Source organism: Mus caroli, unplaced genomic scaffold (assembly GCF_978045245.1).
Source record: "Mus caroli unplaced genomic scaffold, Mus_caroli_1 scaffold_11, whole genome shotgun sequence".
NCBI classification, from domain to species: Eukaryota; Metazoa; Chordata; class Mammalia; order Rodentia; family Muridae; genus Mus; species Mus caroli.
In genome coordinates, this window is record NW_028227266.1 from 117855358 (window position 1) to 118138386 (window position 283029).

General features: G+C 50.0%; 7 protein-coding genes and 1 long non-coding RNA gene across 22 annotated transcripts in view; 3 read left to right on the plus strand and 5 right to left on the minus strand.

The window, feature by feature from the left end:
• Positions 1-719: 719 nt before the first annotated feature.
• On the plus strand, positions 720-121146 carry Ctdspl (CTD small phosphatase like). Its single transcript, XM_021172382.2, has 8 exons — positions 720-1125; positions 86442-86596; positions 96968-97000; positions 103934-104035; positions 107091-107147; positions 110615-110707; positions 114418-114603; positions 117539-121146. Exons 1-8 carry the CDS (start codon positions 1047-1049, stop codon positions 117662-117664), a joined length of 831 nt encoding a protein of 276 aa, XP_021028041.1. The 5' UTR covers positions 720-1046; the 3' UTR covers positions 117665-121146.
• Positions 121147-129658: 8512 nt separating this feature from the next.
• Vill (villin like) lies at positions 129659-149327 on the plus strand. Of its 5 annotated transcripts, none has more exons than XM_021171395.3 (20): positions 129659-129876; positions 134634-134705; positions 134856-134930; positions 135153-135358; positions 137738-137846; positions 138894-139004; positions 139294-139493; positions 139840-139918; positions 140004-140102; positions 140646-140781; positions 140999-141099; positions 142825-142962; positions 143361-143519; positions 144188-144367; positions 144910-145055; positions 145818-145962; positions 147907-148092; positions 148303-148374; positions 148583-148840; positions 149135-149327. In XM_021171395.3, exons 2-20 carry the CDS (start codon positions 134640-134642, stop codon positions 149246-149248), a joined length of 2580 nt encoding a protein of 859 aa, XP_021027054.1. In that variant the 5' UTR covers positions 129659-129876; positions 134634-134639; the 3' UTR covers positions 149249-149327. The 5 variants fall into 5 exon arrangements, with proteins under 5 accessions (XP_021027054.1, XP_029337453.1, XP_021027056.1 ...); XM_029481593.2 differs by having other exon boundaries at positions 148649-148840; XM_021171397.3 differs by having other exon boundaries at positions 129775-129876; positions 134639-134705.
• Positions 149328-149554: 227 nt separating this feature from the next.
• Positions 149555-171598, minus strand: Plcd1 (phospholipase C delta 1). Of its 2 annotated transcripts, none has more exons than XM_021171398.2 (15): positions 171470-171598; positions 162626-162790; positions 158904-159132; positions 154115-154244; positions 153788-154019; positions 152894-153095; positions 152657-152801; positions 152431-152580; positions 152186-152344; positions 151791-151950; positions 151474-151590; positions 150489-150667; positions 150264-150396; positions 150037-150186; positions 149555-149901 (listed from the first exon to the last, which is right to left on the minus strand). In XM_021171398.2, the coding sequence occupies exons 1-15, from the start codon at positions 171501-171503 to the stop codon at positions 149816-149818; spliced, it is 2271 nt and encodes a 756-aa protein (XP_021027057.1). In that variant the 5' UTR covers positions 171504-171598; the 3' UTR covers positions 149555-149815. The 2 variants fall into 2 exon arrangements, with proteins under 2 accessions (XP_021027057.1, XP_029337454.1); XM_029481594.2 differs by lacking the exon at positions 171470-171598 and adding an exon at positions 166087-166262.
• A 6164-nt stretch (positions 171599-177762) lies between these two features.
• LOC110301014 (uncharacterized) lies at positions 177763-179859 on the minus strand. Its single transcript, XR_002378658.1, has 3 exons — positions 179829-179859; positions 179211-179345; positions 177763-178014 (listed from the first exon to the last, which is right to left on the minus strand). It is a non-coding gene; the product is annotated as an uncharacterized LOC110301014 (long non-coding RNA).
• A 249-nt stretch (positions 179860-180108) lies between these two features.
• Positions 180109-223607, plus strand: Dlec1 (DLEC1 cilia and flagella associated protein). Of its 4 annotated transcripts, none has more exons than XM_021173107.3 (37): positions 180110-180595; positions 182014-182164; positions 185492-185602; positions 187305-187492; positions 187657-187874; positions 190247-190325; positions 194681-194768; positions 195809-195982; positions 196838-196974; positions 198186-198278; positions 198962-199052; positions 199575-199737; positions 202026-202218; positions 202867-202925; positions 203290-203458; positions 203897-203990; positions 204143-204273; positions 204379-204537; positions 205762-205901; positions 210362-210515; positions 211071-211181; positions 212520-212650; positions 213094-213273; positions 213429-213499; positions 213871-214022; positions 214624-214742; positions 215209-215279; positions 218454-218659; positions 218744-218854; positions 218936-219061; positions 219177-219271; positions 219437-219521; positions 219719-219922; positions 221894-222055; positions 222851-223004; positions 223229-223352; positions 223440-223607. In XM_021173107.3, exons 1-37 carry the CDS (start codon positions 180185-180187, stop codon positions 223561-223563), a joined length of 5229 nt encoding a protein of 1742 aa, XP_021028766.1. In that variant the 5' UTR covers positions 180110-180184; the 3' UTR covers positions 223564-223607. The 4 variants fall into 4 exon arrangements, with proteins under 4 accessions (XP_085684299.1, XP_021028766.1, XP_021028767.1 ...); XM_021173108.3 differs by having other exon boundaries at positions 213097-213273; XM_021173109.3 differs by having other exon boundaries at positions 187660-187874.
• A 336-nt stretch (positions 223608-223943) lies between these two features.
• Positions 223944-233368, minus strand: LOC110301257 (3-ketoacyl-CoA thiolase B, peroxisomal). Of its 2 annotated transcripts, XM_021171637.3 has the most exons (12): positions 233137-233368; positions 232904-232997; positions 232059-232116; positions 230207-230286; positions 229952-229994; positions 227994-228092; positions 227024-227104; positions 225539-225729; positions 225212-225391; positions 224881-224936; positions 224636-224781; positions 223944-224314 (listed from the first exon to the last, which is right to left on the minus strand). In XM_021171637.3, the coding sequence occupies exons 1-12, from the start codon at positions 233305-233307 to the stop codon at positions 224239-224241; spliced, it is 1275 nt and encodes a 424-aa protein (XP_021027296.1). In that variant the 5' UTR covers positions 233308-233368; the 3' UTR covers positions 223944-224238. The 2 variants fall into 2 exon arrangements, with proteins under 2 accessions (XP_021027296.1, XP_085684300.1); XM_085828174.1 differs by lacking the exons at positions 223944-224314; positions 224881-224936 and having other exon boundaries at positions 233137-233361.
• A 13617-nt stretch (positions 233369-246985) lies between these two features.
• Positions 246986-267759, minus strand: Slc22a14 (solute carrier family 22 member 14). 6 transcript variants are annotated; one of them, XM_021172262.2, is made up of 13 exons: positions 267539-267706; positions 261732-261823; positions 258518-258683; positions 258171-258409; positions 256859-256962; positions 256503-256657; positions 255453-255621; positions 251669-251789; positions 251340-251437; positions 250811-251025; positions 249400-249508; positions 247807-248001; positions 246986-247313 (listed from the first exon to the last, which is right to left on the minus strand). In XM_021172262.2, the coding sequence occupies exons 3-13, from the start codon at positions 258681-258683 to the stop codon at positions 247100-247102; spliced, it is 1785 nt and encodes a 594-aa protein (XP_021027921.1). In that variant the 5' UTR covers positions 261732-261823; positions 267539-267706; the 3' UTR covers positions 246986-247099. The 6 variants fall into 6 exon arrangements, with proteins under 6 accessions (XP_021027921.1, XP_021027917.1, XP_021027919.1 ...); XM_021172258.2 differs by lacking the exon at positions 267539-267706 and adding an exon at positions 267727-267759 and having other exon boundaries at positions 258171-258683; XM_021172260.2 differs by having other exon boundaries at positions 258171-258683; positions 267551-267706.
• A 7793-nt stretch (positions 267760-275552) lies between these two features.
• LOC110302211 (solute carrier family 22 member 13) overlaps positions 275553-283029 on the minus strand; it is a 17975-nt gene continuing 10498 nt past the window's right edge. Inside the window, exons 2-10 of the mRNA XM_021173026.2 lie at positions 280594-280697; positions 280207-280361; positions 279838-280006; positions 279559-279679; positions 279379-279473; positions 278945-279159; positions 278245-278353; positions 277586-277801; positions 275553-277390 (exon numbers count right to left, since the gene is read on the minus strand). Coding sequence (XP_021028685.1) covers positions 277297-277390; positions 277586-277801; positions 278245-278353; positions 278945-279159; positions 279379-279473; positions 279559-279679; positions 279838-280006; positions 280207-280361; positions 280594-280697 — 1278 coding nt within the window. The 3' untranslated portion in view covers positions 275553-277296. The remainder of the gene's footprint in view (positions 277391-277585; positions 277802-278244; positions 278354-278944; positions 279160-279378; positions 279474-279558; positions 279680-279837; positions 280007-280206; positions 280362-280593; positions 280698-283029) is intronic.

A 283029-nucleotide genomic window follows, 5' to 3' on the forward strand; every position in this document is an offset into this window, starting at 1 on the left:
TGCCCACGGTCTCACGTGCCAAGAGGTCTGGCCTCGAGGACGCACTGTTCTGCACACCGACTCTCGCCCCGGCTGCTTATGCGGACTACACAGTGTGAGCCCGGTCTGCAGACTCTCCGCGCACCTCTCATCGTCTCCTCACCCCCGGGCCCAGCATCCCCTATGGCTCACCGCACAGCCTAGCTCTACACCACCCCAACTCTATGCCCGAACCCCACTGCAGCCTCGCTCCCTGCTCCCCTGCGGAACCCTCCATTCCCAGTTCGAGCGTCAGGACGTCCCTCACCCGGAACCCACTACCGATTGCAATCTTCTCCCACGGTGCCTGGACTCGGGGTGAATAAACCTCCCCGGGCCTCAGCCGGCGATCCCGCTGCACCCCGGGCTTCCGCCGAGCTTCCATTCCGCGCCGCGCGGCCCACACCTCGATCGCGGAGCTTGCTTCATCTCCCAGACTCCGCCGCACCCTCCCACCTACCCCGAGGCCCCCTGTGTCCCGCACGCGCGCGCCACCGCCCCAGACCACACCCCGCACGCTGTGCCCCCCGACTCGGCCCCGCACCCCTCTCCCCGGCGGGCGGCGGACGGCGGGCGGGCGGGCGGGCAGCGCCGGCGGCGGTGGAGGCCAGTCCTCGGGCCGGGACACACCCACCCGCCCGCCCTCCTCGCTTTCCTCCTTCCCTCCCCCTCGCGCTCCCTCTCTCCCGCCCTCCCGCCCTAGCTCCGCGCTCGCTCCTTCTCTCCGTCGCCTGCTCGCGCTTCCCGCGGCGCCCGGCCTCCCGCTCCGCCTCCCCGAGCGCGGCTCTCCCGGGCGCGGCTCCGGGGTTCATGCTGACGAGGCGGCGGCCGCTTCAGCCCAGCGGCGGCGGCGACGGCGGGAGCTGGGGCGCGGGCCCCGGCTGCCTCTCTCGGAGCGCGGGGCCGGGCGGCGGCGAGCGCCCCACCGCGCCGCGCCCCTGCGCGCCCCCTACGCCGCGCCCCCGCGCGCCCCCCGCGCCTAGCTTGCGGGGGGCCGGGCCTGCGGGCGGCCGGCGCGGCGCGCACCCATGGACGGTCCGGCCATCATCACCCAGGTGACCAACCCCAAGGAGGATGAGGCCCGGTCGCCCGTCGCGGGCGAAAAAGGTGAGGAGGGGCACGGGCAGCTGCCGCGGGGGGCGTGAGTGCACCCCGCGTCGCCGGAGTTCTCGGTGTGCGCCCGCACGGGCGTGGGGGAGGGGTGTACCGGGCCAGGAGGGTGCGTGGGTGTGGGGTGCGCCTGGAGCAGAGGGAGGCTGGGAGGGTGCCTGTGCCAGCTGAGCTCATGTGAGTGTGCATGAGCAGCTGAGAAGTTGGGATCGGATGTGTGCACTGCACAGAGCTGTTTTAAGTGTGCATGCAGTGCGTGAGACAGGTTGTGTGCACACCTCTGTGTACGCGCAGGCCAACTGAGAGATTATAAGGGCGTGAATGCTTTTAGCAGATTGTGTGTGCTCCTGACAGGCTATGAGTTTGTAGACTTAAAGTGGAGGTCTGTATGCCTCTGACTGAGAGGTGGTGAGCGGTGTGCAGAGCCTGAGCGTGTGGACCTTGTGTGTGTGTGTGTTCACTCCTAATGGAGGTGTGTGAGAGAGTGTGTGTGAATGTGTGCCTACGTTATCCCACTGTCAGAATGTACTGTGTCTCTTTGCCGTTTGGGTGTGTGTGCATATCTGGCTTTGACCAAGATCCTGTGTACACAAGTGCACACATGCTTGTGCCTGTTTGTGCATAGCACAGAGAGGCCATGTCTTGAGAATATTTAGTTGGTTGTGCAAGTGGAGGAGAGGTGAGGAGCAGCGCCGTCCCCACAACACCACACACACATACACACAAGCACATGTGCACACTCCCTTTTTAGCTTGTCTCCCAGCCACCAAGCAGCCTGTCAGGAACTCCACCGCCTGGCATCTCTGGCCTCTTGTGGGTCGGGGGAGCTCTACACAGCACTTGGCAAACGCTTAGTGCGTTAGAGCTGTCCCCTTTGGGGTAGCTGGTCAGGGGCTAACCAGGCAATGCCATGCTGCCTGCATCTGGTTTGTTTGGGGCCCCATCCCTTCCCCTGTTTACTTTTTGCTCTTTCTTGGTATGTTGACCCCTCAGAGAACTGACGTCTTCACACAAGTGCCCGAAGTCACTGTGTCCTGCTGGTTGGACAGACTGTTTTGAAGAGCCAACCAATCTGGCTTGGTTTGCTCTGGCAACTGACTCTTGCTTCACAGTCCTTCTACCATGCGTAGTACACACACATAAGTCCCCCTCCACTCCCAAAGGACCTGCTTGTCCCCTCCAGCCCTGGGCTGGCCACAGCAGACACTGGAAGAGTCACGTTTCTTTCCATTGGCCTCCACCCTCTGTTCTTGTGCACCTAGTAAGGACTGTACCCTCTGGGGATTGAGGTAGGATGAGGATGGGAGGAGCGGTCCACTACCATTGCCTGCCCTGGACCCCTGGGGCATGCCCAGCAGGAAGGCTCAGGACTTTTCCCAGGTCCCCTCAGGTGGGGATTTGCCATCTGCTTTCACTCTGTAATCTGTAAACACCGCCCGCCCTACAGATTGGTTTCTAAATGCAAAATCAAGAATTCCATCGCTTCCCCAGAAATTGTCTATACCCTATACGTGAGCTTTTAAAACCTGCAGGAGGGCATGGAGTGACTTTCACACCTTCCTGGGGCCTAAGTGGGGAGCACCTCTCTGGTCTAGCCTTCCCACCATGAGGGCCTGAGCTATTGAGGCCCTCACTGGACATTGGTGAATCCAGCATTCCTCTGTGCTGTGGACTTTATGTGATCAAAACCTTGGTTCTTGGAAGAGGTGTGATAAGAAGCTAGTGGATACTTGTCAGGACCTGGTTCCTCTCTTGCTGCCCCCCACCTCACCTTGGGAGTGGGCCATTTTTCGAGCTCCCCGGGTCCCCGGACTGATCCAATTCCTGAAGCAGAATAGGTCGGTGGGAGAGCCAAACCCTGTGCTTGTGACTGGAGGCGCTTGGTCTGCACAGCTTGCTGACATTGCCTTTTGGGACGGGCTCTTCATATCTTTAACAGCCTGCTTTGTTTGTTTTCAGTGTCAGATTGGTTACTTGTTGACAGAGTAGGGGAATTCCTTGCCTCCTGTCCTAGGGTGGGGTGCTTGGCTAGTAAAAGCACTAAAGTCCCACTTTACCTAAGATTTTTTTTTTTACTCCAAAAAGTTAATATAATTTTGATCCGTCGTAGGATAACAAAATAATAGATGGTCAAATTTGTGTTTGTTTTTAAGTGTGTGTGCTTTGACAGCCATACAAATATGAACTATATGTTGATCACGTCGCCCCCCCCTCCCAGCTTCCCCCACCTCACTCCAACACGTGTGCCTCCCACCTCATGCCTATTTCTGAGAATCAAATGTTGAAACAGCTTCTTTAGAATAATAAACCACCGAACAGGTTCAGCAGTGTCCCTAGCTTAAGTGTGCCGATATCTTCTTCATCGATAGGCAGAATGCATTCTGCATAACTTAAATTACGACAATCATTTGGTTATTAAGTATTGGGCCTGCGATGCTTGGAAGTGTTCGTGGCAAGGGAGAGATTGATGGTCTTAAAATGTTTGCTTTCATTATTTACTCTGTAAAATGGGAACAGTGGTGGCCGCTCCTGGGTTGGATGGGAGAGATGAGAGATGCTGGGTTGGATGGGAGAGATGAGAGATGCTGGGTTGGATGGGAGAGATGAGAGATGCTGAAGTAAGCACAGGGAGGACTCCTCCCCATGTACCAGCGAGCCACTCCATACACTTTACAGGTTTACGGAAGAAGTCTGATGCTGAATTCCCTCTCTACGCAGCATGTGTGGAGGTACACCGGTGGCTCAGAGACGAGTGTCACTGTCATTAGCCTGTGGCTCTGGCTTATTGCTTCCAGCTGTGTTTGATTGGATTGATAGTGTGAGGCTATAGAGAACAGTCCCCCGTAGTGCCTTGCTGTCACACAGCCCTTAGGAAAAGAGACCAGAGATGGGAACCAGAAAGTCGTAGAAGAGGAAAAGGAAACGACTCCCGAGTCTGTGAGTTACCATTCCCATGTCACTTCAAAGCACTTCAGTGACTTCCAGTGTCCAAAGTGGACAGATATTTGGAAAATGGGTCCTCCCAGTAGACTTGGGAGAAGATAAAAAAAAATAGTACAAACTTTTCGTGTTGTTAGGATTTATTTATTTTTATTTCATGTGTATGGGTGTTTTGCTGGCATGTCTCATGTATGTACCTGGTACCTGTAGAGGCCAGAAGAGGGTGTTTGATTCCCTGGAACTGGGGTTACAGATGGTTGTGAACCAACCACCATATGGGTGCTGGAACTGAACCCCAGGTCTTTATAGGAACAGTCAGTGTTCTTAACCATTTATCCATCTCTCCATCCCCAGGAGTGCAAGCATTCTAAAGAGTAATTTAGTACTTAATGCGTGAGCTGATACTTTTGGCTGCAAGTATCAGAAAAGCAGGCTTCACGCAGCCTGAGCCAGCTCCTCCGTTTCAGGCTCCTGGAGATTGACTGCTGTGGCTCTCCTTGAACTGCCCCGATGTTTGTTAGACCAGCAATTCTCTTGGCTCTCCCACCCACATGCTGCATCCTGTCTGAAACCTCTCTAGTCTCCCTAGTCATCCTCAAGGCTGGAAAGGAGACAGAGTCGGTCATGTTTCTCCCTCTTACCCAGAAAGCTGACCATTCCCAGGGACGACTGCTCAGTAAACTTTTGCTCATGTTTAATTGGCCAGAACTGGGTCACATGGCCTCCCCCAGCCTCAGGTACAATCGTGGACATTAGCTCTCCAGCATGGATAGCCCCTGTAGGAAGAAGACCGGAAACAGAGGGAGCAAGTGTGGTGCCATCAGTCCCAGCATTAGCCGCGCCTTCAGAGCACCAAGCTACACCTCCAAGTTTCTGTTACAGAGTCACCTCATTTGCACTCACAGCCGGTGCAGGGTTGTCACTGCCAACCACCATGTGGCTCACAGTAGCAACTTTCCCAGCCATCCCATCCCGTGTCAATGGGCAGATAAGGTTGGACAGTGTGCTGTCATCCTGGCAGAAAGAATGCTACCAGACCACTGGGACAGACAGTTAAATTACATCTGACTATGCATACACGTGACTTTCAGAGCTGTACTAAGGCATGACTCTCAGAGACATTTCGAAGCGAGACATTTCAAGAATGACATAACAGTATCTACCCTATCTTAATTAAAAAAAAATCAAACACACAGAGCTGAATAAATGTCCGGAAATATAAAAAAATAACCTTTGAGGCGATAAGGCACTGGGATGATTCTCTTGGGGGCAAAGGCTTAGTGCGCGGAGAGGGAAACAGGCCACTTTGTTTCAACATTGATGAAAATGTGCTTGTGTTTTAGAGACAAACTTTTTTTTTTAACTAAAAAGGACATTTCCCTTAGCTCTTTGTAGAGAAATAATTTGAAGGAATTGTACAATAACAAAACAAACCCCAAGAACCTCAATTAATATGCAGAAACACCCAGAACATTTCAATGCTAGTTAAACACCTTATTATTTTTTAATTTTTTTTTATTTTATTTTTGTGAGCCAGTAGGTTTGCTGGAGATTACTGCAGGGCATTGTATGTTCTGAGTCTGCTTCTCATGAACGTTTGCTGTCCCTAGTCTCTTACAAAATATAATTTTAAATTTCTAAAACTTTATTTCATGTGTATGGGTGTTTTTCCTGCATGTCTGCATCTGTACTGTGTACATGCAACACATGCTGGGGCCAGAAGAGGGGATCAAACAGAGGCTGGAGTTACAAACAGTTGCGTATTGCCATGTGGGTGCTGGGACTGGAACCCCGTTCTCTGGAAGAGCAGCTTTTAGTCATAGCTCAGAACCTCCAGCTTTGGAGGTATTGACAGAATTGCAGCTAACAGATGTATTTACAAGCAGTACAGTAATCATTTTGGATGGCAGGATAGATGGAAAGAAGGTTCAGATTAACACTATGTAGACTAGGCTGGCCACAAGCTCAGAGACCCCTGCCTCTGCCTCCCAGAACTGGGATTAAACTGTGTGTTCCATGCCCATCTTAAACTTTCATTTAGATGAAAAATTAGATGAACTGTAGATTCGTTATGTACTTGTAAGAGATCCCACAGAGCCAGGTGTGGTGGTCTGGACCTCTGCTCTCCAAACCCTGGAGACCAAGACCACAGGTTCCAGGCTAACCTGTGGCAGAGCCCCGTGAAGAGGAAAGAAACAGGGAAGAGGGGAGGAGTCACAGAGGTCCTCTTTCTCCTCTACCTGGGTCCCCTCAGTGTTGACATTTGGTAAGACTTTGAATGGCTTCATAGCCAATATGTTGGCAATGACCTTATGAAGGCTTAGTTCCTTTATGGGGGAGCAGGAGCCACACCCATTTCTCTTCCTTGCCCCGCCCCTTCCTTAGCAGACTGACAACCCCTAGTCTGTCCTCTGTTTCCAGAATGTTGTCGTTTCAGACATGTTGGCTAGGCAGGATCAGACAGAATGTGATCTTTCCCACAATCCGACTCTCTGGAAAGTCGTTCGACATTCTGGATGGTCGTCCCGTTCCTGCTCCAGTTTATATTTGACCTTTTTTTCCGTCATTGTTGTTTAATGTTCAGGGGTGTGAACGCACCACGGTTTGATTGCTCGTCCTGTCTTTTTCATTGCTGTGTAATGCTCAGGGGTGTGAACGCACCACGGTTTGATTGCTCTTCCTTTCAAGATTTGGGGTGTTTTGACTAAAGCTACTATAAACACATGAACCCCTTTATATAAACTTAAATCCTCAAATTCCTTGGGGGAAATACACACATGTCAGTACAGGTAGTGGGTCATGTGATACAAGTTTATTTACTTTTTATTTAAAATTACTGTTTCAAGTGAATATGTTTTTTTAAACAAAGGTGTGCACCCCCCCCCACCACCACCACACACACACAATTGCTGAGATCAGAGGTCTGCACCACCATGACCACCCTCCCTCTTTCCTTATTTGAAGACTTTTCTTGCAGTTATCTTTCCTTCACTGTGTGTATATGAGCACATTTCAGGTGTAAAGGTATAAACTATACCATAAATAATGATAAGTAAATAAAATTATTATCTCCTTGAGTAAACAGCCCGTTTTGCTTTCTTACCAGCAAGGATGAGGCATCTGTTTCTCTAGAGCCTCTCGAATTTTCAAAGTTGTCATTTTTAAACACTATTTCATCTTCTCTATGCATGTGTGTGGTATGTCCTGCTTTGTCACCCTGCCATATTCCCTTGAGACTTGGTCTCTCTCTAAACCAGGCTGTGACCAAGTTCCTGCCACCCTCAAGGCTCTGCTGCACATAGCACTGGCTTTACCGATGTGTACAGCTTCTTCTAGCTGTTTAGGTGGGTGCTGGGGATTTGAACTTGGGTCCTTATTCTTGTACAGCAAGCACTCCGACCCATCAAGCCTTCCCGCCCCCCAGTCCCAGTCATCATGTTCTTATAGATAGGGAGCCGCATAACTCAGTATAGTTTAAGATGAAATGGTGCAGACAGAGAAATAGAATGGAGTAAGCCACAGAACTAAAAAACAAACCCACCCAAATACACCCAGTGGACATTAAATAAGGGCACAGAGACGTTCAGATGAAGAATGGCTGAGGAGGTACCTCAGCTGTGAAAAACGCTTACTCCCCGAGTATGGAGGCCGGAGTTCCAGTCCCCGGCCCACGTAAAGAGCCAGGCTTAAAGAGCCAGGCATGGGTTCACTCTTCTCAGGGTTTAATGATTTTCAGTAAACAAATCCTACCAATGTCGTACTGTGATTTCTTCTTTAAGCAGTTAGGAATTTTGATTTGGATGTCTGTGTTAGCATGCAGACATACTTATCCTGAATGCTGTATACTTATCCTGAATCCGGTGTCTTTGTTGAGCTCACAGATTGGCTATGAGATTTTTCTTGGATTCCTGCAAGCTTTGACATCAGCCATCATATTAAATAAGAACATTTACTTTTCTTCTTCAGATCTGCGCTCCTTTTCAAAATTTTTTCCCTTTTTTATCACTGTGACTAGAACTTGGAACAACAGTATATTGAGTAACTGATGGGGACGGATGGATGTCTTTGCTTGCTCCTGTCTCTGTTCCCGAGATAAAGCCATGACGGAGGCAACCCACAAGAGAAATGGTTTATTTGGGCTTACTAGTTCCAGCAGGATAAGTTCCCCTGGTGGTGTGCCTGCGTGGCAGCAAGCCACAGGCCTGGCAGCAGGAACCGGAAGCTGAGAGCTGTCACAAAGGAAGTAGACAGTCAACCGGAAGTAGGGTTAGGTCTTTTTAGGTCAACCCCCACTCCTGATAATATCCTTCTTCCAGCCAGGCGATACCATCGAAACCTTCCCAAACAGCCGGGGACCAAGTGTGCTAATGCTTGGGACTGTAGAGCACATTTCTTGTTCAGACCACGACAGCTCCCATCTGAGGATAAAACCATCGTCTTTCTCCAATAAATATAATACCAGCTGTTAGGTTTTTGATTCATGGGGTTGGTGAAGTTCCCTTCCATCCTGGGTTCTCTGAGTTGTATAGATAACTGAAGTTTTCCTTAGGCTTTTTCTGCGTACACGTGTACAACCATGCTAGTTAACATGACTGTGCAATCTGACTTCTGAATAAGAAACCAGCTGGGCGTCCTTGAAGAAAGTTTGTTTCTGCTGTGCAGTTCTCTTCTGTGTGTTGATAAACTCTACCCTCGAGTGACATCATCTGCAGTTTTAATTATTTATTTTCACGGACGTCATCTTCCTGATTGGATATCAACCTCATTGAAATATTTCGGGGAACTTTCTGCCCTCTTCTGGAACCAACTGTGGTCCTTCTCCACTGAAATCTCCACTGAGATTTCTCTGGGGCAGTTTTTAAATCTCCAAGTTTGATTTTCTTCCCAGTAATTGTAGAGCTGTTTAAATAATCTCTTCCATCTGGGACGACCTGGGGTAGAGTGGATTTCTTGAGACTCGATACATCTCATTTAAGCTGACAAATGTCTGAGCATTGAGTAGCTTCCTTAGCGTTTAATCCCTTGCTGACTTCCTGATGTGTACAGAACCAGTAACAGCGAGACATAATGTTTTGTGGTTCTGTGTTGTCTGTCTTGCTAAGGGTATCTCAATTTTTCTTGGTCTTCCTTTTTTTTTTTAAATTTCCTTTGCTCAGTTTTATTAATGTCTTCCTGCCTCTTGGTTTAGTTTGAGCCCCTCCCCCTTATTAAGACGTTCAGAGATCCCGAGATATATGTGTGTGTGTGTGTGTGTGTGTGTGTGTGTGTGTGTATATTTTTTTTTCTCTTCTAATAAGTTTGTTTAGTGCCACACACACTTCTAAGCACCGCTGTAGCAATCCCCACAAATTTTGATATTTTCATTTTCACACAGTTCCGTGGTTCACGGCCACATTGAACAGAAAGCTTGAGACAGCCTGGTGCCGGCTTGGGTATCCGCCTCCAGAGTCCCCTCCCCCACTGTCAATAGATACCCAGCATCCTGCCGTGATTACAGTTTCATGACCCCGTGTTGACTTCCTCATTATCACTAGTACAGGTGGTACACATTAGGGCTCCCTGTCGCCACCATAAGTTTTATGAGTTTAGATAGAGGTGTCTTGATACCTGCCCGCCGCCGCCGTTATAGTGCCTAACAGAATGATTTCACAGCCTTACAAAGGTCCAGTGGCCACTCATCCTTCCCAGCCTCTGACAACCTCTGACTTTTTTTTTTTTTTAACTACCTCTATAGGTTTGCCTTTTTCAAAAGATCATCTGGTTGGAGTCACAGGGCAGGTAGCCTTTGCAAATTGGCTTTCTTCTGTTAAAATGCATTTAGGTTCCTTCATGTCTTCTCATGGTTTAAGATTAATTTTGGGGTCTAGAGAGATGGCTTAGAAGTTAAGCCATCGGTTCTATCGGAGAACCAGAGTTTTGATCCCAGTATCCATTTTTGGTGGCTCACAAATGCCCGTAAGCTTCAAGGGAATCTGTCTTGTCCTCTGGTCTCTGTGGTGTGTTCATGTGCATAACACACACATACACATCTGTTGTGTGCACAGACGCATGCTGGTGTGTGCATGCTGGTGGATGTGAGGACCAGAGATCAGTCTCAGGTGTCTCTCTTCAGGAGTTGTTCACATTGTTTTTGAGACAGGGTCTCATGTTGGCCTGAAGTTCACCAGTTAGGCTAGGTTCTGGCCCTTGAATCCTAGGACTCTGCCTCTGCCAGTCCAACTTGGGGATTGCAAGAATGCAGCTTTTGATCTGGGTTCTGATGATGGAGCTCTGGTCTTCCTGCCTGCACTACAGACATTATAGAGGTGCTGCCTCCCTGGTCCCCTCCACTCCGTTTGTTTTCAGTGTCGAATGACACCACACTCCGTGGATGTGCACCAGTTAATTATGGTTTACTTACTGAAGGGACAGCAGGATTGCCCCTGAGTTCTACAGGATGAACAGGCTGCCAGGAACAACCGTGTCTGAAAACAAGTGTTTCCGACTCATCTGGGTGATTACCCAAAGGGCACTGCGGTGGTAAGACTATTGAGTGTAGTTTTTAAGGAAACTGCTGAACCGGTTTTTTTTTGTTTTTTTTTTCCAGAGTGGCTGTGTAATTGTTAGTTTTCATTAGTTTAACTGCGATGCGTCTTGGCGTGGATTTCTTTTTATTAGTCTCTTTCCAGTTCATTTTGGTTCTTGGATTTATGTCTCTTGCCAAATTTGGGGAGTTTTCAGACATTATTTCCTCGGGTCCTATCTCCTGGGATGCCAGTGACACCAAGATCCTTTTGGTTTTGGTTTTGGTTTTTAATTAAGATTTAGTGATTTTTATTCGATATGTATGGGTGTTTTGCCTGCATGTATGTGTGTACACCACAAGTGTGCCTGATGCCTGTGAAGTCCAGACGAGGGCATAGGACCCTCTGAACTGGGAGTATAGGGTATCGTGAGCCACCATGTGGATGCTGGAAACGGAACCTGGGCCTCTGCAGGAACAGTGAGTTCTAACCTCCAAGGTTACTTTAGTTTCTGTAGTCCTGGTGGGTTTTTCCTTTCATTCTCCTGTTGTTCAGGTCGAGGGATTCCTATTATTCTCTCTCCTCAAGCCTGTTAATTTAATTGTCTCCCTTCTGCTGTAGAACCTTTCCACTGGGGTATTTCTATCACGCTTACTTTAGTGGTGTGTGTGTGTGTGTGTGTGTGTGTGTGGTACACACATGGGCACATGAGGCTGACATCAGGCATCTCCCTCAGTTTCCCAGTGCCTCACATCTAGTGACAGGGTCTCTCACGTGAACCCACAGCTCACTAACTCTTCTAAGGTGGGCAGCCATGTTTCTCCGGAGAGGCTCTTTACACTGTGCACTGGGACTGCAAATGTGTCACCATGCCCACCCAGAGATGGCATGGGTGCTGGGGCATCTCAGCTCCAGTCCTCACATTTGGGAGGCAGGTGAGCTATCTCCCAGGCCCCATTGCGCCTTTAATTCTGAGTTTCTGTCTATCCTGCATAGTTTCTTCATGCTAAGGCTTTCTATCCCCCGTCCCACCCCGGTTGTTTCCAATGTGCTTCAGTTGCTCCTGGAGGCATTTTTATTATGGCTGCTTTGAAGTCTTTGTCAAGTAAGCCTATCATCTTCGGACTCTGGTGTTTACATCTACTGACGGCTCATTTTCACCCCCTCTGAGATGTCCTGGGTTTCCCAAAGACAGGGAAATTGCAGTTGAAACCTGGGGATCTTCACGTTGTGTTGGGACTCCCTGGGTCTGGTTGAAACCTTCCACTTGGCTCCAGTAAAAAGGGGAGCCCTGCCTTGTTCCTGTGCTCTCTGTTGGCCTCTTCTGATGGGCAGGGGAGGGAGTTCAGTGGCCACATGGTCTTTAATAAGCTACAAAGGCATGACCTCATTATCTCCGTGGGTGTTGAAAACCCTGACTCTTCCCACGCCTCCTGGGATACCTTCCCAGTCTTACTGCTGTGTCAGGGTAGAAGTCTTCACTGGTCATGTGGTCACCACTCACATTTCTGGGCTCCTTACCGGCCCTGCTCTGTCCATGGCCTTCTTTGTCCCCACCAGGGCTAGTGACCTGTGGATTATTCCTGGTGGGAGCAGAGGTCTTGGTTGGCAGCCTTCAACTTTCATTTACACAGGGTGTGTGCATGGGGTGTGTGCGTGTGTGTGTGTGTGTGTATGGTATGTGTATAGTGGTGTATGTGTGTGTGTGTATGTGTGCACGCGTGCTCGTCCCGAGGCTTTAACCGTGCTTCATGGGAAGGGAAGGAAATTCATCTAGAACATTCTCCTAGAAGTCCCTCGATCAACTTTTAGACTCAGCCAAATTCATAGTGAATTTTAATTATGTAATGGTTCTGACACAGGGTGTCACTGCATATAGCCCAGGCTGGCTTTGAACTTGCCATTCTCACGCCTGGCACTGAGATGATGGTGTGTTCCACCTCAACCAACCATATTACACGCTTGAAAGACTAGAGCTGGAAAATTATCATTTTAAAGGCTTATTTCAAGGGTGGGTGAGATGGCTCAGTGGATAGAGATGCTTTCCACCAACCTGACAGCCTGACTTTGATCCCTAGGACCCACGTGGTGCTCTAACCACTGATCTATCTCTCTCATCAGCCCCAAATGTTTGTCTTTAAAAATAAAGATTTATTTCAATGTTGCATTAATGAACAATGTAAATATCAATTTCTCTTAGTGCTTCCAATATCTTATATAAAATTGCAGCTGGGTATAGTGATACACGCCTTTAATCCCAGCATTTGGGAGGCAGAGGCAGGAGGATCTCTGTGAGTTTGAGGCCAGCCTGGACTACAAAGTGAGTTCTAGGACAGCCAGGGCAACACAGTTAGACCCTGCCCATAAAAACAAACAAACAAACAAACAAACAAAAAGAGCCAAAAGATAAGAATGAATTTAGTCTAAAATCAAATGCAGATCGTTAGGCCAGCTATTTGGCCAGCTCTGGAAGGGTTAATTCATAAGCCTTGGCCTTCACATCAAAATTAAGCTCCAAGGCCTACAGAATCCCAATGTAAATGTGTGTTTTTTAAAAATCTAATTCCCTGTTTAGTTAGTGAGGATGTTCAGCCTCAGAGCTGTAATTTTATTTCTCAGTTAAGAAACTCTTCCACTTTGGGGGTTAAGTGTGGAACGGTGTGTGTGTGGATTCAGTGCACATGGCCGGTGACTTCGAAAGTCTGTCTCCTGCTCAGGCTGCCTTGGAAGTAGGTCTGCGCACTACAGGAAATTGCCTCAGGATGATTTGCTGGAGCAGCCCTGATGGGGAGGAAGCTCCCTTTGACACATCAGGTTCTCAGAAGGGACTGCACACCTTAGATTTTAATTCTCAGCCAAAGGGCTCTTTCCCTGTTTGGACTGCTGCGGGGCGGGCCGGCAGGCAGGGCGGGAGGAGGGGTCATGTGAAAGTGCTCATGGGTCACTGGGTCGTTTAGCCAGATGGACGGGAAAGAACTGGCCGTTGCAAGTCTGCACACACAGCTGTCTATGTACACATCTGTCCATGGCTGTTTTGGAGGAGATACAGTACCAAGGCTGGTGAGTGATTTCCAGCCACAGAAGAGGGCAATTCTCTCAGGAAATACCAAAATTATAATATACACCTTAGAACTGATTCTCCATGTCTTAAATTCTTGCTCAGACATTTAAAGTTCAGAGTAGGGCGTGGGCGTGGGGGGAGCAGGGAGAGGGAGAGAACCTTTAAAATAAAATAAAGTAAAATAAAAAATCTCCTTTCTTGGGCTGGCTCAGTGGGAAAAACACTTGTTGCACAAACTTGAGGACCAAAGTCCTGATCTCCAGAGTCCATGTCTGCCGATTGTGAGTGGCGGCTTGCCTCTAAGTCTCGCAATCTAAAGGTGAAGATCGGATCCCAAGAGCAAACTGTCCAACCAGACTGCAGTGAGAGACCCATTGCCTCAATGAATACGGCAAAAAGGCATCGCCACGTCATCCTCAGACCTCCACGCATACACAGGGGTGTGAGCGTGTACTCTCCCGCACACAGACAGACACACATACTTTTTCTCCTCCTTGCCATTGAATGCCTTTCCTCTCCTTCAATATAGTTTTTTTTTTTAAATGGCAATATGTAAGTGATTTAACGTGAACTTAAGAGACTATCTGTCTTTGTAGCTCTGTGCTAACCTGTAGAGGAACGAAGACTTAGAAGCTGCTTAAAGCTCCAGGTTGGGATGCGGACATTATGCCTGGAACCACAGCAGCAAACACTGGTGGTATAATCCCCCTGAGCTGGGGCCCAATAACAAGCTGTCTTTATGGGTACCCAGGATTATGTAATGCCCTAACAGTGCTTGTTGATTCTGAGTAGCTGTGTCAAGTCAAAAACTGAAAGGTTTCTTTGTAATTATAATTTGTATTAAGGCTGTTTGCCAGAATGTTCCCAAATCCCGGTACTGTAGAACACTTTAAAAGTTGAGAAGTGGCTGAACATTCGATGACTGTAGCTATTCTTACTTTTCAAAACTGGTACATAACCAAAGACCGCGGGGCGACGTTCCAGCATCCCACAGAACAAACCGCTTTACCTTGTCAACATGCCTTGATAAATGGAACCTCGTAGGGCCAGGAAGAAAGAGCAATGTCCTTCAAACTGCACGTCGTGTATTCTGACCAAGATTTGGCTTTCATGCTTGGCCTGTTGTAAGTTAGTTCTGAGAACTGGGCTTGCATAAGTAAGCCTAAGCCATTGACTTGGAGTCCAAAGACTGTCTCTTCCTTCCCTGCCTCAGGAAACAGAATATGTGCACTTTCGTGTTGATTACAGTAGTATGTTTAATGACAGTCATCAAGCAATCCTAAAATCTGTACTGTTGTAAACTCTGTCTAATGTTTAAGCACCAGCTCTGTGTGTGTGTGTGTGTGTGTGTGTGTGTGTGTGTGCGCGCGCGCACGCGCGTGCGTGCGTGTACGCTCACGTGGAGACCAAAGATCAACCTTAGGTATGCTTTCTCTGCTCTAACTACCTTGCTTTTTGAGACAGGGTTTCTTACTTATCATGGCTGTCATCAGTTAAGCTAGACTGGCCAGGCTGTGAGCCCCATCTTCGTCTCCCCAGTTCTGAGATGACAAGCAGTTTTGGGTTGTGGGGTCTCACCCAGGCCTCCGCAGCCTGAAGGTTAAGGTTTCCACTCCCCAGGAGACGATAACACTATGGTAGACCTAACCTCTTCCCTGATTGATTTCTGGACTTTCTTCTTCTTGGAAACAGGGTCTCACTGTATAGCCTCGGCTGGCCTGGAGCTTGCAGTCAGTCCTGCCTCTCTTGACTTCGGAAGTGTGGAGATACAGGCTGCACTATCACACCTGATGTCCTTGATTTTACATTTGATACAAGTATCAAAGTAAATTTACAGAAAATAAAAATCACCCCTTTTGGTGAAATACAAGTTTACAAAGCTTTGTAAGTTTTGACAAACAGAACTGTGAAACCACCTATCTCTATCGAGATAAACGTTTCCATTGGTCCCAAGATATTCTCTCTGGCATTTCCGTTTTGATTCCAAGCAGGCACTTGACAGTCCCTGCTTATCTGTCTTTGATATTGCCATCTCTTTTGCTTGGCTAATGGCGTCTTATCACACTGGGGTTTTGGGAATTTTTTGTTTGTTTGTGTTGGCATCGGAGATAGAACCCAAGGCCTTTGCATATTAAGCACATATTCCGCACCCCAGGCTAAGCCCCAACTTCCTAATGATGCTGAGATTCCTTTTGTGTGTTTTAATTTTAATATTTTCAACTAAGTTGCTTTATTTCTTATTATTGATATCTTTTAAATATAAAATGTTTTGCAAATATTTTCACCCAGAGTATGCAGGGGAATAGCCCAGGGCCTTGTATATGTCTTTTTTTGTTTTCCCAGGTGGCAACATGTAGTTAAAGAAAATACGCCTGTGTGTGTGTATGCACAAAGGGACTGGAGCAATGGCTCAGCAGTCAGAGCACTTAATATCTTTGAGGCCCTGGCTGGATTCCAGTGGATCACATGCTTTCTTCTGGCCTCTATGGGCACTGCAGTCACATGATGCATCGATGCACACACAGGCACCATACCCAGACACATAAAAATAACATAAACAAATCTTTTATGTGTTAAAACATGCATAATGTAAACTTTATACTTTTCAAGTAACCAGATCATTGATGCCAGACACATTCATGTTGTTGCTCAGCCATCCATCCGTCCATCTGTCTGTCCATCCCCATCATTCTTTCATATGGCAAGATTGAAAGTGTACATTCCGTGATTACTGGACATTTTCCCTTTCACGTATCCCCTGGTAACCACCGTTCTGCCTTCTGTCTCTGTGATGTGATGCTCCAAACGTCTTCTTTAGCAGGATAGCTCCAGGCTTCATCCATGCCTGGTATAGATGAAATTGTGACTATTATCTACCTTCAGTCTTAACGGTGAATGGCATCCCTCTGTCTGTCCTGCTGCTTTGCTTATTCCACTCCATCTGTCCATGGACTCTGTACCTGCATTTGTGGCTTAGCTTTCTGAATGGTGCTGTAAACTTCACTACGTATTCTCACGTTGAGGCTCAGGGTTCATACTTCCATGTAGATATTTGCCAGACCATAAGGCATGTTTTGAGGCACCTCCGTGTTGCCTTTCAACGCATTCCAGACAGCACACAACGATCCCAGGGGTTTCACATGCTGAGTGTGTTTGTTAGTTTTCTGGGTTTTGTTTGCTTGCTTGCTTGCTTGCTTCCTTGGAGTCAGGGAGGGTTGAGACAAAGGCTTCCTGTATAGCCCAGCCTTGCTCTCCTTTCAGTTCTCCTGCCTTGGCCTCCCAGGGCCCTGAGGTTACAGCACGAACCACCAGACTTGGCTTTCTCGGTTTTACACAGTAGGAATCCTCCTGCCTCTGCCTTCCAAGTGCTGAGATTAAAGGCATGTGCCACCACTACCCACCTCTTATTTTTTCCTAATATTATTAATTTAATGTATATGAGTATCCTGTAGCTGTCTTCAGACACACCAGAAGAGGGCATCAGATCCCATTACAGATGATTGTGAGCCACCATATGGTTGCTGGGAATAGAACTCAGGACCTATGGAAGAGCTGTCAACACTCTTAACCTCTGAGCCATCTTGCACCACCCACCTCTTAAAGATATTTTAATATAGGCTTAAGCACAAGGATTAGGAGCGAAAGAGCTGACCAGAAAAAAAAAATTCAGTCATATTTAAGTAAGGGTTCAGGCTCCTCAAAGGAGAGTCAGCAACCTTGGTTTGTTGAGACAGTATCTCAATGAGCTCATTGACCAACCTGTCCCCCCCAGCACTGGAATATAAGTATGTACCACCAAATTGGCCTTTAAAAAACAAAAAACAAAAACCATGGTTTCAGGGCATCAGACACAAGTCAGTTTACCAACTGAGGTATCTCCTCAGCCCCTGTTGTTGATCCTTTAAGCCTTCATTTTATAGAGGAAAATACCTTGTAGAGTCATTACAGAAGTTAAGTGGCATGTAAAAGGCACTTGCCAAAATATATAAACATTTAACCATAGAATCCTGGATGAATGGTTATCGTTAGCTCTGAGTGCTTGCTCGGTAAACATTTGCTGAGCCACACTGTCCTGTGCAGCCCCAGCAGGCTCCTGAGTGCACATATCAACAGACCTAGCTGTTTTATTAAGAAAACTTTGATTACAACTATTTTGCATGTGCATGTGTGGGGTGTGTGTGTAAGGGTGTATATGTGGAGGTCAGAGGACAGCTTGTAGGAACTGGTCTCTACCCCCTGAGTCCCAAGGATCAAGTCAGGTCATTAGGCTTAATGGCAAATGCCTCTACCCACTGAGCCATCTCACTGGTTCTGGCTATTTTATTTGGGATGCTTAAGCACGGTGCTCTAGGGAAAGGATGGGCAAAGAGCCACGCCCTGCCTCCATGACTGCCACGAGTTAAGCTCTCTAAACAGTGTCTCATTTGACACTACTTTAGGATATCAGTATTGTCCACTGTATGGCAGAGGAAACTGAGTCACTGAGGAGATATGTAACTACCCAGTTGGAAAGCCAGGAGTTAAAACTAGTCTGTCTGGCTCTGATGTTAAAAGGATACGTGAAACATAAATGGAGAATACCACAAACACTTTGGATGTTTGTCTTGAAAGACAGCAGCTATACATCTCTGGGAGACGCCCCCTCTCACTTTTGTCACACGTCACGTCTAATGGGACACATTCTTTAGCTCGCCCAAGATGACAGACAGCATTCCCTTTAGGATGCGGTTTCTTCTGTCTGTTTTCTGTATACCGAACTGTTTCCTTGATTCTCGTTGTTATCTCTTGGCACTCTTCAACTGAGTTTATGAACCACAAATGCGGGAAGTGGGAGACACTAAAATTTATCATAAAAGTTCAAGAATCCTGTGGCTAGGGGGGGGCTCAGTTGGTAAGGAGCTTAATCTCCTGAACCCTGTAAAGAAACAAGACAGGCGTAGCAGTGTGCTCATGACTTGCTGAGGAAGACAGGAAGAGCCTTGGGGTGTCCCAGCTAGTATAGCACTAGGTTCAGTAAGAGACTGCCTCATAAAACAAGATAGAGAGGACACCTGAGGTCAGCTTATAGCTACCATATGCATGCACAAGCATGCACACAGCGCACACAGCACACACACACACACACGAATCCAATACCATTCATTTCTCTTTCTTTTTCTTTTTTTTATTAGGTATTTATTTCATTTACATTTCCAATGCTATCCCAAAAGTCCCCCACACCCTCACCCACCCACTCCCCCACCCACCCACTCCCACTTCTTGGCCCTGGCGTTCCCCTGTACTGAGGCATATAAAGTTTGCATGACCAATGGGCCTCTCTTCCTAATGATGGCCAACTAGGCCATCTTCTGATTCATATGCAGCTAGAGACACGAGCTCGGGGGAGGGGGGGTACTGGTTAGTTCATATTGTTGTTCCACCTATAGCGTTGCAGATCCCTTTAGCCCCTTGGGTACTTTCTCTAGCTCCTCCATTGGGGGCCTGTGTTCCATCCAATAGCTGGCTGTGAGCATCCACTTCTGCATTCATTTCTAAACCCTTGGAAGAAGTGATCTCCAGCTCCCGTTTGTCGCAGTCACATGGTGTCAAGGTATATAATTAAATAAAGAGGAGCTTTGGGACACTTTCTTTTTCTTCCTATTTTGTTTTTGGTGTTCTTTGTTTGTTTGTTTGTTTGTTTGTTTGTTTGGACAGGGTTTCTCTGTCCTGGACCAGGTGGCCTTGAACTCCACAGAGATCCACCTTCCTCTTCTTGCCATATGCTAGGATTGAAGGCATGCACACTACACTCAGGTGGGACATTTTCAGTAGGGAAACAAAATATCAAGGAGGCTCTTAGTCAAGTCCTATTGTACTGGTCAGAGCTTTTCTCTGCAGAGCACAGACTCCAACTACATTAGACGACTCGGTGCCTTGTGGACACTCTGGGCTCAGAAAATAATCAACTGTGCACGGACCCCACCCACTCACCATTCAACTGAGGGCATCTCCATTACGATGCTGGCATTGTCCAAAGTGAAATGATTTCATTATTAAAAATAAAAGAAGGCGATTTCTCACAAGCTCACTGGCTTCTTTCTGGAGAAACAGGGCTGAGATCTTGTTGGAAGAAATCATAGAAAAACAAAATCCTAAATACATAAGTAAATCAATCAACCAATCAATCACCACATATCCAGTGAAACAAAAAAGAGATGTAGTATTTTATTGTCTGTGATGTGTGTCCGTACGTGCGTGACCGTGAGTGTCCGTGTGTGTCCGTGTGTGTGTGTGTGTGTGTGTGTGTGTGTGTGAGAGAGAGAGAGAGAGAGAGAGAGTCGAGAGCGCATGCCACAGAGCATGTACATGCTCAGAGGCCCACAGGTGCTGGTCCTGTCTGAGATAGAACATCTTCTAGCTGGCCTTCTAAGGTTCTGTCTCCACCTCCAGGCTGGCTCTGGGTGTGCTGGGATCCCAAGCCTGAGCTGTCCTACCTGCCCTGTGTGTGAGGACCTGCAGCTCAGATCCTCACATTTGCACAGCAATCCTTTCACTCACTGAGCCATCCTCTCAGTTCTCTGTAATGTTTCCTTAACGAGGGTTTTTAAAATTAGATATTTTCTTTATTTACATTTAAATGTTATCTCCTTTCCTAGTTTACCCTCCAAAAATCCTCTATTCTCTCCCCCCTTCCCCTGCTCAACAACCCACCCACTCCCGCTTCCCAGTAGTAGGCTCTACTGGGGCATAGAGCCTTCACAGGACCAAGGGCCTCTCCTCCCATTGATGACAGACAAGGCCACCCTCTGCTACATATGCAGCTAGAGCCATGAGTCCCACCATGTGTTTTCTTTGGTTGGTGGTTTAGTCCCAGGAAGCTCTGGGGGTACTGATTAGTTCGTATTGTTGTTCCTCCTAGGGGGCTGCAAACCCCTTTAGCTCCTTGGGTCCTTTCTCTAGCTCCTTCATTGGGGACCCTGTGCTCCGTCCAATGATGGCTGTGAGCATCCACTTCTGTATTTGTCAGGCACTGGCAGAGCCTCTCAGGAGACAGCTATATCAGGCTCCTGTCAGCAAGCTCTACGAGGGTTTTTTAAAAGAGACAAATATAACAAAACATTAAACTTCTCGAGAGACGGGTAGTTGGGTAGCTCCAATATATATTTGCTAAATTTATTCCCTGTATTTCTCATAGGTTTAAATTTTTCATAATGAAAAAAAGATTAATCCTGGACTCGAGTTGATTAGCATCAATTTTTAAGGACATTACCTCTGTTCGTGGGGAAGGTGCAGTCACTGAATTTAGTTCATTCTTCTCCGATGGGGAGAGTGTCCAAGAGGCTTGTCGGGCATTTGGGATGATGGTTCTGTAAGGAGGCTCAGTTCAGCGCTAACTCGGCTGTCCTGGGCTCCATACCGGACTCATCAGCCCTCAGTCCTGGTCTTGGGTTTGGTTTTTGTTTTTTTTGTTTTTTTTTTGTTTTTGGTCAGGTGACCTTCCGTTGTAAGGGCTTGGTCTGTGCCCTTGACTTTGTGTCAAGCACCAGCCTTGAATGTCCCGTTTACAGACGTGCAGTCAGACGGCCCCGAGCGTGTCATCAAGGTTGGCTTTCCTAAGATGCTGATTCCACCATGTTATCCTGGAGGTTTATTTTAGGAATAAAGGACTTGAAACCTTTGGTCAAGTTCTTTATACTAAGGAAAGCAAAAATCGTATCAGAGAACAAAGAAATGTATGAAATAAAAAGTCAGGAGGAGACAGCTCTCTTAAAACAGTGGTTCTCAGCCTTCCTGGTGCTGCGACCCTTTAATACAGTTCCTCATGTTGTGGTGACCCCAACCATAAAATTACTGTGTTGCTATTTCATAACTATAATTTTGCTACTGTTATGATTCATAATGTAAATATCTGATATGCAGGATATCTGATATACAACACCATAAGGACTCTCAGCTGCTGGGTTTCTGATTGGACTAGAACTCCCTGGTGGTCTAGTCCTATTTTTTTTTGTTTTTGTTTTTGTTTTGTTTTTTGAGACAGGGTTTCTCTGTGTAGCCCTGGCTGTCCTGGAACTCACTTTGTAGACCAGGCTGGCCTGGAACTCAGAAATCCTCCTGCCTCCGCCTCCCAAGTGCTGGGACTAAAGGCGTGCACCACCACCGCCCGGCCCTATTTTCTTTAGGGTGGGAAATTTCTCCAAGTGGAGTCTGTGACCTTGGACGGAAGGTGGGTAACAGCCTACTGCAAGTAACAGTGCTGGTGACCTTCCACCTCGTTCAGAAGAGATCAGCGTGGGGTCTTCCTCATGTCGAAAGTGCGCGTGGGGGTCTGATATCAAGGTCATGCTGAGCCTCAGAAAACATGTCTGGGAACTTTGTTCTTTGGAAAAATTCTGTGAAGCTTGAGGTGTCTCTGTTTTAAAGCTGCGTTTATGTGTGTGTACATATGCACGTATTCATGTGTACGTGTGCACATGTGTGTCCAGGTTTGCATGTGGAAGCCGGATGTCTTCCTCGGATGCTTTTCCTTGGCTTTTGAGGTAGGCTCTCTCTGAAGCTAGAACTTACCAGTTGGGCTAGACTGCCTGGCCAGCAAGCCCTAGGGATCGACTTGACTCCCCGACCCAGCTCTGGGAGAGCAGTCGCATGCCACCACACCTGGAACTTCAGTGTATGTTCTGGAGAACCAAACCCAGGTTCTCTCACTGAGCCACTCCCCCCAGGTGGTTTATTTCATAAACTGCAGAGTATATTTACAAAGCTCTTGGGCCCTGGGGTTTTTCTGTAAGCAAGGTTTTCGGTGTAGATTTAACGTAATTGGCAGACACAGGACTAGTCAAGTGGTCTATTTCTTTTTGTATCAGTTCTGGCAAGTTTCTTCTTCTAGGAATTTGTCCATTTGGACTTTGTTTTCCAAGTGCTGGGCATCCTGGTGCACACCTTTAGTCCCAGCACTTCAGAAGCAGAGGCATGAGCAGTGCATGTCTGGAGTTCCAGGCCAGCCTGAAACAAAGAAGTAGACAGACCATTTAGCCAGACACCTACACCATCGTCGGGGACTGGAGCGGTGGTGCTGGTGTTTAGAGCTCTGGCTGTTCTTCCATAGGTCCTGAGCTTGGTTCCCAGCATCCACGTAGCAGCTTGCAATTGTCTGTAACTCCAGCGTCAGCGGCCTGACATCCTCTTCTGGCTTCTTCAGGCACACATGTGACACATGTACATACGTGTAGGCAACACACCTATACATGTAAAGTAAAAAAAGTATAAGTTGCTGATGTTGGTTTATCTTTAGCGCCTACGGGTGTATTTTTCATTCTTGACATCAGTAATAGAAATGAAACCATGAACTTCAGGGTCTGTGACATTTAAGGGCGTGGTCATCATTGATGGGGCTTAAGACTACCTATCGAGGGGACCGTTTTACAGTGTATAGAAGTGTGAGCTGTGAGTAGACTTAGTTTGACTTAGAAATTTTCCTGAGGGGTCAATGAGAGGGCTCAGCGGGTAAAGGCGTCTGTCACCAAGCCTGGACTTGAGTTTGGTCTCCAGGACTCACATAATGGAAGAAGGGAACCAGCTCCCACAAATTGTCCTAAGCACACCATGGCCCTCCACTGACCACCCGCCCACACCATGGATGGCCCTTCAAAGCACACATGCACATGTGTGTGTGTGTGTGTGCGCGCGCGCATGCACACACACACTAAATAAAAATGTCCTAAAAGTACTTTTTAAAAGGTGCTTTTGCCAGACATACCCACCTTGAGGCACAGGTAATGGGCACAGCGTATGTAATGAGCCCCACAGCAGGGACAGGGAAGCAGTCGTGGTATTTACTCCCAGGATTCCTCGCAGTCACAGAATGTAAGGCATCCACTTGGATGCGTGCTGGTGAGGCACTGGGCCTACAAAATGCCAATCATACAAGACCAGGTATCCTGCAGTCTCTGCTGAGGTAACCCTTAATACATCCTTCTATCATGTGACTGTGCGTGCACAGGCTTGCTTCTATTGCTGTGATAAAACACCATGGCCGAAATCAAATTAGGGAGAAAAGGGTTTTCCATCTTACTTGCCCTGGTCACCCTCCATCATTAAGGGAAGCCAAGGCCACGAAGGAATGCTGCTTCCTGCCTTGAGCTCCATGGCCCACTCAGCTTACTTTCTTATATACTCAGGACCTTCTGCCCTGAAGTATCACTGTCAAGAGTAGGCTGGGTCCTCCCACATCAATCACTAATCAAGGAAAAGCCCCCATCAGACTTGCCTGCAGGCCGGTCCGATGGGGGCATATTCTCCACTGAGGTTCCTCCTTCCCTGATAACTCTAGCTCGCGTCGGGTTGACAGTCGAGCATCACAGTGTGCACAGAGACCTGTCTGAGGCGCATCACGTCTGGGTACCGAGATGCTAGAGGACAGTTATTTTCTTCCCCATCTTCTGTATTATTTAAAATGTTTGCATGAGCACGCATCATTCCTACAAAAATAGCCAAACTTTCTAAGGAGCTTGGCAGGAACAAGATGAGAGGGAGGTAAAGCGTGTGCGTGCATTTTGTTGTGTCTTAGGGAACAGCAGGGAAGGAGGGTTTGAAGCTTTGAGAAAAGGGTGGCAGTCAACAGGGTGGAGAAGACTTGGGGCCTGCAGCACAGAAGTCAGCCTTAAAGGGACAGGACACCCAGTTCCCGAGGGAAGAAGAGATGACTGAAAGTAACAGGAGCTCCAGAACTTCAGGGAAAGAGAACTGAGAGTGGCTATAGTCCATGGCTTCTGGTTTTCTTGGGGAAATGGGAGATAACCATTTGCTGAGAATGGGAACAGAGGAGAAATAGAGACACGGTGAGGTCTCCAGGTTGTGGCCAGCTGGGCTGGTGGCACCAGGCCTGGAGCTATAAACACTGTACTGGCAAGGAAGCCAAACAGTATTCTGGGCAGTCGTTCTCTAGAGGAAGAGTGTGCTTGGATCTGTGCAGTGGAGAGGCATGTGTAGGAGACCCTCCCAGGGGAAAGAATTCAAAATACTCAGGAGAGACACTGAGACCGATAGGCCTTCGGACTCAGGATGCCAGGGGAAACAGTGAACTGAAGAAATACTTCAGAGGAATTTGGAATGTGTATCCAAGAAGCCAAAGGTGCATAGTGAAAGTGAGGCCTTAGAGTCTGACGTATTGCGTGAGCCCCTGAGGACATGGAGGCAGCTAGGGAGCTTAGGGCAGGTGCAGAGTCAAAGGTCAGCTCGCTGTCGCGATGTGGGAGGCTCGGTGGTCTTAGTCAAGGATGGACCGTTTCCAGATGTGCTCTGGCCTTTTGGAGAAGAAAATTGCAAAGCAAGAACTGAGATATTAGCTCCAAGGGTGGAAGAAACGAGCGCTCAGAAGGGGCTCCGTGAGCCAGCTTCCCCAAGGGGAGGCTCTGGGGCAGCATCATCTCTCGTGACCCTCCCTGGAAGGGCGGGATTGGCAGCCGAGGGAGGCGTGGCCTCAAAGGGGAAACCGGATGCTGCCTGAACAGCATCCTCTTAGAAAAGGGGGAAAAGTGGGGTGTACACGGGTGGGCACACAATCCAAAATGAGAAAGGAGGTTTGAAAAGAAGCAGTGGGGAGCTGGGGAAGGAGACTGAATGGTGAAGGGTAATACAAATGCAGGTTTTCCAAAGGAAATACTGAACCAAAAGAATTACCCATAATTCCCAGAGTGTACGACCTTTTCCCACTAAGTTCTGTTACTGTAGCTCCCACCGCCACAGTGGGTCTCAGAATCAACCTGGCCTCTGTCTACCTCACAGTGTCTCTCCCTAGCTGAGTCTGGGTGCTCGCCACAGCCCCAGTTCCAACATCTCTGTCCTGTTTTGGCAGCCACAGGCATCTTCCCAAGGCGCCATTTTCCTTGGTCACTTCTCTGCCCTGGTTCTGCCATTCCGTGCCATGCCGATGACAGCCAGAAGCCCCCTTGCCTTCCCTCCTGCCTTGTTCCAGACCTGTCCGGTTCTGCCAAGGTGCCTTTTCACCCCCCACCCCTCACTTCCCCACAGCCTCATGCTGTAGTCTCTGTACTGTGAGTAGGATGTCTGTCTAACAGGGTAACCGCCCCTTCCCAGAGTGCCCTGTTACCAAGACCCCACCACCTGGTCCAGCCCATTCTGACCTTTGCCCTTCCAAGTCCTCAGCTGATCTCTCCTTCTGGGGATTTGCATCCTTTAACCATCTGGGTAGGAAGCACAGGCTTTAGAGATGAGAGGAACCTAATCCCCTGGTCCTACTGAGGAGGAAGTTGGGAGGCCAAGGAATGTCCCCATGGTCAACCAGCAAGCTAAGATTTAAGCCCCATTTTCAGACCTGAATGCTACTTGCTAACTTTGTAATTTGTCAGGAAGTCCTGGAGGCCCAAAGCAATGGTGTACAACAGAATCACTAGAAGTAATTTCTGCCAACCTGGACAGTCTGTACCTAGAGGGGATATAGCTGGCCTGTTGTCTTGCCTCCCATCTGTAGGAGCCCTGAGATTACAGATGTTTGTTCTGCCCCGTCAGGCTTCCCTGTGTGCTTTGGGGTTCTGAACTCACGTCCTTGGGCTTGTATGGAAGTGTTTTACCCTCTGAGCTGACTTCTCGGTCCCTAAGACGTTGAGACTGATTGACGACCCTCGTAGAACCATCCACTGCCTTTGGTTTTATCCCTTCTCTGGAGCCTTAGTATCACCCTTGCAGACTGACTTTCAGAGGCACTGGCACCACAGAAGCAGCCCTGGCAAACCTGTATCTAGATTCCTGTCCCACATGTGACAATCATAGCCCTGGGCAGCACTTGTGAACCTTCTTAGGCTCACACCATCCTGGCTCCCAGGTTTTATCTTACCCACTCTCTGATGTCCCTCAGAGCCAACAAAGTGTCTGTCAAAGTACTTTCAGGCTTAATCTAGCAAATATTGAGTAGAGTTCTTGTTGGTTCCATGTGTGTGTGTGTGTGTGTGTGTGTGTGTGTGTGTGTGTGTAAGTAAGGGAGAGGGAGAGGGAGAGGGAGAGGGAGAGGGAGAGGGAGAGGGAGAGGGAGAGGGAGAGGGAGAGGGAGAGAGAGAGAGAGAGAGAGAGAGAGAGAGAGAGAGAACATGCCAGCGGTCTACAGCCAAGGACACCCAAGTCAAGCAGACCTGGCCCAGAAAGTCTTGGAGGAGATAGGCTCTGTGTGGTGACTATGTGGTGCCTCAGCACTGGTAAACTAACTGAGTTTATATCCCAACGTTCCCATTTGACCTCCCGCTGCCTCTTTTTCCTCATCTATAAAATGAGAATAAAACTCATTAAAGACCATCACAGTTATTATAAAACTAAAAATATTCCCTTCCTTCCCGGGATGGACTATCAGATCCACACACACAAGGCATTCAGTACGTTTCGAGTGTTCCGTGAGGGCTTGCTGTTATGATTGTTTCGTGAAAACCGTGAGGAACGAGGAGACTCCAGAGAACACTCTGCTGCCGGGTACTGGACGGGAGGTTATCAGTCCCTGCCTCATTGCATGAGCACACATCAGAGGAATGACTCGCAGTGTGGTAACAGCTCTTCACAGCACTGTGCACCGCCGAAGACAAACATGCTAGGTATTTGCCAAGGAGAAGGTCAGGCCTTGCATAATTTAAGAAACACACAGCCTTTCTGCACTCCGGGGCTTTAATAAGTTGGCAGTTACATAACGGGCTGCAACAGAGCAGATGAACAAAGCCAAAGATGGGGGTCGGGGTGCTGGGGCAGAGGCCATGATGGCCGAAGGGCAGGGTGCAGCTAGGTCTCGTACAGTGTACATTAAGGAGATCCAGTGCTACCCATGCTGACCTATGTGTGAGCCTGGTGGTCACTGCCAGGCTCTTACCAACGGGAGGTTTGTCAGCTGGTCTTAAATGTGATAGATTCCCAGTGCGTCCTTCCTCCTTGGTGATGTCTGTAAGCCAGTGTAAGATTGCATCACCGTGTCAGAGTGACACCCTGCAGACTGCTTGGTTTTGGTCAACTACCATAGAACTGGACATCTCTGGAATGAGGGAGTCTCAGTTGAGGAGCCGCATCTGTCAGATTGGCCTACGGGCAGGTCTCTGGGGGCGTTGTCTTTGGGCAATGCCACCCACTCCATGGAATTCGGAATGTGGATCCAAGAAGCCAAGGGTGCATGGTGGAAGCGGGGCTTTAGAATCTGACGTACTGCAGGAGCTCCTGAGGGCACTGGGAGAGCACAGGACTGGTGAGGAATTGAAGGTCACTGTTGTAATATGGGAGGGAGGTGGTCTTGGAGGTGTCCTGGAAAGCAAACTGAGGGAGACATGAGGAGCAAACCTATAAGTGGGTTTGCTCGGTCTCTGCTTCCATCCCTGCCTCCGGGTTCCTGCCCCGGGTTCCTGCTTCCGGGTTCCTCCCCAACTGCCCTTCTTGATGGACTACAAGCTACGGAGGTGAAATTAACCCTTTCTTCCTCAGGTTGATTTTGGTTATGGTGTTTTATCACAGCCATAGAAACTCAACTGGGACAGGCACAAAACTCAGTCCAAAAAAAAAATGTTAGAGGCTGAGGGAGGGCTCAGTGGGTAAAACGCTTGTGCAAGCCTGAAGCCATGAGTTTAGATCCTCAGAGTCCACGAGGACTCAATACTCCTGTGGGGAGAGAAAAGATGGACAGGAAACCCTTGGATGGTCCCTGGACAGCTGGCCCGGTATATACAGCAGTAGATGGAAAAGTAGGGTGAACACCCCCAGAGGTTGCCCTCTGACCTACACACACACACACTATGGCACACGCACGCCCACACTCACGTGAACACGCACACATCCTCACACCTATAGTACATACACACTTGCAACTGAAAGGCGTTTCATGATGCACCCACAACTTGGATTGATGTCAAAGCGTAGCCTTCCTGTGTCGCCTGCTGATCTGGCCTCCATGGGTGCCTCAGACAAGTGGTGCTCATCTCCTGGTTGCAAGCATGGGAGAGGTTAAGGCTAGGAAGCAGACTCCTCCAGTGCTTGTCTCTACTTGGGGTGGGGGTGGGGGCGGAAGATGTGAGCCCACAGCACTCACCAAGTGGTCTCGTGTGTTAATCACATGATCCTCAGACCACCCCGTGTGAGTCAACCGGTACCTTTTGAGAAGGGATGGGCTGGTTTACATAAACTGTTTGCAGTTAGTCATACCATAAAGCTCAAAATTTCAGAAACCGGGGAGCTGGTTTATTTCTAGAACCATCTGTAGGGTAAGATTCAAGTTCATATCCAAGGAGTTGCCAGAGCGGCTCCGCGGTTGCCAGGCTTTGGGGAGAGACACTGAGACAGGGGGTGGGGCTTTGGACTTGGGGTAGGGCAAGTGAGGGGGCTACAGCCCACCAGGCCATGCGGGAAGCTCTGCTCTGCCTGCACGCCATGAGCCACCATCCCCCTTAGCAAGAAACTGCCGGAGAATGAATTAGTCCCTGGGAATGGGGAGGTCCAAAATAGCTTTTTGGGGGTTGAATTCATAATTTTAAAATGGGTGTGGTTACGCATGCCTGAAAATCCCAACGCTTGGAGCTAAGGCAGGGGAGAATGGGTTATGTGGTGGCTGGTCGTGGTGGGTTACGGTGGTGGTAGACCATGCCCTATCTCAAAAGGAAGGAGGAAGGCAGGAGAGCAGGGTCCATAATCTCCCTCTGTCTCCCTTTAAATATCTTTCTTATTTGTTATTGTGTGTTTATGTGTGTATGGTAGGGTGGGTGGGGGTGCCTGGACAACTTTAGGGAGTCCGTTCCTGTTTCTGAGGTTTCCAGGGGTGGAACCAGGGTCGTTAGGCTTCTGCATCCGCATCTACCTGCCGAGCCATCCCCAGCCCCAAATAAACAATCTTAAATATTTGTAAATGAGAGCGAAGTGTGGAACAGCTCTTCTTTTTCATTGCCATCTAATGGAGCCACAGGCCCAGAGGAGGCAGGGAATGAGCCCTGCTATAAAGAACAGTGGCTGAAACAGTCCCACTCTCTGGAAGCTTTGACAATTAAATTTTAAAAAGTGACAGCATATTTGGGGACAAGAAGAACATTTGCAAGATAAAAATACAGCTAACCACTTCTGAAATGTAATGTAAAGGCTGGATGTGAGATCAGGGAGTTTCCAAAAGACAAGAGAACATCCGAGGCATGACAGACAGCACAGGCCTTGCACAAGGCAGAGGGGGCAGGCGGAGTTCCACTTGCCAGCCAGTCTAGCCTCAGTGAGCACAAGGCTGGGGAGCAATCAGAAACACATTAGACCTGAATGTTAGTAAGTTTAAACAGCATGTGCAGATTCCATACCTGAGAAGGAAGTGTTCTAAAGTAAAGGAACACAGAGACTAAGGTAAGGAAAGGGGGCTGAGTGGGGCGGTGGTCGCACATGCCTTTAATCCTAGCACTGGGAGGCAGAGAAGGCAGATCTCTGGGTTCAAAGCCAGCCTGGTCTACAGAGGGAGTTCCAGGATGGCCAAGGATACAGAGAAACCCTGTCTTGAAAAAAAAAAAAAGCAGAATAAATAAGGAAGGAAGGAAGGAAGGAAGGAAGGAAGGAAGGAAGGAAGGAAAACAGAAAAGTGGACGGAAGGGACATCTCAGTGGCTAAGAACTGCTCTTAAACCTGTTCCAGGTTTGGTTTCCAGCACCCACGTGGCATCTATAACTCCAGCTCCATTTGCTCTGGCGCGCTCTTCTGGCCTCTGTGGGCACCAGGCACACATCTGGCATGCAGACAAAATACTCATACACATAAGATTTTTTTAAAAAAAGTTTATTTTTAAGAAAAGGAACTGCAGGTTCAGAACAAACAGAAGTCAAGGGACTCTTTTGAAAGCCCCTCCCTGCTCCATCTCACTGTATAGTCCAGGCTGTTCTTGAACTCCTGACCCTCTGTTCTCAACCTCCAGCGTGCTAGAAGTGCGAGATATGCACTGTCACATCGGGTCTTAAAGGTGCTTTCAATGGAGAGCTCAGAAAATGAGATTAAAAGTTAATTATCCCTAGGGCATTATGAGCAACATCTAACAAGAGAATATAGGGTCGGGAGAGATGAAGTCTCCGTGGTTAAGAGCTCTGGCCGCTCTTCCAGAGGATCCAGGTTCGTTTTCCAGCACCCACATGACAGCTCACAACCATCTTTAACTCCAAATCCAGGGCAGCACACGCCGTCTTCTGGCCTCCGTAGGCACTGCAGACGTGTGTTGCATAGACCACACACGCAGACCAAATACACATACACATAAAATAAAAATAAAATCTCAAAAAGCCCTGATGAGCTATAAAGCCTTTTTCCCAATTATTTTATGTCACTATGACAAAAGTCCCACAGGGCAACTGAAAAGAGGAAGAATTTGTCTTGGTTCATGGCTTCAGAGGGTTCCCGTCCACTCTGGTGGGCGGTGTGAGGAAGACGTGTCAAACTCATGGCCTAGAAGCAGAAGGCAGAGGGCTCTCCTCACGGGCAGAGCAGGGAAAGAAGCTGGAGCCAGTGGCCCACTCCTGGTGACCGCTCCTGCCAACTTGCCTCTACTTCTTAGAAGTCCTATAACCCTTCCAAACCAGCACATCAGGGGAGCCGGGCATCCAGTGTTTGAGCCTCGGACACTTTGGAAACAGGGGAGACAAGTGGCAAGCAAAAATCAGTGAGACCCAGAATGGCGTCAGGTTTCTAAGTGCCAGTACCAGAAACGAGGAGCCGACACAGCCCCAGTGTTAATTTCCATCCAGAGTCTACATTCGACGGAAACGCCAATCAAATATAAAAATAGAAAAAAGATGTTCTTTAAATCCTTTTCTAGAAAACAAACAAGAACTTCAGCAAAATAAGGAAAGGATTGAAAACAGAGAGACACAGAACCCAGGCGGCGTAGAACAATCAACCATAGAGAGGCAGGCTGGAGACGCCCAGTGTTTTGTATAATAGGCTCAACTGCTTTGAAATGCCCAGGTAATGGACATGCAGGCATTTGGGAACTAACAGGAATATCAGGGTATTTGGAAAGTGTGAATATAGGTGCATGGAAGTGACAATTATAATAGAGAATGGGTAAAATGGATAAAGCAAGAGATGGAATGAAAACAGTGGGCTGGGGCTCAGAGCAGAGCCTCTCCTAGCCCTCCTCAGAGACTGTGCCGTGCAGCGGGTGGCGGCTAACACAGAGACCACAACTGGACAGTGTGCAGAGAGAGAGAGACTTCGGAGCACTCAGTCCCAAATGAGCCATCTCCATCAAACCCCTCCCCACCAGGCTTGGGGAGCTATGCAGAGAGGGGGTGGAACGATTGTTAGAGCCAAAGGTGACCATGACTCCAAGGAAATCGTCCAGACACACAGCAGGACGGACTGTAGGAACCCACAGGAACTAGCACGTCAAACCAGACAACACCCCAGCACCAAGAACAGGAAGAGGACACAGAGTCCCACTCCTGACCCAGAAGCGGTTTGCTGGGAAAGGCAACAATAATTTCTCCAACGGAGTCTCATTGAGTCTCTGCCACACTCCAGGGCAGGCTTCGTGTCAGGGAGTCATTGACCAACACAGAGGACTCCATGGGGTTTTCTTGTGGGCTTTTAGTTTGTTTTAGTCAGAGTGTCTATTCTTGCACAAACATCATGAGGAGGGAGGAAAGGGTTTATTCAGCTTACACTTCCACATTGCTGTTTGTCACCAAAGGAAGTCAGGACTGGAACTCAAGCAGGGCAGGAAGCAGGAGCTGATACAGAGGCCATGGAGGGATGTTACTTACTGGCTTGCTTCCCCTGGTTTGCTCAGATTGCTCTCTTATAGAACCCAAGACTACCAGCCCACAGATGGTCCCGTGCGCACAAGGGGCCCTTCCCCACTTGATCACTAATTGAGAAAATGCCTTACAGTTGGATCTCCTGGAGGCATTTCCTCACCTGAAGCTCCTTTCTCTGTGATACCTCCAGCCTGTGTCAAGTTGACACACAAAACTAGCCAGTACAGTTTATAAGTTTTGAGGCTCACCTCACACTTATACAGAGATCCACCTGCCTCTGCCTCCTGAGTGCTGGGATTAAAGGCGTGCACCACCATTGCCCAGCTGAAAATTAATTTTTTTTATTTTTTAACAAAAAAAAAAAAAGAAAGAAAAGAAAAAAGAAAGAAATGGATGGATTGGGTTTGACAAGATGGCTGGGTAAAAGTGCTTGCTGCCACACCTGATGACCTGAATTTGAATCTCAGGACCCACGTTGCAGAAGGAAAGAACGAACTCCCACAAAAAGTCCTCAGAACTCCACACACACGGTGATTTTGATGTACATGCACTCACACATAAACACACCCTCACACAAAATAAACAAGTGTAAGACAGCAGAAAAAGGGACAGAGAGTTGGCTCTCTGGTTAAGAGCACTTGTTCTTGCCAAGGACCCTGGTTCAATTCCCAGCACCCACATGAAGGCTCACTACTTCCTTAGGTACTAGGTATGTATGCGAGGAACAGACATATATGCAGGCAGGGCACTCATACACACAAACTAAAACCTCTCTTTGAAAAATGGCAGAAAGAGAATTGACAGTGCCGGCTTATTATTTGGCTTAAATGAAACCAGAAGTGTTTTCGGCTTTGAACAAGTTTGATGTGAAACGAGGTTTTCTCTCATTTTAAAAGGAAAAAGAAGGATAATTGTAAAAGGCCTAAGCTTTGTTGACAGGAGACTCAGAACTGTACCACCCAATGGCATTTGTCACTGCAGGCATCCTCCGCACACACCAGAGTCTTCCTCAGGTCCAGGCTTGCTGTCTCGAGGCCCTCTGTCACAGGATGTGCTTTGGCAGGTGGCCAGGCTGTCACCTGCCAGGGTCATACCAAGTTCCACATGAGGATACAAGGCTGAGCAGGATCATACACTTCATAACAGGAAGCGAGGGAGGAGGAAGCAGGAAGGAAGGAGACGATCCCTTCAGGGGTGGATTAGAAAGCGATTTGCCACTTTGCTGTTGAGACTACGCCAGAGAAATCCAATCTGGGACACAGCCCATGACCATGGCATTGCATGGCCCTTGAATGCCTTTGCTCTCTGAGGCTTGCCTGGTCCTATGTCCCCAAGGCCAGACCCAGATACAGAGGTGACCAATGGACACAGCACTCACGTCCCTCCTGTGTGTTGGATGGATGTGTTGCTGAGGGATTCATGCTGACCCACCCAGGAGCACACAGAATGGACCACATTTCCTTCTAACCTGCACCCAGAGGGGGCTTTCTCTCTGTCCGTCATCCTTGCTGACACGAAACACCAATCCATGCCTTGACTCGCTGAGTCCAGTTCAAATGGGTCTCCAGACCATGAAAGAACCCCTTTGTTTGCTTCTCAGCTCATGCTGTCTGAAGGGCCTTTCTCCTCCTACACACAGATGTGTAGAGCGGCAGCCCAGGTGAAAGCTAGGACACAGCTGTTTGTCAAGACCTTAAAGCTCAGCTGTCCTCTCCTGTCTGTGCTTGGAGTGGCAATTTATGTAAGAAACTCTTACATTGAGCTCCTGATGGAGGAAGATCCTGTATTTCTAATTAGTCTATCAACGTGTTTAATTAGTCTTTCTACGTGTAAAATATAATATCTTTTTTTTTTTAGCTTCTAGGTGGTACGTGACTTTCAAAAAAAATTTACCTGTTTATTGCAGAAATAATTCGGACCAAGCATGGCAGGTCGAGCCTTTGATTCCAGCATCTGGGAGGCTGAGGCAGGAAGGTTAGGGTCTCAGGGAGTCAGCCTTGAGTACTGTTCTTTGAGACAGGTTTCCCTTTTGACCTGGCTTTACTGGTGCAGACTGACTTACCAGCTTGCCCTGGGAGTCTCCTGCCTCCATCTCTGTAGTGTTGGGATTTATAGACACAGGACGCCACACCAGGTTTCAGGACCAAACTCAGGTTCTCCAGCTTTCATAGCAAGCACACTACAGGCTAAGCCACCTCCCTATCCCAGTATTTTTACTTTAAGGTCCCCAGAACAGAAAGACCCTCAAACTTGAGTCCTTCCTGTGGTGTGAAAGGTCACCATAAACAGCTCATTTAAGTTGATCAGCTGTGGCTTCCATGCCTTTAGAGTATGTAAGGGTCGTCCTGTTTTGAGAGGGAATGGATGATATTAAAAAACAACAACAACCACTACCACCGACTGGAGTTTGCTTGCTCCAGAGGCGTATTTTAACCTTTTCCCCTAATCCTTTGCCATCGCACCATTTTCAGTGGTAGCTCTCGGACATCTTCAGTGCAAAAAAGTTTGCATGGGAACGAGAGCAGCTGTGAGCGTGCAGGACGAAGGGTACGGCCTCCACTTCCTGTGCAGGGTGCCGGAACATCTAAGGCTAGTGCCGACCAGCTGAGAGGGAGGAAAGGGAGATGGGGGACAAACAGTCCTGTCTGTTTTGCCAGCATGTGCCACCAGCCGTGGGGCGGACTCGGCCGCTGCAGGACACAGCTGACCTTTGGAGAGTCACTGTCTGGGAGAGGCTGCCCTTTCTCAGGACAGAACACAGCTGTTGTTTAGATGTCAGAGGCCAGTTAGTGACTGAGTTTAGCAATCCGCTCAGGATGTGAACTGTTTGGAAAACAGTGTGCCTGTAGATTAACGGAGGGCCAGGGCAGTACGAAGGGAAGGAATCTTTGTGCTCCGGACAGGTTGTCCTGTAATCCTTTGCAGAAAAATTAACACTTAGCAGCCAGTTTTAGAAGGAATTAAGAGAATGCACAAAGGTCGGAGCAGGTGTGCAGAGGTCACCATTCTGGACCCTGGCCAAACATGCTAACTCAAATTAAAATTTTAAGGCAAATATTTTGACTCCACGTCCAGTTTGTGAGTTAATTCTGCAACCTGAAGTTATCCCTCCAGAACACCCTGACCTGTTTTCTTTCTGGCCATTTACCCACCCCGCCCATCCTTCTGAGCGCTTAGCATGTGGGTCTTTTAATGGCCAGCTCTGCATTCTTTCTGTTGAGAGGAATGACATAGTACCTTCATTTTCTTACTGTGTTGTTGTGAGAAAAGTAGGAGAAGAGGCAGGGAGACCCTAGCAGAGTAAAAGCAGCTGCCAGGCCAGTCAAAGTAACTTCTTGCCCACTCTTAAAGAAAAAATGCAGGGTAGATTATTAGTTGATTTTTAATTTTTAATTAATTTTAAAACACACACCTTAAGGTTTGTATAAGTTCCAATTTATATTGGTATGCAAAGTACCACATGGTAGCTGACGTGTAGTATTAAATCAAAAGGTACTGGCTGGGGGGAGATGGCTCGGACTGTAAACTGCTTACCACATGAGCATTCAAACTTGAGCTCAGATCCCTGGCACCCAAGCAGAAAGCTCCTGCACCTATAATCCCGGCACTAGGGAGGCAGAGATGGGGATTTCTGGAGGTGCCGGCCAGCCTAGATGCCAGCTAGCCTAGCTGAATTGGTCTCAGTCAGGGTTTCTATTCCTGCACAAAACATCATGACCAAGACGCAAGTTGGAGAGGAAAGGGTTTATTCAGCTTACACTTTCACATTGCTGTTCATCACCAAAGAAAGTCAGAACAGGGACTCGGGGCAGGAACTTGGAGGCAGGAGCTGATGTAGAGGCCATGGAGGAATGTTTCTTACTGGCTTGCTTCCCCTGGCTTGCTCAGCTTGCTTTCTTATAGAACCCAGGACTACCAGCCCAGGGATGGCACCACCCACAAGGGGCCTTCCCACCCTTGAACACTAATTGAGAAAATGCCTTACAGCTGGACCTCATGGAGGCATTTCCAGAAGGGAGGCTCCTTTCTCTGTGATAATTCCAGCTTGTGCCAAGTTGATGAACAAAACCAGCCAGTACAGTGAGTTCCAAGTTCAATGAGAGAGCCTGTCTCAAAATATTAGTGTAGAGAGTGACTGAGGAAAACACCCCACATCATGCTCTGGTCTCCACACACAGCAGTCGAGTGTGCATGCACACAGGTGCGAGTGTGCACACGAACACACACACACACTCAATAATACATGCCTCACATATACCATACCCACACAAGGTGGTGCATGCCTATAATCTCAGCATTTGGAAGACAGATGGAGGAGGGTCAGGAGTTCAAGGCCAGGCTCTGCCACACAGTGAGTTCTCAGCCAGCCTGAGCTATGTGAAATATTCTATAAAGGTGATGCATATTTAATTACCTTCACTCTTGAGGATACTGTTCACTGGGTGTAGAATTTGAGTTGAAGATTCCCTGTTACAGTCTTTCCCAGCATTCCTGGTTCATGACTGTCTTCACCGTTACCTCAGCCCTCTTTGTGTCTGTTGTGCGTCGTTTTCCCCTGGCTGCCCCCAAGAGCTCTGAAGCTTTCTTTCCTCTGATTTCTTACTCTGTCCTGACCTCGCTCTCAGAGAGAGAGGTCCTTTCTTCTGGGGCTTCAGCTGCACTCTCGGTTCTTCCGAGTTCTCAGGCCTGTACTGCTGTTCATCTTTAAAACCCTTCCCCCTTGTCTTCTCAGGATCATTTCTGGCCTGAACGTTCACTGGCCCTGCCTGTGGTCTGAGCTGTGGTGTCCTTGCCCTTGGATTTTTTTTTCACATATCATGGGAGTTGTTGTTGATGGGCTATTTTGAGGCTACTATGTATCTCTATCTGGCCTCAGAGTCACAGAGCTCCACCTGCCTCTGCCTCCCCAGTGCTTAGATTAAAAGTGTGTACCAACACACCTACCCATATTTTATAGATTTTAAGTCTAGAATTTCCATAGTTTTTAATGGAAATTTATAGATTTTAAGTCTAGAATTAGAGCTCTTCCATAGTTTCTGTGTTCGCACCAACATATCCCACACACCTCATCTCTCACACGGCTTCCTTCATGCCACCGAGCATAAGCGTACGTCCATTGCTCATTAATTGTAACACGGGGGGAGAGGGTTGTGGGGGGAGTTGAGGTCTCTTGATGGTCTCGTGTCGAAGATAGGCTGTATTTCCTATTTAGTCATTAAATAATTTTGTACTGTATTTTGGGTAGAGTATAACCGTATATTCTGTGGTAAAGAGCCCAGATTCCCTGCTCTCCTTCTGAGGAGCTATTTTGAGGAGTGAGAAGTTGTTTGTTTGTTCTAGGTACCAGCAATTAACTTGGTTAAAGTCAAACCGCAAGCAGACTTGAGGGCAGCACATCACTTCCCAGACATTTTCTCCTCCGCTGGTTGTTTGGAGTCTGCTGCATGCACGTGTGATTCAGGGTCAGCCAGAGGTGTGGGCGGTTCTTATTCCGAATGGGCTGCCTTTCCGGCCCTGGCTGTCTGGACTGCTGCTACTGCTTCTTCCAACGGCCGTGGCTAGCCGGAAATGTCCAGAGACTCGGTGTTTTCTTGCTGGGTTTCAGCACTGCACCAGCTGTGGCCTCTATAACGCCCAAAGACTGCAAACACATCTGTATCTTCCCCATCTCCACCATCTCCTCCAGAATATACTTCCTCTCTGCCCCATATTTTCTGTGAACATATGTGAAATTATTGCATGTTATAATTTGGTTCTGAGTTCTTAGTTGTTCTGTCCAGGAAATGGGTCTAGTATCCCCAGTAGTGGGGAATGGGGAGTATTCCCCCATGGAGTAGTAAAGGCTACTTAAATGTATACAATGTATACAATAGGCAAAACTCATTGAGTGTACACTTAAGATTTGGGTTTGAGACTGGATAGATGGTTCAGTGGATCAAAGCGCTTGCTCTGCCAGGGTGAGACCCTGAGTCCAAATCCCTAGAACCCACCTGAAAGGACCCACCATGGATACAGTTGTCCATGCCTGTAACCCCTGAGATAGGACCACCCAGAGTGCTCTGGGCAGCCTGTGCATCCAAAATGGCAGCCTTCCAGTTCAGTGAGATCGTTTCTCAATGCAGTGAGATGAAGAACAATCCAGAAAGATACCCAGTGTCTTGGTCTGACTTCCACATGTGTGTGCATTGTCACACACACACATACATATACACACGGATTTGGGCACAAACGTTTAAAAATTAAAGCTAAACTATAGCTAACTCAATCAGGGATACTGAATTATCGAAGGGAAGTAACCTGATTCTTTTGAAGTGTGTCAGACATCAGACTGATGATTGGGGAAGGGATGTGGGCGCAGGTGAGGGTAAAGCAAGCCTGGAGTGCCAGTGGTCAGAGTCACGCGGCCTCTGGAACTTTGCTGTGTGCTTGAATATTTTTCATTAAAGATGCTGAGCTGTGAGAGAGGAATGCTGGCTAAACTGCTCACAGACTGAAACGCTGAGACACAGTGATTCCTTCTGAGGGTCGGCTCTTAAACACGGCAAGGAATCCGTGACAGATGTCCTCAGTTGTTTGAGAGCTGCCACATGACAAGGGACTGTGGGGTAAGGAATTCATACAGACCCAATGTGTCCTCCCTGCCCTGAAAATACAAAGTCAGTGGAAGGGTGGGAGATGCGACCCCTCAGTGAGGTGCAGACAGCCTGGGCGTTCAGGAGAGTGGGGGCGTGTAGGCTATGAGCAGAGCCAGAGAGGCTGCGTGGGAGGGGTGAGGAAAGGACCAGAGCCTCGAAGACTAGCTTGGGTTTTCTTCAAAGCAGAGAAAACTACGTCTTTGAGCAAAGTGGGAGGTGAACACTCTAACATACAGCCATCTATCTGGTACCCAGAAGTTCAGGGCACCCAGAAGCAGTCAGCTGCCACCCTCCCTCTGACACCTCATTCTCTTCCGTGTACTTGGCGGAGCGCCTGGGCCACCCGTAAGTTAGAAGGAGACCTGCAGATCCTTCCAGCTGTGGCGTCCTGTGATTGGATGGCTGCTAGAAGCAGATAGACATTCTGTAATGATGCTCTGCTCGGTCAGCCAACCCCATCCCCTGAAGTTTAGGCTTTATAGCAGGTGATGCTGAGTTCTACATTCAAAGTTCATGAGGCATTGCAATCCCCAAATGTCACCTTTCAGAGCTTGCACCGCGTCCAGCTTCTGAGCCCTTCTTTTGTGCAGTGAGATGGAAAGGATTAGGGAAGAAGCTTGCAAGCTTTCTCTCATAGAGTCCCCAGACCTGCGCATCACAGACGCATCTGAGAAATTACATCATAAAGTAATACTCACTAGAGGATGCTTAGCACGTTGGTAATTCCCAGTGAAAAGAATCTTTTTTAAAAAATAATTATTTTTAAATTTTATGTATAGGAGTACGCTGCCGCTGTCTTCAGACACACCAGAAGAGGACATCAGATCCCATTACAGATGCTTGCGAGCTACCATGTGGTTGCTGGGAATTGAACTCAGGACCTCAGGAAGAGTGGTCAGTGCTTTTAACTGCTGAGCCATCTCTCCATCCCCTGAAAAGAAGAATCTTAAAGCTACATCAAACAGCAACAGTTGCCTTTCTCAAAAAGAGAAGTAAAGGCGGGAGAGTTGGCTCAAAAGATGAGCACTGGCGACTCTTCCAGAGAAACTGGGTTCTATTCCCAGCACCCACGTGGTGGCTCCAGACCGACTATAACTCCAGTCCCAGGGGACGCAGTGCCGCCTTCTGTCCCTCTCATGCACCATCACAGGTGGACATACATGTAGGTAAAAACACCCGGGCACATACAGATTTTTAAAAGTATATTCTGTGTACATTTTTTATGGTGGTTGAGCTATTATCTCTGGCAAGATAAATGTTTTGATTTTTACCCTAGAAATTAAGGGGCCAATCATGGAGTGATAACAGATTTTTTTAAATCTCTGGGCATCTGGGTCTAGATGGCCATCCCACTGCATAAGAATCAGTGCCAGGCTTTGAAAACACTGGTGATTTTTGGGTTGTTGTGTCTGGTCCTGTGCTGGTTTGGATGAGACTGCCCCCATAAGCTCATGTATTTGAATGCTGGATCCCTGGCTAGTGGAATTATTGGGAAAGGATTATGGGGTGTGGCCTTGTGGGAGGAGGTATCAGTGGGAGCAGGCTTTTTAAAAGCCTGTGCCACGGGGGCTGGAGAGATGGCTCAGTGACTAAGAGCACTGACTGCTCTTCCAGAGGACCTTAGTTCAATCCCAGCAACCACATGGTGGCTCACAACCTCTATAATGGGATCCAATGCCCTCTTCTGGGTTTGTCTGAAGACAGCCACAGTGTACTCATAAAAAATAAATAATAAATCTTTAAAAAAAAAAAGCCCATGCCATCCCTAGATAGTTCTCTCTGCCTCGTGCTGTAGATCAGATGTAAGCTCTCAGCTCCTGTTCTAGCGCCATGCCTGCCTGCCTGCTGCCATGCTTCCCACCATGATGGTCACAGACTAACTGTCTGCAACCCTGAGCCCCAAATTATACACTCTCTTTTATAAGTTGCCTTGGTCACGGTGTTTTGTCACAAGAGAAAAGTGACTGAGACAGGTATCCAGTGTAAAAGCAACATTGTAGGCTGACAGAATTGTGCAGTATGGAAGTGCAAAGTCCCCGAGAGCAGCAGCGCTCCCTCAAATGCTCCTGCCTCGGTTCCCTTTGAGGCCTCACTGATTGCAGTGACTCAAGTTTAGTAATGGAATGGTGGTTAGAGGCAAGCTCTGTTACAGAGAAGATGTGTTTCTTGGTTTTAATTCACCTCATCCTGACCACATGGGAACCACTCAAACACAAAGCTGCAGCTCTCTAGGTCTCTTACATGCCTCTTCTCTAAGAAGCGGACAGAGGCGGTTCAGATTCTCATTTGGTGATGCAATGGATCCATCAAAACCTTTTAACAGAGAGGGTGTTCTCTCAGGAGGACCCAGAGGACCCCAGACGAGGCAGGGTTCAAAGAGAGGAGGATGGGTTTTTAGCACCAGACCCCAGCAAGAAGGGAAAGTGCATTGCTAACCCTGCTGGGAAATGAAGGCTGCAGCGGAGACTCTGAGAACAGTGCCGTGAAGTGACGCTGTCTGCCTGTGAGCAGACAGCGTGGTTTCAAGCCACATACCCTGCCCAAGCAATGATAACAGTGCTGAGCTAGACCATATAAAATGGCTGTTCTGTGGGCAAGTTCAGATATTAGCAGAGTCGAATGGTGTAGTCACAATAACGCTACCGCTTCAGTCTCTGTTCAGTCTGCCCTGGGCTCCATACCCAGCCACGGCTTTCATTTACTCCATTCTATTAAATGCCACTCACTGCTGGCTTGACTCACATTCCATTTGGTCACTAAAACATTTACCACAGATCTTCTGTGTGCCAAGTAATACCCACCGATGAGCATGTCTCACCATCATAGACTCAGGAAGGCTCACAGGGAAGGTGCATGATAACAAATAAGCCAACACTTAGTGAAAGGCTGGGGAGATGGCTTAGCAGGTAAAGGCTCTTGCCACACAAACCTAACAGGCCTGAGATCGGTCACCTGAACGCACTGCAAAAGGAGAGTGCTGACTTCCAGAGGTTGTCCTCTGACTTCCACGCATGCACCGTGGCACAAACAGGAGCCTTTTCTCACACACAGGCAACAGCAGCAAGTACATTTTAAAGGGCTGGCTAATTCATTGATTGCAGAGTACAGTAGATATAGGAAGGCAGTATGTTGATGCTCTAGTTTCTTCTTTGTTGCTGTGATAAAATGTCCTGACCAAAAGCAACTTAGAGGAGAAAGGGTTTAGTTCTAGGTTACGGTCCGTCACAGAGAAGTTCAGGAAGCAGGGACTTCAAACAGCTAGTCACATCACATCCACGGAGAGAAATGAGCAGAGTGTGCGTGCCACATGCCAGCGTGTGCTCAGTCTGATTTGTCCACACTTACACAGCCCAGGACCACCTGAGTAGGGAATGGTGACGCTCACTGTGGGCTGGATTGCCTCACATTGATTAATGATTACAGTTCCCATAGACAGGCACACAGGCCAACATGGTGTAGATGGTCCTGCATTGAGGCTTTCCTCCCGGCTGATCCTACGTTGTATCAAGTTGACAGTTAAACATCTTAGTTGGTAACTGTGGTCAAAGTACCAGGGTCACCTGGTTTTGTCAGTGGTTGAAGTCTCATAAAGGAGCATTGGATGATGAAGAATACAGCAGATGTCATACTCTTGCTGTAAACAAGTGCTTGACAGAATCCGGGAGCCTGTGGAATCCCAGGGAGGAAGTGAATGCTGAGGCGAGCACTTTGGGATGAAGTAGAAGGAGAGATTATGCAGTCAGGTGACAGACAGACAGAAGGAGAGGTAATGAGGTCAGGTGACAGACAGAAGGAGAGGTAATGTGGTCACATGACAAACAAAAGGAGATATAACATGGTCACATGACAGACAGGAGAGGTAGCTCAGACATGTGACAGACAGAGGCCTGCAGGTCTTCTGTTCTAGGCCCACAAGTAGTGAGATGTCAGGGAAACTTACAGAAGTGATTGCTGAGGAGACAAAAAAAGTCCCAGGCTAGAATCCAGGAAAATGGACTTGACTAGAGATGTACATTCGAAACTTACCAATGTAGGTGATATTTCGATTCTGAGACTATAGGAGTTGGCTGGCCTAAGGAGCAAGAGTGAACACTCTCATAGAGACTGCAACGTGGCTTCAAGCCTTCAGGGTCAGAGGCCAGGCTCCTCCACCCTGCATTGATGCCTGTACCCCAGAACCACTCCAACCCATGTCCTCAACTGAGCCTGTTCTGTGGTCGGAGGCACAAAAGGGCAGCATCGGCTGCTTCCTCTGGCATCTGGCATTATGTGTCCACTGCGACAGAGGGTGGACCCTGAGATGAGTCTAAGTCGGGAAAAAGTCAAAAGGTCAAGTTAGCCAAAGGCACAAGGACAGAGATCATTACAGAAAAAGCAAGATGGCCAGGCTGACAGAGGCCTTAGGAGGCCTTGAATCCCCAAGACAGTCCACTCCTGGACCCAGTAGCCATAAACAATTCAAGTATTGCAAACTGCAGTGTAGCCCTCGGTCCACATATTTAATGTCTTTTCTTGGCTTTTCTGCTTTCTCTCTAAGTGACCTTAGGTGAGTTACTTAATGCCCCTGGGCCTCAGCTTACTCATCTGTAGAATTGGAGTAATCACAACGTGAATTTCTGCCTGTAAAGAGCATGATTAACATACAGTGAATGTTCTGAAGTTTTCTTTAAAGAACTTACGGGATCTTGGGGCTGGAGAGGTGGTTCCGAGGTTAACAGAGGATACTGCTCTACAGAGGACCAGGGTTTGGTTCCCATGTCACTCCCTGCAAATGCAGCTCCAAAGGGGTGGATCTGATGTCCTCTTAGCCTCAGAAGGCTGTTGTGCACTCCTGTGCACATACCCATGCTGAGGTACACATGTGCATTCACACTTCTGTCAGTGAGAAGACAGACAGACAGACTCAGAGAGAGAGCTCAGGCCTTCCACAACAGTGACATGTCATCTGCTATGAAGACAAGAGTGTGTTGTCTGGGAGGAGCTGGGTTGCAGAATTGGGCCTCGAGTTAGAAGTGAACGATGGGAGGCTTGGGCTGGAGGCCACATGACAGGCAGTGTCACACCCATCTGGGAGTCAGCAGGAGAAGGAAGAGAAGGTGCCCCACCAAGCCAAGGGGATGTCTGACAGAAAGGCTCCCTGTGGTTTCTAAACCCAGATTAAGTTTTGGGGATACTGCTTACGGGAGTTAGGGTCACTTTAGACAATGGAAGAAACAGTTAGCTTCTCTTGGGAAGAAAGGGGAAAGTGAGCCAGGACTGTGACCTTGCTTTAGAAACACGATCTTCCATACGGCTACACAGAATGTTTGAAACGCCTCATAGGTTGGGGGTGGATATTTTGCCTGCGTGTATGTATGTGCAGCACATGTGGGCCTGATGCCTGTGGAGGTCAAAGGCCACATGGGGCCCCAGGAACTGAAGTTATGAGTGATTGTGAGCCACTCATGGGGGCTGGGGAGCATGCTCAGGTCCTCCGCAAGAGTAACAGGTGTTCCCGACTGCTGGGCCGTCTCCTACCCACATCTAACTTACATTTGCATACTTATATTTGCATTGCTATGACTCACAGTTTTGGAGGACTCTAATCCACTGTGGCAGAGCCACCATGGTGGTGGGGGCATATGGGAATCTACTTATTTCATAGGAGACCATGAGTTTGGAACCAGTGGCCAGGCTATAAACCTCAAAGACCCACTCCTAGTAAGCCCACTTCCTACAGGGACCACAGCAGGAACAAAGACAGAACATCTGAAGCCCTAGGCCCAGCAATCCTTTCTGAGGGCATTTTCTCCAGTAACCTAAGGACCTCTCATAGCCTCTACCTCTTACAGGGCCCACCACCTCTCCTATTGCCACACTGAGAGACACGCTTGCTGCACAGACACCCAGAAGAGGACAGCCATCCCAAACATAGCAATTAGCCTAAACAAGTAATTTTTCAGACATGAGCCTGGCCTGGGCCCCCACCATACCATCAGCAGCCCAATCTGCTATCTTCCTACCTGTACTGTTCTAGCCTCTATCCTCCTGGGTACAGTGCAGTTCTGCCTTTACTCTGAGTGAGCTAGGCAGAGAGCAGGAGAAATGAGAGAGCCCTATGTCACAACAGCAATGCTTTTTTTCTCAAGACTCATGGCCAGTACTGCGCCACAGTCACTTGACTGTCAGCTAGCCAGAGGTCTTAGCTGGGCACATTGCCATTCCTAAAGATACAGAGAATTCTGTTACAAGGGAGAAGAGGGCGTTTCATGGGTCCGCAGCCATCAGTGTCTGTATCAGCTTATCATTTCATCTCTCTGAAGCTCAGTTTCGCTCAGCACCTCCCTAATCTAGGCTGTCCCTTTCAGCTTATCACAGGGATGCCTCATCTGTCCCTGGAATGAGAACTCTTCAAGAAGATCTCAAGGGATGTAGGTAAACTCAGCACACATCACAGCAGACAGTATGCCCATCACTGGTCTATGTAGCTTCGGTGGCCTCCTGGGCATCTCATTGTTCACAGTGCAAGGAGTTTTGGGGCCCCACTAACACATTATCATCTTAGAGTTTGGCACCAGTATCTCCTTAACCTTGGGATCCTTCCAGATGCCCTTGCCCACATGTCTGTCTGCTTACCCCTCCCTCTTGGGTATGTTGTCCCGTTTTGTCTGCTGTCTCTACTACACATCCTTCTTGAGAGAGATGAGGCCTTGGGTCAGCCAGTGGTCTCTAAGAAGGAACATTACCATTGAGCAGGGTTGTAACCATGCTGTCCTGTGGCCATGGCACATATCAGGGCTGCGTTTCTACATAGAGACCTATTGTCATGACAAGTGCCCCTGGGTCTCACATACCCCCCACCCCAGTGAGTTATCTCAGTCTTAGATGCATAGCACCAAGGAAGGAAGGCCTGTGTGGGTTGAGCTTCAGTAATTGCCAACACAGTACTGGTCTATGATGGGCCTTGTGTGTTTGGGACAGTTTGAGAAGATGGCGGGCAAATTGTATTATGGTCTACTAAGAGCCGAATACAAGCCCGAGCCAGCCAACTGGTCTACCAAGCATAGGGCATAGTAGAAAGTGTGTTTTGTGCAGACATGTTACATTCAACCCCGTTAACCATCAAGAGATGCTTATAAATTGCACTGGGATGCACCTCGCTGCAATCAGATGACAGAACAATGAGAATGGGGACAAAGGTTACATTAATACACTGTCAGTGAGAATGTGAACTAAGCACGCTACTGTGGAAATCAGAATAGAAAACAAAACAACTAGAAACACACCTCCTGTATGGCCAGCTAGAGTACTTCTCTGAGCACATTCCAGAGCTCTGCACACGTGTCTTAACCGCAGCCCCATTCACCCGGTTCATGATAGCTTACAGAATCAGTCTGGGTCTCCATCAGCAGAGAAATGGATAAATAAAATAGGTTTATGGACACTGGATTTTTTTTCAGCCATAAAGAAGGAATTTAGGTAATTTTCTAGAAAGTGGATACAACCAGAGATCCTCATATCAAGTAAATTAAATCAAACTCAGAAAGGCAGATACCAGGTTTTCTCTCATTTGCAGGCCCTGGGTTTTAAAGGTACACAGAACCATTCTGTGCTTTACTGATGAGGAAGCAGAGATAAAACCTAGGCTCAGTGGTTAGTGTTTTCATCTTGGTAGGCTCTAGAGTCACCTGGGAGAGGAGCCTCTATGGGTGACCATGCCTGTGCATGGTGTTGAGGTGGGGAGACTCCTCTTGACTACGGGCAAGGATAGTCCCTCCTCAGGGGATCCTGGACTGCATGCAGTGAAAACAGAGGACCTGAGCATAACCACCATTATGCTTCCCGGCCGTGTGACCAGGGTCTTGCCGCTCTGACTTCCAATCGTGATGGGCCGTACCTTTGACTGAACTAGAACAAACTCGCCCTTAGGTTGCTTTTGTCAGGGTATTTTATCACAGCGAAGGGAGAAGAAACTAAGATGCTGGGGAAGGGAGGGGTGAGTGTGGGAGGATGCACTCAAATAACATGTGCTTGTGAAGATAGACTTTTGTAACAGTGGTTGTGATGATGATGATGGAGGCCATTTTTATAAAAAAACAAAACAGTAAGAGGACTTGGGGTAGAGCAGCCAGGGCGCCTGCTGACCCTCCTGAGGCCGACCTTCTCCTTAGGGCAGGAAGCTGCTGTTGGGACTCTTCCACCTCTAGCTGATGAGCAGTGAGGACAGTTGTTAGGATCCAGGACGGAATGTGTGTGCAGATTCTGAAATTGTAGCTCACTTAAAGACTTCCTTGCTGCTGATACTGTAGCTGCTTCTGCAGCGAAACAGCTTTGGACCCTGATGTGTAAGACTGACTTGGGAGTCAGGGAAGGGATGGGGCAAAGCGACGGACCATGCAGGACATGAGAGTTTGCACTCAGTTACTGGGGAAGACGGTGTGTGTCTCCTCTGTTCCTTCCGTTGTGGTTCCAGGTTATTGTATAAGTTTTAAGACTTGCGGTCAAATGCTAAAGGCAAGCCAGAGCGTCCTTATCACAAGCCTGTTTAAACATCTCACTTAGCAAATGATGTGCCTCTCACCATGAAAGCCAGGTAGACCCTCTGATCCACACTCCTCCATTGGATCCTTGCCATGAGTGAGTCAAGACACTGTCGCTGCTGGACCAGTATGCTGGCCACATCCATGTGCAGTTGCTTCTGGCTGGTGCCACATTCCAGAGGCAGCCCTCACTGCCACCTGGTTACCTCAAGCTCCCTGGTCCTCAGACATAAGCAAGCCAAAGACACAGCTTTCCTCGCTAGATCCTTACCACATAGCCTCGCAGCCTCCAGACTGCCTCAGTCTGCCCAGGGCTGGAGAACTGGATAGAAAAAAAAATCTTTATGAAGAATTCTGTAGAAGAATGTCAGCTCCCTAGCCTAGCTGACAGCAGGACAGTCCTGCATGTCACTACATATGACATTTACAGCTTAGGCAGGGAAGACAGCCAGGTCAAGGAGAAGAGCCATTCTGTGGGTCCTTGTGGGAGCTGAGGTGGAGGCCTGAAGGCAGAGGCCTGAAGTCCACGTCAAGTCTCTTTCCCCTCTCAGCTCTCCACTTTATTTTTTGAGACAGGTTCTCTTACTAAACCTGGGCTCACTAGTTGGGCAGGCCAGCCAGCCAGTGAGCCCCAGGCTGTCGTTGGAGTTGTGGGACTATGGCACTGTGCCACCATGCCCAGCTGTTTTTGTGGTTGGTGGGACTTGAACTTGAGTCCTCATTCTTACGCAGCGAGCAGTTTACCAACTGAGCCACCTTGCCAGCCCCTCCTTTTAGATTTCCAGCCCAGGTTCCCTTTTGAGGACATCTGTACCTGGCCCCTCTGGGGCATCAGGAGGAAGAGCGCACTCCTTCAAGCTTCCGAGGAAAGCCCAAGACCCCAGAGTTCTGACCTCCCCAAATCTGAGAGGGAACCTTGGTCTGAAGAGCTGTGACGAAGGGGAAATGGCTCACCAGGAAGAACGGGAGTCTGACCCAGGGTCTGTGTTTGTTTTGTGTGTATGAGTGCCAATGTGTATGCACATTCATTTGTGAATGTACACATGCAGGTGTGGGCACACATGTGTGGAAACCAGAGAGCAACCTGGGGTGTTATTCCTCAGTCACTGTCCCCCTGCATTTTGAGACAGGGCCTTTCATTGGGACTGAGACTCCCTGATAAGGTTGTCAGCTGGCCAGCAGCCAGCCCCAGTCGTCTGCCTGCCTCTGCCTCCCCAGGGCCTGATTTATAAGCAAGTGCCTCCATGCCAACTTTTTACGTGTGTTCTGAGGTCACAGCATGTCCCTGTGTTTGTGCCACAAGCACTTTACCACATGGGCTGCCTGCAGCCTGGGGAGGTTATTTTTCTGTCTTCGCTTGCATCTGGACTCAGCATTGAAACAGCCTCTTGGCTTAGCTTCCTGACTCCGGATTGTTGGATTTTGCTGCCTCCTCCTCTCCCTTCTCTCCCCCCTCTCCCTCCTCTCCCTCCTCATCCTTCTCATTTCCCTCCTCCTCTCCCTCCTCCTCTTCTCCCTCTTCCTCTCCCTCCTCTCCCTCTTCCTCTTCTCCCTCTTCTTCTCCCTCTTCCTCTCCCTCCTCTCCCTCTTCCTCTTCTCCCTCTTCTTCTCCCTCTTCCTCTCCCTCCTCTCCCTCTTCCTCTTCTCCCTCCTCTTCTCCCTCTTCTTCTCCCTCTTCCTCCTCCTCCTCCTCCCTCCTCCTCCTCCTCCTCGACATCACTATCTCTTCAGTAACTTACGAACACAGCGCAGGCTTGTCACACCTCCACTCCCAAGGCCTCAGTGCCTCTCAATGCCTGCAAGAAACCGAAAGAGGTGGGAGAATCTTCCTCTGCCGTTTGCCCCCACACAGTGCACCACTGCACGCTGAGTCTCATGATTTTGTTCTGGAAACAATTAGAGACAAGATGAATAAACATAAAAGCTGGGAAGGCCGGTACAGGTTCCTGGAGCCTTCCATTTCATCAACCCAGAGCTGTGGTAATGTCCTATGACAGTAATCACCAATGGCCATCACTGAGCTCTTACGGATACACTTGTTATTCAAAGAATCAAGGGGCCTGTCTTGCTTCATAAAGGGACAGGGTTGATAGAATTTCTAAAGGAAACTGAGTCTTTTCGCTTTGAACTTGTGGTGCAGATAATCTCAGTGATTCGGTCCTTTTTTTAGCCAGCCAGTTCTCTGGTCAAGTTTAGAAAGGCTTGGGAGAACATGTGATTTTTTATTATTATTAAGTATCCTGGAGTATTTTTCCAGGCCTGGGCAGCTCGTGGGTCAATGCACAGCTATTTCCGTATGTGGGCAGGGTGGGAGAGCACTGTCAGTTCACGGAGGGCCAGGGCCTGGCGGGCTGAGCTGGTGGTTGCATGGAAGGGCTCTTTCCTTCCCTCCTCCTGCTGCTTCCCCCTCCCCAGCCCTGGAGAGCTGCAGATTTGTCTTGCAGACCCACTTGTGTCTACTTGCCTGTACCTGCCGCACGGTATTTATCCTGAGCTCTGATTCCCTTGTATTGTGAAAGCCCGGACTTCTCACATCTAAGGTGTAGCCGACAGGTATGAACCACTAGGCATTTGGGGAGTAGCTCGGGGGAATGTAGACTGTACCAGGGAGGAGTAGCTTTGGAATGCACCCTCCGGAAAACAGATACCCACAGTTCCAAGTGATACAGAAGCCTGCTGTTTTATGAGGCTTGAGTCCTGGAACAGGATACCCGTAAGAAGGTATTCTTCAATCAAACAGAAGATAGCACGGGCTGGCAGGTGGGGACAGAGTTCACAGGCCAGCTCCACCAGCACCTGTTGATTTCCACTGTGATCCCTTTCCAAGAGTAGAACCTTTCAAGTCAGAGGACAGGTGGATTTGTTCTTGGGCCAGATGATTTCTGTCTGTCCCCAGAGCTCTTCTCCACCCTGTCTGTGTCCTGGATGCTTCCCAGTAGGGACTCCATAAATGGGCTTCGGAGCTTCCTGACAGCCTCTTGTATTGTTCTGCTTAGTGGACAGCAGGGAGAGAGAGAAGGAAGCATCCATTCTCCTGCTCCTCTCTGTGACATTACCAAAGATCCGGACACCTGGCACTATGTCTAGTTCTGATGACCTCTCTTTCCTCAACCCATCCCACCTAGAGGTTTAAGTGCGCTCCTGAGCCTGGTCCCAGAGCCCTGCCCCGAGCCCCATCTATAAATGGCGCCTCTTGACCTCCTCCCATTCCTCATTTTGAGAATGCCATCTGTTTCCTGCCAGAACCCTGGTGGATAAGATTCCTAAGATCAGTTCAGATCTGAAGGAGGGTGAGTGTGTGGAGGGAACAGCCAGCCTCCTGGGGCGCCCGAGTTTCAACAGTGTCTCCCTGATGGTTTACCATGATCCTGGGAGGCAAGGCCAGGTCAAAACAGACCTGTAGAGCAGAAGTTCCCAGGATGAGGGAGTAGTCACTGGAACCCTGGTACACACAAAATGTAGGACTTGATTTTCAAAGAATGAGAAGAAAGAAATGGTGCCCAGTGGGGTGGGGAGGAAGCAGGGGACCACCCTATTGAGGGTGGCCGCTCACACTGCCTTCTTTGTCCTCGGGCCTTGAACTTACCCGCTGGGTTTTCCCTTTGTTTCTAACCGAAAACTTCTCTAATCCTGACCATGCACAGCTGCTCTGAGGTTCCCATGATGGTGTGCGCACCTTGCCTGCTGTGTGGACGAGCAGTCTGTGTGGACCTATCTGGTGCAGGTAGCATAGGAGAGTTGTGATCATAAGCCACCCTCCCCTCGTTGTGATGATGTCATAGAGAGCCTGTGGCCAAGTGGGTCATCATCTCTGCCTGGCGCGGGCACTGGCAGAAACTTCCTTTCTCCCCTGGAATGTGCAGTGTGTGCGCGTGCGCGCGCGCACACACACACACACACACACACACACACACACATGAAGCATGATCTCAGAGACATCAGATTATACAATCATGTTGTCAGACAGCAGCCATATCCTCCTGACAGATCCCCTTGAGAGCCTTAGGACCGTTCACACACAGCCCTTCTAAGAATAGCTGCTTCACAATAGGTTCAAAGGAGAACGGTAAAAATTAAGAATTTTTAAAAGCTCAAACATTCTCAGTTATCAAAGTGAGCACCTTTTTAAATAGAATTACAGTCTTTAAAATTATGCCACATGTAATTTTCTCTTTTAAAAAAATAGAGATTTAAGGACTTTTGTCTTACCCTCTTGACCCCGTTGATAGTATGCTTGGCCCTATGCATACTATGACATGCATGCATGTCGTATGACAGGAGATGCTAACGGAGTGAATGATAGGCGTCAGGCAGGCCCGGAAAGGACGCACCATTAAATGCCATGAAGGATATGCACTGTCCGGGTCTCATTTCCTGATGTGGTGATAAACCTCTAACAAAAGCAGTATGGGGGAAGGGAAGGAATTATTTGGTTCATGGTTCCGAGTAACACTCCATGAGAGCAGAGGAGTCACTGGACCGGAGCTTGAGGCAGCCGGCCACATCAGGTTCAGAGCGAGAAACAGAGAATAAGGAATATATGCATGTTTGTTGTTCAGCTTGCTTTTTCCTCTGCTATACAGTCCAGGATCCAAGCCCAGGGAATGGTTCCACCCACAGTGGGCAGATCCTCCTACCTCCGTTACTCTAATTGCTCACAGACATGCCGCCTACAAACCAGTCTGATTCACACAGTTCCTCATTGAGGCTCCCTTCCCAGGTGCAGCTGGATGTGTCATGTGGACAGAACTCACTCTCACACACCGCCAAAGGACATTCATCCCACAGATGTTGGGACTCATGCATATAGCATTCTGAGTAAATCTTAGGAGCAGGGCATAGCTGGGAAAGTAAGAATGAACCATACAAACTCGCTTTCCCATAAGCTAAACGCAGGTGCTCATAGAAAGGCTGGGCGCATTTTGGGAGCAAGGACACAAAGAGTGAATTCACTCTGATCTCATCGTGAAGTTCCCCTGTGGATTCAGGGAGGTGGAAGTTAACCTGTAGGGCTGAAACGGAAGCGTGCATACACAGAGGGCCTTGGTGTGCTGTCAGCCATGCGGCACGTGGTAAATGGAGCCCTCTGTTCTTAAGGTAGAAAACAAGCAAAGTCCTCAGTGTGTTTCTGAAGAAGTCTGAAAGCCTGTATGTCTTCCCCATGACCGTGTAGCAGCAAACCACAAGTGGTTAATGGAACAAAAGTCCCTTTTGTAGGGTCAGAACACAAACACAGCACAGGCTCTGCCTAGAAACCCGCATGAAAGGAAGGATGCTGGGAGCCACCCTCCGGGCTTGCTTCTGAAAAGGCATCACCTGGGAGCACCCGCCAAGTAAGTGTCCGTCACAGCGTGCAACAGTACTCCAAACGTGGATGTGTGTTTAAAAACTGACACACATAGAAAGTGGCGCACCTCCAACAGTGCGCATTCTCTCCCCCACCCCCGCTAACTGAATAGCCAGCATCGTGTGTCTGTATAACCATGTCTCACCTAAGCTACATTTCTGTATTCCTTATTGTGTTATTCTTCTTCCTTGATTGTGTGTGTTTGCGTAGTGTCTATGTCTGTGTGACTATGTAACTGTGTGTATACGGGTGAGTGGGTGTGCGTGCAGATATATGCACTTGCGTGTGGAGACCAGGGGTTCAACACTGAGTGATTTCCACTGTTGGTTTGTTTCTACCTGATCTTTGGAAGTTGGGGTCTTTCACTAAACCCAGTGCTCACTGTGTGGTTAGACTGGCTGGCCAGCATGCTCCAAGGAATCCACCTGTCTCTACACCTTCCCCACACTTCCCACCCAGCATTAGAGTTAGAAGTGCAGGCCCATGCCTCAGTTGTATGTGGGATGAGGGATTGAAGCCAGGTCCTGGTGCCTGGCACTTCACCCACTAAACCATTCTCCCAGACCGCCAGTTACTCTTTCCTAACCTTCAGTGAACTGAGTTTCACTTTGCTATAAAGACAGTGTCCATGGGGCTGGAGAGATGGTTCAGTGGATGAGAGAACTGGCCGTTCCCCCAGAGGTCCCTGGTTCAATTCCCAGCACTCATATGGCATCTCACAGCTCTCTGTAACTCCAATCTCAAGAGATCCAGCCCCCTCTCCTTGCCTCTACAGCATGCATGTGCCTGGTACACACACATGCATGCAAGCAAAGTACCTTTATACATGAAATGAAAAAGCAAAAAAAAATCTCTTTAAAAAAGTTATATGCATCCTTGTTAGAGGCCAGTTAGTGGCCAATAATGTTTTATTGGGTAAATAACCCATACTTGCTACATTATTGGGTAAATACACTATACTTGGTACGCATAGTGCCTTTCCTATCATATTTATCTTCCTGCCACAAGGCCCGCCTCTGGTAACTCGGAGGGCATGCCCAGGCTGCGTATAGCTTGCTCATATTTTAACTTAAGCCCTCAGTATACTTCCGACCTGGGATATGGAGTAAAAGCTTAGACAATAGCATCCGTGGGCTGGTGTGGGAGCATGCACCTTTGGGCTCTCAATTTGAGACCACCCTGGTCAACATAGTGAATTCAAGGCCAGGCAGGGCTACACAGTGAGATGCTATCTCTAAAAAAAGAAAAAAAGAAAGAAAGATAAAAAAACATCTTTGATTCTTAAACAGGCTACCAAATTGTTCTTCAAAAGAATAGTAGCAGCCAGGCATGGTGGCACATGCCTTTAATCCCAGCACTCAGAAGGCAGACCTAATTCTGTAAATTCAAGGCCAGCCTGGCCTACGGAGCAAATTCCAGGATAGCCAGAGCTATTACACAAAGAAATCCTGTCTGGGGAAGGGGGAAAGGGGGTTGGGGAGAGACAGTAACAACAACAAAACAGAATAATAGCCATCTACCTACCTTTCCCCTAGAGCTGTGTTGTTATACCAGCAATTTTTGGAGTTTTATGTTTTGTTGGTGGTGCTACTTACTAGGCTAGCTAGCTAAGTTAGTTTGTTAAACCACGGGTACTCCATAGCCCAGGCTAACCAGAAGCTCACTTTGTAGCTTGAGCTAGCTTCCCACTTCCATCCTCAAGCCCTGGAGGCTGGAATTCCAAGAATGAGCCACCTCACCGTACCCAGCTAGATATGTTTCTTTATAAAGGAGACTCGTGCTAACACATTGGTTTCTCTGTTTATTTTGTTAGCCAAATAAGAATTAAGATACCCTTTTTGGCCAAATTCAAGAAATCTCACAGCATTCCATAGTGAAAACCACACCAAACCCGGGGCTTTGAAAGCAGACAAGCCAGGTCCAGGACCCTGCCCCCTTGAAGTCCTAGGTACACATCCCTTGAACTCTGTTCTCTGCATGCGAGATGAGAAAACGCAGACCCAGCTTCCAGGTGTGGGACTGAGGCCATAAATGGACACCTACCCAGTGGCCTTGTTGCTTCTTGCCTTCTGTAGCCTGGGGCTGAGCAGGGGAACTAGGTGGCTGCTTTAGAGAAACAGGCAACCTTCCTAACTCAGGACTGCCTGTGGCGTGGCCTGCCCTGCACAGCCCGGAGGCTGGCTGCTTCCAGGCAGGGGCCCCTCCACAGGCTGGGGCTGCCTCCTGCCAGGAGCTGGGAACAGAGGAGTCCGTTGTTCTGGCGTATCTGGAAACCAGCTTCCTGTTTTTGCTGCTGTGCCGTGTTGTTTTAATCTGTAGCAGAAGGAAAGAAACAGCCCTGGGTGGGTAGCCTGTGTCCCACAGCCCTGCAGTGAGAGAGTCTGGTCCTTTCCTCCAGGGACTCTGTGGCTCACAGTCCTAGAGCTCTGTGACCTTGAACAGGGTCCTGATGCCGGGTTACCATGGGGAGGGACACAGGGACAGCACCTTAGCCCAGCCTGTAGCCCAGGATTCACAGTGTCTGTGTGAGCTGCTGGGGCATATAAACTATCAGGCTGATGAATCAATAAGCTTTCAGAGAGCCAGGGTGTCACACGTGCCTGCTCACGTCACGTCCCCGGACGAGCCGAGCTCCTGGGTTCACTCACCAGCCACAGAAGGGACTCTAGGCAAATGACTTAACCTCCCACCTTTCAGGGTTTTTGCACCTACAGGATGGGAAAGTAACAGTAATTACATCACTAGGTCATTGCGACGTGTGAATCGGGTCTTGAGAGCTTTGGGTCCCACAGTATTTTCTTGCTGAACACTGAACCCCGTGGTTCAGAGGCCAAACTTTTAGTCAGAGACCTGGCAATCCATTTTAAAGATAATCTGAGGAAGTTTCTCAGCTCACTAGAAGTCGATAGTCTGTCTTGAAAATGCCACAAAGAGTGTATCAAATGGGTCTCTAAATGTTAGTAGTAAAATGCAAATATTTTCTTCCTGTCTGCTTGGATTTATAGAATTCGGGGGTGAGGGGAGTTGGGTTGGTGCCGGCATTGGTGTTCCTTGGTTTCAGGGAAGACACAGGCTGCCTTGCTCCTTCTGCAGAGGACGGTTTGAGGTACTAGCTCACCATTTCTGAACGTGATCTCTGATGTCGGGTGGGTAGACTTAGTACGATACATCCAGCCTGGTTCAAGGATTTCCTCGGAGGTACAGAGTGGATTGAGCACGTGCGGCCATTTACATCCCGGAGCGCCGGCGCAGGTCTTCAAAGCGCATGCGCAGGAATGAGTGATGCGTGGCTTATTCCTGAGGAGAGCTGGATGTGGTTACAGAGCCTGCTGTACCTCCTCAGTTACCTTCATGTCCACATCTGCCTTCTCGGATCTTGGAGCGGGGACGCACTGGTTCTGCAACAGGCCAGAAACAGTAACATAGCTGCACTTCACTGCTCATTTGAAACTTCAGACCTGAGTCAGGGCTGCAAGGGCATGACTTTTCTATGTCTGCTCCTTTTTCATATCCACCCCACCACTGCTCTGACTCCCTCTAGTACCCCCCTTTTTCCCTCCCAACTTCATGCCCTATTTATTTATTTATTTATTTATTTATTTTCTTGAGATAAGCTCTCACTGTGTAGACCAGGCTGTCCTGGTCAAACAGCGATTCAGCCACCTCTGCCTGCTGACGGCTGAGATTAAAGATGTGCTCCACCGTGCCTGGCTCCTCCTTGTTTGTTGTTATAGTAAAGCCAGAGACCAAGGAGTACATCCCATATTCGGACCATACACTGGAGCACCGACAACGTACCAGCAGCAACATCCCCAAAGGAAAATGACTCGCTGCTTCAGCAGCCACCAACTATAAATAGGTCTTCCAACAAGAGTGGGGCCTCAGGGGCTCCTCCCCCTGTTCATGGTGAAATTTTGACTGGCTTGATCTTGTGCATGTTTTGCGCTGACAGCCATATCCACTGTGAGCTGATAGGTGCAACAGCGGCATCCGTGTCCAGAAGCCAGCGTGCACAGCTCTCCTCCCCATCTATCTTGCAGCTCTCACATTCTTACATTCTCCCCTCCTTCGTCCCCACGATATCCGCTGAGCCTCGGATGGAAGGTTGATATAGTTGATTCATCCACAGCCCAGAGCTCACGGTTATTTATATCGGCCCATTGACCGAGTTCTGTCTGAGTCTCTGCTATAGCCACTAGCCACTGCCAGGAGCACACTGGGGAAAGTAACAGAGATCTGCTGAAGAACAAGTTTGTTCTGGTTGGTTTGGTCTAACGTGGCACAGGCTTTCCAAGGCAGGTGGGTAATGGCAAGAATAAGAAGGTGCTTCGGATCCCCGGGCAGCCTCACAGGGAGCAGGTTCTGGTGTGCTGGGGGTGGAAGTCTGGTTAAAATCACTGGGCCACATGCAAAAGATGGTGTGGGAGTAGGAGGGGAACTCAGTAACAAGAGTTTGGCAGGGGGGGATGAAAACGACTAAAACTTAGTACACACACACACACACGTACACACACACACACACACACACATACACGCATGCCATTGTTAAACAAACAGAAAAGCTCTGTCCTAAAGCAGAGCTCTTTAATTGTGCCTTCGGAAGCATCTTGGTGAGGGGCAGGGATCAAATATTGAGCTCGCCCAGAAGTGAGGGTGTGTCTGAGTGCCAGGGTGCTCCCAGAGGGAGGCCAGATCCTCCCTGCAGTCATCAGCCAGACTCCCTCCCTTCCATGTATGCACTGAGGCCTAAATTGCAAACAGGGTTGGAACAGAGTACCAGGGCTTTGGTTGGCTCTAAGAACATTCTTTATAGGCCGCCATGAACTAAGGGTTCTTTGTGTAAGAATCAGGCCCAGGAAACCAACTAAGGATTAGCCAGGTCATGAGCTACACCAGCTAAAGATGAAGGGTCTCTGTGTGTTCACCGAACAGGAAAGGATGCTGGACTGGACGGTATGCGGGTGTGGGTGCGGTGGGCTGTGGGGTCACCTGCTCTCCCGTAGCAGTGCAGAGCAGGGATGTATTGGTTTTCCTTTGGCAGGCTTAGTAAGGGAAGCCTGAAACCTTGGTGGGCTAACATTGTACCCATTACACAGATGCTTCCCCCCACCACCACCATCCCTCCCCAGGGATCCACAGGTCCCATTCATCACTCCCCCATCTTGTCTTCAGTGGCCTCAGAGCCCAGCATCTGGCTCCAATGTGTTGTCGTTAGTTGGGTTCTACTTATTAAGTAATTATACGAGCCAGACGCTCCTGAAGGGCTTTGCAGGCAGGTTTTCAACTCATCTTTATGACCTTGCTCTCACAGGTAGGGGACCCAAGGCTCCAAGAGTTCAGGTGGTTTAGTCAGAAAATTCACAAGCATGTAAGTGGACAGAGTCGGGACTCATGCCCATATTCCCAGCATTTGGGGAATGGAGTCAGGAGAATCAGAAGTTCAAGGCCAGCTTGATCTATACAGTATCAAGTACTAGGCCAAGGTTGCATGAAATCCTATCTAGAAAGAAAAAAAAAGTGTGCAAAAATTAAAATAATATTTTTAACTGAGGTCTGTCTACCTGATCCATCTACTGTGTTATAAACTCCCCGCTTTTTTTGTAGACTAGGTCATACTGTGTAGTCCCAACTGACCTGGAACTTGCTATGTGGCTAGCCTTGAACTCACAGAGACCCATCTGTCTCTGCCTCTTGAGGGGCCCTATACTACTGTGCCTGGGTTATGCCTTCTAACTAGGCAATCAAGGCAAGACTCAGTAACCGATGTCCCTAGGCTGCCTGGAATATTCAGGATTAGAAGGACACCGATCCCCAAATCCCAGATTCCCCCCAACTTAAAACAAACAAACAAAACCAAACCCTGGCAAACAGGAAAAATCCCTTATTCTGACTTAAACTCTGACTTCGGTGGCCTGGCCTGGTGCTTCATAGATAAGGTGGCCCACACTGGATGCTGAGCCTTGTCCCAGTAACCCAGAGAGGAAGCTCGAGGTCTCCAGGAGTCCAGCTCTGCATATCCTGGTACCCCAGGCATTTTCTGGGCTTTTTATTTGTTGCTTCATTTGTTAGTTCTTTGGCCCACAGAAAGTTACAGTAGCCATCCGAACAGTGTCTGACAGCCATTTGCATATTTGCGTGAATTTTAAAATCAGCTTCACTTCCCAGTCTCCAGGAAATGAGCAAAAACTGTTCTGGTTTTCATTAAAATGGCATCGAATCTGCAGTAGAACAATTTGTAAATATTCCTTACAATACTGAACCTCGAAATCCATAAAGTTCCTGCAAATAACATTTGGAAATTTTCTATGGAGGAATCTAAAGTATCTATGATTTGCTTATATATTTTTTATATTTTTTATGTTAGCCTACATCCATAACTTTGAATTTCTTCCCTTTTCTAAATGCTTTCCGTGTCCTGTGTAGGGGGGGAGGGAGTGTGTATGTGATTTATGCATGTGTGCATTTATATGTGTGTGCTCATGTGCATCACATGGGGAGGCCAAAGGACATTGAGTACCCTGTCTCACTGACCCTGGAGCTAGGCTGGCTGTCAGCCAGCAAGCCGCAATACCTGCCCCACCCAACCCTGCCCCCTCCGTGACCCTGCTGCCCTTTGCCCCCAAAGTCCCACCCCAGTGGTGGTCCCGGTTATAATTATGTGACCACACCCACCTTTTTATATGCGTGCTGGGGATTTGAACCGCTTGCCCAGCTGGTGATCTGACCTTTGAACCATCTCCTCAGCCTGGCTTTAGAACTAACCTCTGTCTCCCAGCTAAATGAATGTGGAGCTTCTCATAGATCGTCAATACGCAGCAGCAGCAACCGAGCAAGCTTCCTACCAAGCAAGCTTCCTACACACACATTTCCTATAGCGCTCCTGTAGCATGATGCTTCCACCAGGCAGGGGCAACTTCCTTGTCTCCTCCTTGATCTCAGCAGGAAGCCGTCGGTATTTCAGCAGGAGTGTGATGAATGCCTGAGTTATTTATAGAAGTCACTTATCAGACCAGGAAGATCCTATCATAAATGGCTGTTGGCAGTTACCCCATTCTCTTCCTCTGAATCTGTGAATAGGGTCATTTGCTCTTCCGCCTTTATTTGCATACGATGGCGTGGAGTCATGGGTTTGGGTGCAGGCTTGGTTGGACTCAGAAAATGAATTTGATCCTGATTTCTGGGAAGCCATGTCCAAGATGGCTGCTATCTCTTTGGAAAGAATATATCTAGCATTGATGATGTTTGGTTCTTTAAACATTTAGGAATTTTCTTTCATGTCTACTGGCATTTTATATTTTCATTAAGAAATCAATTGTTGGGCTAGGTGTGGTGGCTCTTAGGTATAGTGTAATCCCAGCACTTGGGTGAGAGACAGGAGGGTCTCTGGGAGTTCATAGGCCAACCTAGTCATCATCAGGAATTCCATGAGCGTCCTGGGGACCGAACTCAAATTATCAGGTTTGGCAAGCCACACGCGCATGTGCTTTTGCCTCCTGAGCCAGCACACAGACCTCACCCACTTCCGTCTATTCCCTCTCTTCCCTTGGACTTGAGTCGCCACAGGCCTGTTAGTCCTGTCACTACATACCTTCTGTCTGTCTGTCTGTCTGTCTGTGGATGACAGGGTCTCATGTGGCCCAGGCTGGCCTTGAACTCATGACCCTCCAGGCTCCACCTTTCCAGGGCTCATAGTAGGACCTGTACAATTCCTGGCTCTTCCCCTCTGTGTGTTCCCAGCTGCTCCTTGTTTTCTCCCTTTCCACCATTGGGTTTGGAGCAGATTCTGCCTTGTGCCCTCTCCTTGTTCCTCATGTTCTTCTTGCTGGGCTTTTAAGCACTGAATCTTTGCTTCCTCCTTGTTTATCACCGTCCACAATTTCTACGTGTCCTTTTAGCTCTGTTATGTTTCTGGTTTCCCTGGAAACTATTTTTTTTTTACCTCTTTGAACCCTTGTAAGTGTAATTTCTTTTTAAAAACTTTATTTATGTGTGCAGAATTTATACGCGCATGTGCTGGGTCGCCTGTGAATGTAGAAGCCGGGGGTTGGTGTTGGAGATGTCCTCCTCTGTTGCTTCTTCATGTTTGTGTCGGGATCTGTCACTGAGCCTAGGGCTTTAGGCTGATTGATGAGCCCCAGGACCCCAGCTGTCTCCACCCCTACCCCAGTGACAGTATTACAAGGGTTGTCCCAGCACACTGGCTCCTTACGTAGGTTCTGGGAACCAAATTTAGAACCTCCCCCTTGTACAGCGAGCATGTCACCCGTAGGGCAACTTCCCCAGCCTCAAGTTTAATTTTTAAAAATTCCCTGTTAACCCTCAACATTTGTCTCCCTTAAATGTTGTTTTCTGTTGCCCATGACTATACTTGGAATATACTTACATTGTCTCCTAGACCTAGTTACTTCTGATTGAATGCCAGATCTCGTAGATGATAATGTATAGAAATAAACAGAATCCCTGGTTGAAAGCAAGGATTGAAAACCCTTGCTTTTCTTCCGGGAATCTTTGTTCTTGCTCGACGCTGTGTATGGGCAGACTAACACTTCAGTCTGGATTCAGGGGTTCAGAGGCTTAAATGACCAAGAGAATCAGCCTGCTTAGGGCGTGGTCATTTGGGAAGGAGACTCTGACTGTACCTGTCTAGTTCCACAAAATGTCCCAAGTGCTGCCGGCATTCCCAGGGAAACAGCATCACCCAGCACACACCTCTTTGGATTCCTCTTAAGTCATGGTTCCATTATTAACTGCTAATTTACCGTAACTTAGAGGGATGGTTTTTCTACATTTATTATTTATGGGAGGGGAGGGGTGTACATTTATCACAGCATTCTTGAGGAAGTCAAAGGACAACCTGCAACAGTCAGTTCTCCTCCTACCAAGGATGTCCAGGGGAATCAAACTCGGGCCATCAGGCTTGGTGGCAGGCGCCTTTTACGCACTTAGCCATCTTGCCAGCCCCCAAGGAAAGTTTTTAAAACCCTTCCCCAGCTTTTCTCAGTTTCAGTGGGTGGATTGGTCTGCGTTACCTGAGCGGATGCTTCCTCCTTGAGTTTCAAGTGACCCATTTACTCATGGTATTTGTGAGTTGAATTATGACCTGCAAAAAATGTACTAAGTCCTAGCCCCCAGCCTGTCTAAGGTGACCGCACTTAAAAATAGGGTCGCCGAGGACTTAAGTGATTAAGGAAAGGTCAAACGGGAGTAACAGACCCTTTATCTAGAGTGACACTTGTCCTCAGAGGAAGAGAAGCAAGCAGAGATAGAGCCACAGGGAGAAGATAGAAGCCGAGATTGGAGTGATGTGGCTGCTAGCCAGGGGACACTGAGAATCACAGGCTAAACACCAGAAGTCCGCAGCCCTTCAAAACTGTGAGATGGTAAATGCAAGCCACAGGGTGTGTGGTGCTTGGATTTCCACCCTAGGAAATGAACACCACCTGACAGTGGACTGAGTACATCCAGCAAGCCACCTTGTTAGGCACCCATCTCCTCGTGGGAAGGACAGAGGGAAGGTGGTGACAGTGTTAGAGACCTAGATGCTGAGAGGACGCCTTGGCACTGTGTCCTGCATCGATTTGGGTAACACTGAGGTGTCTTCAGACTCTCTGCTGCACAGGAATGCCACTGTGTGTGTGCATATGTGTGTGAGCACATGTGTGTGTGTATAGCGTGTACACATGCATGTGTGCCACACTGTGTGTGTGTGTGCACATGTGTGTAGGCACGTGTGTGTAGGTACACTGTATGTGGCCACATTGTGTGTTGAGCGTTTGTAATTGTGCATGTGTGGAGGCCATGGGTTGCCATCAGGAGCTCAACCCTTTGTATGCTGAGCCAGGGTCTCCCACTTGAACCTGGAGCTTGCCGGCTCAAGGCTAGCTGGCCAGCTTGCTCTTGGGATCCCAAGTGTCCTCTTCCAAAGGGATGGAATCACAGCCTGCCGTGCCTATGAGACCCTCACGAGGTGCTGGGGACCCACACCCTAGTCCACACTTTTGGGTAGCACCCTGTTTCTCTAACTTTTAAGGTAGAGCTTAGCAAGATATGAATAATCTCATTAATTCATAGTGAATTCCGCCCCCCACCCTGGGTTTGTAAAAGTAAGAAAGCACTTGTATATACTGTTTAATAATTATGGCACATCACTTTCCCTAAAGTGTTAGACGTCTTCATCATAATTATTTAGAGGATTAACCACTGATCCATTGTCCTAGATTACATCCCAACAGAGATGGATACATTTAGATGGTAGAAAGTTGATGTCATCTGACTTGAAACGGAGCCCCATCCTGGAGCCGCGGCCGCGGACTACCAAGCCGCTTTTCTTTCTCTCAGTTGAGTACAGGGTACCGAGTCAACAGGTGCTTGTTTAGAACTCTCAGAGGCGTCTAAAGGCAGTTCCCACCCGCGCGCACGCATGCGGTCAGAGGCAACTGTAAGCAACAAAGCCTCCTTTCTTTAATGCATTCAATCCTAATTGAAGGCCCCGGGCCTGGGGGTTGCCATGCTGAATAATACATGGTGGGGGAAGGGCTTGGCAGCAGACATTCAGAAGAGTGCTAGGTGAGCCCAGAGCTCTTAGGAACTGAGAGCAGTGTGTATGGGCTGAGGATTTTAAGAAAGAACTCCCAGGTTTTGCAGCACTGACTCAAGAGCTAAGAAGGTGTGTCTGGTGGAAAGGCTTGGGGATGCTGATCCAGGGAAGCTGGAGAGGGTGCAGGCTCAGGGAAGCCAGAAACACACAGAAGGATGCTCCAGGGGATTGCTCACCTTGGCATGCTTGCTTGCTGGTGGACTAAGGGAACTCAAGTCAGCACCTGGGTTAATTTACTGTCTTCTTTCTGGTGCTGATGCTTGGTCATCAGGGAGTGGCCCTGTTTGAAAGAACTAAGAGGTGTGGCCTTTTGAGTGGGCATGGCCTTGTTTGAGTAAGTGTATCCTTGGGTGCGGGCTTTGAGGTTTCAAACTCTCATTCCAGACTCAGCGGCTCTTTCTTCTTGCTGCCTTCAGATCCGTAGGTAGAACTCCCAGCTACCGTGTTCGCCTGCATGCCACCACACTCCCTGCCAGAATGACAATGGAGTAAACCTCTGAAACCAAGCAAGCCCCAATTAAATGCTTTCCTTTTGTAAGAGCTACCACGGTCATGGTGGCTCTTCACAGCAATACTGACTAAAACAGACCCCATCTCGTGTCTAATTAAGCCAAGGCCTTTGGAAAACCATGTCATTGTCCAGTTCAGGCCAGCTGGGATCCTTCTAGCCTTGGGTGAACTGTTTTCCAGGGCTTCCCACATTTAGTGTGTCCCTGGGAACCTCTAGCCTACAATCTGTCACAGATTGGCATCCGAATGGGTGTATGTGAGACCCCCCCTTTCTCATTTCACTCAAAATCCATATTCCTATCCGTCAATCTTCTTAATGGCTCATGTCCTCTTCTGGTGACTTGACATCATTAAGACTTTGACTTTCGTTGACTCTAAGGAGTCCTGTTCTTTGCCTGTGGTTGGGTTTTATACTTTGTTTAATTTGATATATGCTTAAATAAAGGCCAGCAGCTGGAGCTTGGATGTGAATTGATGATATGACTCATCAAAGAACTGTCTGTGGTGTAGACTCTCTGCTCTGCTGGTGACTGGATCGCCATCATGAAGAAAAAAAGCTATCTGTGCTTTCAGGGTGGCCCCCCGCTCTACAAAGGAATCGGCCCTGTTCAGTGGTGGGAGTCGAGCACCTAGAATCTGCGGGGAGCAGTGGGGACTGTGATCCTCCTGCCTCTGCCTCTTCAGCATGTACTACTGACACGTGCCCCCATGGACAGAGTGGGGCCCTCAGATGTCATAGAATCTGTGGTTTGGGCTTATTCATCATTACAATGATGGCATGTACTATTAGTAATAGATTCGGTGTCCTTTGATGGGATTTACAGGGCTCTGAAAATCCCTGTGGCTTTGGTGTTTGACATCAAGTGGCCTTGCAGGTTACTGTCTTTAAAAGGTTACCCAGAGAGAATTTAAACACCTGAAATCTGTTCTCCCCCCACCCCCAAAGCAGATGCGTCATCCTTAGAGGTATTTAGAGGTCTCAGGGACCTGTGTCATCAAGAGTCTACAGAATTCTTCCCACCACGTAGAAACAAGTGCTTTGCTCTCTGGGAAAACAGCATTGGAATTTTGCCTTGAGTTGATAGCACATGACAGGACAGAGTCTCTGAATACATTCTCACCTCCATCTTTATTTTAAAAGTGACGTGTGAAGTGGAAACTAGACTAGGAAATCAGTGTGGCAACTGCTGGGTGCCACTTCCAGGAGGGATTATTTAAGGACAGTGTGTGTTCTCTGATCCAGACCCAGGCTCTGGAGAAGCAGAGGGTCTGGGAGGCTGTTGTTGAGAGAGCTGAAGAGTAGGTCATGGGGGGGCTAGGGGGCTGCAGCAGCTGAGGAAGACTTGGCAGGGGTGGGAAGTAAAGAGGCCTAGGGTTCCCTGTCTCCGGAGAGTGGGGTGTATTCCTGGGGATCTCTCAAGGGTGGTGCTTTGCAGGCCCCTGTGGAAGACCAAGACAGAGAGAGGGCTGATTTGTGTGAGCCAAATGCCACAGCGTGGTAGGGGAGGAGCTGACTTGAGCAGTCAGGGCCCAAAGGGAGATAATTTGAGGGTGGGGTTACGAAGGTACAGACTCCTCTCTGTCTTGAGGGGAGCTTTCTTTCCTCTGACTACTGAAAAGAAAGAAAGGAAGGGAGGAAGGGAGGGAGCGAAGGAGGGACGGAGGAAGGGAGGGAGCGAAGGAGGGACAGAGGGAGGGAGGGAGGGAGGGAGGGAGGGAGGGAGGGAGGGAGGGAGGGAGGGAGGGAGGGAGGGAGGAAGCAAGCAAGCAAGCAAGCAAGCAAGCAAGCAAGCAAGCAAGCAAAAGAGATCACACTCTCAATGCTTGAGGCAACAGATTTATTCCCCTATAGTTTAAGAGCCAAGATTCAAATCATCTCACTAGGTTAAGGACGTGGTGTTATGGACCGATTGCCTCTGCAGCCTCCAAGGGAGGCTCCATCCTTTCCTCTTCTGGCTTCTGGAGGCCACCAGTAGTCCTTGGCTTCTGGCCTTCTCCCATCACGCCCCACTCTTACTGCCTTCTTTGGCCTTCACTTGCTCTTAAGAACCTGTGTGGGCTGTACTCTGTTCAGAGAAGCCCGTGTGGTCCAGGACACTCACACGCAGGGTCTCACAAGACTGAGTAGTAGGGGGAACGGCTCTCCACAGTTGACTTCTCTGGCTGGAAGCAGGGTTGTACATGACTGTTGTGGCTACTTATGATCGAAACAGACCCTCTCCGCCCCACCCCCACTCTCAGTTGATTGGCAAGTTGGGTTGCTCTGCAGCTTGCTTTCTGCTTCAGCTCCATGTTGTTGACCCATGGGGATGAGGACCTCAGCTTGAGAGAGAACCTGGCTGTATCTAACAGCCCTGGAAGCTCCTGTCTGGGTTTACTGTAACTCCCAGTGAAGTCCTGTGTAATGTAGGATGTGAGGTGGGGCCTACTGATCTGGGAAAAGTTCCCTGGAGTTCCAGAGGCTGGAGCACCAATGGCTGAGATTTCCTAAGAGAAGGCAGATGGCTGAGAGCTCTGGCCGCTCCGTCCCATGGGAATACGCCTCTGACTTGGGTAGGAAGATGATATGATCCTATCAAGGAACTGGCAGACCTCTTCATAGCCAGTGCCAGATGAGCCTTTAGAAATGGCCACTCTGTGTTGCTGAATTAGGAGCTAGTTATTCTTTGTGACCAACCTGAGCCCTTGTCGCTCTTTATCACACAATGCCGATGGAGAACAGCATCCCAGGTTCCCACCAAGAGTCGTGTGTACACCGCCCACTCACAGCATAGACCTGCCCCGCTCTGGCTTAATGTGGACCCGTGATCAGCCTGCAGTATGGGCAGCCATACTGGTGGTGTCTCCATCACGGATGCTGAAGGCTGAGTTCACCAAGAATCCTTCCAACCTTCTGTCGCCTTACTTTGCACAATGTTGCAACAGCTCAGAGCCATGCAGAGGAGCTGTAAACAGGAAGGGGGACCAACCACAGCTGGATTTCAGAAGAGGCACTCTGTGAGAGCTGAGGAGGGAAGGCTTGTCATCAGACCTCTGCCAAAGTCTCAGGGATGCAGGAACCACGGTGTGGGCTGGGAGCCCGCTGAGCACTAGAAACAGCCGGGTTCTGGTAGCTGACTAAGGGGGTGCAGGCAGAAATGAAAGACCTGGTTGTTCCCTCTTGTAAGGTCTTGGGAGGGACATGGAAGTTGTCAGGTAGCAGAGCCCTGAGATCTTTCTGAGACCCCTGAAAATGGCCCGAAGACTCCCTGAGAGCTGCCATCTCCGCTTATTTCAAGTGTGTTCTCAAAGTACCTGGTCGCCTTGGCAGAGTGGAGCTCTGTGTAGGAGGAACGGCGTGCTGTTCCTTATTCCATGTTCAATCCCCAATGTGTGGAGTCTATTTTGAAATATGAGCTCTATGCGATTTCATCTAGAGAGGTTCTTCAGGGTGATTTGTTAATTTTTTTCCCCCATCTATGAAAGTACTGTGTCTTAGAAAATTCATGTTAAGGGACAAATACTTTCATGAAAGTTCTTTAAATTATCCCTCCTAAAGTCATACTCAGGAAATCCAAAACGGATAATTAAAAAACTGGAATCCATGGGAGGTGACATTCTGACATAAACTGTTAGCAAGGTGTTGTGAGCCACGAGTATGCCTTGCTGTCTGTTCTTTTGCTTTCTCTTGGAAAATAAAACAGCACCGTTGTAAGCCAGTGTGCCATCCAACAGCATGAACTCACACCGTTATAAGCCAGTGTGCCATCCAACAGCATGGACTCACAAGCATCCCCTCTCGTCTGATGGCATCTGCCGACCCAGTCTGAAAACAGAACGGTAATGCCCCACTCAGAAGGGTTACAAGCAGCAACTCCCCTGTTCCAGAGTTAGAAAAGACACAGGAGCAAGCAAAGGCACTTCCAGCTAAGCCTGGTGACCTGAGTTCAAGGCCCGGGACCCACATGATGGTAGGAAACTGCACCCATGACTCGAATAGATTGTCCTCTGATCTCTGTGTTCATTCTGTGACATGTTCACACACACACACACACACACTCATGCAAGCACATGCACAATAAATAAATAAATAAATAAATAAATAAATAAATAAATACAGATAGATGTTTATATATAAAGTAAAAAAAAGATGCAGATGCAGATGCAGGCGGATTTCTGAGTTCGAGGCCAGCCTGGTCTACAAAGTGAGTTCCAGGACAGCCAAAGCTATACAGAGAAACCCTGCCTCAAAAAAACAAAAAATAAAAATAAAAAAAAAATTTAAAAATTACAAAAAAGAGAAATGTTCTTATTCCACTTTCTCCCTTGAAACTAAGGGGAAAGTTTTCCACGTCTCAAAACCAGGAAAAAGACCACTGACTGAGCATGGGGGAGAGCAGGCACACACTGGTGACCAGTAGACTCTCTTAGGAAGATGCATGTGAAACCAGAGAGTGACATCAGGTACAGCTCTCTGTTTCTTCTCTTGGTCGTCCAGACAGGGCCTCTGACTGGATCTGGAGCATACCACTGCCTGGCCACAGACCCCTCCTGTCTGCTCCCCAGCAAAGACACGTATCTGGACTTACAGCTACACACCAATGCACCTGCTCATACATGGGCTCAAAGCTCAGATCTTCATGCTTGGGAAGCAGGCACTTTCCCGCCAGGCCGGCCATCTCCCCGATCTCCACAGTGTCTTTTGACATTCAAACGATTTGTGTTGCGGGTTTATTTGGTTGGCTGTTTTTGGTTTTGTTGTCGTTGTTTGTTTTAAAATCTTGATGTAAGAGTTGGATAGAATTCAGAGTAAGGCTGTTTGGTTATTTAGCCTGAGGAGAGGAGAGTACTGCATGCCCTGTTTGCGTGGTAAAAATAAATGTCTCTTAGGCCTACCATGTGTGCTCCTTTGTCCGTTTTGGTCGCTGCCCCGTGTTTAGAATTGTTTGCCCATGTTAAAGAGGAGACGGAGGACTGTGAGACCCAGCAGTGGTCGACCTTTAAGGGCCGGGATGTGGTGCCAGCGGCTTTGACCTCTGCTTTGGATTATCGTTGCCAGCTTTGGTGAGGAGGAAGTCTAAGAGGGCACCCTAAGAAATGACCCCTGTGGGCAGCATGTAAAATGTCCCCAGCTTGTGTTGGTCTTCCTCTCCACACAACTCAAAAATAATGACAAAAGTAAATATTTGGGACCAGGTTTATTTTGGTCAGACAAATTCCAGCCTGGTTTCTAAAATTAGGGAATCTGTGGGAAGCACGTGGCTTGGGGCATCCTGCCTGAGAAGTTTGTCTCGGGGCTATTGGGTTCTTCTCTTCCTTATTGTTGCTGACTTGAAAACACATTTATCTATCTGAACATTCCATTGCATCTGCCCATCTGTGTAGACCCAAGTGTCTGGTGATAGAATGGCTCTACCCAGATAATTATAGTAGGCTTCCACCACCTCTCTTCACACACTGATGCCCGGCTGCGTTGAGCTGCTTGCTGCCTGTCCTTCCCTTAGACACTGGGATCGGCCTTCTGAGAGCAGAGCTTTTATCTGGTCTCTGGGAAGCAGTCACTGACAACTGGACACATTGTAACTCTCCATTTCTCCGTTGTAAAACCTCCCCTCTGCATTATCCTCCCCTCTGCATTCTTCCGGACCCTGCTACTCTCCGCTCCCTGGGCAGGCTACTGAGCTCAGGGGAAGCCCAGGCTGACCACCCTGGGTCATCTCATCGCTATCTCTTTGTCCCAGTACCCTGCACAAAGGAAGTCCCAGAAGTTGTCTCTGTTTCCCTCTCCCAGGGTTGTCCTTGACCTGGAAAAGGACAGCAGTTACTAAACTTATCTTTCACCAGCACCTACAGCCTTCAGCCCTTTTGTAGAATGTAGCAGAAGCGGCTGCTAGCCTCTGCCTCCCTCGAGGCTGTTTGGGGATGGAAGGTGAGGCCTCCACTCACGGGGCCTCACCCTTACCTCCCTTCTCTTCCCTGGACTGGCTTCCTGCTACAACCCTGAAAGTCTGTTCCCCAGAGCACTTGTTCTAAGCTATACAAGTTATATCCTCAGTCCTAGGAGCAGAGAAAGGACTGGCAGACAGTGGGAGGTGGGACTGGGGAACTGGCTCGGCCAGTGCAGTGCTTGCTGAGCAAGCATGTGGACTGGAGATGGGATCCCCAGCACTCAACGCAAAAGTGGGGTGTGGCAGCGTGTGCCTGTGACTCCAGTGCCGGGGTCAAAGGGACAGGTGACCAGCCAGTCCAGCTGAGTCAGCGAACTCCAGGTTCTGTAATGGAGAATGAGAGAGGAAAGCAGATGCCAGGCTCTGGCTTCCACGTGCATTCACAGGCAAGCACACACATGCAGATACTGCACGGGGGGGCGGCGAGGGGGGGTGCGAGGGGGAAGGAAGAGAGAAGAGAGAGAGAGACACTTGAGAGTAGGAGGCAACATAGAAGGCCCACCCGTGCATGTGTATGTGAGTGTGTATGTGGTGTGTGTGTGGTGTGGTGCGTGTGTATGGTGTGTGTATGTGTGGTATGTGAGTGTGCATGTGGTGTGTGTGGTGTGGTGTGTGTGTATGGTGTGTGTATGTGTGGTATGTGTGTGTGCCTGTGTGTGTGTGGACAGCCTGGGAGAAGTGGGAAAGGCATATGGATATGAAGTGCCTTTCCTACAGGTGGAGCAGTTCTGTGATACAGAAAGCCAGGGTGCGCCCCCTTCATCAGTGGAAACTCTGGGCTCTGAGTTGAATAGTCTTACTGCACCTCTGCAATAGGCCGCTGTGTTATGGTGCTTTTCAAAAGACCAATTTCCCATGGTACTCAAAGGGAAAGCCACATCCTTCCTAACTTGTCCCTTAGGCACCAACCTCTCCTTCCACCGAGTCCTCGATCTCTCTGCTGTGGCCACTCAGGCTCTGCTGTTGGACTTGAATATGGGTCCTCATAGAGACACCCCAGCCTCTAAAGCTTATTAGACCCCTCCCTCTGCTAATTGGGGGCTTTGTTTGTTTGGGTTTTTTTTTCTTTCTTCTAGTTCCTTGACAGATAAAAATAGATTGTTTCAAATCTTCCTTTTTATAAGATTTATTTTAATGTATGTTTGCCTGCTCGTCTGCCTGTGTACCATGTGTGTGCCTCATGCCCGCAGAGGCCAGAGAGGGCCTCAGATCCCCTGGGACAGGAGTTACAGGCAGTTGTGAGCTGTGACCTGCCATGTGGATCCTGAGAATCGAACCCAGGTCCTCTGGAAGAGCAGCCAGTGCTCCTTAACTGCTGAGCCATCTCTTCAGACCATCTGTCTTTCTCCTGGTTCCATGTAGACATTTACAGCGTCAGCTTCTCTCAGTGCCGTCTTTGCTCCCGTGTCTTGGTGTGTTGTGGTTTTGTTTATTTCAAGAACTGATTCTTCTGGTTGCTTCTTTGGCCCCCCGGGGATTGAAGTGTGCCTACAGGTTTCCAGCTTTTTCTCCTGCTGTAGATTCTTTTGTTTGTTTGTTCGTTTTGTTTCCAGACAGGGTTTCTCTGTGTAGCCCTGACTGTCCTGGAAGACAGGCTGACTCTGTAGACCAGGCTGGCCTCGAACTCAGAAATCTGCCTGCCTCTGCCCCCCAAGTGCTGGGATTAAAGGCGTGCACCACCACCACCACCACCACCACCACCACCACCACCACCCGGTTCTGCTATAGATTCTTAGTTTCATCCCACTGTGGTCAGGAAAGATCCTTGGTGCGAGTCCCCTCGTTCTAACGTTCTTAAGGCTGTGACAGCACATGATCTGTTCTGAGGAAGGCTGTGCGCGTGCTTGAGAAGAGTGTGTGTCCCGTGGTGTCTGGAATGTTCTGTCTGTGTTTCCCAGGTCCACTTAGTCTCATTGTGCAGTCCTTGGTTTTCTTACTGGTGAGTTCTATTATTCAGAACAGAATTTTGAAATACCGTTGTGACTTTGCCTGCTCTTCAGTTGTGTCAGTCTTAGCTTGTCTCAGGCCCTCTGATGTGGGAAACTTATGTAACTGCTATATATCTTTCTACTGAATTTAAGGAACAGATGTGTGTGTGTGTGTGCCTGTGTGTGTGTGTGTGTGTGTGTGTGCGCGCGCGCGCATGCGTGTGTATGGGGGGCATGCACATGAGTGTGTAGGGCGGCATGCACGTGAGTATACAGATGTGCATGCCTATACAAAGGCATACAGAGACCAAATGTAGAAAGACATTGGCTCTCTTCTCCTCCTCATCCTCCCTCCCTCTCTCCCTCCCCCACCCTTCCACTCCCTCCCTCTTCCCTCTCTCCCTTCCCCCACATCTCACTGATTTGGCCCAGGCTCGCTAGCCAGTAAGCCCCAGGTTCCACACATCTCTGACCCCTAAGTGCTGGGGTTACTAAGGGTCTCCGCCAGTCCCAGCTTTTTATAGGGGTGCTGGGAATTCAGGTCTGACACTTGCACAATAAGCCTTCTCCCCAGCCCCTTGATCACATGATGCCATCTCTCTCCTGTGACAGCTCTTAGGTCTGTGCTGTCAGCTCCCCCCTGGTTTGGCCCTGATTGCATGGGACTTATCCTCCCATCCTTTGTCTCTGAGCTGGAGTGAACCCTTCTAGGGATTCCGAGAGAGTCTCTTGCCATTGGATCTTGATTTTTCTTTCTGAGTTCAGCCACTTTGTGTATTGTGATTGGAGTTTAACCTGTTTGTGCTTAAGATGATTATTGGCAGAAAGATAATTATTATCATTTTCTTGTTTCTACTTTACATACGCTCATTTGTTCCTCTTTCCTTTCTGTCTCTGTGTCTGTCTCATTGGTCATTTTGTGTGGTGGCATGCTTCGAGTCCTTTCTGTTTCTTTAGTTTCTCTCCTATAAGTATTGTTTGTGGTTACAGAGAACATAGCCCAGTTATCATTTGGTTTATTTTAGACCAGGAGACGGGGCCATGCAACCTTGGCATAGTCTTAGACATAATGCAACAAATTGATTTTTTTAAAAACTGTACTTAAAACTTTGTTTATAATTTCAAGTATGATTAACTGGAATGGGTGGATATAAATTTTATGAGCTGAAGGTAACTAGTCCCCAGTGCTCTTTTGTTCTAGAATTTGGTGAGTAATTCTGACATTTGTCTGGGAGGATAAAAGTTTAGGCCGGCCAAGACATTTTCAAATAAAAATTTAAAGGGGGGGGGACTACTGCTATTAAATGTAAAACAATAAATCTGTTCTCACAAGGCTGCATTTTACTGGCACACGGAGGGGAATAGATTAGGCTGCAGGACAGAACAACAGGCTGAAGGATGGATTGTTCAATAACTAATAAGAGATTGGGTTAGTCTTTAGGAGAAAATGGCTCCTCCGTGTATCCTGAAAAACAGGGGAAACCAAAGACAAAGAAATGTTCACTTTAAAAACATACTAGCCAGGTGTGGTGGCGCACGCCTTTAATCCCAGCACTCAGGAGGCAGAGGCAGGCGGATTTCTGAGTTCGAGGCCAGCCTGGTGTACAGAGTTCCAGGGCAGCCAGGGCTACACAGAGAAACCCTGTCTCGGGGAAAAAAACAAAAACAAAAAACCAAAAAAACCATACTAGCAGAGCAAAGTGTGGTATCACACACCTCTGATCCCAGCACTCAGGAAGGAGAGGTGGGCAGATCTCTGTGAGCTCAAAGAATCCATACACACACACATATGCATACATATGCATACATACATATATATGAATTATACTACACATATATACACATATACATACATACATCTCGGGGTTGAAAAGAACCGTGTGTGTGTGTGTGTGTGTGTGTGTGTGTGAATGATACTATAATGATACTATACCACATATATACATACATAAACATCTTGGGGTAGAAAAGAACCATATATATGTGTGTACATACGTGTATGACTGTGTATATATGCACATATATATACATAATGTGTGTGTGTGTGTGTATTTGATACTATACATACATACATACATCTCTGGGTAGAAAAGAACCATTTCTGAAAGATTGTTATATTTGTAGCTAGGAACATGTTCATTGAAAAAGTGGTAACTACTTACATGTGAGACCCTGGGTTTGATCCCCAGCACCTCAGAAAAGAAGGAAGGAAGGGAGGGAGGGAGGGAGGGAGGGAGGGAGGGAGGGAGGGAGGGAAAGCTATTAGAGTTGACTCTCTGAAAACTTAAAAGTTCTGCCTATCCATCTCTATACACCCTCAAATTTTAGAAGGTCTAAATCAGGTGCTGTTTCCAGCACACAGCACAGTCAGCGCAACAGAGGAACCTCTGCTACTAACATCCTGTCATCTCTAACCTAACTAAGGAAAATACATATAAAAACCAGACTCCCTCAAAGTGTAGGTTCCCCCTCCCAACTCCCATGATTCTCAAAAGAAATAGAAACACTCAAAAAACCACACAGGCGTCTATACAACTTGGAGGACACCCAAAAGGGTGCAAATTGAACTCAGCAAGCTACACTTGGCACCTCTCAGACTGGCAGAAGCTGTGTGCTCTGCGCGACAGCATTGGGGCTCCTGTTGGCACAGCAGAGTGGACACCAGTGTGCACATTGCTCACTGTCCCATTGGCAGCTTACCCACAAGCACCAAGGACAACCCTCTAGGCTGTTCTCTCCTTTCATGATGGGTTCTGACCATCAAACCCAGGTCTTCAGGCTCATGGGCAAAAGCTACCCACTGAGCCAGCTCACCAGCCCGTATGTGCACATAAAGTACATAGAAATAATTGCACATAACGCACACATAAAGGCTGTGTGCCGAATAGTGCTCACAATACTATATCTGCATTCTTAACACTTTCATGAACGTGCAATGCACAATTGTTACTTTAATACATGATACAAAACCCTACAATACCTCGAACAATGAACCCCACCCCTGCCCCCCCAGTCCCTGTCGGCTCTTTATCAAACCTTCCAGGGATTAGTTCTCGGCATCTAGAACATGAACATGTGCGTGTGTGCTTTATTTTAGTTTTGGGACTTAGTAGTTTATGAGAGGGGGCTGGAGAGATGGCTCCGTGGGTACTGTTTGATCTAGCTCTCCCCTGACAGGCTGCAGGAGCACTTCCTTATTCATGTTGTGGTTACTTCCAGTCTTCTGCTCATTGACCCAATCATTAACGCCCGGGAATGCCCCCCCCCCGTAGTCTCAAGTGTTTGAACACTTGTTTGGGGAGGTTTAGAGGAAACAGCCTTGCTGAAGAAATATTGCTGTCGGGGACCTGGGGTGGGGCTCACAGCTAAACTGCTCAGGACACTTAATCTCACTCTCTTTGCCTCGCGTATGGTTGGAAGATGTGAACTGTTAGCTTCCTGCTCCACATGCCATGTCTTTGCTCCTCTGAAACTGAAACCCAAATAAACACTCCCTTCCTTCAGTTGCCTCGGTTTGGTCGTTTTGTCACAGCCGTGAAAATAACTAATCCAGTGGCTACTCTGGCAGCCTGTGGTACACCAGCATTTCTAGGCCCGGGAATGTGAACAAGACTGGTAAGGTCCCCACAGCCCACCTTCCAGAGTTTATCCAGCCCATACTGCTGATGTAGGCAGGGCTGTAACAGGTCTGAGATGCTTGTCTGTGCTAGCCACACATCCCATGGAGAAGACTCGATCTGTGCGCACAGTGCTTTCTGCAGCAGCCATTGTTATGACGAACTGCAACAGCAGCAGCCGCTCCATCCGACCTCCACATTGCTTGCGTTTTTCCGGCTCTCGCTTTGTTTCCATTGCCACGGTAAAACACCCTGATGAAAAGCAACTTAAGGGAGCAAGGGCTTATACTAGCTCACAGTGCCAGTTTTAGTCCATCATAGCAAAGAGGTGCAGGAAGTCAGAGCCGGTCACGTGCACAGTCCAAGGAGAGAGAATGAGGCATGCATGCTTGTGGCTCAGCCAGCTTGCTCTCCTCTTACATGGTTCAGGGCCACCAGAGACCAGAGGGACACCAGAGAGCGGTGTTCCTCGATTTCAGGCCAGGTTGTCCCACACCCATGAAGGCAATCAAGACAAGCCTGCCCCCGAGACATGCCCACAGGCCAGCCTGGCCAGACAGTCCTTCAGTGAGACTCTCTTCCCACCCATCTTGTGTCAAGTTGACAGTTAAACTAACTATCACAAACGCCTCCTCGAGTGTGATGCGTTCCTGTTCTGCCTTTCAAACAGGTTGATGCCAGTTATGCAGTGGGCAGTGTCTGAGCGAGGTCAGTACCTCCCAAGCTTCACACTCCTCCTCTGGATAGCGCGGTTTTGTTCCGTTGAGAAGCACAAAAGTGGGACTTATTTTTTTAACACCATTTATTTGATTACTGTTAAATTGTAACCTGTGTTTCTCTTGTGTGCTTCAATCCTTTGCATTGTTAGTTATTATGGCTCCTGGTGTAAAAAAAAAAAAAAAAAAAAAAAAAGCACTGTGCTGTGATGGCTCAGACCTCGGATCCCAGCCTCACACAAACCCACAAACCTGGCTTGTTTAACCAGTCCCTGGTCACGGAGAACCCAGAAAAGTGCCGAGACAAGGAAGAGCGGGGGCTCAAAGGCATCGTCACTGAGAGGCTGCGCCTCAGTACAGACAGTGAGGATTCAGGTCTGGCCACTGTGTGCCCTCCTGGCTCCCACTGTGACTCACGGGTGACTCTAAAGTAAACTGTGAGAGCTCAGATGCAGCTAGTGTCCCTGGAAATAAAACCCAGCATGCAGGGAGTGCACTAGGCAAAGACAGGGAGAGTGCCAGGAATCTGGGTGTCTTGGGGTCTGGGAGTCTCTGGTTTCTCATGGGGAAATGGGCCTGTTATGATTGTGCTACACTCTGTGAAGAGCAGAGATGACTTTTATAAAGGATCTCATACAAACGCACTCCACAAATTTAAGTCAGGACAGAAAAAAACACAGCTGTCGCCTGAGAAGAAAGTGGTCCCCTCACTGCTGAGGACACATTGCCAGCATTGGTGTTCCCATAGGTGGCTCCTTCACACTGTCCCATGGAATTCCCTGGGGAATTTTATCTCCTGGAAATAAAATAGAGGCTGATCGGTGATCTCCGACTCTTCTCTAGACCAAATCTTTTGAACTCCGTGGTCTGCAGCCCGGCCTCTCTCCACTCCCATTTTACACCAACAGAGGGGAAGTTGAGTTTGTTGACTGCCATTTCGGGGATGGGAAAGGAATGTAATGTATGTGTACACTGCCCAGAATTTCCTGTCAGACGCCCATTCCAGACCGCGGCCTGGGAGGCGGTCCAGAGATAGGAGCCCGTTCTAGGAGGGAAGAAATGGTGCATTCATTTCTGTGTGGGCCTCCCTCCGGAAAGGACTCGCCTCACCCTCCATTCTAGAGGGCGCTTGGCTTTCTCCAGTGTGATGTAGTTGTGAGTTCAGCAGTAGTACGGTCGTCTCTTTAGGGCAGTAATTAATGTGCTCTGCTCTGGCAGTCCTGTGAGTGAAGCCACAGCCCTAACTTAAGGCACGTTTGATGTTTCATTCCGAAGCTGTAGCTGTATGAACATCCACAGGAATGCTGGGCACGAAGCTTATTGATCTAGATCTGCTGTGGATCGCTGTTGTGCATGTGGGTGGTGGTGGTGGTGGTGGTGGTGGTGGTGGTGGTGGTGATGGTGGTGATGGTGGTGATGGTGGTGGTGGTGGTGGTGGTGGTGGTGGTGGTGGTGATGGTGGTGGTGGTGGTGGTGGTGATGGTGGTGGTGGTGGTGGTGGTGGTGGTGGTGATGGTGGTGATGGTGGTGGTGGTGGGGTGGTGATGGTGGTGGTGGTGGTGGTGATGGTGGTGGTGGTGGGGTGGTGGTGGTGGTATGCAGGTACATCCACCTCCCTTAGGGAGAAGGTTGGGCATCCTGCTCATTCTCTAGGGTCTGAACCTGGAGCTTAGTTAGCAGCAGCAAGCCTCAGCAAGCATCCTGTCTCCATCCCTCATGGGGCTGGGGTTACGGTTGCTTTTGAAATGGGTGCTAGGCATGTAAGCTCACGCCCTCATGCTTGCCCAGTGATTGCTCCCACCCACTGAGCCAGCCCCCACCCCCACTCGGATTACTTAGGTTTGATAAGTAGACTCATTGGAGGTGGGGGGCAGTTTTGGATGCTCTGTCACATCGCCAGTCAAATTGGTACCTTGTTGGAGGTAATAGTTAAAATAGCAAAGAGATTGTGTTCCAGACCATTACAACAGGGGAGAGAAGCATGAGTTGGGATGAGTCTTGGTGTTTGAATACAACACGGAGTAGTGTTTATAGCCAAGCAGAGTGGAGGTCAGTGGGGAGACAGTTAATGGGAGGGGACATCGGGAGTTAGAGGGATTCTGGGAACCAGATGTATGGATTCATTGTATGTGGGTGGGTGGGGAGGGGCCATCACATGGGCATGGGGGTCAGAGGTCAACTTGTAGGAGGCAGCTCTTTCCTTCCACCGGGTACTGGGGCTGAACTCAGGTCAAGCCTGACACCATTACCAGTCAGTCTTCCTCTCTGCCCACCCCATCAGGACTTTTGATGAAGAGAGAGTTCTAAGCCATCCCGTGAGGAAGGGTGGATATTGGAAGTGCTCCACTGTGAGGGCACAGAGATGTTTGTTAAGATGACCCCAAAGCTCCTTGCTAAATGTACGGACAGACCTAGGGACGTCTGCAGTCGGCTTGACCGAAGGTGCCTGGGCAGTAATGTGTGACTTTCCTCTGGACTGTGCTGTCCTGGGGGATCCAGCCCCATGCCAGAGAGAGGCAAGCCTCACGTCATGGGAACTAAAGGCAGACCTTAGTGTTTGCTGCTGCGAAGATGTCCTTCATGGAGAGGAACTTAACATGGAGTGCTTACATCAAGCAGCGAAGTCAGATGCTGCTGGTTGTCCCAAAACTCCTTACTTGTAATTAAATTTGTTCTTGGACCCCCCTTCTCCCCACACCCCTGTTCTCCCCACAAGCCTCTCATGTTCATGTCTGTTCATCTGGTTCTGTGACTCACTGAGCCAAGCCAGTGTCACCTGTATGACCGTGGGTTTGGAGACGTTCATCAGGACCTGGTAAGGTCACATCTGAAGACAGTGAATCCCTCCCTCCCAGGATCTATCAGTCACCAGCCATTCTGCGGTTGCACCCCTTGAACTGTTCCTTAGCAGTGCAGAGGTGCGGCAGTTAAGACGTGTGAGTCAGATCGGAGGGGAGGAAGGAACAAAGCCATGTGGTAGCCACGCAGGGTGGCGACCATGCAAAACCTGCGTGCGTGCAGACCCCAAAGGGTTAGATCCTAAAGCCAGGGTGGGCGGTCCTGAAACTTCTCAGCCAGATCCTGTCTACAGAAAATGGAAGGCCTGTGGTTATGTGGCATGTGGCTGGTCTGGGGACATTTCAACATTTCTGGAAACTGTAAGGACGCCAGAGGATCAGGAAACAAAACGCTGGCTGAAATTGCCCTCGCCCTGTGTAGACGCCACTCCACTGTAGCCTCCCCCGCTGGCATAAACTCAGCCAAGACTCTAGTCACCTACCCTTCAGACTAGTCTCACTGGGACGCTGGAGCACCGACCCCATGGCCAGCCTTGGAGATACTCCTCGTGGATTCCATGATCATAACACTTCATGACATACTTCATGCATGATGTCCTAGGAAGGACCTGAGGTCAAGGTCCGCCAGGAGCCTCATGCAAAGCAGCTAGGTCGTACCCGCTGCCTTTTATACTGATGTTTGTGTATCCCGAAATGTTCTCTGCGCTGGAGGTGAAGCTGGAAGGGGCCACTTAGTGTTCTAAGTTTGGAATCGACATCACCCAAACCAAAATGGGTCTGCCTACATGTTTTCTCCTAACGCCAGGCTGTCTCCGTGAGCACAGTCATCTGGTTACAGGCTAAATTCTCACAGTTCACGGCGAGACGCTGCTGTACGGAGCCCAGGTCAGCTGTCGGTTTGATTCTGTTTTAAGCTGCGGCAGGCGCAGTGTGGCGGGAGCTGTTGTTCTTCGCCTGGTGGTGATCTCTAGGTGGATGAAGTCATATGGCTGACAAGTGAGGACTGAAACTGGGGCTCCCTCCTCCTTCCCGGTACCTGAGTGCTTTTATTTTTTGAGGGAAGTCTATTGTTTACTGTTTTGTGCACATGTGCTCTTAAGCACTCACGAATGTGTGTGTGTGTGTGTGTGTGTGTGTGTGTGCGCGCGTGCGCGTGCTCAGGTCAGAGGTCAACATCAAATGTCCAAATGTCCTCAATCGGTTTTCCAGCCTGTTTGTTTCAAAGAGGCTCTTTCTGAAACTAGTGCTCGCCAGTTTATCCAGATCCAGGGATCCTTCTGTGTCTGCCTACCAGGTACAGAGAATACACAAACGCACCACCACGTTTACGTAGGAGCTGAGGGTCCACACTCATGTACCCGTGACTACAAAGCAACCACTTCAGCAACCCAGCCACCTCCCCAGCCCAACAGTGCTTTTGACTGGGGACCAGGCTGGGTGTGTGGCCTGCAGCATATGTAAAGGTCAGAGAGGAACTCTGGGTAACTAGCTGGTTCTTCTCTTTCCACCTTGTTGCGCCAGGGGCATGCTCCAAGCTAGCCAGTTGGAGTACCATGTTCTGTCATCCTCATCTGCCGCTGTCCCGTGCGTCTGTGAGCTCTGGGATACCAATTCAAACCCCTGTTCTTGCATAGCAGACAGATGATCCACTGAGCCTTCTCCACAGCCCTTCTGGCAACCTCATTACTCTCTGGTAATTATGCACTCGCTCACACTAAACTCTCCCCATACCACTGTTCTTCCCTCCCCTTGCTCTCTCCATAACAATTTATAGAACTCTCATCCCTTCTCAGAAGCTGCTTCTTCCTGCGTTGGTGACACACACATGTTCGTGCTGGAGAGGCTGAGGCAAGCGGATTGCCACAAGTTTGAGGCAAACCTGTCTCATGTTAGAATCTAGGTTAGCCAGAGCTTCATGGCAAGTCGTTTGTCAACAACAAACACCAGAACAAAACAGGGGAAAAAAGGAGGGGATGAAGAAATCTAATTCCTCTCCGTCTTGAGCTCCCGCAGCAGTGCCCTGAACTGACCCATCCAGGCACAGCGCTTTCTGTAACTAGATTTTGTATTCACAGTCAAATGTCTCTCATTCGCTGGGACACACCTCCGCCTGTAGAGAACTTGCTCAGCCTCCAGGCTCTGCACCCACTAGCCTGGGAGCTTCCATTCTCAGAACTGAGCCTTGCCATTGACAATTATGTAAACCTAGTGCAGACTGGCTCGGGGTAAAAGGGAATTTGGTTTTACATAATTAAAAACAACACAGCGGTCTAGTCTTGATAATACTTTATCGTGGGAGCTTTGTCTCAGCTAGGGTGGCGACCAGCTCCAGGCTTCTTAGGAAACCCAGCTAATAGAGGAGACCTATGACAGCGTCAGCAGGCATCCCAGGCAAGACCCTCCCTGGCCTGAGTTCCGTTGTATGGACTGAAAGTTGGTGAGGTAGAAGCTCGCTGAGGAACAGCCGCTTGGTAGGGTTCTAGCAGGCGGAAATTGTCAGATGTGTGCCATATTCCCCATCAGTAATTGGTGTTTTAATGATGTCACTTCCTGCTATTCTACCCAGAGAAACTAGGGAGACATTCTGCAGCTCCCATCCTGTAGGATCAGGGACTCAGTTCCTCTAAGAAAAGGGGAGCTCCCATGGCAGCAACTCTGAGGCTTTTTGGTGGATGCTTCCAGAAGGCTCCGGCCCTGTGGAGAGAGAGGACCACATCCATGGGCAGGAAGCAGGCTGTGGTGATGTCTAGAAGGACGCAGTAGGCATATCCGGAAGAACAATGTCGTATCTTTGTTACCTCTTGTCACACCTCCTCCAGGAGACACACGAGGACCGTGTGTAAGACCATAGTCAGCCCCAGCCTTCCCCTCACCGGCCATTCTGTCTGCTCATGTCTCCTTAGGGAACTGAAGATATTTGAGTCATAGAATTGTTTGCTACCTCTGCCAAAAGTCTCCCTTTGTTCACCTTAGGAGGCCTGGCCATAGTGGGGGAAAAGGGCAGATGCTGGGCTCTGCCTCGGGCCTGACCTCATCATCACAGTGGAGGAAGAAATGGTGGTCCTTCATGGCCTGTGCTGCCCTGAGCCTTGGGGAAACGGCAGTCATGCATCTCAGGGCACCTAGATGGGAAAATGTGCTAGATCTGCCAGGCTCCTTGAGTGCTCCTCCCTGGTGCTCCTCCTTGAGTGCTCCTCCCTGGTGCTCCTCCTTGAGTGCTCCTCCCTGGTCTTCTTGAGTGCTCCTCCCTGGCGCTTCTCGAGTGCTCCTCCATGGTGCTCCTCCTTGAGTGCTCCTCCCTGGCGCTTCTCGAGTGCTCCTCCATGGTGCTCCTCCTTGAGTGTTCCTCCCTGGTCTTCTTGAGTGCTCCTCCGTGGTGCTCCTTCTTGAGTGTTCCTCCCTGGTGCTCCTCCTTAAGTGTTCCTCCCTGGTGCTCCTTTCTGATGAGCACCATAAGGACAGGAGTCCCTGGGCCAGCTGCAGGCTGGGCAGGAACAGTGCTCAGCAAAGAGCTAAGCAGAGCTTTCAGTGGGAAATGAACTGCCAGGGAGTGGAGAGGGAGTGTGGATGCTGCCTCTTCTCTCTTGAGACCCCTGTTCTCTCAGAAAACAGCAGCCAGAAGAACACACTGAACACCAAGCCCCTCCTTTTTACCTTCCCCACTCTGCATCCGGTGTTTAAAGCAACCGAATAGAATTATTTCCCAAGATTTGTCTAGTTTTGCTTTTAAAGTACAGTTTACATAACTGAGACCTGTTATGGTAAGTGCGTCTCTCAGCCGACAGATGCCAGCAGAAAGAAAAACATTTACTTTCGTAATATCCAGCCTTGATCCAGAACGTAACAGCAGAATCACTTTTTTTCTACCAAGCAAACATCGGTAAAGGCCGATGAGATGGCTCAGCAAGCAATGCTGCTTGCTGCAGAGCCTGGTGAGCTGAGTTCAAACCCCAGACCTACATAGCAGAGAGAACTGACTCCCACAGTTGTCCTTCAGCCTGCGCGCGTGCACACACACGAACACAGACTAAGTAAATAAATAATACATTTTTAATAATGAATAAGAAAAAAAGAAGAAAACAAATAAGCTAAATAAACTCCTAAATGAAATTATCTTAAAGGTTCACTTTATTTTTAATTATTTATATATGTGTATATGCAGTGCCCACAGAGGTCAGAAGAAGGTGTTGAATCCGCTGAAGCAGTGAGAGCCTCTGCACTGGGGACCAAACTTAATTCTTTACAAGGGCGTTACACACCTTCTATTGCTGAGCCACCTCTCCAGCCCCATAAAAGATATTTTTTTCAAGAAAAGAAAGACTACTGGTAATTCAAGAGCCAGCATTTATTTAGTGCTTGTCGTTATTAGACTCTATTCTAAACACTTAATATAAAACACGTTAATTCTCATGACACAAACTTGTGAGATATAGCTGTTTCTAATGGCCTTAGAGCTTACCAAAGTCCCATACTATTTCTGGTTGAACCATCCTCGACACCTCTGCAAGCCTGCTCCTGAACCCATAGTCTGATCACTTGGTAGGCTTAGCTGCCGTGCGGGTCACATGGAGACGTCACAGCGGGATAAAGATCTGTGGCAGAGCAAGTCCAGACACTGCTGCAATGGTCCAGGGACAAAATGGTGAGGGTCTCTGCCTGTGCAGGAGGGGAGAGCAGAGATGAAGACAGATTTAAGAATGACTTAGGATTCAGAATGGCTTAATGAGAGAGAACAGGATCAAGATCAGACTGGGCCAAGAGGGGAGACCGGGACCTCCATTTAGGCATGTAGGAGGGGAAGGACCTAGAAGAGGCCCAGAGATGTCCTTCCCACAGGATAGGTATACTGACTGAAACGTGGGAGAGAGGTCTGGACCAGAGGCTCCAGCCACTCAGTCATACACTGGTCCTAAGGAAACATTTCTGTTCCCTGTCTAGCCTGACTTGAGAGTGGCCCACTAGCCCTGGAGTGCTTGGGAAATTAGAAGAGCCCAGAGCTTCTCTTACTTAACTCAAAGGGAACCCAGCAAAGCAGCTTTCCCTACGCCAAGGAAGCCGGACCACGACTGTCAGCTCCAGGGCAGCTCACACTAATTCTACGGCTCTCCAGACACGGAGTGAGATCCAGCGGTAGAAATTACAAGTGACTTACTGGTTCCAAGTTTCAGGTTGATTGATTGATTGATTGATTGATTGATTGATTGATTATATGAGCAGTTTGTTAATAGCGCCGAGGAAGAGTTCTGTCAGCCAAAGATGAATGAAAACAGCCCACTGGGAACTGCTTCCTCTCAGGCTGCTCACAGCTCCAAGATGCAGGCAAATGGTGTCAGAGAAATACGCCGTCCCTCAGCCAGAAACCAGCACAGCACACTGTCGAATTGTTTTTGTTTGTTTGTTTCCTGCCCAGGGTTAAGTTATCTGAGTGTAACATAAACATTTAAACTCCCAAAGAAACAGTCAGGCCGTCATCTAATCAATCACTTGTATTAAATACAAGTTTACTATAACGCCTTCCTCTCTGCTTGGCAAGCTCTCAGCTCCTTAATCAGACCTTAGTTGTCTCAAGATTTGCTTTCAGCAGGGCACTGGGGAAATCACACATTTGGAAACAGGCCACTATGGCTCACGGAAGCTATGACCCCCATATCTTCTGGGAGTCTGAGGAGCCCATGAGAGGCAGTTTGTGACATCATGGTCTATAGAGGTCAGCCTTGGCCCTCAGTGAACTTGACAGCAGCCATTAACTTTTCTCTCCACTCACTGCCAGATGTAAAGCCACCTACCACTTGGCCCAGTGGTCTAACCCAGCATTTTAGTCTTGAAATTAAAACACTAGGGTCCTGTGACATACACTCAAGGACTCATGGAGAAAATAGAAACAGCCAGCCTAAATCATTAGGATTTATGATTCTAAAGTTCATCTTTTTCTTAAGGTGTGTGTGTGTGTGTGTGTGTGTGTGTGTGTGTGTGTGTGTATGTGTCTGTGTGGTATGTATGTGTCTATGTGTGTGTGCAGTGTGTATGTGGAGGGGTGTATATGGGGAGTTATGTGTGGGGTGTGGTATGTGGGTGTGGTGTGGGTGTGTGTAGTGTGTATGTATCTGTGTGTGTAGTGTGTATGTATCTGTGTGTGTAGTATGTATGTATCTGTGTGTGTGTATGTGCATTTGTGTGTGTGGTGTGCATGTGTATGGTGTGTGGGTATGGCTGTGTGTGTGTACAGGAACGCAGAGGTCAAAAGAATGCATCAGGTTTCTTCCCTACCAGCCTCTGCTTATTTCTTTGAGGCGTGGTCTCTCTCTGAACCTAGGGCTTGAGTTTTCTCAGTCAGGCTGAAAGACAGTGAGCCCCAGTTACCTCTGTCCCCTGCCCTCAGAGCGGGATTACACATGTGGGCCGAATACCCGGCTTGTTGCGTGGGTGTTCGACTCCAGATTCTGTTCCTCATCATATGACAGAAGCTCTGAAGCACTGAGCCACTTCCCCGGCCCCTACGGATCATCTTCAGCGAGTGAGACTCTTAAGTTCATGCTTGCGGGACCACAGACCAACCACATCTGAACGCTTGCTTGAAAATCCCCTTCTGCCAGCCTCCTATCTGAGTGCATTTGGTTTTGCGGGCAGCAGGGCACTATTGCTAAGGTCTTGTGATCACGTAGAAGGGAACGTGCTGGACCTCCTAACCCTCAGCATGGTCCCTTCCCTGTGGCTTCGGCTCAGAGCCCCGCGAGCGGACCGCGGACCCACCCAGCCCTGGTATGAGGCAGAACTGCCCCAGCCACATTCCCAGAAAAAGGCTCTGGCTCCGGCTGGAGTCAGTCTAGTGCCCTGAGGTGTGTTTTCATCTAAGCCACATTTTACCTTTTATTTCTGACTTGTGGCAGCTTGTCCTGAGCAGGGATAAACAGAAAGACCCATCCCTCCCTCTGGTGCCTCCAGCCAGGACAGGCCAGGGCACTGAATTGCCCTGGATGGAGAGACCGTTTCCTGAATCCCCGAAGCACGTGTTCTCCGTATCACGTCTCCTGATATCTCTATAATGGATGCCTCAGCTTTGTCCTTGGGAGGTCCGGATCCCCCTTTGGACGATCAACTGACTTTAAAAAGTGGGTTCCTATGTGCTCCTAAATGGCTTTGTCTTGAACTCATAAAGCCTACAGTCCCCATAATGCATAGGAACTGTCCAAGAACCAAGTTTCAAAGTGGCTCTTGCTTGCTGCCCCTGGGAGGATGCTTCTGGGAGAAGGTCAGGTCGAGCTTGTTCATGAGAAGGCTGGTTTGGAAGCTTCAGGCACAGTAGGGATGTTTTACTTGGTAGCACTCAGGCGACAATGACCCTGAGGACTATGTGGTGAAGGAGCAAGCCCCACTGAAGTCCACAGGATTTGTACAGCCTGTGGCATTGGGCTCCAGGGCCCCCCCACCCCGGCGTCAGGGTTGAAGAGACAGCTGCACAGTGCGGTACTCATGGATGCTGTTTCTTTCCCCAGCTTCCCAGCGCAACATCAGCCTAAAGAAGCAGAGGGGTCGGAGCATCCTTAGTTCTTTCTTCTGCTGCTTCCGAGACTACAATGTGGAAGCCCCTCCGCCCAACAGCCCCAGTGTGCTTCCGCCACTGGTGGAGGAGAACGGTGGGCTTCAGAAGGTCAGTGCCCCCCCCCATAATCTAAAACTGCAGTAGTCTGTATGCCGCACCTCGACACATTCCCTCACAAGAATGTGTGAAATGCATATGCAGCCATTTAAGACTTGAGTCCCATCTTTTTCCATCTTTTTAGTTACTGAGTATTTCTGGTCTTCCCAGCTAGCACCCAAAGAGCATGCATGCAGGAAGTTTAAGACCAGAGAGATGGCTCAGCTGGTAAAGGGGCTTGCTGCCAAGCCTGATGACCTGAGTTCAAGCCTCAGAATCCACAGGGTAGAAGGAAAGAATTGATTCCCACAAGTTATACCTGACAGTTTCATGCACACTATAGCTTACACACACACACACACACACACACACACACACACACACACGATAAATGTAATTTTAAAAGGAACCAGTAGCAGGCATAGAATTGGCAAAATAAGACAGAGACAGAGAAGACCACGCAATGAGTATAATTGACTTTAACTTCCTTGAGTGACAACAATATCTGTTTAATAACAGCAAGGTGGAAGGTCTGGGGACACAGCTCGCATAGAGTGTTTGCTGGGGGGTGTGTGTTAGATTGTCATATTAGGTCAAAACCCAAAACCACCCATGAGCTGTCTGACATACACATCTGAGACAAAATGACTCAGAACAGTTAAGACTATAAGAATAAACAGAGAGACAGCACCCAGGGACAAGCAAAGAAACCAGGTTACATTAATCTCCGTCAAAATCGGATTCCAGGTAGAGCAAACAGAAAAAGGCATTGAGAAAGACAAAGAGGGTAGCCACCAGGAGCATGACTAAAGACTGCAGACGGGCAGTCAAAGAGCTTTATGTTCCAAATAACATAAATACACAGTATAAACAGATAACAAGAAGCAAAGCTGTAGGGCTGGGTTGACGCTCAGCACCTCAGTGGTTGCAAGCACTGGCTGCCCTAACAGAGGGCTAGGGTCTCCTTCTCAGGCCTGCGACTCCAGACCAGGCCATATGATGCTCTCTTCTGGCTTTCATGCATGTACATACACGCTAAACATTTAAATAAGGAAAATAGACAACTAGTGAGGTGTGGGATCATCAAGACGTCCGATCCCTTTGATGTATTGCTCAAAACAGGAAAAATATTTGAAGTGGCTAAATGTGAAAACTAAAACAATCCTTTTCCTGACTATGAGGTTTTTATAGGTAATATTGGGTTTGGAGTGGGAGTGGAGGCTTCAATGTAGCATTAGGTAAGGAGGATGCTAACTGGTTTACATTTCCAAGTGGACATTTGGCAATATGGAGTCAAAATCTTAGAGTATACCTGTTGTTGATGAAAGCATTTTTATTTCACAGAAAAAAAAAATGTCATTAAGAATGTACAAAGTTTGAATGAACCATAAGATACTATCTATCATAGCTTATAATGACTTAGGAAGGTACCTGATGCAGACATCTGACCTACATACACACATGTGTACACACACACACACAAAGCTAGCCTTCTAGGATGCAAATGAGGTACATGCTCAGACACATAATGATTTCAAGAAGGGGATTAAGAAAGAAAAAAAAAGAGATAGTTGGTTAAAAGAGCTACATCACAGCCATACAATGCTAGATGGCTTGGTTAAATGCTGTGTCTTGGTTAAATATGACATATCCCGAAGCACGATTATTCACATAAAGAAATGCTTGCAGTAGAGCTGGAGAGGAGGCTGGGGAAGCCCAGGCCTTGTGCACAGCCTGACAGCCTGGGTTCAGGGCTCCGACCCACGTTAAAACATCACTGCAGTATCTGCAGGCCTGGGAGATGGGTTGCTGGGAGCAGGGCCGTCAGCAGAAGCTTGTGGACCAGCCAGCTGCCGTACACCGCAGGAAACGCAAGCAAGACTGGGAAGAGACATGTAGAGTCCTAAGACACCTGAAATGTCAGCACCAACAGAGGCCCATGGACAACCTAGGGAAGGATTTAAACATCCCACTGCTATGGTGGACCCTGGAGGAGCTGTGCTGGTGACTGAGTGACTCCATTCCCTGTCCCCTGGTATCTGATAGTGTTGCACTTCCTTTGCCTCTGCTGGTCCATGGGATCAGGGCTCCTCTGGGCTTCTCAGGGTTTCTCATTCCCCAAAGATCCTAACAGACAGAGTGGCCAGCCATTGTCAGAACACACAGCCTTGCACAAGCAAAGAAAGATGTGCCTCAGCTGAGAGGTCCCTGTTCAAAAGCTAGCACCTGAGACTCCTTCTGGGGAAAACAGTTGGAACGATAGAAGCCATCCTCCAGGACACTCAGGACAGCCTGCCTCCAGGACACTCAGGACAGCCAGCCTCCAGGACACTCAGGACAGCCAGCCTGCAGGACACTCAGGACAGCCAGCCTCCAGGACACTCAGGACAGCCAGCCTGCAGGACACTCAGGACAGCCGGCCTCCAGGACACTCAGGACAGCCAGCCTGCAGGACACTCAGGACAGCCAGCCTCCAGGACACTCAGGACAGCCAGCCTGCAGGACACTCAGAACAGCCAGCCTGCAGGACACTCAGGACAGCCAGCCTGCAGGACACTCAGGACAGCCAGCCTGCAGGACACTCAGGACAGCCAGCCTGCAGGACACTCAGAACAGCCAGCCTGCAGGACACTCAGGACAGCCAGCCTGCAGGACACTCAGGACAGCCAGCCTGCAGGACACTCAGGACAGCCAGCCTTCAGGACACTCAGGACAGCCAGCCTCCAGGACACTCAGGACAACCGGCCTGCAGGACACTCAGGACAGCCAGCCTGCAGGACACTCAGGACAGCCAGCCTCCAGGACACTCAGGACAGCCAGCCTGCAGGACACTCAGGACAGCCGGCCTCCAGGACACTCAGGACAGCCGGCCTGCAGGACACTCAGGACAGCCGGCCTCCAGGACACTCAGGACAGCCAGCCTGCAGGACACTCAGGACAGCCAGCCTGCAGGACACTCAGGACAGCCAGCCTGCAGGACACTCAGGACAGCCAGCCTCCAGGACACTCAGGACAACCAGCCTGCAGGACACTCAGGACAGCCAGCCTGCAGGACACTCAGGACAGCCAGCCTCCAGGACACTCAGGACAACCGGCCTGCAGGACACTCAGGACAGCCAGCCTGCAGGACACTCAGGACAGCCAGCCTCCAGGACACTCAGGACAGCCAGCCTGCAGGACACTCAGGACAGCCGGCCTCCAGGACACTCAGGACAGCCGGCCTCCAGGACACTCAGGACAGCCGGCCTGTAGGACACTCAGGACAGCCAGCCTGCAGGACACTCAGGACAGCCAGCCTGCAGGACACTCAGGACAGCCAGCCTGCAGGACACTCAGGACAGCCAGCCTGCAGGACACTCAGGACAGCCAGCCTCCAGGACACTCAGGACAGCCAGCCTGCAGGACACTCAGGACAGCCAGCCTCCAGGACACTCAGGACAGCCGGCCTCTACAGACAACTCAGAAGCCATCCTGGTACAGATGAGACTTGTAGGATTCAAATCTCCCCAGTTAAAACCTCAGCAAACAAGGGAGAAGGAGAGAGCAGCCACGCATGAGCACTGAAAGCAAATTCTGGAAACCCAGTGGAAGAAATAGAACTCAAACCAGAAGCACAAAGATGGAAATCATGAGGGAGGAAGAGGAGCCGGCAAACGGGAGCGCCAGAAGGAAAAGCAGAGGTTTTGTCTATGTTTGTTTTTTTGTTTCTTTGTTTGCTTGTGTGTTTTCTTGAGCTGAAAGAGACAGATTGCACCTGCCGTTGAAGAGCTCACTGGTTCCCCCAAAGGACTGGGAGACTTAAGCAGAGCACAAGCCGGCATGCGTGCTGATGAAGCTCTGTGTTAAAGTAACACAGTTTACAAGCAACCAGAACACAGTTTTTTCCAGAGAAAGCCATTGTATTAATGGCAGACTTCTCCTCAGCAACAACAAAGAACAGAAACTCTACAAGTTGTGTACAGGTTACTGGAGGGAGCACAGCTACAGAGCGGAAAGTGTGTGTGTCACCTCCTAGCCCTGGGCCGGGAGATGCTCTTTAAGCGTGAATATCTGAGTTCAGATCATAATTTCTCCACGGCTGCTGAGAATAAACAGAAGCATAGCTTAAAGAAAGCTCAGAGCCAGGCCGAGTGAACAGATTCTGCTGACAGGTGACCATCAGATGGTTTGGTGAACTCAACTGGACACCATTACCAAGAGTATACCTGCCATCAGATGGGAATGATTTGGGCAAGAAGTAAAGGAAAATTCACAAGCAATAGCTTGAACTGGTCATTTTCTCACTGCAAAGGCTGCGTCAGGCAGGTGCCAGGCTGGATTAGATCCCATGATGACAGGAGAGACCCAGACAGTGAACAATTCATTTGGACATCTGTCTGCTCGGCCATCCTGGTCTCTGTGCCTGCCCCATCCTAGCTGTCACATGTTCTAAGTGCCAAGCCTCTGACACAGGATCTACATTCACAGAAGCGGGATGGGTGGTACCAGCCATGTGTGTCATTGCTTTCACGGGAAACCCAGGACTTTGTCTCAGGGCTGCCCAGTCACTGCAAGGAGAACATGCAGAGAAATTCAGCCAAAATGAAGAATGACCAGTGAGTAGATAGGATAGTCACCGTGAGTGGAGGTGTGCTTCAGTGACCACCTCAAAACCTAAGAGGCCTAAAACAATACAAGTGGGGCCAGCAAGATGGCTCAGTGGATAAAGGTGCTTGCTGCTAAGCTTGACGACCTAAGTTCTGTCCTATATGGCAGGAGAGCCCTGACTCCTGCAAATTGTCCTCTGACTGCCACACACTTACAAGCAAAGGCACGTAGGTGTTCACCCCCTCACACATATACATACAAAATAGAACAGTTAACCTAAGGGGGCTGGAGATGGGCCAATGGATGAGAGCTCCTGCAGAGAACCCAGTTCAGCTCCCAGCACCCATGTGCTGGCTCACAACCATCTGTAACGCCATCCAGTACCAGGGGTCCAATGCCCTCTTCTGACCTCTACAGACTCTGCTGCACATATATGGTTCACAAACATACATGCATGCACACAGAGGAACACAAACACATAAATCTTTTTTTTAAATGTAAAGTTAATTTTCAAGGGTAGTTTGAAGAGATTTTAAATAGTTTCTTTTTCCTGGGCTGGAAAGATGGCTCAGTGGTTAAGAGCACTGACTGTTATTCCAGAGGTCCTGAGTTCAATTCCCATCAACCACATGGTGGCTCACAACCATCTGTAACAGAATCTGATGCCCTCTCCTGATGCATCTGAAGACAGAGACGATTTACTCATATACATAAAATAAATAAATCTTTTTGTTGTTTTGTTTTGTTTTGTTTTGTTTTTTCGAGTCAGGGTTTCTCTGTGTAGCCCTGGCTGTCCTGGAACTCACTCTGTAGACCAGGCTGGCCTCGAACTCAGAAATCCGCCTGCCTCTGCCTCCCAAGTGCTGAGATTAAAGGCATGCGCCACCACTGCCCAGCTAAATAAATCTTTTTTTTAAAAAAAAAGTTTATTTTTCCCTAATCAATTACTTGTCATAGGCTAGCTGTGTATTCTGTGGAGAGGCAGTGAGTCACAAGTCTAATTTAAATCATTCTAGTCACATTCCAAAAAAATATTTTTAAACAAATGAATTTTAATGATATTTTATTTAACCCAATATACCCAAGGTATTAGAACATGGGATCAATAGGCTACTATTACTGAGATCATTTCTTTTTATCTTCCAAGTTCAAGAACTAATGTGTGTATCTTATTCTTGGCTCATATCTTAGTTTGGGCTAGCCACTTCCCACGGGCTCAGTAGCCACCTATGAGCAGCTGGGTGTGGCAGCCCATCTCCTCAGGTTCCTGGACCTCAGGGAGGATAGCCCAGCATCTTGCCTTCCTTGACTGTCACGGTCCCCTGCAAGTTTTGACTCAGAAGCAAAATGAATTTTGACTCTAGTGTCTGAAGCCAGACATGTAGCTATCCCTAGCTTCAGGTACCCGGAAGAGAAGCTGGGATGGCGGGGGGGGGGGGGGGGAACTGGCTAATGCCTGTCACAGTGAAAAGTTACTTGTTTCCATAATAATGTCAAACACAAAGGCAGACCAAGGAAGTCTTCCTGATAGGGCAGCATTAGTATCAGACTGAGCAGAACTCAGTCAGGTATGTTAGGAGCTGGAGAGCTGGCTCTGTGGGTAATGGAGCCCTTGCTGGTCTTGCAGAGGACCTGGGTTCAGTTCCCAGCATCTCTGTGAGGCTGCTCACACACACTCATCTGACCTCCATGGGCATCCACACATGCCACACCCATGCACACAAATCAAAATGAATCACCTTTAAAAGCATTAAACACAGGAAAGACATTTACAGTGAAAAAAGGGTCAAACATGGCATGTAACAGCCCAGTCATCCTTCCATATGACCAAAACTGTGGCCAGCTGCAAGAAGAAAACGACAGTAAAATCAAGATTAAAAGGCTGTCTTGTCTTCCAAAAATGAACAGCAGACAACACAGGCGAGTCATGGGTAGGTTCTGGCTGGTGGGATAAAGCTGGAAAATGAACGTTGTTATAAATATGGAAAAGTTATAAATTTAGCCTTGCTTGTAGATGACATCACTGTTGACATAGATGCCCAAAAGAGTATAAAAATGGATTCCAATGGTTGAAAGATTCTGGTCTGCTTGCTCCTATGAGCTTCTGGATAGGTGTTTGAATGGAAGGGAAAAAAATATAAAGAATCGAAACACTGAAGGAAGAAGCCCCTGGAAGACAGCTTGCCCGGCAGGTGCCAGGCCTTGGTGTGTATAGCGATGGGGAACATACGAGAGCCCACTGTAGTTCATATCCTGGTCGCAATCTCAAGCAGCTCTCTCCATACACTTCTATCTCTCCCTGCTTAAAAGCCATTGCTGTGGGTGGGGACCAGTGAGGAGGCTCAGCAGGAGAAAGCTTTTGCTACCAAACCCGACATCCTGAGTTCCATCCCTGGGACCCACATGGTGGAAGGAGAGAGGCAACTCCTGCAGGTTGTCCTCTGGCCTCCACACATACAGGGTACCACACTCCCACAAGCACATACAAAATAAACAAATTGATAAATAGATGTAATAAAAAATACTTCGCTGTGGAAAAGTGCCTTCAGTGACGGAAACAGGCGTCCTCAGTTCCTGTGGAGATAAACACGTTTTAAAGGCATCCCTTTGGGAGCTCGCATTAGGCTCACTCAGAATTCCTGTTCATTCATGGGCTGCCCCCACTCACGTTTGCCAAAATGGCTTTTTAAATAATTTAGTTTGGTGGGGAGCTGAAGAGAAGGCTCAGAAACTTGGCTGCTCTTCCAGAGGCCTAGACTTGGATTTGCAGCACCCAAGTGGCAACTCCAAACCCTCTATAACCCCAGTAACAAGATCTGACGCTCCTTCCGGTCTCCAAGGGCAGCAGACATGCATATGATACACAGACATGCCAGCAAAACACCATACACATAAAATAAAAATAGACATATAGATTTTTTTAAAAGAATTCAGTTCCTTATCTTAGTAAAATCTAAAGTGGGGTGTTGTCTGCATAACAAATGCATGGTCTATGGAAGCCTGTGGGCAGCTGACTCCAGAGGACCCTCTGCCCTTCACACTGAATCCCACCGGCACCCACAGAACACAAGGCTAAGCCACATAAATTCCAGACCTGACTCCTGGAGTCTCCAGGGCTCCCTGCCTTTCTTCGGTCAGCACAGCAGAGAAGATGTAAGGCCCTGGACAGAAGGTGACAGGTCACTGCTCAGACACCATCCACCCTGAATATTTACTTCACCCTGGGAAAAGGAAGGCTGAGGACCTTCATTAACCTGCTTCTGCAACAGCAGTTTAAGCTGACAGTCACCAGGCCACCTCAGCTCTACCAGCAGCTTCCAGAGACTAAGAGAGGAGTCCGTCCTGGAAGACTCCAATAGTGGTGACCATGGTGGACCCCTAAGAGTAAGGCATCATAAAAGAGATTGCCAGAAACACAAATACACACATACCCGTACACACATACCCCCATATACAACAGCACACGCACACACACGCACACATATACAATAGCACATACACACACCATATACACACAATACATACACCATATACATACACCCCATACACACACACCATATACCCACACCCCAAAACACATACCCCCATATACAATAGCACACACACACACACCATACACATACCCATATACAATAGCACACACACACACCATACACATACCCATATACAATAACACACACACACCATACATATACAATACACACACCCTATATATACACCCCATATACACACGCCATACACCCAAACCCCAAACACACATACCCTAAAAACATACACACATACCCCCATATACAATAGCACATACACACACCATATACACACAACATACCATACACACACCATACACCCATATCCCATACACACATACCCTACACACATACACAACCCATATACACACCCTGCACACACACACACACACACACACACACACACCCTATAAATGCATATATTCCATCCATACACCTACTGTTCCCAACCCAAGACACACTCTCTTCATAGTACACATGTGTTTGCCCACACACACATCTCATATACACGTTTACACACGCATGTCTGTGTGCACACATGTGCAGTCCTCATTCCCACATGCCTGTGACTGGGCACGTTATGTTTTCGTTGCTGTGCTTCCTTGGTCTCGCCACACACATGCTCACCTCGTGACGGGTGTTTCTGAGGCTGACTGAGTGGGACTCTGATCTCTGGCTGGAGCAGGGCTTCCTCCGTGTCTTTGCCTCCAGGAGCCCCTGCCGTGCCTAGAGATCTGTCCCTGCTCTGGGAGACATCCTGGTGAGACAACCCAGAGACGCTCCTGAGCCAGTTAGAGGTCATCCTCACCTGACTCGTCTGGCTCAGCATCTCTGCTCTAAAGGGGCCCAGACTTGGGAGCGTCTGGTTGTATCTCCCCCACTGACGGCAGCGATCTGCTCCTGAGTCCAGATGTTGAGAACGGTGTCATTTAGAAGCTTCTGAAATGAAGTTCCCTGCATGAGCTGTTGAACACCAGGATTTGATTAGTGTGTGCTATTGTATGGGAGAGCCACAGAGCTCTCCTGATGGAGCCTGCTTAGAATCAGAGAGAGACCCCAAGAGGGACCTCCTCCTAGCAGGGGAAGGACTTATCGAGGTTGTCTTCAGAGAAAAGAGGAATTGTAGTTGCACCCCAGAGGTGATGTCTAGAGAACAGAGATAATCAGGTGACCATACAGGTCTCAGCCGAGCTACCCTTTGCCATCAGGTTTGGCCTTCACAGGAGACCCTGACACTGGTGACCTCACACCTTGGTAACCGTGGACACATCTTCTCACAAATCTTTTAGTCAGAGACTTGAAGAGTACATCTCCCAATCAGGCCATCTGAAGAAGAAAAGAAAATAAATGAAACAATTTTTTCTCTTGCATTAACATTCATCAGTGATACAATGAACTGTTTCTGTGGGCCAGGCTTCCAATAGCTGGTATTTTGGACTGAGGCTAGTTGAGACCCTTCCTTAGGGTGCACATATTCTTAACACCCTTCATGAACACAGACAGGTTCTGCTTTTTTTAAAGAAGAAAGTTACATCTGTGGCCTGAATGGCCTGAAAGGGACCTTCTTGTACCTTGCCCTGTCCCTCCCTCCCTCCCTCCCTCCTTCCCTCCCTTTTTAAAGATTTATTTTATTTATATGAATGCATTGTAGCTGTCTTCAGACACACCAAAAGAGAGCATCAGATCCCATCAGATGGTTGTGAGCTACTATGTGGTTGTGGGAATTGAACTCAGAACCTTTGGAAGAGCAGTCAGTGCTCTTAACCTCTGAACCACCTCTCCAGCCCCCCTGTCCCTTCTTTCAAGTGCTTTCCTCTGCTTCACAGTGGCCCTGGTGTGGTCTTATAATCTCATATTTCTGTCTCCCTTTCCCCTGTCCGTGTTAAATTGATGTTATCTTTTTAGGGGGTGGGAAATACTTAAAAATAAGAAAAGACTGGCTGTCAGAGGGGTGGAGATCAAAACATGAGTGTTCCTTCTTGTTTTGAAGTTAGAGTCAGATTCCTAGGAGCAGGGCAGATACTGTTTAAATAAATAGGCTGTAGGCCTCAGAAGCCCAGCCTCCACGTCCAGGAGGGGTCTGGAGGCAGCATGGGCCTGCACCCAGCCCTGAAGTCTGTCCCTCAGCTCACTGAAGGCCACCAGGGTGCCGGGTGGGAAGGCGATGGCTGTGTTTGTACTTTGGAGAGCTTGGAAGTTTCTTTTGAGAATGCAATCCCTTTTCTTCCAACCTGACAGTAATTTTCTTTTCTTTTCTTTTCCTCCTCAGGGTGACCAGAGGCAGGTCATTCCCGTACCAAGCGTATGTATCTTCATCCAGTTCTCTTAAAGCATGTGCCTACTCACGGGTCTGCTCGGGGGAAGGTCTTCTAATGTTCTCGCTTCTGTTGGGTTTCATTGTGTGGTATAAACAAGCATATTCTGCATTAAAAAAAAATCTAAGAAACAAAGCTCACTTGAGCTATGGAGGACTGCTGTTCTTGGGAGAACAACAGACAACAGCGGTGTCCACCCTCTTCCCCCTGGTATCCTCCCAGGAAGAACCACCCCACTTTCAGTAAACTGAGGTCCTGAACCCCACCCTGATACTGCACTGGCCCAGCTCCACTGAACAGGAAGAGCACCATTCATTACTCCAGCTTGCTTCTTCACTGTACATTTTGGCTCACTGAACTGTGCTGCCAGATCCATCCTGCCGCTTAGACACCTTGAACTTGCAGGATCCAGCCCACCCCTCAGGCGAGCCAGCCTGCAGCTCTGCCTCAACCACACCACCCCACTTATGTTTTAAAACCTTGCATTCCAAAGAGAAGTCGTACCTCTGTCCCTAAGCCTCTGCCCGTCCCGTTTGCTCTCATATCCCCCACCTCCCCGGCTCAGCCAGCAGCACCTCCATCCTCAGGTCATACGGCAAACAATTTCCCTGAGGAACTTTATAGCTGGGCACAACCCCAGATCCTCAGGGAAGGGAACAGCCTCTAAAACAGCCTGTGAATTGGCCTCTTGAAGATTCTCTGATTTGGATTATGGGACTCCGATCTGTTTGTGTATCTTTGACATGTTTTCTGGAACCTTCAGGAAATGCAGCCGCCCTACCTCAAATAGAGTGGGTCTTAGGAGTTTGGGTTGCCCAAGAAAGCTTTTGATAGCACATGTCATTTGCAAGTGGCTCAAAAGGCCACCCATTTTCTTTTCTTCAAGACCTTTGATTCTCTCTATTGGCCATGTCTAGGAGCGGTGGGCTTCGTTGGAGGAAAGTCTGCCCAGGCAGGTCAGCATGTTAGCCATGTTTGACCATGGTACCCAGCAGCTCCATAGCAGGGGGCTTCCTCTAACCTCCATAAAGGTAGTCTCATACATTTTTCTTACACGTGTGTCTGTATTAGATAGAGGGCAGCATCTATGGCCCTTCCCCAATATCCGTGTCTCCCCCCCAGGTGACCAATGGGCTGTCTGTAAAGTTAGATGCTTTACAGCATCTGTGACCCATACAGACCCTGCTGAGGACAACAGCCCTTACCCCAAAGATGCAGACCCTAAAGATGCAGAATTCCCGAGGGAGGTTCCTTATGTAATTTATCTCAGCACCGCATCAATAAACTGCAGGCGCTGTCAGACGGTGGGTCAGGTCAGGTGACCGGTGGGACTGAGTTCTTTAGGCTGAAGATACTTTGTGACTTTGTGTTGATGCTTTCCCCCACCCCCACTGGGAATTGCCTGTGCAGGTTAAAAAGCACTCTCCACTGAGCTACATCCCCAGCCCCAACTTGCATCTTTAAATGATAAGGAAGGAAAACCCTTCCTTCCACCAGGCAGTGCCACATCTGCACTGCCTGCTCAGCATACAAGGCTGAGAACAAGGGCATCTGGGCTCAGTTCAGACCTGAGATGTAGATCCCAGCACGCCTGGTAAAATCTGTACTGACTTCCCAAGGCCCCAGGTCACGTCCGTAGCATCCTGTTCTTCCTGGAGCAGAGAGGGTGCTGGGTAATATTGAAACTGGGAATGCTGTATCAGAGGGCTAGATGCCTAGCTGGGCAGGGGAGCCTCCAGACCTCCGCTAGTCTCCATAACGACTTCTCCAGAAATAAAGAGCAAGAGGAGTCTGAGGCCACAGGTGCCCGGGGCAACTGCTGGTGCGGAGTTGCTCTCTCATCTCCCCTCCCCGCCCCGCCTCTGGCCTCACCCCTGCTTCTCTCATTTACATGCTGCTCTCTTCTCATGTGCAAAAGTTTCAGACTTTGAGCTTTTATTCAACAATAATTCAAGCCAGTAGTTAAATTTTAAATGCTGAAAATATTAACACGAAAGGGGAAAAGTCCTCCCAGCAGCCCCCACGATCCTACTGTAAGCATCATAGATGCTTAAATGATGTCCCCCTCTCAGAAAGTTTCCAGAGAAACACATACATGTTCGCACACATGAGGTAGTGATGCGCCCACCATTCTGCAAGCAGCTTGCTGGATCATGAGCGCCTTGAACATCCTTCCACATACCAGCATCCGCACTTCACCTCGTTGTAGCGCATAGCACTGACGGTGTCTGCTCAGCTGCCGTTTGCGTATGTTCTCGAGCTTTTGTCGTGGGAGTATGTGTGTGTGCGTGGACCTCTACGATCCAGTCCTAACTGAAAACATGGGGCCCAACAGCATATTCCACATTGTTAGTTATCAGCTTGCCCTCCAAAACCTCCCAGAGACAGCCTCTGACACAACCCCATTCCCTTGCCGAACATAGTTCTCAAAGGCTTTTAAAACCCTTGCTCATCCAAGAGTAAAGAATGCTGTCAATTTATTGCTTTGACTGGCATTACTGATCAATGAATATGAACAGTTTCTCACTGGATGCACATCTTGCTTCTACACTGTCCACCTAGGTTTTATCTTGTCTAATCTTTTTTTTAAATGTTTGAAAAGTGTGAAAGTGCCTGTGGCCAAGGCTGATGACCTGGGTCTGATTCCCTGGGACTGACATGACAGAGAGAAAACCAACCCCACACTTGTCTTCTGTGTTCACACACACACACACACACACACACACACACACACATGCATCACATGTATCGTTTGACCTTGCTTATAAAGAAAGAAAGAAATTTTGCCACAAGGAAATTTTGATCTTTTATAGGTAAATGTATTGATCTGACTCCTGTTTCTGTGTTTAGAAAGATTTGCCCAGTCTATAGCCATGACCCAGGACCCGTGACCCATGTTCTCTTCTGATGCCTTGGTGTTCTTCATCCACTTACAAGGCTTGCCATGTTACTCCGGTGGCCACTCAGTTGCCCTGAGCCTTTACTGAGCCATCATCTTTGGCACGCCGCTGGAATGACCTCCTCAGTAGCTTTGTCCCCCAGCCTTGGGCTGGCAGGTAGAGCCTTCCTCATTGGGAGCTTCATGGGCTTTTAGTTACTGTCCGACATTGAAGGGTAAGGAAGAAATGCAGGGGCCGGGAAGTTCACATTCGTGGAGTGGTTGTGGTTTGAGACAAGCTTGGGAAGATGGTGTCCCCTTGAAAGATGCCACAGGGTCTGTGACCCAAGCCCTGTTGTCCCACACTCTGGATGAAGTCACATGTCTCACTGATATGTGCACACTGTGCGGTATAGCAGAGCCATTAAATCTCTGAAAGGGGAGGTAGGAATGGAGTTGCCAACCAGCCTGTGTTCTGTGCTGAAAACATCTAATAAAACTGGAGTATCACTCCCAAACTTTAAGCAACAAGCCATGATGCCTTCTTCCCCTGACCCCCACTTCCATTTTTCTGCCCCACCCTGCAGGTCTCATAAATTCATTTGTACACGTGACTTTGTACATTCTTATTATACTCAGTGGCCTGGGCGTGTAATCCCAACACCAGGAGGATTGAGAGTTTCAGACCAGCCAGAGCTAAATGGCCAGCAAGGTGACTCAGAGGGTAAAGGAGCTTTCCCAGAAACCCTGACAACCCAGGACCCACATAAAGATAGAAGAAGACAGCAGACTTCACAGAATTGTCCTCTGACCTGCACACATATGCCATGACACACACATGCATGGCATATAGGTACCCACATATAACCCACACGCAGTAACAACAGCAATAATGATGATAATGATAATAAGTAGCTAAAAGTTGTTTTGTGGGTTGTTTTGTTTTGTTTTTTATGACTAGCCTAATGGTACAGGCTTCTAATTCCAAAAGTTCAGGAGGCCAAGGTAGAGCGAGTTCAAGGCCAGCCTGGGCACATCAGTGAGACTTTGCCTTGTTTTAAAAGTCAAGAAAGGGTGGGTGTGGCTCAGTGATGGAGTGGAGGGTGGGTGTGGCTCAGTGATGGGAGTGGAGGGTGGGTGTGGCTCACTGATGGAGTGCTTACCCAGCATGGCTGATGCCCTAGGTTCAGCTTACAGTACTGCAGTCAACATGGAAGGCCCTTCCTGATGTAACGGGTGTTTTTCTCGACCTTAAGCTTTATGAAGCCCTCACTCAAAGATTTGCTTAACTCTTTGAGAGAATGATTCAAGACCAGCTAAGTAACGAAGCTCTGTGGTGGTCTTACAGTGTCAGTGTATTGCCAAGAGCACAGCTCTCCAGAGGCCATGGGGGCAGACTGGTGAATTTGCGCTTCTCTAGCATGGGCTCCTGGAGAAGCTGTGTGCATTTAGGAAAAGGGCAAGGGCTTAGTGGGCCCTCTCTCCTTGCACAGCTCCTCAGCCTGGCCTTGCCCTCTGCCGGAAAGTCAATAGCTCGCTTAACAGAGTCTCGCCCACCTGGTCTTCTTTTCCGTGCATCATTGGTTCAGGGACATCTGTGTTTTTAATTACTCTTAACTCACAGAATATCTGTGAAGTGTGGGGTCACGTGTGCTAAGGAGGTCGGTTTTAGTCTTGGGCTCGGAAAACCACGGAGCCGCCTTGGGCCGATCCTTGGTGGTTTCAGATCTTCGAGGGGTAGAATTGCTGGAGCCTTGTTTTCCAGGCTAGCAACTTAAAACGACTAAAGTTATAAGCATTGCTTTAGTAGTGTGCAAAGCAAAGCGAGGGCTGGGGACTGGAGGGATGCAGGCTGAACATGGCGGTCAGGGGCCTGGCAGGATGGCTAGAAAAGGAAAGGTTCTCACCTGTCCACATTCTTCATGTCGAGACTGTCACTGTCTTACATGATTGTGTGGTAAAGTCAAAACAAATGTTATCCCGGTCGCATGCATACCTGCTGCTGGGGCCCAAGGAGAGACTGCCCATCTCTTGTTTATGTTCACTTGTGGGTCTGACTCTCCCTGCACCCAACATATCTCAACCCTGCTTTTAAAATAAAATGCTTATCTACAAAATTTCTTGCAAGTTTAATGATTTTTCTTTAGTAACCCGCTGACTCGTTTTTTTTTTTAATGGTGGAAACAGCCCCCCTCAGTCCCTGAATTCCATGTCAGCCACCAGGGGACATCCCACCTCCCTTGCTGGTGCTGGGGGGGCCATGGAGGAAGAGCAAGCTTTAGTTAAAGCTGTGAGAGACGGATCCTTCTGGGCCTTTTCGTCTCCATGATTTGGAAAATGACATCAATCCAGGGAGCATCCTAGAGTTAGGGCTGCCTATGGCCTTGTGTGTCAGCTCTTCTTGCTCAGCCCCTCTGCTGGGTGATCATGGTGCCTGCCTCCTTCGCTAACCTCCCGACTGTGGTGTGTAGACACTGTTGGACTAGCTAAAGTTTAATTTTATTTTCAGTCCTGGGACTAAACCTAATGCCTCCCACATGCCAGCCTTTTAGCCTATTACCCGCCCTACTTTTTGAGACAGGGTCAAAGTTCACCAAGTGAGCCCTATACTCGGTAGCCTCGACAAGGTTTGAGCTGTTTATCATCCTACCTCAGCTTCCTGAGTTGCTGGAGTCACAGGCCTGCACCACCCAGCCCAGCTTTAAAGATGATTTTTTTATTAGCTGGCGTTCAGAGGGGGAAGTATCAGCCACTTTAAAGGAAATACTCCTGATTTCAGGCTTGCTTGTCTTGCTTGAAAAAGCCCGCTGTTCATTCTCCCGTGGCTGAGTCTAGATATTTAATTATGTTTTGTTTTGAATCAAATATTAAACAGTTTGCAGGAAAAAAATTAACTAGTTAACTTTAGGCACGGAACGTACCACAGCCAATTAAAGTACTTCACATTATCTCTGGAATGTGGCAAAGCCCAAAGAAATAAATACTCAAAACAGAGAAGGCTGGCTGAAATTACAGAGCAGTGTATTAGCTCTTTATGACCCATCACAAGACAGGAGTCAGCTGCTGTAAAGACTCTTTGGTGGACACAGCACATGGATCGGAGTCTAACTCAATATAAGAGGCACAGACGTCCCATCCATTCGGTTTCATGCCACAGCATGCCAAGTCCACCAAGCACGCCAAGTCCGCCAGCTTAAACTTTAATACTTGAAGCACAACTGGCTGGTGTGTCTACAGTTTCTCTTCTACTGATTAAGGATGCCTAACATGGGGGCTGAAGAGACGGCTCATTAAGTAGGCATTTATGTCACTCTCGAAAAGGACCCAGGTTCAGTTTCTCACACCCTCATAGTAGTTCACAACTACCACCTGTAACTGCAGTTCCAGTAGGTCTGACGCCCTCTTCTGGACTCTACAGGCACTTGCATGCACAAAGCACACATACAGACAAGCAGGTACACATAAATAAAAACACCAGTCATTGAAGGAAAAAACAAAAACAAAAACCCGCAAGTCCAACCTAGCTCCAAAGTTTCCTGAGAGGTTACAGTGAGTTTTAGGCAAAATACAACCCCAGGAAAAAGGCCCATGAAGTCTAAATAACCATTACAAGTAGATTCTGATGGAATCCATTTTAATAATAATAATAATAATAATAATAGCCACCTCATGCATGCCAAGAAGGACCCTGGGTGGTTTACTGTGGGTATAACTGATAAGGATCTACCTTACGTGGAGGTATTATCATCTCAACTAATTAAAAATAATGTGTTTGCTGTGATATTGAAAGCTCAGACTTGACGCCAGAGCACAGACCCTCACGGTAGTCACAGAAAGGCACTGTTTCAGGGGGGCAGAATTTCCACTGCAGAACCCTGTTACTGCTTTTAATAAAACCGTGTAATAAGCTTGGCCAGGCCTTTGAGTGCTTGCTTTTGTTCATACCCTCACTAATGTGGTCACTGCTGGAGCTTAGGTTGGTGTTGGGGAATCAGACTCCTACATTGAGCTTATAATATTGTTTTTTTCCCTCTTCCTTTAGCCACCAGCTAAATACCTCCTTCCAGAGGTGACGGTGCTCGACTATGGAAAGAAGTGTGTGGTCATTGATCTAGACGAAACCCTGGTGCACAGTTCGTTTAAGGTAAATTCCACAGGCAGTATCATTTGGGGGTATGTGACTTCATCACCATCCCGTGGAAAGGGTGAAAGCTTGTGACTGTTTGTTATAACCTCAGGAAGACACCCCAAGAACTCAGGGTGACGGTTAGACCTATCCTGTTACCCAGGTGAATATGGGCTGCAATAATTGATTATTAAGTCACTGGCTTGAGGAAGCTCATTGGCTGGGCTGCCAGTGTCTCTGAGATCTCACTGTTTCCTTGAGATCTGGGCTTCCCCACTCTAAGCCCTGGAGAAATGCTTTTAGGTTCAAGTGGCACAGGCAATCAGGGCACCAGGATGCGACGTTTGTTGAAGGAACTGGAGCACTGTGCATTTTGTTGGGTGGTGCACCGGGTGGGTAATGTTGAAAACTGTCTGGTAGCCCTGCTGTCCTGGGAATGATCCCAGATCAATTTTTGAACAATGTCCAACTGGAAGGACACCTTCCAGAGTTAGGCATCCGAGTGGCCTGGGCGTCCATTCTGATTACTCTCATGCTAGGTCTTCTTGTGCCCATCACAGCTGACAGAGCGCTCACCTTCACAGCCCATCCCAGTGGGTGCCGAGCTGCGGTTAAACTATGTGAAAATGAAAGTCAGAGGCTTTCTGATCTCTATCCCTGCTCCATCTCATACGGGAGGGAGCGGCAGTGGCTACATTGTTAATCCGCTGCTCCAAACAAGTAGAGTCATTTAGAAGAGGCACATGCTGGCACATGTGGATAAGTGGTGTGTTGGGGAGAAGCAGGGGGCATACGAGCTTGGTTCTCATCTTTCTGGACTATTCCCTGTCGATAAAACTGTTCTACCCTGGTCAGTCTCAATACGTTCCTCACGCCCCACTGCCTTGGGATGCCTCTTACTTCACTGAGAGATGCGACTGGCTCCACCCATGATGAGTGTCTCAGCGTGAGCCCTTGTCATTTCTGGCAGGTCATCAGGCAGAAGAATCATTAGATTTACCTTGCATCTTCTCAACGAAGGCTCAGCACGAGGCCAGGAGGCCATCTTTAAGGGCTTGGGAATGTAGATAACCTCGCAGTGAGAAAGGACCTCGTTCTAGCTGCTGAGGCTTGTAGGACCACCTCATTACCCAGCATTCCAAGGGCCTGGCTCTTCCAGGATTGTGTTCCTGGGGCCACAGTGGCCTCGAGTGCAAGCTTGGTTCTAAATGACATTGCAACATTTCCCGTCTGTGAAACAAGCAACTGGGGGCGTCAAGCCTTTCAGAGCAGGGGTCAGATTCTGTCGCAGCATAGAGAGCGCCCTCCCAAGCAGCTGCGGACAAGCTGCCCAAGATTACCAAGGGTTCCTGGCTCCAAGGCCAGGCCTTGGCAGCACTGGTGTCTCTGATCAGAGGGCATGGCCTCCCCAAGCTGCGAATAAAACTTCCTCATTTCTTCTCTGGCCTCACTACTTTTTAAATTTATCTTTTACTTTGTTTTATTTATCTATTTTTTGCATTGAGTGTGGATGTGTGGGTGACACAGCATGTGTGTAGAGGTCACACTACACGTTTAGGAGCCCGGTCTCTCCTCGCACTGCGGGTTCCAGAGATCAACGCGGGCCCTGTGCAGCACTGAGCTATGCCTCCTTGCTGAGCCATCTTGTGGGCTCGGACCAGGCTACTTTTGCAAGTGGAATGTTCCTCGTGATATTTAATGTTTTCTGAGCATTTCAGAGTCTCTTGGGGATGTGTCCACCGTGAACGCCTCTCCCATGTGACTCCCGAGTTCGTGGAGTCGGGAGAAGCACCAGCTTCAGCGTGGTATCATCACGCAGTGCGCGGGAGTTCACGACCACACTTGGAAGCTAGGAGCCATTTCTCCTCTCTTACTTCACCCCGTGCAGAGGGATTTCACAACCCAAAGCCTTTGACAACTTCTTCTTCAGTTGTTTTCTCTGGTTTTCGTAATTCTATATTCCGGTGGTAACATTATGAAATTTTGAGTTCGTCCCTCGCCTTCCCGTCCTGGAAACATTAACTTCGGGCTTAAGCAGCGCTCCCGAATCTGAGCATTTAGTAGCGGGGTTAGTCTACCACAGTGCACAGTTTTCAGTGTATATGTCAAGGGAAATGTGTGGTGCACTGAGGGGCTTAAATGGAGACCCGGTTTACAGTCTGACCAGAGGTTCTGCATGCCCTTCACCACCCGGTGGCCACCATACACCCAAGTCGCTCTTTCCCTAACGTCTGCAGGGTGACAGTTCTTTTGGGCCTCTCTGTTAAGTTTTCTAACATGTGGGATTCCATTTAGAACTGCTTATGAGCCCGTCGTTCAATGACTGTGACTGCTGAGGTAATATTTTATTTTTCAAATGTGTTTAATACTAACCAAGGGTTAGGTTAAATGCCTGTGAAGTTGTAGGTAAGCTGTCTTGTGTTTCTTAGAACAGAGCAGTTAGGCTGTCCGTCCTCCAATCCCAGAGTAGGAAAACAGGCCAGGCCACCAGGCAGGGCCTGAGGCCTGATGGAGCCGTGGGGACCCATCACACCCACCACCATAACAGTTGAGGAGCAGACGCTGAAGTCCAGAGGGGAATGTCTACCCAGGATACTCGCCTGTGGCATCTGGCTTTCCGCCTGCTGTGGCTCTGTCCTCTGAGCACCCTGTGCCAAGCTGCCCACATTCTGAGTCCAAGGACAAATTGCTTTTCCAGTGGTAGTGACAACTGGCCAGCAGGCATTCATCTCTGTCCCCTGGTGGCCATCAGTGGTCCCCCCCCATCCTGTCTGGGCTCCAGGCTGGAGTCTGAGCAGCCCCATTCTCTTGCCAGACTATGCCACCCTTTGCAGTTGAGGCAGGCAGGTGTCCAAGAGATTGGGCTAGATGCTGGAACTCCAGGACACTCAGGACAGGAAGAAATACGCCTTCCTACATGTTTATTTCAAGGACCCAAGGCCTCTGCCAGCATCCTTGTGAACTATTTCCCGCCATCGTCAAAACATTGGTCCAGGCAAGCTTCTTTCTTGCTACAATTTCCAATTTTCTCTTTCCTTTCATATGTATTAATCACAATTTCTTTTCTCTCTAGCCCATTAGTAATGCTGACTTCATTGTTCCTGTTGAAATCGACGGAACCATACACCAGGTAAGAAACCAGAGTTAGCCTGCAGTTCCGGGAAACATTTTCTTATAACCACACTCCCTGGGAACATCTTTTTTTTTTTTTTTTTTTTTTTTTTTTTTTTTGGTTTTTCGAGACAGGGTTTCTCTGTATAGCCCTGGCTGTCCTGGAGCTCACTTTGTAGACCAGGCTGGCCTCGAACTCAGAAATCCGCCTGCCTCTGCCTCCTGAGTGCTGGGATTAAAGGCGTGTGACTCCACGCCCGGCTTGGGAACATCATTTTTAAATTCTCACTTCAGTGGCCATTTTATTCTAACTTCAGGAAACAAACTTTGTATAATAAGTATAGTAAGCCAGGCATGGAGACAGAGGCAGGCGGATCTCTTGAGTCCTTGGACAGCCAGGACTACACAGAGAAACCCTGTCTCAAAAACTAAATAAAAAGTACTGCCTCGTGCATGCATTTGCTTTTTAGCGTGTTTATGAGGACCCTTTTCTGTTAATAAATATTAGGTATGATCTCTGATTTGATTTCAACTTTTAGGAGCCTCTGTGCAATCCCCTAGTCGTCCCCACCGCTGGCCCGGTTTGACATCTGGTCAACTTCATCATGCATTTGCTTTTGGCTTCTCCTAGCAACAGGAAAATGCCACCAGTCACCCACTGACGGGGCATTCTTGGGAAAAATGTCCGCTTTGATGCCAACTGCTCCCGTGTGAGCTTCTCTGCCCAGGTGGTTTTCTCCAGTGTCTTTTTTAGCAAATACTCAACCCAGAGCAAAGGGGAAGGGTGTGTTAAGACCAGCAGGTTGCTGTGCATAAATCTCTCATCGTCAGCTGGCATCAATCTTCTTCCTGTTTTTGGGTTTTTTGTTTTGGGGTTGTTTGTTTGTTTGGTTGTTTGGTTGGTGTGGGGTTTGCTTCTTTTTTTTTTTCTTCGTCATCAGCAAGCTCTTCTGGAAATGACTTCGTCTATGAATACATTAGAAACATGGTAGAAAAACTCGCCTTGGAGGTTAAGGTAGATATAGCTTTGCCACATGTTTCTTAGGAGTGATGGGACAGACTGTCTCCCCTGTCAAACTCAAGACCTTAAGGGGAGAGTATCTGGCCTCATATCCCAGGAAGGGACAGACATTTCCTGGTTCCTGGGCCACACAGGATGTCATTTCTTAACGATGCCAATAAGGCTCCTTAACTCTTGAGTGCAGTTTAGAACAATCCAGGGCTGTGAAATCAGCTGTTCTAGCCACTCCATTGCCCAGACAGAAAAACTGAGACTTAGTTAGGGAATGGGTTGCCTCAAGGTTATCTATGAGAATCATCAGGATAAGATTTCCCGACTCCTAAGCCAGGGCTCTTTCCTTAGACTTGGTTCCCCCTGTCTCCCTTGCCCCCACCTAGCTCTCTGTCCTGTCCTACAGGACATAGGACCTGGGAAGGTTTCAGGCACCTTGGTCACTTACCATTCACAAAGCACCAACTGAATTAACTCCACCCCCGCCGTGCAGTTAGGACCTCTGTGCTGGTTGTTGTGTCTAAAGTCGAAGAGTCCTTGAGGTGAGGTTCAGGAGGACTGCCCAAGAAAATAATCCTTCACACCACGTGGCCACAAGCACATCCGGAGTGCAGGACCCACCCTGGCTTCCCTTGCCCCTTCTCTTTGGCAGTAGACACCCCGGGTATCAGGGCTGGGAGCAGAAACTCCAGAGAGAATGAAGGTACAAAAGCTGGAGGACCGAGGCCCTGGCGAAGGCCGTGGCCTCGTTCAAGTAATCCAGGATAGGCTGTGCAGGTCCCAAGGGGCCTATTCTTGGTTACTTGCACGGGGACGCGGGCCTGGACGCCGGCATCCGGGCCCAGGACCCTCCTTTCTGCTAAAGGCGGCAACAACAGAGTTTCCCCCGTCCATCTCCAACCCTTTGCCTGTAGCCAAGCTTGCTGGCCAAGCAGTCCTCCGGACCGGAGGCCACACCCAGTCACTGGCACCAGCAACAAGGAGTGTTATAAGCAAAGCAGGCCCTGCAGCTGCTACAGCCACACAGCTCTGCCCTCAGCCTAGCCCAACACCCCAGCTCAGCAGGATCCTGGTGGCACCCAGAATAGACCACCTGTATTCCTCTGGCCCCTCTCTCCACCCTCAGCTGCAGAGCCAGACCCCCAACCCACTCCTTCAGCTAGCCAGCCTCTTTCTCTCCAGGTCTTTGCCCACGGAAGTACCTTTTCCTGGCATGCTGCAAAGCAGTGTTTCCATCTGGGAAGTCCTGAAGTGTGTTTTCCTTGCATGGGGTGCAGTCTTGTGTCTCCTCTCCCTTTCCGCAGCCCCCTCCCCTGCTCTGTCTGCCCTTAGAGGCCCTGTGGCTTACTGCCACCTTTAGCTCTTTACCTTAACTGCTTCCTCCCTGAGCAGCCTCCAGGGCTTCTCTCACTGCCTATGGTTGGCTGTGGACACAGGCTTTGGCCCAACACAAACCCAAGTGTTGTGACGCTTCCGATCCTCACGTTCATACTTTGCTCAGGTTGGAGGCTCAGCTCTCTCTCTCTCTCTCTCAGCGTGTGAGCTCCTCTTTATTCAAGGTCAAGGCCAGATGTTGCTTTCTGAGACGCCCTCTGGAAGGGAGAATTATCTTGAATGAATACCCCACTGTGAGATTTCTTGTGTTCACTAATTTCTATCAGTGTGTGCTCAAGACTGAGTGAGCTGAGCCGGCAAGGCCCACCACACGAGTCTCCAGAGGATTGGGGGCTCCAATTCAGCCTTGTAGCTAAACTGAGCACAGCACTGAGGCCTGGTAATTATGTTTTATTTTAAAGATGTAGCTAACTTCTAGTGGAATTTACTCAAATTTTAATTGGTCCCTCCCTCCCTCTGCCCACTGCCTCTCCCTGGCTTTGCCTTCTCTCTTTCAGTTCCTACACATTCCTTTAGCCTCCAGAGACCACAGCCTGGGTGTTAGGTGAAGCCAGCTGCTTCTCAGGCCTGTCTGGTCTGATCAGGATACACAGAGCCCAACTGTGGGAAGCAGCCTCTTACCCATGTGAAGTGCTTTCTGTACCCCTACACAAGCAGGGTGACCTCCATGGTGTCCACTAGAAAGTTTTCAAGTGCATTAACCCCAGAGGGCAGGGATGTTCAGAGTTGGAGACCGCAGCTAGTCTTAGACTTCCAGAAGGACAGCACCTAGGCTGTGGCCTGTGGCTACATAGGGGCTGACTCAGCAAGTGCCAAGGATAGCCTGTGGATTCATGAGCAACTGCGACTGGACATGGCACAGCTGTGCTCTGCTTACTGGCTCCGAAGATCCTCAAGAACCTTGACGACGTGGTCGGCTTCCCTTTCTCTCTACAAGGGTTGAGACGCAGAACCTAGTGCGAGCTTCAGTAAATCGTACATAGGCCTGGCAACAGGAGAAGGGCCCCTTGGCAGTTCTTCCAAGGCCCACACTGTCTCTGGATGCTATGACTGACAGCTCTTGTCTCCTCCCACCGCAGGTGTATGTGCTGAAGCGACCTCACGTGGACGAGTTCCTCCAGAGGATGGGGCAGCTCTTTGAGTGTGTGCTCTTTACTGCCAGCTTGGCCAAGGTGCGTCCTTCATCCTGCATCCTGTGTCCTGCATCCTGCATCCTGCTCCCAGCCGTCATCCCAACCTCTCCACCCTCCACCACCCCCCCAAGCTGCCAAGAGCCCTTTGTTAAGGTGGAGGAAGCTATTTTTACGGTGACAGGTTCCCACCCCAGATGCGATAGATGCAGGCCATGTGCACACTGCTAGGCTGAGAGGTTTCTGGTTACCATGGTGACTGGGAGCATTTGGAACAAATGCTCCATGAAGTTGCTTTATGCAGCCACCTGAAACCAGTTATCCACAGACAAAACCACAAGACCCGTCCATTGTGACTGTGGACGGATGCAGGTGTGGGGGAGTCTCCCTCACGCATTGAAGAGCAGCCAGATTTTAGAGTCCCTGTGTCCCTGTGTTTGATGGCCACAGGTTTCAGGGAGGAACAAGTTAAGAGGCAGGTGTCAAGTGTCACTGGCAGGCACAGAATGTTGGGAGTTCTGATAGCCTTGGGAGCTGAATGGTTTCTGGTAAATTCCTTTACTTCTGGCACGTTGGTTTCTTCTTGTCTAATTGGGGATAATTCCATCTGCCTGTTAGAGTTCATTAAATGAAATGGCCCATGTGAACGGCTCAGCACAGCCCCAGACTCCCATCAAGCAGACGTTCATTGAGCCCTCACTGTTCTCTGGGCACTGCCATGGACACTGTTGCAGGGTAAACACTCCTGATGCTCAGTATTTACCATCATAAGTACCAATAGCATCCAGACAGGCTTCGCAGGTGAGTTGAAAGCAGGCGGAGTAGACCCTAGCTCACCCTCCCAGATCCTTTCTGTGCCTACCGTGACTCTCACAGAGTCAGTCAATCCACTTAGCAGAGGCACCTGAGTCTTCATGGGTACCTCGAAAACTCTGAGTAGCCCCAGAGATGAGTTCTGTGGTGTGCAGAACTCCGGGAGCCATTAGCAGCTCCCTCCCCCATGGCTTGCCTGGGATAGCACCCATCCTCATCTGCCTGTTGGATCTTCGACTCCAGGTCTTCAGCCCCACTCTGCTGGCTGGGGCATTCCTGGCTGGGTCTATACTCAATGCTGACCAAGGCAAGAGCCACACATTCTGCTCCACCAGCGTCATCAGCCGGCCTCAATGGGAGCTGCTAACAAGTGATCCCGAGCCTGGGTTTTGATCTCATGTACACAAAGCAGAACACGGCCATAAGGAAAACATAGTTGTCCCCAGTGGTGTCAAGACTAATTGTGCGAGCAGCTTCAGTGGTGCTCGTGACGCCGCTCCGGGATGCTGAGGAACCTGAAGTAATAAGCAGCCAAATAGCGAGCGAGCAGGAAGATTGCACCCGAGCGTCGGACTGAGGCTTGGGGTTTTTTTTTGTTTGTTTGTTTTTGTTTTTGTTTTTTGTTTGTTTTTTTTTTCCTTAGCAAGATTGAAAACTCTTCCTTGGCAGGGTCCCCAGTGTTCCCTTAAACATCCTTGTCTGGGCCACTCTTCCTGGGCTGTTCCCACCTGCCCCACCATCTGTTTCTCTAGCCCTACTTCAGAGTTATTCTTGCCTGCAGAGCCAAACCCAGTTCCCAGCGCGGCCTCAGCCTTCCAGCCCCGATGGTCAGGTTGGACTGGTGGTCGGAGTTCCAGCTCTGGCTAATGAGTTTACCTCAGCACTCAGCCAGCAGCTTTGTATACTGCCTCCCCGCCTCCTGCTTGGGCCTGCAGGGACAGTGCTCCGACTCTCAGACTGCCATGGTCTGCTGGTTTGGTTCATTTGCCCCTCTTGCTTAGTAGGGCACCAAGGAGAAAGGATGAACCCCCGTGTCCCGTGTGTGTAGTCTTCATCCTGGTCTTGCAAGCGGGAGCCCCTAGACACTAACCTAAAAGATGATCACCAGGACTGGAGAGATGGCCCAGCACTGGCCACCTTTGCAGAGGATCCAGGTTCAATCCCCAGCACACACATGGCAGCTCACAACTATCTGTAACTCCAGTTCCAGGCATTGGATCCAATGCCCTCGCCTGGCCTCTGTAGACACTGTATGCACACATGGCGCCCACACATACATACATGCAAGCAAAGTACACATGCACATAGTTTTTTTTTTTTAATCGATCTTTTAAAAGTTTAAAAACCGAAGGCTGATTGCCACACTGACGGTCGCAGAGGAGAAAAGGAACCCCCTTTCCATCCGAGTCAACCCTTTGTAGACGGCTCACATGCCCCTTCGCCCATCACTCAGAGAGTGCTCTAAGCTGTTTGCTCAGCAAGAGATGCAGCTGCTCCCATTGGGATTCCTTAGAGCCGGAAGGACTTTCCCAGGACCCAGCCACAGTGCATTCTACTGTGGCCTTGGTGACTCAGCCTCCTGTCCACTCCCTCCCTGAAGGGGTTGCCAGCCCTGGGGCTTCCTGGCTGTGTGCCTCGCTCTGACCTCGCTGCTGAGTTCAAGCCTCAAGTGAAGCCTGCAGGAGGAAGTGGGGATGGGATGAGATGTGCTGTATGCCTCCGTGTGTTTACTCCTAAGACAGTGGGCAAACCGTGGGAGTTCTAAGTAGGCCTGGGGTAGGATGTCCTATGTCCTCCAGTGGTTACGCTGACAGCTGTGAGGTAAATGGGCAAGGAGAGGAGGCCCAGCAGGAAACAGGAGCCTCCCAAGTCAGGAGGCCTGGTCCTGGAAGATGCATTAGAACTTGAGAAATAAAGGTGGGAGTCGATATTTTTGGAGAGGAAACTGATAAGAACTTCCTGGTGGATTCTACGGGAGAGAACTGTAAGAACGCAGTGCATTCTGACACGGACAGAGAGGGATTACCACAATCCTAAAACGCTTCCAGTTATTTCAGGGCCTTTTTAAAAAGTGGTCCAAGAGGCGAACGAGATGATGAAGTGGCTCAAGGTATCTGCCACACAAGCCTGGCCGTCTGGGGTCAATCCCTGGAACCTGCCTAAAGGTGGGAGGGAAAAGCAGTTCCCTGAAGTTGCCCTCTGACCGGGGTGCACCTCATGGTGCATCCGTGAGCATGTACGTACGTAACAATGGTAATTTTTAAGTGAAAGAGGAGTGTGTCTGAGAAGAAGGTATAGTTGGTATAAATATTGCTAAGCATCAGCAGGGAAGCAGAAAGCCAGTGTGCCCCTGTCGTCCAGCACTGGGGCAGCAGAGATAGCGGGACCCTGGGGCTTGCTGGACAGCCAATTTAGCTGAATCATGAGCTGTGGATGTAAGGAGAGACCCTGCCTCAAAAAATAAGGCTGAGACAAATAGAGAAAGACATCTGATGCTGGCCTCTGACCTCCCCACGCATGCACACACACACACACACACACACACGTCTGTGCACGCACATACACAGGCATGCATCAAAACAAGGAGGAATGCTAGGCCATTTCTTGCAAGGCTCTTCAGCTTGTAACTCTGTCTGCTTTTCTGAATGCTCAGAAGAGCATGCTTCCCTCCTTCTCCCCCACCGCCGCCTCCATTCAGCCTCCCTTAACTTCTTTTCTCTAGCCTCTTCTGGGCAGCTGCCAAAATTTACAGCTTGCCAGACCTGGGTTTTTTTTTTTTCTTTCCAAATCTAATAAAATGCACCAAAACAAAACGTCTGAGCCTGATGCGGTGACTCACCACAGCCCGTAATCTCAACACACAGGAGACTGTGGCACAGGAGGTCCCAGTCTCAGGCCCCGCCAGGTGCCTCGCCTTCACCAAGACTCTGTCTTTCTAGTATGCAGACCCTGTTGCCGACCTCCTGGACCGCTGGGGTGTGTTCCGGGCCCGACTCTTCAGAGAATCCTGTGTGTTCCACCGTGGGAACTATGTGAAGGACCTGAGTCGCCTGGGACGGGAGCTGAGCAAAGTGATCATCGTGGACAATTCTCCTGCCTCCTACATCTTCCATCCTGAGAATGCAGTAAGTCATCCCAGGGAGGAGCTAGAGGCTCTGTCTGAGCTGCAGCCTAAATGCCAGTTCTGAAACGTGGGCTCGGGCGCACTCTGGGCTTGGCTTTTTTTTTTTTTTTTTTTTTTTTTTTTTGCCAGATCTTGATTCAGCCACTTAGTGACAACATGACTATTTAACCTCCCTCTTCAACCACAATTAAGATGACAGGGACACTGCTCTCTCCTGAGAGTGTTGGAGGACTCAGTGCTTAGACCCATGCTCAGACCTGGCAAGTGTTCAGCACAATGCCTCCCCAGAGTGGGCACTGCCAGTCAGTCCTCAATGTCACAGAGCTGCCCAGATCCATATGACCTCTCAGACTCAAGGGTAACCCCTCAACAGAAGTGTATCTTCCACAAGAATGAATAAAGTGATTCAGAAATGGCTTGCCATCGGACCATCAGCTCTGCCACCTCAGAAAGATGCCATAGAAGCCCAGTCAGAAAGGCACCCGACATACAGCTCCCTGGAGCATAGCCACCCTTGGTGCCTGCTCACCAGGATGGCGTGGCTCTTAGATCAGGGGTTGGTGCCCTCTGCTTCGTACTGGGCTCTTCCAGGAAGAGATCAGCCAGGGTCACCACACCAAGCCAGATCATGCCCTGAAACACACATGCTTCTTGAGCTCACTCAAGCCTGCAATGAAAACACCATCTTTTTCTTCTTCTTCTTTGTTTGTTTGTTTGTTTGTTTGTTTGTTTGTTTGTTTTTTGAGACAAGGTTTCTCTGTATAGCCCTGGCTGTCTGGAACTCACTTTGTAGACCAGGTTGGCCTCGAACTCAGAAATCTGCCTGCCTCTGCCTTCCAATTGCAGGGATTAAAGTGTGCACCACCACACCCGGCTGTGAAAACACCATCTTCTAAAGCCCAGAATTCTGTAGCTCCCCTTATAGTAAGGGGAGAAAAACTATATTCAGTTGAATGGTAATTATAAAATCAGACTGCCTTACAGCTAACTATGTCTACATTGCCAGGTGTGGTGGTACACGCCTCTAATCCCAGCACTCGAGGCAGAGGAGTTCTCTGAGTTCAAGGCCAGTCTGGGCTACATAGTGAGACCCTTTAAATAAGTAATGTCAGGTTCATGTCATCAAGTCAATCAAATGCCACGTTCTGCACCTGGCTCTTGTCTCTGATAGATAAGGAATAAGTGCCCTACAGACTCTGCAGCCTTCCCACACACCACATAGCCGTTTCTGGTCTTATCTGCTGAACAGACACACTGTGCATCTTGTCCCTGTAAGTCAGGATCTAAAGGTTCATGCATTGCTTCAATTAGCATATCTGTTTTTCTTTGATATGAACCTTTCTTCTTCTCCATCGTTTATTTGTTGAAAGTTTACTAATTGTCTTAGGGGAATTTTCTACATTCTGCTTTTGCCTAGTTGTTAGGATTTAGTAATGAGTGTTTTTCTAGCCCCTTTACCTCCTGCAGGCAAGCAGCTAGACTTCCTATCTACTATTTGATTAAATTCAGGCTTCTGTTTAAATTTTTTTCCTTTTTATGGCTTTATTTTTTACTTATTTATTTAATGTATATTGTATATCTATGTAATGAGTACACTGTAGCTGTCTTCAGACATACCAGGAGAGGGCATCAGATCCCATTACAGATGGTTGTGAGCCACCATGTTGCTGGGAGTTGAACTCAGAACCTCTGGAAGAGCAGTCAGTGCTCTTAACCGCTAAGCCATTTCTGCAGCCCTTATGGTTTTATTTTTAATTACCTATTTGTGTTTATGAGAGAGACTCTGCACATGGGCGCAGTACCTGTGGAGGCCAGAAGAAAGTGTCAGAGCCCCTGGAGCTGGCGTCACAGGTGGCTGTGGCTGCCTGGCGTGGGTGCTGGGAACTGAACTCAGGCCCTCTGCAAGAGCATTACATGTGCTCTTAGACACCAAACCACTTCTCTGGCTCCTCTTTTTAATTTTTAAAAACTTTATTTCATTTTTACTTACATGTGTGCCCGCATGCTTGCTCATGCACACATGCAGTACCCAGAGAGGCCAGAAAAGTGCAATAGATCCCCGGAGCTGGAGTTAGAGGGAATCAAAGGTCACTTCATGTAGGTACTGGGAACTGAACTCAGGTCCTTTGGGAGAGCAACATGTCTTAATGTCTGAGCCATCTCTCTGGCCCCTTCTTTTTTCTTTTCTAACGACAATATGTCATAGGCAAGACCATTGATGTTCAGTTGTTAGAGAAGTTACCAAGTAAGGCCCAGGGTTCAATCCCGAGACTGGAAATAGAGAGGTAAATAAATTATTTTGTATTTCCTCTCATTTTTTTCTTTTCTTCTTTTGGTTTTTCAAGACAGAGTTTCTCTGTGTAGCCCTAGCTGTCCTGGAACTCACTCTGTAGACCAGGCTGGCCTCGAACTCAGAAATCCACCTGCCTCTGCCTCCCAAGTGCTGGGATTAAAGGTGGGCACCACTACCACCCGGCCTCTCATTTCTTTTTTAATCTCTTCTCTGACCTCTTAGCTCCTCTCCACTACTGCCCCTCCCTCCTCTACCTAAAGCTAATGGGAAACCTTGGCATCTCCATGTTTACCTTGTTACTGCTAAGCCTGGGCAGGAAGTCTCTCCTTCTCTCTACACAGAGCTCAGAGCAGTAGCCTTAAGTAGAGGCCTGGTGTACCTGGAGGGCGCTGTGGTTGGTGGTTGGCAGGCAACCTCCGAGAGGCATCTGGGGCTCTGATGGGCAGTGGGCCAATTCAGTGCAGTAAAAAGAGCTTTGGAAACAAGCAGGGAGGGAGTGGCCATCTCTGCTGCAGCAAGAAAGCTAAAGGGGGCAAACACGCACACTTGCGACCCTCTGGAGACCCTCTGCCTCACAGTCAGTCTGCTCTGGCATTAACTCGAAGGTGACCGTACTGCTGCGTCCTCACGCTGTGTCTTGCAGGTACCCGTGCAGTCCTGGTTCGACGACATGACAGACACGGAGCTGTTGGACCTCATCCCGTTCTTCGAGGGCCTGAGCAGGGAAGACGATGTCTACAGCATGCTGCACAGACTCTGTAGCAGGTAGCCCTGGCCTTGGCCCATCTGTGCCTGTGCACTCTGGAACCTTGGCTCAGGGGACCCGCCCGGCCTCGGCTCACTAAGTGCAGCCCGGGAAGACTCCGTGCTCCGGGCCACAGGGTGAATGTCACCATGCCTACCTGGTTTGTTTTGTTTTGTTTTTTTAAAGAACAGAAACAACTATTTTAAAGGAAAAAAAAACTCTTTTAATAGATTTCATAAACGGACTGCATTTTACGAGATTCGATTTTCTTAAAAACATACCAAAAAGAAAAAACAAAAAAAGAAGAAGAAGAAGAAGAAGAAGAAGAAGAAGAAAAGCAAAAATTTTGATATCTCCCAACTTCCTTTCAACTGACCTCCCCTTCCAAGCAGACAAACCTGTCCTCTTGGTCACGGTTTGGAGCAGCTGACCCAACTCAGAATCTCTTTCCTACAGGATGAAGTGCCTTTTTGAATGTTATTTTAAGCTGAAAGTTAATTTTTTTGTATACAGCCTATTTCCAAACATCTTTTAGTCTTTTACGGTCTTAGATACTTACTCTAAGAAGACGAACAGGACAATTTTATAGACCCCGGTAGCCTGTGTGTGGTGGGGTAAGGATGTGGTCAGGGAGAGCCCGCCTCCCGACATGAGTGACTGTGACTGTCAACCGTGGCATGCATGGGATCTCGCTCCCCCTGACAGGACTTTTCTCCTGACTGTCCTTGTGTCGTTTCTGACCAGGCTGGAATGTACCTGCCAATGGCCCAATGCTTTATGACACAGCCAGTTCCTTTTACCATGGTTTCTGAGGTTGTTAAAAATGTGTCTTGAGGTTGCATTTTTTCCCTTGGGAAGTGACATTGTATCGTCACATGTGCTTTCCCATGAATCCACGTGTCTGTCCCTTGTTGTTCTGTTGTCATTGGTTTGAGGAGAGCAGTTAGAGAAAGCCCTGAAGCCCTTGGATCTATCAAGTCCTTCCTTTCAGAAGCTGGGTGCACATGGAGCTCGCTGATCGGACTCCGCTGCTACTGCGCTCCTGACACCAAATGGAACTGACCAGCGGCTGTCACACTGTTCCTTAGCCACTGTGCCTATGCTTAGAAGACGCTCACCGCTCAGCTGCAGACTCAGACAGGGTCACAGACAGGTGTTCCACCCCATCAAGCACGGCACCCTTCTTTGGCCCCCAGCCACCACCAAGAATGCCGAAGGGCACAAAAGTTTGGGGACAAAAACAAAACTGAAGGGCCAAAGCACCGCTCAGGTGTGGCATGGCATTCACTTTACACTGCAGTCAACATCAGAGCCTAAGCTGGAACGCGCCGGTCTCGCCTGAGAACCTGTGGCCTCAACCAGCCGCCACGCTGGTGCGGCTCAAGTCACCTCTCAGCCTCTTTGGAAGCACAGCCTCTTCGAGCCAAGGGTTGGAGAAGCCTGCCTTGATGGGAGACTCATCTCTCCAAACCAGGGAGAAGGGCTTCTCCCTGGAGCCTGGGGGTCTCTTCCCACCCGTTCCCAGTTTGGTGTTTAATCTGTGTTACATTGATCCTCTGAAGAACGAACAGAGCCCTTTTGTGTTGGCACCAATGCCTTAGTCCTCTGTGGGTTGGGCCTCAGCCAGAATTCTGCTGGGAGTTGCTGGCGTTGACAAGATTTAAAGTCAGGGGTCAAACTTTAAAAAAAAAAAAATGTTATTTTTCTTTCATTCACAAAATAATGAAGCCAGCTACTAGGCCTGTCTTCCCACAGTGCTTGGTCTGGGGAACCACTGTGCAATCAGAACAGAGATACGTCAGTGTCGTTCAGATCACCTGACTGAGTGTTCCGAACCCAGCAAGTCCCGTGCCAATTAAAATCGAGACTGCCCCTTTGCTAAGTAATCATTTCCACAGGTAACGACAGTTACGTGGCAGATCCGCACACGCCATCAACCCTCATGGAAAACCAGTCATTAACCGATCCCGCTGCCTTAAGTGTCTTGGGTGTTTCAGAGTCTGCCGTGTATTGACTTCCACACAGAACAAGGCCCGGATGGAACCTCAGATCTTTGCCTGTGCCTCTTTGTGTCGGTGTCACGGGGCCTTATTTGAAAAGGGGGGCAGAATAGACTGAGATTCCAGAATATTTCAGGGGAAGCGAGCGTAGAAATATTGCTCTGCTTCAGACAGGTTCGAGGCCAAGCCTTGGCCTTACAGCCCCAGGGCTGTGTGTGCCCATGCCCTCCGGGCAGAGCTTCCAGGTGGGAGCCCCGTCCTTGCCACCACAAACGTGGAATGTCTTGGGTGGGTGACAGAGCTTCTGAGGGTTCTGAAATCTGCACCTTATCTGACCAACCTCCAATAATGCCAATTTTTATTTCCTTTTTTTTAAAAAACAAATCTGCTTTATGTACATAATTGAAAAAAATCTATATTTTTAATCAGTTACGTGTAAATGAAGCAATAGAACTCTAACAAGGCCAAGAAAGGAGACGAATGTTCGAGGTTTATTTTCTTAAGGTAAATACGGGTATTGCTTTTAATTGTAAGTTTATTAAAATGTGGGCTTGAGAAAGTATCAGCCATTTCTCTGTGCCATATCCTTCCCACGTTACCAAAACACTCCATCTCTTTAGCCAAAAGAAACCCCTGGCCTCTCAATTCCCGTGGTCCTCTCAGCTCCGGGTTAGGACCCCTCTCTTAGACAAGTGCTTTCGATGCGAGCGTCTAGGACAGGGTGGCTTGGGTTGGTGGACTCCAGCCTACACCTTTTGCTTGACCTCAAGTGGGGGCTTCCTGACCCCTGACCCCTGACCCCTGAGGATGTTAATGTTCTTGTCTTCCATTTGTTCTGGAATCCTCCATGTCGGTCTGTGGTCCCCTGCACTAGCTGTTTGTAAACAATACATTTGTATCTTAACCACACCACCTGTCACCAATGGCAGTGGGTGGAGATCCCTCTGACACGGTGCGACATTGTGAGGTGACTTTGGGGACATGAGGACGTCCACATGACACTAAATCATCCCGGTCACAGCATGTGAAGTTGGGGGTACGGAGATGAATCCTAAAAGTGTGTAGAGCCTGGCAGCATTTTACAACCCTGTATTTCAAAGATGGCTTTCTAATAAAATCCAGAAACACACAGCCCTATTGGTCAAACACTCGTGACGTTTGTGCCTCTGCTTCTCATGGTGCTGTGCTGGACAGCTGGCATGCCAGGGTTTGAGAAGAGCGGGTGGCCTACCGTGCTCGAGGTTCCCTGTGCAAACTTGCTGGCTGCCTCTGTTCCTATTTTACTGTAAATCTGACCATGTCTATCCCTGGAGTCGCCCTGAGGAAAGGTCCCCCCAGGGGTGGTGATGTTGGTGTCTGGGGAGTTACAATTTTCTGCTGGATGTTTGAATGTGCTGTCCCAGTGCCACTTGGGAAATACCACATGTTGGGATGTGCACGATGCTCGGGGCAAGTATTGTCAATCAGTGATTTCCCTCCTGCCAAAAATAAACTCGTCAAACTGCACTGTCTCGTGGTTGACCTGCATCTCCGGAGGCTTGGCCTCTCCTCCCTGTCTTTTTCCCCACTGCATACCTTCCTGCTGACACCTTGGGCCCTGATGGTCTCCACTTTTACAGAGTAGGGTGAGCAGAGCCAAGGGACCCCGTGCCAGAGTCCTTGGCTCCCGAGAAAGCTAGAAAACCACCCAACCCAAATGGATGGTAACTTGCAAAGTGGCCACTGCTCGACCCTTTGGTCTTCTTTCCCCAGGCCAGTGTTGTGGCTCCATCCATCCTTAAGGACTCCAGCCCTACCAGCAGACTACCATGTGGACTTGTCCTGGGACCAGCCCTCTTAGGATACTAATTTTATTTCCAGCCTCATCAACCCAGGCCACACTACATATATATATCATCCTCAGAGATAAACTCTAACATTCCATGACTAGTCTGTGGTGTGTCCTGGATACCTGCCCTTCATAGCAGAGCTGCTGCCCACACAGAAAAGCATCACTTTGACCTAACCTGGTTCTGACTGTCCCCACCCCATTCTGTCTTTGCTTCCCTTGGCTCCCCAGTCCTTTCCTGTCTCTCCTCTGCCCTCAGCCCAACTTTGTGATACTTTGCACCTCTGTAAACACACAGACTGCGGCAGCCCTGGGGTGCAGATGCCTAGTGATGGCGTGGGCAGGTGAGGAGAGTCACGGAGAAGATACATAACTGGGACTTGGGCTCACTGAGATGCCCTCTGTTTGTGGTGTCTGTAGGAAGGGGGGGGGTGAATAGTAGTGAGCTAGCTGGCATGAGCATACGAACATGAAGTGCCTGTGGGTGTTGGTGGGGTCCCTGGAGTATCCAGACATGCTTGCACATTGCTCCCTTGCTGGAGATAGGTATAAGTCAACAAGAGGCTCAAAGCCCAGAACCTCTAACTAAGGGTGCACCAGGCTAACCCTCAGAACGGGCTGGGTGCTCAGGCTGTGAAGCAAGCTTGCAGCCCCTCCCCAAACCTTTCCAACCAAACCCCCAGTGGCTACACTGAGAATTCCTGAGGGAGAGTATATCCCTCAGCACAACCCTCCCCCACCACCACCACCCTACACACCGCCTGAGGACTCATTTTCATTTAATTTTGTTTTTGTTTTTTTTAAGATTTAGTTTATGTATATGAGGTACACTGTAGCTGTACTGATGGTTGTGAGCCATTATGTGGTTGCCGGGAATTTGAATTCAGGACCTCTGCTTGCTCTGGTCGGCCCTGCTCACTCCGGTCTAAAGATTTATTTATTATTTTATAATAATATAAAATATTTATTTATTATGTCTAATATAAAGATTTATTTATTATGTCTAAGTACACTGTAGCTGTCTTCAGATGCACACCAGAAGAGGGCATCAAATCTCATTACAGATGGTTGTGAGCCACCATGTGGCTGCTGGGATTTGAACTCAGGACCTTCGGAAGAGCAGTCAGTGCTCTTAACAGCTGAGCCATCTCTCCAGCCCCTTGATTTTGTTTTTTGTGACAGGATTTCTCTGTGTAGATGTGACTGGTCTCGAACTCACAGATATCCGCCTGCCTCTGCCTTCCAAGTGCTGGGAATTAAAAGCCTTGTTACACCCGGAGGCCTTCAAAGGTACCAAACCTTGATGTGTAACAACTCGGGGGATGAGAGCACTTGCTGAATCGGGAGGCCCTGAGTTTGAATCCCCAGCGCCCACATAGGATACAAGCTTCGAAAGCAAGCATGAGAACTTGAGTTTGATCCCTAGAATGCACATCAGGTGTGGTGACACACCCTCACAGTCTCAGACCTAGGGCAGCAGAGCCCGGTGCGTTCCTGGGGCTTGCTGGCCTTTCATCCTAGCCTATCTAGTTGGTAAGCTCTAGACCAAGAAAGACCTTGTCCAAAGGATGTGGGCAGCATTCTGAGGATGGCTCTCCAGCCTCCAACATGTGACTGTATACGTGTACCCACACACCACACATGTACCCACATGCGAATGTACACATGCACAGACAGAAAAAGGTAGGCTCCTCAAGGCCACCCTGCCTGGCTGCTTCAACTCAGACCTCTCAGGATGGAAGCCTTCCTTCCAACACTCCAGACGACTCAATGTGCAGCCAGGGCTGGGAGCTGCTGACTAGATAACAAAGGACCAGAACTGCTTTGGGCCTGGTACCCACAGAGCACGGTTGCAGTGAGCAAGGCTTTGGAGAGTTGAAATATAGTGTTCTTTGGGCAATGCTTCATACATGTTCATTGCTACAGAAGACCCTGTAAAGGTACAGGAAGTGCCCTTCTTGGGCACTGGGGATGGGCCTCTGTAAGACTGGAACAATGGCAGTCCTGGGTGGGCATCCTAGCTGAGGGGCCGGAGCAATGGCTCAGGAATTAAGAACACTGTTGCTCTGGTAGGACTGCTTCCCAGGCCCTTACCATGTGGCTCACAACCTGTAACTCCAGTCCCAGAGGAATCCAATGTCTTTTCTGGTCTCTGTGAGAACCAGGCACATACACGATGCACAGACATAAGCAGGCATTCACACAGACATAAAATAAGTAAGTTTTGTAAGCCTTTACCTAGGTCAAGCGAATGGGAGCCCAAGTCACCTGCCAGGAACAGACCCCAGCTGTCCACTCTCCTGCATCAAGGGTGGGACAGTATTCTCCCCCAGCCTGCTGTCCTGGCTGTGTCCTCATAGACATATTCCCCTCACCACTCCGAGCAAAGTAGTGGTGAGGCTGCATTCATTGCAGGGCTGTGATTTGTCCATCCAGGGAACCTTAGAGTTCCCTTTAAGACCCACAAGACATGACTCCCAGGTGCTACCCGCCTTGGGGACTGAGTCACTTCTACTCTCTTGTCCTGGAGCTAGATTTGGGGACCTAGCACCCTGCAGCTGGCCCACAGCAAAGGGTCGGAGTGGAAGGGACTGAATCAGGATCTCCAAGCACTCCAAGTCGTCAGCAGGACCACAGTCAGACGACTCTTCCCCCAGGGACTCCCTGAGAGCTTGCGCACCAGCCTGGGAGAGACTGGGGGGGAGGGGGGGTGGCATGGAGGTGGAGCCTGGAGATGTGGAGCCTACTTGAGGCTACTCCTTCAGCTAAGTCAATATTGACTTGGAAAACATAGGAGGTGAGTAGGTAAGACCATAGTAGCCCCAAATGCCCGGGAACCTACCAGTTAGGGTTGTAGGGCTGCCTGGGTCACAGAAGTAATGGGGTGAGGAACTCACCAGACAGTGCCAGCCAGGCAGGCCCAGCTCAGTCAGACTCCAAACAGTTAAGGACCAAGGATTAGGGTGGGGATGTCTGTGAGGGAAGATGGCGAAGCGAGTCAATGGACCAGAACTCCAATCTTGCAGACCTTGCACTAGGGAAGGGGAAAGAGAGAGGGAGAGGGGGAGGGGGAGGGGGGAGGGGGAGGGGGAGAGCCTGTACCTTCAATATTGAAGTGGTGGTTTTACCCAGGCAGTGTCAGCTGGGTGCTAGGAGCACAAGCTTTTGAGGAGAGGGACTTTTGGGGAAACCTGACTATCATTAAGCTGCTGGGGCTGGCTTGTGCTAGGTGGGGTATAATTCCCAAACTAGGGGGCTTGTAGGGGTGTCACCACTGGGAAAGAATGTCAGTCACTTTTATTTATTTATTTATTTACTTACTTACTTACTTATTTATTTATTTATTTATTTATTTATTTATTTATTTATTTTTGGTTTTTCAAGACAGGGTTTCTCTGTGTAGCCCTAGCTGTCCTGGACTTACTTTGCAGACCAGGCTGACCTTGAATTCACAGAGATCACCTGCCTCTGCCTCCCAAATGCTGGGATTAAAGGTTTGTGCTGACTGATTGTCAGCTCATTTTTTTTTTTACAAAGAGCCTAAGAAATGACCCTAAGGTCATTCACCAGGGGCGCCAGAGTAGGGGCAGAGACCGACTGTGGAGAAAATGTCATGCCCTGCTTCCATATGGTACACATGCCTGCTAGCACTCACAGACATATAGAGACACACGCATTCACACATATACACAGATACAGACACACACACACACTGTGAGACCACAGTGACTGCAGTACATCAGCCACCACCCTTAAAGACATAGCACCGACAAAGTCTCCCTCTCAACAGGTCCACGTTCCACCTGGGCATGAGAAGGGTCCAGTCAACAGAGTTTCTGGTTGAGGGCATGAAGCAGGAAGTAGCAAATGACTGGGGCAGAGGCTGCTTCCCTGTGGGCAGTGGTATTTCAGCTATGAGCCCTGGGGAGTCAGGACCTAGGGAAAGGACGCCAGGAAGATAAGCGGCATGAGGAAACAGAGCAAACTGAGCTGGGTGCCTTCAAGCTTTGGAAAGGACACACAGCTAGAAATGTGAGCAATGGAAGGCATGGCTAGATATGCAACTGAAGGGCGTGGCCAGATATACAACTGGAGGTCGTGACCAGATGTAATGTGGGCCTCACTGTAGGTCTAGTGGCACATACTTGGGGATAAAGGAGAGAGAGAGAGAGAGAGAGAGAGAGAGAGAGAGAGAGAGAGAGAGAGAGAGAGAGAGAGAGAGAGATGTCTCTGGTCAAAATAGGACAGAAAGTGATGACAGAGGGGGCAGGGGGGGATTGAATATGAGTATATAGAGATTTACTTCCAGTTTTGTTCTTTATGCATGTGTGTGTCCCTGTGTTTGTATGTGCATATGTGTGTGTGTGGTGTTTGTGAGAGTGTATGTGTGCCTGTGCCTGTGTTTGTGTAAATATGTATGTGTATATATGTGTATGTGGTTTGAGTATATGTCTTGAGTGTCTGTGCCTGTGTGTGATGTGTGTCTGAGTGTGTGTAAGTATGTGTTATTTTATGAGTGTGGTTGTCTGTGTGTGTTGAGTCTGTGTGTTTGTATGAGTGTATGTCTGTGTGTATGTGTATGGATGTGTTTGTGTGGGAGTGTGTGTGTATGTATGTGGCCTGTGTATGTGTGTGCATGTGTGTTTGTGTATCTGTGTCTGTCTGTCAGGAGTTGGGGGCAGGGGTGTTGACATGTTCACAGGTGCAGTTGCCCTTTCGGAGGCCAGAGGCTGACATCCAGATGTCTTCCTCAGTGGTGTCTCCAGGTTACTTTTTGAGGCAGTATCCCTCACTGAACCTAGACCTCACCTAGTGAGCCCTTAGGTTCCTGTCTCCTCCCTGCCCCCCAGCCTCAGTGCTGGGCTAAGGTGTGAGCTACCACACTCAGCTTACACGAGTCCTCATGCATGTACAGTGAGTGTCTACCTGCTGGGCCATCCTGTCAGCCCCATCAAGTTCTGTTTTGCAAGCTGGGGAGGTGGAGATGTGTGTGGATGTTGCTGACAGTGTCCCTGTGCCACAGAGCTGTACACTTAACGATGTAAGGTGATGCACACCTTTAGTCCCAGAACGCAGGAGGCAGAGGTTGTGGGATCTCTGTGAGTGGGAGGCCAGCCTAGTCAACACAGTGAGACTCTGTCTCAAAAAGCAAAACAATGAAAAACTGTCAGGGTAAATATTTTTGTTTTGTTTTGTTTTCTGAGACTGGAGCCCACTCTGTAGCCCACACTGGCTGGACCTTGCAATCCTCCTGCCTCCACCTCGAGGTGCTGTGATTGTAGGTGGGCGCCTCTATGCCTAGCCCTAGGATGGTTTTTACAGTTTTAATTAATAAAAATAATAAGAATTTTCTACAAAGCAAGTTCCAGTTTTGGTTTGGATTTTTTTGTTTGTTTGTTTTGTTTTGTTTTGTTTTTCCCCAAGATGGAGTTTCTCTATGCAGCCCTGGCTGTCCTAGAACTCACTTTGTAGTCCAGGCTGGCCTCAAACTCACAGAGATCCACCTACCTCTGCCTCCTGATTGCTAGGATTAAAGGTGTGCTACACCACTGCCTGGCTTATTACTTTGATGTGATATATGCACTTTAAGATTCCATACAAGGACACAATGTATTTTGATGATGCTTGGCCCCTGCTCATCTGCCTAACTCCTTTCCAGCCCGCCGACACACCCACAGGATCCAGGAGAGCGACAGACTTGAAGTATTCAGTTGTCTCTCTCTATCCGAGGCTCCACAGCCGAGGATTCGATTAACTTGAATAAAGCCACTGGAGAGGAAGTTATGGTTACTAAACTTGTTTAGACTGCTTTCCTTGTCTGTCCCCTGGGTGTGACAACTGTGTACAGCATTCCGCTGTCTTCAGTAAGTGGCCTAGATAGGACTGAGAATGTAGGGAAGGCTGAGGGAGCCGTGTGTAAGCACCAGCTCATCATCTTGTGTGACAGGCTTAAGCAGCCTTCCATTCTTATATCCGTGGGGGACCAGAATTAGTCTTCTTGTTTTGTTTTGTTTTGTTTTTTAATATTTATTTATTTATTATATGTAGTACACTGTAGCTGTCTTCAGACACTCCAGAAGAGGGAGTCAGACCTCGTTACGGATGGTTGTGAACCACCATGTGGTTGCTGGGATTTGAACTCTGGACCTTTGGAAGAGCAGTCGGGTGCTCTTACCCACTGAGCCATCTCACCAGCCCCCAGAATTAGTCTTCTTACAGATATCAAGGCATGGCCGTATCTTACCATGAGTTGTAAAACTACGAGTGGGGCCCTGGAGGAGGAAATGCTAGCACACTCCTGTAATCACAGCATTCTGAAGCTGAAGCAGGAGGATTGCCACAAGTATGAGGCTAACCTGGGCTACATATAGAGAGACCTTGTCTCAAAGGAAAAAGGGAGGGAGGGAGGGAGGGAGGGAGGGAGGGAGGGAGGGAGGGAGGGAGGGGGGAAGGAGGGGGAGAGGGAGGGAGGGGGGAAGGAGGGGGAGGGGGGGAGGAGGGGGAGAGGGGGGAGGAAGGAGGAAGGGAGGGGAATGAACCAGGCCTGAAGGTAAACTGTGATCACAGTATTGGAGGAGGATAATCATTAAGTAGTTTGTGGTCATCCTCAGCTGTTCAAGGAGTTCATAACTTGAGTTAAACCCACTGGGACCTACATAGTAGAAGGAGGAAACCAGCCCACAAGTGACCCTCTGGCCTCCATACTCCACACACCCCATGACATCTGTGAAAGCACGCTCTCTCTCTCTCTCTCTCTCTCTCTCTCTCTCTCTCTCTCTCTCTCTCTCACACACACACACACACACACACACACACACACACACACAGAGTAATAAATAAATAAATCCAAGAACAACAAAAAAGTAATCCAAGTCCCTCTGGCGGCTGTGAGAAGGAAGATGCAGGACCAGGGAGGCCATGACAGAGGGTGACTCATGCCACCAACTGGCTGAAGCTGGCTCCCAGAGCAGGGCAGTATGCAGGAAGCAATGTGACTACCCAGTCCAGTCCAGGGAGAAGACCATGTTTAGGTGGGGGGACAGGGGATGAGAGAGGGGAAGAGGCTGGGAAACCAGGGGTCTTTCACCCTTGGGCCTGGAACTTGCAAGTAAAGTGGACAATGGAGAGGGACTGAGGCCTGGGCTATGTACACGCTGACCCTTAGAGACCCCGAGGAGACAGATGGAGAGAGAAGAAGGGGAAGGTGTTACTGGAACCAGCCAACACTGACCACACGGAAGTGAGAGAACCGAGTCCAGTAGATTGGGAAAGGGGAAAGGGGAAAGGGGATGGAGACACGGGATATGGGGACAGGGGACAGGTGACTGAGAGCACAGAGGAAGCCCAACACTCTCTACTGTGAGCCAGACACAGGACTAACCAAGTTCCTTGTGACACAGGCATCCTTCACACACAGCTAACCCACAACCGTGTCTCTTGCATATGTCCATCTGTCCATCCCAACCCTCAGGAGGCTGAGGCAGGAGGATTGTGAGTTTCAGGACAGCTTGGGCTATACAGTGTAACACTGTCTGACCAAAACAAAGCAAAATAAAACACATACACACACTGACCACTGGGCACAGGCTGGCCCAGAGTTTCTGGAGTGTCTAGTCCTGAGCCATGAGACTTTGTAAGTGAAGAATCCGCTGCAGAGAGAGGTCTTGCATACTGTCTGCAGGCAGGATCTAGTGGGGTTGAAGGGAAGGCATGTGCTGGCTGACGCTGGCTGTGACTGAGGTCTGTGCTACGACAGGCAGGAGGTAAAGGAAAGTTGTGTCCCAGGCATTTCTGGAAGGCTCTATTTCCAGCGTCCTCCTATCCCACAATCAGGAGTAACAGAGGGGCAGCCAGGGTGTGGAAGGGATCTCCTTGCTGTAGACTCCACCGGCCTCTCCCACGATGGGTATCAGGCTCCCTGGGGACCACTGTGCTGGGCAGCCAGCCCGAGATGGGAGGTAGGGGTCAGAAATTCTGGGAGGCAGCCCCGGGCGTTTCCTCCACCTCCCAAAATGACCTTCATATCACTTGACTCACTATGGTGGTCTGAACCCCTAGATCCAAAAGGAGCCCAACCCGCGAGGGGGGGCGGTTGCCCATTTGAGCTCCCCAGTGAGAAATCGGTGTATCCCACAATCCACCTCAGCCTAGATCAGGCCTCCACCCCTAGCCTTCTCTGCCCAGTGGTACCGAAGAAGTAATCTACCAGGCCACGGGAAGGGGGCTGGCTCCCAGACGGCTTGGTCAATATTTATTGACTGACTAACTCTGAATGCCCTGTCCACGCTGCACAGAGCACGGGGTGTGTCCTGCAAGGCGGGAGCTGGGATTGAGTTACAGTTCGGAGGGAGGGGCCTAGTGTTGCCCACAAGCTGAGTGAAGGAAGGTGCAGAGGCAGTTCCCAGAAGGTAGGCCTGGACTGGGGGTGGGGGTGGGGGACCCGGTAGAGGGGTTGCTGGGAACGCAGAGGGAAGGCATGGAGTTCCGGGGCTGGGGGTCATACAGCGGCTGAAGGCTGGTAGGGTTGAGGGCAGCCCCACGGTGAGAACGCTTGGCTCTCTGCGCGTGGGTGGAGGACGACCACTGTGGCCAGGTAGCGTGAGAGGAAGAAGCGGCGGCGAGTTTTGCGTGGGTGGGCTCTCTGTCACCTCCAGAGTCAGTTCGCCTGACTCACGACCCTCCAGCAGGCTATGCCCTCCCTTCCTGGAAGTTAAGCAAAGGAATCTCGAGGTCTACCCTCAAGTACACCTTGTACAGGAGGAGGGGTCGGCTGGACGGGAAAAGGGTCACCTGAAGGAAGGCGACAAGCGACAAGATAAGCGGCCTGGCCGCCAAGGAGACTGGGACCCCCCCCCCCCTGCACAGTGGGTTAGAGCCCCTGCGGGGAGGGGCAGAGAGGAAGCCAGTGTCTGGGAGAAAGGAACTCCCCGAAAAGGAAAGAACGCCCTGGGAAATGAGAGGGCTTCTAGGAGGGCAGGAGGGGGGAGATGGGGTCCACATGGGGGAGGTACTGGTAAAAGGGGACACACATGGGCTGGGGCTCTCGTGAGCCACGGGTGACTCTGTGGGAAGAGAAGAAACCTCTAGTGGGAGGGGAGGGAACGCAGTGTAAGAGGAGTAAAGACACCCCATACTTTAAAGTTCTCTCGCCTCCTCTAGCAAGAGGGATGGGGGCTCAGCTCCAGTCCGACTCTCCAGGCTGTGGGTTTTGGGGCTCCTTCCCAGCCACCCCTGGGCCGCTGCTGCCCCTCTCTGAGAAGCCAGGTTAGACACTGCTTCCAGCTGCCAATATGCCCTCCTCTTTCTCTGTGGCCCTGAAGTTGGACGGTGTCCTTCCCACTCCACTGTGGCCCTTAGAGCTACCTGGCCACTACCTTCTGACTCTGTGCCTCAGGTCTCTGTCTGTCTGGGTCCCTAATCATTCTCCTGTAGCTGGTTTGGCATATAGACTCAGTGTTCTTGCTGAAGGGTCCTGTTGCAAGTCACTGTACCCACCATGGTGTGCCATGTTCTCTGTTGCTGGAAAGGACCATTGTGTGACCACTGTGCCCATCCATCATGTATGTCATTGTCACACAATGACCTCAACTAGAGGTGCTGCTGGCACTCCTGGTGACTCCCTCGGTCAATCAACAACTATCTATGGACTCCTTCTGCTCCATGTCGGGAGAGCCATGCTAACAGCACACAGGTTCTCCCATGAAGTCCCCAGCCCACAGCCTCCTCTGCTGTGACTCAGTGTGGACAGTCCCCTGGCCCCACCCTCTTTCCAGGCCACCTTGTCCTGAGCCCAGCCCTCAGAGGCCCTAAACAAAGGAGTAAAGAATTCAGGCACCTGTGGCTCTGTAACTCTTACCTCGCCAAGTCCTCTCACGGTTACATGGGGCAGCGGGTCTGAGGGTGATCTTGCTATGGTAGAGCAGAGCTGGATGTTCAAATTAAGAAAAGGAAGTCAGTCACCACTGCACCAGGGCCACCCACTCAGGAGACTCAGAACCCAGTGACTGTGTCTGCTTAGCGAGCTGCCAGGACTTCAGTTAGATGTGGGAAGTTGCATTGAGGAAAAATAAAATACTTCAACTACACACCCATCCAACTCATGGCTGCTTGCGGTTTCCAAAGGGCTGGACAGTGAAGAGATAACAGATAGTGATAACAGAATGAACCCTGTCCCATCCCCGTGGCTCCCTGTACCCCGTCCGTACAGTCCCCCTGCACCCTGACCCCATACCCTCTGTACCCCATCCCCACAGCTCCCCACAGTCCCCTGCACCCTGACCCCATACCCCCTGTACCCCATCCCCACAGCTCCCCACAGCCCCCTGCACCCCAACCCCACACTCAGAATTTCAGAGCAAAGAATTTGCAGAGCCTGTGTATAGAGTTCAGCCATCTTTCAAGGCTGGATCAGGAAGGCCTATGATTCATTGACCCAACCATCTCGGGTCACCCGAGTCTGTCGCCTGCTGCAGAATCCATCACAGTCCTATGCAGTCTCTGTCCTGAGTTGACAGAGCTTTTGTCTTGTTTGTAGCACCTGTGGAGCAGGTACCAGTTTTCAATCTAGCTCTCTCTCAACAGTGCCTGCCCCCTGCCCCCCACTGCCCATTGTATGAGATTTGCTTTTATTCCAGGTGCTGACGCGCAGAGCAGACAGCACCTCTGTCTAGGCGTCTGCAAAGCTTTGTCTGCTTATGGTGCCTGTCCCTGTCTAGGGACAATGCCCCCCTCCATGCTAATGTCATCAGAACTTTGTGGGTCAGATCCTAGATCTTAATCGCTGACAGACCTGCAAGCTGCACTTAGTCAACCATGCTCACTACACTAACCATGGACACCCAAGCTCACCACACTAACCATGGACACCCAAGCTCACCACACTAACTAACCAAGCACACAATAATGAAAAGCATAAAAAGGAAATGTGACCGATGTGGCCACACTGAGAAAAAAAAAAAAAACAAATAGTGCAGTGAGCCCCACCCTGAGTCCTGCTGCGAGGTTGAGGGTTAAAAGGAGGACTCAGGTTTGCATAACTGAGCAGCCCTACTCAAAGCGTGGTCCTGCCCATCACTGACCCAGGTGGTCCTGCAAGGTGGCCTCACATTGTCAGAGCTGTGTGAAAGCTCTCTTTGGGAGACAGACTCTTCCTCCAGCCATTTCCAGGGCTTCAGCCTTCCCTTCCCTCCAGAATGAAATTCCTGAGGACTCGCCAACTGGGAGGGGATAGCCATCATAGGGTGGGACACAAAGCACCTCTCTGGAATACCTTTCCTCATTGCAGGATGGTTATGACCGGATCGCAGAACCTCCTCCCGCTTTGCACAGCCTATGTGAATTTACCTGGGTACCTGGGTAGCCAGTCTTTCAGTTTGTCCCAATGGAGAGTTTCTCACCGGAAGGGGGTTGCATTTGTCTGGGAACATCCACGTGTCTCTGTAGACCTCATTCCTGTTTGCAGTCTCTACTTGTCTGTATGCTCCTGTTTGCTTGTGGACCTGTGTACAGGGCCCATCCCTACTGACAAAGCCTTGACTGACTCCAAACTGACCTATATGGCCAGCCCTTATTTGCAGGACCTGGGGTTCCTCACAGAACCTAGCCTTGCTTCATAATCCTGCGTGTGTCTGGAGGGAATGTACTTGCACACAGCACTGGCTTCCCTGTGGCTCAACCCACAGCTTCATACCTCTCTGGAAAAGAATACTGTTGACAGACCCAGTCTATAGAGGAGCCTCTACAGGCTTACACAGCTTCTACGCTTCTGCAAGCTCCCTGATCCCGACTGCGGGACTTGGTTCTTTACAGATTCCCAAAGCTCTTTGCAAAGCCTGCTACTCTTTCCCCTACCTGTTCCCAGCTCCCTGTCTGGGGCATTTAGTCTGTTTGTCTACAGAACTTTTCCAGGTTTTAATTGCCTGCCTCTGTCTGTCTAGGGGGCCTTTTTGTGGTGGCTCCCTCCTGCAGAGCCTTGCGTATTGATGTGCTTGTCCGTAGCTTCAGACTCTGCCCTTTAACAGAGTCCTTTCTTAGCCACATTAGCCCGGCCTTTCCCATGCAGAGCTCCTCGGTACCCACAGAACCCACAGTACCCACACCTGTTTGCAGAACCTCTTTCTCGGCTTCCAGTCTTTGCTTATTTGCCAGGCCTATCTGACCTTCCTTGGGTAGTGCCTGGGTCTCTCCACAGCTCTCTTTGTGTATATGGATGCTATCCTTGTATACATGAAAGGTCCCTGTTTGGAGAACTCATCTCTCTCTGGGGCCCTTGAGTTGTACGATGCTTCATCAACCTATGGAAGACATGCCGTTTGTATGGCCCCACCGCCATAGCCCGCAGCACTGTGCAGACCCTGTGTCTATTTATATACTGTTTCCAACTTTGTCAGACCTTTGTGTAGTTGCTGCCCTTAGGGTCAGAACCTGTCTGTCTGTACACCATTGAACCCCATTTCAAGAGTTCACCTCCTTTTGCAGGGTCTGCCCCTGCTGACTGGATTGGTTCCTTCTATAAGAGTCTAACTTAGCACTATCTGCAGTGACTGTCCCTGAGTCTGCAGGCCTTGGGTCTGTCTAGAATCTATTCGCATGTTTCTTTTCTCCTTTTGATTTTTGAGACAAGGTCTCCTGTAACCCTCAACTCTACTCTATAGCCGAGAACGACCTTGAATCTCTCATCCCCCTGCCTCCACCTCCTGGGTGCTGGGATTAAAGCCATGCACCACCACGGCAAGTTCTATGCGGTGCTGGGGGTCAAACCCAGTGCTTTATGCATGCCAGGCAAGTATTCTAACAACTGAACTATACCGCCAGCCCTTTGTGGCCAGTTTCTAACTCTGTCTAAAATGTTGCTACTAATGGAAGAGCCGCTCCTGGCCAGAGAGCTCAGCCTGTAGTAAGAGTTTTCCCACAGACGAACCAGGTCTCTGTATGCCCATCTAATGTGCCAGGTCTATGTATGCCCATCTACTGTGCCTGTCCTGGTTTGATGAAGTTGCACATTTAGTGACAATTACGTCCTATAATGAAGGCACTTTGGAGAGCTTTGGGTGTCAGGGAGAATTCTCACTTGGAGCCTATAGCACAGGTGGCCAGAGGCTGACCTCCAACCTGTGAACTCTGAACTCTGGCTCTCATCCTTTGTATCTCCATTCCTCCTGCCTAGCCCAGGATGAACATCAACCAGGACCTCCCAGCCATCGACAGCCACAGAGCCTTGCAAATATGGATTACTGAGGTGAGGGGCAAGACCAGATGGCACAGCCTGTGACATGGAAAAGTGTCACTAGCCTCTCCCGTCTCCCATCTAGAGTTCTCTCCTTTACCCTCCACCTGGAAGTCATAGGGAGAGGCCTCTGACTTGTTACTTGGCAATCTCTTCTCTCAGAACCTAAAGATGCTGCCATTGCCTGAAAGGGCTCATGGGAATTTCTTTGAAGAATGCTGCTATGTCGTCCTCCATGTGAGTCACCTGGGAGTCTTTTTTAGAGGTCCAGAGCTGAAGAAACCCAGGCCTAGAAATAAACGCTATCCTGAGAAGATCAAAAGCCCCCACATCACATGCCACCCACAAGGGGCTGCTGCCCTGAGGCCTTCCAGTCCCCAGTTCCCCTCATAGCCTTCATCCAAGTGCCTTCCCATGGGTCCCCTTCCCTCTCCATATCTACAAATGCCTGGACCCTAGGTCCCTCAGAGTCCAAAAGATACCCAGGGAGGATCCAGTGACCTGCACTACTGGATTGGAAAGGATGCCAGCGCAGAGGCCCGGGAGGCTGCGGTCTCCTTTGTGCAACGTCTGCAGGAGGACCTAGGAGACCAGACTGTGCTGCACCGAGAGTCACAGGGCCACGAGTCCGACTGCTTCCACAGCTATTTCCACTCTGGAGTCATGTGAGTGCTGAGAGAGAGGAGGGCATTGTCAGATCCTGTGGTGAGGGCACCACCAGCCACCCTAGGAAAGTGGTTTTTCATTGGCTGAATGGTGTACTTGTGTGTGTGTGTGTGCACACACCTATGTGCACTTTAAGATAGGTGCACTCACACCCATTCCACCCATCTTAAGCACACAATTCATTGGTTTCAGATACACACAACCAGTGCCACCATCAGCTGAAAAACACTTCATCACCCTGAAAAGCCCCATGCTTCCAGGCAGCCTCGTTCCAGGTCCTTCCTGTCCCCTCCTCCCTGCCAGAGGCAGCGACTGCTCTGCTTTCTGTCTATATATATTGGCCCATTCTGAACTTGTTCTGTAAGTGGAACCACACAGAAAGTGAACTTTTGTGACTCATATGTTTTCATTTTGTCTTAATCTTCCCCTCCCCTCCTCTTCCTCCTTCTTTTCCTTTTCCTCCCCTCCTCTTCCTCCTTCTTTTCCTCCTCCCCGCTCTTCTTCCTCCCCCTCCGTGTCCTCCTTGTCCTCTTCCTCCTCCTCTTCCTCTTTCTCTTCCTCCTTTACTTCCTCTTTCTCTTCCTCCTTTACTTCCTCCTCCTCTTTCTCTTCCTCCTTTACTTCCTCCTCCTCTTTCTCTTCCTCCTTTACTTCCTCCTCCTCTTTCTCTTCCTCCTTTACTTCCTCCTCCTCTTACTCTTCCTCCTCCTCCCCTCTTCTTCCCCCTTCTTTTCTCTTCCTCTTCCTCCCCCTCTCACTCCTCCTCCTCTTCTTCTTCTCTTCCTCCTCCTCTTCCTCCTTCTCTTCCTCTTCCTCCTTCTCTTCCTCCTTCTCTTCCTCCCCCTTCTTGTCCTCCTTCTCTTCCTTCCCCTCCTCCTTCCCTTCCTCCCCCTTTTCCTTCTCTTCCTCTTTCTCCCCCTCCCCCTCCTCTTCCTCCTCTCCCTCCTCTCCCTCCCCCTCCTCTTCCTCCCCTTTCCTCCTCCCCTCCCTTCCTCCTCCCCCTCCTCCTCTCCTCTCTTCTCCCCCCCCTTTCCCTCCTCCTGTTCCTCTTCCTGTTAGGAACAGGATGGATCCCAGAGCCTTGCCCACATGGCAGGCGAGCCCTCAACCCTGAGCTTCATCCTTGTTGGTCCTGTTTATCCATGCTGTGACACGCATTAGTACCTGGCTTCATTCCCTGTGGAATGATATTCCATCCTATGAATCCGCCGTATTTTGTCAGAGTAACACCTAGTGGACATGTGCATTGCTTCCACTCTGGGGCCACTAGGAATGCTATCAACAGTCCTACTGTGGATGTTTGCAGGGCAACTGTTGTCCTTGGTCTCAGTTTGTACACGGGCATGGCCATCAGGTTAGCCAGAGCTTGCTTTGTTTGTCACGCTGGTAGAAGTGTCTTCTACTTTCTCATCAAACGTTCTTTTAAACTGTCACATTTTGAGATTGACAATAGTTAACCTGATTGCCAAGACATTTTTTTTTTTGCAAATGTACAACAATTTCTTTATTCATCTTTCAGTTGAGGGACATCTAGGTTGTCCAGTTTCTTTCTTTTTTTTAATTTTTAATATTTTTTATTACATATTTTCCTCAATTACATTTCCAATGCTATCCCAAAAGTCCCCCATACCCCCCCAATTCCCTACCCACCCATTCCCATTCTTTTGGCCCTGGCATTCCCCTATATTGGGGCATATAAAGTTTGCAAGTCCAATGGGCCTCTCTTTCCAGTGATGGCCGACTAGGCCATCTTTCGATACATATGCAGCTAGAGACAAGAGCTCCGGGGTACTGGTTAGTTCATCATGTTGTTCCAACTATAGGGTTGCAGATCCCTTTAGTTCCTTGGGTACTTTCTCTAGCTTCTCCATCGGGAGCCCTGTGATACATCCAATAGCTGACTGTGAGCATCCACTCCTGTGTTTGCTAGGCCCCGGCATGCCAAGACATTTTTGTTTCATATCGCTGAGTAGAATATTTGTGTGTAGTGCAGACAAGTCTGTGTGTATATGCAAAAACACATGCCACCCCATATGTGCAAGACCACATACCTACCTCCCCATGCATGTTGATCTATAGATGGGCATGCATACCTGAATATTCATATCCACCACACAGACATGCTCTTCCATGTGCTAGCATTTAGACTCATCTGGGGAAAGTATGTCTTAAATCCCCCAACATACCACAGTCTACACAGTTCTACATGCTAATTAGCACCACACATTTGTGTCTCATGTATGTATGTACTCATGCATACATGTGCTCACATGTACTACACAGACATGTGTGATCCTCACACATACACACACACACATGCTCACTCCCACACCTGTCTCTGCAGGAGGTAAGCTTTCTCTTCCCTGTCCCTTCCTCAGCTACAGGAAGGGAGGCAGAGACTCCGCTCTCAAGCTTGCGGAGACCAACATGTACAATGTCCAGCGACTGCTTCACATCAGGGGAAGGAAGCACGTGTCTGCCACTGAGGTAGGGCAACCAGGGACACGGACTGACCTCCAGACTCCAGGCTAATTATCCCGAAGTAGAGAAGGCAGGAGTTGGCGGGAAGTATGGGGAGCAATGAGCTAGAGCTCCCCAGATGGCCCGCCTCACGAGGAGGCACAAGGCAGCCCCACCTCTGTCCCCTGCTGTCTCTTTCCTAGTGCTCATGTCTCATGGGTGCTTTAAGAACTTGGGAACGAGGCAGATGTGCTGGGTCCTTGTAAGCAGCAGGCTGGGAGTGTGTGGAGCCTCGCTCTTGGCCACACATCCTTCCTCCTCAGGCATAGGCACCCACCCCGGCCACCCTGGCCCCCTCCGAGTGCCCTTTCATAAATCAACACAAAGCACCCTATACCTGCACGCACCTGGAAATTAACTGTGGCACAGGACATTCTGCTGCTAGGCAGCCAGCATTTGAGGCAGCGAAGAGTCATCTACAGTGTGGCTGGTGACCCTGAAGTTGTACATTTACAGCCAACAAGGCTTAAGGCAGCTCCGTGGTGCAAGGCCCTTGCCGGACTTTGCACCATCATTCCCACAGCTCACATGGACATGGACATTTAGACTGTTTGGGGTTTTTCTCTTTTGCCATTGAGATTTTTTAGGGTGTCCTCCAGATGTGTTTGCTTCAACAACTGTTCGTATGCTCTTTTGCACACTGTCACCACACTTACACACGGTCACCACGAGCATACGCTGTTATTCAGACGTGATGTGTCCCATACAGATAGATATGCACGTTCATACAGAGATAAACAATTACTCACTTCTGGATAACCACATGGAAGGTCATGTGTGGTTACACACACACACACACACATGCACATGTGCACACACACAAACACACAGCTGCACACAGCCTCGTGCATACAAATGACATGTCCTGCCTTGCTCTCTCTCTCCCCTCCTCCTCCTCTTTTGTCCCCTTCCCTCCCCCTGCCTTGCCCCCTCCCCTGCCCTGTTCCCCCCCCTTCCCACGGTGCTGGTGGTCTGACACCTTTCCCTTCCACCTCTCTCTCCTGTCTCTGGAAGGTGGCCTTGTCCTGGAACAGCTTTAACAAGGGGGACATCTTCCTGTTGGACCTGGGCAAGGTGATGATCCAGTGGAATGGACCCAAAGCCAGCATTTCTGAGAAAGCACGGGTCAGTGTCTGCCTCCGGGACTGGGAGTACAGGGCTTGGGGAGAGGTAACCTCTAAGTGTTCATCATCTGGCCCCCAAGAGAGGTAGCTGGGCTCTCATCTACTAGATACAGGCTAGGTTCAGATACCCCACTGGTGATGTCCCTGGGGGGCACTAGAATGGCATGACACCAGCTCTCCTGTCCCTCCCCCTGTGCCTATGGGCACCAAGCAGTGACAGGAAGGACCTGGGCTGTGTGGAACCAGGTGCCACTCCCAGGAAGTCTTAACTACCAGCTTCTCTCCTGCAGGCGCTGACCCTGACTTGCAGCCTCAGAGACAGGGAGCGAGGTGGCCGTGCCCAAATTGCTGTGGTAGATTCGGAGAATGAAGCCACCAACCTTCTGCGCATCATGGAGGCTGTGCTGGGCTGCAGATCAGGCAGCCTGTATCCCTCTGTACCCAGCAACAGTGTTAGCCAGCTACAAAAGGCCAACGTCCGCCTCTACCAGTGAGCAGAACTGGGGGAGGGAGGGCACAGGGAGAGTGAGGGTCACAGCTGTGTGTCTGTCCTTACTGAAATAACAGGTCCTCTACAAAAGCTTCCAGTAAAAGCCTGTGGGTCTCTGGGGTAGGTCATGTGCAGTGTTGGGCCTGCATGATATGCACTCTTGCATGGCATGTGGTAGCATTGATGAGAAAAGCCCATAGCAGAGATGGGGAGACTGAGGCCCTGTGAAGAGCCACCTAAACCCCACTACCTAAGTCTCCAGGAGACTAGAGGAGGTCAGGGGCGCTGGGATGGCACCAGGCCAAGGAGAGACTAGCCGTCCACATCTGGATACATGTCCCCCCAGTGTCTGTGAGAAGGGGACAGACCTGGTGGTCCAGGAACTGGCGACCCACCCACTGACCCAGGACCTCCTGCAAGAGGACGTAAGGAAAGCCTGGCCCAGTACCCTACCCATCCCTATCTCCTGGCCCCAGCCCCTGCCAACCAGACTCACAACCTTTTTCCTAGGGTTGCTATCTCCTGGACCAGGGTGGCTTCAAGATCTACATGTGGCAAGGACGAAAGTCCAGCCCCCAGGAGAAGAAGGCTGCCCTCAGCAGGGCTGTGGTGAGGTCCTGGGACCCTTCAGGGAGGCAGCCTGTGGTCAGAGCTGGCATAGGATAGCCTGCAGGAGGCATAGGGAGGTGGGTCTAAGGGATAAACTGGAACTCCCTTGGAACATCTTTATCTTGGGGTCTCCAAGAAGAGGGACCCTTGTCTTGGGGTCAGAAAGTGAGTGTGTCTGCCCTGGAAACCTTGATCAGGAAGGAAGGTATCTAACACAAAAAGCACCATGTGTGCAGGACTAGCCTTGCCTTGAGGCCTGAGAGCCTTCTGCCTTGGGGGTGGGGGCAGAGGAAGTTTGTGAGACTGTAGGGTTTGTCATGGCCAGCCCTTCACCAGGCTTGGATTGAGGAGTCCCTGTCTTCCCTCGGGGGGCCTCGGGAGAGTCAGACAGTGCAGGAGCCAGCTTGTTAAATGGGTCACAAGTTTGGTTAATTAACTCAGTTCAGAGCTTGGGCGTCCTTGTGGCCACGGTTGGGGGTGTCTCTGGGGGTGGAGCACAGCCAAGGGCCTTTGAGCCTCAGGCCTGACAGAACTGTGTCCCAGGGCTTCATCCAGGCCAAGGGTTACCCGAACTACACCAATGTGGAGGTGGTGAACGACGGAGCAGAGTCCACAGCTTTCCAACAGCTCTTCTGGTCTTGGTCGAAGGAGCTAGATAGGAAAAAACACCCAGAGAAGAGTGAGCAAGAGGAGGGGCACGGGCGCGGGGGTGGAGCCTGGGGAATGGGCGGGACTTAGAAGGAGCGAGAGGCAAGAGGGAAGGGAACCAGGACTAGGAGAAGTGTCCCCCAAGGATGAGAAGGAAGAGGGTGTGTCTGAGACCCTGTGAGATGGGTGAGGAGTGATTCGGCCGGGTGGCCCTGAAGAACATCACTGACTCTCCGCTCCACATGCAGGTAAACTGGTGCAGGTAAACCTGGAGGTAGGCAAGCTTCACACCCAGCCTGAGCTCGCGGCCCAGCTCAGAATGGTGGACGATGGCTCTGGGAAGGTGGAGGTGAGGGCACTGGCTTGCGGGTGATGGTGTGTACACACAAGGATAGACTCTGCCTGGAGAACCGATGACTGGGGGTGGACTGGGGAGGGGGAGGGGCAGCCATGCCGGTAAACCCAACACTCTGTGGGAGGGACTATCGAGAGTTCGAGGCCAGTCTGAACTACAGGAGACACTGTCTCAACAAACTGAAATGACCCAGGCACGTGTACGTACCCATCCACACACAACCGGGCATATATTCAGGGAAATAGAAACATGCCTGCTCTCTCTCCAGCTGTCACACGAAGTCATCCAAATCACTCACATGCAATTTGACAACACCCAAACAATGGACCATGCCCTGTGGCCAACACAGGTGTGCAATCATACAAATCACAGCCTTAAGCACTCCTAGCCCCTAACACACTGTCACAAACCCCTCCTCTGACCCCAGACCAGTGTTCTAGAAGCTGAAGAGGCTGAGACTGACTTGCAAACATCGTGCAGTATTGGAGCACACACTGACATATAAGGCAGGTCCTTTCTTTCTCTCTGCTTTTAAATCCATAACATAGAGCAGAAATTATGGTCCGATCTCATCCCCAAGCTAATATGGGGATCCTATAAGACGGTGGAAATGAGACTGCTGTGTGCCTGGGGATGTGGGGGGTACTGGGGTGGGGGGGAGATGTAATTTCTCTAAGTAAGCAGAGGTCAGAGAAAGTAGAAGCTCTGCCTACATTTGTCCTTATGTGGACGGTGAGCAGGGGTGGGTGGGAAGAGATGGAGGAGGGAAGGGGGAGGGGAGGCAAGGCAAGGAGAGAGGAAGTCCCTGGTGAGGTGCTCAGTAAGTGCTGGTGAGGGACACGAGGTACTGTTTCCAGCCCCACTGAAGTACAGAGGGGTTGGTGCTGTGACCCCCTAGCTTACAGGAGGGAAGAACTGGGTCACACACCAACATGCACAGACCCCCAGCTTCTACCAGCTCTGTCTGGTTCTAAGGCTGAGGTGTGGCTCCCACAGTAACAAGACATCACTCGGACGAATGTGAGCAGGCGACACCATTTTCAGCATGTTGGCTTTATTAGACAGGTCTCATATACCCTAAGCTAGCCTCAAACTCACTGCACAGTCAAGGCCGGCCTTGAACTGCTGATCCCTCCTGCCTCTTCTCTCCTCCTTCCACAGGTGGAATCCCAGGTCTGGGAGGTGCTGGGAATTAACCCAGGACATTGCCACACTGCACCAGCATTCCACCACCCGGGCCACACCCCCAGCCTTGGATTTTATTTGTTTAGGAATTTTTCATTTTATTTGTGAATTTTGTTGATGACATTCTAAAGAAAAAAGAAAGTTTCCCTCCAGAGTGCCACAGCCTCCCTTTCAACCCTACTTCTGTTTCCTGGGCTGAGCAGAGAGCCTCTGAATGAGAAGAGGGTGCAGGGATACAGCTAGTGGGGTCTAGACTGAGATGGCCACGGCCAGCAACTGGATCCATCTTGTAGCCTCTCGCCCTCCTCCTGATTCTCCCAGGGACAGCATGCATGTCTGGGCTGAGAGCAGGCCAGCATGAGGTTGGTGAGGTCTGTGGGAGAAAGGGTCACTCAAAGGTCCGGTATGAAGCACAGACCTGGACAAGCTGCTTGCTGGCATAGATGAGCCAATGAATGCTTTCTGGCTTAGATGCAGGTGGGCAGGCTGCTGCAGGTAAGGTTCAACTATGCTCACGGGTCCCTTGCTCCTCAGGTGTGGTACATCCAGGACTTACAAAGACAGCCTGTAGATCCCAAGCACTATGGTCAATTGTGCTCAGGAAACTGCTACCTTGTCCTCTACACATACCAGAAACTGGGCTGTGTCCAGTACCTCCTGTACCTATGGCAGGTATGCCCCACTGCTGGTGACCAGATGCCTTCCAGTCCAAGAGCTAGAGAGTGGAGGAGGAGGGGGGAGGGAGAGGGGGAAGAAAAGGAGGAAGAGAAGGAGGAAGGGGAGGAAGATGAGGAGAAAGGGAAGGAGGAGGGGGAGGGGGGAGGAGAAGAGGAGGGGGAGGAGGATGAGAAGGAAGAAGAGAAGGAGGAAGGGGAGGAAGATGAGGAGAAAGGGAAGGAGGAAGGGAGGGGGGAGGAGAAGAGGAGGGGGAGGAGGATGAGAAGGAGGAAGAGAAGGAGGAGGGGGGAAGAGAAGGGGAGGAGGAGGGGAAGAGGAGGAAGAGGAGGAGATAGGAAAACCCTGGACACAACAAAGACCCCAAAACCATCATGTCCCCTTCCCTGTTGCAGGGCCACCAAAGCACTGTAGAAGACACCAAGGCCCTGAACTGCAGTGCTGAAGAGTTGGGTCTCATGCACCAGGGTGCACTGGTGCAGGGGCATGTGACCATGGGCAGTGAGCCTCCCCACTTCCTAGCCATCTTCCAGGGGCGGCTGGTGGTCTTCCAGGTAGAGCCCGTGTCAGACCTTTCATCCCTTCGACACAGGCTGGAGAGGGGCTCAGTGGGTAGAGGGCTTGCCTCGAAAGCTTGAGTGTGATCTCATCACCTTCCTACGATGCTGCCCGTGAGGGTGGGTGCTGTGAGCCTAGCTCCATGGATTCTTGGAGCTCGATGGCCAGTCTAGCCTAATTGGTGAGCTGCGGGCCAGTGAGAGACCTTTTCTCCAAGGAGGTGGACAGCATTCCAAAGGATGACATCTGATGTCCTGTGGTCCATGAGCACACACACGCACACGCATGCACACACACATTCATACACACATACACACGCACACACGTGCAGACATGCACACATTAATCAAAAAAACTATTTGACATAAGCCACTCACAGGAGGAAGGGTTCAATTTAGGTTCACCTCAGGGCTGCTGTCATCCCTGGCTGTGTTGAGTCCGTGCCTAGATGAGGCTGTGTACCATGGTGGCAGAACTGTGCTCTGGGCCCTCTGAGATGGGAGACAAGTCTAATTTGAAGGGGACTCTTTCACTGTCCTGCACACAGAGGACGGCAACAGTCCCCACTCAAAGGGCCAGGGGACAATGCTAGTTCGTTCACCACCAGGACAGGGAGGGGACCCCAGGAGCCTTTGACTCAGCCTGAGGCTATGCCTTCTTCTAGGGGAATGCAGGCAACAAAGGGGAGAGACCGCCAGTATCCGACACCAGGCTTTTCCACGTGCAAGGGACCGAGATCCACAACACCAGAACTATGGAGGTGCCGGCCCGTGCCTCCTCCCTCACTTCCAGTGACGTCTTCTTTCTGATCACAAGTCATGTTTGCTTTCTCTGGTTTGGGAAGGTACCAGTGACTTCCCCCTGGGAAGGTGGTGCTAGGCCAGAGATGGGTTCCCCTCTGCACAGATGCAGACTTAATCCACAGAGATGGTCCATTGGAGACGATGCTGTGGGTGGTGTGGAGTGGCCCAAGACCCTGATAGATCTGGAGAAGTTACGTAGTCACAAGTGGACTGGGGTTCCTCAGGGTAGGATAGCCTGGCTCTGGCTGCCTCCCTTCCTGCTTGGGGACTTACTAAGCCTCTCTGGGAAAAGGAGACCTCATCTAGTTTGCTTGATTTTTTTTGTTGTTGTTGTTGATGTTGTTGGTTTGTTTTCTTATGTTTAGCATAAACCACAGATGACTCCCCAAGCCTAGATTCTCTCAACCATGTTCTGAACCCAGATAGGGTTATGGGGTTACAGTTGGGGGACTGAAAGGGAGGTCCCATGCCCAGAGGTGCCTCCCTCTGCTCAGGTGCAGCTCCCCAGAGGACCCAGTGGATAGGACATGGATAGGACTGGAGGTGAAGGTCTGCAGAGCTTGACCCAGCTTCTGCTTGCCAGGGCTGTCATGGGGACCAACGTGAGATGGCGCGGACGGTGGTCACTGTCTTCCCAGGGAATAACAAGGAGACAGTGCTGGAGGGTCAGGAGCCTCTCTACTTCTGGGAAGCCCTCGGAGGCCGGGCCCCCTATCCCAGTAACAAGAGGTAACAGAATCAGGAGAATATGTTTATTCTGAGGAAGAACTGAGGCTGGAAGGTGAGCCCTCCTCTGGCCAGGTTTCTTAAGGACGTTCCCAGTGGAAGGTCACACAGAGATCTGGACTAAATCTGTGGGACTCTCAGTCCTCCTCCTGCAGGGGCCATGCGAGTCAAGCCCACCTTGCTGTTTCCAGCCCTGGGGTAACGTTAAGGGGAGCAGTGCCAGGGCTAACAGGGAGAAATGGTGCCCTCTGCTGGCAGAATCCACTCCCTGCATTGCCACTAAAGGTGATCCCTAACCAGCATGCGTAGGAGGTAAGAACAGAGTAAGAATTCAAGGAAGGAAGGAGCCCTGGACCCTGCCGCCCACCCAAGTCTCATTAGCTCCCAGCCTCGGTCCCCTCCTTCCATCCTGGACCTGAGGCCAGTTTCTGACTTAACTAAGTTTAGGGGACTCCCATTCTAGGGAGGGCAGGGCCTCCGTTCAGATGATTCACACTAGGCCAGGAGTCCCCCTCCCCAGTGCCAACGCTGATGACTTCATTCAGCAGCTGACAGGTTTTCGGTCACCATGCCCATTGAAGGAAAGGGACCCTGCCCTGGTCCTTAGCAGGTACTCCTAAAGGAAGTCAAGAGGTAGGTGGAGGTCAGAGGAAGGCCCAGGGCTCCTGTCCAAAAGAAGCTGCTTTCCCTGAGGTAGGGAGAGCACCCATGCCAAGGGCCAGTGTGGTCCAGACTGTGTCCCGTCACAGCCCCTCCTCCGGACAGGCTTCCCGAGGAGGTGTGGAGCATCCAGCCCCGACTGTTCGAGTGCTCCAGTCACGCAGGCTGCCTGGTCCTCACGGAAGTGCTGTTCTTTGGCCAAGAGGACTTGGACAAGTATGACATCATGTTACTAGACACCTGTCAGGAGGTAAAGCCGCCACTCCTGTTTGGCTGGGCTGAGAACGCAGGGTGTGCATCAGTGTGGTTGGGCGTGAAGGAGAATCTAGCCTGTGACTGATTGTTGCTGTGGACTCAGAATCCGGGTGTAATAGAGTCACGTTGTATGTGATTGTGACCTTGCGTGTTGTTTGTAATGCCGTGTGCCCCGTGATGCTGTGTGTGACTGAGGCTCTGCCTAGCTACACGGCACTGCAGGATGTGGAGGGTCTGACTGGGTAGCACAGGTGACTCTTTGAACCTGCACATTTGGGTAGCTACGGCTGTGGGTAACCAGACCATGCAAGCAGTTGTGCAGTCCAGTATAGTCCAGTACTAACAAGAACTGGCCACACCAGTTGTAACTGTGTGTGCACGTGTCTGTGTGAGAGGGAAAGGGGGAACATGGGGCTGGTTGTTGGTGTTACAGAGCAACTGCATTTGTGAGTCTGTAGAATTCTGTGAGCCTATGAGATGGTATACACGACCAGCCAGAAATTCGTGACAGGTAACAAAATGTGACGTGTCTATGTGCACACATTAGATGACAGTAACTGGCTGTGGTCAGCTATCTGGCTCTATGGCAACAGGCAATGCGTCTCTGCAGCTGTGATACTGTGCGCATGTCATTGTGTGTGGTCCTGTGTGCGTGTGTATGTGTGTGTGTGGTAGTGTGTGCCTGTGTATGTGAGTGTGTGTGTGGTAGTGTGTGACTGTGTGTGGTACTGTCTGTGTTGGGATAAGGTTGAGCCCTGAGGACATCTCAGAGGAAACCCAAGCCCAGACTCCACCCCTTCTCCCCCACTGCACAGCCCACCACATTGCCTAGTCAGCCCCTCTCTGACCAATCATCTCCCCTGACTCCACCCCCTTTCACACACACACACACACACACACACACACACACTACACAGCCAATCACATTGCCTAACCAGCCTCTCTCTGACCAATCATCTCCCCTGACTCCACCCCCTTTCACACACACACACACACACACACACACCACAGCCAATCACATTGCCTAACCAGCCTCTCTCTGACCAATCATCTCCCCTGACTCCACCCCCTTTCCCACACACACACACCACAGCCAATCACATTGCCTAACCAGCCTCTCTCTGACCAATCATCTCCCCTGACTCCACCCCCTTTCACACACACACACCACAGCCAATCACATTGCCTAACCAGCCTCTCTCTGATCAGTCTCCCCTGACTTCGTGAGCATGCCAGGCTCGTGGAGACCCTTGGCGCTGCCTAGCTCTTCACTTTCTCCTGAGACATATATGTGGCTTGCTCCCTCGTGAAGGCTCTGAGGGGGCAGAGATTGTTCTCAAGTATGTTTGTTTTAAGACAGTTTCGCTTAGCCCAGAATGGCCTCAAACTAACTATGTAACCCTGAACTTCTGATCTGAGTCCATCTCCCAAGTGCTGGGAATACAGACCTGGCCCACCCGCTCCTGTTTATGTGGTACTTGGGGTCTAGGGCTTTGCTAAGCAAGCACTTGAACTGAACAGTAGCCCCCACCCCTTTTTGAGGCAGAGAATCACACTATGCAGGCTAACCTCAAACTCTCTCTGTAGCCAAGGATTGCCTTGAACTGATTCTCCTGCCTCCACTTTGCCCGTGCCATCTGTCATTAAAGACATGTGCCACAATACCTGGCTTAGGGACTGAAGCCTGTGTTCTTTCTACCATTGAGTCTTTAGTACCAAGCACACGTTAGTGCTTCATACCTATTTATAGATTAGATACATGCAGGCATGCATGAATGCCTGTGACCTCAAGTGTTCATGGGTGTATGGACACCATAACGTGCTGGGTTCTTGGCCGTGCATATGCATGTGGACTTCTGAAGCCATCTGAGTTGGGAGGAGGTGGCTGTCACAAGCAGTCCCTCCACCTGTCCAAGCCCAGGCCTCTTCTGTGACCCAGATCTTCCTGTGGCTTGGGGAAGCTGCAGGTGAATGGAAGAAAGAAGCAGTGGCCTGGGGCCGTGAGTACCTGAGGACTCACCCAGCAGAGAGGAGCCTGGCCACACCCATCTTTGTGGTCAAGCAGGGCCATGAGCCAGCCACCTTTACTGGGTGGTTTGTCACCTGGGACCCCTACAAGTGGATGGTGAGACGTGATGCCCCACCTCTATCTTAATCTGGTATGTATGTGAGGGTGGGGGTGGCAGTGACCCTGGAAGAGGCCTCTCCTTGGCCAAGGACCTCCGATGAGTCAGGGGGAGGGGAACCTGATCTTGGGCTTTAGGCTCCTTCCTGGGTTTCAGGGGAGTTCCTTCCTTTGCCCCAGTCCTGATAACAGTCCAACTCTTGACCCCAGAACAGCCAGTCCTACGAGGAGATGGTGGGGAGCAGCCTGGGACCAGGATCTGCAATCTCTGAGATGACAGCAGTAAGTGTTGGACAGTTTCCCTGGCAGCCCCACAGGGGGGTCTGCGTTCAGACTGAAGGGAACAAGACACAGGTGTGAGGCGTAGGATCGAGGGCCCAGACTCAAAGATCGAGTAGTTCAGACAATGCTAAGAGGCCTGTGGGTTCAATGTGGTCTTGGTGGGTGCCTGTCCTCTCTCTCCTGGACCCTGAGGCTTCTCTCTGGACAGGAAGTCCATAACTTCCAGCTAACTCCACGGCTGAGTGATAACAAGGCAGGTCACCCGGCACTGCAGGCCTTCAAGGGTTCCCAGGACAGTCCAGAGAATGAGCTGGGGCTGGACCTCAGGGTGGATGGCGCAAACCCCAGCATGAACCACACCAGCAGCTGCAGTGACTCAATGGTCAATGGGAGCCTGCCCCGGGAAAGGCTGATGCACCAGGCACTGGAGGACCTGCCACCGGGTGTGGACCCGGCCCGTAAGGAGGTGGGTTCTAGACCTAACTGCACTGGAGGATCCCACGGGATACTGTCCCATAATGCACTCTGAGCAGACCGGAGTTTAGAATGAATGACACCTCCGGGATGGGACAAGAATCTGGGCTCCAGGAACTCCTATCCCTCCCCGCGCACTCCCACCCTCCTATTCCCATCCCTCCCCGCCCACTCTTACCCTTCCACCCCCATCCCTCTCCGCCCACCCTCCACCCCCATTCCTCCCTGCCCACTCTACCCTCCCACCCCCATCCCTCTCCACCCACTCCTACCCTCCCACCCCTAGTTCTATCTCTCAGACTCCGATTTCCAAGACATCTTCGGGAAATCCAAGGAGGAGTTCTACAGCATGGCCAAGTGGAAGCAGCAGCAAGAGAAAAAGAAACTGGGCTTCTTCTGATGTGGGGAACCCTGTGCCCCATACCCTGAAATTCCTCCTGGGGTAACTCCCACTTCCTAATAAAAGCCAGTGGCTGGCATCGGGTGTGGCACGTGTGCCTGTGTGCCTTCAAGCCCCACCATCTGGAGAGTCCCCTTCTCAGTGGCAGGGCCCTGTGGCACTCTGGGACACGGTCTTCCGTGGAAAGGATTCCTTCTGACTGCTTGCTTCACATGACCCCATGACGGTCAGAAGGGGTATGCATGTAGATCTTGAGGGACTCCCTGGTGTTTTTGTAAAGAGACTAGAAGGATTTATCTTGTGATTATTATTATTTTTTTTATATAAAAACTCACAACCTAAAGTCAGCTAGGGGTAGGGAAAGAGATGCAGTGTTGTTCCTAACGGAATTGTAGACCACTCCGGGGACTGGACTGCTCCTGGACCCCCAGAGAAGTAGAAGCTCAGGCGATGTGTTAGAGCTGAAGGCAGTTCAGTGGCCTCAAGCTCCGCCGGAGCTGCAACATTGCCAGACAGGTGTGGACACAGCTCCGCCCACTCAGGGCGGACTGCGGCAGACCCCCAGGCTTAGTCCTGGATGGAGATCTTCACAAAGAGAGTGGCTGATGGATGCAGGTCTCCATTCTTAGACAAGAGGTGGACATGGCGGTACCCTAGTGGGAAAGGACAGTTCTGGTCACTTGGGAGAGGATGAGTGAGCTGTGGGTTAAGAGACGCCAGGCCCCGCCCACTACCTCTGGCAGGCTCCGCCCACTGCTCCTTGAAGACTCCTCCCCTCCAACGCTCACCCTGCTTGAGGCTGTTCCAGGGGATAGTACTCTGGCCGATAAAGTCGTTCTTAGAGGAGGAGTCATAATCCTCTACCATGAAACGTACAAGGGCAAGGTCAGGCACTGCTACCGCAAACTCAAACTCCGTGTCCCACCACGGGTTGAAACCTAGAAGAGCAAAATCCGTATCAGCAGCAAGGTCAACAGCACCAGCGCACCTAACCCAGGCCCAACGCATACTATACCATTATTGGTAATAACTGCTGTCTGACGGCTGGCCACATCCTGGCCCACACCGTGGATCTCCACTATCACCTTGGGGTCCACGATAGAATTCTTATTCTTATTGACCTTCGGCAGCTGCTGTCCAGAGATGATCTGAGGAAAGGCGGAGACAATGAGCGTTCAGGGACAGCAGTGAGCAGGAAGGGACCTCCACAGGCTGCTATGCCCCCTGTGTCGGGCCATACCCAGACTCGGAGCCTCTTCGGGGTCCACCAGGGCCCCTGAGTCAGGGCCCGTGAGTTGAAGGTGGTGTCAGGGTCTCTCAGAAAGGCCGGTTTCAGCACATACCCACAACCTCCATTGTCCTGGAAGCAGCCAAGGTAAACGTCCATTTCTGGCCCAGGGGTTTGGAAGTTCAGAGCCACTACAGGTGGAACAGAGCAGTCATCAACTGTGGGTTGGCCCCAGAGTCCTAAAGCCTGCTCAGAGTGCACTAGCATCTGGGTTCCCATGTGAGTTAGAGCAGGATCCAATGGTCCAGTGTCTCCTGCCTTCCAGCATCCTAGCTGACCCACCACACTGAACACATTCTGTGTGTGTGTGTGTGTAATATAGGTGTGTGTCACGAGAGTGTGTGCACATGCATATTTGCATATACTTGCGGAGGCCAAAGGCCTGGCGTCTTTCTCACTTGGTCTTTCTTTTTTGCGACAGGGCTCCTATTGAATCCTCTGGGCTGGCTGGCTGGCCAGTGAGTGGAGCTCAGCCTCTCTCTGCCTCAGTAGTGCTGGTTACAGATTGCCTGTCATCAACCCTGCGCTTTCATGTGGGCCGGGGTCCCAAGCAGGACCTCCTGCTTCGATGGCAGACATTTTGCTGACTGAGACATCTCCCCAATCTCTTTTTGGGGGGTTTGAGACAGGGTCTCATGTAGCCCAGGCTGGCTTCGAACTCACTAAGTAGCTAAGGATAACCCTGAACTCCTGACCCACCCACCCACCCCACCCCCACCTGGAAAGTGCTGGAGTGACAGGTGTGACCTCATTCCCCAAAAGAAAACTCAAAGGGCTGGAGTTCACACCAGACACAGACTTGCTGGCTGGGTAATTTGGCCTGCATCCAAACCTTCTCAGGCCCCCCCCCAGATCTCGAATCCTGTGACCTTCACAGCTGTGGACATCAAGGCCAAGTGCTTTCTCTAACCTCCCTCCAACCCCAGCTGGTTCGTACCAATCTGGCAGCCTCCATTCCACATCTCCACGGGACTGTAGTTGGAGGAATCTGTCCTCCACCCAGCTGGGTAGATCCTGCTCAGATGGCCCACGTTATGGCGGACAAAACTATTTCCTGAGAACGGGTGGAGTCAAGTCATCAGAGAAGGCCAGGGTGGGCTAAGGACACACCTACCCACCCACCCCACCAGCTCTGTCTGGACACAAAGCTGGGAATGCCAACTTGGGACCCTGCAGGGCCGCGTGCATAGGGCAGGCCCAGCCTCAACCAGTCCAGATGGCCAGGATTGTGTGTCTGCACGGACAGGGGCTCACCTGATTCTTGCAGCAGCCGCAGAGCACGGCTCTCGGAGAAGGAAGCCATCTCATAGAATGCCTGCCCAGAGGTGCTAGGACTGGAGAAGCCACCAAAGTGGACACTCTTGCAGTAAATGACCATGTCTGAGAGCTCCGGCACCAGCTTTAGCTTATCCTCCTGGGGGCCGCGGGGAGGCCCAGGTTAGAGCCATAGGTAGGGTAGGACAAGGTGGGCACTGAGCACCAGAAACCCAGACGAGGGAGAGAGAGAGAGAGAAAGAGAGAGAGAGAGACGGAGAGAGGGGGCAGAGGATCTGAATGGCAGCCACAGAAAAACCAAGGCAAGGCAAGTCCCGTGGGTAATGGGGTGCAAGGGCCCAGGGTCGCCCCACCCCCACAGCATCCCCTAGAACCTTGGGCTTGTGTTGCACTTGGCTGCGCACGGCCTCATCTTCCATTTCAGCAGCCTCATCTTCGTCAGACACATCCGTGGCTTCAGGCCCGTTTTCCCCTCCAGCAGGTAGCAGCCCGCCCAGCTTCTTCCCTTTCAATAGGATCTTTTCCTTCAGTTGCTGGGGATGTACGGAGAGACTGGTCAAGACCCACATAGGCCTACAAGCCAGGTTCACTTCCTCACCTTAAGGGTACCACTCCCTACCTCAGGCGAAGGCAGGCTCGTGGTAACCCCATCCAGCGGCTGGTCCAACAGCATGGGCCCCAGGATGGCCCTCAGGTGACGAGCCATGACTCGTTGTTGCTCCAGGCTGCAGTGGTTCTCCAGGGACAGGATGACTGGGTAGGGGGATGCCTAGAAGCCCCAAGATGAGTTAAAAGGGATGGTCCACCCCTTGTGTCCTCTCCTCACTCCCACGGGCATGGCCAACCTTGAAGGCGTAGTCCCGGATGGCCCTGAGCACGTCGCAGAAAAGTATCTTAGAGGTAAAAGTGTAGCCATGGTAGATGATGGGTTCCTGGTTGGGGCCGTCCCAGCAGTCCAGCTCCAGACACCGGCAGCCTTTGCACAGAGCCCTGCAGAGAAAAGGTGACAACTAGGCTAAGACCCTCCAGGTCCCATCCCGGGTCCCACCCCGACCTGCCCCTAACAGTTCCCTGGGCCGCACCGGATGTAGGCCTCCGTGCTGCTGGGTCCTGTGAGCTGGTCCTCCAGTAGGTAGGTGTTGTGGGAAGAAGACACTAAGTAGTGGCTGAGCGGCTGGTTCATGTCCTGGTAGACACGGCGGTGCGCCAGGCTGAAGGCGTTACCGTCAGCAGACAGCAGGTACATGAGGAAGCCATCCTTGGTCATCTGCCGCTGGGCTTTGGCTAGGATAGGAGAAGCCACCATTTTGAGTCAGAGCAAGTTGCCCACCACTGTGGAAAGAGAAGTCTTTTCTCCACTCTGCCTGCCCGCCCAGTCCTCTGCAGCTCTGAGGAGCAGAAGTCGTGATCTCCCGGTGAGACTGTGGTAACAGCGTGCTGAGGCCCTGTCTCTTTTCCTTCCTCCTAGTCTAAAATCCCCAAAGGTGGGGTGTCACCTCCTCTGTGTCCCTAGAGTGCATGGTCCTGAGGACTGATCGCAGGGTCTTACACAAGCACTCTACCACTGAGCCATGTCCCCAAGTCATCCTTTCTCTGTACTTTGAGACTGGGTCTCACTAAACTAAGCAGGCTGGAAGTGTTGAGCAGGCCTCTTCTCTCTGTCATGTGTCAAAGCTGGATCGAAGCTATGTCTAACAAAGAAGGAAGTAGAAATATCCTTGGCTTTGTCAGCACTTCTTTCTATGTCTCAGGGCAGGAATGCTCAATGCCCATTGAGGAAGGGACAGGAGGAAGATGAGGCCCAGACAGGGTTGATACTGATCTTTTTCTCCTATCCACCTGCTTACACAGGAGAGCCACACACTGGTCAGCAACCCTGGGGCTGGCTCCCTGCAGCACGTCTGTCTGTCTGTCTGTCTGTCTGCTGTTCCATCAGAGTCTCCCAGCCATTGGCTCTGTGACTGTTGGGCCCTCACCAGTCTCACTGGGTTCATAGCGCTCAATGAGAGAGAGGGCCAAGGCTGGCCCCGCCTCCTCCTCCCGCTGCTGATGCTGCAGGAATGTCACTAGCTTCTCCACCGACAGGGTATCCGCAGAACCTGCGGCCTCTGCAAAGGCACGGTCGATCTCTGCCCGCTGGGTCAGCATCTTGTAGAAGGTCTCAATCTCCTCATCCTCCAGCGAGTCTGTCTGGGAGTGGTCACATTCCTGCAAACCCAGCACAGCCCACGGGCAGGGCTCAGAGCTCAGAGCTGGCCTCGGGCCAGGCCCACGGCCCCACAGCCACACCGAGCCAAGCTCACCCTGAAGATCTTCCTGGCGTAGCTGTCATCCACCTGTACGTTGAGCTCCTTCAGGAAGTCCTTCACCTCCTTGAAGTTCATCTTGTTATCCTTGTTTTTATCAGCCTTTCGCAAGCAGGAGTGAATCCAGCTGGGCGAGCAGTCAGGAAAACACACAGCAGCCCGATGCCCACCAAGATCCCAGCCACAAGAAGCCGAGGTTGCCCGTGGTCACGTGACCACAAAGCAGGGGCCGAGGACTGGGAGGCCTTCCTTACTACGGGTCTTTCCCCTCCTTTCCCTTGCTTTTCTTGCTTGTTGGTTTGTTTGTTTGGCGCTAGGGACCGAGCAGGGTCTTACACCGCACTCTCCTGCAGCCCTGCATTTACTTTGTATTTTAAGTCAAATGACCTACACCAACCAACCGGTAAACTTGCTCCTTAGTCCCGTTAGGCCTTGAAATGGTGACCCCTCTGTCTCATCTTCTCGAGTAGCTAGGATTACAGGATTGCACCATCAGACCCAGCTAAGGGACTTTCTTCTGTTTGTTCATTATGAAACCTGATGATGCTTGAAAATATTTACTATAAAAAAGGTTCACTGAGGACATTTAGACTACTGAAAAGGAACCCCCAGTCAGTAACTGCCCCGCCCGATCACCTCCCACTGTGCTGATGACAGCCTGGGTTTCTCAGACCTTCAGCCAGCATGCCTCTGGTACCTGAGGCTGGAAAGTGGAGAAATCCCATGCAAACTCAAACCTGTGTGCGCATGCGCGCACACACCACACCCCACTTTCTCCCTTCAGACTCTGAGGAACTGATCGGGTGGACGGTGCTTCTAGCACAGTCCTCACAGAGCACTGAGTCAGACAAGAGGATAAACTTCATGGGCATGTATTAAAAAAAAGACATTAGAGTTTAATTACACATGAAGCAACAGCACAGGCAGCATAAGAGATGTTACATAACTTAAAAAAAAAAAAAGGCTAAGCCCCAGGCCAGGCCTGTACATCCTGTAATCTCAGCACCCAGGAAGGAGGTTGTGGCAGAACAATCAGGAGTTCTAGGTCATCCTTAGCCACATAGCCAGTGCCAGGGTAACCTGAGCAATCTGAGATTCTGTCTCAAAACGGATAAAGCAAAACCAAACAACAACAAAAACCTAAGAAGTGCCAGGCAGTGGTCCCTTTAGTCCCAGGACTTGGGAGACAGAGACAGGTGGATTTCTGAATTCCAGGACAGCCTGGTCTACAGAGTGAGTTCCAGGATAGCCAGAACTGCACAATTTATAATAGCACCCAAATTATTAAGATTATTTGAAAAAAAATTTAAAGTATAAAACTTAAAATTCTGAGAGCCACAAAACATTATTAAAAGAAATGGGAAAAGACTAGGGGCTGGAGAGATGGGTCAGCATACAAGACTATGATCCTCATCAGATGGCTTGCAACCACCTATAACCCCAGCTCTAGGCCTCTGCAGGCACTACACACTTGTGGACACACACACACACACACACACACGCAAATCTTCAACAAGTGGAAAAAGGAGTAATCAAATGTAAAGACATCCGACCTTACCCATGGATTGAAAGACATTTTCATGCTGAAAAGTCTCCAGATTCATGTATGATCCTATCGAATGATGCTGACTTCTTTCCAAGAAATTATCACAAACTGACCTTAAAATACATGTGGGAAAGCACAGGACCCAGACTGGCCAAACCAATCTTGCAAAACAAAGAACAGATGTGGACAACTCACACTTGCTGATTATGAAGCTAACCACGAAGTTATGGGAGATAAGAGAGGGCAGGGATACTGCATGGAAAGACAGACAGATGGACGAATGCACAGAACTAAGTCCAGAGTAAATCCTCATATTCACAGCCAGTGACCGTTCAATGGGAATGCTCAACAGAATAACACATTTTCAGGCCCATGGGCTGGCACAGCAAGCATAGGTCCCTGACAACTGGGTTTAATCCCCAGGACGAATAAGGTAGGAGAGAACCAACTCCCACAAGTTATCCTCTGACCTACACACACACACACACAAGGGACAAGTATGCAAACACACACAATAAATAATGTAATAAAAATAATTATTAAAAAATAAGTCATGGGCTGGAGAGATGGCTCAGAGGTTAAGAGCACTGACGACTCTTCCAGAAGTCCTGAGTTCAATTCCCACATGGTGGCTCACAACCATCTGCAATGGGATCCGATGCCCTCCTCTGATGGGTCTGAAGACAGCAACAATGTACTTACATAAAATAAAAGAAACCTTAGCCAGGCGGTGGTGGTGGTGGTGGCGCACGCCTTTAATCCCAGCACTCGGGAGGCAGAGGCAGGCGGATTTCTGAGTTCGAGGCCAGCCTGGTCTACAAAGTGAGTTCCAGGACAGCCAGGGCTACACAGAGAAACCCTGTCTCGAAAAACCAAAAAAAAAAAAAAAAAAAAAAAAGAAAGAAAGAAATCTTAAAAAAAAAAAAAAAAAAGTCTCAATGCACAGTACTGGAAAGACTGCATACCCAAATGCAAAGAGAAACTAGATTTTTCTATCTCATAGCACACACAAAAGCGAGCAGAAGATGAACCAAAGATTTACCTCTCAGTCAGGAAGAGTATCTATAACCAAAGAAAAACCTAAGAGCTAGTGATTGGTGCAGAAATGGAAACCCCCTACATGACTGTGGGAATCTAAACGGTTAGAACTACTTTGGAAAATGATTTGGCAGGTTTTCAAAAAGTCAAGCACGGCGAGGATTGTGGAGAGATGGCTTAGAGGACTAGAATTCAATTCTCAGCACCTACATGGGGCTGTTCACAGTGGCTCCTAACTGTACTCCAGGGGATCCAGTGTCCTCCGCTGACCTCTGCAGATACTGCACACGCATGAACATAATATGCACACACAGACACATACTTAGAACTAGAACAAGGGGCTGGAGAAATGGCTCAGTGGTTCAGAGCACCGGCTGCTTCCCCAGACGAACCAGGGTTCACTCCCAAGCACACACGTGACGGCTCACAACCGCATGCAACTCCAGTCTCAAGGGATCTAACACCTGTTTCTGGTCTCCTCTGGCACCAGGCATGGACATGGTACACAGCCACACACGCAGGCAAAACACACATACACTTAGAATAAAATGATAAAAATAAAATCTTATTAAAAAAATAGTGAAACGTAAATGTTACTAAATAACCTAGCAATTTTCCTCCCAGTGTGCACCCAAGAAAGATGAGAACACAGGTTCCACACAGAATGTGGTTTTGAGTTTTCATCGCAGATGAGAGTCTGAGAGTGGAATGGACTCACAGCCCCAGTCACGGATAAGTTATGGAAGGGTGTGTCCATATGGTGGGATACTGTTAGGACGCCGGAAGAAATGGAGTACAGAGCCACAGTACAGAGTGGATGAGTGCCGACACACACTAGGGACAAGAAGCCATTCGGGAGAGGCTGCAGGACCCTGCGTCACAAGGAGCAGATAGGGGCCATCTTGGCCTGACTTAGGGGGAAATATGAAAGAGCCACTAATGGTGGGGTTGTGGGGGGCAGGAGAGGGCAATGATGCTCTAACATCAGGGCTTTCACGTGTGTGCTGGGCTCAAACTCAGGTCCCTATGTTTGTATGGCAAGTCCTTTACTGACTGAACCATTGCCCCAGCCCTAGGTTCAACACGTGGGTTAATTTTATGGTATGTGGATTATCCCTCTATAAAGCTGTCATAAAAGGGGACGCTGCAGGGCATGATGGGAAAGGCTGTGATCCCTACACTCAGGAGGCAGAAGGATCGCAAGTTCTAGCCCAGAACCTGTCTCAGGCAAATAAAGCAAAAATGAGAGCTGGTCCCGGCCTAATCTCACGCTGAAGCAATCAGTGAATAGGACTGACTCACAAGTGACTGTCTTCAGCCTGAAGGCAGATCTGAACACTGGGGTCCCAGTATTGCCCCCCAAGACATGGCTCAGGAGAGTGCCATGGCCTTCCAAGTCCTTGAGGGCAGTAACCCTGAAAAACATGACTACATCACCCCACCTCTCTCCCAACCTGCCACACCCCACTTCCCAGGTGCCTATCTCCACACTGCTCACAGAGAGACACAGCTGTTGGCCTTGGGTCAGAAGATCCTCTGTACTTTCCCTTCTGCCCTGGGTTAAAGCAAGAATTCCTAGAATGCACGGTGGAAACAGCAACCCCTTGTACTATGATTTCCGAGGTAGGAGCCTTTGGAAGGTAATTTGGGTTAGATGAGGACATGAAGGTGTGGCCCTGACCAAAGGTTTAGTGCCTATAAAGGAGAGCTTTCTCTCTTCATGAGAGGTCAGAGAGAGAAAAGGCCAGCAGCCTGCAAACAAGGGAGAGGGCCCTCCCCAGAACCAGCCATGCTAGTACCTGAAGAAACACACTAGTGTTGGGCAAGCCACCCAGTCAGTCCCTGCAGTGCCCAGTTGGGTGTGTCTTTGAGGGAGTGTCAGGAGATTAAATGAGGAGAGAAATGAGGTTCACTCCATTCCCTGGAGTCTCAGGTTGAGTAAGAAGGATGTGAGCTGCACCTTAATGTTCGCCCCTTTCTCTGTGCTCCCTGATGATGTAACCAGCCACCCGAGTTCCTACTGTAGGCCTTTCCTGCGCGGTGGACCACATTCTCCTAAAACATAAAATAAACCCCTCTTCTCCTGACTTGTTTTTGCCGAGAATCATAGCAACCAGAGTAGGATCCAACACACCCTGGCATTTTGTTACCGAAGCACAACTGACCATAGATAGCACATCCCACGCCCGACCAGGAGGATACTGCTGCAGCTTCTGCCGCTGGTCCATGGAGCCCGAGCGGTCGATGATCTTGCGCAGGCCCTGCACCCAGTGCTGAACGTCAGCTGGAGACGGGGCGATGAGGTCTAGGGTATTGCGCTGGTCCTTGAAGACGATGGAGAAGCATCGGTCCTCGGGTATGTCTCTGGCAAACTTCTCCAGGCCTTCTGTGCGGTGTCCCATCCGCACTTCCTGAATGTCCTCGATGGAGACTGCAAAGAGGGGATGGGTCAGATGAACAGGCTGTGGGGGGAATGACTGCCTCTGGCACAGCCAAGGCCACGAGGAGAAGAGCACGGCCTAGTGCCACAGCCAGACTGGGGGCTCAGAGCGTAGGTCCAGGGAGAAAGACAGGAGGTCAGGAGGGCGGGAAGAGAAGAAGAATGGAAACACTTTACAAGCAGGGCACAGGGCAGCCGGCAGTGGGCAGAGTGGGAGCAACACAGGGAGACACAGAGGCAGAGATCTTAGGCTAGGACAAGCAGCAAGGACCAGGTCCATGGTCACAGAAATGAAGGGACCAGGTAGCAGGAGAAGCCTGCTGTGATCTGGCACCTGCGATAGGAAGAGGTCATGCACCCTCCAGACCACACTAGTCTTTAAGTCCCCACAGCTATCACCGTCTTCAGGTCCCTCTACTGTCCCACTTTGGACAGTGCTGGCTCTAGGGTCAAGGGACAGAATCTCAAAGCCAGAGAGAAAAGCGATGTGTTTACCCTGCATGGGACTGCATGAGTTCTGACTTCAGGGAGCCCTTTGGCAGAAGGGCAGAGAAAGACCCCACCTTCCAGGGTCCCAAGAGGCAGACAGAAGCCAGTCTGCATCTCTGAGAGAGCTGGGCAGGACAGGGAGACAGAGGCAGGGTTCTCTCCTCGTGGACCTGTCTCAGCTTCCGGAAAGGCTGAGTTCTGCGTTAGAGCTACTGTACTCTGAGGCATCCTAGACCTAGGGGGCTCAGCAGTAAGGGACAGACAAGGCCACCCCAGCAGGTTAGACATAGCCCATAGCAGGTTTACTATGTTATTCCTGGGGGTCTAGGAGATTACATCACTCTGCCCTTAGGAAGCTGGGAGAGCCTTCCCATCAAGCCAGTCTTCCAAGCTGGGGACAAACCAGATCTTCTATGCTGCCATCCCAACGTATCCCCCACAGCCTGGCTGAGAGCCAGCCTCCCTACAGCAGGACTACCCCTGTCACATCCTTCTTCAGCCTTTCTCCATTCAGTCTGGATCCTCCCCAAACCGCTCTTACCCTGAGTCCCTGGGGCCTCCCAGCCACCCTCGGGACTACACATGAACCACGTGCCTTGACTGGGTCATAAGCTCTGAAGAGAGGGATCCCTGCACCATCTAGGATGCAGAACGTATCCCTGGCTAATCCGTCTTTGCCCCACACTAGGCAGCTGGGCCCTGCTGGGCCAGGAATGAAAACAGGAAGCCTGGGCCATGGAGCCCCCAGGGCCAGGGAGAGAAAGGCCAGCCTATCCTCACTGCTAACACTCCAGGGGACAAAGAATGAGCACTGGGAAGTTCCTGGAGAGACTTAGCAGGATACAGAGACAAAGAGGAACAGGAGAACCTGTTACTCCTCCATTATCTGGACTCAGTTTCCCCAGAGGTAAGGAGACATTGCATGCAAACAAGTCCTGCTATACAATGAGACCTGTGGCTGCCATCTGAGTCGGAAGCAAGCCTCCCCCCACATGCGCCCAGTGCCCCCCAGATCTGACCCCCATCTCAGCCTGGCTCCCTCACCTGTTGACAGGGGGCTAGCCTGAGTGACAGTTGCTCCTGGAAGGGCATAGGGAGGGGCCTTCTCTTCTTACCCCTTCCCCTATCTCCCTCCAAGCACTAAGTGCTCATTCAAATGTACCCACTAGGAATTCAGTGAAAGCCTCCTTTCCCATCCACGCCCACCCACCAGCAGCTAACAGGAAACTCTGTATCAGGACAGGAGCCCAGTGCCGGAGCCGGTCTGGCTTCACAAACACTGACAAGGTCAGGGGTTATCCTGTGCTAGGGGCCATTAGTTGGGGCAGAGTTGAGTCTCGAGGTGATTTTCTTGTTTGCTTGCTTGCTTTGTTTTTGTTGTTTTGTTTGTTTGTTTGTTTGTTTTGGTAACAGGGCTTCCTGTTTCTAAGCTGGTCTAAAACTTTATGCAGATGAAGATGACCTTGAACTTCTGATCCTCCTATCCCCACCCGCACCCTCCATACACTAAGTTACAACCACGTGCCACCACATTCAGTGTGTGGAGTGTTGGGGACTCAAGGCAGGGCTTCAAGTATGCTAGGCCAGTGTTCTACCAATCGAGCTGCATTCCCAACCCTCAGAGTGACTTCTGAGACACTTTAGAGTTCCATTCTCCAAAGGAACACATCAGAAGACTACAGCAGCAGGGGTCAGGAATCCATCCTTAGGATGCGGGGTGAGCACTACCCTCAACTACACAGTAAATTCAAGGCTAGCTCTGGCTGTATGAGGTCCTGTTTTAAAAACAAAGTGGTGGCACACGCCTTTAATCCCAGCACTTGGGAGGCAGAGGCAGGCGGATTTCTGAGTTTGAGGCTAGCCTGGTCTACAGAGTGAGTTCCAGGGCCGTCACAGAGAAACCCTGTCTCGAAGAAAAAACAAACAAACAAACAAACAACAACAACAGAGGCTGGAGAGATGGTTCAGTGGTTAAGAGCACTGACTGCTCTTCCACGGGTCCTGAGTTCAATTCCCAGCAATCACATTGTGGCTCACAGCCTTTGATCCGATGCCCTCTTCTGGTGTGACTGAAGACAGCTACAGTGTCTTTATGCATATATAAATAATTAAGTAAGTAAGTAAATACAACAAACTCCACGTGGCGGTGTATGCTTTAATTCTAGCAGAGGGAATTCAGGAATCTTGAGCTGGATGTTCCCATATCAGACTTTTGTGCCGGCAGGAGCCACTGTCACAGTTCTAATGATGGCACTTGGCTAAGCCCCACCCCCACTCCCACTCCCAGGTAAGGTGTAAGAGATCTCTCTCTCCTCTCTCTCTCTCTCTCTCTCTCTCTCTCTCTCTCTCTCTCTCTCTCTCTCTCTCTCTCTCTCAGGAAGCTTTCATGGAGCTCCTGCACAGAAGGGCGTGTCTGCAAAGCTACCCCCAAACCTCTCAGAAGGTCATCTCCATTCGCACTCCCACCCACAGCTTTGGATCCCTGAGCCTTTGAGACGCTCTAGAAAGACAGTACCCAGCCCTCCTCTCTCCTCTCCCTCCTGTTCTCTACCCCAGCTTCCCAAGGCTCAGTCCAGGAGTGTTAACTCCTCCTGAGCCCCACCTTACATACCAGCCACTGGGACAGAAGTACCTTATCTGTCCCCGGACTTTGGGCCTAGCTTTTGGCCCTACCGCTCTGATCCACCCATTGTCTGGGTGGCAGCAATGCATTCAAACCACCCTGTCCGGCTCCACAGTTGCTTCTGAGGCTGGCTGTCCCCATCTGTGACCATGGTTAAGTATGTTCGCCTTCCTTTGACGCCTATGGCTTCTCTCTGTGACCAGCCTAACCTTGGCTTCCCTACAAGTGATTTAACACCAATCTCTCCTTGACCCCAGCCAACCTGAGTTTCTCCCTTTGGCTCCATAGGCATGGCCCACCTGTGGTCTCGGTCCATGACTGGCCTCCACCCTAACCCCATACCACGCCCAACACGGGACCCCGGGCACTCACACAGCTGAGACTCTGGGGACCTCATGACCTTGCGAGATTCCTGCCAGATGGTCTTGCAGTCCTCCTGTAGCTTGTAGAAGCGTTCTCTACGCCACGAGCTGGACTTCACCTTCAGAAGCTGGCTGCCCTTCAGGAGAGCCTGAAGATCCGGGTCATCCTGCAGCCCTGGGGGAGGCAATGCTGGTGAGATGTCACTTTCTTCACTGTGTCCCTCTTAGCATCAGGCCCATACTGGCCTTGTCCTCTGGCCACTCAGAGTCTGTTCTCATTGGCCTCATTCTTACTCAGCCGTATCCTCCTGTCTCCTTTGACTTCACTGGCCAGTTCCCTGCCTCCTTCACAGGCAAGACTTCCACCCACCTAAGATCACACTTTCTGCCCCAGCGTTGAGTATCCACTGAACCTAGGGCATCTGTGCATAGCAGACAAGTGTTTGGCCACTGTGCTACACTCTCTGCCCCAAGCCCATACTTAGACACTGTGACTTGTCTACAACATCAATGAGCACAATTCAAAAGCCCCGCAGTTCCTGGATGATCTGGGAAATCACCTGGCTCAGAGTGAAGTGAGCTGGGATGAAAGGACAAGGCAAAGGAGGGAAAGAAAGTGACCAGTGCAGCTGGAAATGAACCCAGGCCTGCAGAGCCAAATAACCTCCCACCTCCAATGGCTCCAACATTATCTGTACCTAAGTTCCGGCACACTTCCTGACCAGCTGTGTGACCTCATGGTTTACTGCCATGGAGTCCCTGGGGCTATGCTATTCCAGCCACCCTCTCCCCTATGTCCCCACCCCGCAGCCTCTAACTAGAATCTGCTTAAGCCATTCTCTGATCTTTGTCCCCAGAAGAGAATGACGAGCTCACTGTGGACTGTGTTTAGCTTGCTGGGATGGCCCTGTCTTTCCTACTGGACCCCAACCACTGAGTGTCCTGGGTCTGGGCTCCCTCAGAACACTGCTGCTTTAAGACAGAGCTCAATCCTTCCAGAAGCTGAAACAGAGCCCACAGGGAAGACAGAACTCTGCTTGTTTGCCCCACTCCTGCCCAGCTCTTGTGTGGCTTGACCTGAGTCGCGGACTCTGGAGGATTCAGAGTCCTCTCTCCCGACAGACCCAGGCAGGAGGCACCAGGCAGGCACTAAGCCCCTTAGGAGCCTTCATCCGCACACAAATGCTGTACTAAGGATGATAAAGGAGATCTGCACCCTGTAGCTTAATAATGCACCAGTGAGGCACAGAGATACACCTATCAAGGCGGTGTGGGCACCTGCACGCACCCAGTGTGTTTACATCACACACAGTCCAGCAGCCGGATCTGTTCAAAGCCAACTGGACACCTAAATGTGTCCCTAAAAAACAGAAAAGTGGCATCAGGGACTCCAAACGTCCTGTTTGAGGAGCTAGAATCTATGCTCGTGCTGGAGAATTGTCACAAAGCCACAGGCTGCTTTTCTGAGCCCAGACCCTCCACCTCTGATATCTCCCAGTTAATCCACCACGCCGCGCCCCTATGGCCTTCAACACATTATCCACAAGCCAAGATGGACCAGGCTTCACTCACCCACATCTTCCCTACCCATCATCAGCTCCCTGCTTTTGTGAGAGCATCCACCTCCTATAGCTTCCTTCAGAAGCCTCCTTCTCCCTCCATCCCCATGCCTCTGCTCCCTCATCTGCCCTGGGGTAAGCTATTGCCACTCCTTTGAGATGACAGTCATCTCACATGCCACCACCTTTGTCCCACCCGTCTACTCATTGCTAGAAGATGCTCTACCTCAGTACGAGCAGCTTTTCGGTGTGGGGAGACCTGGGAGGAGAGAAGGGGCTTGCATAGAATGTCTCACATGGAAGGAAGGTTAGGGACTTTCCAGACTGTCAGAGCAGAGGGTCACCTCTGGCCTCGGCTGGGAGATCCCACTGTCTCTTCTCAGGCTGATTTACATTAGGAGGGGCCCCTCCTGACCATCTGTCAATGCCCTGCCCCCTGAGCTGGATGCAGCTAGGCAAGCTCCTGCTAACAGCCCAGATGGGAGTGGGGGCTGCTGGGAAATGGAAGGCAAGCCCCCACCCTCTCATTCTGGAAAACACTGTGAAGGGATGACAAGCTTATCCTGTCCCGGAGCCAGAAGAGGCCCAGGCTGTGGGGTCAGACAGTGATGGGCTGCAGTAGGGAGACAGCTACCACCCTCCAGGAACTGGGAAATCTGGGTGGGTGTCTCCATGGAGTGGGAAGGGCTTCCTGATTTGAGGCCTCTGGGTGGCCTACCACAGGATGCTTGTTCTCTTATGTACAAAAGTCTGTGGGAAACCCTTATCCAGCCCTCACCTCAGCCTTGGGAGGGCGGGCAGGCTGAGCTCTCAGGGGTTTCACCAATCTTTTCCTGGCTTGCCCACAGAGAAGCAACCATGTAGAAGACATGGAGGGTGGGAATCCAGGAGAGCCAACCAATAAGCTATATGATGGAGATGCTGGGCTTGGAACCCACACCACACACATACACAGCTACACCAAGATATACCACACCATCACAAACGATCTCACAGACCCAACCTTGCACCCAGGGACACAGTGTGCAAACTACCCTAGTCTCATGGAGCGCGTGTTACTGTGTTTCACACACACACACACACACACACGTACAGTGCAGGATGTCATCACCATAATAATAACAGCAGCCGCCATAATGATAGCTAATATTTGAATAAGTTACTGTTGGCAGCACATGTGTTTAATCCCCTCAACAACCGTAGGTAGAAAGGCAGTATCATTATCCCCATTTTACAGAGGAGGAAATTGAGGTTGGAGGAAGTTGTACGGCAGAGTTGGGACTCAGAAGTAGGCAGCCTGCTCGCAGAGTCAGAGCAATGAAACGTGCAGCCACACTACTCAAAAGTCACAGAGCCAGCGGGTAGCAGCATCAGAAAACTCACACCACAGCAGAAGGGCAGCCATTCCATCACCCTAGGCCACACAGTCACATCAGTCATAAGCAGCCACTGTCACCTTCAGTACCAGAATGCCACACTTGGGTATATGTCATTACACACTATCCATCCCCACACAATCGTGTCATAATACCACCAGTGTGACAGAATCACTTAGCCAACCCTGGGATCGCCAAGTGTCACTTGTTGAGGTCTACATTTGTCCACCATCAAAATAGACAGCGTTAGGTTGCACAGTCATACCAGTTCCACAGGGAATCCCACACCCAGGGATGAGTTTGTAACCAGAAGGGGTTGGACTGGGGTTGGATTAGCAGGCAGCATGGAGATTGGGCTGCTCAGGAAAGGGTATGTCTCTAGTTCTCCTAGTACTCACCCCACACACCCACACTGAAAACACAGCCCCGCAGAAGAATAAACATGTATAATCTGAGGCTTAAAGGGAGGAGCGTCCTGTTCCAGCTGCTGTCCCAGTCCCCGGCAGCAGGTTCTCGGTGTCCCCTGCATCCCTTACCCAGTCTCTGTCCATTGAGCGCCGCTACTTTGCGACTCTGCTCCTGCAGGTAGAGCTCCCGGGAGCGGTTCACGCTGCCCCGTCTGCAACTCGGGACCCCCAGACACTGCATGGTGTTCTCCCAAGCCTCTGCCCGGGTGAATCCTAGCTTAGAAGCCGACTGAGTCCGGCCGGCAGTCTAGCCTTGAGAAGGCGGAGTCAGAACTCATAGGAGGGGGCGGGCCCGTCTCTCTGGAGGCGGGGCCAGATTTTGGGAGGCGGAGCTAAGTCTGGGGGGCGGGTTCATGGTCTAGGGAGGCTGGAGAGAAGAGAAAATAGGCGGAGGAAGTGGAACCAGAACCTTGGAGGTGGGACGGGGGAGGTTGGCATCAATCTCCCAGTGTGGCTGAGGTGGCCTTGAACTCCAGATATTTGTGCCTTCACCTCCAGAGTGTTAGAATAGTAAGCGTGGCTGGAGGGTTAGAGTGGCAGAATCTGCCAGACATAACCCAGGTCCCGAGGGCTGGCAGCCACTGCCTGGAAGGCGACGTGGAGGAATCACAGCCAGGAAGCACACGGAGGGAGAGGCGGAGCCCAGGAGGGAGGCTCTTGCTCGGGAAAGGCGGAGTCCAGGCAGGGAAGGGAGGAACCTCTATTTGAGAGGGTGTGTGAGGGCGGGTACTGGAATAAAGTGTGCGGTAGAGCCTGGCAAGGAATGCCAACGCCAACTCTGCAAGATAGCCCAGGCGTCAGGACTGGGAAGAGTGCTCTGCGGAGGGGATTCTGGTGACACAGAGACGTGGAGGTGGTCAGGTGGAGCCGGTGCTAATCAACGGAGCCCGCCAAATCTCTTATCCTCAACTATTCAACTGATTTGTTGTGACTAGGCCTGCTGCCTGCTCTCTGGTTTTCTCCGTTTCCTATCTAAGCGATGTGATCCCCAAGGTAACAAATGCTGCTGCTGCTGCTCCTCCTCCTCCTCCTCCTCCTCCTCCTCCTCCTCCTCTCCTCCTCCTCCTCCTTCTTCTCTCCCCCTCCTTCTCTCCCCCTCCTTCTCCCCTCCTCCTCCCACTCCTTCTCCTTCTCCCCTCCCTCTCCCCCCCACCCTCCTCCTCGGAAACAGTATTTCTCTCTGTATAGACCAGGCTGGCCTTAAACGCAGATCCACTTGCCTCTGCCTCCAGGATAAAAGTGTGTGCCACTACCACCTGACACAAACACAATTCTTCAAAAAAAAGAAAAAAAAGAAAAAAGAAAAAAGAAAGAAAGAAAAGAAAAGAAAAAGTAAAAATGAAAAAAAGAGGAGGGGGAGGAGGAGGAGGAGGTGGAGGAGGGGGAGGAGGAGGAAAATGCTGCCCTCAAAGGGAGTCTGTAGGGTTACCTAGAATAAGTCAGAAAGACTTCAAGTTTGTGCAGAACTGTGCCGCCAGAGTGCCCGGAAACACCGGGGCCTTTCATTCGTACAACCTCCCTTTCATTCACTCTGCAGTTACTGAGTCCCCACTGCAGGAGGGTCAGGACACCACCCAGAGGCCTGGCTCACCTCTCCCTTACCCTCTGTCCTTGAAGAGGTCCCCAGGGGCTTCACTGAAGCAGCAACACTGAGTCACTGGCAAAGCCAGTTTTTTGGCACGGACAAGCACAGTAAAAACAAAAAGCCGAAGCACAGAGTGCCACCACCACACTGAAGCATGCGTGATGGATGAGCAAGGCAGTGAATGGAGACGAACTGAAATGTGGGCATGGGTGAAATGTGGACCCGGGAAAGCTTTGTCTGAGGTAGGGGTGAGTAGAGTGCCCACATTGTCTGAGGTAGGGGTGAGTAGAGTGCCCACATTGTAAAACAAACAAAAACATGTGAAGGGGTTTTGTTTGTTTGTTTGTTTGTTTGTTGGAGACAGGTTTCTCTGCATAGCCTTGGCTTCCTAGAACTCTGTCTGTAGACCAGGCTGACCTTGAACTCAGAGAACCCCCTGCCTCTGCCTCCCAAGTGCTGGGATTAAAGGCGTGTGCCACCACTACCCAGCTATATAGAGGTTCTTAGCCAAAACAAAGACTTCCTGGTCCCTGATGGGATCGAACCCCAATATGCTGTATTTTCTTTGAATTCTTAAGCACTTTATGTGATGATTTAAGAACACGACCCTAAGTTTGTTAGGGTGGCTCACATCTGTAATTGTAGTACTCAGGATTGTGAGGCAGGGGGATTGCGATGAGTTTGAGGTCAGCTTATGCCACATAGTGAACAGGCCAGTCTGGGGTATAACGTGAGATCCTGTTTCAAAAACAAAACAAATAAAACCTTCCAAACAACAACAAACTGGAAACAACCCACAACAACAGAACGCAGTTCTGAGAAGGTCCTGACTCCTCGAGTGGCCTGGGACACAAAAGAGTTAACAACTTGGATCAATGTGTGTGTATCATGGGCCCAGAACCCCCAAAGAAGACAGCTTTGAAGCATAACTCCCATCAGTGGGAGGCAGGCCACCTCTACTTTCTGTGCTCACTTTTCTTGGGGTCCTTGGCTTCTGAAGTGACTTAGAACTCCCAAGCCCATTGATTTTGTTTGTCTGAGAGAGGATCTTGTGTGTGTGTCCTAGGCTGACCTCCAACACCCTGTGCCGCTGAGCGCTGCCACTTCTTGAACTAATGGTTGCCAACTTCCAAATGCTAAAATTGTAATCTTGTGCCGCTGTGCCAGGCTTATACGGTGCTGTGGACTAAACCCAGGAATGTGTGCCCGCCGAGCTACTTTGCTGAAGTTAAGTCCCCAGCCCCCACTAGTATTTTATCCTGGCAACATCCTCTGTGGAAAAATATATTGCAATCCCATGGATGAGAAAAGGGCTCAGAAAGGCAACAACTACACAGCAAATGGTAAAGCTAGGGTTGGAGCTGTGGCTCTGGGGGCTCCCTGTCCCTTTTACAGACTGCCGGCTCGGGCAATAGGGCAGATGGGCCAGGTGCAGGGCAAGTCAGTGTGGTGACTGTCTCCAGTGAAGGAAAAGGTCCTGGGAAGTGATGTCTTTTCAGGGCCCTGCTGGGGATGCCAGTCCAGGCTTAGTTAAAATAGAGAGGGGTGGTGTAGGAGGGGAAGATGGGAACTATAGTATCAATTAGCAGGCTTCAGTGGTAGAAAGAACCCCTTGGCCCGTGCATCTGATTCCAGCCACATTTGCCCTTGGTTCTGTCCCATCATCTACCCACTCCTGCCAGACAACTCCCAGCTTGTGGGCGCACGAACGTGTGTGTGTGTGTGTGTGTGTGTGTGTTTGTGTGTGTGTGTGTGACTTCTGCAAGGAATTCAAGGCACCTAAAAGTCAAATGACTTATCTGATGAGAGAGAGAGAGAGAGAGAGGGAGAGAGAGAGAGAGAGAGAGAGAGAGAGAGAGAGAGAGAGAGAGAGAGAGACAGAAAACTCTGCACAATATGTGCCTTTATCCAACATTGCCTCTGTATGAGTAAGAAGGACAGCAGAAGTCACATGTCATCTGTTGGTGAGCCCATAGGTCTCCAGCTAATGGAGGGGACTGAGGGCACCTCTCCAGCAGACCCCCAACTGCCCAAGCCAGAAAGTGACCAGTGCTGTGGGACCTGCACTGTAGAGAGGAGTGCAGACTCCCCATCAACTAACAAGTACAAGCCGCCCTGACCACGCCCTGACCACGCCCTCCCACAGAGACCCTCCTTGACCCCTCTCCCCTCCCCATCGGGTTGGCAGTGTAGGCAGGAGCTGCTTCTGGAGGTCACGGTAGATGCCACGCTTGAAGCGCTGGGCCCACAGGTCTGTCAGCTTGGCCACAGTGTACATTCCAGTCCTGCAGGAAAGGCTGGACTGAGTCACAATTCCAGGAGGCTGGGCTCAAACAGGATGGGCCAAGCTGGCCAAGCCTGTGCTGTATTAGACTGAGGCTCTGTGTCTTCCTGGGTACAGGAGAGACCAGGGCTGACCCAAGAAAGAAATGGGACCAGGGTACAGACACTGAGGCCTGTTCCATGACCCAGGTTCCATGATACTGAGGCAGCCAGAGGGAGGCGGCCAGGGGAGAGACGGCCCCTCTCCACTGTGACCCTTAGAGTCGCCCACCCTCTGTTCCCACCAGTGTGTCAGGAGCTGTAGGGGCATCTCTGACCTCTGGAGAGAATGAGGGAACAGTGGGAGGGGCAGGAACACAGCCCAACAAGGTGGCTTTTAGAAACCCAAGCTTACTGGGCCCCCACAACAATTAAGTCCAGGTCAACTGATGCAAAACAGGCTGGGGGGCTGCCTGCAGGGCACACATCCAAGGGGGAGTGGAGCGGAGGACAGGTGAGCACAAAAATCTACAGCCCAGGTGGCAAGGCATCTTAGTGGGTAAAAGCAATTGCTGCCAAGCCCAGTGACCTGAGTTTGATCTCTAGAACCCACACCTTCTAGAAGATAGACGGAGAGAACTAATTCCTGCAAGTTGTCCTCTGATCTCCATACACCCACACCCCCTCGAGCACAAGCGCAAATACACGTCGTTTAATTAAAAAACAAAAACCAAGAACCTACAATCTCAGGGACACTCGAGTTAAGTGAGAAATACTGTGAAACCGTGGATCGATGTGAGAGGAGCAGGTATTGCTGAGCTAGTAGATGACCTGGGGAGACACGAAGGAAAGACTGCCCAAAGCCCCTCCCCCAGAGCGTGCGTGAATGCTACTTAGTTCCTCGCCCTTCCCTGGACGCTTCTAAGACAGGCAGCCAGGAGCCTGCGCTTTCCCTCTCTGCTAGAGGGACAGGCATGGGGAGAAGAGCTAGCCCAGATGGGAAGAAACAAAGCCGGCTGGACAAAGGACCAAGCTGCCAGGGGGTTCTAGCTGAGACCTGGCCCAGTTCGACCAGGAGGGTCAGCAAAAAGATAGCGCTGCTCCTCCCAACCCTGGCATCGCTTTTTTCTGTTCTGGGGAGCGAAGGCTGCCAGAACGACTTCAGCCAAACTTGCACACCTCCTCCTCGCCCCACCCCCTTACACCCTCATCCGCCACACCCGCGCGGCCTGACTCGCTTCAGGCGCACCCGTGTTTTGGGAAGCCTCTGAATCGAGAGTTTGGCTGTCTAAGGATGCTGTCCCTTTCCTTCCACAGCCCCTTTGGTGCCATCTGGACCCAGGAGCCCAGCCTTTTATGAACAGGCTAAGGGGAAATCCCTGAGAGATGTCAGCATTGCTCCCCGATCTCTTGGGCCAGATTTGGGGGAAAGTCTGGAAACGCCCAAGGTTGTGCCCAGCGCGGGCCGAGGTTTTTCTGGGATCCCACAAGGGGACAAGGAGTTGGCTCTCTGGTGGTTTAAATGCAGCCGAAGGAGCTGTTGTCCCTGCCGCCCGGGTGGGTATCGGCTTTCCCGAGGGTCTCCCCTACGTTCGGGACACTCACCGTGCAGGGTCAGGAAGTCCCGACCGGAGTCCATGCCGGTCGGGGCGCGCGGAGGAGGAGACGCGGCGTGATTCACTTGAGCAACAACCACCAAGCGGCCTGGGGTCCTTGCGCGGTCCGGTGCAGGGACCCAACTGAACTGAGATGGGAGGCGGCCGGGGGTGGGTCCAGAACACCGCACCGCCCCCCGGACCCGCCAACCGGCGCTTCTCCCCGCCCCCTCCAGGGGACCTGGAAAGGACGCGGTGCTGGGGGCCGGGAAGACTAGCCAACCCTGGCCGGGGCTCGGGCCAGCTGGGTGCGCCAGGGCCAGAAATAGTCAGATCCCTCCCGCTTCCTCCACCGCCACCACCCACAGGCCCTGTCATTACGGCGAGCTGCCGGCCCCACGCCCTGTCTGTGGGCGCCTGGCCTCGCTGGGGTTGTGGGTGATGTGGGAAAGAATCAGAATCTTAGGTCTTAGCGGGGACAGGAATCACTGCTAAAGCGTCTGTTTAGCCGGGCAGTCTGGTCTGTCTTCTAAGAAATGCGTGCATGCACGGGCCCACATTGCCACGTTTGGGGAGAGTAATATCTAGTTTTTGGTTTTTTTTTTTTTTTTTTCAAGAGAGGGGCCCCTCTCTTTAGCTCTGAGAGACTTCTCATTTCCGGGGGTGTTGGAGGTGCTTTCCTTAAGGTAGGGGTAACAGCAAGTAGGTATAGGTCCCTCGCTCCCTAATGAGGGGAGAAGACAGAGGCCTGCCGTGAGGCTGCCTGGGCAAGGGTCCCGATACTGGAGGCAATTGGCCTAGAAGAGTCTAGCCGGCTCTCCTCGGCTCTTTCTCTCCTAGCATTAGCAGGCCTCCGTGGCCTGTGAAGCAATGGCTGTCTCCCGATTCTGAGTGTTAAGGCTGGGTTTTAGAGAATCACTTGACGTTCATGTACACCCCACCCCACAGTGTGGGGCTGGCACTCAGGCCTCCCACCCCCACCCCCCACCCCTGTCTTGACGCCCTAGGAAGGGCCCCCAGGTTTCCTTTCCACAAGCTGGGTGCTGTACTGCATGAAGAACGAGTAAGGCTCCATTGCAGACAGAGCCTGGGAAGGGGCAAATTGAGAAATTCCTTCCCTGACTTCCGTCTCTTTCTCCAAAGCCCTACTCTCCAGGTCTTCCCTGAGCCTTGGAACCTCCCACCTCGGTCCTGTCCTGGAGCCTGGCAGGTACTCGAATCCATGAGTCAGACCTCCTCTCCTCCACCTGAGACCAAGAACTCCTGACACCAGCAGTTGGCATGGCTTCATCTCCAGAGTCATTTCTTCTTGTCATCTCTGTCTCCGAGTCCTGGGCTCCAAGCCAGGGCATTACCCACCACTAGGGCCTCTCCCTCTACCACAAAAGACCATGGCCAGGTTTATAGAACGCTCTGCCCCCGAGTACTCCAAGCTCACAGGCGCATATCTGGCTTCTGTTACACGCATTGCAGCTCACTCATGTCCCCTCCCTGGCCTGGGGTTGCCAGGCAGACTTGGGGAGGCATGCTGACTCAAAGCTGTCCCAAGCAGCCAGATTCTGCAGAAACGAAGTACGTCATGCTCAAGTGCTGACCTGCATCATGACGCTCTTCCCCTCCTCTTTCTTCTCCCTCTCTCACGGGGTGGGAGGCCCTCTGCTCTGTGCAGCTAGGTTTAAGTAGTGTGCCTAGGATGGTTGTCGAATCTGGTGGGGGAAGGCTTCCAGGGGCAGCAGTGTGGGCCTAGTCGTGGCCGGGTGCCACATATACTCTACTCAGAACCTTTGCAAACTCCCCCGAGACCCTGACTGCTCATAGGGGCTCAGTGGTGGGCTTTCTTTGGAGCACAGAGCTCCTGAGACCCTGTCCTCTATGGGCAGAGTTCCAGGTACTGTCCCACCCCCAACCCCTGGCTGCCCCAGTCTCAAGTGTCCGTGCAAAGGTGGGTGTGTGGGAAGGGTCTGGTGACTGTGGGCAGGTGAGAGAGGTCTAGTATTCCAGCAAGTACTAGTTCTGTTAGAGTCAGTTCCCTTGGCCCCCGTGCTATCCCTCACTCCGAGGACAGCATGGGCTTGTGTGCGCACTATCAGCACAAGAATGCTAAATTTCAGGATGGTCAGGCTCCAGGGCTTGTCTTGCTCAGCCCCTCCCCCATGAAACTCAAACCAAGACCAGCCCAGGTGGGCGAGGCCAGTGAGGTTTATTCAGTGCTCTCCCTGTCTTTTAGAACCCAAGTGCCGGAGCATCAGGGTGAAGGGGTTGTTTAAGTCTTGCCTCTACAATTTCCTGGTGTGAGGATCTGAGCAAGTCACTTTGCTTCTCTCTAACCAGGAACGACTGTCTGCTCTGGGGTAAACTGAAGATGTTGAGAGTGTGGCACTGATACTGCCTGCCTAGGGTTCTGAGCTAGAGTTCACCTACCCACAGGCATTCTCTCGGTGGCCTATCTAATACATCTCTGTAGCCACAGAGGCTCTCGGTCTGAGGGCACACCCCTGCTTCTGTGAACGTTGGTGCAGAAGGTCCTGACCCAGGTCTAACGGCCTCAATAGGAGATGGGAAGGTCACCTGCCCCAAGAGACAGTGATGGCAAGGGAGACTCCTCAGACCATATCGGGCTGACATCACTCCTTGGCAAGGATCAGATGCCAGCATGGGCTACAGCGTTGCAGCACCCCTGGTAATCTCAGGCTAGCACGGGGCTCTTGAGGGGTTTCCTTTTTTTCCTCTTGGTTGTAGCCTCCCCCAGCCTGAAGGGGGCTGGTACAGACCTTGTCGCCACTGAGGTGGGGCCACCTGCGTCGCAGCTTTCCAACTTAGCTGGCTCCTTTTGAAGTGACAACTGCCCTGAGATTTTGCTACCTGCCCAGTGACTGAACCTGTCTTCCTGAGACATTCCTGAATAAGCAACCAGCCTGGCGACCAAGTGGTGATGGCATTATAGAATGGCTCCAGGCACCAAGAGTGGATGAGACAGGGTTTCCCTGTGCAGACCCAGCTGTCCCGAACTTACCAAAATCTGCATGCCTCTGCTCCCGAGTGCTGGGGCCAGGCATGCGCCACCACATCTCGCAATTGAGAATTTCTTTTCTGAAATTATATTAATCAGCATTCCTAGGGAATGGAACTGAGTCGGCTTTAATGTGGACGTTCAGTGTTCTCCTCCGCTTACCCCAGCTGCAGTAGGGGAATTGCTTCATGCTTCATGAGTCTGGGGAAAATGTTCCATAGCTATCACCTCTGACCTGAAAAGTTCCCTCTTGGAGGGAGAGGAAGGGTTGGGAGTCTCAGGAAGCTAAAGAAACTTGCAAGGCTCAGGAAGTCACAAAATCTACAAGGCCTCTCCGGGTTTCTCTAATCAGTGAACACATTGTCAGCAGAGGGAGAGGAGGCCCTGGTGGAGCTGCCTGCAAGTTCTTCAGGGAGTCATAAGGGTGACTCTTTATGAACCCTCATGCAGGCTGGCGTGGGCTTCTCAGTGAGTGACCCAGTCGCCTTTGGCTCACCCATGACCCCAGTGAGCTTACTGGGGTCCCAAATGCAATCATTTCTTTAGTTTGCCACTGGTGCTGTAACCAAGGTGAACAAAAAAAAGGTTGTTTGTGTGTCCCCAGGACATGTGACATGTGCCATGTGACAAAGACCACCCAAGCTGGAGAGCAGAGTGTCCAACTGAAGGAGACACTAAAACCTGTGTCTGGAAACTTCTATTTTCTTTTTTTCAATACGTATCTGTTAAGAATCTATCATCCACTGGGCACATAGAAACATGGAAATGATCGTCAGTGTTCAAAATACATAAAAAGAACCCTCCTGCTGTCATGCAGCTTAGATTTTAATGGAAAGAAAAGAGCTGCTGTAATAAACACAAGAAGTGATCCTGGTGGAATCTGAGTGACAAGGAGGTGATGTGGGAAGAGGCCGGGGTTATTGGGGCAGGCTTGTGTGGGAAGGTAGCTCTGAGGAGACTCAAGGAAGTGAGAGAGTAGGGCGCAGCGAGGCCTGGGACCAAGGATTCCGAACAGAAGGAGCAGGCTCAAGGAGAGTGGCACACTGGATGCTTTGCAGTGTTGCTACCACGAAGAGAGGGCATGATGGGAGCTCACAGAGAGGTCTGAGGCCTTGCAAGCTCTTCCAGCTTCTCTGGAGGAAACATCTCTTCTGAGTCACACTGGGAAAGTCTCTGGTGGCTGGAAGAGGTCATCAAGGATGGACGAGCATGGCCTAAAGCAGGGAGCCTGAGGGAAGGGATTCCTGGCATCAAGTCATTCACGGGAGGGGTGGGGGAGGGGCCTCGGCCTCTCAGGGCTCTCTGCAGATGAAAGAGGAAAGAATTCAGAAAGCTTTCAAGAGCAGAGTTGGAGAGAGAGAAGCCTTGGCTGCTGACACCTTGAGAGCTTGTGTCACTCTTGCAGAGGACCTGGGTTCCAGGGGACCTGACATCATCTTCTGGCCTCTGCAGGTGCCCGCATGAACGCAGCTCACAGACATCGCGTGAGCGCACACAGACACACACAGATGAAAATGAATGTGGTTTGTTTTTGTTTAAGATTCATTTATTTTTATTTGACAAGCATTAGTGTTTTGCCTGCATGTATGTCTGTAAAGGTACCAGATTCCATGGAATTGGAGCTACTGACAGTTGTGAGCTGCCACCTGGGTACTGGGGATTGAAACCCGGTCCTCTGGAGAGCAGACAGTGCTCTTAACCCCTGACCAACTCTTGTTTGTCTTTTTAAAAAAACAGAGTCAACAGGACTGAGGGTGGAAGCTGTAAGGGAAGTGGAGAACTCAAGGATGCCTGGGGGGGTCGGGCCAGTTTTCTGGAATACAGGATGGTCCTTAGCACCAGGTTTGGATCCACTGGAGACTTTCAGACCTCCAAGGGATAAGGTGGTTCAGGGGAGAGATGTGGGGCTGGGGATAAAATTCAAGGCATGATTCAAAAGCATATTTAAAATGTCCATATTTAAAATAGCTGAGGAGACGGTCTCAACAGACATGATCTGGGTGTGGTGGTACACACCTTTAATCCCAGCACTTAAGAGGCAGAGGCAGGCAGATTCTTGAGTTTGAGGCCAATATGGTGTATATAATGAGTTCCGGGGCCACGTAGTGAGACACTGCCTCCAACAAGCAAACACATAACGAGAAAACAAAGCAAATGGCTCCTGAGGAACAAAAGCTAAAGCTGACCTCTGGCGTCTGACCTCTGGCCTCCACATGAACCTGCTTACATACAACCACAGTAAATAAAACAAACAAATGCTCAGAAGCACTAATGCCATAGGGCATCTACTGTGACACAATCTTTCTGGGAGTCAAATGCTAAAATTTACATACTGTTGGCTGTGGAATTCTAGCATATTACTCCCCACCCACGTAAATATTGTACAACTATACAAAGTATGTACAAACACAAGCAAAGATCCTCTACTGTGATACAATCTTTCTGGGAGCCAAATGCTAACATTTACATACTGTTGGCTGTGGAATTCTAGCATATTACTCCCCACACACACATATAAATATTAAAAAACTATACAAAGTATGTACAAACACAAGCAAAGATCTTCATGACTGTAGCATTTACAGTAGAACAAAAACCAAAACACACCAAACAAACAAACAAACAAACACAGCCCCTGTAATTTGAGATAGAGTAATTGAAGAAAAGGCCATAACAAATAGTATGGCATTGTGTTTTTAAGTAACAAAAACATATTTTATAGATATCAATGTTTGTATAAGCAGAAAAAAGTAATATCAATATGGTAATCTAATTATCTGGGGGAGAAAAGAGCTGAGAACACTTTTATTAAATAGCAGTTTATTGTCAGTCCTGGGGATTGAACCTGGGGCGCCTTGACTGTCAGGCAAGCGCTCCCTCACTGCCCCACACCTCGGACAATCCCTTCAGTTGTCATTTGAGACCAGATCTTGCTGAGCTGCCCAGGCTGATCTTGAACTCTCTCTGTAGCCTGATCAGACATTGAATTGCAATACTCCTGCCTCCGGTTCCTAAGGAGCTGGGGTGACAAGCCTATGGCATATTGTCTGTTTCCTTTGTGCACTGTTTCAGATTTTGTTTTTGTGACTCATGATTACTTCACGTATGAAAGTAAAAAAAAAAAAAAAAGTGAAAGAAGTGTGTGTGAAAACAAGAGACAGATAAATAAACACAATCACAGGCTGCAGAAGAGACTATGCCATGAACAGAGAGGCTCATCAGGACTTCTCTTCATGCTCACAGAGTCCCCTGGGAAGGTGACTGGACAGACGGACAGATGGACGGATGGACAGTTGGACAGAGAACGGGTGAAGAGAGGACAGTGGAAAGCAAGAGAAGTAGGGGTGACAGGCAGGGAGGGAGTTGTAGAGCCACCTACACGAGGACAGCTGGAGTGGCCTATGCCACCAGAAGGGCTGACGTTGTGAGAGACTTTGGCTTGAACAGGTCAGCTGAGCGAACAGTAAGATGGGACACACAGAGAAGAGCGGTGAGGAACATCTCCGTGACAGGCTCAGCCTCCCTGAGACTTTCTGTGAGGACACCTGGGTAGAGTGGAGAAGCACAGAAGAGCAACAAGAGTCAATTATCCCGATGCCCTGCCGGGCATCTTCCACAGTGGAGCAGCTGCTAGTGACAGGATCCCTCAGTCTGGGGAGACGGTCCCTTATACGAAGGTCACGCCCACTCGGCTACTACTCTGCTACTCTCCCCACAGAAAGCCCCTCCCTGGGAACACTGGGAACCGGATGTGTGTGTGTGTAAAACCATACAGATGGCCTTTCTGCCCATGTTCGTTCCTCTCTCAAGCTCCCCTTACTGCACATTCCAGTTAGCACTAGGAGCAGGCAGTTAGAGAGGAGGCCTGCCATGGTCCTGGAAACTCAGGATATTTGGAGAATGCTCCCAGGGTCTTAGGTACCTAGAGCCGGCCGTGGGCTTTTCACCTGGGTGGGTGAACTCCTTCCCTGCAGGAAAGAATGCAGCAGAGAGGCAGCCAGAGCCTGCTCCTTCCGGGTGCACACCTTAACAAAGCTCTCTGCTTCTCCTACTCTCTGGACAGTAATGTTCCCTCAAAGAACAGATGAGGGGGCCAGCCAAGAGCCACGGAAATGGCTCAGGTCTGTGGTGAACATCCTGGGACTCGACTCAGGAAGTGGGTTCAGGGCTGTAAGGCGAGCAAACTCACACCTAAGTAGAAAGTGACTATTTTGGCATCTGTGTTACTTAGGCAAGGGTATCTGAAGGTACAGAGCTGACAGCATGGTGCACATACATACATATAGGCAAAACACCCATACACATAAAAGAAAAATTAATCTTTTTATTTTTAAAAATATTTATTGTATGTATGTGAGTACACTGTCACTGTCTTCAGACACACCAGAAGATGGCATCAGATCCCATTACAGATGGTTGTGAGTCACCATGTAGTTGCTGGGAATTGAACTCAGGACCTCAGTGCTTATAACCACTGGGCCATCTCTCCAGCCCCCCTTTTTTATTTTATTTTATTTTATTTTATTTTGCTTTTGAGAAAGGGTCTCACTAAATAATCCTGGCTGGCATGGAACTTGCTTTGTAGAGCAGGCTGGCCTCACACTCTGCTAGCCTCTGCCCAGTGAGCGCTGGGATTAAGGTGTGCGGCTCAGCCTCACACCCTCTATTGGCTGGGTTCTCTAGAGGAAAGGAACCAGAACAACAAGTGCACAGTACAAAGGAGGGCAGTAGAATGGCTCACCAACAGTGGCCGTCTGTACTTGCTGATTGCTTGGTACTTAATGCTCCCAGTGAAGGGCTGGAGGATTCCTGGAGAGTCACAGCCCAGGTCTCAAAAGTGACCTCCAACCCAGCCTGAGAGCTTCAGAGTGAGACGCTGTGTCAAAGTAAAAGCAAAAAACAAGGGATTGTTTAAAACAAAACCAACCAAACAATATATGTGAAGAACAGTCTGAGCAAATTAAAATAGGGATGGTGGCACTTAGGTAGTAAGAAACACTGCTTTGTATGCAGTCAGACCGCATAACAGTGAATCTTTTTCTCCATCAAACTTCATAATAAGCCCGTCTCTGAAAAGGGTGATGCTGGGGTTGAAGAGATGGTTCAGCCATTAAGAACCAGGGGAGATGGCTCAGTGGGTAAGAGCACCCGACTGCTCTTCCAAAGGTCCAGAGATCAAATCCCAGCAACCACATGGTGGCTCACAACCATCCGTAACGAGATCTGACTCCCTCTTCTGGTGTGTCTGAAGACAGCTACAGTGTACTTACATATAATCAATAAATAAATCTTTAAAAAAAAAAAAAAAGAACCAGGGGACCAGCGGTTTAGTTCCCAGAACCCATGTCAGGTGGCTTACAATTGCCTAGCAGCTCCGGGAGATCGACCCCCTCTTCTGGCCTCCACGGGCAACGGCACATATATACACACAGAGAGACACACAAAATAAAAATAAAGTTTTACAAAGAAAGTATAGAAGAGACGCTAGCTCTCACAGCGACGTTCGCCTATGTGCAGCCCTCAGGAGGCTAAGGAGGAGGCGGGGGGGGGGGGTGGAATGGTGAGTCTGAGCTAAGCTAGATTACCTAGCTGGACGTTAGGAATGCAAACTTTTAGATGACGACAGTGATGACGCTCTTCTAAAGGAAAAGCTAGACGGAAGAGGCGGAGCCGGAAGCAGAAGTGGGACCGGGAGTCTGCAGCGTCTCTGTTGCCATGGACTCCGAGAGCAAGGAAGAGCAGCAATGCACAGCTTCCTCGGCCGTTATGTCGTCCTTGGAGACCCAGTTTTTGTCTGTCCCACACCAGCTCGAGTCCGCCAGTCTCAGCTGGTCCATAAGGAAGTCCTTGCATTCCTCGACCGTCTTAATGGATGAATGCCATTTCGGCTTCCCTACGCGGTCCCTCCGCGCCGGGTTCCACGCGCTCCCTCCACTCCCGGAGCCGCAGACGCTGCGTCTGCGCCCCGCCTCGCTGCGCACGCAGGAAATCTCACATCTGCTTGCCCGAGTCTTCCGAAACTTGTACACCGCCCAGGTGATCGGAGATGACTTGAGCGACAGTTTGATCAAGGCCCGCGGCAGTGAGGATGCGCGCCACGAGGAGTTCCTTGACCAGCTGCAGCAGGTATAGTGGGTGCATCCCGGTTTACGGTCCGGATGCAGCCGCGCCAAAGTGAAGAACCCTATCCAAACTTGATACATACGCATATAAATGACATCTCCAGCGCCTTTCTCTGCGCACAAGCACATTATATGTTGCAAATATAAACGAAACAACTGGTGCAGACAGATCCAGTCATGGTTAGGCATTTTTGCCCACATTTCTGGGTCAGCAGCGTGGTTTCCTCTTTTGCACTGGGGTCAAGACTGATGATCCTGCCACTTTGTGACCTGCGGTCGAAGACTCCCTTCCCAACTCTCCCCTGTATCTGCCCCTCGGATCTTTCCTTATTCTTTGTCACGCCTTTCTGTCCTTTACTCTCTCTTTAAACGACATGACCTAGCTTCATTCATTCCTTTCTAACACATGCCTACTGTGTGCCATGCTCAATGCTAGGCAGTGAGGATTCAGTAGCCATAAATACTTCGGGAGTGGGGTACACCTCAGTGTTGAGTGCTTGCCTGGCAAGGGTCAGACAAAACCCTCAACCTCCACCAAGGCAAAACAAACAAAACTGTGAAAAAGAAAATATAGGAGTTGGTAAGACGGCTCAGCAGGTAAAAATGCTTGCTGGTAAGCTGTGCTTCCCACCCCCCCACACACAAACTGTTAAGCCCTTCTCCTTGGTGGCAGGATATTGGCAGACCCTGTCTTGGGCAGAATCATGGCAGAATGAGATCAAGCTTGCAGTAAGCAAATTGTTTCCAGAAAACACCGGCCCACCTTACTCCACTTTTCCTCGGGCTTTTCCCCCACCTAACGTTCCCCGAGCCTCAGAGGGAGGAATGCAGGACTCCCACTGATGTCTCAGGACTCAGTGGCACCTGGTTTTCAGTCTTTTGATGGTTATGGATCTCCACAATTGTTGTGAAACGGGGCTTCTCTACCCACAGAAATTGTTGAAAGCACCGGGCTCTCTTGCTCAGAGCACCACACAGCCTCACTGGCTGTTGGTCTTTCCCAGTTCTGTCTACAGAAACACTGCACGGTCTGATGATTAAGCTCACAACCCTGTACTGGGGCTTGAACCCTGCCTCCGTTACATGGCGTTTGTATGACTTGGAGGATCAAGGGAGTTACTTCAGTGAAGAGCCATGAACTGTTGTACCCAAATGGGTTTGCATTTCCCAGTGTGGGCAGCAGCTCTCTTGACTGTGTAACCGAGAGGGAGAGGACTGAGCTTGGCTCTTACTGAGCACACTTGTGGGACTGCCAGTCCCTTCCCGTGACCTCAGAGTTTAGTCTGGTGGGTTGGACCAGAGGGTTTTGATAGTTGTGTAGCTAGCTGTGCTTGGCTGAAAGCCCCGATGTGGAGAGGCACAGGGTGGAGACAAAATGTAGGATCTTGTCAGATTTCCATGCATTTGAATGCCCGTCCGCAGGCGCGAGCCGTCTATAAACAGCGTCTGGATGAAGCCACCATGTTGGAGAGACATATCATGCAGGCCCGTGCACGGGATATTGCAGAAACAGAACACACCACCAAACAGAGCAGACTACAGATCGTGGAGACCCCTGTCAAACTGCCCCCAGGTAGGTGTGAAGTGTGTCTGTCTGTCTGTCCATCCCAGAAGGAGGAAGACCATCATGAGGGCAAGGCTTTTACAGGTCCAGGTCGGGTATGGAAAGAGACTCTTCCAAGATGTGCTAGAGAAACTGACTTGGTGAGGGCTAGAGAGAAGGCTCAGTGGGAAGAGCATGGCCCACTTTTGCAGAGGACCTGAGTTCAATTCCAAGTTCGTAATCACGGATAACTCTACCTCCAGAGGCTCTGATGCCTCTGGCCTTTGTCAGCATTGCTCTCCCTGCCTACCCCATCAAGGCATGCACTCACATGCATACACATACACACATATGTGAACACACATGCACATGTGCATACATGTACACACATGTACATACATGTATACATACAAACACACAGCTGCATACACATACATACACATATACACACATGTATACACACTCTCTTAAAAATCTTTTTTAAAGCTGCCTTGAAGATGTGCAGTGATATGTGTGTAAAATATTATAAAGGAGCCCATTAGTTTATACGCCAGCTTGAAAAACAAAGGCCAAATAACCACCATGACCCCTGCACCCTGGGAGGACGGAGAAGAAGATTTGAAAGGAGGACTGTCCATCCTTCCTTCCTCCCGACACGTGGTCATCATTAAACCTCCTGAAACTAGGCTGGATGGTATCCTTTCGGCATGGTTTTTGTTCCTCACCCAAGTCTTCCTTGCCAAAGGAGGGGTCGGGGCCATCACTTCCAAAATTGCACCTTCTGTTGTTCCAGGATCCATCAGGAAAGGACCCCAGGGAGTTCTGGAAGAAGAGACCATGAGGCCCAAGAAGTAGCTTGTGGGTTATTTACTGGCTATCAGGATTTTTGTCCACTGATTGACCGATTGAATTTTAGTTATTTATACATGTGTATCTACATGGGTCTATGCACATGAATGTAGTACCCACAGAGGCCAGAAGAGGGTGGCAGTTTGTGAGCCACCAGACATGTGCAGGAACAGCAAGCTCCCTTAGCCCTGCCATCTCTCCAGCCAGGCTCTTTTGGAGCAGCCTTCAGATGACGTACTTAGAAACTCCTGCTTCAGGGATGCCAACTGCCATTGTTCATGGAGGCTCCCTGGCCTTTCCTTCTCCAGCCCTGGATACTTTGTACTCAACGCCCTCCGTTTGCCATGCCCAGAGCAGTTTCCGCTTCAAGCTCTGATTGTTAACTTTAGGCCAAATCTCCTGATCCTTGTCAGCACCCATGAGGGCAGATAATATTGCTCACTGTGTCACCTTTATCGCTGGATGCTGGGAATCCACCCCAGGGCTTTAGCATGCCAGGCAGCTACTCTACCAACTGAACTACATCCTGGTCCCTAGAGGAACTTCTAACACAGCACAAGAAGGCTCCCCCCATACGTAGCATTATAGATTTGTGTAAACACAGACTGTAACCCGAAGGGTGCATTCTCTCTTAAAACGTGGGCTTTGCGTGATGGGGGCATGTCAGTGGAGGCTCACTGTTAGCAACACGCGTGCTGCTCTTGGGAGGACGACAGTAACAGATAAAGTTACACACGCACAGGGGCAGAGGGACATGGAAACTCTCAGGCCTTCTCAGTTTGTGTGCCAGTTTTTAATTACTGCAGAGTCCAAAGGGAGCAGATGGCTCAGTGTGTAATGCTTGCTGCCAAGCCTGGCTGACAGAGTTCAAACCTTAGGACCCGCTGATAGGAGGCCAAATGACTCCTGCAAGTTGTCCTCTGATCTCCACACATGCACCGTGGCACCTACAGGCCCCCCACAGACACGCACTAAACAAACAAACACATGTAATTAAAATGCAGCGAAAGTCTGTTTTAACAAAACCACCTTCCTCACGTCTGCCAGAATAAGATCACACCTCCATTATGTCATTTGCCAAAGGTACCCATTTCTAGTTGGTGTTTCTAGACAATAGTGTTATAAACTGTATATATTATATATTAATTGTATTGTATGTTATACAACATAATATGATATATTATAAAATATATCATGTGTTGCGTGTTACATATTATATATTACATATTATATATTATAATGTATGTGTGTGTTTACTATCATTTTTTTGGGTCATCAATTGCAAACATCAACTTCCACTCAACAGTATAAGTGGCTTTCTTTGGTGTGTCATTAGGTCGATATGAGTTGGGTGAAACTATGGTTATTGCTTGCTATAGATCAGGCTCAGCTATTCTCCACGTGGCTTTTATGCTGGTGTCTGAGATGAAGAGACAAGGAAGTTCTTCTCTGCTGATGTCCAGAGTTCACCATACCAGCACATCTCAAACCCTTGCCACCATGATTTGGCCAAAGTGAAAGGCAAAGAGTGACACTGTATTGCCGCAAAAGGCATAGGGACTGCCTAACAACAACTCAGAACTCTTGCCTGGCCTGAGACAAAACACAGGCTGCCTTCCTAACAGTGAACAACCTGAGATACCCCCACACACCTGTATCAAGCTACATGTACACCCCACTCCAAACAATGCAATGAACACCACCACCCCACCCCCAACAATAATTCCCTGCTGCCATATATGTCTTGGAACGTGTCCAAAAACTAGAGGGAGCCTGAGCCAATTTCAGGTCCGTGTATGGTTAAGGTAAACTGTCCTCTAAGTGAAATTTTACAGAAAATTTCCTATGGATCATCTCATTCATAAGCATAGTTAGGCACACAGATGTTTAAAATCAGATGCATCATGGGAAAGGACATGGACAAGAAAGGAAGGTGTGTATAATCCACATCTATCAACGGAAACCGAGACCCACTCACAGGTCACCCCCTGGCCACCAACTCCTCCTCCTGGACTCCACAAAAGAAGCCCTAAACAATAGGCAAGGCCCTTGGGTGCTCTAAATCAGGGAGACCTTACAGTGTGCGGCGTCCCGTCCCCATGTCTCTCTGAATAGAGCTCCTTGCAGCTTTGCTGTTTGTCTTTGCTTTCCAATTCTTTTAATAAGATGCCTGGAACCTGGAAACACCCAGGACTAGCAGTTACACTGTTGCTAGTGACATTGGGAGGGACAGATGTACACAGAGGGGGGAAGAACTGGGGCTTGCGTTGCATCTACCACACTTGATCTCATGCCACCACGGACTCCACATATGGTACCACTTTACCCCAATAAGGCCACGCACAGCTTGGCCCACTTGTCGGCTTCGACTGAGTGGCTGAGAAATCATTGGTTTCTTAAGCCTTCACCACAGGACTCTAAGAATTCACCTGGGAAGTGTAGACTTGGAGCTGGAGGCCTGGGTCCCTGGGTCTGCCTTAATTGCCTCTGTCCCCTTCTCTTCCACAGTGAAGACAGCCTTCAGGTGGTGTCTAGACAGCAAGTTAATGCGAAAACATCACTTAATCTCTACAGAGGACTACTACACTGATCCTGTGCCATTTTGCCCAGCGCCCAAAGGTATCTATCCTCACTCTGGTGGAGCTCCGGGGGTAGGGGGGTAGGGGTGGGGGCGTACCCTCCCCCACTTGCAGCCCAGCTCACCCACTCCTGCTGTAACTTAGTTACTCTCCTGTCCCTTTAGATAGTTGTCACCTTCCTTAGTTCAGTTCCTTCAAGACAAATATTCTATCTCCACCACGTGGAATTTGATGTAACCGGTTGGCTGCCCAGCAGTCAAAAAAAAAAAAAAAAAAAAGTTTAGATGTTGTTAAATGATCCAGCAAAGGAAGGGCAGGAGACTCAGATCAACAACCAGTCAAGTTCCTGAAGCCCGAGGAGAAGAGAAGCTTTTTCAAACATTGAGAAGAATGGGCTAGAGGGACAAAGAGGGAGGGAGGGGAAAACTAAGTGGGGGTGGGGGACAGAGCTGTGATGCTGGGCCCATTTCCTGTAACCAGGAAGGCAAACCCTAAGAGCAAAGGGATGGAAAGCTTGAGTGCAGGCCTACATAGAGTTTGTAAGCATTGCTGGATGGGCGAAGGATCACTGTGAAGCCTGTATGCATGCATCAGTTTTAACCATGCCTGGCAGCAAAGACAAACTCCCAGCAGTCCCAGGGACTGGGGCCCTGCCATGACCTCTTTGGAGCTTTGCAGCTGTCCCTGTTGTGGGGTAGGGACCTGAGAGTGAAGGAAATTGCAGAGTCAGCTGTGCTGAGAGGCTCTGCCACAGCCACTTCAGTACTTTGTTAGTGCCTGGCTGGGAAATACAGACTCTGCTCCCTCCCTGAGCGCTTCCTGGGAATTATGGTAAGACTTGGGCTGGGGCAGCTCTTTACCCTTTTGCTAGTATCAGAAGTCCCCATCTAGCCCAGGGAGCGTGGTCTTAGAGATGTGGAGAAAAAAAAGCAAATGCTGGGTCCTCACATAAGTTTGTTTGTTTGTTCATTTGTTTGTGTTTTAATGTTGCTCACATTAGGGGGTAGAGAGATGGCCCAGATGGTAAAGGCACCTGTCACCAAGGTGACCTGAGTTCGGTCTCCAGGCCTAACTTCCGAAAGTTGCCCTCTGACCTTCACACATGTAGGAAGAAATGTGCATGGTTAAATTCCCAGAACCCAGAAGGCAGCTCATGACTGTCTAAGTTCAATTCTAGAGGATGTGACACCTTCAACACCAATGCACATAAAATAAAAATTAAATTATTTTTAAACATTGCTCACACTTGGGGTAGGTGCTTAGCAATGATTTGCTTGTTTTTGTCAATTAGCCATGCTGGAAAACAGAGCTATTTTAACCACTAGCCCTATGTCTGTCTGTCTGTCTGTCTGTCTGTCTCTCTTTATAAGAGTGTCCTTTTTTTTCAGATTTATTTATTTTATTTATATGAGTATACTGTAGCTGTCTTTAGACACATCAGAAGAGCACATTAGATCCCATTACAGATGGTTATGAGTCACCATGTGGTTGCTGGGAATTGAACTCAGGACCTCTGGAAGAGCAGTCAATGCTCTTAACCACTGAGCCATCTCTCCAGCCCTAGCCCTATGTCTCAAACACATGGAATAAGTCCTAGGAATAACTCATGCATTGAACAGCAATATCTGGTGTTACGAGCCTGAAGGCTTTGAGGAGCATGTGACCTGACTGTGGCTCTGGTGGCTTTCCTTGCTCACATTAGAAACATGCCCTAACTAACGTGTGTTTCCTCGGTGCCACAGACAAATCCACCCTTGGATGTTCAAAGCTGACGTTTAGCTGTGAGCAGCGTTTCCTGCGCAAGTCAGAGCTGGACAGGGAGGCTGAGGAGCACTGCAGGCAGCTCGCAGTGTGTGGCGACTTTGAGTACACTGTGGACAGCTTGGGCTCCATCTCGAAGGCCAAAGAGAGGACCAAAGATTCTGTCAAGGTTAGAACTGAGCTATGTTGGGGCACTGGGTGCAGGGAGGCGGTGAGAGGAAAGGAACCCGGACAACCTGCCCTGCCGTCTGTGGTTCGTGCAGTTGACCAAGAGGGCAACAAGCCCCAATGTCCTCTTGCCTGTTACTAACTGTGCTTTCCTGTGCTTCCAAGAAGCCATGCATGCCAAAGAATAAGAGGTGGATGGAGCACCTGCAGGTGCCGCAGAGAGCCCTGGACAGACGGCTGCTCGCCAGGATGGAGAACAGGAATCACTTCCTGAAAAACCCTCGGTTTTTCCCGCCTAACACTCCACACGGAGGCAAGTCTCTCATCATCCCTTCAAGCAAGCCAGAGAGAAGAGCATCCCTGAATGCAGAGCCAGAGTGGAGGTGAGTTCTTCCCTCGGAGTCCGAGGAAACCTGAGCTTTGGCGTGAGCCGGGGGAAGGCTCTGGATCTGGTCTAAGGAGGTCCCCAGGAACATTCACAGACACCTACCGTTGTGCTTCACCAGGATCCTAGGCGATGCTCAATCCAGCCAACCCGACAGTGATAGTAGACCACTGTGTAAGGGATTCACATGTCTTGGGTAATAACAATATTAAACATCTTCTTAGTTATGTGTACTTAAGGCATGTTTCGGTAAATCTCCAATGCCAATAAGCCCATGCAGGGAAAATACAACTCAATTAATATGAAGATAAGCTGCGAGCCTAGCTACTCTATTCTCCGTCTATGAAATCCCTTGTAACTTGCAGTTTCTCTAGGCCACGTGCTCCATCTTCCTTCCAACTTCTCTCTACTTCCTCTCCTTCTTTCCCCTCCTTTCTCTCTCCCTCTCTCTCTCTCTCTCTCTCTCTCTCTCTCTCTCTCTAAAACTTTCAGCCCCACCTTTCCCTTTCACTGACTAGTCACTGGCCCTAGCCTTTATTTTACAAGTTAAAATGGGGAGAAGGTTCACGTGAAGTCACCTGAATACGTGATTCACTCCTTGTCCGAGGTAGCCCCTCTTGGGGAAGCGGAGTTAGCATCAAACTACACACAGCACCAGAGCAGTGCACAACAGAGACAAACTGTGATTCTTCTGTTCTTTAAGAGACAAATGTGAGGGCTGGAGAGATGACTCAGCGGTTAAGAGCACTGTCTGCTCTTCCAGAGGTCCTGAGTTCAATTCCCAGCAACCACATGGTGGCTCACAACCATCTGTAATGAGAGCTTGTGCCCTTTTCTGGCCTGCAGGATACATGCAAGCAGAATGCTGTATACATAATAAATAAATCTTTGAGGAAAAAAAGAGAGACAAATGTGTCTTTGGCCACATTTCAGTAATTGTCTTAAAGGAATGAGTTGCTTTCGTACCGTTAACACTATTAATGTATCTTTTATAAAGAAAAATTGTAAGTGTTTAACGTGTAGTTTATTATATGGCCATTATAGGTCAATTATAACACCACAGACATGGCATAGTCTCATGGGACCCCCATCCCCACATGGATTTGACTCAAGGAAAATCTCTCTTCCTCCAACCCTCCACTCACTTCTTCACCCCAGCGAATTTGAAACAAATCACACTCGCTTCCTTTCATCTATGAGTTCGATGTGTCTCCAAGTATGAGATATAATCACACTAATGAATAAAAAAGTTCAAAGACTGATAGCTGGGGCCCAGAGAATGGCTCGGTAGGCATGAGTGGCTGCTGCGCAAATATGGGGACCTGAGTTTAAATCCCAGTCACGCACATCAAAATCTGGGCCTGCGCCTGTAACTCCGGTGTTTGGGAGTGAGTGGAGACAGGGGGATCCCAAGAGCTCACTGAGCAGCTGGCTTTACTGAAGCAGCAATCTTCATGTGGAGACCCTGTCTCCACAGAACAAGGCAAAGAATAAGGGAACACCATCCCCACCCCACCCCACCCCCGGCCTCCCCTAGCTGAATGCAGGCACACCCGTGTGTACCCCACACCTTACCCCTCCCACTCAGGCGAGGTGCAGCCACACAAATTTAAAAGAAATAAAGGAAAACTGTATTAAAAATCCCCCAAAACATGTTGTTATTTAAGCTCCTAGAATCTCCTTATGCATATTGAAGATTCTAGAAGTAGCCCAATATACTTGTCTTCACAAAACATGGATCGTGCTTTAAAATTATTATTTTATGGTTAATTTCTATTTTTGGTTCTGAGCCCAGCCACTGATGGCTGAGCCATTTCTCCACCCTCTCTCCAGCTGCCAAGTGCGGGAGGACTGGAGTGCTCCTCTCACTCAGCCCTTCCCTTCAACAGACTCCAGCCTTTGAGGTTAATTTTTTTTTTAATTATGTGGGGGTGTGGGGAATACAAGGAGTCCATCTGATCCCTGTCCCTGGAGCTGGGGCTATAGGTGGTTGAGCTACCTGATGTCGTGGGTACAGGGAACCAAGCTTGGGCCGTCAGAAGAGCAGTAAGTGTTCTTAGCCACTGAGCCATCTTTTCAGCCCTAAAATTTTCTGTAACCTGCTTAGTAAACATCAACCAGAAAATCCAACAAACAGTCTGCTGTGAACACCTTTGACCGCGTAAATGAGTTTATGTCTTTACTTTTCAGTTTTCCGAGAGAGGGGGTAGAGTAGCCAAGGCAGGCCTTGAACTTCTGATGGCGCTGCCTCCACCTCCCAAGAGCTGGGACTATAGGAATGTGCCACCGCATCCCGCTGTCTGAATGAGTCACTGCTTTCGACTGCGTCAGACAGATGATGAAGCTCACAGCCTTTCTCCCTTCCCACAGCTGTACAGACGCCCCCGTGTTCCTGGCGAAGCCATCAGTTGGATTTTTCACCGATTACGAAATTGGACCCGTTTACGAGGTAGAGCCCTTGCTTCTTTACATGGTGGGATGTCTGAACCACGCAAGAAAGCCGGGAAAGCCTAATGCGCATGCGCGCACCGGTCACCCAGCTTCCGGAGCTGCTCAGTGCGGCTTTCCATGCGACTTCGCCTCTGGAGTCTGTGGAAGGAGGCAAAGGCAGCACTGGCATACGTGTCGCTAGCTAGCACGTGGGACTTAAGCTGAGTGAGAGGAGCACTCCAGTCCTCCGGTGCTTGGGAGCTGGAGAGAGGGTGGGAGTTAGAAGCCAGACTGAGCCACATGAGAACAAACCAGTCCAAAGAGATGGCTCAGCAGTGCTTACTGCTCTTGCGGAGGACCTAAGATAGAATCCCAGACTCTACTTCAGTTGGATCCTAACTTCCTGTAACTCTCCAGATGATTCCAATAGCTCTGACCTCCACGGGCACCCACACTCACGTGCATATACCCTCTGACGCACATGCACGCACGTGCACACACACATAACATTTTTAAAGTCATAAAGACGATATATGCATTGATATTTGTATACGAATGAAAATAACCCGCCTCATAGCTGCATTATATAGCTTCTATTCCTTGTAAATAAAGAAAGAGGGAAGGCTAGAATGACTTTGATGACGCTGGGTTGTAGTGGAGGTACAAGCATGGGCTTATGATCTTAATAAGCATGTAGACTGGGTTCAGTGGGTAAAGTGTCGGCTGTTCAAGCCTGAGAACCCGATTTGCTATCTCCAGCACCCGTGTGAAAAGCCAGGCACGGTGGTGCAGACCTGTAATCCCAGCGTTGGGAGGTGGAGGCAGGAGGATCCTGGGGGCTCACTGACCAGACAGCCTAGCCCCGTCAGTGAGTGCTGGGTTCAGCACGAGATCCTGTGCCAAAAGGTAGATGGAGAACCATAGGCAAAAACGCCCGGTGCTGACTCCTGGTCTCTAAAGATGCAGGGGTGCACACGTAAATCCATCCACACATGAGTATACATGTAAATCCCTCCACACACACGGGTATACACACACTCGTGTATACTCCATCTACACACATGTATACACGTATAACCCATCTACACACTTGACAAAACAAAAGGCTCCCAAGAAACGGTACTTAAGCTTGAGCTCTGGCCTTCACGTGTAAGTACAGACGCAGCACACGCTCCTTGAAATACTCAGCGCTCCTGCATGTACACCCACACAGACACCCACACATACGCACCATGAAAGATGCGTGCGCACACAGCATAAGTACAGATGTACTGGCAAGCACCCCTACTTTACTCCCTAGCTTTACCCACAGACACAGAGGAAAGTAATGTCGCCCTGGTAGTGGGTAGCACATGTACTATCTAGATTTAAGTTCTTAAGTCCTGCTTCCCACTGCAAGGAAGTAACAGGGCCAGAGATGTGTCTCAGCGCTTGTCGAGCACGTGTGATACCCAGCGTTTTATAAAACTAGCCACGGTGGTGCTGCCAGGACTGGGCGGTGGAGGCAACCTGAGTGGGGTATGTGAGAAGGGAAAAAAAGGAGCCAGAAATCTTCGAAGCACCAGTTGACCCTGGAGTTGAGGCAGGGAAAATTCAAGGGGAGCCTAACGTGTCAGAGGTGCTGTGGCAGCAGTGTGTGAGTGTGCCCTGACACCGCGGCCCAGACAGTCCTGTCTTACAGCTGAGCACTGGGTATGGCCAGTGTCCAGCCCAGATTCAGAGGGCAGCGGGCTCCGGGAGAGGCCAGTTTATGGAGTCAGCCTTGTTAAGAGCCCCTGCTACTTCTGGGCGTCTAGGAAGAGATTTTCAGGTTAGCAGACTGGATGAACTACTGCTAAGTACACAGCTAGAAAACTCCGCACCAGGGAAGGAAAGGAACTAGAATCTGCTTCTTACTCAGCGTGCTCTGTCTCTCCGTATCTGTCTCTGTATCCCTCTGTCTCTCTGTATCTCTCTGTCTGTCTGTCTCTCTCTCTGTGCTTGCTTGCTCATGCATGTATGTATACGTGTGAAAGTGTATGTATATGTATGTGTGCATATATGTGTGTGTATGCATGTGCATGAATGTGTGTGAATGTCCGTGTGCCTGTGTGTAAATGTCTGTGTGCCTGTGTGTGAATGTGTGTGTGTGTGTGTGTGTGTATGTGTGTATGTGTGGGGGTGAATGTGTGTCTATGTCTGTGTGCATGTATGTGAATGTGTGTGTCTGAATGTGTGTATGTGTGTGAATGTGTTTGTGCATGTGTGTGAACATGTGTGTGCACATATGTGTATATGTGTGTGGAAGTGTGTGTGTATATGTGTGTGAATGGGTGTGTGCATGTGTGTGAATGGGCGTGTGCATAGTCATGAGGTCAGGCTTGGATGCTGTTTCTCAGAAGCCATCACCCTGAGGCCAGGTCCTCGAGTTTGCACAAGCTCTTTACTGATGGAACGATCTCCCAGGCCCTGGGTAGTTTCCCCCTTCGCTGATTGAACTGTTTGAGGAGACCCAGAGCAGATGCTTGGTAAACAGTGTGGTCAGCCTCATCATCTGCAAATTTCACATCACATGGAGTCAATCAACAGTAATGCTGAAAAAGTATGTATGTGTGTTTGTGTGTACACACGTGTGTAAACTCTAAGTTCAAGCCAAACTTGAACGTCTTCTGTGCTGAGCACTGAGATGAACCCCATGGATGAGGTGATGTGTGACCCCTGCTGCCTTGTCCCACCGTCTCACCTTGAGTGAGCCTTGCTCATGTCCCACAGGTTCACCTTGAGTGAGCCTTGCTTGTGTCTCGAGTAGTGAAGCCCACTATGCCCCATCTACACTGGTCACTTGGAGCTCGTTTCTTGTCCCCTCAGTAACACGGGGTAAGAACGATTAATGTAGCATTTACTGTGTGTTATGAGTAGTGTGCACATATGGTTTCAAGTGTATGAGAGGCTCTACATGAGGCTCTAGCTCCTTTTCTGCTGCACAGATAGAAACACTTGGGCCCAAAGGAACATAGAGAAAGCTTTACTCAGCTTATAATTCCATACCCTGAGAAGTCAAAGTAGGAACCAAGAAACAGGTCACTCCAGGTTCACAGTCATGAGCCGAGAGGAACAGATGTGCTCAGGCTGCCTGCTTGCTCGCTTCTTTTCTTCCTTCTGGTTTATTTATTCTAGTTATATGAGTACACTGTTGCTATCTTCAGGCACACCAGAAGAGGGCATCAGATCCCATTACATGATGGTTGTGAGCCATCATGTGGTTGCTGGGAATTGAACTCAGGACCTTTGGAAAGGCAGTCGGTGCTCTTAAACCACTGAGCCTTCTCTCCAGCCTGCCTGCTTGCTTTCCTCTAGCTCTCTCCTATCCTGTACAGCTCAGGATCCCCTGCCTAGAGAACAGTGCCACCCACTAGGCTAGGTCTTTCTTCATCAACTAACAATGGAGACAATCCTCCAAAGACATGCCTACAGGCCAACCTGGTCTAAATAACTCCTCACTGAGACTCTTCCCAGAGGAATTTAGGTTGTATGAGGTTGACATCTGAAACAGACCAGCTCAGTAGGCTGTGTGTAAATACTGTGCTTAACAGTCTACAGATTTGGGTTCCTGCTGGCTTCTTGAGTTAACTCCAATCCCATTGAGCACTGAAGGTCAGGATGACTGTAGCTTATCTTTTTAAACACCCCCAAAAAGCAACTCCAGTATTCATTTTACTTTTTATTTTTAACTGGGGGAGAAGAGCTTTAAAAAACTTCTTCACTCAGGGCCCATCTTCGTAACCCATGCTGGACTATAACTCACTACACAGCCCAGGCTGGCCTGACACTCATGGCAGTCCTTTGGCCTTGGCCTGCCAAGTGCCAGGAATACAGGTGCTTGTCACCATGCACAGTTTTGTATTTTAATTTTACTATGGAATTGTCCCCATGAGCCCATCACCCCACTTCAGTAATATCCAGCATACGACCAAGCTTATTTCTTTCAGAACCCTCTTCCTTCTCATCTCATTTGAATTTGGGGTGGTGAGGTGGCTCAGTGGATGAAGGTTCTTGCCAACAAGCCTGACAGCCTGAGTTCTATCACAGAAGCTACAGAAGGGGAGAACTGACTCTTATGAGCTGTCCTCTGATGTCCAAACAAGTACACACACTCATACACACACCCTCACAAACTTGCACACTCACAAACACACTGACACACTCATACACTCACAAACGCACTCATACATGCTCACACACACTCACATGCACACTCACACACACACACTCACAGAAAGAGAAATCAACCAACCAAACCAGTCTGCCAGTTAATAACTCTTGACCTCATGCCATGCACCATTGGATGGCCGAAAGCACGCCCCTTCATTTGCCACGCCCCCTTCCATTGTGCAGATGGTGATTGCTCTGCAGAACACCACCTCCACCAGCCGATTCCTGCGTGTCCTCCCACCGTCCTCTCCGTACTTCGCTCTGGGACTTGGTAAGTTTGCTACAGGGGCAGTCTACCCTGCCTCATGATGATGTGCTCGGCCTAGGCCTCCCTCCTTCGGCTGTCCCCGTGGTCCCTCACACTCAGTCCACAGCCCCTCTCCTCCCTCCCATCGAGGTTCCAGAGTCTTGCCGGCATCCCTGCCCTCCTCACCTTGCTCAGGGCATGGGTTCTGCCAGCTTGCCACCCTTCACGCCGTGCCTGCCCTTGACCAGGTACTCTGCATTGCTCACGTCACCATGGCAACCTTTCAGCCAGCCTCCCAGCTTTACTGTCTGCCCCGTCTCCAGGCCTCTGGTCTTGGTCAGGTGTGGTGGCCCCCACTTGTAATCCCAGCACTTGGAAGGCAAAGGGAGAAGGTGTGACACAAATCTGAGGCCAGTGTAGGTGACGAGTACCCTTCTAACCAAAAAACCAAACCCTTTGCCGCTCAAATGCACCATTCTCAAAGCTGTGCCCACAAGATAATCTCTATGGCACAGGGCCAGATAGCCTCCATTCATACAGCCATTCCTCATGAGCCTTCTCACTCCTGCTTGGACCTTGATGTTGTTACTTATGTGTGCCCTCCCCCCCCCCGCCTCCATGCCCCAGGCAGCTCAGCCTGGCCTTGGTCCAGCTGTGGTCCGTGTCTGTTGCATGACTTTTCCTGGGGAGATGTGAGCCAGCATCCCATCACCCCAGAAAGGCCCCAGGGACAGTTAAGTAACCATTCCAACCAAGTTGCACTTGGTGAACCTGTGAGTTTGCTGAGGTTTCTCCTGGGCTCACAAATGAGGAGCTCCTCCTCACAGGCATCTGTGAGGGAGGGAGAGAGAGTCTCCCTCAGTGATGGCTCCCTGCTTATCTAACCTCACAGGGGCGGGGCGGGGCTCATAAATCTTATAGCTTGTAAGAGGTTCCCAAGCCTTATGGGGGGCTCTCTCTTCCCTCCAGAGCAAATATTCAATGTGGCAGAAATAGATACACTGTAACAATCCCAGGTGGATCAGCCCCAGCCCTGACGGTCCTTCATCCTCATTGGTCAACAGGGATGTTCCCAGGAAAAGGCGGGATAGTGGCTCCCGGGATGACCTGCCAGTACATCGTCCAGTTCATCCCGGACTGTCTTGGCGATTTTGATGATTTCATTTTGGTGGAGACGCAGTCTCCCCACACGCTGGTAATCCCCCTGCAGGCCCGGAGACCACCGCCAGTGCTGACCTGTGAGTGAGTGTGTGCGCTGCACCTTCAGTGGGGTCCAGCTAGGCCTGGGGAGCTCCTGTCAGCATCTTAAGGGGCGGGCAGCATCTTAGCAGTCCCTGGAAGTGGCCCAGATCTTGTGTCTCTTGGGCAGAGGCTTCAGGGTCCTGAAAGGAACCTTCCAGCAGCTTCTACCGCAGCAGGCCTCCATTCTTCTGTCCACAGGGGCTGAGGCTGTAGGGGAAGGTGTTTCTGGGCACCCAGAGGAAATATCTGAAGACATTGACTCTGTTGCTAGGGGAGGGAGGAAGACTTCCTTAGGAAAGCCAACCTCAGCTGGTCCCTCCTGGGTGTGAGCTCCTGCAGCTGCACCTAGCCCCTCCTCCTATTTGATCTACAACACACACACACACACACACACACACACACACCCCACACACACCCAGACCATGTTGGGTCTCCCTGGCTACGACTGTCATGTGACCTGGCAGCACCCTGGACAGAGCCCAAGGGATTCTGGTCAGGCCATGCCCCATTTATCCTTCCTGCTCAGTGTGGTGATCTGCTCTGAGCTCCTTCTGGACCTCAGAAAGAACGATGGCAGCAGGGTCCATTCGGAGTGATATGTTGTCCCTTTTTTAAAACTAAATTTTTATTTCATGGGTTTATTACACACAGGTGTGTATTGTGCCACGGTGCACATGTGGCACATGTGGCAGTCAGAGGGCACCGTGTAGGAGTTGCTTCTCTTCTTCCACTATGTCCATCTGGGGGGATTGAACTCGGGTCTTCAGATTTGGCAGCAAGCCCCTTTACTTGCCCCCCCCCCACCACCACCTCCGGTGCCCTCCCTGAGCAATCTCTTCCCCTGGTCTCAGTGTCACCAGTGTTGGACTGTGGCCACTGCCTCATTGGAGGGGTGAAGATAACCAAATTCATCTGCAAAAACGTGGGCTTCAGCGTCGGCAAATTCTGTATCATGCCCCAAAAGAGCTGGCCGCCGCCGAGTTTCCGGGTGAGTGGCCGTGGACCGCGACCCAGGAAAGGAACGGAACCCACCCAGGCAACTGAGCTTGGGGGAGGCCACTGAGCCACACCTGGGACCAGAAACCCACAAAAGTAGGATGTCGCAGTCTCCAGATGCACACGCCATGGCCTGAGGACAAGAGTGTAGAGGTTGGGGGGTAGCATGCTTCCAGTCATGGCTCCTGTGCAAACCTGGCTGCGGCCGTGCCCTCTTGTATTTTTCAGTGCTGTCTCCAAGACGACCGCGCATGCTCAGCGTTATCATTGCAGATGCGAGCATTATGTGAGACCTCAGGCAGGCAGCTTTGCTCGAATTCCGTATTAGCACAGTACTTAAAGATATTTTGGGGACGGGGCTATGGCTCAGTCGGTATAGTGGGAGAACCCCTTAAGTCCTCAGAACTGACATAAAAAGGCCACTGTGGTAGAATCTCAGTCAGAGGCTGTGGAGACCATAAGATGTCTGGCTCAAGCTGGCCCATCAGCCTTCCTAGGTGCTGTGTTCCTGGCTACTGAGGGACCCTGTCTCAAAAAACAGGCAGACAGTGTTGTTGAAGGACAATATTAGAAGCTGTCCTCCAGCCTCCACACACACACACACATACATGTGCACCTACACACATGCGAACATAGGCACACATATTACACACAGTATGTTTTGAGCCGACCTTTCAAAGAGAGGGACTGCACATAAGCTTAAGTATCCCCAGGCTCTCTGCTGTGACCCTATGGGCTGGGATGAGGGAGCAGAAGGAATCCTGTTGTCCCAGCTCCCCACTGCCCAGGCAGCCCCAGCCTGGCACCAATGACGTCACATGTACACTGTCGTTTCTATTGTGACTGGTAGATTTCCCCACACCTTCTGGCCTAGAAATATGAGACCTCCTTTCCCGGACATGTCTGTTGCCCGGTAGGGTCTTGTAAGCACCAGTTTGTGCCTCTACCCTGGAGGGTTTCTTGAGAAAACCACAATTTTGCTACCAAGATGGCAGGTGTCCTTGCGACACAGAAACCAATAAACTCATGGGGACTGAGGGGCATGGTCAGAGGCAGATGCAGGGGCCACCAGTTCTTGGAGAATCCTTAAAATCCGTAGACAGCAAAGCCGACATTTGGAGACGCCTCCAGTGTGAGCGCTGGATTTTTGTAATTTCTTCCACACTATTGTGTAACCCTCTGCCTTTTTCTTTTTTTTTTAAGGCTGTTGCAACTACTGGCTTTGTAGAGCAGCCTCCCTTTGGAGTAATGCCTTCCGTGTTTGAGCTGGCCCCAGGGTATGCCATACTGTTGGAGGTAGGTAATGTGACCTGTCTCTTCTGCTTACCCTTGGTGGCTTCCTCAGAAATCCCACTCTCACCTCCCCCTCTGTGTTCTCGTGACTCACGCCCACACTGTTCCGACCCAGGTCACAGCATCAGTGGGTTCTGGACGGGGGCATGTGTTTGTGTTCTGCAGGGTGATGCATATGACTGTCTTATGACTCCCACAGGACATCCTCTGGCCTCCAAATACACTCCGTGGCACACCATCCCACATACATACTAACTAGCTCCATTAATTTAAAAAGTCAGTGCAGGGCATTGCGGTTTGAATTTGAGATGTCTCCCATAAGCTCATCTTTCAGTTTCCTCAGCTGCTGGCATTATTTGCACAGTCTATAGAACCTTTCACAGGTGAGGCCTCACTGGTGGAAGAAGGCCAGCAGGGAGTTACAGGGAGACCGCGGATGATTACAGGCAGACCTCTAAGGGTTACAGGCAGACCTCCAAGGGTTACAGGCAGACTGCCGGGGGCAGGGTGTGTGTGTTACAGGTGGACCTCCAGGGGTTACAGGCAGATCACCGGAGGGGTGGGTTACAGGCAGACCCCTGTGGCGGCGGGGGGGGGGGGTGTTACAGGCAGGCCCTGGTCCTTGCCATGCCTTTTCTGCTTGCTCTCTGTCAGTCTCTGTCACACACACTCTTCCTCTCTCCCAGGTCTTGTTCCTCCCTACTTGCCTAGGACAGGCAGAAGAGACCTTCATCATCGTGTGTGACAACTGTCAGATAAAGGAGGTGGTCGTCGTAGGTGGGGCATGGCTCCAGGAGCTGCTTTCTACAGTACCACTGCAGGGGCATGCTGTGCCCGCCCCAACTGGGAGAGAGGGGTCACTGCCTCGACCTCCTGAGCCTCTAGTTCCCTAGTGCCAGGCCACAGGTGAACTCTTTCATTCTTTCTCTTGGAGTCCACTTTGAACTCTGAGAGTCGCCTGTGACCTGCATGGCTCACGCTAACACCACTAAGGTTTTGAAAGGTTGGAGAGGGCATTTTTCTGAGTTGTACAGATGCACATAGTTTTTCCTTTCCCTTTCTTCCTCCCTCCCTTCTTTCCTCCCTTCATTTGTCTGTCCAGTTCCACTTAGTAGTCATTAATTAATCATATGCAAGGCTCTCTAAGTCAAAGTCTCCAGACCTGAGGGTGGATGGGCGCTCACTTTCCTTTCTGCATGCTCCGGGGACGCTGGGTAAGGTCATCTGCATGGGATGTGGCATGGGTCCTGTGGCAGCCTTTGGTGGTACTTGATGGGCCACACGACTCTCCTCCGTCAGGGACAGGGCAGCTGGTGGCATTGGATCTGATTCATATTTCTGGTGGAAAAAATGAGCCAGACCCAGGAGAGCTGAAAGATTTAACAGCCCAGTACTTTATCCGGTTTGAGCCTGAAAACGTCCAGTCCACCGCAAAGAAGCAGCTCATCATCAGAAATGCTACGTGAGTGCCGGGGGGAGCTGTGAGCCCAGAATGGATCGAGAAGCATGGAAGGAGCCTGAGTCACACTGCCAATCGTGCAACCATTAGACATGAGTGGCCGTTTCTCTGTATTCGGTGTGTGTGTGTGTGTGAGATGTGTGAGATTGTGTGTGTAATGTGTGTGTGTGGTGTCTAAGGTGTACAAGGTGTGTGTGGAAGAGAAGTGTGTGTGAGGAGTATGTAAGGGGTGTGTGTTTGTGATGTGTAAGGTGTGTATATGATCTGTAATGTGTGTGTAATGTGTAAGGTGTGTGTGTGATGTCTAAAGTGTGCGGGGTATGTGTGAGGAGTATAAGGGGTGTGTGTATGATGTGTAAGATGTGTGTGTGAGGTATGTGTGTGTGTAAGGTGTGAGTGAGGAGTGTATATGTGTGGTAGGGAGGGTGGGCTCAGGCGCACATGTTTGTGGGGTCTGTGGAGGACATGAGTAGGCTAGAAGACAAGCTCGGTTCTGGTTCTTCGGGCGCCATCACCTTGGTTTTTGTGAGTTGTTATCGGGGACTGTCCTCAGGATTTGGCCTAGGCGAGGCTGGCAGGAAGCCCAGAGGATCGGCTGCTCTGCACCTCCAGCACCGGGATTATGAGCCTGGGTCACCACACTGGCTGTTGTTGCTGTTTTGTACAGAGTCTCACCTTGTAGCCTTGACTGACCTTGAACTCATTCTGTAGACTACACTGGCTTCACATTGACAGAGACCCATCTACCTCTGCCTCCTGAGTGCTGGGATCACCATGACTGGCTCAGGATCACCAGGACATTTTGCTTTTTTGTAGTGTGGGTCCTGAGATGTCACTTGGGCCCCCATGCTCACAGAGAGCTGTCTTCCCAGCCGTCTGTTTCTGTTGAAATCAATTACAATGAGATCAGATGACAAGTCCCCCCTCAGTGCACCAGCCTCTTTTTAAGTTCTCGGCAGGCATTGATAGCTACTGGCGACTGTGCTGGACAGCGTGGCCCCATCGGTTCTTCATCTCTGGGAGAAGCCAGGTGGCACTGTGTGCGTGTTGCCTGCCCACCAGGCCAGTCTGTGTGTGTCTGTGTGTGTGTGTGCCTGTGTTTGTGTGCGTGTCTGTGTGTATATGTGCATGTGTGTGTGTGTGTATTTGTGTGTCTCTCTGTGTATGTATCTGTGTGTTTGTGTGTGTGTGTGTATCTGTGTGTCTGTGTGTGTGTGTGTGTGTATGTATCTGTGTGTCTTTCTCTGTGTCTATATGTGTGCCTGTCTTGGTATATGTGTAGGTGTATGCATATGTGTGTGTCTGTGTGTGTCTATGCATGTGTGTATGTGTCTGTGTATGTACATGTACACACACATATATGTGTATTATATATACTCATAGGTAACTATAAAATGGTTCCCAAGGCTTTCTTAAGCAGCGTTGATGTGTTTGGCCTGCGTCCTTCCCTCTCCTCCTGCATTGACTTCCCCCCATTGCTCCATTTCTCCAGTCATACCACTGAGTCCTCCTATTCCCCTGTGGCGTTTCTGAGTAGGTATCTAAGGAGAGTTTTCCAGAGATGCCATTCTGTGTCCATAGCATGGACGCCTTCCAGATCCCAGGCTGGGTCTTTAGGCTCAGCCCTCACCGTCAGGATATTTCTTAGGCAGCCTTCAAACATCACATTCATCAGCCTTGAGCTTAGTGAGCCTCCAGCCCGAGCTGCCCTGGGACACAGGAGTCAGCCACTTGGCGTGATAGGAGGGACTGATCTGGCACCCCCACCCCCGCCCCACCACCCCAGCCGCATGCCTTGAGTCCTGTCCTTCCTGGTGCTATAGAGCTGGCACTGTCCCTGTTCCTAGCTAGTAGTCTCTGTGAATACAGCTATCATCCCAGCAGGCCATGGCTGGAGGCAGAGGTGAGAGTGTGGTAGGGAAACCAGAAACAGCTCAGGTGGCGGGGAACACCTTAGAGAACAATCCTAATATCCTGGGATGCCTGGAACTCCTCTAGTGTAACAATTAGAGTATGACATCTCTCATTGCCCACGTCCTCTGACTCATTGTGGTTTCAGTCTCCAGCTGCTGTGGTGGCGGGTAGGGGGTCTCCACTTTGGACTCCCTTGCTGTCTTTACCTAAGTCACCCTCAGCTCCTCTGTGGGAAAATCTTGAAGCCTGATCTGGTCAATTCTTGTCCAGAATAGAGCAGACTGATCATCCATCTAATGGGAGGGCCTTGAGGGAGAGACGAGGCCTTGAACCCACAGCCCACTGAACGGTTGCTCCCCCCATGGTTGCCCCCACAGACACGTGGAGCTGGCCTTCCACTGGCAGATCATGAAGCCCAACCTGCAGCCTCTGATGCCTGGAGAGACGCACAGCTCAGACAGCATCAAATGCTACCCTGACAGGGAGACAGCCTTCTCCATCATCCCCGAGAAGGGCATCCTCGAGTCCCACTCAGACCATGAGTTCATCCTGAGTTTTTCACCTTACAAGGTCATTCCTTAGTCAGTGACAGGGGTTGTGGGCTGTGTGTGTGTGTGTGTGTGTCCTCCCCCAACCCCCATCTATGTTCCTGAAAGATCCTGAAACTACAGCTGGGCCTGGAGAGGCACATGGGCTGCAATGTTAGTCTGGTGTGCAGGACTTGGCAGCTTGTTTCCTGGTTCTGGCCACATGTTTCCCCCCCTGCCCCCAAGACAGCCTTGTGCTTGTCCCTCAGCCCCAGTGACTTTCACAGTTCAGCTACATCAAAGCCCATAACCATCTCCTCTCCGCCATCCCTCCGCAGCCCCTACGGAGCAAGGCATGAGCTCCCGACCAAACGCTGGCCTGCCACCGGGCTGGACCAGGGCTCTGGTTTTAGCCATTCCGAGCCTGAGAGGGGCATGGCTACACAGGAAAGGGTGGCACCTTAAACACACCAAGCAAGGATGCTCATGGAAGCCAATATCCGACTTGGGGGCTGGGGCTTTCTTTGCTGCTCTGGCAGGGATCCCATTCTCCTAAGATGGAGAGAGGACCGCTGGGAAATAGCCTGTCTTTCAGAGTCCTCTGTCACCCTGGCTCAGGACCTAGGTCGCTGCAGGCAGGCAGCCTGTCTGGGAAGGCAGGTCTGGTTATCATGCCGCGTTTCTCTTGCAGCTCAAGTGTTTCCACAGTGTACTGCAAATGGTTCTAGAAGCTGTCCCCGAGCCCTTGAGGTGAGCAGGGGGTGAGCCTAGGTAAGGGAGACTCGCTGCTACCCCTGGGCAGCCCGTCTGGTTGCTCCTGAGGTGCTCTGGGGAGGTCTGCATGCTGCACTGGCTAGAGGTGGGTCACCAAAGGGCACGGTGCCCAGGGCCCAGTCTGAGGACATGCTCTGATCTCTGGAGGTAGCAGGCCTGTGCCTCAGGCTCTCAGCTGATCTGCTGTCACTTTGCACTGTCACCGTGTAGACTTTGTCACATGACTGTGTGCTTGGGGGTTGGGGGGTACCGGAGCACTTTCTGTCCACAAAGACCAAACAAGTGGGATAGAGAGAGGCCAGGCCATGCTCAGTTCCAGTTCATAGTGGGTTCTGTTCAGCTCAGGGTTGGAGAACCTGGGGGACTACTCCTACTCAGTGGATGAGATGATCGTCCTGGAAATCGAGGTGAAAGGCTTGGCGGAACCCTTCCAGGTCCTTTTAGAGCCGTACGCCCTCATCATCCCTGGGGAGAACTACATTGGCATCACCGTGAAGAAAGATTTTAAGGTGAGGCATCCTCTTCCAGCTTCGGCTGGTCCAAGCGATGCTGGAGTTAGGTATAGGTATAGTGCAGATAGAGTTCAATAGGTCACAGCACGGAGCCCAGTCCTGTTCAAGGGACCCCCCCCCGCCCCCCGCCGGTGCCTATGGTGGTTCACACTCCCGGGCCAGGCTCGTCTGACTTATTTTATCAGTGTTCCAGAATCTTCTGAAGTCAGGGCTGTGGAACTCTTTCCTGGGCCTTCAGCAGGATATGGTACTGAATGCCTACATCACGAGGGAAAGGCGCCTCTTGGGAGGGAGGCCTGGGGCTTCAGATGGTCAGCAGCCAGCAGAGCATCGTATGATCCCTTGGGAGCCTGTGGTCCCACTGTATTCCAGCAAGTTCTGCTTTGATATGGAAGGGCAGTGCCCAGGCAGCCTGGACTTGCGTGTGTCTTTCAGATGTGGAACAACAGCAAGTCACCCATCAGATACATGTGGGAAAGGATCAGCCACTGCCACATCATCGAAGTGGAGCCCTACACTGGGGTGATAGGTAGCTCACCTGCAGGAGGGTGTGGCCTGCCTAGGGCTGGATGCAAGGGTGCCCGTACAAGACCCTGGATGTCCTGCAGTCAAATCCAGCCTTGGCCTGGAAGGAAATCATCTCACCTCTGATCTCTGCCTCGATGTCCTCTTCCTCTCCAGAGCCCAACGAGGTCGGAGATTTTGAGTTAAACCTAACGGGTGGGGTGCCTGGCCCAACCAGCCAGGACCTGGAGTGTGAAATCAAAGACTCACCGTACCCGGTGGTACTCCACATCGAGGCCTCATTTAAGGTGCTGTGGGTGGGTGGGTGGGAACCAGGCAGCTGGTAATGCCTGGAGAGGTTAGGACCCAGTCACTTCCCGGTCAGGCAGTGTCACGCCCCTCTGGCGTTCCAGGGACCTGCTGTGGCCATTGATGTCCCAGCCCTTCAGTTTGGTCTGCTTCGCCTGGGAAAGAAGGCTTCCATCTCCATCCAGATTCGGAATGTCAGCCAGCTCTCTGCCGTGTGGCATTTGAAGGAGAGCCCAGTCTGCCTGGCAGAGAGAAATGAGGATGTAAGTGGGACCCTGCAGTTCCCCATGGGACACTTACCCTTGGCGCTTGTCTGAACTGGGATCCTTGCCCTGAGGCAGCAGTCTCTAGGGTGGAATTCATCCCCCAGCCCCCAATTCCACCAGTGTTTCCTGTTCCCTCTTTTCAAATACTGGATGCAGAAGAGGGTGGTGTGGAGGTTCTCCTTAGAATCAGCCTTTGTCCAGAATTCAACCAGGCTATTCAACCAGGAAGGAGCCACAGCCACCTCTGCAGGCTCTCCTGGAAAGTGTTGCAGTTCAAGTGCCTGCCACCTGGTGGCAGCTGGCAGCTCAAACCTGAGGGCTCTACAAAGAAAACTCAAGTTTGGGGATGTGAGCTGTTAGTTGCTTTCAATCCACAGCAAAGCACGCGCACACACACACACACACACACACACAGACACACACACAACATGGTGGCACATGCCTGCATTTATAGCGCTCTGAGACAGAGGGGTCAGAACTTCTCCGATGATGCTAGGGTGGGGTCAATCCTGATCGAGAGGCACCTCCAGGCAGTGTGGTCCTCATGCCCATTGTCCTGGTCTCACGGAAGGGAGAGCAAATGTCCTTTCTGGTGTGGCCCTCCAGTGACATTCCATTAACCAATGTGGCCCTCTTGGGACCCAAGGCTTCTCAGCCCTACAGGTACCCATGTCATCAGGGGTAGGGGCTGGGATAGAGGTCCCTTCCCAGAGCAGACACTGTGGGATACTGTCTTTGTCGTTTCTCATAGTCTGTCTGCTTTCTCTCTTTTGTATGAGGAGGAGTGGGGGTGGGGGTGGGGGAGAGAATACCAGGACTGATACAAGGAGTATCCGCTGAAGCTGTCTGAGGTTAGCCTGGGACTGCACAGGGCACCTCCTCCAGAGCACCCAAGCTCCCCTCCTGTTCCTCTTTGGTCTTCTCAGCCTCCCTCTCCCACCCTAGTCACCTTCTTCTGGCTCCCACCTCTTAAATCTGTGCCAGGGAGCGGCAACCTCTGCCTTGCCTATCCCCTTGCCTGAACACTCAGGTTTTGTTGTCTTTTTCCTGACATTCTCACCCAGCTGTGGCCCCACGCTTGCTTGTTTTCTCCTTGGCCTCATGCCTGTGAGCCCCAGGGGCAGCTTGGGGGTGACCCTGGTCAGGCCTAGGTAACCTGCAGCACCTCAGTTCCCTCGCATCAGCCTCGAATCTTCACTGTTCCCTCTGCATCGGCCTCAGGTGTCCCCCTTCGACATCGAGCCTTTCTGCGGCCAGCTTCTCCCTCTGGGGGAGTGCAGAGTGACCATCACCCTTGAGGCCTCCCAGTGTCAGCGGCTGCAGACAGTCCTGGAGCTGGAAGTGGAGAACGGGTCTGGGAGGTACAGCAGGGTGGTGCCACAGGGGAGGACAGTTGGGTGGTGGCACAGGGGAGGACGGCTGGGTGGTGGCACAGGGGAGGATGGCGGGGTGGTGCCACAGGGGAGGACAGCAGCAGACGCTTTCCAAACTACATTTATAGTTTGTACAACTATGTGCTTATCTAGAGATGTTTCTGAATTTAAAACTACAGACACAGGGGGCTGGAGAAATGGCTCAGGGTTACGAGTTCTTGCTGTTCTCCCACATGACCAGAGTTGATTACCAGCATCCAGGCCAGGCGACTTACAGTCGCCAGTAACTCCAGCTCCAGGGTAGCAGGCCAGGCTGGCTGTCTTCTGGCTTCCATGGGCTGTTTCCTAGTAAGAGGAAGAATGGGAAACTGGAGACACCCCAGATCACAGAGAACGGGCACAAAATAATCACCAACACTTTTAATGTGTTTTATAAAATGGTGGTGGTGGCGCCGGCAGTGTTTTTAATCTTTCTGATCATCTGGCATAGCTCAGAACACCCACAGGAGGAGAGAACTTTGTATGTTGAACCTTACAAAGTTAAACATTTTTCTACTTTAATAATACTATCAAGAGAAGCCAAGCCACAGAGTGGTTGAAAATATGATCAGAAAGAGAGACACTGCAGGATGCGCTGCGGCTTTTGATAGCAGCAGGGGTGTGGGGTGAGTGGAACAGCGTTCCCAGACAAACACTGGGAAGGTGGAGCAGATTCAGAAACGCCAGCAAATTCTCATGGTGTTTCACCTATTTCCGACCTGCTTCCTGACCTGGAGCATGTGACCACAGCACCCCACATGAGGACTGTAGCACAGAGCACAGAGTTCTCCATGCTAATAAGTTTTCTAGATGGGCTGGCAGAGGGTTTGGGCCAATAAGCTGCCCTTCCTGAACATTCCTTCCTGCAAAAGGTATTTAATCTCTGGTCCACCCTGAGTAGGTCATAGGCATTCATTTTCCACTACCAATAAACAGTTTGGACAAGAACCACCATGGAATGAAGCCCTCATCAGATCCAAGCAGCCTAAGGTCCCTCTGTGCTCCTGACAGACACTTACCCCTGAGCTAAACCAGATCCTCCCGCCCCTCCCGCCCCTCCCGGCCACTCCTGGCCTCAGGGTTCCCAGTGGCATCTGGTTTCCAGGAGTTAGGGAACCCCAGCTTTGGCCCCAGCCTGCATTGTTTCTCCCTTGGGCTGGAACCCCAGCACCTCCTGTCTCTCGTCTGCAAGCATCATTCCCAGGAACTCGGACCCACACAGGGGGTCAGCTCTGATGAACTTAACTTCAAACCACTTTGCAGAAGCCTCGTTATTGTCACACAAAGGCACTGTTAGAAAGTCAATTTCCGACTACCAAAACCTCTTCTCTGATCTGGGACTTGTCTGAAGGAGCCCAAGCCATTCTCAGCCATACAAGACAGAAAAATCAGCCCCATAAACCTCAGATAGCAGTCGATCATTGACTGTTTACAAAAGGCTGCTTCAGAGCCCAGGTGCCATCACTCAGGAATTCGTGCCAGGGACACTGGCTCTGCTAATTTCCCACTACACCTGTGTTGGGTGAAGTGTTGTATGTGTGTGTCTTTAGTCTGGCTGGGGTGTAAGGTGTTCAAGCCTTCCATGTCATTGTCCATCTTAGTTCTGCTCACTCTTTTTCTTTCTTCTCTCATATGTTACATCCCCCAGTATGTTCCACTCCTCCCAGTGCCCCTCATCCCTCCCCTCCCCCCCAGATCCATTCCTCCTACATTTCCCTTCAGAAAGCAGCAGTCCTCCCAGGGATGTCCACTGAACACGGCATACCAAGTTACAATAAGACACCCTCCTCTCTAGGCAGGACAAGGCAACCAAGCAGAAGGGAAAGAGGCCCACGATCTGACAGAAGAGTCAGAGACACTCCCCACTCCCACTGTTAGGGTCCAGCAAGAACAACAACTATGCAACCACAACACATGCGCAAGGACCTAGCTCAGACCCACGCAGGCTCCATGGTTGTCTGTCCCTTCAGTCTCCAAACCCCTGTGAGCCCTGCTTAGTTGATTCTGTGTTCCCCTGGCATCTTTGACCCCTCTGACCCCCCCCACACACTCCTTCCTCCCGACACCCACAACCGAACATTAAGTGGAGTTCAGTTCCTTCTTAAAAGTAAGCAATTGAGGTCTCCAGCCCATTCTGGTTGAACTGTCCATTTCCTTTCTAATTCTGCCAGTTTCTGGGAGGTGCACACCAGGCCCAGCAACACAGAATCAATTACTGGCTCTTGTAGTTCTCTGTTAGGTTAGATAAATGAGTTACAGGGAAAAAATAAATCTATTCCATCTTTTATATCTACTTATAGATTGGGTTTTTTATAGTATCGTGTCAGTCCAGACTCCACCAGAGAAATAGAACAACAATATATTTATTAAAATACAATTTTGGGGTTTGGGGAGATTGGTAAGTTAACGAAGTACTTGCTGTGAAAGCATGCACACTGGAATTTGGATCCAGCACCCACATAAGAAGCGGAGCATAGCAGCGCGAGTGTGTAACCCCAGTGTCCACATAAGAAGCCAAGCACAGCAGCGCGCGTGTGTAACCCCAGTGCCCACAGCAGTGCACATGTGTAACCCCAGTGCCCACAGCAGTGCACGTGTGTAGCCCCAGCGCTGGGGAGGCAGAGACAGGCAGAGCCCCAGGTCTCACTGTCTCACCAGCTTAGCTGGACTCTGTCTCAAAAAATAAGGTAGATGGCATCTCAGGAGGACACCCAACATTTACACTCATCTCAGGCCTACACACACACACACACACACACACACACACACACACATGAGACTATGCTTCAGCCAGACATAGTGCATGCCTGTAATACCAGCACTCAGACAGTTGAAACAGAAATTTCATGAATTTAAGCACTGTCAAAGATACATACTATATAGTATATATATACTCTATGTTATATAATATACAAACTGTATGTATGCATGCATGAATGTATGTATGTATGTATGTATGTATGATTTCTTGCCTGAGTATAGCTGGCCAGGCAAGCCCAGGTTCTTGGTTTTAAGGCCTCTGAGATTATTGACAGGCCCATCTGGACTCTCTAGAACAATCTCCTTTGCTTACTCCATCAGCTCACCATAAATGTTAATCATACTACAAAGCACCCCCAGCCATCTAGACACACAGAGCACTTGACCATCAAGCTCCTGCCTCATGACAAGGGGGGAGGGGGAGAGCAAACAAAAGCAAACCTCTTTACGTCCATCAGTAAACTGAGGATGTGGCACCGAGTGCCACACAAATCCCAGGGAGAGTCAAAATAGAAAACAGGCCAGTGTCCCTGAAGCAGAAGGCAGTTGGAGCCAGTCATGGAAGGAACACTCAATAGCGTCAGCAAATTCTGTGGGCTGAATGTGGATTGGGATAAGACTCAAGACTTTTGGGAGCTCTTGTAGTTCACATTCTGTTGTTGTGAAAACAAAACACACACACACCAACACTCTTGACCAAAAGCAGCTTACAGAAAGGATTTCTCTTGCTTGTACTTCCAGGTCATAGTGCATCATGGCTAAGGGAAGTCTGGGTAGGAACTAGCAGCAGGAACCATGGAGGAACTTGACTGGCTCCCTCTCAGGCTCATGCCCAGCTAACATGTTGTATACAGCTCAGGACCACCTGCTTAGGGAATGGTGCTGCCCACAGTGGGCAGAGCCCTCCTGCTTCAGTTACAGTTCAGACAATCCTCACCCCGACACCCATCTACAGGGCCAATCTGATCTGGACAATCCCTCAACTGAGAGTCCCTTCGCAGGTGACGAGGCCATGTCCAATTGACAGTTAAAGCTAACTAGGACAGGAGAGCCTCGATTCTTGTAGTAATGACAGAAGAATAATTTTTTCCTTTGATTAGGAACAAGAAGAAGTGAGCAACCATTCTGAAACAAGCCCAGAGTATCCTTAAAATTTCTTATGTTTCAACTTGTGATCTAAAACTTAAACATTGTATTTCTACATGCTCATGTCAAAGTATAAGAATATGGTTATGTTTGACTAACAACCTTGTAGGTTTGCTGCAGCTGTGACAAAGTTGGTTTTAAGAGTTATGCTTGGTTTTTGTTGCTTTTGGTTTCCTGGGGGCAGGGTCTCACTGTGCAGCCCCAGCTGGCCTGAAACTCCCCCACATACCAGCTGGCTGTGAACTCACAGTGATCCACCTGTCTCTGCCTCTGGGCTTGTAAATGTGCACACTACCCATAACTGTTTGGTTGTTGGTTGTGGTGATTTGGCTTGGTTTGGCTTTTGCTTGTTTGTTTTGTTTTTTTATTATTATATTAACAGATTCCTCAAGACTTCCTGCAAAGACACCCTCGTGCCATCATTTTATAAATTGGGAGAGTTTGGGTTTTGTTTTGTTTTTTCCCTTTCTGATCCACGTGCTGTATGATTTCCTGTGTTTCAGCTACCTTCCCGTGTATGCTGAGGTGCAGCAGCCTCACGTGTACCTGAAGAGCAGCCACTTGGAGTTCAGCAACCTCTACCTGGGCGTGTCCACAAAGTCAAGGACCACGCTGGTCAATGGCACACTCCTGCCCACCCGGTTCCACTGGGGAAAGGTGACCGAGATGTGTGCAGCCCCTCCCTCTGAATGGCCATCTTCCAGAATAAACGTTCAGCCTCCCTTCCTCCTTCCCAGAGCCTGCTGCTCTCTTCACTGTTCACAGCAACGTGTGGCTCCTTAAGGAACAGTTCATCATGCCTGACCTTTCATGGCCCCGTCCTTAAGAAATTCTGGTTCCCTGGCGAACACAGCTGGGACCTCCCAGCCAGCACAGTCCACAGCTGGTCCACGCAGTTGTTGGGAGCCTGGTCACGGCAATGTCCCTGTGGTTGACACTGGAGCTCACTCTGAGCACCATGAGAGAGACCTCAAAGGTGGCTTGCCTTCTGCTGTCCAGCACTGTGGGTTGCCCAGTTTGTTCAGGAAACTCCATGGTGGACAGTGAAGCCCACCCAGGCTTGGGGAGGAGAGAAGGCTCTGGGTTGTTGTTGTTGTTGTTGTTGTTTCTTGCAACTCTCAACCCTGTCCAGCCAACTGGGTTAGCAGTCTGTGTAGACCCTGTTCCATCTGGTAGCTTCATGAAACAATAATCCCATCCTGTGTCTTGCAGCTCCTGGGACCTCAAGCAGATTTGTGCACAATGACAGTCTCCCCCACACAGGGCCTGCTGGGCCCCAGTGAAGAGCTCCAACTCACCTTGGAGTTGACGACCCACACAGAGGTGAGCGAGGCGACCTGGGTGTGTCTAGTGTCAGGGAGGCACCCTGTCTACCCAGCGGTTCCCACGCTCCCTGGGAGGCCAACCATACACCCTGCTCCTGCTCTTCATGAGTGGGCAGGCCATTTAACGCTGGACCCACTGTCTTCGGCCACAAGGCTAGAGAGCCCAGTGGAGGCTCCGATGTGCCCCAAGACATACCGACCATGCTGTCACTTCCTCTGCTTTTCTCTAGGCAACCCTCTGTGACCTCAGATAGCCCAGTTGTCCAGCTGTCCCCAGGGAAAAGCCATTGTTCAAGGGAGGCACTGTTCTCGATGCTACAGAGAGAGGCTAAGAGGTGGCTAGCATCTTCCTAGGAGGGGCTCTGATTCTCCCTGCAGTATCTCAGAGGGATGCCATCACAGTGGGACATACTCGCTTGGGTGTTGCTGGCAAAATCTTTTCATATTTTCTGGGAAGAAAAGCATCCTCAACTTCTTAAAAACAAAGAGTTTCTTTTTTTCTTTCCTTTTCTTTTTATTGTTTTGTTTGGTTGGTTGTTGTGGATGTGTGTGCAAGAGTGTGTGAGCACATGCCGCTGCATGTGGAGGTCAGGTGCCAGCTTTCAGGGACTTAAAGGCCCAACCCCTCACTCCTCGATGGCAGACGCAGGGCCAATGGTCCTTCTCACACAGCTGAGCCTGGGTACCTGGGTGCCCAACACATAGGCCAAGCCTAGTGCTGCCCGTCAAAGAGCACGCACTGCTCTCTGCCCCGTCTCTGGAAGCCCCTCTGCGGACTCTCCCGCTTTAGTTACTGCTCTCACCATCCTGACCAAAGCAGCTCAAGGAAGGAGAGGTTGATCACGCTGTCCACAGTTTGAGGTTGCAGAGTGTCATGGCGGGGAAGCCTAGCCATGCCACATCACTCCTGCAAGCAGGAAGCAGGAAGGGATGGACACCGGCAGTCAGCTCGGTTCTTTACAGTTATCCTGGGACTTTCTCCTATGGCACGGAATGCCCACAATTTCAGATGGATCTTCCCATCCCGGTTAACACTGTCTCCTTCACAGGCATGCTAAGCCGTCTGTTTCCATAGCAATTCTAAACACCATCAAAGTTGACAACAAAGATTAACCATTATACCTTCCTGTGGATATATACAGATATATAGGGCAGGCACATATATCCATGTATATTCGCCAGCCTCTAAGGGACTTGTCTGGGCTGGCAGGATGGCTCACTGCAGGCTCTGGAGGATCATCGTCAGGCAGAAGGCAAAGCCTTCATGTTGAATTACCTGTGGCTCATCTTCTGAGGCCCCAGCCTCGAAGCCAACCTGTAGATCACCTTCCTGCAGGAAGAGCTGACCAATTTGGTTCTCCCTTGTCACGTGTCTGGCATGGAGAAGCCGCTGGTCCTGGGCATCTCTGGGAAGCCTCTGGGACTACAGGTGACCATCTCCATATCCGTAGTGGAATCTGACGGAAGGTGAGTCCAGGGTAGGTGCAGCCATGTGGAGGGCCGGCACTGCACAATGGTACCAGCCCCTGCTCCTCCCAAGCGGACTCCCACAGCAGAGAGAAGGCTCCCAAGTTGTCAAAGGGCTCACCATCTCTACAGAAACCTTTCCACCCCAGCCATACACACACTCCTGCGAGGCAGGAGATGGTAGGGATCCTCTGCAGGTTTTCCCACATGAGGCCCAGCAACCAGGAAGCATTCCTTTTTCACGCAACTGGGGCGATTTGAACAGCCTGAGTATGCCTCTGGCACCGTGGATTGGCGCGAAGCTCAGTCCTGGGGTCTGGCGCTCCATGAGGAGGGAATCAAGAATTAAGTTGGGTTCCAGGACTACTCCCCCACCGCACCCAGGTAGCTCTCTGAACGGGAGCAAGGGTGGTGGGTAACATAGCATCCGTGGTGTGGGACAGCAGCACCACCAGCACTACACAGGAGGAGCTGCGCTTGGACTTCGGCTCGAAGGTGCCACTGAGGACGCCCGTGATTCGCCATATCATCCTGGCAAACTGCTCCCCAATACAGACCCCGTTCACCCTCACACTGGAGTACTTTGGGAGCTCCCAGGAAAGCCTGTGCAAGAAGACCAGCGTGTAAGTCTCAGCATCTCCCTGGGGCATTTCCCAGGCTACACACTGTGGGATATCCTCACTGGGCCATTGTGTGGCTCAGAAGGCTGCCACAGGCTATGGCTTGGGGTGTGGGAGGAACTGACCACCTCCATACTGTCCTCTCTCTGTGTGTGAAGCCCTGACGTGCCTCCTGCCCTGCTGAAGACAGCACGCATCCAGGAGCAGGTGGCCAAGAAGGAAAGGCTGGGTAAGCGGCACCGGCGTGGCAAGTGTCGGGCCCACGCCACGGGCAGAGCCAGGTTTGACATGGCCTTCTGACGATGTGGGCCAGTGCCTGCCAAGGAGGGAGGGGCGACCAGAGACTCCCTCTCAGTGCATTCCTCAGCAAAATCCCCAAGATGGCCAAGGCTTTCCCCTGCCGGGGCCTGAGGTATGTATATAGGACATGGTTTTGGTTTGGGCTGACAGCAGCTTGATTTCAGAGGCGGTACAAGACCATGGGCAAGCAGGCCGCCTGACTGAGGAGTGGTTGCACAGTGGCTCTCTTACTAACCCTTGGGGATTTCGCCCCTCACTCTCAGTCCAGTGTCCTGACCCTCCACATTCTGTCCTCCTCAGACTTTGTGGAGAGCATGTTATCTCACAGGAAGGGAGCCGCCTTCCTTCCCCACATCTCCCAAGGCATGCTGGGAGCCTACCAGGAGCTGTGTATTGACATCACAGGCTGTGCCAACATGTGGGGCGAGTACTGGGATGAGCTCCTCTGTGTGGTAAGGACATGCGTGCCGGCACACCGTTCCTAGTCTCCTCCCTGCCGGCTGTGGCCCGAAGCCTCTCCAGGCATAGCTGCTGCCGGGTGCTGCCCACTCACATCCTCCACCACTTCCAAGGTCAAGGCTGGGATGCTTCAGACAGGAGGGTCCCCCTGTGTAGCAGAGCCTTCTGGATCTCCATGCTGTACAGGGCAGGCTGGGAAGAACAGTCTAGAGTAACAAGGCGGTAAACAGCTACCCAGGCTCCTCACCCTGACCCAGATCTCTGCATTTCATCATTTGTTAGCCGGTCTATTCACATAGACAGTCTTTAAGAAACTAAAAGATAGAGAAATTTGAATAAAGAGACCCTAGGAGGGCAGAGGCCCTGAGGCTAGTAGATCAGTAGAGACAGCAGGGCTGTGATGGGAAGAAAGGGCAGCCAGGAGCTATGGGTGAAGTAGCCCAGGCTGAGGGTGCCTAACCTGGGTGCTGGGCAGTGAGGGAGCCTAGTCAGCAGGAACTGAGTCCTGGGGACCCTAGGCTAGTTGGACAAGTGGAAGCCTTGCCTGACAGGAATGCAGTGGCTCTCACTCACAAAGAACTGGTGTGCTTGCAGGTGGGAGACCTGCCGGTCACTGTCATCCCAGTATACATGGCCGTGGTGGGCTGCCCTATCAGCTCCTTGAGGAATACGTGCTACAGTGTGGCCCCATTCCAGAAGGAGCCTATCACCAGGTGCCCAGCCTCAGCCCTGGTCTCTGATCCCCAATGACTGACCACACACACACGCACACACACACACACAGACACCAGAACCCACTAGCTGCCAATTTAGGCTGCCTGCTGACAGCTCCTGGTTCTCCATCTTGGAGAAGAGTAGCCTCAGGGGGCATGGCTGACATCTGTGTGTCTCTGAACTTTGGCAGGTGTGGGTGGGCAGAGGGTGAGCCAAGGCAGCACCAGACCCCAGGGCTGACACAGATAAACTAGGATTTGCCTGACGACCCCAGCCAGGCAGAACGGCAGCGCAGAGGGGTGATGTGACCTCTTGTCCAACACTCTGAAGCCCTGGGTCTTACTGGTACTGGGACAAGGACAGAGAGCTGATACTCTCTGGCCTAAGTTCCACACAGCATCCCCGCCTCCCAAGGTGACCAAGTCTGTAAGGAGTGTGCTAGCTAAGGCTGCCCTTTGCCTCCAGGTTTGGGACCCAGATCTCTGGAGGAGACACAGTCACCAGATCTCTCCGTCTGTATAACTCCAGTCACTGCGGTGAGTTTGCTCATGTGATGGTCAAGGGGATGTGTCTGGTAGGGAGAGGCTGTGCCTCGAGAGAGCTGAGAGCCATGGACAGGACTCAAGGAGTCCAAGTGGCCTGTGCTCTTGAGACAAACCAGAATAGAAAGGTGACATCTCTGCCAGGCCAGGGTTGAAAGAGAGGTGTTTCCCTCCTAGAGGATGGAACTCATCCTTGCTTAACTCTGTCACCAGGGTCACACTGTCCCCAGGGACAGACACTTCCAAGGGACTCTCTTCTCACTCCTTGGACCAACACTATCTGAGCTACACACACATCAGCTGCTAGGCAAGGGGCCCGGGATACTGAGAGAACAGGACAAAGGGTTTTATGCCACCCCGGGGTGGGGGTGGGGATTCCATCCTGATAGCAGCATGACCTGGCGCTGGGGGCCGTTGAGGAGCCTCTGGACTTCATTGTGGAGGGCATTTGGGCTGCATCTGAGTAAAGCCAGAGGTGGTTAGGGCAGGGCGGGGCATTTGGTGATTTAAGGAAGAGTTTATGGACAACTCAGAAGCCAGAGGTTTAAACAATCTGGGTCATTCCGAGGAAGGCACGGCCAGAGGTGAGGAGCGGGGCGCTGGGATCTGCTCCTTGTGGAATCCGCATATTTCTGAAGCTATTTCTGTCTTCATGGCTACCGTGTCTTGAAATCAGGCCCTCCTGGAGTTCACAACAGTCGTGTGTTGTATTTTCAGCTGCTTTATTAGATGGACTTACAAGCATCTTCTCTGGTCCCCACCTAGGCTGTCCCTCGTTGGCCCCTTAAAGCTGTCACTCTTAGGACTCCCCTTGCCTCATATGAACACTGCTCCCCTGGTTATCTCTTAGTGTCACCGACTCGTCAACACTTTGGTGTGAATTTTTGTTTGTTTACTTGTTTTTAAGTTTTAAAATTAAGTTTGTTTATTTGTGTGTGAAGAGGGTCATGTGTGATAGAGGAGTGTGGAGGGCAGAGGTCAATTATCAGGAGTCTGTCCTCTCCTGTCATGTGTGGTTTTGGTAAACAGGAGGCTAAGCTTTTGAAAATCCTTGTCGGTGGAGTTTTACGGTTGGTTGTGTTGTTGTAGGGAGTCAGCTGAGGGTGTCACCCATGCTAGATCAGAGTTCGGCCCATGGTAATCTCCCCGACGTTCTCTCTCTCCTTTAGTGACATGGTCTTACTAAGTTGCCAATGCTGCCCTTGATCTCACTCAGGGCAGATTTGAACTTGGGATCCTTCCGCCTCCTCTTCCCAAGTAGCTGGGACCACAGACCTGTGTCATGAGCCCAGCTATCCTCTGGGCGTTCTCTCTGACTTCCATTCTCCCTCGTGGTCTCCTCTCCACTCAAGATCTCTCCACACTGTTCTAGTCCTCCAAGCTCAGAATATGGAGGTCCCTGGCCACCCTGCTAAGAAGCAGACACTAGGTAACAGGCAGGAGAGACAAGGCCAAGGGCTTTGGGTGTATCCTGAGGCATCCCCCAGTGCCAGCACCCACACCTGACTTTGTAGATCCAGAAAGACCATGCTGATTGAGACACGAGGAGGAGATTGGATAATTAGTCCAGCATCCTGCTTTTCCAGAGGAGTTATGGCACCAGCTCAGGAGGCAGTCTGGCTGAGGGAAGCTTTTGCATGGTGTGCAAAGTCTGAACAAGCTTTTTGAGCTGTTAGAAAGCACCTAGGTGGGGTACAGACAGAGGACAGAGAGGGCACTGTGCCTGGTGGGGTATCCTAGGTGAGAACAGATGGGAGCAGGATTACAGACAGGTTCAGGACCTGGGCAGGACTTCTGGCAGATGATTCATGAGTCATGGCCACCACTGGGGAGGATGCACCACACAGGAGGTGTCAGAGGAGAGCAGGTACCACGTGGCTCTGTTGTGCACAGGAAAGTGGGCAGTGTGGCAGCCCAGATTTTGGGGAGCAATGAGGTGCACTGTCTTCAGCTTAGAGGACTTAGCCAGTGCTATCAAGAAGAAGTATCATGAAGTTTTGGCTCACCCAGAGTTGAACTTTGCCCCATGGCCAGAAAGATCAGAGAATAAAGGGAAGTAGGAAGTTGCTGGGAAGATGCTCACACAGGTTAGACTGATTGGGGGAGGGGAGGAAAACACACTAGAGCTGGTGGGTAGGGGTGGAGAAGGTGGAGACTGTGGGACCTGAAGGGCCAACCTGTCAGAGACAAACCAAAGGGACAGGAAGCTGTAGGAAGCAAGGAGGTCCTAGGTCCAGAGATTTGGCCATGAAGACTGGTCATGTGACCGTGGGGCTTCAGGTAACTGAGCTAGATGGCATAAGCCTGTGAAGGACTACATGTCTTGCTGTATGTGCACATGCATGTCAGATGGACGTGTACATGTGTGTTCAGGCGTGATCACATGAGCTTGCCCACGTTGGTAGAACCAGAAGACAGCCTTCAGTGTTGCTCCTCAGGTGCCATCCACCTTGCTTGCTGAAATGGGGCCTGTCGTTGTCCCAGGACTCGGCAGATAGCATAGCCTGGCAGGTCAGCAACCCCCCCAGGGTCAGTCTATCTCTGCCTCCTCGGAGCTGGGACGGCAAGTGCGTGCCGCCACATCGAGCCCTTCCACGTGCTGCTGTGGTTCAAACCCCAGTCCTCATGGGTACAGGGTCCTAGCTTGCTTTCTGTTGCTGTGACAAACACCACGGAAAAGAAGAATCAACGTGAGGAGGAAAAGGTTTATTTGGCTTACGGTCCATCATCCAGGGAAGGCAGGAACCAAAGCAGAGACCGTGGGGGAGTCTCTGCCTGCCAGCCTGCTTCTCTTACACAACCCAGAACCGCCTGCCCAGGGGTGACCTTGACCGTAGTGGGCTGAGCCCTCCCACCTCAAACACTAACGGAGAAAATATTCCATAGACATGCCCACGGGCCAGACCGATGGAGACAACTTCTCAACTGAGGTCCCATCCATCTTCCCAAACAACTCTAGTCTGGGACAGGTTGACAAAACCTAGCCATCACACACAGCAAGCACTTGACCAACTGAGCCATCTCCTCATCCCCGTGATCTTCTCTCTAAAACTGCAGCACCATGAAAATAGCGAGGACCCCTCCCCTCCACCATGAGTGTGGGAGAATAGGGAGATGGGGGCCAGAGGGAGCCCGCCCACTCTCCTTTCTCCTCCATGGCCGCCCCAGACATCCGCCTAGACTGGGAGACCTACATCCCAGAAGAGAAGGCAGACCGGCTGCTGGAGCTGCTTGTGTTTTATGGGCCACCCTTCCCGCTGCGAGATCAAGACGGCAATGAGATTGTGTACCCCGAGACCTCGGAGGCCAGCTCACCAGGGTCTCCATGCCCCTCCAATGTCTCAGTGTCTAGCCACACTGTCCCCTCCTCACTGGTGAGCAGGCGCACAGGGCATGGTGGTGAGGTGTGGCCCAGGCCCGCTGGGCCCACGTGAGCCGTGGGGTCTCGTTGGCAACAGGGCAGCTGCAGTGGCGGCACCAGGGGCGAAGAGCAGATCATGTCTGTCATCCTGCAGAGGCACGAGGCAGTGCCCGCCGGCCACATATACCACATCAGCCCCCAGCAGTTGGTGAGTACGAGAGGGGTAGGAGCCCTCTCGTGGAGCTGCCCTGGCCTGCCAGTGAACACGAGGCTACTGTGTTCCTGCCAGGTCATCCCAGCTGGAGACCACAGGACCATCTACATCTCCTTCAAGCCCACGGTGCTCGACCCAGGGGTCATGCACAAGGTGGGGTATACTGGCTATGCCCTGGGCTTCATGAGCTTGGATAAGGAGGTGAGCCTTCCCACCTGGGCCAAGGGGACCATGGCCACCTCCTCTCCCCTGGGAGCACCATCGCTTGTTCCACCCGGGGGAGCAGTAGTGATCTCTGATGGATTGGGCCCCACAGACAGACAGACAGATTCCAGGCCGAATGCGACGCCTCCAGGACTTTGCTGTGAGCCCCCTGAGACTGGATCTGAATGGCCACGTGAGACAAGCGCAGTAAGCCCACGGGACCTCCCTCCCCTGCCCCTGTTCTCTTTGAGAGAAGACACTTATTTCCCTGGTGGTGTGGTTCTCCAAGCCAAAGGACAGGCGCGGGAGGGAGGCAGAGAAAACAGGCAGAGGGAGGGGACGCTGTCCTGAGCAGCGCCTGTCACTGGGCAGGCTGCACGTCGAGCTGGACAGCAGTGGCTATTTGGAATTCTGGTGCCAGGCCAGCGACCTCATCCCCCCAAATCCCTGCAGCGGGGTGAGTATGCCGTCAGCCTGAACCAGTCAAAGGACTGCACCTCCTACGTGCCCATGGGTCCTTCCAGGGCACAGGCCTTTCAAGTCTTGAGTCCCATTCCCAGAGTGGTAGGCCCGAGGAATGGGGAGAGATATGCCACAGTGATGCGCCATGCCAGCCACACTCACCCCCGGCCCCTCCACCTCTGTGACCTCCAGGTGCTGAGTGACCGGATTACCACCCGCCATCTGAAACTGACCAACACCACTGAAATCCTGTACGACTTCAGGGCCCGGGTCTCCAGGCCCTTCTTCATTTCTCAAGGTGGGGCCAGCTGGGACAGCAGAGCCCCTCATCAGTGTGAAGAAGGGACGGCCTCCACAGGCCAGCGGCTGATGATCCGTCCACAGGACAACATGCTGGTCAGTGCAGGGGTGGAGCGTCTCTCCCCCACCCACCCCCCACCACCCCCGCCTCTATAGGCAACACACAGGCACATCCTGCCCACATCTGGGCATGAAGTACAAATGAACAGTCGTGGGCGCATGCCCTCAGACACATCCCTTTCAACATACAAAGTCCCTCTGCACATGCTCGACACAGCCACACGCATCCCATAAACACATTCAGACTCTCTCCGGTGTGTGTCCCCATGTCCCCACCACTGATGGCCTGGCAGAGGCCAGTGCACACTACTAGGCACCTCCACTTCACACCATGTCCCCTCCCTTCTCTTGTGCCCTTTGGCTCAGAGTTTAATGCCCTGGCTTGAGGCCACCCACGGTTGTACTGCCATGAATGTAAGTAGGTCCCTCAGAGCACAGGGTACATAGGAGCCTGCAGTTTTGAAGGTGGTGTTGTCCCGGGGATGCCAGGGCCTTGACACTAACTGTGAACTTCTGCCTGCTTTTGGTTTGAGGTGCATGAAATAGGGATGGGACCCAGGCTTTGCAGACATAGGGCATGCACACCACCCTTTGAATAGTGGCTCCCTGAGTAAGCACAGTCTTGTCCAGGGTGGACAACCAAGCTGCAGACCCTCCCTCTCCCACCCACCCCCAGCCCCCACCTTGCAAAGCCCACTTCCCCCTCCCTTGCAGCCCCTCACCCCTTCTGTTGATGAGTTTTGGAGTTGACCCTGAGTGCCTGCCTTACTCTGCACATCTTGGGTCATCACACCCACCTTCTGCATGATCTCACTGAGCAGCCATGCCCTTGCGGATACGCTTTGCACTGTGTGCAGTGAGGGCCTGCATATGTCGCCTGGCAGACTTCCCGGGCCTTGCTTCTGGGGGTCGGGAGCCAGAGCTGCACAAGATGGCGGAGCTCTCTTGACCACTCTTCCTGGGCTCCCCACTAAGAGAGCTAAGGGGAAGAGAGGGGCTTTACACTAGAGCTTTTCAGGAGGCACCCCAGATGCTCCCAGAAAAGAAAAGTAGCATCGCATAGTAGCCTTGGGCCTGCCTCTGTGGTCACAGGCAGATGGTACGTGGGCATCCAGCTCCTGACCTGAACATTTTAGTTCTAGACCTAAACATACCCTGTGCAACTGAATTCACCGCCACCATGCCCTGTCCCATGTGGCAGTGACATTTTATCATAGCTGCCTCTCCTGCCAGCCAGAGCTCTGAACTCCCGATGACCAACCAAACCCCAAAGGTGACCTCTGACCTGTCTGTGCTGCCTCTGTACCTCCTCCTGTCCCTGGACAATGGTTTCCAAGCCTGGGAGCACCAGCCTTCAGAGTGCTTGCAACAAACACGTGCTCTCACGCCCCTCCCAGCCCCCTTGCCCTGTGAAAATGTAGCAAGTGCCTCAGCCGATTCTGAGAGCTACCACCGAGCTACCACCGCCAGGAGCTGTCTTCAGCTGATTCTGAGAGCTACCACCTCATGGAGCTGTCTTCAGGGCCATGAGCCCTTTATTTAGGTCTCCTATGTACCATTTGCAGACCAGGTCGTGTTGCCCAACTGCCCACAGCTGCCTTGGATGGCCTGTTTCAGACCCTAAGGGGGCCCTCATGTCCTCAGGATAAAAACAGTTTTTCATTGGCACGTACACACAACCTCGGCTCAGGTCGTGCTCAGTGAAAAAGGCAGTTTCCTAACTCTGTCCCCTCTGGTAGACTCCTGGGGATAAGGAAGGCTGACCTCTGCTGACCAGGTATTAGGCACACATCAGGTGTATGTATGCAGGCAGTGGGGACCAAATGCTACACGAGGGGGCGCTGCTGAGCCGTGAGCTGGGCAGTTGAGCCACGCTGGGCTCCACGGGCCCCATAAGCTAGGGTCTGAACAGCTAGGTCCTGGTTGGACCCACAGGGGCTGTAGGAGGGACCAGAGGGACACTTGCCTTCAGCAACCTAGAGTGACGCTGCATCCACATCTGCTCAGGTGGATGTGTCCTTCTCACTGTCCCTGGAACTGCTGTCCTATCAGAAGCTCTCGGCCGACCAGATGTTGCCCGGAGTGGACATTCAGGAGAGCGAGAACGGAGAGAGAAAGATGGTGTTCACACAGAACCTGATCCTGGGCTTCACCAACCAGACTGTTCAGGCATGTTCTAGGCTGACCCTGCTACTCTCATTCCCCGCCACCTGGGGAGGAAGATGGCGCCATGCCCAGAGGGTGAAGGACTGGAGGGGGAAATCCGGGGGGGGGGGGCGGGCTCCCCAGAAGAGGTGACAGGCAAAGCCTGCTTCCTGTTTAACTGAGTGAAAATGGAGAGACCTAGAGTGTGGCCTCATTGGTAGGCACGGTGAGCACCCGAGGAAGCGGGGCGGGGTGGAGGGGGGGGGATGTGGCGGGTAGCTCCCTGTAGGGCTTTGGGTGCCACCCACACTGAGCAGCATTGAGGGAATCAGAGTGTCTGGCTGGGGATGCAGGTAAGGAGGTGAAGGGTAGACCCTGTGAGATGCCAGGAAGACCAGGAGTAGAGCAAAGGAGTGGAGCCCTGTAGCCGGAAACCCCAGGCAGCATCCGGGGCCCAAAAGAAGTTGCCCGTGGTAGTGCCTGAATGACTTGTGGGCTCCTGTGGAGCCTCTGACCACTTGGCTCAGGATCTAGAGTGTGGAGGAGTGTGCCTTGGACCCCCTAGGAGGAAGGAGACAAGGAAGGAGGTCAGATGGCTGACTGACCTATTGACGGGGAGCCGAGCACACAGCTCCACCCGAGAGGGGCCGCAGAGTCCACCTGCCCCTCCGGCTTTGGTGGCAGTGCCAACTCCCTGCTGTCCCAGCTCTGTTCAGAAGTATCCGTACTAGGGGGAGGTGGGGTCCCCGTGTCTCAGAACACCACCCCAGTGGGCAAGGTTGCCTCACCCTTCACTGAGTCACGGGCTTGGGCTCCCAGGAGGTGCCCCTGCGGGCCTTTGTGACCCTGCCAGCGCCGCAGCTCTCCACCAGCTGGGTGGACTTCGGGACCTGTCTCGTGAACCAGCAGCACACACGGCAGATCTACCTGATGAACCTCAGCTGCTGCCTGAGCTACTGGACGGTGCTGTTGGGTATGCTGGGCCCTCCCATTGCTGCTGTTCCTTGATGGGACTGAGCAAGACCCCCAGGAGGGACCATCGAGTCCTGCCCAGGTAGACTGGCGCCCTAGGGCTGGTGGCACCTGACACTTCTGGAGTCCTGCCTCTCATCCAGTTCCTGGTTGCCCTGCCTTGGGTTGCTGGTAGGACCAGAGGTGTACCCAAGAGGTTCATCTGATCCTTTCTTCCTGGTGCAGGACAAGAGGAACCAGCCAGGGAGGATCATGCGTTTGGGGTCTCCCCAGGCAGTGGACTGCTGGAGGCCCGAGCCACCAATGCACCCCCGACCTCCAGCCCACTTCAGGTGTTCTTCAACCCTAGGTAAGAGCTGCTTCCCACCCGCGGGTCACTGCCCAAGGGGCCTGAGTACTGGCTGGGACTGCCTAAGCTCACCTACCCCTCCCTCAGGAGCAGCATCCTATATGAATCCACACTGGTGGTGGAAGGCGTGCTGAGCGAGAAGCCCTGTGTCCTGAGGCTTCGGGGCCTAGGCTCTTACGATGAACGATACGTGAAATTCCATGAGTTCTGAGGCTCTGTAGTGCCCAGCCCCAGCCCCAGCCCCAGCCCCAGCCCCAGCCCCAGCCCCAGCCCCAGCCCCAGCCCCAGCCCCAGCCCCAGCCCCAGCCCCAGCCCCAGCCCCAGCCCCAGCCCTACCCCCAGCCCCAGCCCCAGCTGAGGCCATCTGGCTCAGGGTTGAGGAGCAGGGCTGCCGAACAGGGACACGGGCTATGGGGCTGGAGGCCCTCCTTAGGATGAAGGATCTCCTTCTGAGGTATGGTGTGAGCCAGGCCCTGTGTGATAGGTTTCAAGGCCACCACCAGCAGAGTGGCTATGACAGTCACTATAAAGACCGTCCATAATTCCAACAAAGCAAGAGCTGGACCCTGGATGAAATGATTGCAACCAAGATCAGTTCACACACGTTTACTGTGCCCATCATATCCACCATTCACGAAGGCACTGTCCCACAGAAATAAATGTTGTCCTGTGGTCAAGCGTAACATACACTGTCTTTGGTTCGACCAAGAGAACTGGATTGGATGCCCCAGTGCCCACGTGTACCCATGCTGCAATTAAATTTTCTAAATTAAAGTGCTGTGACACACCCCTCCACTGCTGAGTGTCCCATGCAGATGGCTCCTGTAGTGTCCCTCTCTGGACACCATTGTAGCACTCTCTGGGTTGTGCCGCCTGCAGCCAGGCCTCAGTTCCCAGGGTATTCAAAGACAGCGGCTGCTCCCATCCCAGTCCCGATGCACATGGACACCACGCCATAAGCCCTGGGGAAAGGAACCATCGTTGGCTCACACAGCCAAACCCCAGCCCATGCTCCCGCCAGGCAGAGCTGCAGCAACAAGGGCTCATGGACAGAGTCAAAACCTGCAGAGCAGGACTGTGGGAACTGAGTCCCAGACAGACACACACCCGGGTGGCAGGCACCTGGTTATGCTGTTTTTGAAGCAAGGCTTCTGGAAGACAGGTCTCACCCCTCCACTCCCAGTTCAGAACACCTGTGTGTGGGTGCTCGCCTCCCCAAGCCCCAGGTATCAGACACCCCAGCTCAAATAACCCCCACAACACCCCACAAGGAGCAGCCTTACCGTCTGCCACGGCGCTTCAGTTCATTGAGCAGTGTGACAACCTGCCTTGCTCCAGTGCAGCCCAGGGGGTGGCCCAGGGCTATTGCACCCCCCAGCGGGTTCACCTTCTCTGCAGGAATTCCTAGCTTCTCCACACAGTAGACGGCCTGGAAGGAGCCAGAGCAGCAGGTAGAGCCACTGCCCACCCTGCAGCTCATCCCACCACATAGCTCAGGACCCCGGGCAACACTGAGACCCAGGCTCACCTGGCTGGCAAAGGCTTCATTGATCTCAAAGACATCTACATCATTCACAGTCAGTCCTGTGGGGGAGGTATAGACCAGAATTGACAACAACCACTGGGCAGGACTTTGGATTTCCCCAGGACCCTATCTCAAGCATAGATCCCAAGAGTCTGATGTTTGTCTTTTAGGGACAAGAGAGTGATTCCCAGCTAGCTGTAGGATCAGGCGGACCTTGGATGTGAGGTGCTAGCCTGCTCCATCCACAGCACCCACAAGGTCAAACCCAGCTCTCCCCAGTCCCAGATACAGGTCTTGCAGGATCCAAGCACAGGGTGAGAAGGAGCCACCTCACCTGCTTTCTGCAAGGCTGCAGGGATGGCATAGGCAGGTCCGATGCCCATGACGTCAGGAGGGACCCCAACCACTGCATAGGACCTCAGGACCCCAAGGATGGGGAGGCCCAGTTCTTCAGCCTTGGATCTCCGAGCCAGCAGGACGGCAGCTGCTCCATCACTCACCTGACTGGAGTTTCCTAAGGGAGGCAGGGTGGGACAAAGAGGCATCAGACCAAGCCAGGGAGAGCCCCCCCCCCCATCATCTTCCCAGAGGGCCCAGTCAGCTCCAGATCTCAGAGTGGGACAGGTCACCGTGATCGGTCCTATTCCTGGCCTGTGCTCACCAGCCGTGGTAGAGCCTCCATCCTTGAAGGCAGGCTTCAGCTTGGCCAGACCCTGCATGGTGGTGCTGGGGCGGACACCCTCATCCTGAGACACGGTGATGGTTTTCTTGTCACCCTTGTCATCCAGGACAGTGGTTGTCACAGGCACAATCTCAGCACGGAAGCATCCTCTGCTCTGGGCACTTGCTGCCCTGCCAGCACCATGGACAGCGAACGTCAGGGCTGTTTGTAGTCTCTTCCTGCAGGTCCCTGGCCTTTGCTTATTCAGGAAGGCAGTGCAACCAGGGACTGACTGTTCTGGCCCTGAGGTAGCTCTCAGTGACTGCTAAGATTCCTCAGACTCCACCTTCCTCAGGGAGGGAAAGGCCTGCCCAAAGCTCTCCCGAACTCAGCTGTAGCAGCCTCTTCCTGATTTTCACGGTTTGGCGGTGCTCATCCCAGTCAAGAGCGGGGAGGTCAGAGGTGCTACTCTTTCCCCTCTCCCTAATCGCTGGCTGCTAAGCCTGCTCAGTGGTCTCTTCTACAACGAGGCTGAACCCTTGGGGATGTTTGATTCTTCAGTATTGTGCTTGACTGCTAAAGATACAATTTCACCTGCTCCCTGTCTTAAATTTAAAAGCGAGGTGCACCTCCTGGACATATTTTCTGGTTCACACACGGTTGATACATGAAGCCTGTCCAGATGAGCCAAACAAGGGAGGTAGAGCCATTCCCATGGGCAGGAGCACACAGCTGCCAGGGAACAAGACACTGCGAACGCACACTGCTGGCCAACTCTAAAAGGTGAGGCCTCCTGGCTGACATTTTTTTTTTTAAGATTTATTTATTTATTACATGTAAGTACACTGTAGCTGTCTTCAGACACACCAGAAGAGGGCGTCAGATCTTGTTACAGATGGTTGTGAGCCACCATGTGGTTGCTGGGATTTGAACTCTGGACCTTCGGAAGAGCAGTCGGGTGCTCTTACCCACTGAACCATCTCACCAGCCCCCTGGCTGACATTTTATCCCTCCCTTTGTTCTCAATCCGTGACCTGAGCGGCCATCCTGCCCATCTGCTTCCCACAGACCCGAGGCTCTGGTTGTCTTAAATGGCGGCCTCAGACCACCACTCCAACCCCAGGTCTTCATCTTGGGCTAGGAGGATTAGGTCTTAGCACCACTGAACCCCATACTCCAGGCTTAAGGATCACCAGTGACTGCCACGTCTGTTCAGAACTGGGTTCTTTTTCTTATGTCCCAAGAAGCAGAGTAGAGGGGGAGCCGAGGCCCAGCTACGGAGAGGACACTCCCTAGAGAGACCAACCTCAGTGAACAGTTAAAGCAGACTGGCAAGACCCACCCCACACTGCTGCTGAACCTTTCCACCTCCCAGCTGGAGGCACAAGGCTAGTCAATGCCTTTGTATCACAGTGGGAGCCCCAGCTCTGGCCATCTCCAGCCCCACCCTCAGCCCATCCCGTCCGTCTGTCCTGCCGCACTCACTTCTGCTGGGAGGCCAGTGCAAAGGCATCCTGCTTCTGCCGTGAAATGCCAAACCGCTCAGCCACATTCTCCGAGGTTATCCTAGTGCACACACAGGAAAGCAGAGGCCGTGGGTCTGCAGGCCTGAGGGCCAGGGCCACGCTGAAGGACTGTGCTTGCACCTCTGGGTGTCCATGTCAGAGAGAGAGAGCTTCCAGACATGCTCCAAGGACTCCTGGGTCATCATAAATACTGAGAGCCCATGTCCAGAGACCTCAAAGAGGGAAGAGCGGCCTGAACTTGGGGCCTACAGAAGGAATTGTCCCCTGGTGAGTCATCTCTGCCCATAAGAGAAGGGCAGGAGGATGCTGGGGACACTATCTGGTCCCAGTTTCTCCTGTGGCTTCCAGGCTACTCTTAGAAACACACAGGATGTAGAGAAAGACAGGTTCTCATATGGCGAGCCTCCCAGAACCCCTTGCCCTTGGATGCACATTGAGGAGAGCTCACAGACAAGGCTGCAGAACTATATAGCACTGGAGAGGTGGGATAGACTTTTCACATTGCATGGCACTCATCTGAATCCTTCCACTCATCTAAGTCCTCCCCAAACATGTTCAGTGCTCCCCACAACCTTCTCAGTGCTCCAGGTTTCCAAATAGGGCTTTTGGGGAAATCTGCCACCATCCTTGTGACTGGGCACCTCGGGTTGAGGGAAACGTGGGATATGTTTGGATCTTCAGGGGATTAGAGGAGACTCCAGTGCATCAAGAAAGGAAAGTCGAGGGTAGTGTCAACCCAGTACCTAGTTCCTGCTGAGTGCAAGACACTTGAAGGATGGAGAATGGGGGTAGAGAGGAGTGGGGCTCAAAGCTTGGCATTGAGGAGAAAATTCCCTGGTGTATACACACACACACACACACACACACACACACACACACAGAGAGAGAGAGAGAGAGAGAGAGAGAGATTGATTCCTGTAGATACTCACCCCATAGGAATCAGGCAGTCTCTGGCCTTCTCGTTCTCCAGCAGGCGGGAAGAGATATTCCCAGGGTTCCCTCTCTGGGACAGGGTCATGGACTCCACCCTGATGAAAAGGAGTGAGCTCTAGCTCTGGCAGGAAGCCCCAGGGATGGCCAGCTGTGCAGCAAGTGCCAGCCAGCAGGGGACTAAGTAAGCAGGGAGCCCTTCAGGAAAGCGGTGGCTCCCTGGCCAGTGACAGACATTGGACAGTGCCTGAGCAACTTCTCGCTCCAGCCCAAGACACAGTCCCAGCTCGGGGTTCTGGGGTTCTGCTGCTGCATGGTGCTTACTGAGCCAAGTAACGGGGGTTCCCAGGGATGGCCTTCCAGTCACCCCTCCAATGCAGCACAGACCAAACCAGCCTGATTCAGCCCTCAGCGTCCCCGAGTCAGAGGGAGGAAGAGAAACGGCGGCCACCAAGCTTGTAGGAGAGAAATGTCTTGCCCGCCGGCACGGATTGACAAGTGGGGAGGGTGGCTGAGGGAAAGGCCAGCTGGCCAGTGCAGAGGAGTCAGGCATTGCATGGGGAAGTGGCCATGAGGCCTCACGAGTACCAGAGACCTCCGCTAAGTTCTCTCCCAACTTCAGCATAACATGAGCTGTAGTTCCTTTGGTATTAACTGCAGGCCCTTGAATGTGGCGGTGAGCACTGAGCCGCTAAGCTATACCTCGGCCTTAAACCACGTTTTTTCATTTTGAGATAGGGTCTTCTTGCTAGACTGCCTCAGCCCCAGATTTACTCTGTCGCTCAGGTGGGCCTTGACCCCGAGACGCTCTCTGAAATGTTGGAGCACAGACCTAGCCAGGTGCTTGAGTTCTGCTTACACGTGAAAACCTGTCAAGCTGTGTGACCGAATGACACATGCCCTGCGAGTCAGCTGTGACTCTATTTAACCATGCTACAACATCCACAGAGCTGAGCTGGGTGTCTCTTTTTGAAGGTGAGGATGTGAAGTCCTGGCAAGGAACAAAGCTGGTTGCTGTCACCAGCCTGAACTCCAAACAGACCATCTGGTCCTATAGCTCAATTCTGGGCAAGCTGCAAATCTTACAGTTAGGGAATGTCAGGCTGTGACGCACCTATCCTTCAGGTATAGCTGCTATGTCTCCAACATCAGGGTCCTCAACCTGCTTGGCACTAGATCAATCCCCCCAGGGCCTCATAGAACCCCAGCTTTCCCCCTTAAGCCACATCTGCTGTCCTTGTTATGACAAACATGAGGAACAGTGAGGCGCAGGCTGGCTGTGACCCTTGCCCACCACGGTCTCCTCTTGCTGACACACAGGTCAGGATAGCCTGGTGTAGGCAGCCAGGACCTGACCATTGGCCGGCAATGCTTCCTATCCAAAGCTATCCTGGAGCTGCTGCTAGCTCTGAAGCCTACCAAGGCCATCTTCCACGGATCTCCTAGGCTGCCTTCTGACAGCAGATGGCCCCAACGCTCTATTCTTTCCTGGAGATGCTATCAATTATACCATCTGTAGCCCTTTGAGCCGGAGGAGGCAGACAAAGGGGCATCTCTGAGTGGAAGGGACAGTGAGCAGATCACCAGAGATGTGACCACATCCCTGACAACACAGTAATGATCTGGAATGTCTCCCTTGGTACTAGGATGGCAGACACATTTACAGCTTAGGGACGTTTGCATAGTGAGGCGATGTCCCGAGTTGAAGGAATCGCCCCACTACTTCTCTCAGGACTGTGGGAAGTGCAGAAGTGCAAATGCTGCAGGTATCCAGTGTGACAGTCAAAGTTGTAAGAATGGAAGAGGCCACTCCACCCAGAGCTGCATCCTGGGCGGCATCTGTGGGAGCCCAGCCCAGCCAGCTGCCACAGTGGGCGGGGAGAATCATAGCCAAGGAGAGCAAAATTAGGCTGATTGCTGCATTGGTTAATAGGGTCCGGCAGGAAGGCGATCTTACCCACAGGCCATGCCAATGTCATAAGACCCATTTCTGATGCCACCTGCAATAAAAGCACTTCATAACCACCCCTGGCCACAACGGGCCTGCCCCGGAGCAGCACGGCCTGTCCCCTCCCTCACAGGAGACCGAGAGCCCCCAAAATGGCTTGGGATGTGACCACGGGTGTTCCTCCTCTCTCTCTGCCTAGGGTCCCGAGGGTCAAGGACCAAGGTCAGGGTACACTCATGGGTACACCCAGCAGTCACCACTTACCAGCAATGTTGGCCACTGCCTGCAGTCCCGACGAACACAGTCTGTTGACCGTAGACAAAGGTACAGTCTCTGGGATGCCACTGAAACAGAGGGGAGATGGCGGTCAGCCCTGGATGTGACCCTGTCTCACGGAAAGCAGGTCCCATGAGACTTCAGGGCCCCATGAGAGCCCCAGCAGTGAGTATAGATCAGGGCAACAGGGAATCCCCACTGGAGCAGATCCGTAAGAACGGGAGCAGCTACTGCAGCTGTCTCCACCGTTATTGCCTAGAGTCCCCAGGCATATTCTCCTCTGTCCTAGGGCTCTCAGCATGGACCATGGAAGCCTGGTGTGTGCCACAGACAACCCTTGCCTCAAAGACTCTGCAAGGAAAACCAGTCATTTCTGTGGTCCTCCAAGGACAAGCGAGCCTGCTGCTAGCCTAAGACACGGCAGTAGCATCCCAACATTGGGCCACCATCCACCCTCACCTTGACCTTTCTAGTAGACACAGAGTTGGTCCAGTGTGTTTGGTTTTCTCCCCACTCCCCATGGTCATCCTTCAACCCCTTGCTCCGGAGCTTCCTGGGTTCAGCCATTGAAATGATCGAGCTACCTTCCAAGGTGGCACACAAGCCTTGGCCAACGTGGCTAAGCACTAGAAGCCTCCCAAACCCTTGACTGACATTCCGAGAACCCCAGAGGATGAACACACAGGAATTAGGATGGGTCTGGTGTGCAGGAAAACCGGAGAATCCCTGAACTGCTGCTCCAAGCCAGGTTCTGAAGGTGCCCCCAGGAGGATGGCTCCCTAGGCTGTGAAGATTATCCTAGGTTCCCTAATTTCTGGTTACCACTCTTTACCAAATTCGTCAAGTTTCTCCTAAACAGCCTCCGAGCCTGAGGTTTCACCTGAAAGAGGCTGAGGAGCTGATAGTACTGTGCCTCACCAGATACCCAACCATAATACAGAGGAATGCATGTGTGAGGGCCACATCACATGACAGATCACACGACAGAGGGACCACTGAGAGGGAAGCCTGAGGGTTTGAGGAAGGTAAGCGCAAGGGACAAGAGTATATTTGAGCAGGTTTTAGCCAGGACACGGAGAGCAGACAAGAACTGCCCTTCATGGGGACAGAATGGGCAGAGGAGGCATAGATGCAGATAGCCCTGATTCAGTCAATTTGGAGAAGCCAGTTGGAGATGAGGGTACAGTTAATCTGCCGAGGGACGGGGAAACCCCCAACCTCAGGCTAAGTCTAACCCTTACCAGCTCCCAGAGGTTCTGTTTGTCTGTTGTTTGTCTGTCTATTCCTGATCTGTCACTGGCCAGTTTGCTATGACTTTTGACCCACACAGCAGGAAGGACTGAGGGAAGAGTCCTCAGCCTCCACAGAGGAGCGAATGAATCCCTGCTTCCCCAACAGGAGAAGCCAAGAATATCAGGTCTCCTCCTCCTGGGCTCCTAGGCATGTGTGGGGTACCCCCCAACCCCAGGCTCCAAGCTGCTAAGGACTGGAGGAGCCTGGACTTCGTAGGTGCTCAGCTAAGAATGGAAGCAGACGCTGCTCAGTCTGCAAAAATGAGATTATTTAACTCTAAAGGAGATGCCATATGTTGTCTTTGTTTAAAAGTTAGGCCACAGAGAAGCTCTAACTCAGTCCCCAAGTCCTGGATGCCTTGGCCATCGGCCCAGTGACGTGCCCCCTCTAAGTAGGGAAAAGGCTATTGAGAAGAGGTCAGGTCAGTGGACTTTAGTTGCCTCAATATCTTCATTCCACCTGATCTTCCACCACACACAGATACATCCCCAGTGCCAGGGCCTTCACCGGTCATGGTGGACAACCAAGCTGGAGCCAGAGAGATTACCTCAGGAACTGGGCGATGCGAGCCATAATGGCTCCAGACCCGGGCTGAAGCACATTGCCTGTGGATAGAAGAGCCTTCACTCAGTGCCAGGTAGTGTCCCAAGGCCTAAGGCAAAACATGCCACAGAAAGGAGACATTTCAGATCTCTCCAAGAATCACAGCCTCTGGAGAGAGGCGCACATGAGGCTGTGGAGGCTCAAACTCTGGGGAGTGGGGAGCCAGCTACCCAACAGCAGTACAGTGCTGGAAGGCCGCCAGCGAGCTTGCCAAGGCATGCTCCTCTGATCACAGGAAAAGACGGGAGAGACTCTAGGGTAAGAGACACAGTGCAAAGCCTGAACACTGTGGGAAGCGGGGCTGTAGTGAGGGAAGCGGGGCTGCAACTGCTCACCTCCCCAAGTGTCCTCCTCCAAGCCCTGCACCACTGCAGAGATGAGGTTCAGGCTGGCACCTCGGGACAAAACTGTGTCCTACACTATGTTCTAGTTCAGGGAAAGCCTAGGGGTTAGGGCAGGGTGGGGTGAACCCATCTGCACCTGTAACCCGGGACAGGATGTCCATGTAGGTAGAGAACGGCGTTTTCCCGCCTCCTGGGTTCTCCTGGAACATCTTGGCTTTAGAACTTCTACTTGGGGATGCTAGGCTTTCCAGCGCCTCTCAGGTAGCGATGTGCCACGAGGGGGTGCCCAAGGTTCTATGCTTGAGACTGGCCATCAGGAGGAGTCTGGTTCAGACCTCTGTGGTCTAGAGCCCTCCCGTTCAGTAACTCACGTCTGTGAGATGGGAGACGGATCTCCGGAAGGAGGACAGGGAAGGGCCGGTGCAGGACCCGCAGGGGAGCTCACCCACGGAGATGTCTCCCAGCTGCTCAGGCTTTAGCTTCACGTCCTGGAGAACCGCGGTCAACACGGCCGACAGAAGCTCGTCGGGGGTGGTGTCCTGCAGGGCGAGGCGCAGCAGCGGTGAGCCCAGCTCCCGCATCCCCGCCCGGGGACTCTGCGGTCACCGGACCCCCGATGACAGGATCCCATCCGCGCTGGCCGCCTTCTGCTCCCCTCGCCTGCCCGAGGGGCCTCACCTTGAAGCCGCCACGGCTGGCGCGGCCGATGGGAGTGCGCCGTCCGTGCACCACCACCACGTCGGAGGCCGAGGCCTGCGGGAAGCTAGCGGAGCAGGACGCAGCTTGCAGCGCGGAGCTCGACTCAGGCCGGCCGGCCAGGTGGCCCAGCACTACCTGCAGCCGATGCATCGCGGAGGTGGGTCCCACAGATTTGCCAGCGCTCTGGGCGCTGACCCCAGAGAATTAAGGACACGGGCTTGCCCAGGGCAGAGCCAATTGGAGCCTTACATTTTCATAAGTCCTGCCTACCCATTCTGCAGCCAATCAGAGGGCGACTCTTCCTGAGTCTTCCCCCCCCACCACCTTCCAGCTTCTCAAAGCAAGTCAATGAACTTCAGAATCCCTCCTTCTTAAGTTCGTCCATGTACACCTGTGATGGTGCAAGTGTATACTGCGCAAGTTCAAGGACCTGACTCTGATTCCTGTTCTATTTGGCTCTCGTCTTTCCAGGGTCCCTGGACCTAAGCTGGATGCTTGAGTACTTGGCTGGAAGAACCCGTTCTATCAAGGCACAGAAGCAGTTCAAAGGTCTCTGAGAGTGTCCCATGTAGCATCCTCTGTATGCCTATTTGAGATGCCCTCATCAGTGCACACCCCTGCAGCACCCGCTCCCCTCGCCCCCTTAGCAAAGGTGTCTGCCAAGGCCCTGCAGTGTGCCTAATGCATTAGCTGATCAATGGCTTCCTGTTGAGTGAATGGACCGGGGCTTCCTGGATCTAGAATGTGTTACCAGCCTTAAAGAGTAAGACCGGGTTCCCCAGTCACAGTGACAGGTCAGCCCCAAACCATGGCAATTACACAGTGTTTTCTCAGACCCCAGGGGATTCCCAAAACACGAAAGGAGGGGAGGCTGGGAGAGGGCTCAGAGGGTAAAGGGCTTGCCCTGTAAGTGGGAGGCCAGAGGTCAGATCCCCAGTGCACAAGGCTGGGCAGGCTTGACAAAGGTCCCATGACCTTAGTGCTCAGGTGGGAAACGCAGGGGATCCTTAGAGCAAAGTGGCTACCTACCCCAGGCAAATCACTGTGCTCAGAAAGAAACCCCATCTCAGAAAGCAGAGTAGGAAGGGGTTCAGAATGGCATCCAATATCAACCTCTGCCCTACACATACATGCACACTCACCTGCCTGCATATGTTTGAGCATATATACATACACCAACACACATATATGAGCAAGTGCAAGAGAAAGAAAGGCTTTCCAGGGCAGGAGCACAGGAGTCTCAGACACCTGGAGGCTGATCTAGCCTTCCTGTCACCGTGTCCAAGGGCACAGACTGCCTCCCCATCTTCCTAAGTGCAGGGTCGTGTGCTCTTTAGTCACCCCAAAGAGCATGCTGCACCGGACTTCCTTCCTTGTCCCCTCCCCACTGTCTTCCAGTGCTCACCTTTGTGGACCTCTTAGAACCCTGGGGGAAAGCCTGTGATGCCATCAGTTCCCAGGATGCATGTAGAACCCACAGCCCACTGTCTGCATGGGGCTAGGCCAAGGATAGCCACCCAAGACAAAAACATAGCTTATCTAAGGCCCAAAGAGAAATGAGATTTTGTGTTTTATTTTTGTTTGTGTTTGTTTGTTTGTTTGTTTGTAAGTTGCTTACACGGATGCTGAGTGTGACTGTTGTAATGTCAAAATGTTGAATTCTTCTACATTGAGCAAGGTCAGAGAAGTTCATACAACACCAGAAGGACAGGCTCACCTCCTCTACAACCAGGATGGTGGATCTCAAAGAACATTTCTAAGTTCCACATCACTGGCCCAAGTCCCCAAATGGAAGTGTGGAAGCCTCTGCCAAGACACAGACACAAAGAATTGCAGACTAGAGGACCACAGAGCTTCTCTAGCCAGAAGGCAGGGAGGGCTAACAGAGGGGTGACAGACGTTACAACCGCAAGCCCCAGGGCCTACCTCAATTGTAGGAGCAACCCCCACCCAGCTCCACACCCCACATCCTCCCAGCTGCTGCCAGGGGACTCGTTTTCCCTCACATGGAGAGGTTGTTTTGTGGCTGGCCATTTTAGGATGAAGACTCTTAATTATTTTGCTCATCCCAAAGGCTGAATCCTTTGCTTGTTTTTTTTGTTTGTTTTGTTTTGTTTTTGAGACACTGTCTCGGGCATCTTGGGCCAGCCTTGACCTGCATATGCAGTTGAGAATGACCTTGAGCTCCGCCCACCCCCACCCCCGTTTATTCAAGGCTGGGGTTTGGGGTGAGAACCCAGGCAAGCATCCAAACAACTGAACTACATTTCTATTGCTGCTAGAACACTCTAGGAACGGCATTCTTGGTGGAGAGCTGAGTTGTCCAGCACTGTATCTGAGCATGAAAGGGAAGAGCTGCTGTCTCTTTAAATGGCTACGAGCTTCACAGATTCTTGTTCCTAACAAGGAGTTACACACACACACACACACACACACACACACACACACACACAGAGAGAGAGAGAGAGAGAGAGAGAGAGAGAGAGAGAGAGAGAGAGAGAGAGAGAGAGAGAATCAAATACAAGAGTCATAGTGAATCATTACCATACTGTCCTACAGTCAACTTTGCTCTTAATAAGTTACCTCAGAATGCTAGCCTCTCTGGCCCACGCCCAAGGAACTTTGCCATCTGACATTTTAGGGCATGTGACCTATGAAGAGGCAGGATCTGAAAACAGGCAGGATCGGGACTGTGCAACTCTCTCTCTCAGGCAATGGCATCTTTTCCGTGCGAGCACGCACCTGTTCCCCAGGAAGATCCCATGGCTTCTCGAGTTCCCGCTTGTTCTTGTTTTGGAAGCAATCCCTGGTGCTGCAGAAAGTAAGGTGCTCTCTCACCTTCTGCTTGTGCTTATTGGTCAAGGGTGACCCTGCTGTGCTCCCTGGCAGAGGGATTGTCACACTCCTTCTAGGGGATGGAGATGTAGCTTAGCTGGTAAGTGCTTGCCCAGCTCGCACAAGCCATGGTTTAATCCCCAGCTCTTCATGAGAATATAAACAAGGTGTGGCCATGCAGGCTTGGACCCACAGGCATCAGGAGGTGGAACAGGGAGGCATGCTAGAATCCCCAAGGTTACCCTCAGGACATGGCGACTTGAGCGCAGTCTATGATACCCTGTCTCAAGACAATATATTTTAAAAATTCAAAAATTTAAATGGTGTTGAGCACTGTTTCCAACTAAAATTTATATTCAAACAAACAAACAAACAAACAAAACTTCTTATGTAGTCTAGCTCTTGATTTATAAAAGGAGAAAACGAGGCCCAGTGACTTTGCAGTGGAGATGGGACCGGAATCCAAAATCTTGACTTTTGTTTTTAATGTCGCTGGACATCACATCCCATTACAGATGATTGTGAGCCACCATGTGGGTTCTGGGATTTGAACTCGGGTCCATCTGGAAGAGCAGTCAGTGCTCTTAACCACTGAGCCACCTCTCCAGCCCCCCAGGAATCTTGACTTTTGATCTAATTCCCTCCCCATTCCTGTTCCCCTAACCTTGGGTTACAGCAGCTCTGTTAAAGACAGAATGTCATGTAGAAGGGTGACTCCCTCAGGTCTAGCACCAGATGGTCTGACATTGGAGAATCTCAGGAGAAGAACATGCTTTGGGTGTGTGTGTGTGTGTGTGTGTGTGTGTGTGTACACGTGCAAAAGCATGCATGCATATGAGGTTTAGGTTTACACAGGTGATCATGTATATGTGTGCGTGTTGAGGGCAGAGGTCTACGTGAGTGTCTTCCTCGATCTCCCACCCTCGGAGACAGTCTCTTACTGAGCCTGGAGTTTACTGACTTGGCAAGGCTGGGTGAACAGCAAACAATAGAGATCCTCCTGCCTCTGCATTCCTGCTGCTAGGGCTTTAGGTATGAGCCTCCCTCCAAGCCTCCAGGCCTCCATGGTTCCATGGCTCCATGGCTCCATGACCTCATGGCTCCATGACCTCATGCCTCCCTCTGTGGCTCCATGACCTCATGCCTCCCTCCATGGCTCTATGACCTCAGGGCTCCATGACCTCATGCCTCCCTCCATGACTCCATGACCTCATGGCTCCATGACCTTATGCCTCCACCCATGGCTCCATGACCTCATGCCTCCCTCTATGGCTCCATGACCTCATGCCTCCCTCCATGGCTCCATCCCTCCATGCCTAGTTGCTGCATGAGTACTGAAAATCAAACTTTGGCCCTCATACCAATGGGGCATCCACACTATTGGCTAAGCCCATACACTTTAAAAATCACATTCCCCTGCCTACAGGCCACATTCTCTCAGCTCTTTCAAGTGTATTCATTAAATTCTTTAAAAATTTTTATTTACATTCATTTAATTTCTTATACACTTTTTTGTTATTGGGCATTTTTAAATTTTTTTAAAGGGGAAAATCCTTGGTGCTTTATTTTTTCTTTTCTTTTCTTCTTTTCCTGTTCTTCTTTTCCGATATTTTTGTGTGATAAGAGACGTTCATACCGAAGAGTGCAACCTCACACTCAGAGTGCTCATTTTTTGTTTTTTGGGTTTTTTTGTTTTTGTTTCTGTTTTTGTTTTTCAAGACAGGGTTTCTCTGTTTAGCCCTGGCTGTGCTGGAACTCACTTTGTCGACCAGGCTGGCCTCGAACTCAGAAATCCGCCTGCCTCTGCCTCCGGAGTGCTGGGATTAAAGGAGTGTGCCACCGTGCCCGGCTCAGAATGTTCTCTAAACTGACTTTGCTTAGTTTTTTCACCCAGTCTAAAGGCCTGGAACCTTCTAGGGCCTAGGCCCCATTAAGAAAGCCATTCTTCTAGGATCAGTTAAAACCAGTAATACCCTTATTTTATCCCTGAAATCCCCTTGGAATTTTTTACTTAGTGTTTTAACCCCTTGAAGTTTTTCATTTAATTTTTTTCACACAATATACTTTGATCATATTCATTCCCTCCCCCTACTCCTTTCAGGCTCTCCCTTCCTCCCTCCCTACCCAGCTTCATGTTCTTTCATTCCCTGGAGTCTCCCCTGTCACCTGGAAGAACAGGCTACTTGTCAGTCTGAGCGGGCTTACATGGGCAGGGCGCCTGGGCAAGAGAGATGGAGAAGATACAGCAAAGCCGCTGTGTGGCCGCTCCTATGTTGGGCCTCCACAGTCTTTGAGCCTGCCTCAGTTTGTCCTAAGGAGACATCTAGAATGTGTCCTGGGCCCTTACAGCTGTAAGATGGGGGATTAAATAAAGGGCTTTCCTGTCCCCAAGTGATAGAACCCTGCCTTGGACCAGGGCCATCTTTGTGCAGATAGCCCCATTTCTGACCCGGTCCATGCTTCTGGCTGGCGGGGCATCCACTGTGACCTTAGTACAGTGTGCTCCAGCTACTGTTCCTGTGCCCCATCCTTTGTGGCCTGACTTTTCGACTGAGGTGAACCTGTTGCTTTCCTGGTGACAGTGTGGACTCTGACTCGTATGACAGGTAAACAACCACACTGAGCTGGGCTTCTCCCTTGGCTTGTTATGCAATCATTGCATTTCTAGACCTCTGGGGGACAGGGCAACACATGGAGAAGGGAGCCCAGGAAAACCTGCTCATCCTGGTTCTGCCAAGATGAAGAAGACACAGTGGGTCTTCTACCTCCACACATAGACTGAAGAGCTGGTCTTTCTGCTGCATGGGTCAGGAACAGTAGCAACTCTGTTAGAACAGGCAGGAAGTGCAAGCTTTGGGAACTGGGAGAGAGTCAGACTTAGGCAGGGGCCCAAGGTCTCCTCTGCTCTTTCCCAGACTCACTTTCTAGTTCTTCTCCGTGCTCCTCGCCTCACTTTCCCTCCTCCAGCTAGTCTGCCTACTTTCTGCTTCTCCGACCATGCTGGCCCCACGGGGAGTAGTCCCTGAATGCTCTCCCAATCTAAACAGACTCTCCTCGCTGAGGCTCTGCTTTTCTAAGCTCTTGGGCTTTAAGTGAGGGGTCCTCCTGTCCCTTGGGTGCCTGTGTGCCTCCCTGTGGTGAGGCTTTGTCACCTGACCCCACTGTCAGCCTCTGTGTTGGATAAGCAGATACTGCGGAACAATATTTTCAGCACCTCATCATTTCTCGGTAGACCTGGTGCTCAGCAGCCGTCTGAGGAAAACCTGGAGTCAGCAGAGGGTAATGGCAATGTATAAGTGACTTAGGAGGGCGTGTCAGGTGTTCACCAGGATCCATCTGCCTAGAAGATTCCTACCGAGTGTGGCCTGAGCGTTCGGGAGCTCCTAGGTTGACTGCACACAGCAGCCACCCTGAGACATCCATTCCCAGAGGTTCTAAGGTTCTTAAGAAAGCCTGGACATATCCCCAGCTCTGAACTTGATAGTACCTTAAAAGGGCTAGGTGCTGGCACCCAAGTCAGGGATATCTGGAGCTGGAGGGCAGCTGAGGGAGACACTGGAAGGTTCTGAACCTAGCAGATCAGGTGCTGATAGGTGCCTGTTGCTTCTTAAATCTTCTCTGTTCCTTGTCAGGAGGCGCTGTTGGCCTATAGCCAGATTCTGGCTGCTCTGCCACGGTGGAATCACCTGTGTCCTCGTTCAGAAGGCAGCCAAAGTCCACATACAGGGACTGGGATAGCCAAGAGCCACCGCCAGTCTGCCCGTGGCTGCCTATTGTGTGTCTGTTTTACTTGAGGACAGCAGGTATGGTGACTTGAGGTATCCGAAGGGCTGGGGTTCTATGGATCACTCAAAGGCTATGGACTGTTGACATAGACTCTAATTCCTGTTCCCCAAGGATGCAAACATCCCAACTTGCTCATCCTTCACCTTTGAGATTTCAGCTTACATATGGGGGCTCCTCTTTGAGTCTCTGGGACCAGACTGCCAATTTGAGGTCCAAGCTGGGACCCTACAGCTTTCTCACTTCTTAGGATGTTGGTGTGTTCACCTATAAAGGGTCAGGTGACTCAAGTCTGTGGATCGTTGGGAGGGTCGTGAGGTCATAGCTACGGGGCTTTCCATGTGGTGATAGTGTCAGAAGACTCTCAAACCAATAAGTGCTGTTAAGCATCCTCTATCCTGGCCTCTTAGCCTGCGAGCCACCCCACTTCCTTGTCTATTCTAGCTAGGTCTCTCTTTGATGTCAGCTCTGTTCTTGAGTTAAAGGGACATATCTGTCCTGCCTATGGGGGGAACAGCCAACCAGAGCTGGCTGTTTGGGTATGTATCTTGAACTGTGAGGGTCACTGGAAGACTTAATGGCACCTGCCAGTCTATGTCAACAGTCCATAGCCTTTGAGTGATCCATAGAACCCCAGCCCTTCAGATACCTCAAGTTACCACACCTGCTGTCCTCAAGTAAAACAGACACACAATAGGCAGCCATGGGCAGACTGGCGGTAGCTCTTGACTATCCTAGTCCCTGTATGTGGACTTTGGCTACCTTCTGACCTGGGACACGGGGATCAACACTGGGATCAAGGTTGTACCCGGCAACGGGTCCTGGGCCCTGGAGGTTGGGTATTCTTAGTGTGAGGCAGAGACAGTGCTCATTGCCCTGCAACCTGAGTCTTGCCTGGCTACCTGCTTTGTTGGGCCTACCAGCTGGCTCATGGCATTGCCCACAGCCTGCCACACACCCCACTTTCCCTGGGACTTCCTACAAGGGCCCAGCCCCAGCTCCTCCCCCTTCTCTACTTCTATGTCAGCACCTCAGAAACTTGAACCTTGACCTACTACTCACATGGAGAATGAGCAGAGGAGCTCTGGGGTGTGGCCATGCTTGCTTCTTTTACAACCGTCTCTGGATAGCTAGCTAGTGTTGCCGCAGAAACACCGTATTTCTTTCCTGGGGTGAATGCTCAGTGACTTAAAAGATCCCAGTGAGTGCTATCTCTTTCAAAGTTTTTGTTTTATTTTTATATTTATCCCTTTATCTTACTTTTTATTTAGTGTTATTTTATATATTTTATTTATTCTTCTCTCGTATATTACATTCTGACTTCGGCTTCCCGTCCCTCCTCTCCTCTCAGTCACCCCCGTCTCCTCCCCCTTCATTTCTCTTCAGAAAAGGGCAGGCCTCCCATGGTTATCAACCAGCCATCACATATCAAGTTGCAGTAAGACCAGGCACTGCCTCTCCTATTAAGGCTGCATGAGGCAACCTAGTAGGAAGAAAAGCTCCTAAAGGCAGGCAACAGAATCAGAGACACCAAGCCTGTGTCTCAAGAGTCATATCACAGCTCGGAAGTGGTGGCGCACGCCTTTAATCCCAGCACTTGAGAGGCAGAGGCAGGTGGCTTTCTGAGTTCGAGGCCAGCCTGGCCTACAGAGTGAGTTCCAGGACATCCAGGGCTACACATACAGAGAAACCTTGTCTCGAAAAACCAAAAGAAAAAAAAAAAAAAAAAAGAAAAGAAAAGAAAAAAGAAAACAGATCAAAACAGACAAATAACACAAGAAGTTCACACAGACACACCGAATTCATGTGGGCACTCCTGTGCACAGGACCTGCTCTGTTGTTAGGGTGATCTACCCAGTGAGACTCTCCGCTTGCCAGCAAGTATCAATTGTAGAGAGCTCCTTGGTTGTGGAGTTTCTTAGTTAGGAATGGGAGCCTACATTCACCCCCACCCCTGGGCCGTCTGTGCAGGTCTTGTGCTTGCTGCACAGTGTCTGGGTTCACATGTGCATCATTACTGTGTCTGGAGAACATGATTTCCTTAGAGACATATGTAACCTCTGGTTCTTATATTTTCTATCTCCTCTCCTGAGTAGGCTCCTGTGCCTTGAGGGAAAGGAAGAGTTTAACAAAAGCATCCCATGTAGAACTGAGTGCTTAAAAGTCTCTCGCTCTCTACGTGTTGTCTAGTTGTGGGTGTCTGTGTTAATTCCAACTGATTCTAAAAAAAGACTTCTCTGAAGAGGGCTGAGTGAGACACAGATCTGTGTAGTATAGCAATATGCCACAAGGAGTTGCTGTGTTCCTTTAGAAGAATAATAGTATTAGGTTTCCCTTGGGAATGTGACCTATCTAGTCTGACTCTTGGCCACTTTAGCAGCATCAGGTATGGGTTCCAACTCGTGGTGTGGCCTTAAATCTGACCAAGAGAGTGGTTGATTACTCCTGTAACGGCTGTGCCAGTATTACACTAGTGTATCTTAGGCAGGAAGGCTGCTGTTGTAGATTGCAGGGTTTGTGCCTGGGAGTTTGAGGGTTACTTTTCTTTTTTTTTTTTTTAATATTTTTTTATTACGTATTTTCCTCAATTACATTTCCAATGCTATCCCAAAAGTCCCCCATACCCCCCCCCCAATTCCCTACCCACCCATTCCCATTCTTTTGGCCCTGGCATTCCCCTGTATTGGGGCATATAAAGTTTGCAAGTCCAATGGGCCTCTCTTTCCAGTGATGGCCGACTAGGCCATCTTTCAATACATATGCAGCTAGAGACAAGAGCTCCGGGGTACTGGTTAGTTCATCATGTTGTTCCAACTATAGGGTTGCAGATCCGTTTAGCTCCTTGGGTACTTTCTCTAGCTTCTCCATTGGGAGCCCTGTGATCCATCCAATAGCTGACTGTGAGCATCCACTTCTGTGTTTGCTAGGCCCCGGCATAGTCTCACAAGAGACAGCTATATCTGGGTCCTTTCAGCAAAATCTTGCTAGTGTATGCAATGGTGTCAGCGTTTGGAAGCTGATTATGGGATGGATCCCTGGATATGGCAGTCTCTAGATGGTCCATCCTTTCATCACAGCTCCAAACTTTGTCTCTGTAACTCCTTCCATGGGTGTTTTGTTCCCAATTCTAAGAAGGGGCATGGTGTCCACACTTTGGTCTTCATTCTTCCTGAGTTTCATGCGTTTAGCAAATTGTATCTTATATCTTGGGTATCCTAAGTTTTGGGCTAATATCCACTTATCAGTGAATACATATTGTGTGAGTTCCTTTGTGATTGTGTTATCTCACTCAAGATGATGCCCTCCAGGTCCATCCATTTGGCTAGGAATTTCATAAATTCATTCTTTTTAATAGCTGAGTAGTACTCCATTGTGTAAATGTACCATAATTTCTGTATCCATTCCTCTGTTGAGGGGCATCTGGGTTCTTTCCAGCTTCTGGCTATTATAAATAAGGCTGCTATGAACATAGTGGAGCATGTGTCCTTCTTACCGGTTGGGACATCTTCTGGATATATGCCCAGGAGATGTATTGCTGGATCCTCCGGTAGTACTATGTCCAATTTTCTGAGGAACCGCCAGACTGATTTCCAGAGTGGTTGTACAAGCTTGCAATCCCATCAACAATGGAGGAGTGTTCCTCTTTCTCCACATCCTTGCCAGCATCTGCTGTCACCTGAATTTTTGATCTTAGCCATTCTGACTGGTGTGAGGTGGAATCTCAGGGTTGTTTTGATTTGCATTTCCCTGGCTGGTTACTTTTCTACTCTGGTAACATACAGAGCACCTTCCAGTACCATGAGTACTAGTCAGTAGGGTGAAGCCTCTAGTTAGGCACCAGCTCACCTTCTCCGTGTTCAATGACTAAGCAAGTCTTGTCTTCAGCAATAGGATCTTCTAATCCATCAGGTTATGAAGAGCAAGGCATTGCTTTGGCACTACTAGCCTGTGATATTTGGGGGTTTTCATGGTACCTCTTTGGCCAACAACTCACAAGAGGTAGCCAGTTCCTGGCACTGGAGGGTTTATTTGGTGGTGTAAAATGTCTACTTTTACGTAGGTGTCTTAGTTAGGGTTCTACTGCTGTGAACAGACACCATGACCAAGGCAAGTCTTATAAAAAAACAACATTTAATTTGGGCTAGCTTACAGGCTCAGAGGTTCAGTCCATTATCATCAAGGTGGGAGCATGGCAGCATCCAGGCTGTCATGGCACAGGCAGAGCTGAGAGTCCTACGTCTTCATCCAAAGGCTGCTAGTGGAAGACTGACTTCTAGGCAACTAGGGTGAGGATCTTATACCCACACCCACAGTGACACACCCATTCCAACCAGGTCACACCTATTCCAACAAGGCCACACCTTCAGATGGTGCCACTCCCTGGTCCAAGGATATACAAACCATCACAGTAGGTGTCTGTTTTAGGAAGCTTCTTCAGTCATGGGACTCATATGGTTTTTCAGGTTTGCTGTCCCTGCCCATATCCCTCCTTACCTCCTTGTCCATCTCTCTCCCTGCTTAATTATATTCCTGTTTCCCCTTTGTGTCCTGTAATACTACGTTCTATTGTCCCTCCCTTTGGTGGCGGTGGGGGGGGGGTGTCATTGCCTCATGGAGGTTCAACTCTGTTTCTCGCTTCGTCTTCACCTTCATGGAAATTTTTGTTTGCAAGTTTGTTTTCCCTAGAAAGCCCCATTGTTTGGTGAGTTCTGACTAGATTCTGCATTTGCTTCTTCTGAGATTGCTCAGAGCTCCTTTAATGGGGCTGCCATGCTCTGGGGACTTAGTGCTCTTATGTCTAGTAATGTAGTATTCCTACATGACCTAACACTCTTTGATGAGTTGTTAGCAGCATCTTGTGTGAGGAGTGGAGATGGGATGGTGACCATCTAGGATAGGGGTGGGGGTAACTTTTAGGCTAACAACTCAGAAGTAGTTGAAATACACTAGGCCCTAAAAGGTGCCTATGGAAGTGAGAATTCTCCAGACTCAGTAGCCAGCCAAAAGGCAAATGAGAGTTCTGGCATCCACAGATGTTTGTGGGCCTGTTGCTAGATGTATTATTACTTGAGTCCTTGGACACAAGAAGCCAGCCCCCTGTGAGCATGTTCAGTACTGTTTATTCTATCACAAAACCATCAGGTTTGTGGGAGATGGAATTTGATGACAATGCAAACTGAGTACACTAACTGAAGGCTCCTCTTTCTTTGTAGATGCTCTCAGAGTTAGACAAAAACTACTCTTTATAAGTTCATGACTTTCAACCAGGAGTCTAGACCAGGAAGTGGGCTTTGACTTGGAGAACACCCCACAGTGGAAGAGGGAGAGGGAGAGGGAGAGGGAGAGGGAGAGGGAGAGGGAGAGGGAGAGGGAGAGGGAGAGGGAGAGGGAGAGGGAGAGGGAGAGGGAGAGGGAGAGGGAGAGGGAGAGGGAGAGGGAGAGGGAGAGGGAGAGGGAGAGGGAGAGGGAGAGGGAGAGGGAGAGGGAGAGGGAGAGGGAGAGGGAGAGGGAGAGGGAGAGGGAGAGGGAGAGGGAGAGGGAGAGGGAGAGGGAGAGGGAGAGGGAGAGGGAGAGGGAGAGGGAGAGGGAGAGGGAGAGGGAGAGGGAGAGGGGAAGCAGTGTCAGGGCCTGACTCTGAGGACTTCCCAGTTTATCCACTGAAGACTAACCCTACTTGGAAGAGTCATGTTAACTGACAATGGCAGACTCGACCTGGGAAACAGTAGGTTCTGAGGACCGCAGGGTGGGTGTTGTACCAGTTACTTCTCTAGCTTCCTTTCTGTTGCTTTGATTAAAAATTTTAACCAAAAGCAGCTTGGGAATGAAAGGCTTTATTTGACTTATACTTCTAGGTTATAATCCATTGTTGAGGAAGCCAGGGCAGAAACTCCAGGCAGGAACCTGGAGGCAGGAACACTTTTCAGGCTCACTCATGGCTCAAGCTTTTTTTTAATAAAAAAAACAGATTTATTTTATTTATTTCATGTATATGAATACACTCTTGCTGTCTTCAGACACACCAGAAGGGGACATCGGATCCCATTACAGATGTTCATGAGCTACCATGTGGTTGCTAGGAATTGAACTCAGGAACTCTGGAAGAGTAGCCAGTGCTCTTAATCGCTGAGCCATCTCTCCTGTCCCTCAAGCTTTTCTTTACAGGGATGATACCTAGGGATGATACTGCCCATAGTGGACTGGGTCCTCCTGCATCAATTCGTAATCAAGACATGCCTTAAGGCCAATCTGATGCAAACAATTCCTTAATGGAGGTTTTCTTCTCAGCTAACCGTAGGCAATGTCAAGTTGACAAAGTTGGACAGTTACTTTCCATTCACTGTGACAAAGGACCATAACAAAAGCAACTTAAGGGAGACATTGTTGATTTCACCTCCTAGTTTGAGGTTACGGTTGATCATGGTGGAGAGCTTCCATGGAATCCACAGTCAGGAAGTGGAAAGGGATGAGTCACTGGTCACTGCTCGGCTAATGAGTCCCTCTTTTCATGCAGCTCAGGACTCACCTCAAGGGATGGTAGCATACACAGCAGACAAGTCTTCCCTACCTAACTAGCCTGATGAATATGATCCCTGCTGACATGCCCAGAGACCCATTCTCTACGGTGTCAGGTTAATAGTTAACACTAAGCCTCACAGGGTCTTTCCCTTGTGGTGGTAGTGGAAGCCAGAAGTCAACTGTATTGGAGCCGTCAAGGAGAGCATCTCTCCTTGGTCAGGAAGGCCTGAGATGTATAATCTTCAAAGCTGTGCTCATTTGGGATATCAAGGGGGAAGACTGAGGACAGCCCTAGGCAATGAGAGAAGTTCCCATTCATTTTTCACATTCCATCCGAACCCTCATGCATTCTGTCCTTTGTTTGGACAGAATGCTCGAGCCTTTGTTTGGCTCGAGCGGATGGCCAGGCTAGAAAATGGGATTGGTACCCTTGTTCCATCTCTGGATCTTAGGGATATCGCCCTTCCCACAACCACTCCATCCAGAGAGTTAGCTGCTGTCCCTGAGAATTTAGCCAAAGCTCCTGAAAAACCTCAGTTGTCTACCTGACTACCACCCCATACCTGTCTAGGCTACAACCTCTGGGTTGTCATGACACAGAAAACTTTGACCTGGATATCTCAAGACCAACATGATATTTTATTGGAGTGAATCACAAGTCAGCACCTCCTTCAGAAGGGACTATTTTGGGATTCCGAGGGCTGACCTTGGAGGAGGACAGACTCATCCCACATGCCAGACTGGGTCTAGAACTTGAGGCCATGAATCCGTGGCCCCATACCCATACCAGCCTCTGATCCAAAATGCTCTAGGGAGGCTGGTCCTTAAGGGGCTGGACTGGTAAGTCCATCTTGGGTACCTCCAAGGTCATGTTGAGGAGGCTATTTTCTTCTGGCTTGAAGGTCACAGCATTGAGCGTGGCATTTTTTGTCACTTCAGAATCAGCCACAACGTCAGACATCGACTCCTCAGCTATCACTGTGGGAACATCCTTGTTTCTATCCTTGGGCTCAGTAGAATCTCTGCAGATGGTGAGAAAAGTCATGAGACATCTTTAATCATGACATCTCTGAACAAGATGGGGCTTTCTCACGCACCTAGGTCCCCAGCCAAGCTTGGTCATGGTCTAGGAGGAGAGCTATCTTCAGGCTCAGGCTTGCTACATTTCCCAGTCCCAGCTTGGCCCTTCTCTTTCCTGTAACTTTGGAGCGGGCCTCACCATCTTTATCAGCAAGTACCTACCTGTCCCATGCTGGACAGGTTTAATCTTTTAGAAAACCCTTTGGGAGGAGAGAGAGAGAGAGAGAGAGAGAGAGAGAGAGAGAGAGAGAGAGAGAGAGAGAGAGAGAGAAGAACTTGAGCTAGACCCAGGCAAAGTGGCCACAACCTGAAGATCTGGGGAGACTGCTTTGAACAGGAGGACCCTCATGTCATGGGTCCTCTTGTCATGATGATGGACAGTATCTGACACACTCTATTTCCAGAGCTTGAGACAAGGAGGCTCTGCACATCTACCTTATATTGTACTCTACGCTGTCACGGAGAGACTGGCTTCCTGTTTCTGGCACCAGGGAGGAGAAGCACAAGGCCAATACGCAACACAGACAACAGAAGAAGATGGGCAGCTGTGTTTTGGTCTGTTTGAAGATGGTCACAGATGAGATGGCTCCAGCTACCCAGGCTAGAGACACCATTCCCAGACCTGTAGACCTGAAAATGAGGTTGACAACTGATTTAGAGCACTTCTTAGGGTCAGAGTCTGGGTGCAATGGGCAGGAGAAGCTGCTTTAAAGCACACACGGTACTTCTTTCCAGTTTCAGTGTGTGACCTTGGAGAACCTAGTTCTCCAACCTAGTTGACTTATTTCTCCTTCTTGGGTATTGAGAGCAAGAGAATTACTAATCATGCATGCACTGTAACAGCACATGCTCATAAGGACGCAGCCCGGGGTCAGAAAGACAAGGCTTCGATCACCAGGAGCTCTGTAGGGGAAGAGGCAGAACTTCAGGGAAACCCACATACATTCCAGGCATCTGGTGCAGGCTGGTTAGTCTTGTCAACTCAATACAGCTAAAATCATTTGGGAAGCGAGAACTCTGGTTGAGAAGATGCCTTCATCAGATCAGCCTGTGGGCAAGTTTTAGGGCATCGCCTTGGTTGATGATTGATGTGGGAGGACCTTGCTCACTGAACAGCACATGGGAAGGTGCTTCAGGGGTGTATGAGAAAGCAAACTGAAAAATCCACGAGGAACAAGCCAGTAAGCAGCATTCCACCATGGCTTTTGATCCAGTTCCTGCCCCCAGGTCTCTATCCTGACTTCCCTCATGGAGGTAAACCTGTAAGATGAAATAAACCCTTCCTCCCCAAGTTGCTTTTGTCATGGTGTCTATCATAGCAACGGAAAGCAAACTGGGAGATAACACAGGGCAAAGACTGGAGTCAGGTCCCTCATGAAAGTTATTATTCTTCGTCAATCTGACAGAAGCTATAATCACCTGGGAAACCAGCCTATGAGCATGAGAAGTCAGTCATGCTAACTGAGTTGGCAAGACTGTGGTTCTACTGCTGGCAGAACCATTCCCTTGGCTGGGATCCTGGACTGTGCAGGTGGAGAATGCTGCTTTACATCACTGCTTCCTAATGGTGGTGTAATGTGGTCAGCTGCTGCAAACTCCTTCTGCCTTGACTGCCCCGCCATAATGATCTGCTCCTTTTCATTGGGAGCCAGAAAAAGCTGCTTTTCCCCCCCTTACATCGCTTTTGCCATGGTATTTTATCACAGAGATGGAAAGAAGAAAAACTAAGATGTCTCTTAGCTCAAACTCCAGCTTTACTACTTGCTATGTATGATCTGGACCATGGGTATTTCATGTCTTTGGTTTTGACAAATGAAAGATCATCCGTGGTAGTATCTGGTTTGGTCTGGTTTGGTTTGGTTTGGTTTGGTTGTTTTGTGAGAGCTGGACGAGAGCAATCCATGCAAACCACATTTAAATAGCGATCATCTCCTGATGCTCAATTGGCAAATGATTGAGTGATACTCAACCTTGTCACTGTTCCCCCCCCCCCCCCGCCATGCCACCTCAACCCACCAGACTCCATACCTGAGGACTGTGGGAAGGAGCTCTGCAGTGTAGATAAAGAAAATAGAGACAGTGCCAGCCATGCTGAACTCTGCAAGCATGAGCGTCAAGATTATTGGCGACTTCGGCTCTAAATGAAGACAGCACAGCCCTAAGTCCTGGGCCACCCTACCTTTAGGACCCTACAACCTTCTCTCAGCCCCTTACCAAAGGCAGCTGAATGGCCCACCCCTACACTTGGTCACCTAGCCAGCAGACTCAGACATTCCGCCAGAGGAGAGTTTATCTGCATAGACCCAGCCAGGCCTGAAGTTACTACATAGGAGAATTGGACAGGTATGGGGCAGGCCTTGGGACAGACTTGGGGCAGGTCTGGGAACAGACCTTAGGTCAGGCCTTGAGGCAGACAAAAAACAAGTTTTTAAAGATAGGGTTTCTCATTGAACCTGGAACTGGCTGACTCGGTGAGACTAGCTGTGTAGTAAACCCCAGAGAGTCTCCTTTCTCAGATCAGAGCATGTGCTATCCTGCTGGGATTTTTACATGAGCACAGGATATCCAAAGTCAGGTTTTTCATGCTTATGTAGCAAGCACCTCACCAACTGAGCTATGTCCCCCACCCTCAGCCCCTTTCTCTTCAGAATCCTATTCCTAGTTTCTTGCCCACATCTGTAAACATGTCAGCTTGATTCAGTGCTCTACTTGACAGTAGCAACAATGCCAATCATGATAAACATCAAGCTATAGAAGCCTAAAAATGTTTATTCATTTTGTTGTTGCTAATCAATATCTGCTGGCACCTGGGAGAATGCTGAGAGATGCTTCAGGAGAAAGAAGGGGACTCCTTAGGGAGGACAGGCACAGCAGCCCCCACTACTGGGCACCGACCGAGGCTCTGGGCACTCCAGGCCTACGGACTGACCCATGCTTGTTGCCCAGAGATCTTTGAGACATTGGAAACAGTGCTGAGTACCAGGATCCAGGCAGCGAGCCCCTGGGAAAGGTCTCTGAGCACAAGGACTATTGTGGATCCAGGTCACCACTAGACCAGTTTCCATGAGCTGCTTATCCTAGAGGGCATAGAGAGCAGTAGGTACTTGCTAATCAAAGGCTCCAGATGAGAGGCGAGGCTCAGGGGAGCTGCTGAAGACCATCACTGCCGCCACGAACTCTCATTTACCTACGAGGTCTGCCTCTGGAGTGCATTGGAATGGGGGTCACAGAGGATGCCTGCCCTCCTGCTCAGGCTTAACTCTCTTTTAATAGCATGAGTTCCTTTCTTGGGTCTTGGGGGCTGGGGCTTCCTCAAGGAGGGCAGAGGATACATGCAAGAAGCCAATCCTTCATGCTTAGCTGGCTGGCTAAGACAAGAGACACTAGGAGAACGGTGAAGAAGCGAGAGGTAAGGGGCTACCGTCCTCTCACACTGTACCTTGGGGGAGGAAAAGGAGAAACAAACACGTGGAGGTGACTAGGAAGAGAGTCAGGTTTAAGGCCCACTTCCTCCCAAAATACTCCAGGAGAATGATACAACACAGCCGGGCCGGCACTGCCACTATGCTCCGGACCATTTGCACGAAGTAGACGTCCAGCCCAAAGTCGTTCATCTTGAAGTTCAGTGTAAAACTGATGTAACTGACAGTAAACCTGGAGGAAAAAAAAGCATAAGAGAACAAGGGAGAGAGAAAGGAAGAGGATGGGGAGAGAGAAGGGAAGAGGATGGAGAGAAGGAAGGAAGGATAGAGACGGGGAGTGAGACAGGAGAAAGGAAGGGGAGGACAAGGAGAGGAGGGAAGGGAAGGAGGAAGGAGGTGGGAGAAAGGGACGGAGGATTGAGTATCAGGAATAAGGACAGGGATGGGGGCAGAGGTGAAGGAACGGCACAGAGACTGGGAGACATGACCTAGCCCTGACCAACCTCCCTGCTACGCCCAGAGTTTCCCATCAGCCCAGGGACTCACCATACACAGCCAATAGCCAAGACCACCTTGAAGAGGTGCTGATTGGTACAGAAGTCCAAGATAGAAGCCTTTGCCACTTTCTTTCCTGGAATCTGTAGCTATAGGACAATAAGACCAGCCATAGGCAGAGAAGACCCCAGCTTGCCCCCTGCTCCCACACACAGGGCAAGACCTGCCCCTCCCTGAGTGCCAGCCACTTTTTGGCCTTGCCAAGCACAGCTTGGTTTATGCTCATTCTGAAGCAGTAGCCTAAGATCCCACTGGACGGATGGTGGAAGAGGTTTCCACAGTCTCCAGCCCTGGCCTCATTCCTGCCCTGAGCCTCTTACCTCATTGAGTAGACTTAAAGGGATGGTCTTCTTGTTCACCTCAGCTGCATAGCACAGGACCTTCTTAGCTTCTTCCACCTTGCCTCTCACCATCAGCCATCGTGGGGACTCTCGGAGAACCCTGTGTGACCCCACCTCTCTCTTACCTCAGAGTTCTAGGATGCCCCCAAAGACCAGTGGCTCGCCAGCTGAGATGCCACTGGTATCGACATGTGACCAAGGAACCTCGAAGGCCACCACCAACCTCAAGATGCCTTCTGCTCCTGCATGGCAGCCAGCCCGTCTTCCCTAACCTGCTCCCCACCCCAGGCCCCAGTGCTGCTCAGATGCAGTACTCAGCCACTGGACTCCTGGGCCCTGTGGTCTCTTTACCTGCTCTAATCATCTCTAAGCTCTTCTTTGCTAGCTCGAAGGCATGCCCAAGAGTCATCCTTCATGCCCACTCTCTGAGAACTATAGTGGAGCTGTTTCCTTCAGGTTTGACATGATTGTCGCCAACATGAAGTAGAATAGCTGTGGTGACTAAGGCAAGCATTCCCTAACCCATGATTGTAGAGCAGCTAACTCTGCAGGTGGTGATGTGGCTGTTACACAGTCCAGTAGCCACCCAGTTCTACCCAACCCATCACTACACAGGAGCGGGGATCTGAGAAATGCTGGCGTATACAGAGGATTTAAAACAACCTAGGGGGTGGGACAATGGGGGCTTGACAAACTAAGACGAGAGCTGCACGTGGCGGGATCTGAGGTCAGTCTGGACTCCATAAGAGCAGAAGGCCAGCCAAGGCTACAGAGCAAGGCTCAGTTAAAAAACAAAGATATGGGGCTGGTGAGATGGCTCAGTGGTTAAGAACACCGACTGCTCTTCCAAAGGTCCTGAGTTCAAATCCCAGCAACCACATGGTGGCTCACAACCATCCGTAACAAAAATCTGATGCCTCTTCTGGAGTGTCTGAAGACAGCTACAGTGTATACACATATAATAAATAAATTAATTAAAAAATATATTACGTGAGAAAAAAATCAATTTTTAATAAAAGAAGAAATAAAAACAGTAGAGGGCTACAGAGAGGGTTCAGTGATTAAAGTGCACACTGCTTTTACAGAGGACTCTAGTTCAGTTTCCAGCACCCACATCAGGTGGCTCACAATCACCTGTAACTCCAGCTCCAGGGGATCTGACATCTTCTGTCTCCCACATATACCTGTATACATGTTCACACACCCACACACTGATACACACCTATTATATATATATATATATATATATATCAAAATGTAGCAAAGATGACTCGGGGTAAAACATGCTTGGAAGAAATCCTACGATGGCCGTCTTGCTCCATGCAGTACGTGCTAGCATTCCTTCCTTGATGACTGTGGTCTACCAAGCGTACATGGAGATATCTCCCAAAAGACTAGTGGACTAGAAAGCATGCTGTAAACTGTGAAGGTAGCACACAGGTAAGAGAGTTGTCTGCACACGGATGCAGTCAATGCCTAAAGGGAACTTGCCCACAATGGAGAAGTGACCAAGGGGAGAAGATTGTGTGTGTCTTCTCTAACAGACTATGATCTGGCAGGTAAGTCAAACAAGAGGGAAGACAGATGGAAATGCTGGCTTGCATTTTGTTCTTCTTGTTTTTTTTTTTTATGTCTTGAGGTAGCATACGGGACAAATTATATTGTTGGTGAAAAGCCCCTCCTAGGATTCAAAATCTTGAAACTCAAGGGAAGGATTGTACAGTGAGGAGAGAGAGCACAAGGTAGAAATGACCGAAGACAGCTCTGTAAGACAGCTCCAACCTTAAGTACACAGGGGTGGGCCACTGCTCTGTCCAGAGAGGTCTCTGAAGCATGCAGGCTATTACCACTGTTCTGGTAACAAATCAAGCTAAGTCTGAGCTGTAAGGTTCTCCTTACTGGTGAGTGATCATAGTTGTTGAGGGTGTCACACAGGCCACTGTGAGAGAATTGTCATCGCCTACAATCTTGGTCACTTCTGGGCCCTACTCATCAGCGTGGTCGTTGGTATAACAGTATCACGGCTGTTATAGGTGCCACCAACTACCTCCGGCTTGGACTTAATGCTCACTTCCACGTTGGTACAGTAATCAGACAAAAAACTTATGGCTTGGGAAATCCTAAGTCCCAGTGGGAAAGATATACTACTGTTTCATTAAGCCAATACGATGCCTGTCGATTTGTCCTGCCGGCATTTGTGACTACACTACAGCTGGATAAGGCAGTTGAAGGAAAAAATTCTTTCTACATCAGGTGGTGGTTACTGCAGACACTCATAAGCAATCAAACTGCTGAGAAGGTGTCTGCGCAGCCCATACAGCTGCTGTGGCATATGTGGGCCAACCCTCAGGTTTAAGTGCAGGAAAATATACATACAGCAGCCTCTCTGTGCTCCAGTGAGTCCAGCCCGCTGAAGACGGCATCGACTCTAAGCATGCACAACAGCCAACAGAAAGGCCAAAAGCTTAGTGAGGAATTCTGGGAAAGGAACCAGAGGCTGAAAAGTGAGGAACTAGGGACTTGTCACCACAAACCTTCTGGTCTATTATATTAGTAACACTTGTGTGGCGGTTGTATGTGAGGGTGTGTCTATACATGTTCATGTGTATACAGATACACATACCTACAGGCTGTACGTGTGTGTGTGTGTGTGTGTGTGTGTGTGTAAGCATACAGAAGTGAGAGGTCAACCTTAGGTATCATTCCTCAGGAACCAGTCAGCATATTTTTTGAAACAGGTTCTCTCAATAGGACTAACCAATGATGCTAGATCGGCTGATCAGTGAGCCCAAGGGTCTTCCTGGCTCTGTCTCCCCATTGCTGGGATTAAAAGTGTGTAGTCCCACATTTGGCTTCTACATGAATGCTAGGCGCCAAAATTAGGTCCTCACATCTGCATGGCGGCAATTCAATGCCCCGTGTTGGGACTCATCATCTCACCCCTTATATGTAGCCTATGTATGGTACGGGCGTTACGCTCGATCAGGGGCTTTGAAGCCAGGCAGGCTGGGATATAAACCCCAGGTCCTAGCCTATTACCTGTGTTTCTTACGTAGATTACATAGATCACGTAGATCACATAATTATAGATCACGTGTTTCTCACGTGTACTATCTCTACCCTCTGGAGCCTCCATTCTGCTTCCTGATGGCCACCAGAATTGTAAAAACAAAATGTGAGCCTGTCAAGATATTAAGTTCATTCTTTCCCCCATACCCCCCTCTCAGCCCTCCCTCATCTCTCCTCGGACACAGCCAGCACAGGGTTGTTCCCACCTCCTTGTTCCTCCAAACTTAACTATGTGACCGAGCCTTCACAGTTCCCCCCTCTGACACTCCTGTCCTAGGGCTCCCTACGTTTAGAAACAGCATATCGCTCGAACATGCCTCAGCTGACCACAAAAGGCCCTTTCTGTTCCCCTACCCCCACCCCAAGGGTCATTTCCTGGGATTACTCCATCACTCAGCGCCAGTTCATGGGCCTTGGTTCAGGTCCTCCTGCAGTAATGTCACCTCCACAAGGTGACCAAGGCCATCCTGCAATTTCCCATCTTACCTCGTCAGTCCTGACCTCATCAGCCCTGACCTTTGCCTGTCTTTGGAGCTTTGTTAATCCACTGTTCTGCCCACCTCTCTGGCATCTCTTTCACGTACTTCTCTGAGGGCCTCTGTGTGTCTCCCCACCCCCCAGCTCCCAGACGTCCACGGCCCCCTCCATTTCCCATGAGACCCACCCGGAGGAGGCCTTGAAATGGACTGCTCACCAGATATTGCAGATAAGGGGAAACATGGGCATGCCGCCCAGCAGGCACAGCAATCTCCAGTGAACGACTTTGTAAGCGAGTCCGGTCAGGAATATGAACCCTATGGTGAGGAAGCAGTGCTGGAGGATGACGGCTTGAGCGCGGTGCTCGCCCACCAGCCACTCCATGACTGTGCAGAGAACATGAGGACAGAGCTGCGGTCAGGTCACAGTCCCCAGGCGGGCCTCCCCTGCCCTCGACAACTCAGGCTAGACAAAGTTTCTTCTGCCTGTTATAGATTTTTAGACAACCCTCAGAGCTAGGTTGTCCCTGCATCCCCTGGTACATATCCTATGCCTTGATGCATCTCTTCAGCTCCCGTTCACCCTTCATTTTTTTTTCTACCCTCACCATTCCTTATAAAGCTCCTGCCTAAGCAGTGCCTCTCATAAGGAGAGGTCAGCACAGGGCATCTTGCACGGTCTGACGTGTGCTAAGACAAGGAACCACTTGTCTTGGAGTGTGTTAATGCTTTGATCTCCATGGCCTAAGGTTCTACGGACAGTCAGTTCCCCTTGTCTGTGGTCTGGCTGGTTTCTCATGAGAAGAGGCGCCAGGAAGCCCCAAGAAAATAAGGGGTCACAGCCGTTTGGTTCTAGGCCTGGGTATATATGCGCTGAAGGTGTTAGCATCACATAGACCTGAGTAAAAACCCCAGCTCTTCCTTGTTCTGCGGCCCCGAACAAGCTGGCTAAACTTTCTGAGGCTCAGGATGAAATGAGCCAAGCGCATCTTGGGTCCAAGGTGCAGGGTCCAGAAGGAGCATGAAGCGGGTTATGCAGGGCACAGGAGATGGCTGTGTGGATGAGGGTTGGGAACACTCCCTTCTGAGTCCCTCACTCGTTCAGGCAACTAGGAGTGGTGCCGGTTACTCCCTCCCCACTGAGCTTGGTGGCCCATTGCCTCCCCTTAGGCTCCTGTTAGGCTGTCCCTCCCAGGTAGATCTGCCCCCTGCTCCCTCCTGAACTCTATCAGTTTCTGTCCCACCGCGCCCCCTTGAGATCCAATCACCTAAAGATACACTGCAGATGGCGTAGCCCACGGAGGCCTGGGCCACAAAAAAGCGGAAGAACAGATATTGATAAAAGCTGCTCACAAAGGCTGTTCCGAAGCCAAAGATGAGGAACCCCAGCAGCGACAGCAGGATGATTGGATAGCGGCCCAACCTGCAGGGGAGTGAGGAGAAGACGCCACCAAGCCACGCCTCCCCGGACAGCAGTGGTTACGTGGCTACGCACCTGGGCCAGCCTCTGTGTTACCACAGGGCTTTGGAGAGTCCCTTCATTTTCCTCCCCCAGCCTGAGACTCTGAGCACCTGAGGAGGAGGCAGAGTGTCCCAGGATCAGAGGGAACTCCGGGAGACTCACTTGTCACTTAAGAACCCGAAGAGAAGAGACCCTGTCAAGATGCCTGACAGGAACACAGTCTGCCCATTTTCCTTGTTTGGTTCGTTGCCACATACCAGGTCAAACTGCAGGTTAGACAAAGGCACTGATCATGGCCTCCACATGGACGTAGCCTTTTGGGAACAGAGAGAATGAGCTTGGCCCAGAGGGGAAATATTAGGCCAGTGGTTCTCAACCTTCCTAATGCTGTGACCCTTTAACACAGTTCCTCACATGGTGGGGACCCCAACCGTAACACTATTTTGCTACTTCATAGCTGTAATCTTGATATTATGGATTTTAATATAAATGTCTGATGTGCCACCCCTGTGAAAGGGTCATGTCCCACAGGTTGAGAACCTCTGCCTTAGGCAGTTGACACTCAGAGAAAGATCATTTTAGGCCTCATTCCGCTACCCCAGGACCCTGTCCAACACCTGGTAGACCCTGTAGCAAAACATGGAGAGAGGAAGTGGAGGGGTGGTGCAGACAGGAGACTGACTGAGCACATTACACACAGGCATACACACTGTTCCTGGTATCCCCGCTTCCCACAGAGAGATCTGTGCTGAAAAGGGCTCAGGCCTCACCTCAGGGTATGAAGCCCTGTGAGAATACCCAACAAGCTTTTTCTTTTCCATCTCTAGCTTCTACGCATTCTGCTCAGTTACCTCTTGACCTATCTCCTGTGCCTCATGCCTCTGCTGCCTTAATCCAGGACTGCCAGATGCTGGATAGAATACAGATGGACAGAGCAAACACACACACCCACACACAGCTGCACACAGCCACTTGTGCCTCCATCCCTAGGGCCCTCAGCTTAAGGGTCTTCCCTTGACCAAAAGCCCAGAGCCATGGCAATTCTCTGTCCTGAGAAGAAATCCTCTGGTCAGGTGACAAGCCTGGCTCTAAGCCAAAATGCATGCTCATTTCCTGGCTTAAGAAAATCAGGACCCAGGCTGGTGAGATGGCTCAGTGGGTAAGAGCACCCGACTGCTCTTCTGAAGGTCCAGAGTTCAAATCCCAGCAACCACATGGTGGCTCACAACCATCCGTAACGAGATCTGGCGCCCTCTTCTGGAGTGTCTGAAGACAGCTACAGTGTACTTACATATAATAAATAAATAAATCTTAAAAAAAAAAAAAAAAGAAAGAAAGAAAATCAGGACCCAGGGCTAGGGAACAAGGACCCTAACTTCTTCCCCTCTGCAGAATGTGCTCAGACCAAGTGCCAGCTGTCTGTGCCGAGTCTCTCGGGTAGCTGTGTTCAAGACAATACAAAAGAAAAGCATACCTCATTGATCAGAGAACGCGTGTTAGCGAAAGGGTAGATCCACCCGAATTTGCATGTTTCTGTATAATTGAGGCCAAAGTGGATGATAGAGTCTAGGTCCCATGGCACGGGTATATACATGAGGCAGGTCAGGAAGCTGCCATTGGATGCTCGGGGCAGGGTCAGGTTCAGCTGCTCATCCTCTGTGAGATTGGGGCCCACTTCCAGGATCCAGCTGGTGTTACAGTAGGGCCTCTGAGCTGTGAGCAAGAAGTGATGAGAGAACATGAAGAAGGTTGACAGCATGCTGGGGATGAAGGTGAGGACCACCAGCCTCCACTGGAATGTGCCAAACTCCCCAATGGCACCCATAACGCTGGCAAACTTGTCATCCCTCCTGGCATCTATGGCCTTCAATCTGCGTAGCAGCATCTCCAAGGACCAGTTCTGCGAGGGAAAGGAAATCTCATGCCGGTGTGTGTCCCTGGAATTCTGGGATCCGAACGCTGTCTTGTGGTTCTGTTCTTCCTTCATCTGTTCAAAGAAAGGATGCAGGTCAGTTCCTGTCACGGCTTCTCTTCCCTCCGTCGGGACCCAGTATGGAAGCCAGTGGACAGAAAAGACCCTCTGCCTTGGGTCAACCTGGAGTTCATGGCCCCTCCCTTTCCTTCTAAAGTCTTATTTGCATCATTCCTCCTGGCTCAACACCCCCCCCCCCATTTTTAGTGCATTGGACACTTTGGATGTTTTAGAGAATGTTTTCCTGCACGAATGCCAGGAGCTCTCTGACAGCTTCCTCATAACAAACTGTTCACACATCTGAGGCATCTCTGGAATTTCAAAGTTGGCAGAGGACTCAGAGGACCCCTCCTTCAAGTAAGTAAACAAATTGTGGCATAAAATAAACACCCAAGTCATGAATGGTAAAGGCCCAGGCCAAAGGCAGAGAGACTTGGAGACTTAGCCATAAAGCTTAGAAGCCAGAAGCTGGAATGTAGAACACTCAAGGAGACAGATGTAACTTGGACCCAAAGTGAAGCAGCAGGAGAGGGCAGGGGGGCTGTAAGCAGTATCTAGGATATAGTTTGGCAGCAGTAAGGAGCAGACACAGCCAAATCTGTCTTGTGAGCCAAAACCCCTCAGTAGTGCTAAAGAGGCCATGGGTTGGGAACTCTTTGGCTCCCCTCTCTGTGCAAACTTTCTGCAAGCGAGCCTGAGAGATTCTCAAATTGTGGTCTGAGGAGGCAGGCACTATGAGACTGCCAGGAAACTCACAGATACAGACAGTGAGCTTCTCAGCATAAGAAGGGGTAAAAGGTTGTTAGAAATAAAGATAGGAAGTGGAAAGTTAATCAAACAGATTCAGTGTGGAGTGTTAGTGAGCTGAAGTGTGTAGCTGAGAGCTGAGCAGGTGGAAAGACTTGGTAGGTGGAAGGTTAGCCCAGGTCTAAACAGAAACTCGCAAGAGAAATGGATGAGAAAAATAATAATGTATGTATTAGTATATAGAAACAACGTAGCCAGGCAGTGGTGGCACACGCCTTTAATCCTAGGCAGAGGCAGGCAGATTTCTGAGTTTGAGGCCAACCTGGTCTACAAAGTGAGTTCCAGGACAGCCAGGGCTACACAGAGAAACCCTGTCTCGAACCCCCCCCCCAAAAAAAAGAAAAAAACATATTTTCTTAAACTCCAAAAACATAAATCAATATATCCAAGAAACCCAACCCTTCTCTCAAGCACAATGGGAGGAACCTGTGTCTAGACACCTTGCCATTAAGCCCTGGGCCCTAGGGGAAGGAATAGTGTTAGCTGGAGAGGCAAACGCACAGCCTCCAAGTCTCCAAAGAGACCAGAGAAGAATGGAGCGTACAGCCAGCCTGGAGTGACAAATGAGGAAACAGAGTAGAGTACGGATGGGTACAGCCACCTGAGAGCCAAGAAATCACCACAGTGAGCTGCCTCAGCTGGGGAACTTAGGAAAGAGCACGAAGTGTGTGTGTGTGTGTGGGGGGGGGCAGCCTGAGATGCAGACACGGGTCACCAAAATGTCAAGCCAGTACAAAACTTCCACACATAGACTGTTTTAAGTAATTAGGGGACTGTCAAAAGATGGAGTGGGGAGGAAGACAGTGGTTGGGGTGGAGACACGGCTCAATACTCTGGAGTTCAGTTCCCAGCACTCATATCAGGCAGCTCACAGCCATCTGGAATTCTAGCTCCAGAGGATTCAATGACCTCTTCTGTGTGTGTGTGTGTGTGTGTGTGTGTGTGTGTGTGTGTGTGTGTGTGTAAGTTGGGAGGGGAAAAGACAGATATTTTTCAGAGCTTTCTGTGCTTGAGAAAGCATTCAGGACAAGGGATGAAAGCTTTGCGACTACTCTTGTACAATACGGATTTAATATTCACATCAGTAGGCAGAAAACTATAAACCAAAGGAAAGCAATTTCAATTCAGAAAAGAATCAAGGGAAGAAGAAACAAAATGAATTCAGTAAGCACAACTGGAAAAATGAGTCAAAACACATTGCCACAAGTTAGAAAGTTGTGCTGTTTCTGGGGACTGTGGCTCCTTCGAGAGTTGGGCCCCGCTGGTGCAATGGTGTCAGCAGGCTCATGTATTGGAAAGTTGCAGCCTGGCCCCTGGTTCTAGCTGCTCTCTGCTGCTGGCTCATGGCTCTGTGATCTGTTAGTTCCTGTGGACATGAATTCCATTATGACTTTCTCACCACAGGGGACTAGGAGGTCTCCAATCCCGAGACAAAATAAACCTCTCTTCCTCCAAGTTGTTTCTGTCAGCTACTTGGTCACAGTGACCCAGGTGACCTGCCTGTCTGTCTGTCTATCTATCTATCTATCTATCTATCTATCTATCTATCTATCTATCATCTATCGTGTCTATCATCTATCTACTACTCATCACCTATCTGTATCTATTTACCATCGATCAATCATTTACCTACCATCTATCTGTAATTTATCTGTCTACCTGTCATCTATAATTTATATCTCATCTGTCTATTCTATCTATATATGCACAATAAAATATTATTCAGACATTAAAGACCAACACTTTGTCATTGGCAGAAACATGGATAGAAGAGAAGTCAGATGCACACAGACAAACAGGTGCTCTCACGTGTGTGTGAAAGACAACGCTTATCTCAAAGCAATAAAGAATCAAGCAGGGGGTACCAGAGCCTTGGGGGGGCACAGGCAGGGATGGGGGGATAATAGTTAATAGGAATAGAAGGTGCAGTTGAACAGAAAGATAATATAGTCTAGTGCTCCACCGTACATCAGAATAACTGTGGTGGTCAACAATGAAATATTTCAAAGTAGCCATGAGCATTTCGAATGTTCCCAGTGCTAAGAAATGATGGCTGTCTGTGCTAGCAGACATGACTGATCTGACCTTACCTGTTGCATATGTGCATTTAAGTGCTATACTGTATTCTACAAAGACATATAATTAGTATGCATTAATTAGAATTTTAATAAAATAAGTACAAAATAAAAAGAAATATCAAATCCATGTTCTATTTTAAAAGGGTCGTGAGCACTTCCCAGTGTGCTTGGAGCATACCTTGTTTGTGACTTCTGGGCTGGTGTAGGGACTCAACCTTGGTCCTCTCCTCTTCTCGAAAGTGTCTTGAAATGGATGACAATTTGGTCACCCTATAAGAAGACACACTTAAGACACAAGGACAAAAAAAATTAAGGCAGAGTAAAGGGATGGGGAAAGTTGTGTTCTGTATAGAAACCAAACAAAGCAGGCAGAGCTAACTCATCAGCAAACAAGATAAGCCTTTAGGGGACCAGAGAAATGGCTCAGAGGTTAACAGGACTGCAGCCTCAGCTTTGATTCCTAACATCCACATGGCAGCTTGCAACTGTGTATAACTCCACTCCCAGGAGAGCTGATGCCTTCGCCTGACCTCTGTGGGCATGGCACACACACGGTACACAGATAGGCAAACACTCATTTACATAATATGTACATCATTTTTAACACGTCAAATTTTGACATCACTAGGACTAGAGAGGCCTACTATCTAACAATAAAAGTTTCAGAACACAAAACCTGGAAATCTTTAAAATATCTGAGCCTTAGCCAGGCAGTGGTGGCACACACCTTTAATCCCAGCACTCAGGAGACAAAGGCAGGCGGCTCTCTGAGCTCAAGGCCAGCCTGGCGTACAGAGTGGGTTTCCAGGACAGCCAGAGCTACACAGAGAAACCCTAACTGCAAAACCAACCAACCAAAAATCTCTGAGCCTACTTAAAGCCTCCAGATACTTCAAACACCAAGGGGTGGGTAGAAACAGCTCCAATACTTCAGACTGATTTTTAACCGTGCATACATGTGTGTGTCTGTGGATAGACCTCTTAGGTGAGTGCAGCTGCCCTTAGTGGCCACGGCAGGTGTGGGCTGCCCTGGAGCTGGGCTGTGTGCTTCTCAGCGTGCAGCCAGGAACAGAACTTGGATCCTCTACCAGCTGTATCCACGATCAGCCACTGAGCTACCACTGCAGGCCCTAATGCAACGCCTCCCAGGGGTAAACTATGCATAGATTTAGCGACAATATGGACGAATACTGCTCAGCAGCTTTGTCCTGCCACCTGCGCTGGTGTATATGCCTGTCACCCCAAAACTTGGAAGTGGGAGGATCCCAAGTCTAAGGCTAGCCTTGGCTATATAACAAGCCAAAGTCTAAGGCTAGCCTTGACTATAATAACCTCAGACTCTACCTCAAAAAAATGGGTGTGTGGAGGGCAACACTGGAAAGCTTCCATGGTTTTGAGCGCTTGCTACCCAATCACAAACACTGGAGTTGGGAGCCTAGCACCCACAGGCCAGGCCAGGCATGCATGCTTGCACCCCAAATATAAGAGGGGTGGGACAGGAAGATTGCTGAGATTGGTCTAGGTAAAGAAAAAATGAGAGTCCCAAATGCAGAGAGACTCTGACTCAAAGCCAACTGATGGGAAGCAGTAAGGAGTACTATCTGACACCTTCCACCCTACATATGCACATACCTGAACACACACACACACACACACACACACACACACACAAGTTCATTTTTTTTTCTTTTTTGAGACAAGGTCTCTCTATGTAGCCCCACCCATCCTGGAACTCACTATGTAGACCAGGCTGACCTAGAACTCGTAGATCTGCCTGCTTTTGCCTCCCAAGGACTGGGATTAAAGGCAGGAGTCACCACATCTGGCCCCTGAAGGGCCCTTTATCTATTGTCATTTATAAAATTCTGCAACTAGCAACTAGAAAATATATGTTTTCCTCAAACCTGCTTAGAGGATTCATGGAATTTAATAATGTACCAAGCAATAAGTTAAGCTTCAGAGAATTTCAAGGTATAGACATAGAGATTCTTTTTTAAGATTATTGTATTTAGGCCCTTGGACGTAAGAGTGTGTAGTGCTCTTGTAGAGGACCCAAGGTTAGTACCCATACCAGACAGCTCACAACCACCAGTAGCTCCTGCTCCAAGGGGTCTGATGCCCTATTCCACCTCCATAGGACCCACATATATGTTCACATACACATTAGTAAAAATTAGTGTACTATTACATTTAGTGTACAAAATGACAAGGCTCATTATGACATTTTCATACTTACACATATGCATTTATTTTATAAATGACAAAAGATAAAGAACCTTCAGGGGCCAGATGTGGCAGCGCATGCCTTTAATCCCATAATTTGGGAGGCAAAAAACAGGTGCATATATATATATATATATACATATATATATATATATATATATACACACATATATATATACATATACTACATATACATATATACTACATATACATCATATTAATATATATACTACATATAAATATACAACATATACATACATACATGCAACACAAACATGTATGTACTACATACACATACACACATACACATAATATACTTAGCTCAGTCTCCATTACCCTTTATCCTTTGTTTCATCTTCCTATGTCCCCCTCCCAGGGACCCATCATCTTCCTAAGTAGTCTCTTTTACTTTTACTTTCAATTTACACATCACACACACACACACACACACACACACAATTACACTCAAGAGAACACATATAAGGAACATGTTAGCAGCAGGGTTTAAAATCTGAATGCATATTCATACATTTATAACAGTTAAGTTCATTTGACACATTCGACCCCAGGGTCCCCAAGACCTTGTATCCTAAGTGGGGTTTAGGGTTTGTCTGGCTGACTCTCTACACTGCACAACTCTCTGGGCTTCAGCAACCACTGAGGGTAACTACCATTCCAAAGTATAAAAGTTCCCCTGCCTAAGGACCTGCTCCACGTCTGACAATCCTCTCTTCAGGAGCCCTATGAGCCATTTGTCACCTTGCTATAGGGACTTTACTGTTCCCAGAACATAAGCTGAGACCACACAGCATTCTGCCTTTCTTTCCTTTCAGTAATGTCCATTTTTCATGTTCATTCATGCTTGCTCCTTAATAGCCCTTTTTAAATTAAAATATAAGTACTTTATTTCCCCCATCCTTCCCCCCCCCCAAAAAAAAACTCCCCATGTGCCCTGCCTTGCTCTCTCATACTCATGGCCTCTCTTTCTTTAGTTGTTATACACACACACACACCCCTAAATATATTAATACAACCTACACAGTCAATATAGTGTCACTTAGCACATGTATGTGTATGATTTCAGGGCTGAGCATTTGGTATTGGATAAACCAATGTGGCCACCCTTCCTTGGGGAAGACATGTTTTTCTCCCGATCTCAGCATGCCTTAGTTATCTGTAGTTCTTTGTCAGCCCCATGAGCTGTCTCTTAGCATATCTACAGGTGTCCTTTACAGAAAACCACAACTAGCCACAATGCAGAGGAACCACTGACTGTGTCATGCTCAGCCCCAAACTGACGCATGGGCATCACAACTCCCACGCCAGGAGGCTCACGGCTGTAGCAGAAGGGAAGGGGAAGATTGTACAATGCAGAGGCTGTGTAGTCTCATCAACATGGCTGCCTAATAGTAGTTTTAAAAAGTCATTCAAATGCCAGGAAGTGGTGGCGCATGCCTTTAATCCCAGCACTTGGGAGGCAGAAGCAGGTGGATTTCCGAGTACGAGGCCAGCCTGGTCTACAGAGTGAGTTCCAGGACAACCAGGGCTACACAGAGAAACCCTGTCTCAAAAAAGAACCAAAAAAAAAAAAAAAGAGTCACTCAAAAGTACTTTCTTGACTGCATGTGCACAGCCCATCTACCTATTCACCTACTGAAGGACTTTCTAGTTGTTTGGCAACTGTGAAGCAGGCCACTATAAACATTTCGATGGAAGCTCTTCTGTGGACTTAAATTTTCTAAACAGCTGGGCAAACCTCAGGGGCATGGATGATACTAGGGCTGATGGGTCATGTGCTAAGAGTATGATTAGCTTTGTAAAAGGCTGCCAACTGTCTCCCATATGATTCTGCATCTCCACCAGCGATGAATGAGAATTCTGTCTGCCCTGTGACCTTTCCTGGAACTGCTATAATCAGATCACTTTATTTCAGCTGTTCTGGATAGGTGAAGAGCAGTGTTGCAACCACACCTTCTTATCTGCTATCTTCCTCCTTGTAAGACTGCTCTTCTTGTGCCTAAGTATCTATCTATCTATCTACCTACTACCTACCCACCCACTTAACTACCTATCTCTATATCTATATTTTCATCTCAGGGTCGTCTACATGTTGGACAAATGTTTCAATGACTGGGCTACAGTTACCAGACATTTTTAAAGATTCACTTTTATCCATTTTAATTTGTGTGTGTGTTGGTAAATGCTCATGAGCACTGGTTCCCATGGAGTCCAGAAGGAGACAGTCAAACTGACCCCTGGAATTACATGTGGTTGTGAGTCATCTGACACAGATGCTGGGAACTGGGTTTTGGAACAAGAGCAGAACTTACTTTTAACCCCTGAGCCACTTCCCCAGCTATGTCTGCCTATTTCAAAACCTGTAGTTTAAATGTAAGTCCTTATCACAGACCTTTGCAAATATTCCTCACCTCTGACCTTTCATCCTTCTAATGGGGGTCTCCACAGAGCAGGCAAGCTTCAACATACCTATTCTTTTTCTTCCTGAGGTCTTGCTTTTGGCATTACAGCTAAAAATTTCATTGCCAAACCTAGGCCACTGAGGTTTCCTGCTGATTTTCTTCTAGAAGTTTTATTGTGTTGTTTCACACTTAAGTCTAGGGTCTGATTTGAGTTCATTTTTGTAAAAGGTGGGTGCATCTAGATTATTTTTTTCCCTATAGATGGCCAGGTATTATGTAGCACATTCACTTTCTATACTAAGTGACTTTTGCCCCTTTGCTCAGTTGGCTTTCTCTGTGCGAACCTGGTGCTGAGCTCTGCTCTGTTTCTTGGATCTGTGCTGTGCTTTCTCAATTGTGCTGTGGTATCAAAATTGTGCTAGTTTTACTGCAAATCCTGATGTCTTGAAGCGAATGTGTGAACAAGCACTCTGGCACACCACACACACACACACACACACACACACACACATTCAATCTACTTCCTCATGGTTATGGTGGCCACTTGGTCACCCAAACATTAACTTCAGGGCATGCTTGTTATAGCCACAGAACAATTTGCTGAGCTTTGATTGAGACTGTATCAAATATTTAGATCAGTAGAGAAGGAGTAACATTGTAACTATGGCACTGAGTCTTCTAGACCATGAGTGTGAAGTGAGGGTAAGAAGAAACATCAATGTATTTTTAAGGAAAGAAACTTATAAGTGCCTTACACACCAAAGAAATCATAGAAAATTAAAGTATTTATGAGTGATAGCAGTAAAGTAGCAAATGTATGGGTGTTTGAAAAGTTGTAATTTGTGGAGAATGTATAGCTTTATCTGATTTTAATAGAAAAGTATAGGCTGAATATTGATCAACTAAGTCTCATTATAAAAAGTGAGAGAAAATTAACCAATAAATTCAAGGAAGGTCACAAAGACAATAAAAATTAAGGCCAAAGTAAAAGAAGGAAGCTGGGCCTAGCACTATAGGCCTGTAATTCCATCTACTTATAAGGCTGAGGCAGGAGGATCACAAGTTCAAGGCCTATCTAGGTACAAGATGATTTCAAGGCAAGCCTGGTTAATTTAGCACTACTCAAAAAACCCACAGGGACTAGCAGTCAGCAAGGCCCCTGTGTGCCCCCAAGTCATCTGTGAGGTCCCCAAGCAGCTCTACCTGCACTGAATATCCATGGGAACTGGCTGGCAGTCAGCAAGGGTGCTGACCACACTGCCCTCCACTGACCTCAAAGGTCCTGCTAGAAAAAGAGAAGTCAGCACTCTACCTGCACACAGGAAACAACTGTGCGCCATACCTGAGAACTCACAATTCCCTTGAGGACAGCCTGCTCTTCCCATAGGGTTCCCACAGCTGAACAGGCCCAGGCACGTTCCTGTCCACATGTGCCATATGGAGAATGTGGCCCCACAGTCACAAGCTGTCATCATAATTATCACCTTCTACATGAACCCCCAGTCCCTCCTCCCTGGAGACAGGACCCACCTGACTGGTATCCAGACCCAACCATATCCTTGGAAGCAGAACCCTAGGGTTCCATTGGTAGCTGGGGAGACGGTGTCACAATGGGGTGGAGAAGGTGACCTGGGAATGCTGAGAGGGCCATATTCTACTCTAGGCACACAAGTGGCCAGTCTTGGGGCCAGAATTAGTTAAGGCAAGTATGTAAACGGCTATGTGAGGTACCCTTGTGCCTTCAAAAAAACCTGTCTTATATACTGAAAGCACTCCTTGTCTTAGTCAGGGTTTCTATTTCTGCACAAAACATCATGATCAAGATGCAAGTTGGGGAGGAAAGAGTTTATTCAGCTTACACTTCCGCATTGCTGTTCATCACCAAAGGAAGTCAGAACAGGGACTCACACAGGGCAGGAACCTGGAGGCAGGAGCTGATGCAGAAGCCATTGGGGGGGGGGGGCAGCGGAATGCTGCTTACTGGCTTGCTTCCCCTGGCTTGCTCAGTTTGCTTTCTTATAGAACCCAGGATTACCAGCCCAGGGATGGCATCACCCACAATGGGTCCTCCTGGCTTGATCACTAATTGAGAAAATGCCTTACATCTGGATCTCATGGAAGCATTTCCTCAAGGGAGGCTCCTTTCTCTGTGATAACTCCAGCTTGTGTCAGGTTGACACACAAAACCAGCCAGTTACACCCCCCCCCAAATGAAAGCCCACTCTTTGTCGGCTGTCCTTCAAGCCTTCCTGACCCTGCACTTAGGATCTGCACTATACATCTCTTCTGCCTCAAGGACATGTCACCATTGCCTCAAGGACATGTCACCATTGCTAGAACTGCCTTTGTCTGACCCACCTCCCTAGAAGCCACAGCCCTCCTCTGCTGGTGGAAACAGGACTCTGGTCTTTTTGCTTAGAGTAGGGGTAGGGAATCAGCTGAGGATAAGGAGCCAGGCTGAACTAGTTGTGGAGAAGCAGGGGATGTGAGGGACTTTAGCCCAAAGGCATGGCTCACAGATACCTGGCAAGAAGCAGGAATGAGAGCAAAGAAGGCTGGGGTCTTGACTTGCCCAGATTCTCCATCAGCACAGAAAATACTGCTCAGGACACTGGCAAAACTGGCTAAGAAAAATTAGGAGGCAGACATAGGAGACAACTCAGCAGGCCAACGGCTCAGCACATAAGCAGAGAGGACCCATGTGAAAAGCTTGGAGTGATGGCTTGTGTTTGTAACCCTAGCACGCAGGAGGCAGACAGGTAGACCCCTCAAGCCAGCTGTCTGGACAGCCTAGCCTAAGTGGCCCATCCCATCTCAGGTCCCAGTGACTGATCCTATCTCATAAGCAGATGATGGGGCCGGAGAGATGGCTCGGTTGGTAAAGTGCTTGCCACATAAGCATGAGAACTTGAAGTCAACTCTAAAAGGCACAGCCCCATACACCTGCATTCCTCCCACCCTGAATGGCTGGGAGGAAGATTAGGATGGGGACAGATAAGTCGCTGGGGTTCACTGGCCAGCCAGACAATCTGAATTGTAGAGCTTCAGGTTCAGTGAGAGACCCCTGCCTCAAAAAATAAGGTGGAGAGTAACTGAAAAAGATGCCTGGTGTTGACCTCTGGCTACCACATCATGTTCACACATACACACACACACACACACACACACACAGAGAGAGAGAGAGAGAGAGAGAGAGAGAGAGAGAGAGAGAACCATAGATTTTGACAGGTGAAGTGTTGTGTCTGGCCAGCGGCTCACATGTCTGGGTTCTAGTCTGGAAAGGCATCTTGGAAACCTGGAAGAGAAGAGGGAGCTAGGCGGACGAAAGACATAGCTAAGACAAAATTCTGATCAAAGCTCAATTTTACTAATTCGTGCACCGAGTTATGAAAGAGGGGAAGGGGTCCGATTCCCGCCAAATCATCTTCGAGTAAGGTTGCAGGTGAACATGTGATGGCTCCGGAACAGATAGGAGGCAGGAAGTGGAAGTGGCAGGATGATAGGGCGGCAAGCTCCGCCCCGATGCTCTCTAACACTGAAACCTGAGCAAACAGGTTGCAGGCTGGGGAGGGGAGGTTACATCTCCTCCCTGTTGTTAATATAAAAAAGAAAAGGCTGGGCTGAGGCATAAAATTTATTTGTCTTTTAGTTCTGCCTGAATTCTTAGGGCTTAATGAAGAAACCTGTCTCAACGTGATTTTTTTTAACTTTTCTTATGGTAAACCATATCTGGATAAGACTGTCCTTTCTGTCCTAGTAAACAACTAGCAGACTAGCCCTGAGCTGTTGGTTCTGACCTTTATAATGCTAATTAGTACTGAATAGGTAACTTCCTTGTTGAAATTTTAAGTAGTCAGCTACAGGGCATTGGAACCCCGGTGAAGGCTGACTGTACGAATTTGAAAGGCACTTTATTATGAATAACACTGAAGGAGAGTACATGGATATTCCTCTGCATTCTTGGATGACAGGCGGGGAACAAGGAGGAGGGGGTGATGACCGGCTCCATAGTACAAGGCCAATTGGCTCTTTAGGGTGGGAGCTGTGAAGGGCTTGCCCTTCTGATGATACGGTCTCCAACCTCCCCCCCCCATTAATTAAGTTTAATAAGGCCACGCCTAACTGAGGTGATCAAATGATTTTCTCATCTGTAGATGAGTGGGCTTTAACCTTGGCTTGGGGGGAAAATGACCCAATTCCTCCTGTGGGTGCTGTCATGACCCACACTTGTGGCTCTTGGTATCTTTTGGGGAGGGGAGGCAGAGCCTTAGAAAGATATTTTTGGTTGTAACTGGAACTAGATAACAACCTCCATCCAAACCGGGTGTATCTCACAGGGAACCCAGAAATGGTCAAGCTGGACCTTCCCCTGTAGTAAATTTCTGCACCCAATCGTTACCCGGTACCCGTACTGTATTCGTATGATCACGAATCAGTATACACAGTTCTGAGTACTGTGCAGCTCCTAAAGGAGAATTGTCAACCTCAGATTTAGCAAGGCCTTGACAAGAATTATGTCACTAGTAACACCACAATTTGTGGCTCTTAGGCTATATTAGGAGCTGGAGGTCACCCTCCTCATCTCTGTTATTTCCACAGCCTGAGGAACTAAGGGGACCTTGCTATAACAGCAAGGGTGGAAAACCAGAGACCAGCTGAGGGACTAAGCCCGTCTATCAGAAATAAAAACCAATCTCTTCTAATATTGAAATATCTGCCATTTTAGCCCTCGTAGTAAACCTAAATCTCAAATCAGATCTGAAGCCACAATATGTGCTGGAATGTCTTTAGAATGAATATAACAGCTGCCTCTAGCACGCTCTAGGGAGCGGGGATGCACATCCACTGCAGTCTGGCTGAAGGTGTAGATTGACCTTCAATCTTGACCTTGAAAGACAAAAATCTTAGACAGTGAAGAGTAACATCACAAAGCTTCTTTTGGGGAAGTCCAGGTACTTTATTCAGTTGCAAATTAGCAAGGCTCAAGCTCAGTCTCTGGGCTGGTTTTAGAATTAGTAAAAAGGCCAGAGACTCTCTGGAAGTGGGGGATGTGCTCTGAATTAACTTTGCTAGGTAATTAAGAATAATAGTTATCTACAATAGGAATCTCTAATATTGGACTGAATATTAGACCAGTCTAAGATTGAGTTAGAATGACTGGTCACACTGAAGAAAAGAGAAAAATCATTATGACTCTATTAAATGACTAATATTAATGAGTCAGAATATACAGTCTCTGATGTACTTTTGCTATAAAGTTAAAAGGTTTGAAGCTAGTCCAAACTGGAAAAATGGCAAGCAAGGATGGATCTAAAACATGAATCTAATTTAGTTTCTTAGTCATTTCAATCAGGGCACTGAGCCAACTTACCTGCCAGCTCATCACATGAATTAACCATCATGCTTTTGTAGCGTTCTGTGGAGAGAACTTGTTTTTCCCTTCCCTAATAAGGTAGCTGTTTAGGATCAATCTATAAGCCAATAAGTAGATCCTTTTAAGATACTATAAAGCATTTATTAAATTCTTTGACATTTAAATTTTAAAATTTGAAAATAAAGGTATGATTTAAATAGTGTGCATGGGAATGCACTAAATAGTATGTGCGGGGATACAAGTTCTCCCCTTTCTGTCTTTCAGGAAGTTAAAGTTTTAAAGTTTTACAATATCTAATCTTTTGAATTAATAACTTGTTGACAAAACATTTTAAATATTTGGCTGTAAAGGGGCAGTGAGTAGTTGCACGTTCAATCATTTCTCTTAAGGAGTGGTTGTAACTAGAAAGCTTGAAAAGTTATTAAGAGTCACATGTGTATAATTTATTTATATATTAACTAGAAATAAGAGCATTCATTTGTAGCAAATTATTAAGTAAAAGTCCTCAAGAATTAATACTATTATGTGGAAACAAGTAGTAACTGAGGACACAAAAAGGAAAGAATTATACATGCACAATTTTAAGAATATTAAATATTATCTTAAACCATAACTGTTATGAATATACAAAGAATGAGGTTATATATCTAATCTACCTTATATGTACAACCTATAGACTGTCTGAGATATAAATTTAGCCTGGCATTGTTTTAAAATGTCCAGGCAATTTAGAATAATTTAATAAATGTCAAAAAAATGCCTTCTTAAAAGGACAGCATTATTTTAATGAGTTGTATACACATAAGCAATTGCAAATTTTGGAATTAATAGCATCTGAAGGACGAACAATCTTAAGCAATTGTGAGCTCTGAGATATAGCATTGACTATTAATATACAAATTAAGGTTTGATTGTTCAGCATTTTAAAACACCATCTACAGCACACAACTAGATTATTTGTGCTGAAACAGGGGGAAACTGTGTGTCTCAAGGCCCTGCCCCACAGCAGCCAGCAGCTAGTTGGGCCTACGTGGGCCAACGATCAGCTGGGAGAATGAGAAAAATGACTTTACAATGTTTTTTCTGGCCAAGGAATTGTCTTGGGCACAGCTAATATTTAATTGCCAATGTATATAATTAACAACAATTATAAAAGCTTTCTTTATTTTTTGTAAAACCTTTTGTAGTAAACTAAAACCCTAAGTAATAAAAGGATATTGTCTCTGAATCTTTTGGGTGAGAGCAAGGATTTAAAGTAAACTTCCCTTGAGAAGCATTAGTTAATAAAACATTTTTCATTTAGGAAACAATATACATTGAAAGATTAAAACTCTTGGCTTCTTGTATAGAAGCAGAAATAATAAAAATTTTTTACATAATGTAGATCAATATTTAACCATATTAGAGGCAAAATATTTTAGTTATTACAAACTCACTAGAAGCAAAACCTTTACAATCATTAAGATGCAATTGGACATAGTACTACCGGAGGATCCCACAATACCTCTCCTGGGCATATATCCAGAAGATGTCCCAACGGGTAAGAAGGACACATGCTCCACTATGTTCATAGCAGCCTTATTTATAATAGTCAGAAGCTGGAAAGAACCCAGATGCCCCTCAACAGAGGAGTGGATACAAAAAATGTGGTAAATTTAAACAATGGAGTACTACTCAGCTATTAAAAAGAATGAATTTATGAAATTCATAGGCAAATGGTTGGACCTGGAGGGCATCATCCTGAGTGAGGTAACACAATCACAAAAGAACTCAAATGATATGTACTCACAAATAAGTGGATATTAGCCCAGAAACTTAGTATACCCGAGATATAAGAGACAATTTGTAAAACACATGAAACTGAAGAAGAACGAAGACCAAAGTGTGGACACTTTGCCCCTTAGAATGGGAAACAATCACCCATGGAAGGAGTTACAGAGACAAAGTTTGGAGCTGAGACAAAAGGATGAACCATCTAGAGACTGCCATATCCAGGGATCCATTGCATAATTAGCCTCCAAACGATGACACCATTGCATACAGTAGCAAGCGTTTGCTGAAAGGACCCTGATATAGCTGTCTCTTGTGAGACTATGCCGGGGCCTAGCAAACACAGAAGTGGATGCTCACAGTCAGCTAGTGGATGAATTACATGGCTCCCAATGGAGGAGCTAGAGAAAGTATCCAAGGAGCTAAAGAGTTCTGCAACCCTGTAGGTGCAACAACAATATGAACTAACCAGTACCCCGGAGCTCTTGACTCTAGCTGCATATGTATCAAAAGATGACCTAGTCGGCCATCACTAGAAAGAGAGGCCCATTGGACATGCAAACTTTATTATGCCCCAGTACAGAGGAACGCCAGGGCCAAAAAATGGGAATGGGTGGGTAGGGAAGTACGGGGGAGGGTATGGGGGACTTTTGGGATAGCATTGGAAATGTAATTGAGGAAAATACGCAATAAAAAAAAATTTAAAAAAAAAAGATGCAAAGGAGAGAGAAAAAGAAACAAACTTTTGGATCTTATATAAAAGGTAGGCAAACCAGATTGTAATGCCTTGATAAATTTTACCGTCTGATTGACTCTTTATAAACTATGAATTTGAACTTCATTAAAACAGCATCTGGCTAGATCTGTAAAGAATTATTAAGTTTCTTTTGCAATATTAACTATGAGAAAGTAAAACTCAATTTTAAAACAATTTATTACTTATAGAATTAATATTAGAAGCATTACTATCATATTACGAAGTTTGACTGCCAATTAATATCTATGAATACATGTAAGCTTTAATGCTTTAATAAAGAGACATTGTTTTAAATGTTATCTTTAATTTTACTTTCTAGGATAGGAACCACATTAATTATTATCTTAACTAGAAATATCTTTAGAGACCCAGCCTCTTGGCCTGCCTTATGCCACGTGTTGGAAGGACCCTAAACTTGACTTATCAATTTTAAGACTAACCATCTGGTACCAATGTAGCAATTATTAATCTTAACCAACAACTTATGAGCTGCTTGTGAAAACACGCAGTGCACATTACCAATAAAAAAAGAACCAAATGAAGCAGTTACATTTAGACCAACCAGAAAATATTAAATTTTTTAGCTACAATCATAGAATAAAAAGCACTTTATCATTTGCCAAACACATTAATCACGATTGTAGAGAACCCACCAGGAAAAAACCATTTATCAGCTTTTTTACCCTGAAACTAAGAGGCTGTAGACTCGCCCTTTTTTCCTATAATGAACAGTTTTTTCCAGCCGGGGGCCCTCCTGCCATGTGTCTGTTTCCTGGTTGAAGCACATGGCAGCTCTTGGCTTTGCAAATAAAGTTTTTTAGACATCTTTATTATCCAACATAAAACATAGAACATTCATTCATACAGACTGGACACGAACATACATGAATTGAGCACATGAACAGATTGGTGCACCAGACATTAGACAAGACACAAAAGGGGGCAGAGTACTTCTGCTATAAGGCCCAGAGAGAACAAAGCATGGCACTCCTGAAATTTCTCTCTGCTTTTTGGGACATTTTCCTCCCGCATGATGCAGTTTTTAACTGCGGCCATCCGCCTGATTATTAATTTCCTTCTAATAAACCCTTTCATTTCTCATGCCTAAAAATGTAGCTTCTGGGAGCTACTGCTAACCGCCTGCTATGTTCCTAGCTCCTGATATGCCTCACTGCTGAACCTAAGTGAATTAGCACTCAGGTTAAACACTGTTTCAGCTTAGCCCATACCAACCTTCTCCGGTATGAATTTCCTTTAATTATTTTCTTCTTCTATGGAGCTCTAAACCAGCAGTGTTTCTTCCAAATGTCCTCTGCCGTTTCTCAGTCCCGCATGGGTGCCATATGTTGTGTCCAGCCAGCGGCTCATGTCTGGGTTCTAGTCTGGAAAGGCATCCTGGAAACCTGGAAGAGAAGAGGGAGCTAGGCGGACAAGAGAAAGACGTAGCTAAGACAAAATTCTGATCAAAGCTCAATTTTACTAATTCGTGCACCGAGTTATGAAGGAGGGGAAGGGGCTCCAATTCCCACCAAATCATCTTGGAGTAAGGTTGCAGGTGAACACGTGATGGCTCTGGAACAGATAGGAGGCAGGCAGTGGGAGTAGCAGGATGATAGGGCGGCAAGCCCCGCCCCGATGCTCTCTAACACTGAAACCTGAGCAAACAGGTTGCAGGCTGGGGAGGGGAGGTTACAGTGAAGGAACATGATAGCCAAGAAGCAGCACTGAGGAGCAGAGGGCCCTTCACCCAGCTGTGAAGAACTTTCACAACTGTATGCAGACAGAGGACAGAGTTCTTCCAAAAAGGGCTGAGAACAATGGGGTGTCCATTGACTTTGATCAACAGTTCCAAGGACACAGGTTTACACATGGGAGAGGAACTGGATGAGATAAGGAGCAGGCCCCTGGAAGCCGTGTCAGAGTCGCAATAAGGTAAGCCAAGGAGTATGGGAACATCTTAGGGCTTGGACGTAAAAGCCAAGAATTCAAGATATGCAGTATGGTGGTCTTAAGCTCAGAAGTCACCCGAGGAGAGCAGACTGCTATACCTCTTTGCTTTTCCTGCCTAGGCAGAGTTTGAGGTTATAATGTAACCTATGAAATCATCCATTCTGTGCAAGTGTGTGGGGTAGTGAGAACATTGAGAATTAAGGCCAGGGAGGGCCTCCTCCGACATGCTGGGCAAAGCCACCCACTGTAAAATGGGAAGGCTGGGGCCCAGATCTGGAGTATCTCTGCCCCCAGTGCCTTAGCTCTGAATGTTGCACCAGCCCCAGCAAAGACAACTACAGCACTAACAGCAGGCAGGTCTCTGTGTACTGGCTAGTCACCGTTCAGCAGTGCCCTCTAGGGGACAGGTGTGGACTGGCCTATGCTAGCCACTAAGTACCCAGGAAAATTCCCTTCTATTGGATCTACCATGAGTGGAGATCAGGCCAGGGTGGCATCTCCTCTGGGCTCCCAGAAGTCTTACCACTAAAATAACCTGATTAACAGAATGCACCGAGAACCTCCAAACAGCCCATGAACGAGTGAGGGTAGCAGAGCCAGCTCTTAGCAGCCATCAGAGGCAGACTGCTGATGAGCCGGGGCACGCTGGGAAAGAGCAAGCGCCAGCAGCTGAGAGTAAGGAACCCTGCTCTCTTCCCAAGCACCAGGGAGGCTGGGCACAGTGGGTGGAGGCAGAGCTGACCAGTCTCCTCCCATCGCCAGCCTCACACAGGTGAGGCACACATTGGCCACAGGTCGGGCAGGAAGGCATACGGCATAGGGCATACGTTCTTCTTTCTTGGCCTGCTGCCACAGTTGCCCTGGTGGTTGCCCTGCTCTGGAGTTGGAGCTGAGTTTGCTTGGGAGCAGACTTGTTTTGTTTTGTTTTGTTTTTTGTCTTTATGAGGATGGGGTATCCCAGACAGGGAGACTGGTGAGGCCACAACCCCAGAAGAGACTGTCGGAGAAGACCAAGAGCGACCCAAGCCCTGACTCAGCTGTGGTACTGGGGTACAGTTTGCGTATGAGTACTGGGGTACAGTTTGTGTATGAGAAGTGTGGAAGAGGAAAGGGTACTGTCCCTGATACTCCCTTCTGGGCTCTCCAGAAGGGAGCAGGGAGCATGAACACGGCTGGTCTGATCCTGTGTGCTACAGATGCCATATAGGCTGTCCTCTGCACTTCATAGGCTGGCCCTCAGCAGCCACAGTCAGAAGTACGAGCTCTTCACAACAGCCACCCTCACACTGGAGGTTCTTCCCAAAGCCTCCATGTCTTGTCTTTGGGGTGCTGTTTTGTGGGACCTGCAGGGAGCAAAAGAGAGTCAGCAGCTACCCAACACATTTCGCATGATGGTTCTCTTAGCATCCCCTGCTTAAAGAAGGGGAAACGTGCTCTAAAGCCAGCTGGATAGCTGTGGTGCTGATAGCCAGTAGCAGATAGAGTAAAGGCGGTGGGGAGGCCTGGACCTGGGGAGAGGTCAGCAAGTCCGTGCTTACCCTGCGGGGAGCCCCTGCTCCAGGTCCTGGAGGGTGTCCTTCAGAGTCTGGCCCCGGGTCTCAGGAAGCAGAGCACACAGTAGGCCTGCTCCAATGGGGAGGCTGCCAAAGATGACCATGGGAATCGCCTGGTGGTACTGTTCCAACAGCATCACAAGGGGTGTGATGATGCCCCCGACCCTGGAGAAGATGCTCACCAACCCCATGCCTGTTTGCCTGGGGAAAGAGCACAAGCTGAGGCTCCGCCCACTGATGGAGGCTACACTCTGTCCACAGCTGTGAGGGCCCAGGTCTCAGCCACCTTTGGTCTAGACAGGGTAGAGCTTACAGGACCAGCCAGCCCCCTCTGTCTTACCCCTGTCACTCAAGAGACTCAAACTCCCTTTCCCCTTTGGATTGCACCTCCCCTGGGAGCACTCCTTCCTCCCCTGGGAGCACTCCTTCCTCTCCTCTCAGCTCTTACTTCTGTCCCACATTCAAGCTCTGACATGGCCAGGGCCCACCTATGACCACAAGCAACACCTTGGTGAATGGCACTAGACTTCCTAGGCCCTGTAGGCAGCTCACTGGCTGGCTGTGGGCTGATAACAGAGGGGCAGACTTACTGAGTGAATTAGATCCCCAGAGCAAAGGACCAAAAGTCAGCCAGCAGCTCTTACCTGATGATGGTGGGGAGGAGCTCAGCAGTGTACACATAGGAAATGGTGAAGGCAGCAGACGAGGTAAACTTCCCCACCACAGCCAGCACAGTGACCACCGTGGGAAGATCTGGAGGACGAGCAGGACAGACACACAGAGAAGGACACATGTTGGGAGCTATTAAGACAACACAATTGTCCTGATCTCTGAATTGGGCCTCTCCCCCCCAAGAAGAAAAGGGGGTCAAAAGCAGGCCACCGACACACCGCTCTGAGAACAACCACCGAATGTTCCAGCCCTAAGTCAGCCCTGATACCACCAAGTTCCTGCTTCCCCATGTAGCTGCTAAAAGAAAAATTTCCACTGCCCCACCCCTCCTGCTAAGAAGTACTTCCCCTTTTACTAGTGCATTTAAGCCTCGAGCCTTGCTGAATACAGTGACACCTTGATGCTAATCAGACTGGTTCTGTGTCGTTCCTTGCACTTGGTGACTGTCTTTCTCTCCCCATTTGGTTCTTAGGAGAAGGTCCCCTCGAGTCCCTCGAATAAATGGACCTGCTGGATGGGTCAGACACCCATCACCTAAGCCTCAACACCTCCATGTCTACTCAAGTGCCTCACCATCTATACCCACACCCCGGGAAACTCTTAATCCTGAAGAGTGTAGGGCAATAGCTCTAGCCATGGCAGGGAGGAAGAGGCTGGGAAACAGCCTGGTACCTCCTGGGATGAAGATGATAATGATGTACATGATGCCAGCCAGAGTTAGAGTACACAGCTGGCTCCACTTGCGACCCAGCTTCTCCATCATGAGGACACTGAGGAAGCGGGCAGGCATTTCCACTGCTCCAAATATCAGCTGTGTCACATAGATATCCAGGCCAAAGTCCCCCACTTGGAAGCTGAGGCTGTAGTACACCAGACTGTCCACAAACCTACAAAGCACCCAAGCATCCTTGTCACTCTAGGTGTACATCAAGTCACACCCAAAGGAACAGCCTGGCTTAATGCGTTCAGACCAGGAGACATGGGCTCACCTGAGGAGAAACCGTCACAGTTAGAGCCTGTGTCCACCCCTCCAGTGACACACGGCAGAAGAACACAAGTGCCTTCTGGGTCTGTCCTAACAGAGGGACAAGGTCCTGGACACTTACCAGACAGCTATGAGAATCAAAGTCACCTTCCTGAGGTGAGGGTGTCTGAAAAGGTCCAAGGCGTTCCCTGAGGGGCCTGTCTTCTCAGGGACCAGCTACAAGAAGGGCAGAGTGAGGGGCCAGGACTCAGGCATGGAGATTGGCTTGAGTTGGGGTGTGCCTTCACCTGCTCACAGGTACCTGGTTCAGGAGCTCTGGGGAAAGTGGCCGGCCATTCACCAAGGCTGCCTTGTGGACCAGTTGTTTGGCCTCTTCTGTCCTTCCTTGGGACAGGAGCCACCGTGGAGATTCTGGCAGAACCCTGTCAACCACACATGGCCGTGATGCTGGGGTCTTGATCTCTGTGCAGCCGCCCAGAATTCCAGTGCACACTGACCCTCCCATCCCAGCTCCAAGGGCTCCCTCCCCTGGGCCCTGTGTCCTGACACAGTGGCCTGTCACTGGCAAGGGTCTCCTCACCAGAAATAGAAGAAGAGCAGGAAGACGGGTGCAGTGCCTATTATCTGAAAGAGTCTCCAGTTGCGGACACCATAGGCCAGTCCTGCTAACACCATCTGCCCAAGGGCAATGTGACTCTGGGCCAAGACCATGGCTTGTGTTCTCCGGGATGGCCCCACCCACTCTGAAACTGTGAAGAAAAAGGCTGAGACTGGATGGCATCTCCTCTCTAAACCTTCTGGCAGTTTCCCAAACGCCTACATGTCAGAGATGAGATTGGTCCCAGCACAGAGAATTTTGTTGGGGCCTTTTCCAGTGCAGTTGCCTGATACCAATCCCACAGGTAGTTTTAGGGTTCTGACTCTGAGGTTCCTGGGCCCAGATACTCACGCAGGACATTGGTACTTAGTAAAAATCCAGCGTTGGCAGTAGCCAAGGCAAAGCGTAGGACCAAGTAGAGCTCAAAGCTGGACACGAAGGCTGTGGCCATGCTTGTGATGCCTGACAGAAGCACCTGCATCAGGAGGGAAGGTCTGCGGCCAATCCTGAGGTAATGGGGAACAGGATTTGAAGTGAAGAGGCTGGCCCAGGACTGAATCAAGAGAGCCCCAGGCAAGCCTATTCTGGCCCTCTGTCAGAGTGGGGAGATAGGGTTTTCCCTGGTAGGTAGGCAATATGACTTATCTTGATGGCTACTGGTATGGCTCTGGGGGGCAGGGAGAGGGTAAATGAGCCAGCACCAGAAGCCTAAAAGCAAGCTGGACCAGCAGCACATACCAGTCACAGACAGGCCCAAAGACCAGGGCTCCAACAAGGAGACCAGCCATGAACACCGACTGGGAGGTCTTCTTCAGGTTCTTCCGATCACACACCAGGTCAAACTGAGGAAGAAACAGACTCAGGTTACCAGCAGCAGCATGTGCAGTGTCCAGGGTTACCTTCACTCTCTAGAGCGCCCCTGTTTCACTGCCCATCAAAGTGCCTCACAGCCAAACAGTGGGCACATGGTAGTGAAAATCTAAACAGAAGGGCCTGGAGAGATGGCTCAGCAGTTAAGAGCACTGGCTGCTCTTCCAGAGGTCCTGAGTTCAATTCTTAGCAACCACATGATGGCTCACAACCATCTGTAATGGGATCTGGCGCCCTCTTCTGGTGTGTCTGAAGACAACAGCAGTGTACTCACATACATACAATAAAAATCTAAACAGAAATATAGCAACCTTTGAATCCTGTCCGATATCACGACTTGCCCAAGAATTCACAGTTTAAAATAGGGTACAACTCTTTCTCCTTCCAACAACATTCAATTTACACCGTGTCTTGTCATTTGCTTTGATGCAAACCAAAAAATGAGGGCGGCAGCGGGGGTGTCGAAGGATCACGATGCTTGTGCAGCCCCTGGACCACTGACATCCTTTTAGTGTGTTTCATTCTCTTAAAGAACTAAGTACAGCCAGGCAGTAGTGGCGCATGCCTTTAATCCCAGCACTCTGGAGGCAGAGACAGGCGGATTTCTGAGTTCGAGGGTAGCCTGGTCTACAGAGTGAGTTCCAGGACAGCCAGGGCTATACAGAGAAACCCTGTCTCAAAAAACCAACACCACCACCCCCACAAGAAAAAACAAACAAACAAAGAACTAAGTAAAATATTTTTTCTTTTTGTCTGTCATTTTTCTATTGCTATGATAAAAAAACAATGACTAAAAGTGTTCAGGAAATATCTGGTTCATACTGCCAGATCATAGTCTCTCACAGAGGGAAGTTGGGGCAGGACTAGAGGCAGGAGTCCTGGAGGAAGGCTGATCACTTGCTTGCTCTCAGTGGCTCAGGCTCAGTCCAAGATTACCATCCCGGGAATGGGCCTGCCCACCGTGGGCTGGGCCCTCCCCCTTCACTCGTCAGTCAAGGGAATCTGTACAGATACAGCCGCAGCTTAATCTGATTTTGGAAACTCCTCAGCTTGGTTTCCTCTTCCCTGGTGTCTCTAGGTTATGCCAAGTTGACAATAAACTAGCCAGTACAGTGTGTACTGAATTCTTTGTTTAGTCTTAGGCAGGGTGCCGCTAGCCCAGGATGTACTCAAACTCATGTTATAGGCAGGATGACCTTGAACAACCCATCCTCCTGCCTTCTGTCTCCTGTGCACTGGGATTATAGGCATGTGTCACAACACCTTGCTCTGTGTATTAGTGTTTAAAACAACTATTCCTTGGGACCAGAATGCCTACCGTTAAACTATTTGGACTTAATTACCTAATATATAGAACTGCTGGATTGTTTTTTTCGGGCATAGAGACCACCGTGTAAAACTATTGACGCAGTAAGAATGTAAAAGTTGTAAACTTCTGATCTGATTGCTGCTTCCTGACAAACAGCCTGTTTCCTGTGTAGGCTCCTCCAGCCTTACCACGTTTTCACATATGGCTGCCTGGTTCCTTCCAATGCCCTCCCCCCTGCCCCCGTTTGATCAGAACTCTAAAGAATACTGACATGTCCCTTTTGGTCAGGACAGATGTCATTGCAGGATAGAGATATATGCACACAATGAGTGGGAAGAGGAATATAGATCTGCCCCGGGGGGGGGGGGGTGTAGTGTCAACCCACCTAGGGACAGGATGATCACATCAGGAGTACTGGCTGGTTTTGTGTGTCAACTTGACACCAGCTGGAGTTATCACAGAGAAAGGAGTTTCAGGTGAGGAAATGCCTCCATGAGATTCAGCAGTAAGGCCTTTTCTCAATTAGTGATCAAGGGTGGGAGAGCCCACTGTGAGTGGCGCCATCCCTGGGCTGGTAGTCCTGGGTTCTATAAGAGAGCAGGCTGAACAAGCCAGGGAAAGCAAGCCAGTATGTAACATCCTTCCATGGCCTCTGCATCAGGTCCTGCTTCCAAGTTCCTGCCCTGTGTGAGATCCTGTCCTGTCTTCCTTTGGTGATGAACAACAATGTGGAAATACAAGGAAGCTGAATAAATTGGTTCCTCCCCAAGTTGCTTCTTGGTCAGGGGTACAAACTCTAAGACACCAGGAGTACCAGGAAGAGAAGCACATGTCCCCACATATCCCTGCAGACAAGTCTACTGCATACACACTGATCCCCATCCTGCTAGGTTGAGGCCCCCAGTAGGAGTTCTGTGACCTTGTATGGATCAGCCTCCATGAACGCTTAGGTGGGAACCTGCCCTGTGAGGGCACTTCCAGTGTCACATCTATAC

What these genes read in the sequence shown, in the direction of transcription:
- Slc22a14 (XM_021172258.2), bottom strand. Translation starts at nt 258,683, where the DNA reads ATGAAGGAAGAACAGAACCACAAGACAGCGTTCGGATCCCAGAATTCC. An exon ending in TTCGGGTTCTTAAGTGACAA is followed by an intron (nt 256,658 to 256,858) that starts GTGAGTCTCCCG and finishes ACTCCCCTGCAG; the next exon opens with GTTGGGCCGCTATCCAATCA. An exon ending in CCCCTTATCTGCAATATCTG is followed by an intron (nt 251,790 to 255,452) that starts GTGAGCAGTCCA and finishes GGGGTCACACAG; the next exon opens with GGTTCTCCGAGAGTCCCCAC.
- Ctdspl (XM_021172382.2), top strand. Translation starts at nt 1,047, where the DNA reads ATGGACGGTCCGGCCATCATCACCCAGGTGACCAACCCCAAGGAGGAT. An exon ending in AGGTCATTCCCGTACCAAGC is followed by an intron (nt 97,001 to 103,933) that starts GTATGTATCTTC and finishes CTCTTCCTTTAG; the next exon opens with CCACCAGCTAAATACCTCCT. An exon ending in TCTTCCATCCTGAGAATGCA is followed by an intron (nt 114,604 to 117,538) that starts GTAAGTCATCCC and finishes TGTGTCTTGCAG; the next exon opens with GTACCCGTGCAGTCCTGGTT.
- LOC110301257 (XM_021171637.3), bottom strand. Translation starts at nt 233,307, where the DNA reads ATGCATCGGCTGCAGGTAGTGCTGGGCCACCTGGCCGGCCGGCCTGAG. An exon ending in CGCATCGCCCAGTTCCTGAG is followed by an intron (nt 230,287 to 232,058) that starts GTAATCTCTCTG and finishes CCTCTGTTTCAG; the next exon opens with TGGCATCCCAGAGACTGTAC. An exon ending in GACTGCCTGATTCCTATGGG is followed by an intron (nt 227,105 to 227,993) that starts GTGAGTATCTAC and finishes TGTGTGCACTAG; the next exon opens with GATAACCTCGGAGAATGTGG.
- Dlec1 (XM_021173107.3), top strand. Translation starts at nt 180,185, where the DNA reads ATGGACTCCGAGAGCAAGGAAGAGCAGCAATGCACAGCTTCCTCGGCC. An exon ending in CTGTGCAAGAAGACCAGCGT is followed by an intron (nt 213,274 to 213,428) that starts GTAAGTCTCAGC and finishes CTGTGTGTGAAG; the next exon opens with CCCTGACGTGCCTCCTGCCC. An exon ending in CCCCAAATCCCTGCAGCGGG is followed by an intron (nt 219,522 to 219,718) that starts GTGAGTATGCCG and finishes TGTGACCTCCAG; the next exon opens with GTGCTGAGTGACCGGATTAC.
- Vill (XM_021171395.3), top strand. Translation starts at nt 134,640, where the DNA reads ATGAACATCAACCAGGACCTCCCAGCCATCGACAGCCACAGAGCCTTG. An exon ending in GCTGCTATGTCGTCCTCCAT is followed by an intron (nt 134,931 to 135,152) that starts GTGAGTCACCTG and finishes CCTGGACCCTAG; the next exon opens with GTCCCTCAGAGTCCAAAAGA. An exon ending in GCATTTCTGAGAAAGCACGG is followed by an intron (nt 139,005 to 139,293) that starts GTCAGTGTCTGC and finishes TCTCTCCTGCAG; the next exon opens with GCGCTGACCCTGACTTGCAG.
- Plcd1 (XM_029481594.2), bottom strand. Translation starts at nt 166,198, where the DNA reads ATGCAGTGTCTGGGGGTCCCGAGTTGCAGACGGGGCAGCGTGAACCGC. An exon ending in CAGCGGCAGAAGCTGCAGCA is followed by an intron (nt 154,245 to 158,903) that starts GTATCCTCCTGG and finishes CTGCTCGCCCAG; the next exon opens with CTGGATTCACTCCTGCTTGC. An exon ending in CTATGAACCCAGTGAGACTG is followed by an intron (nt 153,096 to 153,787) that starts GTGAGGGCCCAA and finishes CTCCTATCCTAG; the next exon opens with CCAAAGCCCAGCGGCAGATG.